At 40.7% G+C, this 282096-nt stretch overlaps 22 protein-coding genes, 3 long non-coding RNA genes and 2 other non-coding genes across 49 annotated transcripts in view; 15 read left to right on the forward strand and 12 right to left on the reverse strand.

The window, feature by feature from the left end:
* Positions 1–7931, reverse strand: part of trim46a (tripartite motif containing 46a) — an 8274-nt gene extending 343 nt beyond the window's left edge. Inside the window, exons 1-12 of one of the 2 annotated variants that reach the window (XM_026317244.1) lie at positions 7872–7931; positions 6729–6987; positions 6047–6197; positions 5072–5270; positions 4838–4984; positions 4661–4756; positions 4003–4256; positions 3739–3860; positions 3303–3632; positions 2297–2526; positions 2121–2188; positions 1–133 (exon numbers count right to left, since the gene is read on the reverse strand). The exon at positions 1–133 is cut by the window's left edge and continues 343 nt beyond it. In XM_026317244.1, the coding sequence (XP_026173029.1) occupies positions 1–133; positions 2121–2188; positions 2297–2526; positions 3303–3632; positions 3739–3860; positions 4003–4256; positions 4661–4756; positions 4838–4984; positions 5072–5270; positions 6047–6197; positions 6729–6987; positions 7872–7931 (2049 nt within the window). Of the gene's footprint in view, positions 134–2120; positions 2189–2296; positions 2527–3302; positions 3633–3738; positions 3861–4002; positions 4257–4660; positions 4757–4837; positions 4985–5071; positions 5271–6046; positions 6198–6689; positions 6988–7871 lie in introns of both variants that reach the window. The other variant, XM_026317242.1, reaches the window with a different exon arrangement.
* Positions 7932–8585: 654 nt separating this feature from the next.
* tmem107l (transmembrane protein 107 like) lies at positions 8586–11300 on the forward strand. Of its 3 annotated transcripts, none has more exons than XM_026317813.1 (5): positions 8586–9016; positions 9123–9190; positions 9718–9818; positions 10079–10175; positions 10487–11300. In XM_026317813.1, exons 1-5 carry the CDS (start codon positions 8930–8932, stop codon positions 10554–10556), a joined length of 423 nt encoding a protein of 140 aa, XP_026173598.1. In that variant the 5' UTR covers positions 8586–8929; the 3' UTR covers positions 10557–11300. The 3 variants fall into 3 exon arrangements, with proteins under 3 accessions (XP_026173598.1, XP_026173600.1, XP_026173599.1); XM_026317815.1 differs by having other exon boundaries at positions 10893–11300; XM_026317814.1 differs by lacking the exon at positions 10079–10175 and adding an exon at positions 10242–10338.
* A 720-nt stretch (positions 11301–12020) lies between these two features.
* Positions 12021–15325, forward strand: krtcap2 (keratinocyte associated protein 2). Its single transcript, XM_026317816.1, has 5 exons — positions 12021–12167; positions 12791–12945; positions 13044–13107; positions 14613–14679; positions 14800–15325. The coding sequence occupies exons 1-5, from the start codon at positions 12164–12166 to the stop codon at positions 14918–14920; spliced, it is 411 nt and encodes a 136-aa protein (XP_026173601.1). The 5' UTR covers positions 12021–12163; the 3' UTR covers positions 14921–15325.
* Positions 15326–17037: 1712 nt separating this feature from the next.
* Positions 17038–18456, forward strand: s100a10b (S100 calcium binding protein A10b). The gene is made up of 3 exons (XM_026317933.1): positions 17038–17185; positions 17955–18109; positions 18220–18456. Exons 1-3 carry the CDS (start codon positions 17053–17055, stop codon positions 18376–18378), a joined length of 447 nt encoding a protein of 148 aa, XP_026173718.1. The 5' UTR covers positions 17038–17052; the 3' UTR covers positions 18379–18456.
* A 2899-nt stretch (positions 18457–21355) lies between these two features.
* Positions 21356–22421, forward strand: s100w (S100 calcium binding protein W). The gene is made up of 3 exons (XM_026317934.1): positions 21356–21499; positions 21706–21848; positions 21991–22421. The coding sequence occupies exons 2-3, from the start codon at positions 21708–21710 to the stop codon at positions 22171–22173; spliced, it is 324 nt and encodes a 107-aa protein (XP_026173719.1). The 5' UTR covers positions 21356–21499; positions 21706–21707; the 3' UTR covers positions 22174–22421.
* A 13082-nt stretch (positions 22422–35503) lies between these two features.
* On the forward strand, positions 35504–45835 carry snx27b (sorting nexin 27b). 2 transcript variants are annotated; one of them, XM_026317820.1, is made up of 13 exons: positions 35504–35946; positions 39162–39393; positions 39778–39970; positions 40131–40195; positions 40285–40389; positions 40497–40575; positions 41389–41552; positions 41654–41743; positions 42252–42401; positions 42850–42978; positions 43295–43354; positions 43446–43508; positions 43649–45835. In XM_026317820.1, the coding sequence occupies exons 1-13, from the start codon at positions 35615–35617 to the stop codon at positions 43691–43693; spliced, it is 1707 nt and encodes a 568-aa protein (XP_026173605.1). In that variant the 5' UTR covers positions 35504–35614; the 3' UTR covers positions 43694–45835. The 2 variants fall into 2 exon arrangements, with proteins under 2 accessions (XP_026173605.1, XP_026173604.1); XM_026317819.1 differs by having other exon boundaries at positions 43446–43494.
* A 3259-nt stretch (positions 45836–49094) lies between these two features.
* LOC113136358 (neuronal acetylcholine receptor subunit alpha-7-like) lies at positions 49095–55346 on the reverse strand. Of its 4 annotated transcripts, XM_026317109.1 has the most exons (11): positions 55128–55145; positions 54777–54946; positions 53573–53712; positions 52983–53027; positions 52374–52483; positions 52210–52289; positions 51770–51937; positions 51278–51472; positions 50726–50812; positions 50502–50611; positions 49180–50049 (listed from the first exon to the last, which is right to left on the reverse strand). In XM_026317109.1, exons 2-11 carry the CDS (start codon positions 54826–54828, stop codon positions 49180–49182), a joined length of 1857 nt encoding a protein of 618 aa, XP_026172894.1. In that variant the 5' UTR covers positions 54829–54946; positions 55128–55145. The 4 variants fall into 4 exon arrangements, with proteins under 4 accessions (XP_026172895.1, XP_026172896.1, XP_026172897.1 ...); XM_026317110.1 differs by having other exon boundaries at positions 49095–50049; positions 54777–55346; XM_026317111.1 differs by lacking the exons at positions 54777–54946; positions 55128–55145 and having other exon boundaries at positions 49095–50049; positions 52983–53240; positions 53573–53659.
* Positions 55347–56148: 802 nt separating this feature from the next.
* On the forward strand, positions 56149–73469 carry adar (adenosine deaminase RNA specific). 2 transcript variants are annotated; one of them, XM_026316975.1, is made up of 16 exons: positions 56149–56267; positions 60063–61711; positions 63684–64009; positions 64528–64723; positions 65303–65499; positions 65977–66112; positions 66312–66547; positions 66859–67015; positions 67867–68035; positions 68293–68386; positions 68527–68643; positions 68779–68906; positions 69048–69230; positions 69394–69506; positions 70154–70281; positions 70959–73469. In XM_026316975.1, exons 2-16 carry the CDS (start codon positions 60191–60193, stop codon positions 71266–71268), a joined length of 4011 nt encoding a protein of 1336 aa, XP_026172760.1. In that variant the 5' UTR covers positions 56149–56267; positions 60063–60190; the 3' UTR covers positions 71269–73469. The 2 variants fall into 2 exon arrangements, with proteins under 2 accessions (XP_026172760.1, XP_026172761.1); XM_026316976.2 differs by lacking the exon at positions 56149–56267 and adding an exon at positions 57941–58341.
* Positions 73470–82700: 9231 nt separating this feature from the next.
* Positions 82701–122488, forward strand: kcnn3 (potassium intermediate/small conductance calcium-activated channel, subfamily N, member 3). The gene is made up of 9 exons (XM_026317299.1): positions 82701–83810; positions 93120–93215; positions 104448–104744; positions 105743–105864; positions 107943–108084; positions 112991–113101; positions 118991–119118; positions 120299–120368; positions 121398–122488. The coding sequence occupies exons 1-9, from the start codon at positions 82701–82703 to the stop codon at positions 121815–121817; spliced, it is 2496 nt and encodes an 831-aa protein (XP_026173084.1). The 3' UTR covers positions 121818–122488.
* A 2443-nt stretch (positions 122489–124931) lies between these two features.
* On the forward strand, positions 124932–129278 carry LOC113136663 (uncharacterized). Its single transcript, XR_003296280.1, has 3 exons — positions 124932–124996; positions 126657–128110; positions 129219–129278. It is a non-coding gene; the product is annotated as an uncharacterized LOC113136663 (long non-coding RNA).
* A 5428-nt stretch (positions 129279–134706) lies between these two features.
* rps27.2 (ribosomal protein S27, isoform 2) lies at positions 134707–139034 on the reverse strand. The gene is made up of 4 exons (XM_026317727.2): positions 138966–139034; positions 138198–138306; positions 137556–137666; positions 134707–135844 (listed from the first exon to the last, which is right to left on the reverse strand). Exons 1-4 carry the CDS (start codon positions 138969–138971, stop codon positions 135816–135818), a joined length of 255 nt encoding a protein of 84 aa, XP_026173512.1. The 5' UTR covers positions 138972–139034; the 3' UTR covers positions 134707–135815.
* On the reverse strand, positions 136641–136772 carry LOC113136847 (small nucleolar RNA SNORA13). The gene has a single exon (XR_003296299.1). It is a non-coding gene; the product is annotated as a small nucleolar RNA SNORA13 (small nucleolar RNA).
* LOC113136846 (small nucleolar RNA SNORA13) lies at positions 137775–137906 on the reverse strand. Its single transcript, XR_003296298.1, has one exon. It is a non-coding gene; the product is annotated as a small nucleolar RNA SNORA13 (small nucleolar RNA).
* A 1464-nt stretch (positions 139035–140498) lies between the features above and the next one.
* On the forward strand, positions 140499–144982 carry rab13 (RAB13, member RAS oncogene family). Its single transcript, XM_026317397.1, has 8 exons — positions 140499–141051; positions 141765–141825; positions 142213–142273; positions 142392–142469; positions 142804–142893; positions 143227–143292; positions 143455–143505; positions 143633–144982. The coding sequence occupies exons 1-8, from the start codon at positions 140928–140930 to the stop codon at positions 143702–143704; spliced, it is 603 nt and encodes a 200-aa protein (XP_026173182.1). The 5' UTR covers positions 140499–140927; the 3' UTR covers positions 143705–144982.
* A 2497-nt stretch (positions 144983–147479) lies between these two features.
* Positions 147480–152316, forward strand: fam189b (family with sequence similarity 189 member B). The gene is made up of 14 exons (XM_026317607.1): positions 147480–147823; positions 147912–147968; positions 148566–148673; positions 148830–148946; positions 149056–149163; positions 149334–149494; positions 149586–149685; positions 149769–149841; positions 149980–150271; positions 150395–150756; positions 150839–150880; positions 151471–151646; positions 151757–151903; positions 152062–152316. Exons 1-14 carry the CDS (start codon positions 147590–147592, stop codon positions 152314–152316), a joined length of 2232 nt encoding a protein of 743 aa, XP_026173392.1. The 5' UTR covers positions 147480–147589.
* Positions 152317–154388: 2072 nt separating this feature from the next.
* Positions 154389–159023, forward strand: fdps (farnesyl diphosphate synthase (farnesyl pyrophosphate synthetase, dimethylallyltranstransferase, geranyltranstransferase)). 2 transcript variants are annotated; one of them, XM_026316517.1, is made up of 10 exons: positions 154389–154522; positions 154944–155096; positions 155189–155329; positions 156762–156842; positions 156947–157069; positions 157156–157244; positions 157328–157400; positions 157549–157626; positions 157719–157853; positions 158294–159023. In XM_026316517.1, exons 1-10 carry the CDS (start codon positions 154520–154522, stop codon positions 158492–158494), a joined length of 1077 nt encoding a protein of 358 aa, XP_026172302.1. In that variant the 5' UTR covers positions 154389–154519; the 3' UTR covers positions 158495–159023. The 2 variants fall into 2 exon arrangements, with proteins under 2 accessions (XP_026172302.1, XP_026172301.1); XM_026316516.2 differs by lacking the exon at positions 154389–154522 and having other exon boundaries at positions 154603–155096.
* A 530-nt stretch (positions 159024–159553) lies between these two features.
* On the forward strand, positions 159554–174930 carry rusc1 (RUN and SH3 domain containing 1). Its single transcript, XM_026317774.2, has 12 exons — positions 159554–159606; positions 161220–164593; positions 166774–167670; positions 168776–168898; positions 168992–169068; positions 169571–169745; positions 169962–170067; positions 170178–170224; positions 170302–170798; positions 170883–171127; positions 171284–171451; positions 172344–174930. The coding sequence occupies exons 2-12, from the start codon at positions 161347–161349 to the stop codon at positions 172507–172509; spliced, it is 5748 nt and encodes a 1915-aa protein (XP_026173559.1). The 5' UTR covers positions 159554–159606; positions 161220–161346; the 3' UTR covers positions 172510–174930.
* Positions 174931–175163: 233 nt separating this feature from the next.
* LOC113136100 (histone-lysine N-methyltransferase ASH1L-like) lies at positions 175164–190828 on the reverse strand. 6 transcript variants are annotated; one of them, XM_026316556.2, is made up of 14 exons: positions 190433–190828; positions 186786–187663; positions 181748–185879; positions 179941–180286; positions 179593–179766; positions 179394–179488; positions 179238–179311; positions 179073–179118; positions 178918–178955; positions 178733–178803; positions 178448–178623; positions 177838–177923; positions 177578–177720; positions 175164–177492 (listed from the first exon to the last, which is right to left on the reverse strand). In XM_026316556.2, the coding sequence occupies exons 2-13, from the start codon at positions 187464–187466 to the stop codon at positions 177592–177594; spliced, it is 6048 nt and encodes a 2015-aa protein (XP_026172341.1). In that variant the 5' UTR covers positions 187467–187663; positions 190433–190828; the 3' UTR covers positions 175164–177492; positions 177578–177591. The 6 variants fall into 6 exon arrangements, 4 of the variants coding, with proteins under 4 accessions (XP_026172341.1, XP_026172342.1, XP_026172343.1 ...); XM_026316557.2 differs by lacking the exon at positions 177838–177923; XM_026316558.2 differs by lacking the exon at positions 175164–177492 and having other exon boundaries at positions 177579–177720; positions 178453–178623.
* dap3 (death associated protein 3) lies at positions 190827–198448 on the forward strand. Of its 3 annotated transcripts, none has more exons than XM_026316569.2 (13): positions 190827–190949; positions 192888–192929; positions 193889–194002; positions 194145–194246; positions 194379–194487; positions 194587–194679; positions 195023–195153; positions 196065–196145; positions 196425–196589; positions 196694–196753; positions 196840–196929; positions 197887–198004; positions 198094–198448. In XM_026316569.2, exons 1-13 carry the CDS (start codon positions 190902–190904, stop codon positions 198177–198179), a joined length of 1239 nt encoding a protein of 412 aa, XP_026172354.1. In that variant the 5' UTR covers positions 190827–190901; the 3' UTR covers positions 198180–198448. The 3 variants fall into 3 exon arrangements, with proteins under 3 accessions (XP_026172354.1, XP_026172355.1, XP_026172356.1); XM_026316570.2 differs by lacking the exon at positions 190827–190949 and adding an exon at positions 192552–192708; XM_026316571.2 differs by lacking the exon at positions 190827–190949 and adding an exon at positions 192552–192606.
* Positions 198449–199894: 1446 nt separating this feature from the next.
* gba1 (glucosylceramidase beta 1) lies at positions 199895–205148 on the forward strand. 2 transcript variants are annotated; one of them, XM_026316567.2, is made up of 12 exons: positions 199895–200093; positions 200194–200259; positions 200884–201075; positions 201160–201306; positions 201700–201833; positions 201928–202100; positions 202199–202288; positions 202400–202547; positions 203339–203563; positions 204003–204166; positions 204271–204387; positions 204474–205148. In XM_026316567.2, the coding sequence occupies exons 1-12, from the start codon at positions 200081–200083 to the stop codon at positions 204577–204579; spliced, it is 1575 nt and encodes a 524-aa protein (XP_026172352.1). In that variant the 5' UTR covers positions 199895–200080; the 3' UTR covers positions 204580–205148. The 2 variants fall into 2 exon arrangements, with proteins under 2 accessions (XP_026172352.1, XP_026172353.1); XM_026316568.2 differs by lacking the exon at positions 199895–200093 and having other exon boundaries at positions 200126–200259.
* Positions 200229–202010, reverse strand: LOC113136107 (uncharacterized). The gene is made up of 2 exons (XR_004463264.1): positions 201896–202010; positions 200229–201219 (listed from the first exon to the last, which is right to left on the reverse strand). It is a non-coding gene; the product is annotated as an uncharacterized LOC113136107 (long non-coding RNA).
* An 8-nt stretch (positions 205149–205156) lies between the features above and the next one.
* Positions 205157–213118, reverse strand: rnf115a (ring finger protein 115a). The gene is made up of 9 exons (XM_026316572.2): positions 212989–213118; positions 209057–209115; positions 208742–208796; positions 208231–208514; positions 208008–208076; positions 207848–207920; positions 207662–207755; positions 206679–206794; positions 205157–206318 (listed from the first exon to the last, which is right to left on the reverse strand). The coding sequence occupies exons 1-9, from the start codon at positions 213064–213066 to the stop codon at positions 206199–206201; spliced, it is 948 nt and encodes a 315-aa protein (XP_026172357.1). The 5' UTR covers positions 213067–213118; the 3' UTR covers positions 205157–206198.
* Positions 213119–213165: 47 nt separating this feature from the next.
* polr3c (polymerase (RNA) III (DNA directed) polypeptide C) lies at positions 213166–221902 on the forward strand. Of its 3 annotated transcripts, none has more exons than XM_026316565.2 (14): positions 213166–213275; positions 213774–213920; positions 214277–214541; positions 214778–215079; positions 215211–215315; positions 215637–215810; positions 215894–215945; positions 216052–216112; positions 216195–216345; positions 217189–217290; positions 217380–217429; positions 217570–217719; positions 217816–217907; positions 221377–221902. In XM_026316565.2, the coding sequence occupies exons 2-13, from the start codon at positions 213774–213776 to the stop codon at positions 217898–217900; spliced, it is 1644 nt and encodes a 547-aa protein (XP_026172350.1). In that variant the 5' UTR covers positions 213166–213275; the 3' UTR covers positions 217901–217907; positions 221377–221902. The 3 variants fall into 3 exon arrangements, with proteins under 3 accessions (XP_026172350.1, XP_026172349.1, XP_026172351.1); XM_026316566.1 differs by lacking the exon at positions 221377–221902 and adding an exon at positions 213552–213681 and having other exon boundaries at positions 213212–213275; positions 217816–218180; XM_026316564.1 differs by lacking the exon at positions 221377–221902 and having other exon boundaries at positions 217816–218180.
* On the reverse strand, positions 218257–240469 carry itga10 (integrin, alpha 10). Of its 2 annotated transcripts, XM_026316562.2 has the most exons (30): positions 239678–240469; positions 234505–234616; positions 234305–234414; positions 234113–234201; positions 232003–232117; positions 231771–231898; positions 231017–231165; positions 227377–227527; positions 224835–225000; positions 223573–223646; positions 223353–223497; positions 222529–222677; positions 222235–222378; positions 221874–222080; positions 221661–221791; positions 221282–221448; positions 220981–221123; positions 220765–220875; positions 220587–220672; positions 220341–220482; positions 220131–220223; positions 219954–220030; positions 219707–219796; positions 219536–219620; positions 219341–219454; positions 219160–219267; positions 218954–219067; positions 218766–218861; positions 218568–218681; positions 218257–218480 (listed from the first exon to the last, which is right to left on the reverse strand). In XM_026316562.2, the coding sequence occupies exons 1-30, from the start codon at positions 239727–239729 to the stop codon at positions 218427–218429; spliced, it is 3516 nt and encodes a 1171-aa protein (XP_026172347.1). In that variant the 5' UTR covers positions 239730–240469; the 3' UTR covers positions 218257–218426. The 2 variants fall into 2 exon arrangements, with proteins under 2 accessions (XP_026172347.1, XP_033181522.1); XM_033325631.1 differs by lacking the exons at positions 234113–234201; positions 234505–234616; positions 239678–240469 and having other exon boundaries at positions 234305–234389.
* An 8657-nt stretch (positions 240470–249126) lies between these two features.
* On the reverse strand, positions 249127–254594 carry crabp2a (cellular retinoic acid binding protein 2, a). Its single transcript, XM_026317932.1, has 4 exons — positions 254269–254594; positions 251058–251236; positions 250382–250498; positions 249127–249776 (listed from the first exon to the last, which is right to left on the reverse strand). Exons 1-4 carry the CDS (start codon positions 254348–254350, stop codon positions 249726–249728), a joined length of 429 nt encoding a protein of 142 aa, XP_026173717.1. The 5' UTR covers positions 254351–254594; the 3' UTR covers positions 249127–249725.
* A 7368-nt stretch (positions 254595–261962) lies between these two features.
* On the reverse strand, positions 261963–263532 carry LOC113136373 (uncharacterized). Its single transcript, XR_003296255.2, has 2 exons — positions 263337–263532; positions 261963–263094 (listed from the first exon to the last, which is right to left on the reverse strand). It is a non-coding gene; the product is annotated as an uncharacterized LOC113136373 (long non-coding RNA).
* Positions 263533–264494: 962 nt separating this feature from the next.
* ca14 (carbonic anhydrase XIV) lies at positions 264495–276385 on the reverse strand. 3 transcript variants are annotated; one of them, XM_026317317.1, is made up of 13 exons: positions 276293–276385; positions 275856–275879; positions 272384–272563; positions 271977–272122; positions 270403–270498; positions 270224–270290; positions 269656–269813; positions 268620–268746; positions 267774–267797; positions 267547–267631; positions 267310–267351; positions 266280–266333; positions 264495–265214 (listed from the first exon to the last, which is right to left on the reverse strand). In XM_026317317.1, the coding sequence occupies exons 1-13, from the start codon at positions 276360–276362 to the stop codon at positions 265106–265108; spliced, it is 1182 nt and encodes a 393-aa protein (XP_026173102.1). In that variant the 5' UTR covers positions 276363–276385; the 3' UTR covers positions 264495–265105. The 3 variants fall into 3 exon arrangements, with proteins under 3 accessions (XP_026173102.1, XP_026173103.1, XP_026173104.1); XM_026317318.1 differs by lacking the exon at positions 267310–267351; XM_026317319.1 differs by lacking the exons at positions 266280–266333; positions 267310–267351.
* Positions 276386–282096: the final 5711 nt, after the last annotated feature.

The raw sequence follows: 282096 nt of genomic DNA on the forward strand, positions 1-282096 counted from the left end.
ATCCCCCTGGCAATGACTGTGACCCTGTCCTTGAGGAAGCAGGATCTTGCCCATACCCATGGTGAGGAAGCAGAAGGGAGGTGAATCCTGGCCGTCCTCTGCACCACTGTCATGGCCACTGTCTGGGTCACATCTGAGGTGATGTAAACAGAAATCTAAGTGAAGGATGAAAATGTACCTAATGTACAGTGGGTACAGAAAGTATTCAGACCCCTTTAAATTTTTCACTCTTTGTGTCATTGCAGCCATTTGCCAAAATCAAAAAAGTTCATTTTATTTCTCATTAATGTACACTCAGCACCCCATCTTGACAGAAAAAAACAGAAATTTTTGCAAATTTATGAAAAAAGAAAAACTGAAATATCACATGGTCATAAGTATTCAGACCCTGTGCTCAGTATTGAGTAGAAGCACCCTTTTGAGCTAGTACAGCCATGAGTCTTCTTGGGAATGATGCAACAATTTTTTCACACCTGGATTTGGGGATCCTCTGCCATTCTTCCTTGCAGATCCTCCTCAGTTCTGTCAGGTTGGATGGTGAACGTTGGTGGACAGCCATTTTCAGGTCTCTCCAGAGATGCTCAATTGGGTTTAGGTCAGGGCTCTGGCTGGGCCAGTCAAGAACGGTCATAGAGTTGTTCCGAAGCCACTCCTTTGTTATTTTAGCTGTGTGCTTAGGGTCATTGTCCTGCTGAAAGATGAACCTTCAGCCCAGTCTGAGGTCTTGAGCACTCTGGAAGAGGTTTTCTTCCAGGATATCTCTGTACTTGGCCGCATTCATCTTTCCTTCAATTGCAACCAGTCGTCCTGTCCCTGCAGCTGAAAAACACCCCCACAACATGATGCTCCCATCACCATGTTTAACTGTAGGGATTGTATTGGGCAGGTAATGAGCAGTGCCTGGTTTTCTCCACACATACCGCTTAGAATTAACACCAAAAAGTTCAATCTTGGTCTCATCAGACCAGAGAATCTTATTTCTCATAGTCTGGGAGTCCTTCATGTGTTTTTTGGCAAACTCTACGCAGGCTTTCATGTGTCTTGCACTGAGGAGAGGCTTCCGTCGGGCCCCTCTGCCATAAAGCCCCGACTGGTGGAGGGCTGCAGTGATAGTTGACTTTGTGGAACTTTCTCCCATCTCCCTACTGCATCTCTGGAGTTCAGCCACAGTGATCTTTGGGTTCTTCTTTACCTCTGTCACCAAGGCTCTTCTCCCACAATTGCTCAGTTTGGCTGGACGGCCAGGTCTAGGAAGAGTTCTGGTCGTCCCAAACTTTTTCCAGTTGAGGATTATGGAGGCCACTGTGCTCTTAGGAACCTTGGGTGCTGCAGAAATTCTTTTGTAACCTTGGCCAGATCTGTGCCTTGCCACAATTCTGTCTCTGAGCTCCTTGGGCAGTTCCTTCGACCTCATGATTCTCATTTGCTCTGACATGCACTGTGAGCTGTAAGGTCTTATATAGACAGGTGTGTGCCTTTCCTAATCAAGTCCAATCAGTTTAATTAAACACAGCTGGACTCCAATGAAGGAGCAGAACCATCTCAAGGAGGATCAAAAGAAATGGACAGCATGTGAGTTAAATATGAGTGTCACTGCAAAGGGTCTGAATACTTATGACCATGTGATATTTCAGTTTTTCTTTTTTAATAAATTTGCAAAAATTTCTACATTTCTGTTTTTTTCTGTCAAGATGGGGTGCTGAGTGTACATTAATGAGAAATAAAATGAACTTTTTTGATTTTGGCAAATGGCTGCAATGACACAAAGAGTGAAAAATTTAAAGGGGTCTGAATACTTTCCGTACCCACTGTATGTGAGATACATAGATGTTAAGGTATTAGCTTTAACATTACAATTTTAAGCCTGTGTTGCTAATGTTTGGAACTGATAATTAGATTGTTATCTGAGTATAGTTCACTCAAAGATGGTAACTTAAGCCAATATCACAAATCGGTTGGAAATGCTCTTTCCTGGTATTGTTTAATTGAAATTTATAATGCAATAAGCAACAAAGCAGTGGACTAGAAAGTGGCAGAGGTAGGCCATACCAGCATTATGTTTGTTGTCATATGAAACAATGTTTCCCTGTTTCTCTAGTTTAAGATTAAGATTTAGTTACCTAGGGCTGGCCATGTCCTGCGGGAGATGGAACCACTCCTGTAGCTTGGCCTCCTGCCCTACTCCCACCTGTAGGAAAGACAGAGAGCCGCCATCAATCCATTCTGGGTTAACATGTAAAGGTGAAGCGGATCCCATATAATTCCAAAACAGATTCCCCACATGCATCTCTCTCACCTTTACCAGGTACGAACCAGGCTCCACAGAGCATGCCCAATAATGTCGGCCTTGGTTGACAGCCAAGTCAGCCACCAGCAGGTCAGAGGTCAAGTGACATGAAGTGAGCGTGCGGTCAGCAGCCTGCAGGAGGGAGAGGCCTGGCACACTACGGGCATAGGTCTGGCCTTTGCCCAGTGCCAACCTGTCAGCATGCAAACCCCAGCGAGAATCCAAGGAGAAACTCAACACTGAGGGGAGGGGAGGGGCGGGGCCAAGAAGGAGAGAGATGATGAAGAAGGTAAAGGAAAGGAGTCAGGAGGGGTTAGATCCTGAAGCCAGGACAGTCAGACTACAAGTTTGAAAACATCATGGAAACAGAGCTAAAAAATAGGGGATGGAAAATGCTGAATTAGAGACAAATCAGAAGAAAATGGTGTATTTGAGAGCAAAGGTAGGAAGAAGTGACTTTACCACTAAAAGAGAGCAACAAAGTAAAGGTAACATTTATTGTTCCACAATTGTTTCAGCTGATCACATTGTCACAATTAGATGTTTATGAATATGTAGAATAATAGCAAGAAAAGCAAATGAATTTGAGTGTCTTAAAGTGCAGGACAGACCTGTACCAAGAATGACAGAAGCAGAAAGAGTCTGACTGGGATGCAGAACAGAAAAGCAAAGCCTGATGAAGAAGCTAAGAGAAAAATGTAAAAAAAAAAATGGGAATGGAAGAAATCAAGGGATGGAGAGAAAAAATATAAAGATTAGTCAATTAAAAAATGACAATACTGGAAAAATATCCAACTTAAAACACTGTAAGTGCCTGAATTTTTAGACCAATTAGTTTCACAAATCCAAAAACAAAATTTAAATTCCATCTTTCTTATAAACTCATGAATACAGTGTTGGAATCTAGGAATTGCCTGACTTGTTTTTAGACGTGGGAAACTAAAGAATTCTACTGAATGAAATGTAAAAAAATGTAAACATTGATACCTTAATGTAATAGATGTACATATCTCACCAGGTGCTGGTGGAGTGTGGAGGTAAACTTCCTCACTGTACTCTCCAAACCCAGCCTTGTTGCAGCCTCTCACCCTAAGCACATACACACTGTCCATCTGCAGTCGGTCAATCACAGCACTGGTCCCTTTCACTTCATCCAGCCGCTGCCACGTCATTGGAGCATTATGGGATCTAATGCCACCCCACGTGACCCCAGCTCCTCCTGCTTGTTGCTGATATTCGACAGAAAAGTGCCAAGCCGGGGCCGAGTCCTGAGGGAGGCGCCAGCACAAAAACAGCTGGTCATAAGCTAAGGTCTTCTGAGTGTCAATAACTGGAGCCAGTGGAGCTGTAGGTGGAAGAAAGCAACACCAAAAGTAAAAGATATGCAGATTACAGTTAAACAAGTAACTTCACGGTTACAAGGTTCATATCACGGAAGCAAACAAGCTCACCACGTATGAACTCCAAGCTGTTGATGAGCTTGATCTCTTTGGAAGCATCTAAGTGAAAGTGTCTGAATGAGGGATCAGCAGCAAGAGAGAAACACTGGAGGTTTTCTATGGCTTTCACCAACCTGGAAGAGGAGAAACAGAATGGAAAAGTGGAAGAATAAGGTAAACCAAAAAAGAGAAAATAGGGAGATGTCAACAAACAAAATGTCATTCATTTTGGATGAAAAGGATTAATCTGAGTAAATACGTGTTTTCTGCAGGTACCTGTTGTGAGTGACTCTGGCCGCTTGTACAAAGCAGGGTGCATCGGTCTCTTTGAGCAGCTCCTGTGTGTAGGCCATCAGGCCTGTGTGTTCCAGCAGGCCTTGCTTCTCTGACACCTGAGCAGACAGAGCCTCCTCTTTCCTGCTGCGAGATCCCTCCAGGGCCAGTGCCAAAGCTCCCTGACGCTCAGCTACGGCCAGTCCCAGCTCCCGGATACAGTGGGTGAGCTGCTGCAGAGCCACAGCGCTGTTCGCCTAGAAAGAGACAAAGAGGGAACCCAAAATAGTGGGAAGAAATTATGATGAAGAATAAAATTTCTTGCTTCTAAGTGAAAAGACAATAGCACATTAGAAATGACAGCCATGGAGACAATGGTTTAACAACCAACAGCACAGGATTGTGCCATTGCACCAGAGCCAGAGGCCTCTAGAGGGTCCACTAGTACAACCTGTCTCTTCAGTTACAGTTGTATTTATAGGTGAAGTTTGAGGAGAGAGACTGAGGGTGCATTCCCATTAAAGTGCAATAAAAAATATTGTCCTATAGATCATTGTTCAGGTATTTAGTTTTTTCAACATCGTGGATGACTTATTCTGCTGAATCTGTACAAAGATAATGAGGAGACAGACAAAGCAAAGGTAGTACAAAACTACTTCACCTCCATCTGTTTGATAGCAGCTTCCAGTTTAGTGACCTGGCTCTGAATTGTCTCCTGGTTGGCAAGGATGAAGCTGACTTCCTTGGTGACCTTTTCCTAAAGACCAAAACAAAAGTTTAACACTTCACAACTGTTTAAACCTGCACCGTGATTCAGGCCAACTAGACACAAATTCACCTTGAGGGCCTGGTAGGCTTCTGCTATAGGCAACACTTTGTGTCCATGGTGGACACGTCGCAGCTTACAGAGTGAGCACAGCAACCTCTGGCAGTTACGACAATACCACTGCAGTCTCTCCTGCTCATGGTCTGGGCATGTTAAGACCTGAAGCACAAAAGGATTAATACACAGTGTCAACACAAGAGACCGTATTGTCGGTATATCATGTGCAAAACGCAAAAACAGACAAACCTTTGGCCTAAAGCTGTTCGTGGGTAGAATGTGTTCGTGCTGAGCACGGGGAGTTCCCCAGGGGTGGTAGAGTTTGAAACACTCGTTGCAAAAGTTGGATTTGCAGTCAGCGCAGCCTTTAGTAGCCTCCAGCGACTGAGGAGGTTTACAGAAACCACACATGATGGCTATACTTCCCAGACTTACTGTGTGCCTGTACCTAGAGGACAGACAGGGAAACAAGGGAAATAAGGGCAGGGTAAATTTTGTGGCAGTTAAAAAAAAAAAAAAAAAAAGTTAGAAAATGAGAAAGAAGTCCTTTAAACTTAAGAGAGGAAATATTAAGCTCAGTTGAGTTCATCCTGCTCCCTTTTCAGTAGTTAAGAATCCAACTCTCTGACCTGAATACATCACCAGCAGCTGCCTTTTTAGTGCATCCTGTGCAGTAAAACGTGCACCGTCACACTTTCCTGACCAACACAGAGCAGCTGCTCAAACTGCTGCGTGTAAAACTGGGAAACTGCCTATCCTCATAACTCTCCCCTCCCATCTTTTTCAAAAAGCAGCTCCTGTCACTTTCAGTTTCTCCATTTGATGTGATAAGAGAAGAGGATTTTAACCATTAAAGAGGCATGAGAAATATTTCACTCTAAACCTGCTCAATCTACCTTTGGTCAAATTTAAACCTTTTACAAGAGCTGCTGTTGTTGCACACTGCAGTTTTTAAGCTGGTCCTGCAGTCTGCTCTTAGACTTGGTCTTGGATCAGGGGTATTGAAAGATTCATGTTGGAACTCCTTCCAGCAAATGATTTCCTGCCACATTTATAAAGCGGTATTGACTAAGCTCTTCATTTTTTTTCACTGCCTGCAGGACTGGCTGGCAGGTAAGTCTTTGTCTCTAATTTCTGTTAATAAGCTGTTGATGATCATCAGAAAAAATAATAGCAAAACACAAGTCATTTCAAGACAGCAATATAAGTTTTGCATATGCGCACCTTTCCACGATACGTTCCAGGGTGAGGTTCCGGAGGCAGTCCATCAGGCCTTTCTCTCCCAGCTCTACATCCTGCTGACAGGAGGGACACGGGAAAAGCATGGGGGGAGGGATCACATCCTTCCGCCTTCGCCCTGGGTACGTCCCACACACTGGTAAAAGAACAGAGGTATAGAGGAGGTGAAGAAGAGAGAGACATGAATAAACTCAGAAAGGGGACAAAGTGAGTGCTTGTAGAATATTAGATTTATCAGGGATGACAAAGTGACAATTCAGAAAGTCAGAATGGTGAGAAATGGTAAAAAGCAGAGCTCTTGAAAAGGTTAGTTCAGGAGGAAACGCTGTTTACACACACACACACACCTGCGCGACAGATGCTTCCTGCCTTTTCTGCATCCTTGACACTCTCTGCCTCTGTCTTTTCCTCTATGTGCAGTTAAATAAGTCATGAGAAGAATACATAAAGCTGTGGATATACAGAGGGATGCTGATGTGTCAGCTAGATCATCTGTGAAACTCAGATGCAAAGAGGACTGTGGCATCATACCATACCATCATCCCTGCATTTATGAATCATGATGTCACTCTCGGGTGACTTAATGCTGAGCCCATTCAGGTTTCCTGGCACATTTTCAGAATGCAACCTTTACTAATTGACTTAAAATCCCAGTAATTTCCCCCACCAGTTTTGAGGACTCGTTCCAAGCGGTCGGGTGTCCTAGGGGTGGGTCTGCGGGTCTGGCGTGGGGAGCGAGTGTTGGGCGTGGAGGCCGGCGAATTGGGTTCTGGTGGGAGATCTGGAGGAGGATAGCCTCTTTGTACCAACACCTCAGCCGCACACAGCAGACACACACTGTGCTGGCATGGCAGGAGGATGGGTTGCTTCACCATCTCATCACACACTGGGCAATGCAGATCCTGTTCCATACTCTTCATGTTAGACTGGAGAGCAGGGGTGAGAAATTAACAAGGAATCAGGGATGATAAAGGCTGCATCACTGGTATAAGAATCAGTTACTCTTTATATTCTGAATCTCCTGTAACATGACAAAAATATATATATGAGATGTGTAGGAGTGAAGACTTGGTTATGTAGGCTCCTGCCTGATATACAAAACACAGGCAGGGCAAATGTGGGGGGGTTAGCTTTCCCTGACTTCAGGTGTTAGCCAGTCTCCCTAGAGGCATGTATCCTCACCTTCCTTGTGAAAAAATGTGATGTAGAAGAGGCTTAACAAACCCTGGCATATGATAATCAAGTATTACGTGTTTATCCAAGAAAGAGTTCCAAATCAATAGCATAAAAATAGTTTTCAGTTTTTCTCGGTTCACTCTATGGGTCTTGGTTTTATTCGCTGTGGAGGCCCTGTTCAGCTGCTAAACGCAGCATCCCGTTTCTATGACAACGCGCATCATCGCACCATTCCTGTCTTCTCATCTTGTGCGACCAATAAGCAGTCATTTTAAGCTACTGCTAGTAGGCTATATTCTGTTGGTTTTACGCATTAAATACATGTTACTTTATCTCCTACAGCTTTTACAAATGCCACGGTCTTGCTTTTATGTTTACACCTACAATGCCAGCTTTTTGCCAAAGAACCAACCATATCGCTTTGATTGAAGAAAAAAAAAATCCTAAAGATAAATATGCCTCAAATTGCTTCATGGCATACGCCACCTGTGCAGTCAAAAGGGTCGAGAGGAAATATGATAAAATTCTTAAACACAGACCTACACATGGCGAACAGAAGACATTTTTAATATCTAGTTTCAAATTAGCACACATCCTTGAAATAAATAGGGTAAAAAACGAGAGTGATGCTTACACTAATGCGAACCAGTGCGTCCATGACAGAGGTAAATGTCTGTAACTCCGCTTCTGCCATGCCTTCACGAAGTCCACTGTCGTCGGTACAGCTGCTAAATCGTTTTTTTTTTAATTATTATTATTATTCGGGGAAAAAAGCCGAAGCCAGGTTATGTTAACCTTAAAAAAATCAGACAAACATAGGCCTGGACCGTGTGAACCGTCACAACTGTATGGCTCTAGGTGGTTTTCTGTGTGCGCACACGCTGGCTCTCTACTGACTGTCGTCGTAGAAATAGGATGGGAGGGGGATGTGGAGGTAGGGCTGTATGTTTCATCAAAGCCGCACTGGCCAATGGACCATTAATATGAAACACTGATAAAATTGGTCTTTTATTATTTTGTGAGAGCGATAGCTGTTTTAATTCCTACATAAGCCTGTCTGATCGTGTAAAAACAGCCTGCCCAGTGCCATAATCATATTATAACCGTCCCTGCAGGTTGTTCAAAAATAATATTTGATTTTTAAAGATTCAGGTAATTTATTATTTTCTTGTTATTCACTGCAATAGAGTATTTTGAAACACGTCCTCCCGAAGGCCTCCTGGTCGTTGATTTGTGTGCAGTACAGTAATATACGCTAAATTGTTTGTGCCCCAGTTTTTCGTGCTGCCATTAGATGGCAGCATCGTGTCCAGCGGAACCTTTGGGTGTTGGTTTGTCACCCGATCAGTAATAAAGAGTGCACCAAGTTAGCGATTGTTGTAAACTAACATTAGGGACGTGTCACCGGCTGTAGTAATAGAGAACGTTAATTACTAGCGTTATATGGAAAAGCGACGTGTTACCTAAAATAAGTTGATCTACTTTCAATTCATTATTAATTTGGAGTCGTCTTGGCTGGGATTAGGTTATAGTTAGTTAGTTAGCTAGATGCTAAATTAGCAAAACGCAATACCTCAAAGCGGCATAGCTGCAAGGAACAACTGCAGTAAATAACGAAATAAGGATTTTGCCTTTTAATGTCCGGAACAAATTGTATTTTAGGTCACATGCTGTGTAACTCTGAGTCTTAGCATGTCGGCTGTCAGCAGCCTTGTCCCTGCACGCTTTCTCACCATCATAGCTCACCTTGTTATTGTTATCACTATCTTTTGGTCGAGGGTAAGTAAGACTAGAGTTGTCACGTTTTCTAATCCCTTAAGAAAAAGTGTGAGTTTATGTGGTCTTATGTGTCGCTCGTCTTGTGTTTGTAATGTTTAATTTGCAGGAATACAACGTAAAGGCTTGCTTGCCATTGGATTTCACACAAGAACAATATGACCGTGAAGACCAAAAGTAAGAAAATGTTTAAAACATAACGGATGCAAAGAAGAAAAAAATTAGACACACAATTGTGCCATCTCTCTCCTATAGTTTGTGCTCTCTCCCTCTCGCTCTCTCTCACTCTCTTTTCTCTCACTCTCTCACACACTCTCTCTCTCTCTCTCTCTTTCTCTCTCTCTCTCTTTCTCTTTCTCTCTCTGTCCTCTCATACCTTCTGCAGGTATCCCTGGTCCTGGAGCTGCATATTGTTGATGTGCAGTTACTGGCCCCATCAACCTGCACATTGTTTAATTGTTCTCTCTCCTCTATCCATTCATCCCAACCAGTCGGGGCAGACTGCCCCCCAAAACTGAGCCCAGTTCTGCTGGAGGTTTTCTCTGTTAAAGAGAGTTTTTCCTGTCTACTGTCATTCAGTGCTTGTTGGGTTTTTGTTTTTTATAAAGTGCCTTGAGATGATTGTATTGTGATTTGGCACCATACAAATGAATTGAATTGAATTGAACTGAATTCAATTGATTTAATATGTGTCTCTGTTTCAGGTTGGTGGTGGCACTAGCAGTCACTCTTGGTTTGTTTGCTATAGAGTTGACTGGGTTCTTCTCAGGAGTGTCCATGTTCAACTGCAGCCAAGGTCTCCTGTGTATCCTTTAGCAAGAGTGAAACTTAACATTAATCAGCACTGAACAGTAAATATGTTTTTGTGTAAAGTCATATTCCATGCAACTGTAACTGAGGTGAGGATATTAGGCTCCCATACAGAAAAGGATAAGATAGGAGAGATAGGAGCAATAGAACAGTTACCTGACACAAATATATAAGTGATATTAATAAGTCAGTGTAGTCTTCAGTTACAATTCCATGACTCCAAATACCTGTGTATCCACCCTTCTCCTACAATAGCCACAGGAGTCCATGCCAGTGCATCAGTAGCTCTGCTTTTCTTTCTGTTTGAGCAGTGGGGTTGTGACATCTACTGGTGGATCCTTGCCATTTGCAGGTTAGTGTATATATGTTAGTGGATATTTTCCAAAACCACTTTTTCCCTGACAGATATTCCACCCAGCACTGGCTGTCCACTGCAGCGCGTCTGTCTCTTTGTCTTTTTTTGTTTTTGAGAAGTGGGAATGCTGGACATATTGGGTTATTTTTGCAATCTGCAGGTTCGTGTGTGTGTGTAGGTTGGTGTGTTTGTATGCTGAGGTGCCAGCTTGTATTATTAAAAGTAAGAATAGAAGTATTCAATAATAAGACATTGCACTGTGGCTGTGTTCTAAATGTTTGCATTCTTATTTTTGACTCTCCTTCTAGTGTGCTACCTGCTTTTGTGGAGATTCTACTGTTCATAGCAGTTTTTGGTCTGAAGAAGAAGCCATTATAAAAGACAGTCCTAATGTGAAATGCTACAAAAGACATCAGTCCCATTGCATCAACAAATACTGTAGCTAACAAAGGTCAAACAAAGGATACATTACAATGCACAGAGACATGGACCGAAAACCAGTGTCACAGGTGTAGTTTTGCATATACTGTATGCAGCTTTGTAGTGTACATGTATAGTCACCTCTTGACCAGGAAGATTTACTCTATACTTACCTAAAAATAGAAAGACAGAAATTAGTGCACATCTTGTAGACTACAATCATGTTACTGTGCTTCATGTACTGAACTGTTTGTGGTATAAATTTCAAAAAACACTTTTGTTCTCTGACTTTAGTCTTTCAGGCAGTTTCACCCCCAGTTTGCTTGCTGACATCCAATGACCCATGAGCTCCACAGCTCAAGCAGCTACTGATACATGTATGGAGTGAACAAGTAAAAAACATCTGGTGGCAATTAAACCAGTGACAGTTAGAAGCAGAAAGGAGATGACTGTACTAAAGGAGACAATTAGATGACCATGATGTTAGTTAACTATGTTGTACAGCAGAGGGTAGGGAGTATGTTATTCACTGTTAAAGAAAGTATATTGAACTGAAAGTTACGGTATAGAAATACTCTGTTACAACCAACAGTTGTTAGAACCACTGAAGTTACAGTATACCCAGCTGCCACGACACCACCACTCCACTGCTTATGTGCATACAACATTGCATCGACAAATATCAAAGGAATTTAGAAACCACTCTGCTTCCGTAATGCTTTCATGAATAATTTTGTATTTTGAATTAAATCAATGGAAGAAATACACATATAGCATTACATTCACTATTAACATTTCCAAGCAAGTAGGTGCTCTAGAAAGTATGCATATCAATGTAGCTTTCTTATAACATTATTTTTAAATGCTTATTTGTATTTAAATATTGATGTGGTTTTCTGAACACTACTTAAATCCTAAATACATTTTGTACAAATCCTTTCTAAAACTGTTAATGGTTGTATTTTTATAGCACTAAAGTCTATTTTTGATTTCTTCAATAGCTCTTTTGTACCCAGTGGAACACATAATATCCATGTTTTCCCGAAAGCGTAGTAAGAATGCCAGAACTGTAGAGAATTGCAAGTTCAGCAAGTAGAATTAATGAATGGGGAATTATAAATAAAACAGCAGAAGATATTAAAAGAGTACATATATATCTATATGTAAGTTCCTCACACAAGAAGCATTTTATTTAAAGTAAGATTCCCTTAATTGCAATTTGTATTAGTTTTGAAACGATTTTGCAATGAGAACAAATGTCATTGTATCCGCAGAAAAAAATAAGAAATGTTTAAAATTAAGTAAAATTAAGGTAAGGGAATATAAGCACACAGTCCCGTTTGATCAGATTTAGCAAAAAAAAAAAAAAGAAACATAAATGACCAACGTACAGCAAACGTCATGACGCAAACCAGCCAGTCCTACACAACCGCTGGTCCCTCCCGTCATTTAGACCGGGTAGTTAGGTTTTTAGTTCCTAGAGCTGTGGATAATTCGCTGGCTCAACGAAGTTGAACTCAACTCACCTGTGTTTCATTTCAAGAACTCTATGTAAACACTGAATTATGGGTATGTGTTGCACGGTGGATTTATCTTTCTAGTAATCTTGAATATGATGTATGTATTTGCACAGATTTTGTAAAAGTGTCAGCTGGCAGTTCTGTGGCCAGCTAGCTAGCTAAGGTTCAACTAAACGTATACCATGCTACCTGGTCGCAGCTACGATTTTTACTTTATGCACTTCTCTAAAACAGCCAGGAGCTGCATTTCTGTTTTTACTGTGTATACAGATCATTATATTAGCTGACCCTTGGCTAATGTGGATTGTTTAGCCTGAAGCTAGCAGCTAGCGTTATATGTCGGACACGTTCATCTGCGAACACTGACGTGGCGTTACGTTTCACGAGAGAGCTCATATTTATCTAACTTTATCAATGTTTTGGTTTTTCACGTCTTTAACTGAATTAACTTATATGACGAAAAAGTAAGAAAGTCTTTCCAGCATCTTCCTCCATCTTCCGTGTAATGTACGAGTCTTGGTTTTGTTTGTTAGCCTGTATCAGTTTAAAAATAAAGTGCTATGTTGTGTTTTTATCTCGGTTGTGTTACAAATTACATTATGTTTCTGTTACACTGATTTCACGCGACTTGTCTCAGTTTTGCCTGATGATACTGTGTCTCTGGCCTCGTAGCGGTGAACACAGGCACCTCTCTAGTGTTGTCCAGTCTGCTGTCAGTGCTGGTGTTTGCTGGGATGCAGATGTTCAGTAAACAGCTGGGATCTACTGAGTGGCTCACAATCCTGGGAGGCTTCCTGGGCTCAGTCCTCTTCATCTGCTCACTCACTGTATCCTTATGTTAGCATTAAGCAAATGAACTGTTTTATCCCTTGTTTAAAATTACACCGAAATACATGCATTATCTTTGCCTTGACTTTTCTTCCAGGCATTTAATAATTTGGAAAACCTGATCTTCGGGAAGGGATTTCAAGCCAAGATATTCCCAGAGAGTAAGTGATGACAGCACTGAAATCAAACTCATGCACTCAGCTTACAGTTTCCAGAAAAGGGATTTCCTTGTGATGGGTAAGTTTGGTATGCAGGACAGGAATGCAGAAGGACAGATGGTGGTAGACTTCGCAAAAAGGATGGAAATGGCTGTAGTGAACACATTTTTCCAGAAAAGAGCATAGGGTGACATATAAGAGTGGAGGCAGGAGCACACAAGTTGATTACATCTTGGTGGTGGGCAGAGCAGAGGACCAAGTGGTGAAAGTTGAAAAAGGAAGAGTGAGCTGGGGAGGGAGGAGCTGAAACAGGCTCTGAGAGGTCAAGAGGTTCTTCCAGATGACTGGACAGCTACAGCTAAAGTGATCAGGGAGACAGGTAGGAGGGTACTTGGTGTGTCATCTGGAAAGAGGAAAACAGATAAAGAGACGGTGGTGGAATGGGAGCAGGTGGAGGAAAATCTAGAGAGGTGGAGGTTTGCTCTGGAAAGGACAGGAATGAAGCTTAGCTGCAGTAAAACAGAGTACATGTGTGTAAATGAGAGGGACTCAAGTAGAACAGTGAGGTTACAGGGAGTAGAGGTGAAGAAGGTGGAGGATTTTAAGTACCTAGGGTCAACAGTCCAGAGCAACGGCGAGTGTGGAAACGAAGTGAAGAGACGTGTGCAAGCAGGTTGGAACGGGTGGAGGAAAGTGTCAGGTGTGATGTGTGACAAAAGAGTGTCAGCGAGAATGAAAGGAAAAGTGGACAAGACAATGGTGAGACCAGCAATGTTGTCTTGTTTAGAGACAGTGGCACTGAGAAAAAGACAGGAGGCAGAGCTGGAGGTAGCAGAGCTGAAGATGTTGAGGTTCTCTCTGGGAGTGACGAGGATGGATAGGATCAGGAATGAGGACATCAGAGGGACAGCTCATGTTAGATGTTTTGGAGGAAAAGCCAGGGAAGCCAGATTGAGATGGTTTGGACATGTTCAGAGGAGGGACAGTGAATACATTGGGAAAAGGATGCTGAGGTTAGAGCTGCCAGGAAGGAGGCCTAGAGGAAGACCAAAGAGGAGATTCTTGGAAGGAGAACATGATAGTGTGTGGGAGTGGAGGATACAGAGGATACAGTTAAGTGGAGGCAGATGATTCACTGTGGCGATCCCTGAAGGGAGCGGCCGAAAGGAAAAGAAGAAGAAGCACTCAGCTTACAGTTTGTCTTTTTTTTTTTTTTTAAACAGGTTGTTTAGGTTCAGATTTCTCCTATGATCCATTGAGTCCAAAATCAGCAGAGCTTACATGGACACATTATTCTCAATCATATTTTTATCTTTAAAGTATATCCGTACATCACTCCACCCTCTTTTTAATAGGAGTTAACCCTTATAATTCAGTTAGGCAGTGATTTAACATATTATAACATCTTATTAATTAGCATTTTTTTTCTGTTATTCTTTCGATCAGTCCTATGATAAATGATTCAAGTTTTTCTCCTCACGTGTGCTTTTTATTCATTTATCTTCCAGTTCTGTTGTGTCTGTGCCTGTCACTGTTTGCCTCTGGTCTGGTACACCGTGTCTGTGTCACCACATGGTAAGTGACAGTACTTCTGCAGACAACAAATATTTACTTTACCAACATTGATAAAAGTTGTCTCTTAAAGTGTATTATTCTAAAAATGTTATCCTTTTGCTTTCATTTTTGTCTGCTCAGTCTCATATTCTCCCTCTTCGCTTTGTACTACATCAACAAAGTATCTGCTGCCCTCTACCAAGCAGCTGCTCCTGCAGTAACACCAGCCAAGGCTGCCAGCAAGGGCAAAAGGAAGAACTAATACATCAGTTTGATTGTGCTTGAATCCAGATAAACCAGGTGCTGATGGCAAGTGCAACCAGGCAGTTGCATGTTTTGCCCCCCCCCCCCCCCCCCTTTTTTCTTTTTTTTAAATCGATTAGCTTTTAAAAATTTGGTTTAGGAATATTTTTTTTGAGTGATGATCAGTTAGTTACAACAAACTTATACACTTTATAATGACCTCTTTGTTTTAAAATAACTAAAATTTAAACCACTAAAACATTTTCTAAGGCCATTTCCATAGCCAAACAGCTATGTACATTCCAATGTTTCTGCAGCATTCTGGTTGCAAAGAGATTCAAACATCCCATGTATATTCATCAGCACATCAACTTGCTTTTTTGTGTCATTCATTTTGTAATTAAACTCTGTTAAGGACTTTGAATGTGTTGTTTTTCTATCCAACACTCTTTAGTTTGCAGTCTGTTTGTTTATCCAGGTGTGGTACTATCTTGAAACTGTGAGCTAATAAAACGGGTATGGAGTAGGGGAGGCAGGGAGAAACCATAACTTGGATGTGTCCCAACCTATTCATCCCAGCATGGATAACTCTCCCACAAAAATGTGGTCAAAATGCCCCAGACAAACCAAAGCAGATATATGGTCATCAGAAGTAGATTGGGTCTGCTCTGATGTGGATGGATATTGCAGATATGCTGCACAAAATATTTCTAGAATAGGTTCAGTGTTTTCTTTTTGAGAATGCGTATTGTGTGCATCACTATGAAAACAGTGCTCAACTCTATTTTGATTAATTTTGACCAATTATATCTGCACATAAAGGAAAAATATATTTGCATTGAACAATGTTTTTTTTTTTTTTAATTTTTTGCTTTAAAGTGGAGATGGGATTTGTGGTACCAATAACTTGATGCTATGAGAGGAGGTAAAAATAAACAGTTCAATGCAAAGAAAAAATTATAAAGATCCGTATTTGCTCTATTTTGTTTTTATTTAAATGTGTCTTTAAAAGAGAAAGTTTTGACCTAAAATTTTGAGAAAATGATATAAGCCCTGGACTGATGTTACGAATCTGGGTGTGTCTTAACATCATTCGGTGTCCAACAGTCACCTTGCATCTTCCATGTGTGAATGTGTTTGAACAGGATGTTCCAGCTGCAGACAGTTAAACTTCCTTAGGTAAATAAAGGTGTAAAAGGCCTTGTTATTGAAATGATGTTGATGCAAATAGAACTGTGGAGCTAAACCTCAATGTCCAATTAAGATCAGTAAAGTTCTGTCCAGATGACCTTCGGTGCTGTGCTCTTTAGCTGAACTTACACCTCTACACTGCAGCACAGTGAAAACCTCAACAATGAGGGTTATTTAAAAGATGTTCAACCTGTTTTATGTTGCTCTAAGACTCATAAGGATTACTGAATCAGCACCTTGTGCTCAAGCAGCACTTCTCAAGGTAATCATTCATTTGTACAGTTTGATGTCACTGTATGCATGTTCATTTCAGTGGCAAAGACCACCACATCACAGCAACCATCACCTAAATCATATCATATGGTACTAGAAAGAGAATAATCACCAGCACCAGGCCTGCTGTTTCACAACCAAAATAATCAGTCTTCCCTACCTGTAGGCTATATTATCTAATTCATATTCTGCAGGGCACATAAAATAAGATAATTATTTATTGATCGCACAGTGCGGAAATTCAGATGTTACCACAGCTACAGGACAACAGTAAGGTGCAAGAATGAAAAATAAAAAGTGTGCAAAAATGGCTTGACCCGGCATATCCCAGCGCTCTGCAGGAATGCGTGTTAATCAACTGCTTGTGCCATTTTTCTGTGCTGTTGGTATTTTAGCCGTTTGCGTTTGGTCAATATTATAACATCGTTGTGCGCCAAAGTTGGGCTGTACTGGGATATCTTCTTCCCCGGTGTCAAATGGCATGCGGAAGTTACATCTGGACATTTCTGTCTTAAGATGACATCATGTTCAAACTGTTTTAAAAAATCTCTGAACAAATGGTATTAAAAGAGAGCAGACCACTTTAGAAAGTTATGGATTCATCTTTCAATCTCTTGCTGGGAAATCACACTGCGCCAGAGATGGTATTTACAGAGCTCTTTAGGTTTTATTTGCTCTGTCCGTCTCATGTCTCTGTATCCCTCCCTGTCCCTCCCATCATATTGGGCGTTGCCTTTAAATTCTCGAATAAACCGTGCGTGCCTCCTTGCAGTCTTCACTAAACCACAGGCTACTACACCGTTTGCCACTTCGCGTCTTGGTAAGTTCAGCATTTTAACATTTGGGCTCCACAACTTCTTTGTTTTCACTATTTTCTGGGGTTCTTTTCCAAGATGCGTGAGTCCTGCAGAAAACAGGGTTTCTTATGGAAATGGACTCCAAACATTGTTCAGTTCAGTTGCTGTATATGTTAAGAATTTGTTGGTTACATGCAAAAATGTGCTTTTTTTTTTTTTTAACAGATTACGTTTAGTGCGCAAAACAACGTGTTTCACAGGGTGGTTATTGGCGCAAGTAGCGACTCGCCCTTTTTGTCATCCCTTCCTTCTTTATTTCACTTGTCTTTGTCTTATTTCACTTCTCTTTGTGTTATTTCACTTTTCTTTGACTGTATACCTCTTCTCCCTCAAGCTCAGCCAGAAAAAATGGTAAATGGAAAGGATTTTTAGAGAGAAAGGCAGAGTGGGACCCTTCAGATAAGGATTTCAGTTTATGTGCCAGAAAAGTATGTCTTATATCCAAAGAATTTGCTTTGAGTGCCAGTAAAACCAACACCCACATCCTCTCTTAACAATGTGTTAGTTCTGGATGAAGGCTACTGTGACCTGCTGCTGATTGCAGCCTCATTCTTTACCAAAGTAAATGCTGCAATGTTAGTGTTGCATTTATGCAAAAGTTACAACTGTACATTTTACAGAAGTAAAATGACAACTTAAAGAAGATTTCAAATTCATTTATAAGTTAAAGCAGACTCTTGTCCAGGTGCAGGTAGTTTAAATTGTCTTTGTCTTTGTCTTTTATCCTGTCAGCACAAATTTCTGAAGCCATGACTGAGCTGGAGAACTGCATGGAGAGCCTGCTTAAGGTGTTCCATCGTTATGCCAACAAAGATGGAGATGGGAATACCTTAAGCAAGAAAGAACTGAAAGGACTCATTGAGGCAGAGTTCCCTACTTTCCTGAAGGTAAGACTTTACTGTCTTCTATCAAATCGGATCTCTCTCCTCAGTGTTGTTTTTTGCTCTTGCTTGAACTTTGAACACAGTACACTTAATATCTTTTAACTCTGTTTCAGAACCAGAAGAATCCAAATACCTTGGACCATCTCATGAAAGATCTGGACCAAAACAAAGATGATAAGATAGACTTTGAAGAATTTATGTCCTTTATCTCTGGCCTCTCAGTGGGGTGTCACAAATGTTTCATGCTCCAGCAAACAGGAAAGAAGAAATAAAGGCAAATGTCTTTTTGAAAGAGAATTACGTACCACGTATGCATGCCAAATTCACAAATAAAACAACATTTCTCCATCTGTTTGCCTGATTGCTCTTTTATTTTATTATGTTCAAAATATTGTCTTGGTTTTTGAGATTCTTGATAAAGCTGTCTTGGGGTTTCATTATGCTTTTCTAAACTCTGTGCCACCTATTGCTTGAACACCTGCAACCATTTTAGTCTAGAAGAGCTCTGCCAATTCAATAAACATACCCCAGAAAGTATTCAGAATATTGATGAGCTCACATTTAATATTTACACCATTTCGCCCATAAATCCTGACCTTTCAGCTACAACAGCAGTTTTTATTTTAACAGTGAAACGGTTTAGTGTGAGAACATACTGCTATCAGATGTTGAGGCCCGACTTTGGGTGTTCGTCTGTATGTCCTTAGTTCATGAGTTAGGGTTAGGGTTGTTCCAAATAAACAAGCTTATAAATACTTACCAGATCTAGCAGAGTTTGAAGGTTAATGGTTTGAAAAGCACTTCCTTCTGTTTATTCCCCTGGTATTCAACTTATGTGGACATGCTTCGGTTATCTGACACATGTGGTATTTAGAGACTTTATCCCAGTTTTCACCATTCCTGGTCTTAGATTTTCCTGCACCAACCAACATGGGAAGAAAATGCTTCATAGTAAATCAAGGTTAAAGCACATGCAGTCAAAAGGTAAACCAATTATCAGTCTTTAATTACAGTTTATAAGGCTTGTAAATCTAATACATTTAATATAAGAGGGATGTTGAAAATACCACATCATTGTGTTTTTAATAGGCTATTTAAGGATTGATAATTCTAAAGCTTGTGGGAAACGATTACTAAAAGCCCTCTCTGTCATATAAAATGCAGGGAATAGGTGAAGAAACATTTCTATAATGCTGTGAAAATATTTACATTCATTGTTGAATTCAGTGCAAATTAATTTCACTTATTTACACATGCACAGTTCCTACTGACACTCCAAAATAAACAATCATCAAACATGCAACCCACCATTGTCAAGCCTACATTGCGCAGGGTTACAAGACTTGAAAATAGATGCAATCATATTTGCACAGTGATTTAAAGGACAATTAAAACTTCTAAATCAAAATCCAAGGGAATTCATATTGAAAATTAGAAGAGGAGGCCTGGGCATGTTACAGACTAAGCAGCACAAATAAATTAGTCTTAAATTTTGCACTTAACAGAACATATAGTGTATAGTACATTGTTTTTAAGGGTTAGAAAGGTAGTGTTAGTGCTTGTTCTCAAAGTGGAATGTATCAAATGCATCGCTTTTCTCCACCAAAAGGAGAAAAACACTATCAATCTATATCATTCTACTGTTAATGTATATATTTTGATATATACATTTAAAATATACTTTTTAGAAGGTGGGTTTTTGCAGCTCAGACACCATGGCAGCCTTTAAAATGTAGGCTAGAGCTAACACTGAAAATTGGTCTTTTGGTCATTTTTCATTTTGAGATAATGTATCTTCTGTAATTAACCACTAGATGTCACAACAGTCTGACATAAATCAAGCTTCATGCGGATAATGCAAAAAACATCTACCCCATACCCATGACTTTATTTTATAATAAAATAAATAATAATATAATAATCTTATTATATCAAAAAACATTCAGTCTATTGCTGTGTGATGTGTAGCATTTATGTCATTCACTGGACATACAGGTGCCTGGGAATGTTTTTGCATTTCTGATGTATTACTGTATAGTATTTATCAGAGAATAACCACAACAGTTCGGCATCATGCAGTATGTTTTTAGATTACTTGAATAAGTTTTATATATGTGTTTTTACAATTGCCTTTAAAACATTTACTTCATTGTTATTTCTTATTAATAAGTCATTTTTTTCTAACCCTGTGCTCATGCCCCTGGTGCAGACTTACCACTGCAGAGGTACAGAACCTCTCCAGCATTGTAACTCTAACTCATACCCCACTAGCAAAGTGTGGAAAGATGAACTTTTTTTGTAATTAACACCACTTGATCATCCATCTCTATTTCATTTCTATCCCCTGCAGGTAGAATCTGATAGTATTTAATAAGTGAAAGTAATATGACCTAAGTAAAGGGAGGCTGGCCCTGAACAGTTAGAGCCAACCTATAAAAAGGACTTGGCAGGGGGCAAGAGAAGGGAGGAGAAAATGTAGCCTTTCCGCTGCCTTGGAACACATGAGTGGAAAAAAAGTGCAGACTGGGTTATATAACTGTTTGGATGAACAGGATGGACTTGTTTCAAACTCTAACATTAAAACAGTCAATACACACACACTGGCATGCTTTCAGACTCATATCTGGCAAACTTTTAACTGCTGTTTATTTTATTTTAACTTAGTTCAGATAAATTCAAACAAAACTATCCACAGATATGCTAAGATTTTCTTGTAAATAACAGAGAAATAAATTACTTGATTTGTATCAGTGTGATCAATGATGACAAAAATAGTAACTACTACAAATGATGCATTTGAAAGTCTATTCAACATTATTCCAATAGTTATGAAAGATTTAACTTTCAAACAGCACTTTATAATTGTGAAGACCAGCCAAAATGTCTTCATAATGATGGTTTCATGAAAGTTAAAAAACAAGATTAAGTACATATACACACAAGTGTATGAGTTAGAATTACCATTCTGGGCGGAAATGAAACACGCTTACTGTAACTTTCCATTTACTCCGACATATTTTACCCAGAAAGCTACACTGAGACCTTTCTGAAGACTCTCCCCACCCTACAAAATCAACCCATCCCTAACATACCAATGCTGCATGCACATCTGCATGTACCAACTGTCAACAAATTTCTCTATACAATGAAAACACAAATAATAGATTATGTTTAGTGTTAGATAGGACTGGAGAGGGTGGAGTGAAGCACATTACCAGGGCATGAATCACTACTGGTGTGTGTGAGCGGTTGTGCACATTTTTGTTCATGTGTGTCAGGCAGTGGGCGTCTGCTTTTTAAGAGGAGGCTTTGCCCTCAGTCTGACAGCAGTCTCATCGGGGACAGCTTTTGGTACGTGTGATCTCTCCTCACCAAGTGAACGTGAACACTGAGGTGAGTACTGATGCAAAACATGAATGGAGGATGTTTTGAGCAGGAAGAAGAAATAATAACATTTTATCTAGATACTGAACATAAATGGAAGAATGAAAGAGCAATGGAAGAGTGCATGAGAGGAAACAGCACAATGTTCTCTGTAAATTGGCAACATTATTACAGATCGATTCCTCACAGTCATTAACAAAATTTTTCCATTACAGCTATGGCCCGCCTGGATCAGGTCATTACAAACATTGTGGATATATTTCTGGAGTATGCAGATGATGAAGGCAAGAAGCACCAGTTAAACAAGGAAGAGTTAAAAAAGGTGTTGCAGAAAGAAATACAAAGCCCTGAGCTCAAAGTAAGCAACTCACTCATTTTATATGGTCATTAATGTAATGTCATTCTGCTGCTTATTCACTATTCACATTTGCTTTTGTGCATTTCATGCATTTCATGCTATCTTTTAAGATTTTTAAGATTAGACTACATGTGCATTTCAGCAAAAAATCAATGCTGATGACATTGAGGAGGCCATGGAGATGCTGGATAAAAACCACGATGGTGAAGTCAACTTCCGAGAGTTTTGTCGGTGTATTTCTGACCTGGCCAAATGCTACTACCACAAGAAGACAGGCAGGGGAGGCAAGCGCTCAAAGGGCAAAGAAGAAGGTGAAGAAGACTAAGGAAGCTTGCCCCTAAAATATTTTTTTCATTATTTATTACATATCACATATAGATGTGACACTGTTGTCACTGAAAACCAGTGTTTCTGGTATCAGGTCCTTTGCATGTGTATCAAAAGCTGAGCTTGGATTGGTTGGTTTCTTGTGTGCACACAAAATCTGATATTCATTGTCTTCACCTCTGTAACCTGGTTTTCAAATACATTTTCATTCAAAGCTGGCTAAAAATTAAAGACTATAAAGTTCAATTTTTTTGCTTTCCTGTGTTTGTTTGTCTCCCAATTCCCCTTCTCTGCTCAGAAAAATGTAGTTACAAATAATGGGAATGTATTCATAGAACTTTTTTCTTTCATTTCATTTTATTCAGATCTAAAATCATTTCAAATGCTTTTCATCCCATTGACAAAAGCTTAATTGACACATTCCAGCTTGTTTAGAAACAAGCATTCATTTCCATTGGCTGGCATTTATCCTTGACCTGCCTCCCTGATAGGTAGTGATTGGCTGAGCAGTCTCTCTGTTTGATGACATAATCTCCAGGCAATAATATGAAGAGACAGGCCCTTCCTTCAGTGTGAGAAAACAGTACAGCCAGAACAGGTCATACAAGATGAAGCAGTACAAATAACCACAGTATTTAAAATTGAGTATTTCATTTGCTTATAAAATAAAAATATGTACATATTCAAAACTGTTATATTCAAAAGCCTGCATGGCTGAGAACTGTTAGATACTAAACTGTATGTTAATTTATTTTTTATTTTGTGTCTATTTATCAACACCAAATCATACCAAATGTTCCACTTAGTTGTTAATAGTTTAGAGGTAATGTATATGTAATTTATGTCTTCAGAAGTTGCACCTTTTAAATGTCACACAGTGTTATGGCACAGTAGAGGAAATTCAGTGATTCAGTCAGCACTGTTGACTTTAATCACTTTCAATTTCTACTTCATCACTTCCTAAATTTTACCCACTGCTTGTCCACATATTCACTTTGCCAAGTGCCAGCAGATGCACTGTGTAACTGCATTCTCCCAGCTGGCTGCCAGGTGGCGCAAGCATATCAAAATCCTGTCTGTTTTCTAGATGTGAGCAACAAAACTGGCCATGTTAACTCTTGCATCTCTAGTCAAGAACTATGATGATTCCAAATTCAAATGTATTGGATTACTAGGAATTTCCATTGCAGATGAAGAATGCTCAAGTATTTTTGTTTACAAAAGCAAATTTGATTTTATTGATTTTCCTCAAAAGGACAATAATGGGTTCTAAAGAAAGAACACATAATCTCATGTTTCAACACAGTATGTTTATATTTCTACCTTGGCAACAAAGTGAGGGCGGTGGTTAGTACTGTCACCTCTTCCAGCCACAGTCCAAAGACGTGCAGTTTTAGGTTAACTGTTGGCTCTAAATATGTAGGTCTGAATGTTGCCTCTGTCTGTCAGTAATGTGACAGACTAGGGATCTGTCCAGAGTGTACCCTGCCTCTTGCTCAAGATAGGGGACAATATGCTGGCCCATATCATAAAAATGGTACACAGATGAACATTTTACTGATCTTTTAAATCAAACTAGGCACCTAAGCTACATTCTAGCTTTTACAGTGATACTACTAAAAATGGTTGGAGTAGTGGCAGAACCTAATTCAGGTGAGCTGATGGAGGATGACTTGGACTCCACCCTGTTTGGAAGCAAACACCAGTGTCTGCATGTAATTACATATTATAGACTCCCTCCTTTATTTGTTCTTTCTTTTTTTTTACCAGCTGTGGGTTTTGTGCATCTTGCAAGGCAAACTCATTAGACATTTTATGAGTTCCACATCTAAATTTGCAGGCTAAACCACGGAGAAAATGAAGAGAAAAAACAAGAAAGAAAGCAACTAATAGCAAAGCAAATATCACTGAAGAGCGTTTGTCTCCTTTTAGAGATAAGTTTTTGAGCCATGTTTAATTTACACTTTTCTTTAGATTTGTTGACATGGAGATTGAAGCTTTGCATAATCTAACACCGAGCTCAAACTGGAGAGAGCTCTCAGTTTTCAAACCAGTTTAGGTAGTGCTGTCTAACAAACCACACTTTGAAACAGCCACAGATCAATGATTTCAAAGAGATGGGAAGAGTGTACAAACACTGCTACATGCTGTATATTTTTTTTAAATACTGAATAAACACATCTTAAACAAACATCTTTTCAAATGACATATTTGAATAATTGATTGATTGTAATATTTGATGCCACCTTATGTTTCCTAAAATGCTTCATAGTTAATCTTCTATTTATTTGTCCCATTTGTTGCCTTTGCCTTCTTCTTGTGGTAGTTAGTAGCATTTGGCATTTAGGGTGTTGAATCTCTCCCATTAATTTTAGGCGCTTGAATTACCTTGCATGGCTGAGTGAGGAATGTATGTGTCTTTATTAGTAAAATAGGAAAGCAAACCCAAAACTGGAGGTTCAAAGCATTTGCTGTATAAGTTTGCACAATTACCGCTGCACGATGGTGAACGGCACTCCCTGACCGCAAGCGCCTGCATAAGAGCCTGGTTAAACACAGGCAGAAGACATTCAGCAAACAGTTAAGGTTACTTAGAGGCAACTGTCAGCCTGAAGCTGCAGAAGCAGAAATGCCGTTTAGGCTATCCTAAAATAATAGCATATTTGTTGCAAGATTGATATCACAGTATACCACTTTACTTACTTTAAAGACTGGCCAAAGATAATGGACATAAGGAAAATAAAAACAAAGTTTCTGTTTAATGCAACCACAACGGGTACAATCCAGTGTCTTCATGTGCCGGCCCCAAGTTCGGGTAAATGCAGAGGGTTGTGTCAGGGAGGGCATCTGACATTAAACTTAAGCCAAATCAAACATGAGAATCACAAATATGACTTCCATACCGGATCGGTCGTGATCCGGGTTAACAAAGGCCGCCACTGGTGCTGTTGACTTACAGGGTGCCAGTGGAAATTGGATTAATGTTGGTTGAAGAAGGAGAGGAGGAAGGCGTGTTCGTAGGCAAAGAGAGAAGAGGAAGGACAGGAGTGTAGGACTTAGAGTAGGGACTTTGAATGCAGGAACTTTGTCAAGGAAAACTAGAGAGTTGGCTGATATGATGGAGAGAAGAAAGGTAGATATGAACGTCTCTTCAAAAAAACCGGTTCATCCACCCACAAGGACTTATACCTAAACCACATACTGAAGTACAAGCAAACCATTACTCAAACAAAGTCTGACTTCTATGCCTCTCTTATTGTATCCGCCTCTGGCTCAACGCGTTCCCTCTTCTCCGCTGTCAAAAATTTATTGGGCCCTCCCGATACTCCTCTCTTCCCCTCACTCTCCACCACCTTGTGCAATAACTTCCTGGATTTCTTCTCATCAAAAATCGAAAATATACACCAGCAATTTCCCCCCATCTGTGACACTGCGAACTGCCTCCACTGTACCCTACACTGTCTATCAGTATCCTCCCTGCTTTCGAGTTTTATCATTCCACCCACCACGGTTATCTCTTCCCTGATCCTCAAATCCAAACCCTCGACCTGCAAACTTGACCCCCTACCAACCAACCTCGTCAAGCTCTGTCTCCCCTCTCTCCTTCCTCATCTTACCCACATTATTCACACTTCCCTCAGTTCTGATATCGTACCCCCATCACTCAAGACAGCCATCATCACACCAATCCTAAAAAAACCTGGTCTCGATCCTGCGGACCTTAACAACTTCCGCCCTATCTCCAATCTCCCGTTCCTCTCTAAAATTTTTGAAAAAGTTGTCCACCACCAGGTCCATACCCACCTTGCCGCCAATAGCCTATACGAACACTTTCAATCTGGTTTCCGCCATCTTCACAGCACTGAAACTGCCCTGGTCAAAATCACCAACGACCTCCTAGTAGCCGCAGACTCTGGCCTTGTCTCCATCCTCATCCTTCTTGACCTAACTGCAGCTTTTGACACCATCTCGCACAATATTCTCCTCCATCGCCTTGCTTCCATCGGTCCTCTCATGGTTCACCTCCTACCTCTCTGACCGCACCCAGTCCGTCCATCTCCAGAACTTCCACTCCCAGCCCTCTACTGTCAGTTGTGGCGTGGAGGGGCCCCAGGACAGAGCCCTGGGGCCCCTCCTCTTCATTATTTATCGCCTTCCTCTCAGACATATCTTTAGGCAACATAACATCAATTTCCACTGTTATGCAGACGACACCCAGCTCTACCTCTCTGCTGCTCCATCTTCTACCCTCCCCCCTCCCTCCCTCCTTACCTGCTTACATAATATCAAATCCTGGTTCACCCATACCTTTTTGAAACTCAACCCCGACAAAACTGAAATTCTCCTCGTGGGCACCAAATCCACCCTTTCTAAAACCAGCACCTTCTCCATTCTAATTGACAACAATACTGTCCTCCCCTCCCCCCAAGTTAAAAGCCTGGGTGTCATCCTAGACGGTACTCTCTCCTTCACTCAGCATATCAATACCACTACCCGGTCGGCCTACTCCCATCTACGTAACATAAACCGCATCCGTTCTTCACTCACCACCGATAGCACGGCCATACTCGTTAATGCCTTTGTCACCTCTCGTTTGGATTACTGTAACTCACTCCTCACTGGTCTACCTCTCAAATCACTTCATAAACTTCAACTTGTCCAGAACTCTGCTGCCCGAATCATCACCAGAACTCCATTCTCACATCATATTACCCCTGTCCTTAAACAACTTCACTGGCTCCCTGTGTCCTTCCGTATAAACTATAAAATCCTCCTTCTCACCTACAAAGCCCTCCACTCTATTGCCCCACCATACATCACTTATTTACTTCATATCTATTCTCCGCCTCGTACTCTCCGCTCCTCCAGTTCCACTCTCCTCTGCACCCCTACAGTGCGCCTGGCCACCATGGGCGCTAGATCCTTCAGCCACACTGCGCCCCGCCTTTGGAACATTCTCCCTCATCGCATCCGGTCGTCTCCGGACTTATCAACTTTTAAGTCATCACTCAAAACATATCTGTTCCGTATAGCGTTTTCCACCTAACTCTCTTAACTTCTCAAAGCAGCCCGTGATGTTCTACCACCCTCTGCCTATTTCATATTGCCTCATATTGTTTCATATTTGTTGTTCTGTCATCTGGGTTTCTGTGTTTCAATTTGCTTTTGCTGTGCATCGCCCACTTCCTGGATGCTCTGCACTTTTGCGTTTACATTCTGGCCCTCTGTTTATGCATTGTTGTTATTGTTGTTTTAATGCACTCTATGTATTTCATGCTGTATGCTTCCTTTTTCTCTCTGTAAGGTGACCTTGAGAGTTTGAAAGGCGCCATGAAATAAAATGTATTGTTATTATTATTATTATTATTATTATTATTATTATTATTATTATCATTATTATTATTATATCTTAGCAAGGCCTATAGATTAGGAGCAGGGTTCAAACTGTTTTTTTTTTCATGGTGTGGATGGAAGAGGAATGGAGTAGGAGTTATCCTGAAGGAGGATTTTGCTAGGAATGTTCTGGAGATAAAGAGAGTGTCAGATAGGGTGATGAGTCTGAAGCTGGAAGTTGAAGGTGTGATGTTGAATGTTGTCAGTGGATATGCCCCACAGGTAGGATGTGAGTGAGAAGAGAAGGAGAAATTCTGGAGGGAGATGGATGAGGTGATTCAGGGTATCCCTAGTGGTGAGAGAGTGGTGATTGGGGCAGACTTCAATGGAATTGGTGAAGGAAACAGAGGTAACGAGGAAGTGATGGGTAAGTTTGGTATGCAGGACAGGAATGCAGAAGGACAGATGGTGGTAGACTTTGCAAAAAGGATGGAAATGGCTGTATGGAACTCATTTTTCCAGAAAAGAGCATAGGGTGACATATAAGAGTGGAGGCAGGAGCACACAAGTTGATTACATCTTGTGCAGACGTTACAACCTGAAAGAGATCAGTGACTGCAAAGCAGGGCCGTTTCTAGCCTTGTGGGGGCCCTATGCAAGATTGTGTTTAGGGGCCCCCTAGTTTGCCAAAAAAACAACTGTTTTGATAATCCACAAAAATCCACTTCTCACATTAAAATAAACATCTTAGCAAATTAAGCAATTTAAACTGATAAATATTAATACAAGGTAATCAACAATCATCTATACATCAACAAAGAAAACAGATACTGAGCTTTTTTTCAACATATACTTTATAAAACACAATTCTCACAAGCACTGGCCATTATGAACAACATATCAACATTAACTGTTCCATAGAATGAAAACACAATAAACCATCTATTTTAAAGTGCAACAATGAAAAAAACCCAACACTAAAAATAATACTTACTTAATACTTACTATAAGGCTTTTTTAGAAGCCAAGTCTTGAATTATGTCATCATATGACAGCTGTTTACCAGTCTCATGATAAATGCTGATTATTGCGAGACCAGAAAAGCGATCCTGTCCCATGGATGACCTAAGGTAGATCTTGACATATAAGCACAACATAATCAATAGGTCAAATATTTCTTGGGCATTAATTAAATAACAGTGCAGGGTTCCTAGTTAAGCCTGATATTTGTGCGTGCGTATTAACGTTAGACAGCACAGCCGCTATCGTAACAAATTCTATGCATGAGAAGTAGAAGGTGTGGCGTGAGAAGAGGCCGAGAGAACCCTGCAAGTGTTATTTATACTAGCACACTTAGAATTAGATTCCAAAAATATACACTAAACTTAAACATAAATTAGTAATCCTAAAGTAATGTGGCAGCTAACGCACGTTATCTGAGGCTAGCTGAGCTAGGTAGCAGTACAAATAAACATTTTCTAAAATCTCACTGTTACTCCTTCACCACCATTTATATCTTACCTATATTTTTATACATAAGTGATTTAATAAACACAAGAGAAAGCTGCAGATAACAACAGGTAATAATTTTAATTCTCTTTAGATTAGGCTGAAGCTGCCGCTTGGGGGCATCCTAGTGGCTTGGGGGCTCTATGCAGTTGCATAGTCTGCATAGCGCAAGAAACGGCTATGCTGCAAAGTAGTGGTTGGGGAGAGTGTAGCCAGACAGCATAGGATGGTGGTGTGAAGGATGACTCTGGTGGTGAGGAAGATGAAGAGGACAAGGGCAGAGCAATGAGACCAAGAGGTGGAAGGTGGAAGGTTAGCTAAGAAGAAGTGGGACACTGAGAGGAAGAAGAAGAGTACAGGGAGATACAGTGTAAGGTGAAAGTAGAGGTGGCAAAGGCCAAACAAAAGGCGTATGAGGATTTGTATGATAGGTTGGACACTAAGGAGGAAAGGTGAATTTGTACAGGTTGGCGAGGCAGAGAGACAGAGATGGGAGGGATTTGCAGCAAGTTAGGGTGGAAATGTGTTGACAGGTGCCACAAGTGTGATGGAAAGATGAAAGGAATACTTTGAAGAGTTGATGAATGAGGAAAATGTCAGAGAGCACCATGACTGTTGTGGAGCAGGAAGTAGCAAAGATCAGTAAGGATGAAGTGAGGAAGCCGTTGAAGAGGATGAAGAGTGGAAAGGCAGTTGGTCCTGACGACATACCTGTGGAGGTATGGAAGTGTTTAGGAGAGGTGGCAGTAGAGTTTTTGACTGGGCTACTTAAGATCTTGGAGAGTGAGAGGATGCCTGACGAATGGAGGAGAAGTGTACTGGTGCCCATCTTTAAGAACAAGGGAGACATGCAGAGTTGTGGAAACTACAGAGGAATAAAGCTGATGAGTCACACAATGAAGTTATGGGAAAGAGTAATGGAGGCTAGGCTGAGGTCAGAAGTGAGCATTTGTGAGCAGCAGTACGGTTTCATGCCAAGAAAGAGTACCACAGATGCAATATTTGCTTTGAGAATGCTGATGGAGACGTACAGAGAAGGCCAGAAGGAGCTGCATTGTGTCTTTGTAGATTTGGAAAAAGCGTATGACAGGGTGGTTTTGTATGAGGAAGTCTGGAGTAGCAGAGAAGTATGTTAGAGTGGTGCAGGACATGTATGAGAGCTGTAAGAGAGGTGTGCTCTAGGAGTGATAGAGGAGTTCAGGATGGAGGTGGGACTGCACCAAGGATGCTTTGAGCCCCTTCTTGTTTGCTGTGGTGATGGACAGGCTGATAGATGAGGTTAGACAGGAATCTCCATGGACCATGATGTTTGCAGATGGCATTGACATCTGTAGTGAGAGCAGGGAGCAGGTGGAGGAAAATAAGAAGAAAAACAAAGTTTCTGTTTACAAGTTCTGCATAATCACATAATGTTATGTAATGCTGAAGGAAATGTGATTGACTGATGTTACTGTAATTTGCCTTCACTACTTCCTAAATCAAAGATACAGCCAACGTTCATTAATTTGGTTAAAACACTTCTGGCTGCTGCAGCCTTCCTGCTGCCTGCCAGGTTCAAAATTAAGTGAACATCTGCCAGAATACCACTGACCATACCAGCATCCTGCATTGGAAAGTGCATAAGTACAAGTATTCTTTTCATTTAAAACAGAAATATACTAATGCCATAAGACCTCTTCCAGGTTCAGAATATTAAATACATTTTATGTAAACCCAAGTAAGCTCAAAAAGACCAAAATTACTACTTGCAGAAACAAAGATATATCAAAAGTTGTGTAAGCATAAATTAACCATAATACCTACTCTATTCCACAGTGACATATAATTATCCCTAAAAACACAGAAGTTGCTACACACCAGTAATGAGGCAAATGGATATTTTAGCTTTGTGCTAAGACAGAACAGGAAGTAGAGCTATATATTTGTTGAATTATGCTCATCTTATGCTCTGGCAATTTACTCCACCCAAATTCTACCGTTGGCGAAGGTAGTTACACTGCAGATGGTGGCCTCATTAGAGGAACCACCTGACATACCTCAGGCATGGAGAAGAAAACATCCAATTCTAAGACATGAGGAGGAGTGGACATAATTAGAGAGGTAGCACAATTACAGTATTACATGGTGATTCATTCTATAAATGTAATAGTCATGCAGTAAAATTCTGTCACTGTACATTAAGGGAAAACACCTACGAATGAATATAGGGCAGATAGATGTCCCTTTGTAATTCATACCCACAAACATGCGATACGTTTTGCAAAGGAGACCCAGTAAACTCAACAGTTAGAGTCAGCGTGGCACACTGGCAGCAGAGGCTATTTATGTGAATGTTGTTGAAACTACACTGTGTTCTGCTGCATATGCAACGAGGAAATTTCATTCTACAAGTACATGCAAAATAAATGTTATGTGTTAAAAAAAAATACTGCAAACACCATAATTACCAACAGTTTCTTTTGCTAGAGCATATTGTTGGTAACAGCTTCAGCATAACAACAATAATGCAAACTGACGAAACACAGAAACAATAGAAACCGCCAGTCATTAAAGTACAACAGCAAAAAGAAAAGGGAGAGGGGCATACACTGAAAAAACTTGGATTCCATTGTGTTGTACTCTAAGGGTCTAGTATTTCCTGGTGTTCAATGGTAACTCATTGCAAACAAAGGTGCATGGCAGCGACAACATTATTTAAGAAAAAACCACATCAACAGCCAAGAGAACTAAACACTTTTGATCTATTGTTCCTTTCTGGGTATACTTTAAGCCAAGCCATAGCTCATAAAATATTATGAACTCAACAACATTGTAATCCACTGTTGCACAAGTGGCGCTGGGTTGTGGTAGAGTCCCTGTTTTTTAAGCAATGAAACACTGAACAAATAATCGTTTAGCAAAGGATGAAAAAAACAGGGCGGTGAAAGAACGAGAACCTTGAGTCTTGTTGTCTTTGTGACTTTGTTTCTGTCTTTTTTTTTCTTCAATGCAGCTGAAACCAATGCCTTATAATATAATTTAGCTAGTTCCACTGTGAAATCTTCCACATACTTTGTGCAAGCATACATACACACATTCAACTACTAAATAGTGGTGGAAAATTATTTAGTTATTTAAACTGCAACCCTGCTGGGTTTTTTTATTTGTTTAATTTTATACAGTAGTATTATATGGATTTAAAACTTTATTTACTAGTACTAGTTGTACTTGTTAAAATTAAGCTTTGGACATATGGTTGCAAGTTTAATAATTATTCAGTTATGGTTTCATTTGTTACTGTCAATCTGCTCAAAGTGATGACCTACAGCCCAACATGCCCGCAAATCATTTCCCCCTCAAGTTAATTTTTCAACAAACACTGAATTCAACTTGTCTTGCTTTTTTTGCCATTTCTTTGCCGATAAAAACGTAACTTAGAAAAATAATACAGGACTGACTGAGAATGAGTTAATTCATCTGAAACCACTGCACAGTTTAAATGGCTGACACATTGGTCAAATATTTTTCACAAGATGTTTGTGTGTGTGGAGGGAGGATAGTATCATGTGTTCACAATGGTCCGCTTTAGGCAGTGTTGGTACCAGCAAACATTCTCTAACAGTGAATCATGGCATGTCCTGACACCGCCTACCATCTCAGTTTGTCTTGTTGCTGCATTTACTGGTATCACTGCTTCTAATCAAGTCTGCACTCAGATCATTAGCTTTTTCAGAATATAACCAACACTCAAGTTGTGATAATAAAGTTTGTCTGATGTGGAGTAATAGAATAAAGTCTTGGAATTGTACACAGACTGTACAAGACCTGCAATGATTCTACAATGGTCGCTTTAGGTTGGGGATAGAAACTTGATATATCTAGAGGATGTTCCTTTATTATGTTGAATGACAGGAAATTATACTGACCACCATTTAAAGCTACATGACATGACAAACATCTGTCTACATGCACATTCTTATATCCAAATATACTTATAGTGTTCCCAAAATTGCATTACTAGTAATGAAATTGAATTAAGTTACATATAAGCATTGATATGTAGTTTTATGACAGAGAAGAAGAAAAAAATTAGAACAAAGACAGAACAGGGGCAGGGGCTTGGAAAAAGGGTGTGTCAAACTACTATTTAAAGGTTTGTGTCTCTGCTCTCCTCTCACATCCGTGTTTCATCTGGTCAACCTACAAGGATTCAATCATTTTGGTAAGTGAATATTCTGTTTAAAATTTTGCATCCATCGACATCGTTTTTACCAGGTCTGTGTAGAATTATTAAATCAATCTACAGTATGCCAATTTCTGTCAAACCTATAACAGTGAAACTGAATTAGTTAAATTAATGCCATAGATTTTCATTTAAACACTATTAACTACTTACACCAAAGTTGTTTATGAAAATCTACATGTATGCAGATGGGTGAAGAAACAGAGAGTAACTGAAAATGAATATGGACAGTATGACAGAGCAAAGCAAAAGTCGTTCAGAAGGAACAAACCGTAAAATAAGTGGGGAATCAGGCAACATACTGAAAGGCAGGCTAGAATTTGTTTTGGAAAAATGCACAGCAAACTACCAATTTGCTTTGTCAGCTAAACCACCCATATTTTTAAAAAACGACACTTAAGAGAAAGTAAAAATATTCATTATAGTCACATTGAATCACTTTAGATAAGATTAAATTAGATTAGATTAAGTGGATAAATTAGTGTCCTGTATCTTAATAAGATGTTCATCCAACCCCTCCCAGTCTTTAAAGTAGGTGTTCCAGTCTGTGTGCTTAAATGTGGCACAAAGCATTACCACACTACCACACCCATGTAAAATGCATAAATAAATAAATAAATACTGGGCTACACAGTCTGCAATATTTTCTCATTCCAGTCACCATGCCAGGGCTCCTGCAGGCAGTGGCACTACTCAAGGCCACTTTTGACAAGTATGCCGGTAAAGAGGGAGACAAAAACACTTTGAGCAGAGGAGAACTTGCTGAACTTCTCCGCTCTGAGCTCGCTGGAAAAGTAAGTGGAAAAGATGTCATGATATTGCAATACAGAGTTGTGCCTATTTACCATATTTCTGAACTTTTACCAACTGCTTCTGTCTTTCTTCCTTTTGTCCCAGTCTCCAGCTGAAGCGCAAAACTTCTTCAGCATGCTGGATACTGACCGTGATGGGGCTGTTAATTTCACAGAGTATGTCACTTTTGTATTAGCCCTTGCCAAAATGTGTCATGAAAAAATGTAAAGCAATTCTTTGGCTTGTCTAATCTGTACTAAAAAACTGAATTTTCCAACTTGCACTAGTATCACAGCCCCATGTATAAAATATACATGTCATTATCATATGTTCTGAGAATGATAACCTGGTTAAACACACAGAATAATCACAAATGGATTACTATGCACAGGAGGCTTGAGGGAATTTAAACCTTTAACTGTGATGTGTACCATCAATTGTAAATGTCAAAAGTGACTAATAAACAATACCATTTTACATCACACTTTTAAAATGTTGTTCTGTATGTGTTTCTCAACAAAAGCATAATTCAGGACCTTATTCCTGAGTTAAACCTTTACTGTTATCTCATTCAATTTAGATGGTTACGTAGAATACAAACTACATTTCTAAACCCTATAAGACATTATATTTAAGTCTTTATGTGTGTTCACATAAATCTCAGTAAACTGTCTTCATAAAGTGTTCACTATTTGGTCATCTACTATGTGCCTTTAGTCTTTCCTTTGCTGCCCTCTTGTGTTTATATTTCTCAATCTGAATTGTCCAAGCAATTTTATTTCCCTGTAGTCTTGTTACTAGAAAAAAAAGAACATTCAAGGACAAAACAATGACTAATCTGCAAGGCCAGTAAATACAACTTCCTATATATACTTCATTTGAGCAATGCTATTTCACACAAGGCCTTTCTAAAAACAGAGCCTCGAGATTATGTCGTAATCATCTACCTTGCAAATATATGGACAATTTTGACATGGACTTCATAGTCAGGTGATGCAATTAGAACCTGGGACTTGTGGAGTCCCTCTGTATATTGTGTCAGCGCCAAATGATACGCAGTTGTTAATTCAGTCGAAGAATCATCTTTATTAATTAGAATAATTAACATTAACAGATGACATAAAATTAATTAAGATTTTTAAAATTCACCCAATAAAAAGCGATTGCACCCACAATCACATGTTATAACATTTTCTTGGACTTGTTTTTCTTGGAGAGCAGAAGGTACAGGCTGTTGTTTTGTTTTATGACCCTTGGTGACCCTGGTAGTTCGTGGGGCCCCTTCAGCAATCCTTGGTTACAGTTACCACGATTTATTAGTTTGTCTATTGTAAACAAACAAATAAACACCATGGGCTTGTCCCATTCAGTTTTGTGGCCTACACAGGGAGCTCTCTGGTGCCAGTGATCCACATGGAGCGCATCCGGGGCGGTCTCGCGTATCATCGGAGCTTGTCGGCTTTTTCCGGTGTATGTCGAGCAGCTAGCTAGCCAATCTGATTAGCCTGCTACTACCAGCAAATGTTTGGAGGATATTTAATGTTAGCCGAATTGGAGTGAATGACACAAATAGTGTAAAGAAATGGCGGACGTCGAGGAACAAGGAATTTGCTCGTCGGTCCCTCCGTTGCCTCACCCTTCCTCTCGTAACGCCTCCGGTGACGGTAACGTTACACCGGGCACCGACGGCAGCTGCCAGACTGCAACCACCGTTACTTCAGGCCCACGGCTAGTTCGGATAGTGAAGTCTGATTCGGGCTATGGTTTCAATGTTCGGGGACAAGTTAGTGAAGGAGGGCAACTACGGAGCATTAACGGGGAACTATACGCTCCACTGCAGCATGTTAGTGCTGTCTTACCGGGGGGTGCCGCCGACAGAGCCGGTATTTCGAAGGGGGACCGGATTCTGGAGGTGTAAGTGGCTAACAGTTACTCTCTTAGCTAAACTAGAAATGTATAATATTAAAGTAGCTAACATACAAATGACTGTTTGATCACAGGCTGAAATTAAAACAAGCAGGACCTATGAGCATCATTCACTAACCATCTCTTTAGTGGGACTAGTGGCCGCCACCTAAAAAAGCCAATGTGTGCATCCACTGTCACACTGGTCTACAAGGCTGATGAAAGACGTCTCTGTGTATCAAAGAGAAGAGATCCAGGGATCATTAGACATTCCCCTCACACTAAAACCCATCCACAGAATGTCAAATATTCTCAAGTCATCCCTGGCGCACATTCATATCATCCTAGTCAGATGCAGTGTGTGGTATGTACCCAGCTAGTGCTTTTTTACTTACATTTTTCAGGGGTTAAAAAGTGAAATCATTATCAGAATTTGGTAAATGAACCACACATGGCGTTGATGTGACTGTGAATGAGTACTGCTATGTGTGTGTGCGCTGCATTTAGGCACGTTAGTATGCATGGAGATTGCTTGCTGATGTTAGGCTCTGTTGCTATGGAGAGAAGCACGCAGCACAGCATCAGCATCAGTATCAGTTCTGGCGCTTCACTGTATGTCAGTGGAATAAGGTGATGCAGAAAGGGAGGGATGCCTTCTGTACAGTTCTGATTGGCTTCGCCCTCAAAAATTCAATGTCTCATTGGCTGGCTTTTTTATACTGCTTTTTTTAATGGATGGCCCGCAGTAACCTGGCAATTTGTTGACCCCATTATTTCTCTGGGCTTATGTGGAAGCATGTAGATGAATGTATGTATGTGCATTTTGAATACTGTACTAAAAAAGGCTGCTAGCCTTTTTGTTTCATTCCTGTACCAGCTATTTTGGTAAATATTGGATTAGCTATAGTTTTGTGACCTCACTGTACAAGCAGCAGACAAGACGGCTCAATCTTTAAAAATTCATTGTTTTATTCTGTTTAAGATTTGACTTGGGTGCATGGAGCCTTTTTTGCATAATATCTATGAATGTGCACAGCAGAATGCCTGCATACTTAATAACACAATCAATACTTCTTTTCACATTTATAAATAGCTCCTGCTTTTCAGGTTTTAATGCAGAGTAATAATTATTTTCACCCTCCTCAATGATGACAAAGGCAACTTAGAAAGATGCCCCTTTCTTCTTTAATCCACTAATGCACCTGCAAAAAAGTCAATGGGAATGTTTAATGTCCCTTCAACACAAAAATGTGCATCAGAGGGTTAAGAGGTGCAATGTGTATTATTTTGACAGATAGAGCCTTTAGATTGAGTGTGTGTATGTGTGCATCTTTACTTGTTTGTGCTTGTTTAGTGCACAAAAGAAAACACATAGCCAGTGACACATTGAACATAAAATAATTGTTACTTTGAATTGTAAGGATAGAAAAACTGACAGGGACATATAAAAAAATGTCTCCTAAAAACTATTTGTCACACCCAGAAGTGCTGACTCCAAGTGCAAAGGCCACTACTTCAGGTACTTATTATATAGTCATAAAATTGCTAAAGTGAAAGCTGCTCAAATGCTTAGTCTGTGGTTTGTGTGAGATGTTTGCTCTTCCTCACACTGCACCTGCAATATGCTTTTATCCGTGGTTTATGTATCCTCTATTTGGTTTACTGATTCTGTCTACATATTCACTTGTTTCAGCTTTGCTATGTGGGCCTATCTCAGAAGGCTTCTGTTGGCTCAATTGCAAATTTGTGGATTGTTTTCTCATGCTGTTACTGGGTAGAAGAAAGTTTATTTCCACTGATTATTTCCATGCTATGATTTAATGACAGATCAGTTGTCCGCCACTAGTTCCATCTAAAACATTTTCTATCCTGAACTGTTTAGGGGATGATGAATGCATGGAATATAAAAAGATAATATCTCAGATTCTGCTGCATTGTATTTGTTTTTGGTTTTTTTTACTATGTCCTTTGTGAGCCCAGCAACATTACAGAAGTGCATGCAAGTCATTGGTGTCTTTTGAAAACTAGGTCCCTGTGGGAAATGTTGAAAATCAAATGTCATTTATGCAACTTTTTAATGTTATGAAGCACCCTGTTTTGATAATGTGTATAATTTATGTTTGGTTCACTATGACCCCGTCTGATTTCCCACGTCAGCACCATTCATTGTACGTTAAGTACCTCAGTACTTGTCATGAAGAACAGATGGCACAACATTTGTGGGGCTCTCTGGACAGTCCTTGGTTGAGTCATGTTCATATGCAAAATGTGAATGATGGTAATTTCCAGTAATAGGCAGTGTGGACATGAAGAACAGGGCTGGGATAGTAGGTTAAATAGACTAGTAAATATCATTTGTCTGAGAAGTAGTAGAGCTATTCTAACAACATATTCTAACATTTTGCAGAGAGGAAGCCATCATGTTAGAACTACTTTTGCAACACAAACTGTGATTTCCCTCAAGGTACTTAGTGGGTTGCATTCAGGTTATGCAAATAACATTTGGGGCCGTGCTGGTTTTTTTAGTCTTTGGAAAATGTTCAAATAGAAGTTTGGGCAGCTTATGCGTTCATGTTAATATTTGTAAACTGTTATTTTAATTGCAAAAATCCAATACATTACCACAAAATGTAAATAATGAATAATAATGAATAATCTTCTGAGTCTCATTCTGTTGCGGTTTAATTGCTGCCTTTACTTGCTAATCTATCCCTTCTACTGGAATTTCTTTAAAAGCATGTCAGAAAGAGCTAAAGGTGACGCTGGGAGAGTTTAGAGGAGATGCTCTGGTTGTTTTGAGAAACGTTAACTAGAGATCATGTTGCTACAGCACTAACATCAACACTGTCATGCACACGATTACTAAAGTACACACACCCAGTGTTAGTTATACCTTATTCCTTATTTCTGAGGAGGAAAATCTGAATCCGGAGTGATTCAGAGGATAGTGTATGAAATTTTTGAACACATGGTTTGGTGCATTATTGTATTTCTCTATCAGATTGTATGTTATTTTAATAGTTTTCCTATATGTTTGCTCATGGAAATCTAAAACGTTTCACAGTAATTTAGCCCCGAACAAAAAAGTCTCAAAAGGTGCCATATACACAAACAATATAGGTAGTACTCATATTAAAAAATGAATATTTGTAGTAAGAGATGTTAGTTTATTGTAATAGTTTTTATATAGTAAAAAATAAAAAAAGTCTTTTTCCTTTCTTCAGTAACGGAGTGAACGTAGAGGGTGCGACCCATAAGCAGGTAGTGGACCTGATTCGGGCGGGTGAGAGGGAGCTGGTGCTGGCTGTGCTGTCCGTCCCACCCCAGGAGGCCGACTGCTTGGATCCTGGTGACGATGGTTCAGCCCAGTCCTGCTATGACTACTCTGACAAGCAAGCTGTCCCCATCTCTGTGCCCAGCTACAAACACACCGAGATCAACCAGGAAAAATTTGTGGTGGGTGTATCTGTGAATCGGTTGAATGATAGGTTAAATGAAAGGACGGTGGTGTGTTTGGAAGTGTAGATAACTGATAATTAAGTGGGTACTGAAACACGAGAGGATGTAGAGTAAAGAAAGGAGTCACTAAGAATATAAAAGCTGCGATCACAAGACAGGTTATGGAACCAATGTGGCAGGTTTGACTACAGTGTCTACATTGTCACATTTTGTGTCCCTGTGTCTAGGGTGTCTAGATCTGCTCATGTGTCAGTTTAATATTCTTGACATTTCTTTTCCTTCCTCTGGTGGTAAAATATTTTTTGACGCCCTGTCATTGCTTTTAGAATCTTTCTTTTGCTGTTATCTTTCTCAGCCTTAACCCTCACTCTATTATTCCAGGTATATAATGTGTACATGGCAGGCAGGCAGCTGTGCTCCAAGCGTTACCGGGAGTTCGTGATCCTACACCAAAACCTTAAGCGGGAGTTTGCCAACTTCACTTTCCCCAAGCTGCCTGGGAAATGGCCTTTTTCCATGTCGGAGCAGCAGCTGGATGCGCGTCGCAGAGGCCTGGAAGAGTACTTAGAGAAAGGTCAGGAAAAGACTTTGTGACAAGAAAGTGGAAATTGTGTAAAATTGTGTACTCCAAATTACAGAACTACACAGTTACACAGTTTATGTCACTGTATTACCAGTTATATCACATGACTTCCATAAAATGTCTTCACCTAATATAGATGTTTTATTTGCAGTGTGCTCTGTACGGGTAATTGGAGAAAGTGACATCATGCAAGAGTTCCTGTCTGAATCAGATGAGGTAACCAAAAAGAAAAACCTATTAGTGTCTGACTGTATAGTCCTCTGTCTGTGATTCACTGTATACTATGTCTCTTTCTTATGAACTAGAACTACAATGGCGTGTCGGATGTGGAGTTGAGAATAGCCATGCCCGATAAAACCACACTTACTGTCAGAGTTCGCAAAAACTCTACTACAGACCAGGTCTACCAGGTAAACATACACAGGCCTGTTCTCTGCAACTGTTAACCATTATAACCACAACTTTATGTCATTTCGCATATGATTTATCTTGTTTTTCTTTTGTCCCCTTGTTTCAGGCTGTGGTACTGAAACTAGGGATGGACAATGTAACAGCCAGCTACTTTGCTTTGTTTGAGGTCATCAACCATACTTTTGGTGAGTCACTTAACATGAGTTTGTGTGTATGTTCATACATTTTTCCACACTGAAATCACTTCCCATCTATATGAAGTACAATGTTAATTTAGACTTTTATTTGTAGTCAAAGTCATCTAATAATGAGAAAGTAACAGAAAGGTGGAGTATCTGATCATTTTGTAAATCAGTGTTATAATTCTTCTATAGATGTCTCTTTCAGAATAATCAACCCTTAAGGGCTGTTATAGGTAAATGTTCTTACTTTATATGTCACTTCAGCTCCTTGTTCATTCAAGTGTAGTATAATACAAGGACATTTAAGATAAAAAATGAAGGCAACTTGAGAAAAGGCATGAGCTTGAATTCCATGATGGATCACCCCAATCGTCCAACCTTTTTACCACTTGTTATCATTTAGTTACACTGCTGACTTAAAAATATTCTCTTTACAATTAATGTCCACACTATAACATAAAGTGTGTTGCATATATAACAGAAAGTATTCAGACCCCCTTCACTTTTTTCAGTTTTGTTATGTTGTTAAATTCATTTTGTTTTCTCATTAATCTGCACTCAGTACCACATAATGACAAAGTGAAAACAGAATTTTTGGAATGTTTGTAAATTTATTAAAAAGGAAAAACTGAAATATTACATTTACATCAGTATTCAGACCCCACAAAGTAATGCAAAATATGAAGTTATTGCAAAATTTTGTGAGACTCATAAATACAGGACAGAAATTGTAGTATTGTGCTGTTAATTGTGCATACCACATAAACACATAATCTCATTCTCTTCTTTTTTCTTCTTTTCTCATCCTTTCTTCAGTGCGTAAGCTTGCTCCAAACGAGTTCCCCCACAAACTGTATGTACAGAACTACACCTCAGCCATCCCAGGGACATGCCTCACCCTGCGCAAGTGGCTTTTTACCACTGAAGAAGAGATTCTGCTAAATGACAACCAGCTTGCTGTCAACTACTTCTTCCACCAGGTGTGTGTGTTTGTGTGTGCCCATGTCTTTCTGAGGCAGAGGTGCATTTTTTGTATTTGTTTTTTATGTACAGTGCACCCTCTCTGATCATATGTTTGCAGGCTGTGGATGATGTGAAGAAAGGCTTCATCAAGGCAGAGCAGAAGTCATACCAGCTACAGAAGCTGGCAGAACAGAAGAAGATGTCCATGGTCAGTCTCTCACACAAAGACAAAGCACACAGCTCTGTCACTAATATTCAGAGATAGCTGACACATACAGAGACAAGGAGAGTTACTCATTATAGTTCAGTGTTTCTTACGTCATCCCACGCTCTCACCTGTGCAGTCTCACTTCACTGTTTGTGATATAACAAAGTGGAAAAAGTCACAGAATCATCTGGAGGTGGAGGCAGTTTAACAGCAAGAGTGTAGGTTTGACTGCAGACACAAACCCTTTCTAGGAAAATATGCCTATAGAGTGAGTCCTTTTCTGGCTGAAAACATAGAAAGAAACTTTCCTCACTTTGGAGCATTGACCTGCAGCCCAGCACATAAAATACTCACAATTTAGATCAGTTGGGCTACAGAGAATAAGTAGTGTTTCAGTGTAGTCTGCTTTACATTTAAACAGATCAGAACGTGCATCATGCTTCTATATTTGTACAACTGCATTTTGTAATATTTAATAAAACACATTCTTTTCTTTTTTCTTTTTCAGTATCTGAGTTTATTGAGGGGTTGTGAGGGCTACAATGAGATCATATTCCCCCACTGTTCCTGTGATTCCCGACGTAAAGGCCATGTCATCACAGCCATCAGCATTCACCACTTCAAGCTGCATGCCTGCACAGAGGAAGGGACACTTGAGGCAAGGACATGTATTTCTCAGTGTGTTTAATTTTGTATATAGAAAGCTGGGGCACCTCGATAGACAAGTGGTTATGGTAGCGCACCATATGTACGAGCACAGTGTACGCCTTATGTCGCCAGTTTAGTTCTGGTCACCACCATCTGTCACAGATATCCTGCAAAAGTTGCCAGTGTCAACACCATTAAAAACCATTGAGAAAAACACTTTGAAATTAGTAATGGATCAGAAATTTCAGTTAATTTCCATGGAAACACATGAGGTCTTTAAGTCCTGTTTCATAATGCATTTCATTTCCTCGCAGTGAGTACCCTCACGGACTTAATGTGATGACAATGAACATATGATAAGAGTCTGTAAGGGCTCAGTCTCAAGTCCAGAGTGTGCACATTTGGAATGAGCCTGTGTATAATGTTTCAATGGCACTAAAGCATTACTGTTGTTCCAGAACCAGGTGATTGCGTTTGCCTGGGGAGAGATGCAGAGGTGGGACACAGATGAAGAAGGCATGGCCTTCTGCTTTGAATATGCACGGGGAGAGAAGAAACCACGCTGGGTCAAGATATTTACACCTTATGTGAGTGTCAAACGCATATACGATGTTAATTAGTGGGTCTGGAAAGTGTATTCTGTTATCATGTGACGGGGGCAGGTTGGCTGTCTACCCCTGTTTGCAGTCTTGGTGCTAAGCTAAAGCTTGTTCCAGTGACCTTATTTTTAAAGTGTGAATAAGAGAGTAGCTTCAGTCTTTTCATCTAACTCAGCCACAAAGCAAACAAATTTTCCAAAATGTTGAACTATTCTGTTAAATATGTGACAGATATCTGATTTGTCTTCCTGAATCTAAATCCACATTTCTCTCTTTGTGTTTGCTGTTGATGGACAATGTTCAGTTTAACTACATGCATGAGTGTTTCGAGAGGGTCTTCTGTGAGCTCAGGTGGAGGAAGGAGGTAAGGACTATCTTTTTTTTTTTTTTTTTACCAGCTAACCTATTCTTACCTTTGCCTATCACTAACACCTGCTGTGTGTCTGTGTCTACAGGTGGAAGAGGAGGCTACAGACAAGGACAATAAGAACTGCAGTAAAGATGGTATGTGTGGCAAGGTAAGGCTTTGCCTGCCTCTGTCCAGTCTATGCTCCAGTAAAAGCCAGGCTGAACTTCCCTGTTTCTGTCTTTCTCTGTTTCCTGTCTCTGTGTCTTGAGTTTGTGTGTGTCTCAGTCACGATTGCTTTTACTGTTACAGAATATTTTCCAGCTGCTGAGGCACAGAAGGGATGGAGGCATCTAGGAACGGAGATTGTTACCTCTTAACTACACAACGCTTAGTTTTGGCCCTCATCTAGCCCCACACCCAGCAAGACTCAGCTATTAACTGCAGTGGTCATCAGTTGTCATTACTCCATCAACTACAGCCTGAGAAGATACATGCCCCAGATACACGCAAACCAACAAGCATCTGCAAGTGAACAATTCAAATAGAGGCTTCAAAAGCTACAGACACATGAACCAGAATGTCTGGATCTAGAGCATCATAAACATGCATCCAGCAAAAAGAGATGAAGCATCTATAAACTTGAAGTCATGGATTCTTGCAAGCCTTCTTCCTATTTGGGGGAACTAAAGTGGAATGTGACATGCAAATAAGGAGGTTTTGAGCCACCTCTGGAGTAGTCCTACTTGGGAAAATAAAAGCAAAGGAAAAAAGGAATTCATGGTGGACAAACAGCGGAAAGTGAAATCTGCTCAATTTGCTTCTCAATTTGCAGATGAGTGTTTTTCTGGCCAGCATTCAAGTGTTATAGGCATACAGGGTGTCCCCAAAGGCAAGGGGCCAACCAAATTTTGGTCCTCAAAATGTGAGGCAAAGGTGAATCAACTCATACATCAGTTTGCCACAAAATTCATAGGAAAACTATTTACAATGTAAAGTGGCAAATAATAAAGGGGAGACCTGTTGTAGGACTGTTAGACACACTTTTGAGCGATCTCAGTTCACAGAGCAAACACCTGTGATGGTTTAACACCTGAGCAGAAAGATGTTGAACTAATGTTGCACTTTGTCCAACAGTATTAACAACTTCCAAATAGGGGAAATATAACTTGAAGAGCAGACAGTGGGCATAAAACTGGAATAAACCTAGGTTTATTTGGTTTACATTCATTTTTGACTGACTGGATACAGTACGATTATGTACTGTATCAACAAATGGTGTGTGTGTGGTGTGCAAAGCCATGCATTAAACCTTTTTGAATTTATAGTATTACAAACACACTACATCCACATGTTTTTAGGCCATTGTAAAGTAGCAGTGATCAGTGTAGTAGCCACACTAAACAGCAGGGGTCTTTCTCCTTATACTGACTTTCTGGTTGGTTGTGATTAATTTGATTCTCAGATCCCCCATGTAATTTATAGTAGTCATGTAATTCAAACAGACTTTCCATGCAGCAGTATCTATCTCTTTAGCTTATACTTTGTTGCAATGTTAAATCACATGTACTCCAGATTCAGGTTAAGTGGGAGGATTTCTTAGCTGAAAGGCTAGCTTGCACCGTTCATCAACTGGTCACTAAAGGCTTCGTAGCACCTGATCAAACAACTGCAGTTCAACATAATAAACTGTAGTTCAGCGTCCCTCTGGACAAGCCTAATTAATGTTCTGATTTCTAGAACGATAAAATAATAATGTAATAAGGTAACATTTTCTGATGGTGTAGTAGAAACTGGGAGTAAATGATCAATGTTTTTTGATGAAATTGGACAATAGGTCTTTGTAAAGCTTTAATATGATATGATCATGATGTCAAGCTTGTGAACGTCAGTAAATTATCATCAATTATTGCCAGGGCCCTAATCTGGTTTAACTCATAATGATAATACTAACAGTATTTTTGTTATCTGCAAGTGAAGAGTCATAGATTGGCAAGACAACCATGGATCTTACTAAGAGTACTTGTCATAATGATGGTGCTGTTCTCAAAAGCCAATTTGGGTGATTAATGAGCTTCAACAGAACTTAGTGGGTGTGTAAAAGAGCCTTAATCGAAAGTGTTGAGGCTTGAACTGAGATTGAATGTGCAGTCCTAAAGGCCAAACGCATTTCCCAGGATTCTTGTCTGTTTACTGAACCGTGTCTGACGTAGCTGATTGTCTGACATTGCCTCATCTCTCCACCTTCAAGTGTGCACTCCCCTTGGCTCACAGCTCTGTCTCTCTCATTCGGACTGAAGTGAACACTCACATTATTTATTTCAGTAAGATAAAATGTTAAATTCAGAAACAGTTTTTTCTCCAGAGCTTTTAAAGAGTTATAGTAAAAAGGAGATAGAGATTGACAACCTGTTGGGTCTTTTGAAATGTTGAAATGTAAAATTTAAGACAAAGTGTTTGGCTACGTTGCTTACTGTAATAAATTGTAACATATTCTTTTCAATACACTGATTTACTGATGTAGAGTTATTTGTGTGTATGTGTGTGTTGGAACCCAGTTGGACCCTGAGACTGCACCAGTATGTGGAAGCTGCAATCATGAATCTATACTAAAGTCCACCTGTGAGCAGAGATTTATTTACTCTGCAAAAATGATTTTAGATTCTCCCACTCTTTCTCTGTGTACCCACATCAGTTTTCAGTTTTCTTCATCATTGCCCTGCTCTTCCCTCTCCAAATCCAGCATCTTTTAATGAGATCTGGGAGACAATTACCCAACAGGCAGGCAAATGGTCGTTCCATATCAGCTTCTATTGAGTGTCTGCACCCAATAATTAAAAGCTATTGACTGTTGGTGGTGTGGGATATAATACTGGAATAACTTAAGTTTTTAACAGCAAGCATCTCTGGGTTGAGGACCTGTCCTGAGAGACATCTTGAAAATAATGAGACGTCAGTGTTGATCGTTTTTATATCAGAATTTTATTACATGAAGAAAGGTATGGGGCTGATTTATAGCCTAAATAAGTGTAATGAAATGAAAAAAATATCTTTAAAACAAAAGATTTCATATTTTAACCCCTATTACACTGCAAAAACATAGTCAGGGGGACTGTGGAAAACAAACAGTAGGCTGTATTGGATGTTCCCGTTTCTTCTCACTAATGAAGTGTCAAATGCTCACAGACCAGAAATAAGTAGGTAAAACAAATATTGCGCTGTGCAGTTATAACATTTTTTTTCTTTTCAGTAGCCTGTGACATTGTAGTTGATTAAACAAAACAAAAAAAGTCTCACAATATCAGTTCTTCCATATGAAGAAACATTTTGCAGAATTGGCAGCACTGCACAAGCCGAGGATAAAATGTGTGTGTGTGCTTAAATGTATGTGTGTGGAGAGAGAAGAGGTAAGAAGTAAAGAGACAGAGAGTTCCGGGAATATGCGTGGTTACTGCGGTACGTCTGCAGCTGGGTCCTTTACTTTACCACTTCATATTTGAGTGGGTTGTGTTTGTGCTGCTCTGTGTGCCTGCGGATGTGCATGTGCATTCGTGCAACAACTGCAGTCACACATCGCGATAGCCCCCTGGATAGCAAAGATATATTTCCTGTATCCCACTCTCCTGCTCACCTCATGCTTTGTATAGGTCGGTTTGCTTCTCTGAACAAACAGCTCAGCGTGAGCTGTCGGCACAGAGCAGGTGGATGACTGAGTCACTGGCGGAGAGGAGTATTTCAGCTTTATTACCTGTGCTGTATTGCATCTCTCAGCAGCCTGACCAGTCATAGAGGAAAAAGAAACTCAGCAGGCCATTGAAAATGTATCATGAATTGCTCTGATACTAAACTACACTGGCAGGACCTATTGTACTCACATATTATATTGTAGTCATATTGTACTCAGTAAAAAAGTCTCAAATCCCCATAGCCTCAGGGCTGAACATTTGAATACAGTTATATGCAAAAAATCCAATTAGCCAAATTCAAACACGAAAAAGCGTTTGCATTACTTCATAGCCAATGATTTTTCATAAAAATGTTTGCCAAGACCTGTCATATAAATTCTGATTAAGACATCCTCTGCTGACTGCTCTGTGGCTAGTTACCTCTAAATGCAGGTCTTAGTACAGTTTAGCAGCAGCAACATCACATAGAAGGAGGGGGAGGATTCATTCCCCTCCTCCACCCCTTCTCTCGTCTCCCTCTCCTCCTGTTCCTCTCTCATTAATGATCAGTCAGTTAAAAAGTTTATTGGTCCCTATTTGCTTTCTCAGCACATTTCCTACCTCCTCTTTCCCCAACCAAGGAACCAACTCAGGATTTCTGTGCGCTTTTTCATTCTGCGTCTTTCCCATCTCTGTGCCTCTAAAAAGCCCTCGCTTCTATCTCTCATTTTGTCCCTTTACCCTCTTTATAGCTGTGCTTCATTACCTCCATCTTCCTTTTCCTCTCTCTGGACCACTTTCCTTTTCTTGACTCCTCCTGCCTTCTTTTTCTGCATCCTTTTTGAAACATCGATCGGGGAGAGGTGATCCAGAGAATAGAAAATCTGATGCATGCCCGGAGAGTATAAAAGAAGAGTTTATTTCACAGTGTTCACTGCTCAGTCTGTCAGAGCCAATTGGCATTTGGGTGTCACTTATCTGAAATGTATGTCATGATTTACTTCCAAAGTTAGAGTCATACAGATCTAAAGCATTTCTGCAGTGCACATGACTGTGTGTGTGTGTGTGTGTGTGTCTGTGTAGAAAGCTGATATGAGCTATGATTTCTGTTTTCTCTCTCTTAGACTGTAATCTGAACCTCATCACTGCCTGCACAGAAAGACAAAAATTCCAAATTATGAAAAAACAATTGAAATTTTGGAATATTTTTTTTGTTGTAGCTGCCTCTTATGGAAAATCACCAGCATCTTCCAAAACCAGAAATAGGAGTTATCGAGATTTTTCATTTCATATATATCACACCATGGCAAATGACAACAAACATAAAAGAACCCTATGCTGGGTTTTCTGCTTCTTAATAAGCACTACAGGGTAATTTGATGCTAACTCAATTATTAAAGCTGATGCAGAAATGAATTATCAATGTTATCATCCCATTATTGTTTCCAGGCTCTGATAAAAGATTTTTCTTATCTGTTTTCAGTTCCTGGAACACAAAATACTGATCGCAACAATTTTTGGACACCCCATTAAACAGAAAAAAAATAGAAAATTGATGTACCTACATCCCTGGAGAAAAGAACTCTGTGGTGACAAAATGTATGTACTGCAGCATGATTTATAGCATGGAAAATGTGAATACAAGCAAGCACAGAGAAAATTGTGTGTACTGTTGTCAGCAGCATCTCCACTGACAATCAGTGGAGGACCAGAACAGTATATGTAGTCTATTTTATGGTAACTGTGAAATTGCTAAACTTGTAAGAGAGCCCTTCTTGACCCTCAACATGCAGTGTTATCAAGTCACAATTTCTTTGTTGCAAATAATTTTACACAGTGATGATTTTCCTTTAGGATCTTCATTAACAAAGTGGTTCATTTTTTATTTAATGATGATGACTTTGTTAGTTACTCCACAAATCATCGTCCAAAAACTGATGAAACATACATAAAAGTCACAAAACAATATAGCTGTAAACATGACCAGATGCACACGATCATCATGTTTCTGAATTGCTGTCCAATCCGCATGTGCCATGGTCCACTTCAGCTTACTTGAATGAAATATTTGCTATTTGTATGCCACTGTACAATTAACAGCAATTGTGCTTCCAAAAAATCCGTAGCTGTGTTATTCTTCAACATCACATTCTCACTCAAGTCTCTGTTTTTGGCCTCTCAGAGAAAATCTTTTGACAGTGCTTCTCCAAAATTGGGTGCAGCCATGAGAATAGCGATGGTACAGATGATGTTGAAAACACTGAATCCCACCAGGCAGAGGCGATCGATGACAGCTGCAGCAAACTGCCACTGCTCCACCAAACTCAGCTGCCGATCCTGCTCTCTAACGCGTTCAACTAAGAACTGCACCTCCACCAGAAGAGCCTGCAGCTGGTTTCCCACTGCCACAGCTCGAGTCACGCTGCTTTGGGGATGCGTGGCAGCTGATCTCCCTGCTCCAGCCGCTGCCTCTAAGCCAGAGGATGTGATTGATGGGTCAGGTTCTGGGGACACTGGAGGTTCCTGTGAGGGGCTCTCAAACTTGGTAGATGGAGGTTGGTGATGGACTGGTGTATCTAAAGTTGCTTCTCCTCCTGATGGTGCTGCTCCCTCTCCTTCTCCTCCACCTACACCAATATTTACCTTCCCATGACTGGTGGTTCTGCTTCTCTGAACTGGCTCCAGTTCAGTTGTGTTATGGAACGTCTGGAAGCCCATGTAAGGCAGGTGGCCATTAGGCTGGGGGTGTGGGTTGGGATCTCTTTGGCTGGAATTAGGGAGGATGTTAGGCTGGAAGTTGGGCCTGTGAAGTAGTGGGTGTGACAGAGTTTGGAGTTGGGTGAGGGTGGCCTGAAGGGAATTGAGGTTCTGGGGGAAGTTGGAGGCCACCGGGGTGGGGATGGTGGTGGTGGTAGTGGTGTTAGAAGGCGAGGAAAGGGTTTTGCTCTGAGAGTCTGCCTGGCTGCTAGAAAAAGTAGGGTCTGCTCCCTCACTCGGACGCTTCATACGTAAGAACCAAGGCACCCACTGCAGCAGAACCAAGTGCACCTGACAGACAAGGACAAATACACTAATGAGAATATTAGATGACACAGACGAACATCTCCACTTTAAATACAACATTTGATTCCATCTTATTTAAATCACAATGTTATTAAACTATTATTGTTTGCCAACTAAGGAACATTGCAAAGATTTGACCTACACTCTGTTTAAACCTCTACATTGGTTGCCTGTTGAGTTTGATTTTAAAATTTAACCTTTTAAAGCACTGCATGGTGGGACACTCTATTAAGTCAGTGTCAAATCCCACTTTTGTTCAATCTTATCTTATCTTGATCATTGTTAATTCAGCTCCTTCTATATTTATTCACTCTTAGTTTTGTGGTTTGACTGTTTAATTATTTATGTTGTAAAGTAATTAGAAATTTTGTTTTGAATATTATTTAGAAAATTTCTCCTTAAATAAACTTTGCTATTGTAACAACATTGTAACTCACCCAGCGTGGCATGTGTCCACTGTTGGGGTTGTGGTGATGGAACTGGAGGACAATGACTGTGGCGACTACTGACATCCCAACAATCACCATGGTGCTGGCAAAGTACTGTCCTACGACAGAACACAATTCACTCGTAAATGAGTAGACAATTCATATGATGTGAACAATGTCAGTGCCCCCAAAATCCACCCAAGACATAAACGCACTGGATTACAAAAACAGACCTATTAGTGGTACAGAATCTGAAGTGGCGGGCATAATCTCTGCAACCATCAGCATGAAGACAGTCAGAGAAAGCAGAACCGTAATGCCTGGAGGGAAACATGAGATGCCAGGGAGTTACGGGATTAAAACAAAAAGAGAAAAGAAGAAAATACATGTGTATGCTTAGTGGAACAATATATTTGGTATGCTGCACTTGACTTCTCATCGCTATCATCTGTCTTTCTGACACTCCTAGGAAAGCTCATTCGATTTTATGCTCTCATCTCCCCTCCTGCCTTTTTTGACCTTGTCTTTTCTTTATCTCTGCTACTCTCCATCTTAGCCCTCTTGACACTGTGCAAATGCTCTATAGAGCTGATTGAAAGTTTTTCCAGTAATGTTGACTGAGAGAGATTGTAAAAAAGTGAAATTAGGACATGGGAAGGTGCATAGAATATGAAGCTGGAATCGAGTGTTAACTGATGGTTTTCCATTTTCTCATACTCAGCCCTTCATAATGTCACACCATCCCTCAGTTCTGTTCTTCTCCTTCATTTCTCATTATTTCTCACCAAGGCTGATCTTCTCCCCAGAATTGGCAGGGAGCAGGAAGACCAGCAGGGTCATGGAAGAGAGGAGCACACAGGGGATGAGAAGGTTGAGAGCGTAAAATAAGGTCCTCCTCCTTAACGTCACCACAAAGGTAACATCTGGGTAGGGCTCTGCACAGCAGTCATAGAAAACCTCATGACGATCTCCAGGGACCTCTGAGAGATACGCAGCAAAAACATGGCATTAAAACCCAGAAAACACCACTGTTGGCTGAGAAAGCGGCAGTGCAGCAAGAAGAACAACATGCAAAGAATATCATGAATTCAGTACAAATTTATGAAGTATGCATTGTTATAATTACTGCACATTTTATATAAAAAAAAACATAGCCAGCAACATTACAAGTTCATATTGAACAGAACTGAAACATAAAAGGATAGAAAGAAAACTCTGTGTGTTACTGTCAGTAAGCAACTCTGTTTGTCACACAGGGCCTAAATCACATCTTTTACCCAGTAGATCCCACTCTCCATTGAGCATGTATCCTGAAACATCAGCCTCCTTCATCTGGATGTCCAGCAGCAAACCATCAAACGTCCAAGAGCCAAACTTGAGTTCACAGCGTTGGATGTCAAATGGAAACCATCTTACATCCACATTACATGTGCTAATGAATATTCCTTCAAAAAAATAAAGAAATACTCTGCAGTTAGTTTACAGGGAAAGGAAGATAAATATCACAGCCAATTTAAACATCCCGAGATGTAATGGAAAGGAAAACTTGATTAAAATGTTGTTTCGGGCAACCTCCTGAAAGTAAGTGAAGAAGAAAGTATTTGATTGCAGTAAACATTCTTAGATTTAATTTGCTGCAACATTAGTAATGTCGTACGTACACAGAATAACTGAAGAAGATGAGGCTTGATTTTGAGGATGATTAATAAAAACTCACCTGGAGGCAGATACTCACAGAAGCCACTGGAGTTAACCAGAACATTGGTCTTAAAGGTGGCATCAAACTTATCATGAGCACTGAAGGGCAGTAACACAGTAGGGTGATGGGTTAGAGCTCAGCTGAAGCCCCATGTGTGTGTGATTATACTGTATGTCACATACCTGTTGTAAAGCAAAATGTCAGGTGTCCAGATCTGGGTGGGAGTGAAACGGAGGTTCTTGACTCCGGGATACTCCGATTGGTTCCACTGGAGGTAGTGGTCGTACCACTGCTGGAAGACAAAAGCACAACACAGGCTTTACATATGAATAAAGTAAGCTGAGATATACACAAGTACACACTCCATCATTCTGATTTCCATGTTATAATTTTACCATTGCTATTCAGGTTATTCAGCATGCACATCTATGATATGTGTGTACCAGAAAGGCTACCCCTCCTGTTGCTCTTACGTCAGACTCTTCTGGCAGTTTTTCCTTATTCACAATAAGTATCTAAGTATAAAGGTGTTCTATACTGTATAGACTGTAAAGTCTCCCATGGCTAAATTGTTATTTGTGATTATGGGGATAAGAGATAAGATGATGGTCAATTAGCCTCAATTCCTCCAGAGTTTTCAATCAGTAGGAAGAAAGAATCTGCATTAAGCCTAGAAGTCCTCAGATATCCCCTTGTTGAGGTATTATCTGGGATGAAATTGTGTATGGGGAATGCAAAAACATTATCACAACACAAATCAATATTACATTATCACATATCATTATGTTTACCATCTGCAGCCAGGCATTTGTGGTGAGGATCTGGTTCTTTTCATCCTAACAAGAAACAAAAGAGATACAATTTAAGATTTAACAATTTAGATTCAGACTTTTAAAGATTGGATTAAATTAGTACACTCATGGGAATACATACATTCAATGAGTTCTAGGAGCAAATGGCCCTCCTTTTGTCTATACTAGTTGTAATGGGATTTCATTTGTAATGCAGCTTCAGTGGAAGTGATGGAAACAAAAATCCATTGTCCTGTTCTGTGTAAAAATGCAATTCCTAATTGAACTAAAGCTAATATGAAGTTTCAGCAGTTTGAAAAGTTAGATGTGTATCTTCAAGAATTACTTTTTAATATGAAATTCAGTCTTTGAGTCCATAGAAATACATGTTTAAATTATTTCTAGTTTTGGAGATGCTCATTTACATTGATGAAGACCATATTGGCTTCAGATAAGTTTTACAATATATTTTTACATTGGAATTACATTAAAAAAGGATCTTCTCATCTAATGTTTTTAACATTCTTTAGGAATATATTTCTTCTTTGTATGTACTGTGTGACTATATTGTAATTATGTGGCATGCGTACCACATCCATGACCTGCATTAGAATAAAGGAGAACTGAACAGTAAGGGTCTGGGAGTCATTGGCCACCGGCCTCTCCATGGGGTTGTATTCTTTCAGCAGCTCCCTGAGCAGAAAGCGCTGATGAGGACCTTGTACTGAGTCTGAAGGGATATGAGGGTGGGGGCAGGTTAAGGGAGAGGAAGAGAGGGGATAGAAAAATTTGAGAGAGTCAAACCACAAAAGAGCAGCATAAGAAATAGTGTAAAGAGGTAATCTTTCAAACACTGAGTTATTCTTAAAAGATCACAAACATATACATATAAAGTTCTGTGGATGATACAAGACAAAAGAGGATAACATAGAATTAAAAATATATGGGAGAGAGAGAAATGAGAAGGCACACAGGAAAAAGCCTACACCTCCTATCATTTACGTTTCTGATTGATCATCAGCGGACAGTCGCAGTCTTTCCATTGCCATTAAAATGTCAGTTTCCTTCCATGCAGGAAATAGTGAGGCCATTAAACACTAAAACACCCAGACAGACACACACAGCATTCACGACGATGAGTGTGGGGAACTTTCTCTCTTCACTCTATAACTCCACCAAGGGCTTCGATTTACTCTTGATTCATTCTCCACAAGGCAATCACTTTGATGTGGGCGGAAGACATCACTGGTGGATGTAAAAAGCACACTGAAATGGTTCAAAGTCTTTTCTAGTTACATTAGCTGCAGAATGCCTGTTCTGCCAAACAGTACCTCCAACTTCTTAAGCCACATACAGTAATAGTGCAACAGAAAATGGTGTAAGATTAATGTGATTACTGTGCTGTGTCAAATATATATTCACTAACTAGACCTTAATTCATTCAGTATGACTTCATGGCATGTCTATAATTCAGATTAATGGTCCCTATAGTGTCCAACAGCAACCCTATAATCACGCTTCTCTTCCAGCAGATCTATGTATAATTACTGTCTGATCTATGAGAAAAATGCACATATCTACTATATTATCTGCAGCTAAGATTTTTACATTTTAGACTGGTGCTTACTCAAAAAAAATATTTTTGTTTTGTCTGGCTAATGCACCACAAATGCACAGTTATTAGAAACATGATCAGCGGCACAGACATGGAGCACATGCAGTATACACAGCACATGTGGTAAACACACTTGTTCAAGTACAGTTTCAATCAGCTGGCTGATAAAAGTCACTCACCCTGAAGCAGAGTCGTGAGTATCAACAGCCAAAGAGCCATAGCCTGCCACATACTGCATTCCTCTGTATTAGCAGAGAAAACGTGGAATAGGGAGATATAAGGAGAGAAGATGAGGGAGGATGAGAGAAAGAGAGTCAGACAGAGATCAAGGTCTGAAGAGAAAGAGATGCTTTGGAAAAGAAGTGAAGAGTGTGTAATGTCGGCAGTGGCAGAGCAGAGAAAAGAGAAGAAAGGGAGAGGGAGAGCGAACAGGAGAGAGAGTGGGAGAGAAATGCGATGAAATGAATTCTTGAAAGAGCGAGATGCAATGTGTTAGAATCGAGTCTCAGAGCTGGGCAGCTCAAACTCACTCTACACATTTCTCTGCTCCTCAGACTTTCTGAAATGCACTTGTCTGCCATCAAGTGTCAATCATCCCCTGTCATTTTATCATTCTGCTTTTATGGGTTTATTGATCTCAAGAGGGGCTTCATATTACTGAGGGTAATACGATTATTTAGTAGCAGTTGTGTGTGTCTTCAACTCAAAGCTTGAAGAAGGAAACTAAAAGGAGAATAAAAATAAATCTTTCTTTTAAACACAGTAGTTGACATATACAAATGATACGTTAAACATGATCAGAGTCTGCCACTTTCTGATTTTTATGAGCAAGTAATTTCTGAAACCTGCTTTTCAGCATATTCAGTAGAGTAATGCTGACACCCACTGGATATGCCCATAAAGTGCAAAATATACCCTACTTGCAAAAACTCACTTTCTAAACCTCACACATTATAATTTGAGTACTTATGACTCCCATATTCTCTGACAATTCCATGGCATTAAAGACAGATTGGTACAGAAAGCACCTTGTCTGAAAGCCAAAAACCAGACTGTGTCTCTCTCTCTCTGGTGTTATAATTTAACTAAATACAAACTGAATGACCAGTTTCACCTTTGGGACTAGTCAACATGGACAAATCAGTTTTGCCAACAAGAGGTACAGACAGAGCTGCTGCTTTGCAGTCTGTATAAAGAACTAGATTCTTTACCAAAATAAAACTCAAACACAATGCTACTCATCTAGTCATTACAGAATAGGCAGAATATCTGTTAATATTGCTATACAAAACCTTGCATAGCCCAGTACACAAGCTCCAGAGACAGAGAATATTTTAAGTTGTACTTTATCATTATCATTATTATCATGGTCATCATCATCAAATTTTAAGGGCACAATGAAGTACATACAGTGAAACAGAAAAGTACAATAAGACTAAATAAAAAGCTAAATCAAAACAAGTGGTCCACCATGTGGAAGACGCAGTAGAAACATTTGTCGAACCTTCCCGGTTTGGCTACATCACTCACATGCGACGTGTAGCTGTTTGTGTTGGTCGCATGAGATACGCGTCATTTCTTCGCGCATCAGTACTTGATTGTTTGTAGCGCCGCATTAAAAAAATCGCACAGCAACAAGAGCGTACAGAGGCCAAACGCTGCGGGTTAAGGTAACCATTCCCAGCGACTAAGGCTGTTTAAATCCTTTGTTTATGGTGCGGGGGACAGTGGTTTGAGAGTGTTATACGGTAGCGGACAATGAAGTGGCTGTGCTTCGGGAAATGGTGCAGTGCCAGTGCGGTGTAACTACCGCAGCTAGCAGGCTGGCTAACGTTAGCAGGAGAAGAATGGTGTTCAGTTGGCTAGCTAACAAATACGACTTTAATAAAAAATTATAAATGTGTCTAACCTATAGCAGCTATAACGTTACAGTTCTTCGTGGTTTCCATTTGACATCCAATTTGTTCTGCGCCGTATTAAAACATTACGGGACACGATGTGTCCGGTATCTGACGGTGCAAACATCCTAACCTTAAATAAAACCAACCAGTTTGGTTTAGTTGAAAGGTCGGAGCTTTCTTCTTTTGTCCCTAATTCCGACTCACTGCACAGGAATAGCAAAGTTTAAAAAACGTTAAACTCAAAGAAAAAAGTTTAACAAAGAAAAATCTAAATGCTTCAATATTTGTGCATCTAACAGCAGCGGTAACTGTCCAGTTTTACAGAAGGAAGATACACTGACTTTATTTAGCAGGTTCATGTTGGACAGCTTCGTTTTCCTGCTCTAGGTTTCATCAGCAAATCGTTTTCACTGTTTATCCAAAGACCGTGACGAGCTCAGACCTAGAGTTAAATGATGAATAGAAAGGACAATACCTCTGTATTTGCTGTTGGACTTTCCAGCTTGATCTCACACTCCATGGCCAAGCATATAATGAATCTGTTATCGTTTTTCCCCATAAACTAATATATTGTTCTAGTTTGAAGGAGCTTGTAGGTGAGCTTGTGAAATCAAAACAAGGACTGCAGCTTTAATCCTCCTCATTCAAAATCATTACCTCTTTTTAAAGCTTGTAATCGAGTGCCTCTCTTTTCACTCACAAATGGTAAATTTATTCAAAGCAATTAGTCCGAGGAATTGTATGTTCCCAGTTCTCGCTTCGTAAAATTTAATTACTGCAATATTTTACGTTGCCTTAATACATACTTTTACATTGTTTTTATATAGCCTATCCTAACGCCACATCTTTTGTGTTCAGCATTTTGTAATGCAGCATGGTGCCTTTGTGAATGTCTGAGTCAAGTTTTACTGGGTTAAATGGAACCGTTCAGTTACACAATTCAGTTGTACTTACCGAAATATAAATCACGTTGTGCGTGTGCATGTCTCTGTATTTTAATGAGTCAATACAGGAATGCTGCAGTAAAGGGTTATGTTTTGGGGTTTTTTTATGCACAGAATGTGTGTGTTAGTATTGTTTTTAACCTTCACTTTATAGTACTCTTATTTTTCCAAGGTGTGGCTGTGATATTTGTACCTTCCAGGGTGGATGACACTACTACCAGTCTGATCGCTATACCTCCGTTTTATTTTTAATGGGAGAATCTGATCTGAGCATGTTTGCGTTGGGCCTCAGAGCGTCATCGTTAAGCGTGAAAATGAATCGACAGATTTAAAAAAAAAAAAAAAAAAAAAGCTACACGTTTATTGCTATTTCACTACTTCACACGGACCAGGTGTATTTTTCTGTCCACCTCTCTAACCTTTGCGCGCACCGATGGGTCACGTGACTCACAACACAAACTTGTCTTTTCTGCAGAAATGAAATCGAAACTTATTTAGTCTGAGTTAGCCACGGTTTCCTTTTCCTTACGCGAGCCATAATGTGGATATATATGGTGTAAGAGGCTGGCAACACGCGTTACAACCTCGCATGCAGCATTTATAAGCGAGCGAGATCACCTGGTGTTTTCACTGTGGATGCCGCAGACTCTGCACCTCGTTCACCCAAAGCGGAAGACTCTGCGCGTTTGACAACACTTCCCGTTGCACGTGTTAAAATATTAGATTGTTCAGCACTTTCTGGTCTACAACCGACTCCGATTCCTACTTTAAGTGTTTACTCTACAATTTTTGTCTGGTAAAGTTAGTGTTAATTGTGTTTTTTGCGAGTTAAGTCATCTGACCAATAGGAATCTCTAGGAGCAGCGACATTAACGTATCCCTCAATTGGACTACTGCAGGTGAGGATTTACCAGCTTTCATTTGTGCAATATTAAGTAAACAAGGGACACAGAGGTCTCTGTGATGGAGGAGGGTGTCACTTTGAACATCAAACTGTACGTCGGTGGTAATTAGCAGTTTCTTGACATGACCACTTAAAGCGTGCACAAGAGCTGATTTATAAATTGTCAGATGACTGGTTTGTACACGATTCTGCCCAGGTTCAAAACAAAGAGGAACATCATTTCAGTGGGTTCTGAAAAACACAGATTTGTTATTTTGGCTGGCAACTGTTTTCTTGCATCAGGGACAAGATGAGTCAGCTCCAGCTGCGTTTGGCCCCAGCGCTGTCGGCCCCTGTTACTGTGATGAACCAACATTATGGTGTGCTCTTAATAATGTGGCAAAGTTCGGGCCTGCTCAACTCTATGTGACAGACCAAGTGATGCTGACTGGGCAAGAGGGTTGAAACCTGACTCAGTATTGGGTGTCTTGTTGTCAGGCTCACTGATATAGACATTATTGAGTGTTGTCAGATATGGCACTTGAGGCTGAATCAATGTTTGTTGTACCATAGAAGGATATTAGAATTCTGAACTATGCTGTTTTACAGGATCTACATTTCACCTTGATAAATATGTATGGTCATGGCTTTACATGTTTTTCAAGGAAGAATTGAACTGAGCTCTACAAAACCTTATCATGTATTGTCAACTAGGACCTGTATGTTTTTTATCTACAATTTGTTCCTTACAGGCTACTCTTTACTTTCTTGTGTCCTTGAATCTGTCTTTTTTTTGCCTGAGTCAGTGTCTCACTTTTCCACCTGCTATGTATCCAGATCTAGGAATATTTTGTAAGGCCAGAAATAAAACAGAATAGTCACAAGAAGGTCTGAATTATTAATCACCATCCTTTCACCATGGGATTAAGTTTCAGTGTGACTGAAAGAGACAGTATGTCACCGTGCAGTATTGTGGCAGACTACCTAGGGTATGATCTGAGGATATACACAGCAACACTGACAGTGTTGGTATATGTCAAAATTTATTCTCTGCACATAATGTTTTTTTTTTCCATAACAGATATTTTGTTGTCTACTGCTGTATACAATATTGCATTTCAAGATCGCAAGATGTGTGTAATAACATCAAAAACTGTATCTTTGGAGTGACTTGTCCAAGGACACTTGAGCAGGTTTAAGGCTTGCCAGCTCGTGTTACTGTCTGGAATTACAGTTTTCTTTCTCTTCTGGCTACTGCCAGTTTGTTGCACCATTCAATAATTTCTGGTATTTAAGTTTTAGTATGTGGGCAGCACGTTGGCTGAGTGGTTAGCACTGTTGCCTCACAGCGAGAAGGACCTGGGTTCGCAACCCGGCCTTTCTGTGTGGAGTTTGCATGTTCTCCCTGTGCTTGCGTGGGTTTACTCCGTGTACTCCGGTTTCCTCCCACAGTCCAAAAACATGCATGTTAAGTTGATCGGTGACTCTAAATTGCCCATAGGAGAGTGTATGTGTGGTTGTTTGTCTCTGTGTGTCGATATGTGGCCCTGCGATGGGCTGATGTCCTGTCCAGGGTGTACCCTTGCCTTCCACCCGAAAGAGAGCTGGGATAGGCTCCAGCAGATCCCTGTGACCCTAGATAAAGGAATAAGTGGGTATAGAAGATGGATGGATGGAAATTTTAGTATGTAATTTTTATTTTTGTGCACCTAACATTTTTATTTGTTTGTATTTTAGGTGCTCTCAGTGTGCAGCTGGCCTCCCCTAACTATATGTGAGGGTCTACTGTTTGTGCTAGGACATACCATCATACAGAAGCTGCACAGCCAGCTGCACCAGCCCCCTTGGCGCTCACCTCCTGCGCTATGAGCAGAGGTAGAGGAGGGCCTTCCAAAGAACACTCTAACAGGCATCCACCAAGCCACCTGGAGAATTACTACAGACCTGGCCTTTCCTCACACTATCCCAGAGCTGGCCCACAACAGAACCCATATTCAAATTACTACAACAGCCCCACCCCTCCTGTTGTGACCATACAGCCCTCAGATCCCTCTACTCTACCAATAGCAAGCCACAGTAAAGAAGCCTCTAAACCTGCAGCTACTAACTACTCAGAAAATCAGAATCACAGTCCCAGTCCTGCTCCCAATTTATTTCAGTACCAACAGATAGAGTTTCTGAGGGGAAACAGCTCTGAGGCTCCTCAGTTCAGAACCAGTCCACGAGGAGGGGTAGTGGCAAACTACAGGTCACCTAGTTCCTCATACCAGCCCCAGTTAGGGTATAGTAGATATCCAAGCCCAAACAGTAGACCTAGGGGCAGAGGCAGATATAACCAGAACCAGAATTTTGTGTATGCACGTGGTGTAGGAGCCCAGCAGGGCCCCCAAGGCCCTCGATACCTGAACCAAAACCAATCACATAGTAAAAACTACAGCCAGTACTCCAACAAAAAATGGTGTACCCAAGCTGACTCTCTGTGTGACAATTTTAAGAGTTTGTCTCTTCGCGACACACCCAAAAGAAAAGAAAGGTTAGACAGACATCACATCACTCTCACTCCTGAAATCCAAGATCAGGTACACAGGGCTTTGGCTGCTCTGAAGCCAAGTGAGAGGATCTCTGCAAAATTGTTAGCAAAAAAGCTTCGTCTGCCCAAAAAAATCATAAACAAGGCCCTCTATTCTTTGGAACGCTCACAGAAAGCATTCAAACAAGGACTCCTGCCTCCCGAGTGGACTATTTACAGAGGACCTCTCATCAGCACTGAAGATCAAAATTCAACAGTACAAAGTTCACCATCGCAACCTCAAACACCTGAAGCCAAGGTTGAGCTAAAAGCAGAAACAGCAGAAAACTGTGAACAAGTGAAAGAAGACGACTCTGATACAGAATCCAGTTCTTCTTACAGCTTTTCTTTAGAGTCATCTGACTCTGAAGAATCCCAGTCACAAGCAAAAGGTCAAAACGAAGAGGAACAACATCACAGCTCCCCTGATCAGGAACATCAGCTTCTCACAATGGCAGACCAGAAGGAGCAAGTTCTGCAGTACCTTTTGGCTTCAAGGGAGGCAACTGCTCTCGTTATAGCTAAAAATCTGGGTCTTAAGAGTGCTAATAAGGTATATCCTACTCTTTCTTCCCTGGAGAAACAGGGTGAAGTCATTAGGAATGGTGAAGTAAACCCCCCTACCTGGGAGCTCTCTGCCCGCCGCAGAGAGAGGATGGAGAGAAGCCTGAAAGCTGCACAGAGCGCCGCAGCTCGGGGATGTCAGATGGAGGAAGAAGCCAGCAGAGGTGAGAAAGGAGGAGGGTCTCTGTTTCTGCCATCACCACCACTATCGCTGATACCAGGTGTCCAGCCACTGCCAGCTCCAGAGCAAATGGTACGTGATGTTTTTGAGTTTTAGTTTATATCTTTTTGTATTTATTTGATGGTATTAATGAAAGCACTTTATGAAAGATATGTTAAACCTGACAATGTAGTCACATAACACCACTGTTCAAATAAAAAAATATCCTGTTGATGTTAATAAGAAATATTACATGTGAATTAAGATTCAAAATGGAATCAGTTTAACTTATATAGATCCACTTCAGTGGCTACCAACAATAATAATACTAATCAGTAATCATAGATCTAAATAATAAAAATACTTCCCTCAAAGTTATAGAACACACCATCTAAAAAGGTTAAAGGAATTCTGGGAAATACATTTGCACTATCAGTCTTCTAATACAGGTTTTTGCACAAAACCTAACATAGGCCTATACATTTCCATAATTTTGAACTTTGACTGTAAAATAGCAAAAGTCTTTTTACTCTATGCAGACAATTGTTTTTATGAATTGCCCCCCAAAATACATTTTTGGTGGTCCAAATGTAAATGTGTTTAAAAGCAATACAAAGAAGGCAATCATCAGTCTCTCACGTCATCTTTTTTACCCCCCATTAATCTTGCACTTCTCTGCTAAATTAATTTTACATTTTTTTTATTCGTAAAGTGAGTTATACTCATTTGGGTCACACACACAATTGACTGGCTTATAGCTTTGTGTGTTCACTAAGGAACCATGTTCATGTTGATTCTTGTAAACTTATTCATAGGCTCTATTAATCCCAGAGTGTACAGCTGTGTAAAATGAAGACCATGAAAGGCAAACAGTCCCTTTTTAATAATTTATTTCTGCCAACATTTATTGTTTTATTCCAGTAAAGTCAGAGACTCCAGTGCCAACTTAATTTTTTTCTTTTCTGGCAGAGCAGCACCTCCTGTGGTTTGCAAGGTAAAAATGCTGTTTTTGTCTCAGCTCTCGCAAAGTGTCAGTGTGACAGTAACATAAATGAAGATGAAAATATTATAAATATAGTGTATGCGTCGATTTATAACATTTGTAGAAGTGCCGAGTGGGTAACTTAATGCGCTGACTATGGATAAGTGACGTTAATGTTAGGCACAACAGCTGCACGACAGCGAATAATCTGAACTAACAAAGCATCGCACTGCTGCTTCTTCTTTTTGCTCTTTTTTCTTTTGGCCGTATTTTTGATGCTGGTCCTCCACTGATCTCTTTGCCCCTTTGATCATAGACTTTCAACTCAGGTGAGGGAGTGCGGGTTCCAGTGCGCTGCTGCTGGGCTGGTAGTGAGAGAATCAGTGATTCGTTCATTTTGACCGGGACAGACCGAGGCTAGGCTACTTTGAGAAACCGTGTGATTAATACCATGAGTCACGAGTCATTAAAATGACTCTCGAGTTTTGAACGATTCGTTCAGGACTCGCACATCACAAAGCCACAGCCTGGACCCTTCTCATCTACTTTTTCACCTTGTATACACTTCTCAAAATCCAGGCAGCCGCTTGTATTCACTCCTACATTTTCGGTTAAGTTTTATGTAATAGTCCGTCTTTGTGTTTGTGGTTCTTCTGTAGGGATCAGTTAGAAATTTAGTTAAGGCTAGTAAACCCATACTTAAGCAGGTCCGACAAACGCACGCAGACAAGTAACCTTACTGTTAGCTGTTTTCGCAGAAAGTGAATAGCGAGTTAATCAGCATGTTTTTGCATCTGTAACGTTGCGTTGGCAAAGGGCTGTGGGCTTTTTTTTGTTTTTTTTTTTAATTGAACCTTTATTTAAGCAGGTACTTACATTGAGACATGAGGTCTCATTCTCATTTAGAGATCTGATAAAACTTGGTGGCCACCTAATGGGGATAAATGGTGGTCATGTGGTAGCTTTTTGTGGCCACTTTGGGCCATGGTTAATGTTGAACCCTGACGTGTATTCAGTCAGGCTTTAATTTCCAAACTGACTTTATTAACCACTTCACCTCTTTTCTGTTCTTTTTTTTTTCAGTCCCATTCCTCTGTTCAGGCCCCTACCTTTACTTCTTGTGAGGAAAAAGAGACCAGCGAAGGACAGTGGACAACAGACGATATCCCAGTATTCCTCAACGCCATTCGGAGAGAGACAGATGCTGAAAAACTGGCAGCAGAGAAAGCCAACGAGATGGGAACTGTTGCTGTGTCACTGGCTGCCCCACCTCCCCAGAACCTGTGGGCTAAGTTACAGGAGGTGAAGCTGAAGAATCCTGTCAGTGGCCTCATGGAGTATGCCCAGTATCTGGGCCACAACTGTGAGTTCCAGCTTCTCGACCAGTCAGGACCCTCCCACGACCCAAGGTTAGTGACACGATCTGTAATCGTGTAATTGGCAGCAGGGATAAATAAATATATCTTTGACCATTGTCTGTGTGTTCATTGCATTTATTCAATCTGTCCATTAATTTAATTTGTTACATTCTAATGGCAAACCTATTGATTTAGAGTAGACATGTCTTAATGAAAGCATAGTTACAACCATTTCACAAGAGCAATCCATAATCCAAGCCATAATTCCAGGTGATCAGTTTAAGTTATTGTGGACTACAGTCAAATTCCAGATAAGTTATTTATAGTCTGATGGCCTTAGGATATGTATTTTTCTTAAACTCCTCTAATTTGATATAAAGTTGTGTGAACCTTCTTCCAGACGGCAGTTTCTGAAGGATGGGGGGGCACCAGATAAGTGCCCTCACTAATGGTGTTCAGTGCTTTTTGTTTAAGACAATTTTTATAAATAGGATATATTGGATTGAATTTTGACCTCCCAAAACAGCGATCACTGTAACTCATCAGCATATTTTCTCTCCCTCTGTCAGATTCCGTATGCAGGTTATGCTCAATGGGAGGCTGTTTCCTGTTGCAGAAGCTTCAAGTAAGAAGGTTGCAAAAAAGGACGCTGCTGCAGCCGCCCTGCGTATTCTGATTGGAGAGATGCAGGGAGGTGCGAGCACAGGGGATGAGGGAAATGCGGCCAGTACTGACCAATTAATAGATCCTCTCCCAGACACCAGTGTAAGTTGTTTAAATTTAAAATAATCACACACCTTGATTTGTAAGTTAGCCTCTTCTACTAATGTCATTATCAAAGTTGAAGTGTGTTTTAAACTAGTGGGAGGCAATTAGCAGCCTGTGGGACAAATATGGCACACCAACAAAAACTTTTGCCTATGAAAAAAAGTTTTCAACTTCAGTTTTGTTTTTTTGGGTTTGTTTTTTTTTTTTTTTTTTTTTTAATTCTTTTTATTTTAACTTTGATTTTTAAAAAAATTGGTATGGGTAAGAATCTAAGTACAAGGCTCATATGAATGAAAACCACTGCCACTCTGCCATATTCATCTAATATCAGGTTTAGTGACCATATCAACTTAATAACACAAATAATCAAATCAGTTTAACTGATGAACAAAAACCACTTTAATTCTAATGCAGTTTTGGTTCCACAGCTTTGTGTCTGCAGAAACATTAGATTTTTGTCTGGCAAACACAAATATGTGGCAGGCACACTTTTTGTTAAGGTCACTGCTGTAGTTTATTGTGTGGATAACCATCCAATTAACAGACCATGATATTTCCTCTTGTGCTGCTTGCCAGGGGTCAGTGGAAAGCACGGGGGGAATGTTTGGATCAGGCAGTACGGAAGGAACAGTGGAGGGACCTCGCCCACCCCTGTCCCGCTCCCTGCCTGGTGGGAAGAATCCAGTGTCTGTCCTGATGGAGTACAGTCAGCGCAGCGGGAACCCCATTGAATTCATCATCACTGGGCAGGCAGGCCCACCACATGATCCACGGTACTGGCTCCTTCACTTCCCTCTGAATATGTCCTTTTGGATTTTGCTCTTCCTCTTACTGCACATTCTTAAATTAAGTTCCTGTGTGGTGCATTTCCTCCTTGGAGAAGCAATTCAAGAGCTATTTCTGTTCAATCTGGCCTCACTGCTATCATCAGCTGACAAAAGACATAGTAGCATCTTTGTCCCTCTGCTCTTTCTGTTTATAATCCACCGCTTTAGGCAGTTGTCTGCTAGGACATACAATAAAAATTACTTTCATCCATTCACTTTCTTTAAATGCATGCATCTGTCTTGATTACTAGTCCAACATAGGCTGTAGCATCACTGTGACTAGCCTGTGACAAATCTGCTGATGTATCTAAATTTGATAAGGAACATGAAATAGTAACTCAGCAAAGTTTTCCATCATCAGAACCAAAATAATTCTTACCTCCTCTCTCTTTCTACCCATTTCCTCCTCTATCTGGTGTTCAGGTTCATGTACAGGGTGAAGGTTGGACAGAACTTGTTCGCAGAGGCCTCAGCTCCAAGCAAGAAGGCAGCCCGACAGCTGGCAGCAGAGGAAGCTGTCAAAGAATTGATGGCTGATGGGAGACTGCAACTCAACAAGGTGAAGAGTGAGAAACAGAATAACTGGAGCTGTTCATTTTTCATATTGCCAAAATGAGTGGAATGACTTTAGAGAAACAACAGATTACTCAAGCAGAAGTAAATGATTCTGTCACTTCTGCCACACTTCCACTTCCTTTGCCCAATACTGTTTAAATCTTTCTAGTTGACCACTTTCTACTCCCATCTTTCTTTTTCAGCCACAGTTGCCCTTGGGCCCTTCGAGTGATGATGACAGTGGTTCTGGGACTGCATGTCCATCTTTGCCCCCTCTGACTGCAGATGAGTTGCGAGCAGCACATGAGGCAGGGGTTGGGGACCTTATCAACCACCTGAACAACAACGCAGTGTCAGGTCTTCTGGAGTACGCCAGAGCCCGGGGCTTTGCTGCTGAGATCCGCCTGGTGGGCCAGTCTGGCCCTCCACATGAGCCCAAGTATGTGTGAGCTGCATAAATACAAATATAAATGTAACATGTACACATTGGATAAGAAAATCTATGTGCTTTTGGAAATGTGTTCTTTGTGTACCTGAGAAAAAAAATCTAATTATTGAAAGTTATGGTACATAAGGAACCTTTGCCTCGTTTTTCTGTTGTTCTTGAAACACTTAACATTCTGTGTCAAAGTGCACAAATAGATGTTTGTGTTTATGGTCCAGCCATGGTGTGCATGGGGTTCTTGGGTCTTAAAGTGAATGAAAGAACCCCAAACCCTCTCAAACCCCCCTCCTGCCTCTCCTGATTAGGTTCACCTACCAAGCTAAGCTGGGTGGACGGTGGTTCCCTCCAGTCTGTGCATCCAACAAGAAGCAGGGAAAACAGGAAGCTGCAGATGCTGCTCTACGGGTTCTAATAGGAGAAGCTGAGAGGGCAGCCCGCACTGGGGAGCTTACCCCAGCTGAGGTACTGGCTTTTCACATTTTCTATCATGAAAACTGAATGTATAATAAAAGAAAGTTCTCTGTTCCAACATAGTGGTAAGGCAAAAAATACTGGGAGGGGAGAAACAACAGAAGCATATCAAGAGATTCGGTTAACCTTCATCATCTGTGCTGAACCATAATAAACATTGGCATGTAATTGACCATCTCACCTCTGCCAAAATAATAACATAAAATGTTCATAAGTACAATCAGAATATCCTGTAATAACTTCAGTTCAAGTGTAGCCATTGTAAAAGAAACTACAAATTGATTCAATTGAGTCTCTCTTTCACAACAACTAAATGATTAAAAGAGTCTTCTCTGTTTTTTTTATCTATAGTTAGGGAGCCTGCCTTAAATATGTTGCTCATGTGAATCAATGAACATTATATCTTCTGGCGCCGCTTGTGATCATGGCAGGCAAGGTCCTTTGCACTCTAGTGTTTTTGTGTGGGGTTTTTTTCTGTTTTCTGCTGCCCCTTTCTGATCATCTACACCAGAGATGAATGTTTGAGCATCAGGGGGAAGACTGTTACAAAAGGTCCTATCACACCTCACACCCCTTTTTTTTAAATTTTTTTTTATTTCTTCCTTTCTTAAAAGTTTAACGTTATTTAGTTCTTGTACACAGAGATAGTTTAGTGAACTGGAGTTAAATTCCTGGTTTGTGGGCACAAATGTGGCCAATAAAACAGATTCTGATTCTAAAGTGTAATATTTATTGGTAGTTTTTTTTTTTTTTTTTTAAGATACGTTTATATACCTAATATTAAATAATCCCTAATTCATTTCTTTTCTGCCCTCCTGCCCTGTATTCTTGCCTTTCTCTAGCTTCCAGTGAGTGGCAGCACTTTGCATGACCAGATAGCAATGTTGAGTCACCAGCGCTTCAACGCCCTGACCACACGTATCCAGCACAGCCTTCTGGGTCGCAAAATTCTGGCCACCATCATCATGAGGAGGGGGGAGGGCCTGGGGACTGTTGTCAGCCTGGGAACTGGTATATCCACCCTTCAGCATATACCCTATCAAACATAGGAGGAGGTTAAAAAGGGAATACAAGGAATTGTGTAGCAACAGAAATAAAAGGGTTGCCATGCTGTTTAGCGTTATAGATTTCTGTGCTCACAGGCATGTGCTGTCAGATAGCTATAACAGAACTAGTTCACTGCAGAATGGAGGGCCTTTGCATTGTTGTGCTCTTTGACATTAAATGTCTCATTTTTGTTTGTTTTTTTTTGTTTTTTCAATTGACAGGGAATCGTTGTGTTAAAGGGGAGGAGCTGAGCCTTAAAGGGGAGACTGTTAATGATTGCCATGCTGAAATCATCTCCAGAAGGGGATTTGTCCGGTAGAAATAGATCTTGCTCTTTTATCGTTTTATCTTTTATCTTTTATCTCTCTCATTTCTAAAAATACCCAACTCTTCTTCCAGACCCAGTCTACAGAACATCATTCATCCATCTAACTTGCCATCTGCTTTCCTCTCAGGTTTCTGTACATTGAGCTGCTAAAGCACTATGACGGCACAGAAGACAGTATATTTGAGCCAGCTGATAAAAACAAACTGCAGATTAAGTCTGACATAACCTTTCACCTCTACATCAGGTATTGTTTTTGTCTTTATTCACCCACCACACATGCTCTTATTTTCCATTCACATCCTTTCTGTGAGTCAGATACACCGCTGTTTCATGTTTAGTATGTCGTAACAATATCTTATGTCTCTTTTTATATCCATAGCACAGCACCGTGTGGAGATGGGGCTCTGTTTGATAAGTCCTGCAGTGAGGCAGGGGATGAAGTCCGTGGCCACCAGCCCCTGTTTGAAAATGCTAAGCAGGGCAAGCTTCGAACCAAAGTTGAGAACGGTGAGAGATGAAAGTCAGACCCTGTCCTCACAAATGCTGTACCAGTTTTCACCATCAGTGCATAGAAGAAAAGAATTTGTCATCCTTGTCTGTAAGCAAGAGCTGTAAGCCTTTTCATAAGTGTTTTGTTGTTTGCACCAGGTGAGGGCACCATCCCAGTGGAGTCAAGTGCAATTGTGCCCACCTGGGATGGAATCCAGCATGGTGAGAGGCTGCGAACCATGAGCTGCAGTGATAAAATCCTGCGCTGGAACGTGCTGGGCCTGCAGGGGGCGTTGCTCTCCCATTTCCTGCATCCCATCTATCTAAAGTCTATCACACTTGGTAAAATATGCTGTTCAATTGTCATTGTCATAGCCAGGTGGACAACAAATTATTTGACAAACACTGAAGTTACCATTAGTAAAGTGGAATTAATTTCTGTTTTTCTACTGTTTCCTGTGTAAAATTTTATTTACAATTCGTCTTTTCTGTTTTGATCTGTTAGGATATCTGTATAGCCACGGTCATTTGACACGTGCTGTTTGCTGTCGGCTGGCCAGAGACGGCGATACATTCGCCCAGAATCTCCCTCCTCCCTTTATACTCAACCACCCTGAGGTAACCACACACGACTTGGGCAATGTCTCATATAGACATTAATCAGGAATATTGAGATCATTTTAACTAAGTTCATCAGTTAAGCTGCCAGTACTCCTATATGGACATGTACAACAAATTCTTTGTCGCTTTCCTTTTGTAAATTTGATCCATCCAGCAATTGGTCACAATCACACACAAACACAGTAGTTGGCTGTTAGATGCTGTTTAGCTTGTTCATTGTTTTAGCTTAATACTGTTACTTGGCTTTAACCTTTTAGTCACCCACGGAGCGGATCCGCTCTGTATGTGTATGTTTATAGTTTGTCAAAAAAAGATCGTCGAAAAATGTGGATATAATATAATACATTTTATGTCTAATAAAACCTTAAAGTCTCACGATTAAAATGGCATAAAGCAATTTAGGATCGAATAATCACAGCGACTACAGTTTCTTAATTCATACATCAGTGAAACTGATTGAAACTACCACCCCATCTGCACAGAATGTAATGCAACCATAATACTGACACATGAGTTACACAACTAATTTTACATGCTCTGTTTGCAACTGCTGAGTCACACTGAAGGGCTAAATCGGCCTGAATGAACAGAAATATGCTCTCCTCCCCCTCCCTTCTCTCCATCACCACCTGGCTCGACTGCAGGTAGGCAGGGTGAGCGTGTACGACTCCACACGTCACACAGGCAAGACCAAGGAGTCCAGTGTGAACTGGAGTCTTCCAGACCAGCATAATGTAGAGGTGCTGGATGGGACCAAAGGCAAACTAGATGGGTATGTAGTATTCAGTCTCCCCAAGGAAAGACTGTCACTCTTATTTTTATATGATTTATCAATATTTCAGACTATTTGTATAGTTTTGTTATTGTGCACTTAATTTTGTGAACAGCTTAAGGAATGCTGTGCTGCTATGTGTCAACTTACAACCAATTTAAGTGGGTCATTGTATGAACAGAGGTTTTACATTTAACTAGTTGTTATTCAGTATGTCTGTAAATTACCTTCCAGAAATGTGATTTAGTGTTTTCACGAGGTATTAATCATCATCATACTGGTCGAATGCCATCATTGGAATTTGTTTCAGGAGGGATTAGTTGTCAAGATCTCACTCAGTATTCAGTTAGGGTTAGTCCTGTGCATCCAAATAATTATACACTCTATGGTTAGAAATATGTAATGTGGCAAACTATGTGCAACACACACTGAACACTCCTTGGTAGCATTTTTGTTTTGGATAACCACAAGCGCTCTTTTTCTGAAATAAATTTAATTTTAATTAAGCTGCTCAATAACCTGAGTAGCAGGCAGTGAATGAAACTAAATAGGGAACACTGCATAATCAGAGGAAAAACTGTCACCTTCTCCTGCTGGACAATCTAGGATGGTTTCCATGTCTGTCCCACTTTTTAATGAACACTTAACTAAATAGTCCTCTAATATCTTCCCTGTAGGAACAAAGTGGGTGTGTCCCGCGTGTCCAAGTCCAATCTGTTCTGTCTGTTCCGCTCTCTGTGCCAGCGGTGCGGCCGCACTGATCTACTGTCCCTGCCCTCCTACGCACAGGCCAAGATGTCAGCCTTGTCCTTCCAGCTAGCTAAGCAGCAATTCTTCCAGGCTCTCAGTGTCCACGGTTATGGCTCCTGGATTGGCAAACCGTTAGAAGAGAAGAGCTTTGAGGCAGGGGAGGAAATGGGGAGCAATGGAGCAAACATACCAGTGGGATATGGCAGCAGTAGAAATGGGGGACCGGTGATACACTAACAAGAGGAGGCATAGAACAGCACAGGGTGCATTATTAAGTGTGCAATCTAAATATGCCCACTTAATAATGCCTTGTTGAGGGGAGAAAAGCACAAAGCATGAACATATTGAAAGTGTGGCTGTGAAGAAAGAAATGGACAATCAAAGCGTAGCCAGTGGCCCGAACTGTACCTGCTGATTGAACATGGTTAAAGGCTGCAGAGGGTGAGTGATCAAAAGGAACAGAATTCACAGGAAGATGGTACAGGAGTGGAGTCAACTCAGACAGATTGAAGGGGGGATGAGGGGCTGTACAATGTAAACTCCTCATGAGTAACGAAGTAGTTTGAAATCAGTGAACCACCTCCCACACCAAACAATGCTACAAAACTGTGTTAGCTTAAAAGACATTCACTGTTTTCAGGATTTTGTTTATAACCATATATTAGTTTCCAATTGTAATTTTACTTTTTCCTTACAATGGTTACATTTGTCATCATCATTTATCCACTGTTGTACTTGGTATGTAAAGTCAGTTTTTTCAGGTTCTTTGATTATTGCAGTTGCATTTTGGACCCAGATGACTGGACCTCTTTAGACTGCTCTTTGTCAATTTTTTACATGAGAGGTGGCAAGTAATGCCAGCTGGCATTCAACCTAACACAACCCTTCCACTGTAGTAATGTTTGTAACTGTGATCAAGATAATTAAGGTTAAATTTAAACCTCTGTCAGGAAGTGCTTATCTTTTCTGCTGCCTATGTTTTACTTCAGACATAAGCATCTGTTTTTAGGACAGCCGGCAGAAACAATGGCATGCTCCCAGAAGCAACCTTGATTATTATTTTTTTAAATTGCACTCACCCTAGTTAATGTCATTAACGCCCAGTACAGTCCCAGCTCTCAGCGCACCTTTAGAGCAATATTAATGCAGTCTTTCCTTGTCCAGTGTTTGACACTGTAGCTTCTGTACTTACTCTAAAGATTTCAGATAGGCCCCTTTAAGAGTTGTCCCAGCTCTGAAATTTAAACCTGCTGTATACCCTCAGCTGTCCCCCCCTATCCACATTGTTGTTGCCATGATTACTACAGCATAGGTCAGTGCACCTTTCTGATCAGTCCCATGTTTCCCCCATGTTTTGTGCTTTTATAAAGAATTCATGATGTCAAGACATCTAAGAAGTAATTGTTCTTATTGCTTGTGTTTGTATATGTTTTTTTTTTTTCTGTCAGTACAGCCATCAGTAGCTGGTCATGTTAGCAGGTCTTGGGAAGTTCCTACTGTCCTCCCAACACCGTACAGTCTGCATTGTTTTTTTACACCTCAATAGGAAAAGGCTTTTGAGGGTGTTTCGCATGTCCAGTTCTTGTGGACAGCTAGGTGAGGACTGTTCTTGCTTTGATTACAAGTAGATTGATGATGCAATATATACATCAGGTATATACAAATACATGACCACACAGATATACAGTGGGATCTAAAAGCCTGAGTCCAGTTTCAGAATTTTAGTTAAATTCTAGTTAAAAAGGTTTAGCTAAGTTATATTACACAATGTTTTTTATTTCTTTAAAGCAGTATGTAAAAAATATATATATATTTACAGAACGTTTTTCTGTCTCTACTGTGCCCACTATTTCCATTAGCTGCTGCGCTTGGACAGTGCTGTGTAGAAAAACTTTTTTATTTTTTTTTATTTTCTGGTAGTACTTGAGGACCGTAAAACAGCATGTCAGCACACAGTTCACATTTTATAGCAGTTCATTATCAAATACAAATACTAGCCCTGGGAATGAAAACTGAACATTATCACCTTCATGACGGGAAAGATTATTGCAGGAATGTTGAATTAGACTGGATTAGTTTTAGTTTGGTGGAACTAATTAATTGCCAACTAGCAGAAAAAGAGCAGAATATATAATTTCTTTGCAGTACATCATACATTTCTTTAAAAATTACATTAGCTCTAAATTAATCTGAATTGAAGTGTCAAAAGGAAATGATTTTAGTTTTTAATTGCGCAACTTGGTATTGACTCAGACTTTTATACCCCATTGTATGCAAAAATGGACGTTTGAGTATAATACTGTATATATGGCTGTGTGTGTATGTAAATGTATAGCTTTAATGTATCGTGTATATTTTTTAATCATCTACAGTTCATTTTTTTATGAGGTTTTCTGACATTCATCACAACAAAAAACGCTGTTTTTTTTTTTTTTTTTTTTTTTACACTTGAAGTTTTGAAAAAATTAAAAAAGTTTCAAGTTTTCAGTGGAGTGATGTGTTTATGATATTTTCTCCTTCTGTTATATTGTCCTTTGTTTTTGTTTATCACCTGCTGCTCTCCCCAGAGAAGTTCTTTCATCACCTGGGGGTTGAGTTGTCTTAATGGTACTGGGCTTTGAAATGTCTGGGGGATTGCAGATATGTATTGTCTCAGACTTGCTGTACTGACAATGTGTAGCGACTCCTCTCGCCTCTGGTTCTGACTCTTCATCCATGACAAAGGTTTGGATTAAACCCATGTAGCAGTGACTTTTTAGCTAGACGTTTTGAGTTAAAGCAGGGACTTCTCTCCTCAGGGTGGCAATTAGATTCAGCCTGGCTCAAAATAGCTGCAGAGCTGATTGCAATGCTACAAAGGATCAGCAGGTGGAAACATGTCCACACCTTAGTGTTGGGGAGTACTGTGCATGTGTGTATATGAGAGGCTAAATGATATCATCCCAGGATACCTGATGTTCACAGTGGATGCAAGACAGATTTTATCAACACGATGTTAGAATATATGTAAGAACCCTACATGCTTCTATAGGCTTATGTTTTGGTTGTCATGCATCGTCCTTTTATTTTCAGATTGTGTTATGAGATGAGGACATTTTGGCCAGCTTAAACCTTTTCAGTTGACTATTTTACATTTATAACATTTACTAAAACAAAATGCAAAATGTTAGGAAGCTGTGAGAAGTATAATCAGGACCAAAACATAAAAGGGAATATTATGAAAGTTCAAATGTGTCTATTTTTTTGTGTATACTATGAAAGGTTTTTATGTGCTGTAATACCATGATACAAGATTGTACTGATACCCCACACTGTTTAGCATTGTCTTAATGCAATGCAAAAGTACTCTAAACTATTGAACAAGGCATTTAGAGCCATTGCTTGGTGTGCTGTCTCTCTGGGATCTAGTGATATTCAGTATCTTAATTCTGAATCTGTAGAGTGTAGCATTAGCTCTGATCTCCAGCATCATTTGTTTCTGCCAAGGGACAGGACCGGATGGCAGCAGTATTGCCAGCCAATCAGTGTAGTGATTCATAAATAGTTTTATTATTAATCCCCCATCAGTCTGTTTCATTAGAAAAGGGTGCAAACGAAAAAATCAAAGAAACTACTCATGCATGTACTCATACATGCATGTGGTCTGTAGTGTGGTTATGTTTCAAACAGAAACTCTCCCCATCAAGTTGGATTCATGCTGTTTCTCCGGTTAAGTATCTGGATAGTGGGAGGGCAGGCCTAATGACAGAGGGAGAGGAGTAAAGCACGATGAAGGGGAGGATGGATGAGGGGAACAGAACTGCATGGAGTGAAATATTAGTTCAGACCAAAGGGCTTAAACAAGCCAATCGATGCTCTCGAATGGAAATAAATGAGAAAGGGGAAGGAGGGAATAGATGCAGGCTAAGTGGGGAGAGGAATGTTTTAGAAACTAAGTCAAAAAACACAAGAGCATAAGAACCTGTGAAGTAGCATTCTGCAAAGGGGCAAGCAGAGGGAAGGAACCTCAGGTCTTTGGAACCTCAGAGGAAAAGGGGAGACCTGGATATGTCCATGGTGTAGTCTCAGTTTCTTTCTAATTTTGCACCATTGTGTTGGTTATTGTATAAAAATGACAAAGTTGTACTGCCATTTGATTGGCCTTGGCACAATATATGCAGCACAATAATAGTACCAACTGCTTAAACTGGCAATGCACTTCTGCATTACGAATCATAAACCAGGGTGCAACTATTTTTTTGTGAAATTGGTCATTGAATACATATATAGTACATAGTAGGATTGTACTTACATAATTCCATGACATTAAAAGCATGCATTGCTACTTGTACATCCGCATACACTGTGTGTATAACTGTATAGAATCTGATCAACTGATCCATACAGAGCTGCACCAGTTGTGTTATCTCTTGGCTTCTATTTTAAGATTTTGTGCATATGGATTTGGAGGGTCTAGATCTGTGAATTGTAATGCTTTATAAAGGCCATCACATGTCAGTAGTGCAGGGTTAGGTTGAATATTGCATATGTACTAACATCATTGTCATGGTTGGTTAGTTCATCATTTTGCCCCTGACTGAAATGTCAATAATGATTGTGGTAATTATTGTTATGAAATTTTGTACAAACATTTTTGGTCTCCATGGGACGACTCCCACTGAACCACTTTGCTGAACCACTGACTTTTCCTCTTTTCCTCTAGTGCCACCAGCATGTTGACCTAGTTGGTTTTTCACTAGAATATCTCTGTTGCCCAGATATTCTTGGTGCCCTCGGAATAATGTTGCACCTTTTCATATTGCACTATCATCAAGTTAAAATTTTATTTGCCGCCCAATACTAAACTAATGACATTCCCCTGAGCCTCAGCTGTAGTTTGAGTTTAGTGCTAGGTAGCAAATGTTAGCACACTAATATGCTAAACTAATGATAAACATTTTAATCCTGCATACCCTCACCATGTTAGAATTTAGTACAAAGCATCACTGACCCTGGATACGGCCTTGCAGGGCTTCTAGGACCCCTGTAGTCTTGTTAGATGTTGGCAGGCGACCTATTTGACTTTTCATCCCATGGGTGACAATGAATTGATTCTGTTCAATGGCTTTAACCAATAAACAAAATGATTCTCTTGTTCTGCAGCTACAATATAGTGAGAAGCATAGTTTTTTAGTCAATATAAATAGGAAGTCCTATATAACCTCAGAACTCTGGAAACAGTGAACATCTACAGTTTCATCTCAACTGAACAATCTTACTTTGCTGCTGAGCTCCACTGTTTTCCAATTAAGCAAAACCAATAAATTTAGTTGTGTAACAGTAATAAGTGCATGGGACCTGCTGTTTTTATCACTGGTGCATTTTAAAAATAATTTAATATTTTTTATGTTGTGAATAACTTTTTAACTACAACAAACAACTGAAGCCAGTTATTTAGATTTATGTTAAATCTGATTGATGGAAGGTATGTTAGCATTTAAAGCTTTCTTTCTATTATTTCCTTAATTTCCATCATTTCATTGGATAGCTAACTCCGCTAATGGTATTGTCGCCCTTAGTAGCACAAGATTAGTAATTTAAGTACCATAAAACTATGTAAATACAGTGATATGCTACTTTGCTCAGTACCATGATAGTAAGGTCCCTTAGATATAATAATACCGGCTTGTACTGCATGGTGGTACTTTTTGAAGTGTCTAAAAAAGTCAAAAGTCAAGGGAATCAGGCAGTGTCATTTAGCTGAGACAGAGACAGCTGAGTCAGGAAAAATGCAGTCATCTCACAAACAAACACCAACCCTGCATAAACCTCAGTATCATGCTGACACCTTGAAACTGCAGTTACCTCCTCAACTCATTTAACACCTCTAAAAATTTGTATCAGGACAGCTGCACACACTTCCTGGCATACTTAGTCTACTGCCTCTTCAATCAAAGGTGAGGCACAGCATACAATACAGCACTCATTTTTCAACAGGCTTGAGACTTTGACTCCCTTGTACCTACGCAATAAAAATTAAAATTTTACACTGCCACTCAGAAGTATGAGGGCACAATTTTGTGTTACCGCCCTGTCGTCAACAATTATCACTGACCTTACTCTTTACCTGAAGAGAGTGTGGTGTTAGCTTGAGTGGTGAGGAGGGAAACACAAGCCGTTTAATGCAGTCAATCAGTCATAAGATTCAGAAGAGTAAAGTGAAGTATGAATCCAAATATCTGAATTGCTGTCTGCACCTCATATTTGCTAAGGGATTCCAAGTAGACCGGGTGTAGCGCTCAATAATGGTTGTTTGGGGACCAATCGGCAAATAACAGACAAGATTTAGAATGGGGATGTGGAGCGCCGTGATAGTCTAAGGATTTTACTGTGCAAACAGTAAGATTCCGATGAGACTGACCAAGGATCTTTGTTGTATCCCATTTCTCGCTCGCCTGTTATCTCCCTACTGTCAAATCTGTAATAAAGGCATAAAAACAGCATGAACGTACTTCAAAGTGAAAAACTGGCCATAATAAAGGCATAAAAAAAAGTTCAAAATACTTTTAAAAAAAATATAGCTATATTCATGAAAAACAGCCACATAAAACAGGAACAAGCATAAATGCAGCTGACGTAGCTGTACAGGTTCTTGTAGGCCATGCTAACTGCTTCTAGCAATCACTACCACATCTTGTATTCCCAAAGAAAATTGCACTGGGGAACAGAAACTTCTCATGCTACTGATTGGTTATGGCAAAAATATATAACAATATAATAATATATAATAAGAATAATAATAGGATTAGGGTTGTCAGCATCCCTGGCCATGTGAAAAAAGTGAATGACCTAGTGTGTGCCTGGTTGGAGAGGTGAGGACGTATTATGTAAACTGAGTGGTGCTACTTGGCACGAAGGTATAGCAGCTCATCAATCTCAGTGCTAGAGGACTTTAGGGGCTCCGAGATGAGGCAGACAGTCCACTCTCAAACCTCAAAGCCACCAATGAAGTCTAGCATGGGGGGGAAAACATAACCCTCAATAATGAAGTGACAGGAAAAGTGGGTATGAGTTGAAATCTGACTGTGTCAGTGATCTGCTGACTAGTGTTCTTTAGTCAGCAGACAGCTGACACACAAATCGAGTACATCAACATCACCACAGCATACAGTACACTTTGATATTATGCTGACACTGTGAAACCATAGTTAGCCTCTGAACTCTTCAGACATTTCCAAATGTTTTCCAACACGACAGGTGCACACACTTGTGGGCAGCACATTTAAACAACTGGCTCTCCAGTCGGGGGTGGTGTTGTCCATGTGATATCTCATACCTTATAAAAGCCTCTCATGGAACACTGAGTATTCTGTTGGTGTTTGACACAATTTCTGCCAAACATAGCATCTAATAAAGCTGTGTCAATACACAGTGTGTTTGTGCTTGCATGTGTGTTAGTCCTTTCATTAAAAGGGCACATTTGTTTAGATGTGAGACGTTCTGCACTGCTTGCTCGCTGCTTTCATGGGAGTGTGGACACGCGCACACAAACACACAGACACACACCCCATGCTATCTCCTCCTTTGTATCTTTACCCCCTGTAGTCTCCTGTTCTCTGTATTTGATTAGTCTCTCTCAGGCAGTCAGATCAGAGTGCTGTTTGCTGTGCACAGATCTATCTGCATACAACAGTCGGTTTTAGGCTGTGGGTTAGCCCGCACAGCTTCTAGTCTCCTAATGCAATCTAAGCCATTAGGATACAATGGAGCTGATGTAGGACAACGATTAGAGTGTGTCTGATACAGAGGGGCCAGCCCAGCAGTCTATTAAAAAGAGATATGCAGCTGTGCAATTCACTTACTCATCACTTCTCTGACATTTATCATAAACAACAGGATTGTGTTTTGAAGAAAGTGAAAAGTCATCTTCTCTGATTCCTTTTCTTTATTGAAACCTTACAGTAAAAATAAAGAGTTGGTTCTATTCCACCACCTACTAAATTAAAATTCAGCTTATGTGTTGATGCATTAGTAATGTTGACGAGGATATGTATTATCAAGTAACAATTTGAAAGCGGGGCATTCTGCATAATGCGCATTATTACTTATTATTACTACAGACCTGGTCCATACTGCCTTGTCCATGTTTAAACTTGGTAGAAGACAAGAACGGCAGACAGATCACATCGAGCTAGAACTTATCTGTATACTACAGCGTTGGCATAGCAACTGGCATCCTACTTTGTTATTCCTCTTCATGTTGTATTATTCATTTTGCCATTCACATATTTCTCCCACCATACATGTGACACATTCTGCGAGGCAAGGATGAACCTTTTCATTCAAATAGCCCATCATTTCTCCTCTCTGTCACTTCCCTCCTCTTTCATTGCTCCAGACTCTCCATCTTTGTCTGCTGACCCCTGACCTTTGTCGACAATATTAAGACTTGTGAAAGACATAAAGCAGCTAATGTCATGCTGGGCCTCTAGAAGCCTTTTCTTCACATTTATCCATTTTCCCCATTATATTGTGTTTGTCAAATGTCTTTCTCTTGTGTTTTATTGAAAAAGCAGCTAAACCCATATATAATATAACCCATAATATAACTTGGCTAAGCAACATGAACATTTAGCCAAGATTATCCAAAGTTAGGTGAGCCTTCTAATTTGAGTGGACACAAAGAATAGGAGAAATATACAAACTGTCTAGGTAATTTCAAAACCTCATGAACTAACCCTCCATATGCATAATTAAATGCATTAATTTTACACTATTGAATTTGAATAGATTTAAAGCTGATCCCAGATTAAACTAAATTAAACTAAATTAAACCATCAGAGATCAGAAAGTGTCTGGTGCCTCAAGGCCTGCAAGTTTAAATAGGATAATGTCTGATGGATGATTGTAACTATGGATTTCATTCCTAGTAGAGAAACCAATTTATAATTCAGACTCTATGGAGTCTATAGGCTACAGGATAATCCTACGTAATTATCTGATTCCTTAATTGGATGAGTGCAGATGTGGAATTGATGATTAGACTGTTACCTTTTCACAGGTCAGCCTCTCCTGTGATAATGAAACCTGACAGATATCAACAAAGCAAATCATATGTTGGGGAGGATATTTCCATATATTTATACCTCACCAGCCATATGCCAGTGCCTTACACAGTTAGCTAATAGCAAAGACAGACAGCATTTTGTGTATTTTTTACTTTTTGACATAACAGACGTGGTCCATACTGCTTACCTTATTAGATTGGAGAGTTTGGAGACAACAAACATACAATGTAATTTAGAAAATGTCTGTGTTGGTGAATGGTGGTGAATTTACAAGAATATAAAGGCTTTGATCTGTGATCGTACAGACCTGACTTCTGAATTTATGGCCTGTTGAAGCCTGGTCCTACCATCATTGACACATCATGTTTCTGCCCAGGGCAGAAACAACACATTAGCCTAGTGTGTGTTTTTCCCTCTCATGAGGAAGGAACATGTGCAGAACATTTAGAGAACACAAAACAAAAATACACAAACAAAAATATGAATGCATCTTTTATTGACAGTAGACTAAACATAAAGTAGGAGGTCACCATCTTTTTATCTGTCATAAATGATGGACTGTTGTCTGTCTGTCTTATTGGCTAACAGGGTGAATAAGGCATTGACATATGACTGGTGTTGTGTAAATATGTGGAATCATCCTTCACAATATAATTTGCTTTGTTGATGTCTGTCAGGTTGCATAATCCCAGAATAGGCTGAGCTGTAATAAGGAAACCCTCTAATCTGTTTCCACACAATTCCACGGCTGTGCACATCATAGGCTTTAGACTCAATACCATTTAATTTTTAAACTGATTGGTCAACTGGGAATGCAAACCGCTGTTACACCCACCCATCAGACGTTTACTTTGACTCTTCAATATTTCCCTTACAGATGCACTAAAAAAGAAATAAAAACATGAATATATTATAGTTGAAGGTCAGGGGGTTAGGATGCCTTCTGAATGGGTCAATCTGACCATAAGTAAGAAAAGTGTGCAGGTGTTTGAAGGAGCACAGAAACACACGGTTTCCCACACTTCCCTCTGCCTCTCGGGTTCCAGATCCTTTAAATATTATTATTATTATTATTGTTGTTGTTGTTATTAGTAGTAGTAGTATTACATTTTACCTTTACAATTATGTTACAATTATTCTCTGAATGCCTGGATGATGGCCTCTTCCACCGTTCATAACGTGTAACAGGTGCCATAAGCGACCAAATGGCCATATATTCTTTAATGCAGAGGCAACAGCTACAAATGGATTGCATTTTTTTCTGAGGCACCCAATTGCTCTGTACTCGGCCTACAGTGCATTTGACATTTGGCGGGTGCATTTTACAAACCTCTCCACCTGTTTTCGGTGCTTATTTCGCATTTCTGACTCCGTCCAATGGGAATGAGCGGAGGCGGAGAAAAGAGGGAGATAAGTTGGAGGAGAGAGTGAGAGACAGACCTGGGGAGACAGTGAGCTGCAGGTTGAGTAGAAGTCGGAGGAGTCACATTTTAAGCCACAAATTTCACTGCTGATCTGAGGACTGTTATGTGCGTTTTTTCCGTCTCCTGTTTTTGGCTGTCTGTGTTGCCGCACATTTTTTTTTTTTTTTTTTTTTTTTTTTTAATTATTTATTTGCGCGCAGCCACAGGTTGACCGATTTAATCCAGCCACCATGGATTACTCCTCTTCATCTCGTGTCGATTGTCAGTGACGGGCTCGAAATGGACAACATCAATAGATTAGTGATGGTAGAGAGAGAGGCAAACTGATCAGATCAAGTGAGCGAAGACGGAGGCAACATCTGTGGGAAGCGACACACAATTTCGAGAGACCTGTGGAGGAGCTATATGCAAAGAGGCGAAGCGAAAAGATGATGGGATGGCGGTGACAACATGAAAAAGAAAAAGTGTGGTTCTCTGTTTTCATCCAGCCAGTGATTCCACACAACTACCCTGGGGGACAGGGTCTGAGAGAGAAGAGGCAGGTGGTAGGTAGAGAAACAGACAGTGAGGAGGGGCCGGTGAAGGTGTCTGGTTATATCATACAGAAAGTAGGTTATTGTTTTGAATCAATCAGATGCAGCCAACATATGGTTAAGTCAGGTTGTCATACAGTCACAGTACTTCTCTAGCTATCAGAATTGACTGGTGTGAAATTATTATCCTTTAGTCTCTGAGCTTGATCTCATTTCCATGGTGTAAAGCCAGAGGATTTGCACGATTCCCCAGGCCAACAACAATGTAACACAGATGACATTTTATGGCATAGATTGCTGGAAGCATTGTGGGATGAAACAGAAGGAGAGGACACTGGAAAACAGAGAGACAACGCTGATAGAGTCTGACTGGGCAGCTGACTCAAATGTGACTCAAGGAATAACATATTCCCTAATTATGACCACTTTTCTTCACTGCTGCCCCTCTTTGCACCATCAGCTTTTGGAGTTCAGTCTTTCCCCTCAGTTGTGTTAACTAACTGTTATCCATCACAGGGCTGTCTCCTCACTCCTCCCTCTCCTGTCTTCATTACGATCATGATAAATCGTATGTGTTTTGTGTCGTTTTTCTGCTGTTTTTATCTTTAAAGTTCCTCTGATTGTTCTGTTTGTCTTTAGACAGGTGCGTGGCCACACCAGTGACCATGGAGCCTCCGCCCTCTCTAAGCTTGGCTCTGCTAGGAGGGAGCGAGGATGAGGACCAGCGCTTCCTCTTTCCCTTGGGAATAATAACCCATCCATCCACCACTGGCAATCAGCCAGGATCGAACCACTCCAACCACATGGGAGGATCAAGCCTGGAACGTCTAAATGGCAGCACCCCGTCCCCGTCCCCTGCCACGCCCAACTTGCCTCCAACATCACTCCCCAAGTTGCCCCTGTCCTCATCTGGAGCCCAGCCTCTTCCCCCACCCATCCCCAATGCCCTGCACCCCACCAGCACCCCACTCTCCTCTTGCCTGGGTTCGCAGCACAGCCTGAGTGGGGACAACTCCCCGGTATACAACGCCCTCTTTTACTCCTCCCACTCACCCTCCATGGAGCGGGAGAGGGATAGAGAGCGTGACAGGGACAGGGACAGGGACAGGGATAGAGAGAGGGGCTGCAAACACAGGCAGGCCAGCCCCCTGGTTCACCGTAGGGACAGTAACCCCTTCACGGAGATCGCCATGAGCTCCTGTAAGTACACAGGCGGAGTCATGAAGCCCCTGAGTCGCCTCAGCGCCTCTCGCCGAAACCTCATCGAATCAGACAGCAGCAGTGAAACCAAAGAGGGTGGCGTTTCAGCTGTTGCTGGGGCAACGGCCGCTGGGGGGCATGACCGACAGCGAGAAGGCCCTCCTACTTCCTCGTTGGCCCCTTCCTCTACCAATCAACCCCCAATCCAGAGCCCTCCAGAGATTGTGATTTCATCCAAAGAAGACTCGCCATACCCCAGAGGGTATGACATCACTGACGCCACATCTAACCAGATGTCAATCTACCACCAGAACCACGCGTTGGTGGAGAGCAGGCGGGCACATCCAGGGAGGGGGAGCAGGCAGGGAGGGGTAGGGGCGGTGGGTACTGGGGCCAGGGGCAGCACCTCCAAGGCCCCAAAACGAAAGAACCAGAACATTGGCTATAAATTGGGTCATCGCAGGGCGTTGTTTGAGAAGAGGAAGAGGCTGAGTGACTATGCCCTCATCTTCGGAATGTTTGGCATCGTCGTCATGGTGATTGAGACCGAGCTGTCATGGGGCGTGTACACAAAGGTGAGGGCACTGACCAGAGATAATTAAAAGAACACCCCACAGATTTTTACACATAAAGATCAGTTTACTAGCCTTGGGTAGTGCTGCAGAAAACAGTTGTGTAATGGATTTTGTGGCTCTGGAGAAGGAAAATAAACTTGACAATATAGTGATGTCACACTCTCAAGTTGGATTATGGGAAGTGGCCTGGTGTTTGTGGAGTTTGACCCATACTGGGAACTGGGAAAATCAGGATATTATCTGCTTCTGCAGCTTATGTTTTTACTATTTTGTATTTAATCTATCCTTCACAAATCCCCCATCTTTAAGAAAGCTCCATAATAATTTGGTGCAGTGCCCCTTTAATATAGCTACATTACATCGAAGTGCACAACACGACCACAAATGTCAAATCATCCTGCCATACATGGTGGTTGTAGCTTTGTATACTGGCACTTATCTGGAATCAGGCTAATTTAGTCTTTTTTTAACCATTTTGGCAAATTTTGCCTTTATTTTGATAGTGCCAAAAAATGACTGACAGCAAAAGTCACCAGGCATAGTCAAACCAGGGATGTTAAATCTGTCCTCGACCCCCAGGTCGCAGGACATCTGCTTTCACCAGCTTATCACCAAATTCATGATTGGTACACCCCACTCAGTGTGACCCATACCAGGCCCATGTTGTTGGGGGGTTGTGTACTGTAATGACCAGGCTTGACAGTTGCTGCTTCTGGGTGATGTAATGCAATGATGCAGAGGACATGGGGGGCAGATTATCAGTAGGAGGCCAGGATCTCATTTGCTTGTGTAATGGGGAGTGTAATAAGCTGAATTGGCCCCTGGCTGCTATTGTCTGTGTATTTTTGTTGTGTGTGTGCCACAGGGTCCTAGTGAGCCTTGGAGCATGTTTCGCTCACCTTCCTGATACTCCCTTCCAACCTGACTTTTGGCCCAACATATCACAGAGGGTTGGTTTGCTTTAGCTAATAAGATGGAAATATTACTTCCACTTATGCAGCTTATCATGTATGGATCAGTGATCATGTGAGGGAGAATGTGGGATCTCTCAGTGCACAGATACAGGTAGCCTATTAGAACAGCCTTGCTGGGTGTGTCTCTCATCTCATTCCCCCCCCCCCCCCCCCCCTCTCTCTATCTGTTTGTAGCTTGTGGTCTCCAGTTAATACTTGTTCTCTCTGTTGTTGTCATCTGCCTGTTCCATTTTGCTGGCTGTCTTTGCTTCTGTTTCTCTTTGTCCCTGTCTCCCACTCATTACGTTATGAAAATCACTGTTTTAGAAGGAGAGTCTTAATACTAATGAAAATTCAGTTTGAATTTCTCTCTCTGACCTGTCCAGGGTGTACCCCTGCCTTCCACCCAAAAAAGAGATAGGCTCCAGCAGATCCCCGTGACCCTGGTTAAGGAATAAGCGGGTATAGAAAATGGATGGATGGGTGGAATTTCTCTTTTCTCAGTTCTTGTCCCTTTTTGTCCTTTCTCTTGGCCTGTTCTTCTCCCTACAGGAGCCAATACCTCTTATGACCGCTGTCTCTGTCTCTTTTCTGTTTCAACTCCTCGTCTGCCTTTATCCTGCTTTCCTATTTCTTTCTACATTAATTTTCCCCTGACTTTCTAGCTCTCCCTCTCCTCCTCCAGTGGGCGTCAAACTGGGGGAGTGTGATCGGAAGAGAGAAGCGAATAGGCGAGAAATGAAAATCTGTAGAAGGAGAGAAAAAAGGAAAGGCGATAATGAAAAGACTGATTTAGGTTTTTTAAGCTACAACCAGTCCAGTCCCTCGTCTGACAGACAGCTGTGAATTTGAGCAGTATGGCCACTCTGTTTGCCGGCACACTTTCTGTACTGATTAATCTATGTTTATTAAGATATCTAGTTACAACCGGCAAGTCAGAGTGCAGGCAGGATAGCATGTAAAATATCTTTGGACTCTATTGTGTCCTTTCAGGGTTTTGCATTTTTAAAGAGCGGTTGAATCTAGGGAGTTAAGTATGCTTCAACAAAGCCTGATAAAAATTCATTTTTAAATGCCGAGTGCCAAGTCATTTATTTTTTTTATGGTTGTGGGTTTGGTTTGACTCCAGCAGATACTGGACTTTCATCAGACAGTTCAAGCCCTCACTTAGATAATTGAGGTGGAAAGAAGCCCGCTGGTTGTTGTGAAAAATGGATTGAGATCATGAGAATGAATTGAACCGAGAAGGAGATAGATGAGACGACAGCAGAGAGAGAAGTGGAGAGGTTCATGCTGCGCTTTAAACTGGTCTTGGGGGAAGCCTTGAATGATTTCTTCTATTGATTATTGATCTTCTCTCACCCACACATGCACTGTCCACCCTGCGCACACACATGACGTACAAGTGGACATTGATAATGGATGCTGATGTGCTATACTGTGTGCTGTGTATTGATAGTCTTCCTTTTAGAGTTTGCTTGAGAACTTGTGAGAAATATATATATATATGTATGTATGTATATATATGTAAGAATGTAGACTGTATATCTTGTTCACAGCTTTGTAAGACTTCTGTGACAGTAGCTCTAAACTCAAGTCACTGTATAGACCACGGTGTGTGACTGTATACCAACTGCTCCTGCACTCTTTTTCAGCAGGTCCAGCTGCTCTATGTTGCTCCCAAAAATAGAGATGAAGAATCAGTATGGAACTAAACAGGATGGGCTGGATTGTATGTGTCTTAGTTGGATAAATGGAGAGAGGTTAACATGGTGTTCGTGACTGTGGATATAGTGAGTAAGCATATGTATATTCATGTGTGGAAACAGATTTCAAACCCTGTCACAACATGCTGAAGCTACAGATGAGATTTTCCATTCATCATGATATAGTTGCTATCTTCAGTTATTACCCAGAGTACCCAGAGATCAGAAAATTTTTGTTGCAGATAGAAACTGTTTTCATTACACTAGGCAGTGGAATTAAATCCCTGTACTGTAAGTGTCCAATCACAGCCAAGACAGATTATACAGAGAGGAATATTGAATGATGAAATTATTTATGAATGAGAAATAATTTAATTTGCTTTCAGGCAGAATTGGGAGTTGTTGTGGGAGTCATCCAACACAATAGTAAAACTGAGACTTTCATAGATATTGAAAGTTATCTTGTATATATATATATCTATAACATAAATATTCATATTTTAGCCTGTCTCTACATTTCTATTGTACATCTTCTACTGTATGTCTTTACTATACATATTCAGTGTCGAGTAGCACACCATTTTTTCATGGTCACTGTCTCCACTTCACTGCCTCTGACCCACCACTTCCAATAGTAACAGTAGGACAAGGATAATTCCTCTGACACACTTTCATGGGCTTCTATTATTTATTTTATTAGGAGCGGGTTAAAGGGGTGTGGCGGGTCCTGGTCTGACATATGTCTCCATGTGAGGATAATCAAGGCCCTTAAACACCTAGGACCTTAGCATGTGCCCTATCACTGTCAGATCAATAGATTATTCCACAAAGGACTACATGGCTAGAGCCTTTGGCTTCATGCCAGGTATCAGGTCTGCAATGGAACAACGCTATTCTGAGGGAATGCACATCTGTTGTCAACTTCACGAAACACTCTGTCAATACGCGCATTTGACACCTTAACATACAGATGGGTGATATGTGTGTGAAAGAAGCAGAGGGATGCGGTATCATGTGTGAGCCTGTACACACTTACTGTCTGTTTCTCACCACAAGCATTGATGATTTCACAGATTACCAGCAGTGCTCACTTCTGTTTTCCCTTTCCTTCCTTCCTTCCTGCCTTGCTTCCTTCTCACTTAGAGGGAGTGTTTATGTTTCTCCCCTGATGAGTCTTAAATATGTCTCCATTTCCCCAAGGGGGTCATTGCCATCTCATCAGGCTTACAGCATCTCCCTCATTCCCCTTGCATTACCTCCATCACTCCATCACTCCCTCCCCACCCTTACCCCAGTATCTATGACATTTTGCAGACATTTACTGCGAGACGTTTCCAGACCTTTCTCTGCTAGACCACTTACGGTGGCTGCATGCTGCCTTTCAGACAGTACACAAGGAACATCAGGGAATTCAACTCAGAAACTGCCACCATATTCTTTAAAGGAGCTATCAGCCATCTCAGCACTTTTGCACTGCTGTCCCTCTCCTCTCCTCCACCTCCTTCTCTTCTTTAGTCCACTTCACACTCCCTTCATTTTCTAGATAACATGCTTCCAAGGGACTGTAGAGCCCACACGTCTACTAACTACTAGCAGGTACAAATATGCTGATTTCATTCAGTGTAACAAGGCTAGGCTACCTCACTCTATGAGTGTGTCGGTACACATGGCTGTGTTAGGACTTGTCTATCCACCAGTAACGTAAACATTAATGTCACTGACTATTATTTCGTCTCCTCTTTGTATGGGTCTACACATCTGCGGAGCGTCTATCTTTATGCATTCAACCCTGTCATATTAGTGCCTGTGAATGCACCTGTTCACATACCCCTTTGTCTGGATTTCTGGGACGTGAGTAGGTCCATAATGGCATGTGGTCCGTGTGCGGTCTAGTGTGTATGTCAATAAATGTCTTTCTATATTTGTGTGGGAAAATTTTAGTCAAGTAACATTGTGGATAACAAGGATATTTTAACCGGCCCTCACACCTTCAAGGGTTAAGATTAGAATTAGCTTTTGGTTAGGGTTAGGGTTACAGTTAGGCATTTAGTCGTGATGGACAAAGTCATGGTAAGGGGCTGGGGAAATGCATTTTGATAACGAGGATCCTCTCAACTATATGAAGGCAAACATGGAGGTGTGTGTGTGTTTATCCTCGTAAGGTGACATCGCTCTTCTGTCTACTGCCTGTTTCCCTGGAGACTGATTGCAAGAAGGCATCACTCTGGCAGGGAGAGACCCCCAAGGCTTACACATTACAGCACACTCACACACACATACACACACAGTCACATTCATTACCAACACATATTGAGCGACTTATCACCACGAGAGTAATGTGTTGGTATGTGTTGGTGTTTGGTCTCACATCTGTGTCAAGAAGGGTAAGGTGAGGACGAATGGGGATAACCCTCATCTAGATACTCCATTGTGTGTATGTGTGTGCGCGTGTGTGTGTGTGTGTGTGTGTGCGTGTATCTACGTATGTGTGTGTGTCTGCCTGCTGATTCAACTAAAGAAGCTCAAAAAGCTCATTATCGCCGCATGCTGTCCACAGAGCCATTGATCTACACACACTCATCACACACTTATGCACAGCTGGATAAAAAACTGAAGACACACATGCACACACATACATACCCACGCTTTATATGACAGAGATAATATGTGACAAGTTGCATGTTCCATATCTTTATAGTTATGTGTAAATTTGTCTCTTTTCCTCTTCATGCTGCCTGTGAGTTTGGGTGATTTAGGATTTAATTTATGTGGTTGTTACTTTGAAGCTACTGTAATTACCTATTTGTTTTGTTTTTTTTTAATTAACAGTTTGACATTTTGTGAAATAGATTTATTTGCTGTCAATATGCTGCTAAGAATTAAAAGAAAAAAGAGATACTACTTTCATAACTGTACTTTCCATAGTAAACTACACCTAGCAGATAGTTAGCTTCACCAAACATAAAGACTGGAAGCAGAGGGGGAAACCAAAAACCAAAAAACATCCCAGCAGCTCAAACATTCACCAACTAACAGACTGTGAGTTGTTCTATTAATCAGTACACAAACCAAAAAACAAACCATTTGTGGTTTAGGCTGGTATTTGCTGTTGTGTTGTTTCTTAATGAACAGTTTGCCTCTCTGCCAAGAACTAAGCCTTTTTCACAGCAGACTGACCGGTCATGGCTGGAAAAGCACAGGAATTGCTAATAACTTTAATAATGGTGGCTACTTTGTGAGTGTCCCAGTACGCTGTGTCCACGTGACAGTGAGGCAGCGTGGACAATTAGAGGACACTGAGATAAAGCAGGTAACTGAAATTCAGCCATCATTAATTTTAAGCTTCATATTTAATGCAAAGAAACGAGAGTGGTACCAATTTTTGTTTATAACTCCTGGCCTCACCGTTGCTGTTCTATACTGGTGCTTTAATTTAGAACAGCAAATAACTTCACCAGGCATGTGCAATTGCTAGAAATTAATCAATCTTTCCCAAATAATTAGTATTGAATGGTCATGGTATAGAAAAGCCAAAATGAACAGAAGACAAGCATGGACATATGTATGTCTCTGTCAGAGTAGTCCAGGCAGAGTAAGTGAAGTGGAAACAGTGTAATGGCCAGAGCTGGAAGAAATGGAACAACTAACAGACAGCTGAAGGTAAACGCAGTGAAAGAGCGAGGAAGGGAGTAAACTCAAAGCAGATCACATTTAGCTCACCAGTGTGACTGTGTGTTTAAGCAGATCTGCTGCTGAAAGTCTGCGTTTTTCTCATTAGCACAACAGTGTCGCTTTCCTTTGCACCTAGTTTGCTTCAGTGCGTACAAATGAGATGTTAGCAGAGGAGACCCAGAGTGAGACAGGAAAAGAAAGTGCAGGCAAGTAAAGACCCAAAGTTGGTTTGTGCTTTGGACAAGCTGATAGACAAAATCAGCAGAGAGCCAAAGCTAGACAATACTTTGCCAGTGTTGTGCAGCAGCCCATATCCACAATAATATGAGCAACAAATGAACAATACGCACTTAATGCTCTCCTTGTGTGATTGTGTATGTGTTCTCTTTCTCTGTTTGTGTGGACATATTTTGGCTCAATGAAAGTGGCAAAGGAGAATGTCAGTGTGGAATAACAACCTAGACTGTGTGTTTCTGAGTCTTTGAATTTCAATCATTAAGGCAATGCTTGATATACAGCCTAAACAGATACAATAACACACTCTATTTTTCAGAAGGCTGATTTGCAGTATATATTCATGAAGCCAAACCTCAACGTACATTCTGCTTAATAACGTCATGAAGGAAAGGCTGAGTAATATGTGTCTACACTCAAGAGAGCAAACTCAGATTAAGAGAGAGTCTGGCGATGAATGCTTAACAGCAACATACATAACAGCTGAAATATCTGATCTGGGATGCTGCAGCCTTAATGTAGCTCTGCCCTGCTCCTGAAGAGGACAGCAGGCTGCTGTGTCCATCAGGTGACCTTGGGGATCATGAAGAAGTACGCACTTTGTATTTTTTGTGCATTCTGCAATTCAGAACAGAGTCCTTGAGCTGATATAGACAAATGAATCCATTCAACGAGTGTAGCTTTCAGAAATCTAAGCACTGAATACAGCAGGATTTATTTCTAAGGGTTGTAAAATCATTCAAACCAAATGTTTTGTCTGACTGCTGATTCCTAACATTTTGCACTATAAACAGAATCTTTTCTGTCAATATTGAACAAGTTGGGGGAGCTTTGTAACTGAAAATTACTGAATGACACCTGAAAACTGGTGAACTACTCTGATCAAATTTGATTTCTTATAAAAGGTCAGCATCTACACGCTATGCTTCCTATCCTTATACATGCATCAGATTTATTTTACAGATAAAAACAGTAAACAGAGAAAGGAAATGTTTAACATTTGGTTGGTTCTCTCCTTTTCTTTAACTTAAAGAATATGTCCTTTTCTTTATGCCAACACATCCAGCAACAACACCAAAACAAAGGATGACATGATCCTAATAATGAGCAATGACAATGTCACCAGATACTGTATATCTCATTCCTTAATAGAAATTTCCTTTTTATTGAGGTTTAATGACATTAAGAAAAAGAATAACATGCAAGAACATTTCTCCTTTTAATGTTTCTCCTTTGAGGGATCTGTTGAAGTGAAACACCTAAAATGCTGCATAATATTACTTACAATATATATACTGTTCCATTAGTGATTATGCTTCTTATTTGATTTATAGTGTTCTACATTGTTCTGATTGATTTTGAGTGGGTTCATGAACATACTCTCAGAGACTTATGATAAAATGGTCCTGCTTTTTGTATATATACATTTTTGTACTATATTTAGGTACAGCAGTGATTTTAGCAAAATGCACTAATGAGCATTTTTACAATTCATACTTAAATATCTTTGCTACTTTTTACGGCAATCCAACTAATAATTGCTGAGATATTTCAATCTGAACCACAACTGGCAACCTCATGGTGGCGTTGGAGGAAAAGTTGGAATCACCAAAGTGAACAAGATTCATCATTTTGGGATCATTAAAATTTGTAGAAAATTTTCGTGGAGATATTTCATTCTGGACCAAAATGACTGAGCAAACATTAGACAAACAAACTGACTGACAAGTAGGATGGATAAAAATAATGGATGAAGTGATAAAAAAACGGGTGATATCAGAAATTTGGAATCCTTTTTCTTTGGTATACCAGGACACTTCACAGCAGTTATTCACATGGCCAATAATAAAAGAAATGACATACAGTGTATTTAAATAGTTAACATACTTGCTTATAGTCAGATTAATCCGTGGTCTGACACATTTCAGCAGTGAGTGTTACCTGACAGTGAGTGCTGTTGCTATGGTTACCTGCAGTTTAATATACCCTGTGCACTGATTTAATATGGTGATTAAACTGTTGACCAGAGCTATGAATGAAATGTCCTGATGTTGAATTTTAATGGACATGTGTCAGCCAGGCAGAAATGTAAATGTATCCTGCAGCTACAACAACGTAATTGAAGTTCTTGAAGCTTTTTAATATATTGTCAAGACCTGATGTTTAGTCTCCTTTTGCTTTCTGAGATGGATGTACTGTAGTTGTGTGTTTCTTGTGTAAATGTGCTAATGTGTGAATATGATTATATTTACGTGTCCACATATATGATAACTCTTGTATGGTATGTCTGCTCTTAGAGTGTCTTAAGGTGAGGGGGTTAAAGAAGCCACTGAAGTGCTATGAGTTGTATTGAGTGGAAGTTCCCCAGTTCATTGATTATAAACCCTATGAAACCAAACAAGCAGAGGATTTAAAGCTTGACTGCAGAGAGATATTGATGGGTGGAATACTACCATGCTACTTCATTTCAGCCTTTTTGTCTTGGAAATGTTAGTTCTTCTTGTCTCTACTGAGACAGTGCCACTGTGGTACATGAGGAGTGATAGGGGACATCATATAACATCTGGTACATGTGTTTAAGTTTAACCAGAATCTGATCAGTAAATCAGTTATAAGATTGACCTATCTTCATACTAACTGTTTTATGAAACCAATCATTATGGCAAAGTTAGCCTGAAATGTACAGTATCTTGTATTTGTGCTTTGTGTTTTTAATAGTTTGTGTCTCAATTTTGTCTTTACAGAGCTCCATGTATTCTCTGGCCCTAAAATGTCTGATCAGCCTGTCCACAGTCATACTGCTGGGGCTCATCATAGCCTACCATGCACGGGAAGTTCAGGTAAAATATGCATAAAACATGAATCCATACAGAAAAGCACTGTCAACTAAATCACAGGTTTGACATTTTGGTAGCTTAGTTTTGCTGAGAGAGAAGGGCACTATAGTCACCCTCATGTCTGTCAAGTATGGAGCTGGAGGTGGGAGCCAGGTAGTTTAGCATGAAGAGTAGAAACAGCGTGAACGACTGCTTTGCTCTGTTGAAATCTGATCGCCAGCACCTTTAAGCTTACCAAATTAAGACATTATATCTAGTTTTAAATCCATACAAAAAACTACAGTATATTATATTTAAAGTGTCAAAACAACAAGATGTGGGTTTATATTGGGTTATATATGGGGCTATTACAACAATCAGAGAAATCACTGCGTGGGGACAAGATATTGTCTTGCATGTAATCACTCAAAAACCACAACTTGATGTTAATCAGCGCACTATAGAGGTGCTGGTAACCAGAGTTTGTTGTTTTGGACAGAACCAAGTGAGCTTTTTATCTGTTTCCAGTCAATATGCTAAGCTAAGCTTACCACCTGCTGACTACAGTGTTATATTTAGTGAAGAAATATAAGAGTGTTATCGATCTCCACATCTAACTCTATTGGAAAGAAAGTCTCAAAACAGCAACTATTCCTTTAATGCTTTTTGTTTAGGAGGGGAGGGGCTTTCTTCAAACTGAGGCACACCTGAGCTCTGTGCATAATGTACATATTGCTGTCGTCCTTCAGGCACCGGAGACAGATCAGAGGGCCCAGGTGTGTGTCGGCATCAGCCAATTAATGACATTAATGAGAATCTTAGTGGGATCGAGGAAAGTCTGCATTGCTTTGCATCAAGTAGATACACACTGGGTCTTAAACACACACACAATAACAATCAGGACATTTAATAGATACATAGAGAATGCACATAAACATATGACTGCTCTCACACACAGAGGGCACACAAACACACTCCACCCCTTATACAGCTGAAACAATCAATCAGAAATGCTTTCAAGCTTCATAATTTCTGTTTTGCTGTTTGTCATTTCACTATAGTAACTCAGTCATTTAGCTGGTGTTTTCAACTGAAGCCATTTGCAATCGATGTACATTGACTATTTATGGAGTCTTGCGGGAATTAGACCCAGTGAGTGCCCCCACACCAGCTATTGCTCCCACCAGTTAAACCACATAGCCACACTTATCGATCTAAGCACATATTAGTTTAATGCTGTGATTTTTTTCATTATATCACAGCTTGGATGTTGCTGGAAATGTCTATTAAAGTTCCAGTCGGTCTGCAATGGGGATTTGAATGCATTGTGCTCTAAGGTTCAGGCTTTCCATCTGTGGATCAATAGCTAGATGGCTGTTGCTTATTCACTGCCATACACAGGGTCTGATAGACTGGTAATCAGTCTGTAATAGGCAGCTGCTGTGTATTAAGATTCATGGTGAAAGGGAGCCAGCTCAGCGGTGGTGCACATGCATGTGTGTGTTTGCATATACGGTGAAGCATTCATTGATAAAAGAACCTTCATTTCTGCTCATAAGTTTGATGTTGCCTTCACATAGAGAGTCAGTCATCCACCCATGCACACTGGGGCTGCTGCACGTGACAAGCACGTTAATACCGACAGGCGAAGATGAGATTGAGAGTAGTTTCTGTAAGGCTGAGAGAAAGAGACAGAGAGATAGAAATGCTCTTCTGTTAATCTCTTCGACAAATAATTCCTTTTGATTAAATGATGTTTGGGGAGGATGCTGTGAAGGTATGGTTAGGAATCACAGCAGAGTGGGAGAGGTGAAGTTGAGATTTAAGCTAAAATCATATGAGTAATTTATTCATTAATTGGTCTTACTTAACAGAGTGCTTTAAAATTCTGGATCATTTTTAAAGCATCAGTCTTGCTTTATTGTTTTGATCATAAACGCTGCACTCCCTGCACTGACATCAGAAACATTGTGGTCAACTGATCTGAAAACTTAAAAAAAAAAAAAAAAAGGGCTGTTCAGACAGATTATTTTATCATTACAGCGAAAAACTGTACAGACAACTGAGGCAAGCTGCTCAAAAATAAAAGAGGGACTTTTACAATTTCACAGTTCACTTTTACATAATCTGGGGATTTAGTTAAACACTGTATAATCATCTGACTGCTTGCTTTCTTGACAGAATTTTGAAATTAACTTCAAGAATGCAATGTTGCCATGACCAATTGAAAAGATGAACAGACTAAATAAAAGAACCCGAAGTTGCAATAAATTAAAATGCTCCTTTAAGTTGTTAAAACCGACACAGCAATGTCTGTCTGCTGTTTAGTGACTTGCAGACAGTGCAGTCAGTTATTAGAGCTTATTTACTAAAAGCAGCTGCCTGCTGCAGCTGAAAATGATGCTGATGAGATAAGAATGAACCGAAGCAATAAAGATGTGGGCCGGAAACCCCAAAAATGTGCTCAGAAACTTTGGGGGAAGAGCTGATTATACATTGGTTTGTCTCTATGACTGATCCCTTACATATACAAATAGTAATGTGTTAATGATAATGGGTGGAATTATGAGGAGCTTGAATTGGGTCTAGTTTAGCCTCAATACTGACAGTAACAGGAAACAGCTAGCCTGGCTGTTTTTCCATATTATTATAACTACTTACTGTAAATGTAACTGAAAGTAACATATACATTTCGCATTTTTAACCTTACATAAATCCAAATGTAAACATCACAGTCTGTCATCACTACATGCTATTAGTGCAGTGACAGTCTGCAGCATCTTTGCCCACAATTCTGCGCATGATTATGAAGCTGTTTTTAAATATGTTGGCTACACCCAAAACCATCTTCACCTCATTGTTATGTTATTGATGTTATTATTCAGTACTGCGGTGGGGCTGCCAGTTTGGTTTTTATTATTGCATGCTTCAAACACACACACAAACACACATAGACCAAGAGAAGTAATGCTGTGCAAAATGAAAGGTATTGTTCAATGAAGATCTCATTCTCAGATTATGACACTCTGCTGGAGCATTTTACCCAGCGTGTAACAGGATATTACATGCAAGTACACACACACAACACACACACATTTGCACAGAAGGTTTGGAGGAGCAGAGTTGCTACAGATCAGAATGATGTTATCGGTTTTAGCTGGCATTTATGCCACCTCTCTGTTTCTCTCTTTCACTGATCTCCATTTCTCTCTCCCTTCTTGTGTCTTTTATCTCCCAGTACTTTTTGTTCACCACCATCAGTGTGTTTCTTTCTTTCTCCTACCCACTTCCCCGTCATTATCAGATTAGATCTGTCTCCCTTCTCCTCTACTGTGCCACAATTCGATGTTGTTTCACATCCTTTCACTCACTCCTCTCCTCCCTTGTTACTCAGCTTTCAACTTCTCACCTTTCCTCTGTTGTACGTCAGCGCTCCCTGCATTGCTCTCTAAAAACCATCACACTTTTTAAAAAATCTGTTCATGTCTCCTTTTCACGCTGTGTTTCTCTGCTCTAGTCCTCTCTGGCATCTTTCCCCTCTCCACTTTTGTTTTGGATGTTTCTCTCCTCTCTCTTCATCTTCACTGTCTGTTCTAATCTGTTAAGGGACAGGCAAATCCAACTGTGCTCAGCATGAAACATGGCAAAACAATCAATCTAGACTAGAGAGCAGTTCATCTATAATAACCACAAATTACAAATATCTCCCTTATTTACAGCCATCACTGAAACTATGTGAATTGTCTTATGTACTAGCGACTACATTAGCTTGTCATGGAAGAATTCTTTGTGTAAAGCAAATGTGAACATGCTGTAAATGTGATGTCGGCATCACCACAAAATGAAACTGTGTTTCAAAGGCTTTTGCGCTCACGTCACTTCAGGCTTACAGTGAAAAGTGACAGGGTAAAGAGACAGGACGCTGACATGAGAAATGTTTGATTTGAAGTGAGAACGATTCAGCTTTTTGCTGTGCTTAGTCAGCTGAGCCACACTGACACTTCTGGGTTTTTTCATTTCAGCAAACTGGAAAATTGAAACAAAAAAAAAAAAAAAATATGCTGACATTAACTTTAATATTTATTAGTTTCTTGAATGTTTAGATTAAGTCAACACAGACATTGATTTTTGTCAGTTATTGTGCAGGAGAGCTTCTCTTTAAACCCTTCCCTTAAAGAGCTTTTCTTAAAACATTTTGCCAAATCTCCTTTGTAGTTTGATCTGTTCTTGTCTACTTCATTGACATAATTCTTCACAAAGGTCAGCTGACATGTTGCAGTGGGAAAAGCACAGTTATAAGTAATAACATTAGTGATGAGTACATACCATGCAGCTGCATCAGCTCAGGGTCCTGGTAAATCATGCATGCTGGATCCCTACCACACTGTCACTGGGACGTTTGAATAGAACAGGGCCATTGTTAATGTGATTCATAACCCACATGTTTTTCCTGCTTGGACAAGTCAAAATGTCTAATTTGATAAAAGACCTGTACATTTCCCGAATTCCCCTAAAATGTCTACAGAATTCTGCCAGAACTCATATTAAGTTAATTATATTTCCTTTCATTTCATTTATTAACTGTTTGCCTTTGTGGCACCAATGGGCTCACACTCTTGAGCAGGAAAATGAGTTAATAAAACGGCAGGCATTTCTGGTCAGGACCTGATTGATTGCCTACAGTAGTTCTATTTTTACTATTATGATAATATATTAAATTGAATTAGTGTTTTGTAATGACAAGTGATATAGTAAATATATAGCATTAAAGAGATGCAGAAAATGTGTCTTTGTCCTGGTGCTTTTTTAAACCTTGTAAGTGCACAGTTCACAACAATTTGTTCAGGTGTGTTATGTCTGATATTTCCATCTCTGCTCTGCAATTTGCATAAAAGCAAAAAAGATTGGACTGCAAGTGGCATTCAGGCCCTGCTGGGTCCATCGCAATGAAAAAGTTATGACATTTTATCAGAATGCACCAGCTCATTAAAGAACTGGTTGCTCCTACACATGGACGTCTTAGTAGTTATTTTATTTTTATGATTATTTTTTGTTTTTATTATTTATTTTTTACATGAGTTGTATTGATTTATCTTAAATCATAATCTCCACAAAGGGGAACTCTGCCAATTTTGCCAAATCATTAGAGCCTGTTTACAAATGTTGAGGAGCACTTCTGCATGTGTGAAAAAAAATTCTCAGTTTTGTTCTTTAGAGGAAGCTGTGTGAAATTTAATAAATTGCCTTTACTGGGTGTCAGCATTGGCAGGTGCTTTGGACTACAGCAGTAGTTGAAAATGAAAAAAGTCTGGAGGTAGCTCTCTGCTTGAGGCCAGCAGCTTGAGGTTACATACCCTGGACCTTTTTCATGTGAAGTTTAAAGGTTCCACTACTCATCCAAGTAGTTTCTTCAGTCTCAAAGTTGGTTGGAGACCCAGGGTGGTTTTGCTTCTCACCTGGCCTGCAAAAAGTCTCATTGGGAGCACAAGAGGTGAGGGGTGAGGAGATGAGACTTGTTAGGATCTAGCAGACGGTTCCTGTGATCCCTCTAATCATTAATGGGACGTCAAATGCATCCTCCCTGGTGGGCATCTGAACTGTTCTTCATCTGTGTCTGACACCGATGCCTCTTTTGAAGGACGGGTTTCTTCACTTGAACATGTATATTTTAATTGACTCCAATCCATTTTTCCTCTGTCTCCAAAATGTGTACAATTAAGTCTTCAAACAAGTGTCTTTTGTCCTTTAGATAAAGGTACACTGCTGATTGTGGTCCTGAGGAGTTGCTCCTGTTTTACTGGGCCATCCTCCTATTCAGAGACTGTCTGGTTTCTGCAATGTAGAACTTTGAACACTCTTTGCTACAGTGGACTGCATACATTATATTGCTCATCTTGTGTTTTGGTGTACAGTAGCTGAAGAAGCAACTTGGAAGTACTGAAACATTTCGACTTAACATGAACAAAGGCCAGTTGCTCTTACTCAACTTTTAGATAATTCCGATGTAAGCTAGGACAACTTTGGGGATTTGGAGCATCACGCAGTACAAACATTGATAAAAAAGCAATGGATACTTTAAATAAATATACTATTGGGAGTATTTTGAGACATCCCCCCTTAAAAGACACATTAACCCTTATTTCTGGTTGATTTCTAATATTATTTGATTGCAATATACTGAATATTTCTACATTTGTCTCATTTTTTATTTTAAAAATTACATTATATAGACACCAATAAGGAAAACCATTGTCATTACAATCAAGGTTAGATGAACTTTATTTGTGTTGGTAACAAAACCACATTCCTGCTCGACTATTATTTTGTGTTGTATTGTATATACTGTATATATCATATGTTTTCTTACAAGCAGAATATTTAAGAGGTTAAGGAAAGATTTAAGGTGATAAACTCTATTATGCTTATTGCCTGGGTCCCTTGTACTTTGTTTAGATAGATAAATACTATTAAATAGATCTTAAAATCTGAGCTGAGGTTGTTATCAGCACAATGAACTCTGGAGACATTTTGAGAACACTGTGATTGACTGTCCAATCTGTGCAAGTACACGTCATTAGTCTGTGTTACATTGCACCTGACTGACTGAGATTGGTCAGGAATAATAGAGATTGATGATTGAAATATCATTGGTGAATGGCCAATGATGAATTAATAAAATTACCATAAAGACAGCTGTTTTATATGGATGACAGTTCCTAAGTGGCCTTTTGGCTATAGAGAAGGACAAATGATTCATAGGGCCTAAACCAGGCTAAATGTTTGGTTAAAACACTTTTCCAAGCTTTGCACTTTATCTTTCATGTGTTTATTGTAGCATCCAGGACCATCTTTGTGTGCATGTTCATATATTTGAAGTTCTGATCTGTAGTATGACTCACTAGCCTGCCAGCTCACCATCAGCCTTCTCTTCTCTTCTTCACACATAGACACATAGAGAAGCATTTACATACCCAGCAACAAGAACCAAGCGCTCTAAAATAAAAGGATTCATTTTAGCTCATAAACTTGCACAAAATCCAGACTGGAAAGGCAAAAATTGAATTGTTGTTCAAATTAATCAAATAGAAACTCCTAAGCGAGTATGTGAGAAAGGGATATTTCTCCAGTCCATTAGTGCACTTTAAGCATTAGTGAAATGTCTTATTCAGTTACTTTTGGAGGATTTTAGAAGCAATCCATTGATCAAGAAGACAGGCTTGGCACTCACAGCCACTCAAAGATAGACAGAATGGCATTACGAAAATAAAGTGAGGTTGTCATCTCTTTAAAATTAACCTGCTGTCCTGAGAAGTCTAATATTTCGATGGTCATATTCTGCAGCCGCTGCATAATGTACACCAGCCCTGAGAAATATAATGGAAGAGAACAATTAGAGTGAGGGTAAACCACAGCATCGTCTTTAGACTGTCGACGTGAGAGAACCATTTTACCCACTTATTTCCAAGAAATGTTAATTTATTAGTTGGTATTTGAGTCTCGCCAGCCTCTTGCCATTTTTACTAACACAGTTTGTCATTCATAATTGCAGAGGGTGAAGGAAATTCCTGGTCTCAAGATACCAGCAGCGGAATCCTCTATTAACTCTCTCCCAGTCACTGTTTTGAGATTTTCTAGTAGCAAACTAGGCAACATCGCTCAGGCGCACACCTCAACGATGCACCTTTCCTCATTTTTCACACTTTCCAACACTTCCTTTGCACTTCCATAACACCTTCTCCCCTTCATTTCCTCTTTCGGCTACATAGAAACAGATATAGCGGTGTTCCCTCAGAGCTGCAAAAACAGTTGAGCAAAGCGTGGTATCCTCTCTGCATATTCACCTATATCTGAGCGTGTGAATCTATGCTCTTTGGGGGGGGGGGTTGGCTTTGGCTTGCCCTAGTTATTTTCTGTTCCAGGGATTAGGGATTTCCATGCTGTAGGGCGCAGACATTTCCCTGAGGTGTGAACATGTGTGTAAAAGCATGCATGCTTTTTCTTCCTGTCGCGGTATCTTTCAGTAATTAGGGCCAGCCCAGACTGAGGTTTAGTTCTTTCCCATCCCATGAGAAATGCCAACCAGGCTGTCGCACCCACTCCTTCCTCTGCAGTTGACAAAGCCGTCTGGAGGCGTGTATGTATGTGTGTGTGTGCATGCATGTGTGCAAAATTTTCTCTGCATATCTCTCTTGCTGCCTTGACAGAGTCTGGCCAGCACTGTGCCTGGTTCCATGATGAGAGACATCTGTAATCAGGGAAATAACATGATTGGCCAATAACAGTGGCCCCAGGGGACTGGAAGGGTCAAGGCATGGCTGGATGGCAGAATGGATGGCTGAGGGGGAGAGATGGAGAGGTGACAAACTCCTCCGGCAGGTTGCAGATGTACTGTAGCAGAGAGGAATGTTGTGAAGAGTGACCTCTCAGCCCTCACACCTGTGAAGCAAGCTCAGCCTATCTTTAGTGGTGCCACTTTCTCCTTTTTCTTTTTGTTGTCCCTTCTTTTCCAGTAGCCTGCAATCTGTTTGTTCTCTCATGTTGTCCCCCTTCCTTCCTGTCCACTTTCTGCTGCGTTTTTTTTTGTTTTTGTTTTTTTTGTTTTTTTTGTGCATTGCCCTCTGAGATGTCACATTTAGTTAAAATTAAAGAAATAACAGAATATACTTTTTTCCACAATCTTGTTCATTATTCCCTATGGGCTTGTTCTTTGTGTCCAAGCTTATTTATCTTTGCTGTTCCCTGACCTCCCTCCATGTATTTCTACTCATTCACTCCCTCTGTCCTGGTCTTGTAGGGGCAGTGGCACTCACTCATTCCCATTGACAGATGACTTTCCTAATGGAATTTAATTATTTATCCCTTCCTTGTGGCAATTTAGCCAGGAAAAGACCGACAGCAAGAGCACGAGGGAGGACAGGACAAGAGGGGTGGGTAGAGGGAAGAGGGCTCATTTCCTCCAGTGGCAAGAAACTGGATCACCTCTGTTTTGATTTGTAGAAATGTCATTCAGCGGTAGAAGGGAGGAGAGTGAGGGATGTTGGGAGGAAATGAACGGCATTGAAGGAGTTACACTCTCTCTCTCTCACATACACTGAGAGAAGAATGAATGATATGCAGATAAAAAAACAATGCCCTGAAAGTGTGAATGAATATCTGTGTAGTTTGGTGCCTTACTCTCAGGCACACCTCATTCCAATTTTAGCCGCAGTTTAAAGTGAAATACAAATCTGAAATTCACTGATTGTGGGAAACGTTTTTTTGTCCCCAAAGAGGGGGTGAGTCCTCATAATGCAATAGTATCAATAGATTTTTGTCCCCAAATTATGAATACACGCACACACACACACACACACACACACACATATATATATATATATATATATATAAAATTAAACCTTTGCAAGTCTTTATAGAGAACATGAATGTTAGACACCCTGTCTGTGCTTTCCTCTCTGTACCTCTTCACTCACTGCCACACATGCCTTTTTCCATTTTCTTTCTTCTTGCCTCATCTCTCACTGTTTCTCTCTTTTTGACACTCCCTCTCTCTTGCTCTCTCTCCCTCTCTCGCCGGGGATCCTAATTAAGCTTGGCTGCTCTTTGATGTTGTCGCCTTGGCAACAGTCACCATGACGAGGCTGGGTCTGCACACTCTCTCAAACGCAGTCAGGCATACCCTAATACACAGAAATGCAGTATACACACACACACACACACATATATATATATATATATATATATATATATATATGCTCACTGAAATCATTAAAGAATATAGCCAGCGTTTGACCCTCAGTTCGAGTGATAGCTTACACAATGAGTCAGGTGTGTGTGCATATGTTTGTGTACACACATGCAGCCAACATGTTACAACTGAAAAGCAAGGAATACACATACCATACATCCAGCAGAGTTAGCTATAGATAATATAGACCCTGTGTATCCATAGGTGGTAAAGGTAGTGGCAGAGTTCTGGTCCTCTTTCAACACGACAGTGACCAATTACTGTCATTCCTGCTTGTTCCGATAATTATTTTAAATGAATGTTTAGGTAGGTTTTAAGCCTTTAAGGTGAATCATGTGATAAAGTGCAATTGTGAGCTCTGGCTGTTACTGGAGGCAGTGCAGGTTCTGGTAAAGTCAGTTGATTTACAGCAGGGGAGTTCCTCATTTCTTTTACTGTAGCCCGAACCTTCTTTTTAGTCTTGTGAGCTTCTCTCACTGTGTAACCTTTGTTGTCCACTGCATGGATGTCCACTAAGGCATTTTTTGTTCACAACAGAATCTTAAAATGATTTTATTTTTAAATATTAAAAACAATACACTACATGCACTGCTGCATTGCAAGCTTCAAATGTGTTTCCAATGCAAATCAACATTCGGTATAATTGTATATGTTTTGAAGTGTTATGTTTTATTGTTTACAAACATAAATTTGTAGAATATTATTTTTGTGGTCAAAACTGGTTTAAATAATTATTATTTATATATTTATGCAAGATTCTTTTATGTTTGAGAAAATAAGACTATGCACTAAAAAAAATGAAATAAAGATGTTTTTTGCAGTGTTCTCCTTTTCCTGAAAGTTCCTTGTTCCTATCTTTATCTCTTCATTTCCTCTGCACTTCATCCATCTCTTTCGGCTGCCTTCTCCTCTTATCAACCCCTTCACCCCACCATCCACCACCTCCCTTCACCCCCAGTCCCTGTCAACACTGTCTGGAGGAGGGCCCCTCTAATAAAAACCTGCTCTTACCACTTCCTTATAACCACGGCTTTGGCGACAATATCCAGAGTAACCATAACAATTACGAGCAAAACACATCAACACCCGTGGACTGAAAACTGCAATTAAAGTTAAACTGTTAGGCACATGCTTGTGAGACTGGCAGAAATACTGGTGTAATCTTTATTAGAGAAATATTGTGATTGTGATAATTACAAACCTGTTTTACTTAAGAGTAGCTGCTTCAAATTATTTGGCATCTTTGCTTTCATTTTAATAAGACAAGAGTTGTAGGTTCCATGAAAATGAGCCCAAGTACAGTGTGGAAAGTGAATAGACTGCTGATTAGATGGATGACAGAAAGGAGACATTTAGTCTAAATTGCTGCTGGTTCCTTTAATTATCAGATCAGTCAGCTGTGCTGACAAGTGGACTGTGCCAGAAGAGGATTATGATGAAAAGTTTGTACTATGGCATATTAAAAATAAGTGTAACTCTTAACTTTCCTCATGTCCTTCCTGTCCCTGCAGCTGTTTGTCATCGACAATGGAGCGGACGACTGGCGCATTGCCATGACGATGGAGAGGGTTCTGCTGATTGCTCTTGAGCTGCTGGTGTCAGCAGTGCATCCAGTGCCCGGGGACTTTAAGTTTCAGTGGCGGGCACGGCTGGCCTTCTCTTATGCGCCATCACAGGCTGAGGCTGACCTGGACATGGTGCTGAGCGTGCCCATGTTCCTGCGTCTCTACCTCATCGCCAGAGTCATGCTTCTGCACAGCAAACTCTTCACCGATGCCTCCTCCAGGAGTATAGGTGCCCTAAATAAGGTCAGAATGATTTTCAACTTGCAGGTGTCTGTCTGTGCAATCAGGAGCGTGGGTGTTGCAAAGAGGTGAAGTAGTTGTAAAGATATTAAGCTCAAGAGCTCTCTGTGTCTATGCTGTCCATTCCATCATTGGCTTCTATTTCTCTACCTATTTCTATTGCTCTGTCTTTTTATCTACTAGTCTAAATCTCCACATATAGAAACTTATACGTAAGCTATAGTGAATCTTTGATGATACAGTTTGAGATGGGAGTGTGAAATGGGGACAAGATAATTCATACAGCTCAAATGGGGCATGAAGACATGACTAGATTGAAATTGCAATACAAGTGTGGAGAAATATGTACATGCCATGCAATAAGTGATTGGTGCCATGTTTGTACTGACTTTAAACTGTAAGCATTACTGTCAAATCAGGAAGCAAAGATGGAGTGTGTTGTGGAAATATGCACACTTTGGAGAGGTTAACAGGAGGAAAGCAAGAGCGATGGAGCAGATTTTGGATGAGTAATTTAGCAAGTTGCAAATGTATCTGCGATGGTACTGTTCTGACCCTCTGGCTACAGTGGTGGAGAGAGGAGGTGAAGCTGCCACAGAAGTGCAGCTCTTACATGACAACTCATATATCAGCTGCTTAACCCATAAAAGCCTAAAATGTTGCTCTTAGATGATCCACCTGCCATAAGTCTGCCCCTTACCCATGAGCCACAGACGAAACCTACACTTGAATTAGCCAATTATTCAAAAATAATGTATGAAATACTGTATAGTTTGACCCTCGCAACCAGGAGGTGAGCCCTAATCTCAACTCCAATTACAGTGGAGCACTGTCACTATCAAAAGCTACCCAGAAGACTAATTAGTAAAACATCACGTCTGAGTGGGAAACAGTGCATAAAGTGAGAATTCAGCGCTATGCAGTACGAACACTTTAGAAATTTTGTATTACAGTGTCATTTAGCAGCTGTGCTAAACTGTGTCTGTGTGTGTCTCTTTCAGGTGCATTTTAACACACGGTTTGTAATGAAAACCCTCATGACCATCTGCCCCGGGACGGTGCTGCTGGTCTTCAGCATCTCTCTGTGGATCATCGCTGCCTGGACTGTGCGAGTGTGTGAAAGGTCAGTAACACAGATGGATCATTTGTGTATGTGTTTATTGGAGAACATTGGACTGGGATGAGGATGAGGATGCAATTTGAGCAATTAAATTCAGTTGGCAAGAAATATAATCTGGGACATGTGTGCAACATAATCCATTTTTAGACTTTAGTTTATGAGGCTTTCTCACCAGTTGTACACTTAATTTGATCCAGGCAAATGAGTTGTTACTTAGTTTGTCTATTTGTCTGACAAAAAAATTATCTAAACGACTGCTATTATCAACATTTATATACATTGTAAAAAAAAATAATATGCTACTATACTTAATTTTGCTTATGAGACACTGTAATGTTGTTGTAAGTAGATATATGCACACATCATTTGTCAACTATCATGTGTGCATAACAGATGGATAAATGATTGATAACCCAATATAACACTACTGTAATCACAGTACAACAGATGGTATATGAACAAACACACAAGCAACTCTTACAGTGTTATAAAAATTTTATACATGCATACAAATGATTCACAGATGTTTAACTCTTACAAGCTGATTCTTGAACTTAGAAAATGATATTGTGTCAAAAAAAAAAGTCCTATATTCAATAGTGGGCAATGAGCTTATTTGCTTTTTGGATGAGAGAGCTGAGAAGTTTGATACCACACTCTGTCTGTTGAGGAAATAAGATGCTACAGCCAGCAGCCACTTTTCACTTTTTGCTTAGCATAAAGACTGGAAATACTAGTCTGGCTCTACCCCAAGGTAATAAAATATGCCTACTGGCACCCTTAAATCTCACTAATCAACTGGCTATATCCGGTTAATTTAACATGCACAAAAACTAGAGTGTAAAGACAAGTTATGTTTTCACAGCGGTTGTGTGCCGGAATATTTCCTTAAGGGGGTATTCAAACATACTGGCCTATCCACAAAGCTACAGTTAGAGCCGAGCATAGGTATGCCCCTCAAGTCTTTTTACCATCTTGCGATCCATTTCTTTTTTCCTAAGGCTGGTGTCATGTAATTGCTTCTACATAAACAGCTAGACGAATACATGTTGCATAATACATGTCTTTACAGCAACAAACAGTCCAATACTGGCAAATCTGTCTGTGGTATTGAAGACTGTAAGTAATATTTTCCTGTAAAGATTAAAAATAAGTATATAAGTTTTATAAGTTATGTAACTTTATTGACCATCAAGTGGAAAGTCACAAGTGCCAGTTTCTGTCAGTGTCTCATTAGGCTTTTTAGAGATAATGAAGGAAATATTTTTCAAAATGTCAGTTGGTTAATAAGCCTGATTAAATGCAGCCTTTCCCAGCTTCTGGGAAGCCGTTGTTTGGTCCACATCCATCTTGCCATTTCCTCTCATCTCCAAACCAAATTAACAAAGGAATAAAAACATATGAAATTGATTGGGGCAGTCGTGGCCTAATGGATGGAGAATCAGACTTGTAACCCGAAAGTTGTGTTTTCGAGGTTCAGGACCGGCAGGAATCTCTATCCAGGAATTGTTGGTGGGGCGGAGTGAATAACCAGTGCTCTCTCCACCTTCAATACCATGACTGAGGTGAGACCCTAGAGCAAGGCACCGAACCCCCAACTGATCCCCAGGTGCCACAGCAATGGCTGCCCACTGCTCTGGGGTGTGTGTTCACGGTGTGTGCACTTGGATGGGTTAAATGCAGAAGGGAATTTCCCAGTTTAGAATGAATTGGAATGAGAATTTGGAGGGTGTGTCCCCTCAGGCCAGGGAACAAAGATCATAATATATCTGCTAATACCTAAACACTAAAATCTATGATTTTCTGTTGAATAGTTTTTGAGAAAACAACTTTGTTTCTGATCTGCACCAGGTTTGGTTGCTATGGTAACAGTGTTGCGTGTAGGGCAGGAGTGATGGAGGCAAGAGCTGCAGTTCTGTGTTGTGTTCTCTGTCAGGCAAAATTGCAAGACACGAGTGTGAAGTTTGACGCCCACATTTGCAGACAGGACCAGCAAGCCGGTTATCGTTTATTATTATTTATATTTTTTACCATTGTCCGTCCCACTTTATCCTCTGAACTTGCATGATGTTTGCTTTTAGGTATCATGATGCCCAAGATGTGACCAGTAACTTCCTGGGTGCCATGTGGCTTATCTCCATCACCTTCTTGTCCATCGGCTATGGAGACATGGTTCCTCACACCTACTGTGGCAAGGGAGTCTGTCTGCTCACAGGAATCATGGTCAGTACATTTCTTCTCCTCTCTCTCTCCATGTCTCTCTTTTTGCTCTCCCTCCCCTTGGCGCTGTCCCCGCCTCATTCAAAGGTCAGCAGATTAGAGAGCATGCTGTCATTCGCAAGAGAAATTTTGCCATTTGTGTAATTTGGGCAATCCTTCCTGAATTAGCCTGCATCTGTGCTTCTGTGTGTTTTGGGCGTGCAAGCGTGCAAACAGGAACATGTTAGTGATTTTGTATGTGTGTGTGTGTGTGTGTGTGTTTCTACTTTTGTGAGGACATTTTGGCTGGTTGTCACAGCTTCAGAGCATGGTTTACGTGTTAGGATTTGGTTTAAAGATAAGGTTAGAATGAGGTTTAAGTAAAGGTAAGGGGGTTAGGAACACATTATGTAAGTGAGTGTCCTCACAACTACAGAAAGACAGTATATGTGTGGTTGTTATTCCCTTGTCTGTCCTCATTGCATAATTAAGGTCCCTGCACACCTTTTAGTATGCCATGTCTTCCCACTCTCAGCTTCTCTCTGTCTTTCAATTTCTTTCTGTACCACCATCCACCGCTATCACATTCTGTCCCAGTCTTTCTGTATATCCCTCTATCTTTCTTTTCCGCTCTGTCTGTCTCTCCTTCCCAGAGGCCATGTGTTTATTTCTATCTACCGTCCATCTGTTAGTATCAGTGTTTAAGCTGCCGACTGCTCCTCTATTTGCTTCAGTTCACAGGTGTTCTTCCCTCCTCAAGCCACTTCACTCAGTGTTTTTCTCACTTTTTGCCTCCATTTCATTTTGCCTATCAGCATTTCTTCTCTTCATTTCTAGCTTCCATTTGTACAAGGAATAACCGCAAGGTTTAGGAAATAGGTAGGATAAGTGAATTTGTTTAGTAATTTGAGTGTAGACATTACTCGTCTTTTTAATGCTGACACTTTAGTTCTAAATGACTGATGTCATGTGTTTTTTTTTTGCTATTTTCTTACAGTCAGGAAAATAACAGACTACTTTTCAGAGGACATGGTATGCCACATGTTTTATGTTGCTGAAGGGGAGAATGCAATATGTAATAGAAAAGTGCATCCAAGCTGATAGGCTGAAAGTCCTTAACATGGGTGCTCAGCTAGTTGGAGATGATGTAATTAAACAATTTAAATGAAATAATAGAAACTCCTATAATGCATTTTGTACTTCATTATCAAAATGAGACATTTTAATTAACATGGATGATATTGTTGTCCTGTTTATGTTTTTCAAAAACTGAGGGAATCATTGTGCATAAGCTTTTACTCCTAAATATAATGTCAGCAGTGCAGTTGAGCATGTTAAAGTTGCAATGTGTTTATACAAAAGAGCAGCACTTAGCATTTTAAAAGCACCTCTAAACAGTCCTCAAATTAGCCAAGTTGCATAGTAAGATAGGATGATGACCATTGACTGAATTATTACAAAAATAAACAGCATTTTTTTCAACAGTGGAATAAGATATGCTGTTAAAAATCACTGCAGCAATCTTCATTTACACACTTCTATGTCAAGTATTTTTCCACTTCAGTTGAATGAGTTTTGCTAAAGTACACCTGAAGTCAAGTAGCAACCACCATGGCTGAATTTTGAAGCCAGTATATGGCGCATATATAGTGAATATACAGTGTCAAGATTGCCTGATAGTAGTTCAAGACAAATTAAGAGAACGAATTAGAAAGCCCTCAAAATTCTCCTCAAATTAAGAACTGCATTTTTTCTTTCCATTAGATCTTATAATATGTGTATGTGTGGTTTTTTGAAAGTGACATTGCTCACTAGCTACTTATAACTTCTATAAAACTCCCATAAACCAGCATCTGTTCATTCTTTCATTCTCATTGTCTGTCCGACCTCTCTGTATTTGCCAATTCAACTACTTCCTTAACTGTAAAGTCCATTAAAAGTGTGGATAAACACTCACTTTGACAAAGGCATAGACACAGACCCCTGTTTGCTGGATGAATCATCACATTGTGTGTGTTTTAGACAAAGTCTTACTGTAATGTTAGCACATACACAAAGACACAAACCACGGAGTGGATACACATTGTCCCAAGCCCACTGCTACAGACTGCATCCTCCACACAACACTGACACAGAGCTTAACATACACTCACAATATGACTCCCACTCACACTCTCCGCTCCTGTCATGCACGCAAACACACTCGCACTACACTCCGCAGAGTGTTCGGAGTGGTTTATTTTTGTTGCTCATCAGAGAATACAGGTAGAAAGAGAAAGGTGAGGTTTGTATGTGCGAGGGAGACCAGGCACAGCAGGTCGTGGGAAACAAGAACATGAAAGTGAAGCGAAAAGACGACTTTTGAAAACTGAGGGAGACGGATGTCGGGGTGGGGGGATGACAGGTTGAGGGCTGAGAAAAGGATGTGATCTTTTCATGAGACATTGAGAATTTTTGTAATGACTTTCTATAAGAGAAATTCTTGCTGTCGCTATGACAACACATGAAGGCCAACAGTATTATATACCACTGCCCTGAGGCTACCAGGTGTTATTGTGTGTATGTGTGTGCAAGTGTGGGTGGGTGGATGGTAGACTACAGCTACATGATTAAATACAGTGAATGTTTTAATGGACCGACATAAAGCACAACATAACAAACAACATATGTCAAAATGTAAGCACATATGAGATAATGCATCATGTATGCATGTTTGTCTAAACAAGTATACATTTTTCATTCATGCATGTTAGTATCCACTTTATTATAACTCCCCCTATTTGGCATTTAATAAATTATGTATGAGACATAATGTACTAGTAAGCAAGATGAAAGTGTTTATTAACATCAAGAACTCCTCCTGTGAGTGTATATTAAATGACAATGAAGAAAAGAAAATGTTATTTCTCCTATAAAGAGATCTTGTGTTGACTACTGTGTTCATTGAGAAACTTTAATCCAGGTAGTGTGTTCTAAATCATTTATTAAATGGTCATATGCTGGGGGAGTTAGTAATTTGTTACACCATAAATGTGTGTTTTTGTTTGGTCTTTTATTTCTGAAAGCTTCTTGATATGCTATTGTTCTGCATGGGTCATCAGGTTAAAAAGATGCAGAGAACGTGCCATTTTAAACCTGTTTTTCGGTCTATTTTGTACTCCTTCTGCAGCTCAATGCTTGGTTGGTGCAAACTAATTGAGCACTTCTTTTTGTTGAACATCCTCCTCAATTTCTGCGTCTTCCCGCTGACCTGTCTGGGAGACCATTTTATGATGATTTTTTTGGCATGAAGCTGAATAGATTCAGTTTTTACCTGCAGTGTGTGGATGTTACACAGAAGCATAGATGGGTGATTCCCCCTTTTCTGACAGCTAGGTACATGGCTGTGCCGTAGTGGAGGAAACACCCAGACCTATGAAACAAATCATGGCAGCACAGCCATCATAAGCTATGTCACGCTGTGGAGATTGCACAGGGAACCCTGCTGGAATCAAATGGATGCAGGCATATACACAAACTCATGTATACACACACGCACTCTCTAGCACACACATGTACATACAAACAAAACCTGGCTTGACAAACCAATCAGCACCTTGCTGTTTTTGAACAAGGAGGACAATTTTGAGCTCACACATAAACACATACACACAGTTTGGTATGTCCACAAAGCACAATACACTTGTACATACTGTGCTGTAGGAATTCATAGAGGGCTCTTTTCCCTAAAGCACAGACATGTATGAATGCTCTAAGGGTTTTCCATTGGCTCTCATCATATTTTATTCATAGTTTTTGAATAAACACAGAGTGGATGAGTGTATAGATATGGGCACTTATGCTTGTTTGTGCGTTACATTCTTCTGAACCCAGCCAAAGTTATTTTTGGTGAACTTGTGTGCCCGATGAAGTCTTGGCTGTTTCTTCATGCCCCAATCACTCTCGCTCTCTAACTCACTAGGTCTCTTTTATTGTCTCTCTCCCTTTCTCGTCCACTGTGAGATGCATGCACTCACAAGCAGGAAGGAACAGCACTCATACATTTTCATTAAACACTCTTAATCTTAATTCATTACTTATCAGGAGATATGTGACCTCATTAACATTGCCTTCTTTAGCCATCTTTCTCTCCTCCTATTCCGTGCACACACCCTCACCATCTGCATTCATCCCTCCCTCCATGTTTCCTTCCTTCTTCATTTATATTTACTCATAGCTCTTCTCTCGCTTTATCTTTTCTTCCCTTCTCTGTGCCTGCCCCTTCAGAGGAACCTGTGAGCACTCAACAGCTCCATTGAAAATAGTGTCTAATCTAAAAGTTAATTAAGTCTGTCTTCTTCCCTGTTCCTGCTCATCTTCTCCTCTCAGGCATGTCTTTCTGGTTGAGAAACTGCTGTCAGTCTTTCCCAAATGAATTTGCCATATGTCCCACGTGGGTTGAGCTGGAATACATACAAATCAGTTGATGTTTTACACTTTTACACTTCCTGCAGGCCCCAAGTGCCTGGCGACAGGAGAAGACTGACACCATGTAATTCAGATTGACAGCATCTAATTGAATAAAATTAGATGGTGTTAATTTTTGATGTATGTGTGTTTTTTTTCTATAAGTGGCATATTTTTCAGTTACATATAGAGACAATATAGAAGGGATCTCACACCAGATGGATTGGAAGTGAAAATAGACTTGGCTTGTTTCTCAATATGAAGAAATGTGGAACTGGAAGAGCTCTCCCTCCTAATCCTCTCCTCTCTCCCCTTCACTTCTCCTTCTGTCATGCTGCTCCGTTTCTCATATTTGTCCTCACTCCCTTCATTCATCTAGGCTAATTCCTCGACCAAAAGCCATTAATTTACCAATTCCTCCTCTGTACCAGCTGACTCAGTGCTCTGTTTTCTCTTCCTCCTCCCTCCCTCCGTCTTTTCTCAGGGTGCAGGCTGTACAGCTCTGGTGGTTGCCGTGGTAGCTAGGAAGCTGGAGCTGACCAAGGCCGAGAAACATGTGCACAACTTCATGATGGACACACAACTCACCAAGAGGGTGTGTAGACTTGTGTGGTGTCATTGGTGTGAATGAGTAAGTCATCTTGTTGCAGAAATTAAGAAAGAAAAAATGCACATATTCTCCACCTGCACCATCATTAGGCCTCTAACAGGACTGTAATTTGTAAAAGTAGTTTTTATGTGTAATCATCCTTTGGGGGATTTAGCATTATTTGTTAGGATTTCTTTGGGGTTGGGGAAAAGGTGATTGAGAGCCCAGCTAAACAGCTTGTCCTTTTACTGCCCCTCCTTCACCCTCCCAACTACTATATCACACTATCACCCTGTATTGTTGTGACAGAGTGCCATGTTATTGGAGTGAGTTAAGGCAATAAAAGGTCATCTCTTTCACACTTTCTTTGTTGTGCTCCCTCACTCGCCATCTCTCTTTCTTTTTTCACCTACATGGCTATCCCACCGCCCTTCCGCCTCCTCTCTCCTCTGACATTTGTCTCTCTTACAGTAAATCCTTTCTCTCTCCCTCTTCTCTTTCAGTCAGTCACCTTCTCTCCACTCCTTCCTCCATTGCCCTCTTCTCCTCCCCTGCTCCTTCCCTCCATCTTTCACTCCCTCCCTCCTCCTATCCTTTTCAATTTTTCATACAGTTGAAAGACCCAAGGTTTAAAAATAGCTCCCATATCAAATATGTAGGGTACATTATGGCAGAAGGGTATCTGGGTGACTGAATGGGGTAGGGCGATCAATAATTTCAGCATGGATAAAATATCGACAGAGAAGGCAAATACACTTTGTCTCTATCAGAGCCAGGCTCTTACTTCATCTTCCTGCAGACTCTGGCAAGACCAACCAGACGTTTAATGCCTTTAACCATGTGTGTGTGTGTGTGTGTGTGTGTGTGTGTGTGTGTGTGTGTGTTTGTGCTTGCTTATTCTCTTATTTTAAACTGGTTGTGATTCAGTGCTATTAATTATGCAGAAAGTGTTAAAACAGTAATTTAATATAAGACATGGTGATCTTAGGATTGTCATATTTTGGGCATTGATTCTTTTGTGTAGTAATAACTCATGATATATGTTTTCTGTTTAGATAAAAAAAAAAAGGGCACCCGTTCTTAACAGCACCCATTTTTCAGTCTAGCTTACAACTTCCTTGACCAGATGCCACCTGTCTAAGTCATCCTATGACCTGTCAACCCCCCTGCAATGAAAGGACTTTACAGTAAACAAGAAATGGATTGAAATCTTCTGATGATCACTGTGTGTGACTGCACACCCATAATTAGTGTACACCTTTTAACAGTCTTCTCTTACCCCAGTAAATTACATAACACCCAATGACTGAAGCTGTCAGATGCACATTAATTGATACTTGGCTGGGGTCATTCTCTGGCATATCATACTAACAAGAGTTAGTTGCTTAAGGCTTTGTAATGAATAATGCAACGATACTCTACATCCAGCCATCATCGTATGTGCATGCACACACAATAGACAGGAAAGCACACACCGGCTATCCACTTGTTTCCTTGCCTTTGATGGATTAACAAGAATGTCAATTAAATGCCAGTCACTGAAGTGAAGTCTTTATCTTTATGCATGTGTTATGTAAAAACAAAGTGAGTGCTCACCAGCACTTAAATAGCACAGAAGTAAACCCCTAAAATGGCAAAGCAATCTAACATCTACAGTGAAATGAATGTTTTCACTGACTTTTATATTTTAGACAGGTAATATTTAGTCCAAATTTGTGGGGCATTTTTGACATTGTCTGACACATTTTTCAACATAGTTGAAAAATATTCTCACTTTAACTTGAGTGTTTACACCATCACATTTTCTTAGACTTGCGCAACAAGACATATTGACATTGAAATCATATGTGCTGCAGGCCTAATCAGGGAGGATGATGTGCTTTAAGAACATCAAAGTTCAATGCACCAGGTTCAATGCACCGGGTTAATGCTCATGCAGGGAAGTGAAGTGTTCCTTTCTCTTTGATAGGATTAACATGGATGTAAATTAAATAAACGTTAACACAGCCGCTAAGCTGACCATGTGTGGAAGCTTTAAATGCTCATGTGTGGTGGCAGAGCCTGATGTACTGATGCAGAGTGTTAAAGGTGTTTAAAGTGCTGTTTATTCCACATGCAACAGCTTCTTACTGGGGCTCCATGCTGAAGTACTGTTTAATTCAGAGCATTGCTAGATGTCCATCTGGTCAGAACATTGCCCTGAACATTCAGAGACTGTTCTTGACACTGAACTTACTGACACATCCAACTTACTGTAGGCGCCAAGTCAGTGAAGCAGAATGGTGTCTCCTTCAGTTTGATGGAACTGTGTCAGTTAAATGCCACTCACTAAAGCAGAAAACCTACTGACTGTGCGAATATGTCTGACAGCCTGTTTTTGAGATCACTACTTTTACTTCAAACTGTTGCAAAGTTGAAAATGTTAGGTCGTTCTATAAATTTGCACTCTGACTTTGTAAATCTGCCTCCACTACTGTTAAATCAGAGCACTTTTTAGAAGTCCCTATGGCACATTCAGCGCTTCACCCTCTCTGAATATTCAGAGTGCACTCTGCGCTCTGGCCAAGGAGGAGGTGCTGCAGCGCCTTCCAATGTTTACACCAGTAGCCAAATGGGAGCAATCGAACCCCCAGTGATTTCTACTAAGCTTGCTTTAACTTCACTCAGTAAAAAATAACTCCTCCTCTGACAGGCTTTTAATTCACATGCACACCAAAGGGATCATTATTAGTGTAGACATATTGTGACTCTGACAAAAATTAATTTGACCCTGAGCCTGATGCATTTACATCTTTTTTCACTTTCTACCAATCGAACGTGAGTGTACTCTTTCCTTTAATGGAGTACTGTGTAGATTTATGAAGATTTTCTGTGGTGTGCAGTGGGAGTCATTTAGTAAATGACCTCATTCAAGAGACAAACTGTATAAAGCCAATTATTTTTTGTTTTATTATTTTTTGTTTTTATCCTTTGCCCCTACCACCCTCGTTGATTTGTTTGATCTTTTGATTCGAACCTAAGTTAATCCCTCAGCTTTTCTTTTACATGTTGGGTGTGTGATGTTTTTCTTATGTAGGAGTGCATTTTTGGGCATGCGACCGTGTTTGTGCGTCTGCTCATGTGAGACTTGTCTCTTCCCTTTGTCACCATGTCTTTGAGGGGAAGGTCAGAGCAGTTTAGGCCACGTGTTACTGTGGCACATGGATGAGGTAGGACGTGGCTGCCAAGGTAATTGGCCTGTTTGTTTGTTTTCTGCTCTCCTAGAAAACACCACAGTACCACTTGCATCGCAGCACCTAATTGCTAATTGCACACACATCATTTAAGTTCTCCTGGATTGGAATGACCAGGATTTTTATTGTTTTTCAGTCTAGCCAGCAAATTAAGTTTTAAAACACAATTCTTATTTTTTAGTTTATGATACCAACATTTTAATATTTGAGTCCATGCTTATTTAAGAAAAAGTTGTTTACAACACTGTTTTAACAATAGTATAGTAGCTACAGTATAAAGCCTTTTTTATTTATACTGATTAATTTGTTCTGTACAGTGTGTCATCAACTGACATGCTGAGGTGTGGGAACCCCTTGTCTCAACATATTTTACATGTACCTGCCATAAGGTGTGCCACGTAGGGGAACAGTGAGAGCAGATACTTGACCCAAACCTGCCATATGGCCCCAACACGGTTGCCCAAGCACAGCCCATATGGTCCACGAATGTCTGGTGCTGCTGCCGTTTGGTTTCTCATGGTGCATTCTTAGTGATTCATGTTGAGTCTTTTATCTTGGTTAATGGAGTTACCATCTTTGCCTCAGTGTCTACACAAGGAGAGAGAGAAAAAAATCTGGGAGTGGTGGAGGGAATTAACTGTAACACAAAAACACTTTGGTAATCTGTCATTTGCATGTTGAGTAGTTTCCAGGATTTAAAAGAAGGGTGAAGCCTTAGCATCATCTTAATTAAATGACCTAAAGCGGTGCAAGGCGCTCCTGCTGCACTTTTGGACAGATGTTGGAAGTTTGAGTGAAAACTTCCACAGTGAGCCAGCCTAAACAGACATAAGATGCCATCATTCATCACATTTCACTCACCCTGCAGTGATTAATCAACTGATGGATAGGATTTGACATATCAATTTACCTACGGGCTTATATGAGGGGTATTAAATGTGCTCTTCTGTAACCTGGACCCTGATTAAAAGTAGAGGAACTGTGTTTTGTTCAAACATAATCCAGAAGAATTAACTCTTTACTCACTGGTGTTTGGTTGCAAATATCCTTCCCAACAGTTTTTATTTTATGTTAAAACACCATCTTTAAAAAAAAAAAAACACTACCATCACGATATTAATTAGAACTAGAGGTCCATGGTTGTGTTGCCTCTTTAGGATCTCTGCAGCTCTACTAGCTAATAGGAGTTCAGTAATCCCACTAATATGCACTAGGAGGTGAGACCAAGAGGAACATGTGATAGCAAGGTTTAACTCATACGCCAACCCTGCCCTCCCTTTGCATCCAAACCACTAAACATTAACATTTTTATTCACATTAGATCTTCATGCTGTATTTGAATCAGTAAACAAGCTGTAAACCATAAATAATTATTACATTTGTAATTCTGACTGTCATTAGGATATACTGGTAACAGGAAAAATTAGCTGTGTGACTCAAGTTCTTGAAGGAGCCTTATATGTTACCCATAGTAGTGATAGATTACCTCCTTTTAGTTTGACTTCCTCCGTGTCATTGAAAACACATCTGCAAAGCCCAGGGCCTCCTACTCTCTTCATCTGTAGCCAATGGTGTGTGTACTGTACAGTATTTCTGCATGTGTGTATGTGTAGGCGTGTGTGTGTGTGTGTGTGTGTGTGTGTGTGTGTGTGCAGTCCTTGACTGCGGTGGATGGGTGCTGATTAGCCAAGCTGCCTGGGTCTTTTGTGCTGCTCAGACGGGGGTATAATTGTTCTTTGTTCAATGTTCAGCATCTCTTTGAAGTCTCTCATTCAATTTGTGTCCTTACAGATTCTCTCTCCCTTCTGCCTTCTCTATGGTATCCACCCGCGCTTTTTCACAGGGTGTCAGACCCCTGTGTTGTAATTACATAGAAGCCTATAGAAATATGCAGTACATGAAGCATACAGGATCAGGTATGGATGTGACTTAATGTAACAGAACGAAACTGTCCTGAAGCCTACACTATCATTTTGAATCTATTATTTTAAATTGCAACAAGCTGACTTTCTGATGGAACAAACTAAAAGCATCTCAAGCCTACGCCTGACCGGTAAAGTGGGGAAAAATAACCATCCTGTTCTGATGGTTATCAGGCTCTCCCTAAATGAGAGCATCATTACATATGTTATTTTGCACGCCTCTGACAGCTAGTTTAATAGCAGCACCTCACGCTGCTTTAGTTTCTTTCAGTTGTTCTCACAGTTAAATGGGACATCACTGGTTTTAATGAACTGTTGTGATAATGTACTGCATTACTTTCAACCAGCCAAGATAATGTGGCCCATTAGAGTTTGTCTAAGATATAATGTGGTATATAGACAAACTGAGAGAAAAGAGAAGTGTGCTTGAGCGAGAGAATCCTATTGGTTCTTACTGCCAAATTTCCCTTAGGAGAGAGCTGTTTCTGCACGCACGAAAATCTCTGGCAAGTAAGCTGTTGTGTGTAGAGAGAGACAGAGAGAATGAGGGCAGCCTCTAATAAGAGAATGATGGTTTTGTTTTGCTTTTTTTTTCTTTGCATGGAGACAATGGAGGGAAAAAGAGAACTAGGTTGTGAAAACCTGTTGACTGCATCAGTTGCCAAGGGCTACCTGTTGCTGACAATACGTGTGTATGTGTTTATGTTCATGTGTTGTATTGTTATGTTGTCTGGGAGCAGATAAAGAATGCGGCAGCTAACGTGCTAAGGGAGACCTGGCTCATCTATAAACACACAAAGCTGATGAAGAAGATCGACCACTCGAGAGTCCGCAAACACCAGCGGAAGTTCCTCCAGGCTATACACCAGTGAGACCACGCCTCACACACGCCCACACACACACACACACACTCACTCACACACTCACTCATGCACGCAAGCACATGCACATAACAGTGCTGCTGGGCTGATCAAGCCTTTGAAATCAGCTGTACTTTCTATCCACCCACAGGTTGAATCAACGCTGATAATCAGATAAAGTGCATAAGTCCCTACACACACACACAGATTCACAGAGACACTGTAAATGAATCATCATCTACTAAAGGGCAGGTTCACTCCAGGCAAATACGTTGTGGGACTGGATAATCAGTGTATTGTGTACTATTAAAAACACTTTGATCATTGTATTCTGTACTATAGAGTGCTTGTTGATAGAAATACATATAGCCAAACTTAATCACACATTGTACTTAATTTCTTCCATAGTTACTTTTGAATGGCCACAGGTATGGTTGTCCAAGTGGCATTATCTTCATCCTTTAACATTGCTTGCTCCTTTGATATTTAACAGTCTAGTCTAGACTTGAGAGCATTAAAAAGTGCCTTCATCGGTCTGGTGTCAGGAGATTCTTTTAATTGTAACATAGAAAGGCTTAGCTTGAAGCATGTGGGTTGTGGATGAGAGGCGCACTCCTTGAACACACTAACGGTAATTTTATGGGGATATGAGAACATTTTCTGCCTTAAACCTGTTAGCGTAACAGTGAGACAAGTTCATCTGGAGATGCAGCCTCATAAAAACACTCTCACTTTATTATAATGGAGAGTGCACATTTTATTTTATTTTACTTTAGCTAACTACTCTAATTTTTTTATCTAATTTCATTCCCCTTTATTTATTTCCACATAGGCTTTATTTCCTTAAAGGTTTCTTGGTAGACCATGGTATTAACTACCATGGTTGTTTGCTCTAGATCTTTAGGTCTCAGTCTCAGTTAAAGATATGTATATTTTGTATTTGTATTTTGTATATATGTATATTTTCACCTGCATTATAAAAATACAGCATTTCAGAGCACACTTTGTGCTAGTTGTATTTGTACACTCAAATCCAGCAACACGCTGCAGGTGGAAATTAAGCTGAAGGTGACCGCTTCACAGTGTTGTCTGGTCCCAGAACGATCAGCTTTGTGGGCAAATCACTGTGTATTTACTGGGCTTCAACTTTGTGTGTATCTGTGTGTGTGCGTGTGTGTATGTTTGCAGATTACGCAGTGTGAAAATGGAGCAGAGGAAACTCAGTGATCAGGCCAACACACTAGTGGACCTCTCAAAGGTGAGATAAACACACATGCACGCACACACACACACTTCAATTTTTTTTTTTTTTTTATTACTACAATTTTTATTCATTTATGTATGACACCCACTTTGCAGACAAATAACTATTGCATAACTCATACCTACCATGCCTTCCCCCCACAACATACCTCCGTTTTCACGCTGACCTGCCCATTTCTGTGGCATTGCATTGCCTAGCAACCAGAACAAGCGTTAAACCAGGGATGACTGAGTGAGAGAGTGAGGAGGAAATGAGACGAGGGAGATGTTTTTCTGTTACCATGTGGGTGTTTGAGTGTGAATGTGAGTGCACACGTGTGTGTGCGTGTGCCTGCATGGCCGAGTGTGTGATCGTAAAGAGAAGGTGCAGAGGAGAAGGAAAGAGACTTCAATAAGAGGGAGAGAAAGCTCATGTAAGGGTGTGTGTGTTTCTGTCTTTTCGAGGAGCAATGCCTTTAGCACCAAATATTTTGGAATTATACCATTTCAATGGCTCCATCTCAACTGGCCACTTGTGCGTTTACCATGGTTACTGAGGCCAAAATGTACAAAGCAGAGACACTGCTGCCTTGCTTTCATTCGCTCTCTTTTCTCTCTTATTCTCGCTTTCTTCACAGTGTTATAACACCCACATAGAGACTCCCCACCCAGCCTCTTCTTCTTTCCAGCTTCTACTCCCTCTTGGGCATTTTTTGTCTTTTGCTGTCTTACTCCTCTTTAGCCTCATGTTTGCCCTGTTTCCTCTCTTACTTTACTCTACAACCCCTTTCACTATTTCTTCTAATTCCATTCAAGAAGTATTTTAAACAACCTTTATTGTTATTATTATTATTATTATTATTATTATTATTATTTATTAAAGCAACCACCATAATACTCCTATTTACGTATTTGCAATCTGCCTCTCTCTTTCCAAGTACTTTCTGTCCACTGATTCATCTCCCTCCCCTCTCCTCTCCTCTCTCCTCACCTCTCATTCCCACTCCTCCTCTCCCCTCCCCTCACTTTTCTTTTCCTCCTGTAGATGCAGAGTGTCATGTATGAGCTCATGTCGGAGCTCAATGACCGGAGTGAGGACTTAGAGCGTCAGATGCTGTCCCTGGAGCAACGGGTGGAGCAGCTCACTGCCGGGTTCAGCGCTCTCCCAGCTCACCTCTCGGCCACCCTCAGCGCTCAGCACGCTGCCCTGGTACACCTGCTTCGAGAGAGGGATGCAAGGGATGGTAGAGGGGGAGCAGGAGGTGCTGTGGTCCCAGTGTCCCCAGTTGCTTCTTTAACCACTGCTTCAACTTCAGTTTCTCCAGTCCAGGTCACAGCTTCAGCACCAACCCAAGCCCAGGTCACTACTTTGGCCTTGGAGTCCCCTCTGTCTCCCCAACCACTGGGCTCAGAGGGGAGCCTAGAAACTAGTCCCAACCCCAACACCTGCACCTCCAGCTGCTGAAGACAGCTCTGAGGGGTGGGAGAGGACAAATATGGAAAGAAAATAATGTGAGAACAGGGGGATGTGCTAGTCCTCTCACTTCAGACTAAAAGGAGAGGAAAAAGAGAGGAGAGCAGAAATGTGCGGTGATCCTCTGAAACTAACGCTTCATGAGGGATTAAGATGGAGGGTTCATATGAATGATGAGACATGTAAAGGACTTCGAGGCACTTTCCTTGACGAGGGAAGGAGAAGAAAAATGGTGATAAAATGGAGACTCTAAAAGGTGTGAGGGGGAGGAAGGATGTCAGGCGACTGAAAAATGAAGGTGGAGAGGATGAGGAGGGGGAAGGATAGAGGAAGAGAAAGAACGAGGAATAATTATATGAACTCAGAGCTCCTAAATGGAATCCACTCCAATTAATAAAAAGGCCTTTAATTCTCTCTGCCTTTCTCTTTCTCTGAGTCCTTCTCCCTCTCCAAATCTCTCTCGCCCTTCATCAGGAATTAATGACCATGACTTTTTATCCTTATGATGTATTTTCTATCTGAATGCTAATTGTGTGTTAACGAGCATCCCTTTAACAGAAGTTTTGATCAATACGACCACGGTAAAAAAAACACAAAAAAAAAAACAATAGTGACATGCACCGCCCACACACATGCACACACAAATTATATTGACTCATCATCCATGCAATATAAGGTAACCCGGCACAAACATTGATACACAATCTTTCAGAATGCAGGCCCTATTTACACTCACACAAAGAAATGAATGCACTAGCCCACAAGATAACACTAAAGCCTATACTGCCAAGCACTCAATGCACTGTCAATCTCCACACAGCACTGCCAAGCAATGTAGACGCACTGTAAAAAATACTCATCCTAGCAACTTATTGTTTATGGGTGTGAGCTAATGCAGTAGTTTAGACTTGCAATGGATAGTTGTGACATTTTAACTACTCAGCCGTGAGAATTGTAATTGTTCATTGAACTACATAAATTACAGATGAAGCAGAAATAAGTTGATATGATATTGAGTGACGAGTCATAAAGTCTGTTTGTGATGAAGAAGACTAGCAGATAATAAAATAATGTAACAACTAGAACAGGACTTTATTACTGCATTTACTGATTTAAGGATTGTGTTGAACTTGTGTACATGTTTTAAGTATTTCTAAGTTAGCTGTGCTGAAGTGAGACTTCAGACGAGTTAGATTTTGTCTAATTTCTGCAATTTTTTTTTTTTTTTTATCAAAACCTCAGAAAATGGACAATTCGCAGTTATCGCAAGTGCATTAACATTGGACTGTTTTTTGGAAGAATGACTAGATTTCAACTTGTTTATTAAAATGACATTTCATTGTAGTTGATTCATTTTGAAGATGGCGACCCAACCATTTATCAAATACTGGTTCTACAAGACAAAACGTAACATTTAACATTTAGTGAGGTTCTGTTGTTATATGTTATTAAAACATTAACTGGAGTCTGTCTACCGAGAGGCAAACCAAAATAACAATCAAACTTTCATCTATCAATAATAAATGATCTGCTCATTCTTGTCCTTAGATGTGGTTCAAGTCGGTGGAATTGACTGAGATGCTGTGGTATCTATTGTTTTCATTATGTGAAAAAATGTTAGCGTATTGATTCTTACTTCAGTAACTGAATTGACTTTTTTAGAAAGCCAACAATTAAATATGTGATTATAAGTTGATGTGATTAATATTTTTCACAGTGAATGGTTGTGTCTATGACCCTTCATGAAGGGAAGGAGACCTTACCTACTGCCATCCTTTTTCAAGCTTGCAGTCCCAAAACATCTGTTATCATGAATGTATTCTGTGTAAAGAAATACACTCAGTCTTGCTTGCTCAATCACTTAAACTGCCATGCAAACCCAGGAACAGACATCCACACACACACGTACACACTGTTATATACACACCTCAACAACCAAAGTGCTCTCTCTTAAGTGGACTTCAATAAGAGGCAGGGAACGCTGCTGTCACTGGAGACAAAAGATAGCAGGAGGCGTTGCAGATATCTTGACAATATTTCTGAGGGAATAACTGTGAAATCTGGGCATAGACTTGTTACAGTGCTGTACATGGACTGCTCTTCACTGCTTTAAAACAGACCAAGGTGGACTACGGATGCACACAAGGGAACACAAATAAACCTTATAAAGGATAAATGGCCATGAAGGAACAGCTGTTCACAAAATAAAGGAAACGCAGAAAGAGAGACAAAGGTCTATCTGAGGGGAATTACAATGGTGTAATGGGGAAAGAGACAAGGCTACCTTTCATTGGAGACAATATCAATAACTGTCTTATGGCGACACGCTGTGGCCGGAATACTGAATTACATACGCTTGGAATATTGTAAAGTATGCTGTTAACGAAATCTAGCTTTGTATTGCTTAGTCTTTTCTACCATTATGATTAAACGCAGTTATAGCTGATATCTAATATTACTACACTATAGTATTCTTCTCATTCGTCATGACAATTATAATATTCTATGATGTATTAACAATACGTTAAATAATTATGAACAAGGAAAGTGCCGTTTGAGGTTGAAATTATTTTGTAATTTTATTTTATCAGAGAGAATTAATAAAGTATATATCTATAACATTACAGCTTCATGTTTTCTATGTTGGTATTGTTATTATTTGTTATTTTTCTTTTTTTCTTTTTTTTTTTGCAAGGATTGCCACTGCTGTCCATCATTTAGTAGATACTTCGTTACACTAAAAAAGTGTATTTTTAATGCAAAACACTTCGTCTTTTGTCGATTGTAATACTAATATTTCTATAATTTTTAAGATTACGTTTCACTATAAAATTACCGCCTTAATGGAATTTTATATATAATTTCAGAAAAATAAATTTATATTGAATAAAAAATACGTAATTAGGCTACAACAAATAGGCTACTAAAAATCTCATTAATTGTTGGAAGGCTATTCATTCTTAAATTATATTTCTGGTGAAATATTTATATTTTGCTTATTTAAATCCTACGTCCATGGTGGCCTCTAATGGGTCACTAGTAGGTTGCCATGGATCCACTATTTCCCAGGTTACATCATGACGCCGATTTTCATCCGCAGCCTCTCGCGATCTTTGGAGAAATCTGTGCACGACTTGTAAAAAGTTTAGGGAGTTGTTGCTAATTTTCAAGTAAGTGAGTGAGTTTTTAAACAATATTTTATTGACTTCTTTGTGTTTTAAAGGGTGTAATTAGATGTGATATGTGTTGGAGTTTTGAGGTTATACATTAACTGTTAATGTTTAACTGGTAACGTAGGTCTTTGTGACTAACGTTAGCGTTAGTTAATTTTCACAATTTAAGTTAGCAAAGGCGAGGTTAGCCTTCATTACTAAAAGATATTTAAGTCAGTGCAACAACAGCTAATGTAAGCTACAGTAATGCAGCTAAGCTCTACTTTTTTGCGGAAATTTTTTGGCTCAGGTCACTTATATAAATAAATATAGGAGATTGTGTGTTGATACTGGGCTAGAGTACTTGGTGAAGTCGGTTTTCCCCTTTTTGCTTTTTGTTTTGTTCATTTGCCCATAAAAGAACAGCCCACTGAAATTTGTTATTTGCAAAATGAACATATTAACATTGTTTTCACTAATTGCTGCACATTCCTGGTGGTATGAAATATTCACATATTTTGAGATCCTAGCAACAACTTGTTTAGCTATACGTTAAGTCCCTTCCTTTTATTCGGGTCTTCTGCCTGATACTATCAAAAGCTGATAGTTGAATCAGTGTAAATCAGACACTTTCCTATGAGTTCATACTAACACTTGTCCCAAAGGTGACCACCCAACAATCTTTTTCACATGTAAGTAAATTTACTCAGGCACAAAGGTAAGTCACAGCATTCACACAATCTTTCCTTGGCAGGGGGAATTGATTTTTATTTTTTAATAAATCCGGCATCATACAACAACAATCTTTTTCACATGTAAGTAAATTTACTCAGGCACAAAGGTAAGTCACAGCATTCACACAATCTTTCCTTGGCAGGGGGAATTGATTTTTATTTTTTAATAAATCCGGCATCATATAATCCCAGCCTGTTGTGTGCTTAGCCTAGGGTGAAAATAAAACAGAGTAACAGAGATGTGAAAGCCAGACAGCCTGAGGCAATGCTCTGCCCAGGCCACAGCACGTACCCAGATGTGATGAGCTTGTTATCTGTGTTATTTACTGGCGGGCTCTTCTGTCCTTAGGGCTTTCATCATCTCTCTCAGGCTGTGTATTTTTATGATTGTGTTCTATAATTTTAAGAATAAGGTAATGCCCTAGCCTAGTATTTTTTTTTTTTTTTTTTTTTTATACATTCTTCTGTCTACTCTTCTCTCTCAGCGTCTCGGCATTGTTCAGGAAACCCATTAGGTTTTTCAAGATTGCTCCTTGAGCTGAGAATAGCAAAGGACCCAGTGACAGCTGAGGTCATATGGTAGCAGAGTTTGGATTACTTGAGAAAATGGAAATTGGGACATGTTTTTATTCACATTTCAGCCAAATTTATCTAGAAGAATAAGACTTTAGAACATTTTGTTAAACCAAAACAGAACAGAAAAAACACATTTTAATTAATGTAAATAAGATGCATTAATAGAATCATCAAAGCCCACATTTTGAAAGTAAGCCATTTGTTATAATACACAAAATTTAGCATTTCAGCTGTACATTTTCCAAAGTGAAGTGCAGTAAAATAGTGTAGCTTTATCACAGAGATCCTGTGAACATTAAGACATTGAACACTAATAATGGCCAATTCTCTTCAAAACTAATTTTTGCTCTCTTTCTATTCTCCTACAGGGATTCAGATGACCCACTGCACAGTTTTCTCCAGGCCCGGTTGACTCTGCTCAACCAAAAGTGCCCTGCTGCCTTGTTTGCGTTTTGTCAGACCGGCTGCTCACTACCCCTAAAAACAGACCTAACCTCAGATTCCTGTGTTGGCTCATGTACGTATGTGCATGTGTGTGCATGCAGATTTGTCAGGGGACGAGGAGGTAAACAGGTGGGTGCTGGAGGTCAGCTGCCATTATTACCATCCTGTGCTGGTCCATGATCATGTGATTATACCTTTCAACTCTCATCATCATAACCATCCAAAATGTTACCAGATTCTGTCGGCAAGAGACTGTTCCCATTGCAACCACATATCCAGGCTCTTGCTTGTCTTTGTAAAGAGATGAGTTGATTTGTTTTCTGTACATGATGCTTCTGCTAAGAAATCATTGTGCTGTTGAAACATACTGCATCTTCAACAAGGTACAGAGATGAATAACAAAGGCGCAACGACAGAAATACACACAACACTGCTTACTCTTCCATCCTTTTCAGGACAGTCAAACCATTCACTGTGACCCCACCAGTCATAGCTCACTGGGAAGTGGAGATCTCTGTCCTCCCATTTATTCTGATGTTTCTGTTCTGGTGTTGCCCTGACAACCAGAGGAACCAATATATCAACATATACAGAAAGCCAACAACATGTGTGTGAGAGACAGATATATCAACATTAGAGGCAGTATTGAACTCAAATGGGTTGTATTAATGGCACCCAAGTGTCTGAATTTAGAATGTGTGTGGCTGTTTCAACATGTAAATGTGTGGAAACATCATTGTGAGCTGGTCAGAGAGTGACTGTAATGTTGCTGTAATGATGATGAAAGGAGTTAAATAATAATTGTACTAGAAAGAAGCTAGCCAGACTGTGATTCACATAGGGGTTGCACTTAACCCCCAACACACCACCAAATGAGATGTGAATGCATGCACAGAGATAGTGTAAATATTTGTAATATTCATAGAAACAAAAGCAACATTGTTGGACTTGGTATTCTGTCATTTTCCAGCTCACTGCCAAATGCCTTTAGGCTTTCCCCACCTTTTGGCAGACATTCCCCAATCTTTTTTACAATAGTGTCATCGTTGCTGTGATGTTACAGCCACTCCTGCCTGCTCTCTTTTTTATAACCTTACCTGCTGCAGTTTTTGTATCAGCTTTATGTCCTGGCCCAATTGAATTTGTCACCTCTTTGAACTGCCTTCATTTCAGGTAAGGTACAATAAATTCACTCTGCCTGTGTTTCTACATTTACCATCTTGTTGCCCCATACCTGAACTGTGACATCTTGACTTCTCACATTTTTTACACTTCCTCATAGTTACCTGTTTTTTTTCCTTCTCAAATGTCCAGATTGGAGTGTGGCTAGGCCATGTTGACCTCATGCCTCAAAAGAAGAAACTGCATGAAAGGAGGGGTGAGACAACAGCCAATAAATTACTTTTTTATGGTGAAGGAGGATAGAATTGGGTGGAATTCGGTGTCCAGAGCTGATGTCTGCCTAACACACCTATGACTTCCTATAGCATTTTTCTTTAGCTCATCTTAATGGCATTAGTGAAGTGTGTGTGTGTGTCTGTGTGTGTGTGTGTGTGTGTGTGTGTGTGTAAACTCCACACAGAAAGGCTGTGTTCCCATTTAATGTACACACTTGCATATGACTGGATGCATACAATAACGAGCTTAGGAGTTCATTCCAACATGCTTTCAGTCTTTTCAGTTCAATTAACTTTTCTCATGTTAAGCTCATTAGATATGTGTTTGGATTAGTGGATTCTCTTAATACATAACATACATGGAAGTAATGTTGGCACTCCATTAGTGATACTAGATAAAATAATTACTTAAATTATATGTGTTATAATAGATCAGATTATAGCTCTTAAATGTCTCCCTGATCCATTCAAGCTTACTTTAGTATGCAGTCAGCCTCCTGGATATTAAAGGCTAACACACCCTGACTATACTACAGTCGTTTTATATTTTGTAATTCAGAAATGTTTTATGTACTTTTAATGCCAAGAACTAAGAAGGTTGGCCAGCACCCAAACAGAAGTGAATACAGTAATGTGGAATGTGCACGGATTTCCAGCCAGGCAATTTAATGAATGGGGATGATCATTCCTAGGGAGGGGATGATACAGTTAAAAGTGCTACTCATCTGGTCCCTGGGGAGCTGGCTGTTGTACATGAATAAATTTAGTCTTCTTTTTCTGAAGAAATGATGTGTAAAAACTGTTTTTTGTTTGTTGATATCAACTGTATTAAGTGTATGCGTGTGCTTGAAAATCCTGTCGATCTTGGTTCAGGCTCCTGTGCAAGTGGAAGGAGTGGGTCTAGGACATACCCTTGTCACAATAAAATATTTGCAGATACACCAATACAATATTTGCTCCATGGCAACACTGGCTGCCCACTTTCCCCCCGGCTACATACAGGAGGCATACATGTCTATATATGTGCGGGTGAGAGCGTGTGTGAGAGTCGGTAAGAGACCAAGGGTTGTTAATTGACCTATTTTTCAGGCTGTTCAGTTGGATCGGGATGAAAGGAGAGACGATGGGGTTTTTAACGATGCCACAGGGGAGTTGTGCTTTGCTTCCGCTCCTGACAGGTCTTCTACTGTTGCTACATCCACTGTAACTCAGCTACCTGTAACTCCTCCATATTCAATATAACATATTCACAGCCAATGCCAAGTACAATAAAACTCATGTTTAATTTCCAGTTTTTTCTCTTTGTGTATATTTTTCTTCGTCTTTCTTTCTAGATTTCTGTGTCTGTGGTGCACTTTCTCAGTCTCACCTATTTGTATATAAGGCATATCCCAAGTCATGGTCTCAAACAGGAGGGAAGTTGAGACAGTTAGAGCCCAGCAGTCGTGAGCAGCAAGCCAGCAATCTTACTCAAAATCCAGGTAGGACTCTAGTATGTAGTGCAAGTCAAATGACATAGTTTTAGCACTGTAGACCTACTATACAGTTTTTAATTGAGATCAGTATTCTCTGGGTTTTATAAAAATCAACTATGTGCATGTGTATGCTTCCATCAGATTGTTTTTGTTATAAAACATGGCCTCATAGTTTCCTATGAGGGGCTGAAAGTGGTCTATTGTCTTTGTCCCTCCTCCTCTGACCTCTTCTTCCATCCAGCTCAAACCCTGCCCTCAGTCCCAGCATCCCATAAGTACACCAAGTTTCTTCATTTAGTTTAATTTGCTCTTTTCTATCTTGCCTCCCTGCTGTTAGTGCCATACCCTCTTGTGCTTATCACACACATGCACGCATAGACAGACGCTAAGACATGTACACCTGCAAGCACACACACATTCACAGAAGGATTACATTAGAATTTTATTTTCATTTGAAGTGTGTGCTCTTACCTGCCCCTCTCACTACCTTCTTCCATCCATCCCCTGAAAAGTGATGCTGGTTTCCATAGCAACAGTATGTCTGTATCAGAATGGGAGTTTCCTTACACGGACTAGAAAGGATGCCGAGCAAGCGGAGTCACCAAAACAATACATACATGCATTTTCAAAACTGTTGATTAGCAATCAGTGTGTCCTTCACTCTGACTGCTTATGTTTAATCAGCTCAGAGAAATCTGTTGATTGGATGATCCCCTCATGTAGTAGGCCTGACTATATTGCAAATTGGACATTCAAGTCAAATTGATTTTGATATAACATGAAAAAGGTTTGAGTGTGAATCCCTAAAACAAAGTGCCATTGATGGCAGGGTTTGGGGCTACCCTTGTGCTTACAGTTCATATTGCAGTGATTTACCCTACTGTATTTATCAGCAGTTCCACAGGATTTTACATAATGTGTTTTTCTTAGGATGAATACATACATGCATATGGTACAATTTAGCTGTTGCACTATGTCTCGTCTTTCACACTTTGACGGCCACTCTTGTTTCTACAGTAATGCTATTATGCAACAGAAATAATGCATAAGTAAGTGAGTAAAATTGCTCTTCAGTTTTTCTGCATTTCTATGTGGCGTTTTTGTCTCCTGACATGTTTGTGTTTGTCTCTGTGTGCATTGGTGCTGTTTCACTTTCCAGCAGAATGTAGGTCAGGTGCACAGGAGACTGTAAATTGGTTATTGTTGTGAGTGTATGTGTGTTCTCCACCTTCCACCAAATGCAAGCAGAGACAATGCTATGTTCTACGTATTTTGCTCTAACAATGGCTGGACAGAATAAATGGATGGATAAAAAAAGAATGAATGAGTGAAATTAACAGCCCTGTAAAAATATACTAGCACAATTTAGCAGTTATTAAATGAGATACATTCTTTTGAATCTATCATTGAAATACAGTTCTACTTGTTCTTTTGTAAACTACCATATCCAATGTGTTTCTACTGCAAAACTTTTCTGAGAGGAAATAATCTGTTTGCAGCTTTCTGTAACAACTTGGCCAACCAAAATAACTGAGTGACATCTGCCTAGTGATTATATATTTATATTTTCCAAACCTGTCTGGAGTGCAAACTATTGACAGCAGTCTTAACACGTTATCCTCTATTAGGAACTGGCCTACAATCAGCCAACACAAAGAAATGTGCTCAAACATTATCCGTGTCTTGAACAGCCTGTGTTTACATCTCCTGCCTGTCACCATGTCTGTCTGTCTCCAGCTCATTTTTCTCTGTTACTCTGTTCACTGCTTTGCTAAATAACCTAAACACATCTTTTTATGTTATGTATGTGAGCAAGAGCCAGAAAATAATTTATTCCTGTATACATCCTCTGCCTCTTAGCTTTCTCCTCTCTTCACCCAGCAGTGTCATGTAGTAATGGGTGTTGAGCTGCATCTAAGAGTGTGACCAGAAGGTGGTGCAGTTTGACAACCTCACCTCTTTCTGGTTGACTTCTCAAACTATCTTTTATCTGACTAAATGTTCTTTCACACATGGTGCTGGCAGACACACTCACAGCATGCAGACTATTTAGGGAGCATGGTCAGAATAATTAATGCAGGAAACGATCACAGACACAGGAATGATTAATTTCAAGCTGTGACAAAATGACATGACTGATTATTTTTACCAGGTCACCAGGCTTTTAAAGCCCACAGCCATCCAGGGATAGCATCCATCACAGTGACCGTTACTCCTGAGAAGCTGTGCACAGTGTGTTATTCCTGTCTCTTTCTGTGTGTGTGCATGGTATAGATGTTTATGTGCATTTGTACCATATTTTTACTAATTTATCAACTTTGTGACTGTGGAGCTCAAGGGCCACATCTCTGCCTGCCTGTGTGTGATGAGATATGTGAGAAGGATATGCAGCAGAGCAGACCCAAGCTAAACCTTTATAGTCACCCTGATGTAACTCATGAGGGACACACGCTTACAATCATATTTCATCATTTTCCTCCTTTTACCTAGACATGGGATACACAAAACATGGCCAAACAAAAAAACTAGATTTCTTTTGCTATTCTTTCAGTCTGACTATAGTAGAGCAGCTTAAACAGATTTCCACATATATTTTAGAAATGTTCCTGTTGTAATAACACAATGTTCATCACATTATACAATAAACAAGATCCTGACATATAGCAGACAGTTCAGAATAGTCAGGAGTGGGGAAGATTTTGAGATAATGCAGATGACAGGCAGATTACTGAGTTTAAAGTTTTACATCCATAGGCACCTGCTGTATTGTTTTTGACACACAGTTCCTACCTGAATGCGTGGCGGGTTTAATAAATTCTAGCAGCGGAATATAAATTCTACCCAAAAAACAAGTCTGTCATAACCACTGTGTGTTGTTGTCTTGTGGACCAGAGATGCCATCTGCCCTGTGTGCCACGCTCTGTGTCACTGTGTGACAGGACACGACTTGTCACTGTGGACTCCCAGCGGGTGCTGACATGTAGAGACACTGGCTTTGCTATACTGGAGGTCGTTGCCATGGAGACATGGGGGGTCAGACATCAGCAGTTTTTCAGGTCAGTTAATTGTGAACTGGATATTAATGATGAGTAATAGCTGTGTCCTTGGCAAAGGAGAAACTCAAATAAGCAAAATATCATTTGTGGTTGTGTCTGTATGTGTGTGCATGCACAGGTGAAATCAAGGCCTCTCCATTGTGGTTTTGTGCTTCTGTTCAGGGTTTTGCCACTACACATTGTGGGAGGGCTAAATCAGTCTTTGTTCCCTTTGTCTTAGGGTGCATTTCAGTGGCAACCTTGGGAAGTAGTTTTGCACTCACCCTGTCTTGTCATTCTGTATGCTCTTGAAAAGACAGCTTCCGATTCTTTTTCTGTGTTTCTCATCAATCCTCTTTCACAATTATTCTTCTTGATTGTACAGCGTCCCATATTGCCAGATTTAGAGCTGCTCAGATCAGTATTCTAAAAACTCACCTGGATTGTCTCTGAATGATTTTTCTGCCCTTTTCTATTGATCCCACTGTCCCATTCTTTCTCGCTGCCTCCCACACAGTTATGACCTGGCACTGACGATTTTGACGACCATTCATTTTTTGGTGTTCGGAACTTTTAGCAATGCCAGTTTGTCTCACTAGCACCTCCCTCATTTACTACACGTCCATCGATGTCCTTCCTGCTATTTCTGCCTGGAGGATAGGCTATGCTTCAGTATTATGCAGAACAAAGGAGCATACAGCAGGTCAAGAAGTCTCTTAGATCAATAAGGTGTGTTTCAAGTTGGCCCTAAACCATCCTAAGGCAGTGCGGGTCTAATAAAGACTAGAGGAAGGACATCAAGCATTGGCACAAGCAAGGATAATTCAGAAATGTATGTATAAATGCATTAGTGTTTGTGACTGTGGTGATTGTGTATTTATGAGGAAGTGTCTCCAGGTTATTGTGGAGACCACCTCTGTTCTCAGAGGATGCATCACCAATCTCAAACACATCACATTTTATTAAGCATATTCATTTGTGTAAGGATCAGAATTCATCAAGACATCCATATGAATGATGTTCTTGTGCATCTCAGATTGCTCTTAATGTTTGTCTTTAGCTTTATGCATCTTATCAGTGTGAAAAACTAGAGTAAGGCTGCTCTCTGAGATGTTGCAGTTTAGCACTCCCCTACCCACAATTTAACATTTAGTGCTGAAAACATTATGCAACTATGATCATGTAATCCTTGCTTGGCATATTAATGGTTTCACACAAAGCACACTCTCCCTTTAAATTTCACTGACAGTAGGTGGGTACAGATATCAAGTGTCTTTCCACCCCCAGCAGGGATCAGTTTTCCAGCTGCTCTCCACCATCCCTCCAACATTTTCTCTCTGCCTCTTTGCAGGGTCAGTCACAGCTGCTCTCAGGTGTCCCAGAGACACAGCCCTACCTGTCAGCATTCCATTCTCCTGGCCAACCCTTGTTCCTGTCTGGCACTCAGCACCAGGCTGAGCTTAAGGTGGTGGCCTCAAAGGACATGGATTCATCTCTCAAGGTGTGTCACCCAACCATATGCAGTTTAATAGTTTGTTACGTAATCTTTTAAGACTTTTTAATGAGCCTTAGACTATACTTATGTCCATGAATGCTTAAAAGCAAATTCAGTCGCTTAATAGGAAATCAGTGTCTCTAGAGCCTCGGCATGAAATTATTCCATTTACAGACAAAACAAGCAGTCAAGTCATTACTGTGTCCACCTTTAAACATTTTTAAATCTCCAATCTCATTGTGGTGATTGCTAAAATTGTTCTTTCCTGCAATAAGGCCATCAGTGGCATGTCTGCTTTTATTATGCCTATACTGTAAATATTCTGCCTTTGGTTGCCATTCTAATCACTGCCTAATTTTCTGATTCATTAGATAATTTTTGACAGAATACAATAAAAAAAGAATTTAAATGTATGCCAGTTGGTGGCTCTGTGTTAATCTCTTAAAACAGTGTTAAAAGTATGAATTACAGAGTAAATTAAATTTATTAAAATGAAGATGGTTTGAAAAATGAATGTTGAATGACATTTTTATCCTGTATTAGTCATTCAGTAACCAGGAGGCACAACAGAATTACATTTCCCATTATTTTATTTGAAAGCCATGTCCAATTTACAAGCAAGACACAAGTGTCACCATAGCAACAAGAAAGTTGCCATCGAATCCCTCTCCTGATTTAATTTGTCTGTGTACAATTCAGCGCCACCACATAGTGAAAATGGCCCACAAGCCCAAACAAAAGGTGTGAGTAAACTGCAGGTCACAAATCTTAAAAGTCTGATTCCTCTGGTTATTCCCAAGATAAATCCCAGTAATTTTTTTTTCTTTGCAATTTTACATGAATCCACTGACATGATCAGTTTCACAGGAAGCCTGCAAGAACATCTGAATTCACAAGCAATTTTCAGAAAGTCATTTTAGTATCTCATCACTCTCACAAGCAACAGGAATCAGAAGCAGTAAGTGATGACTTTCCCTGAATCAACCCTCATTCAGAATGAGAGCAGGCCCCGTGCCGACACCACTGGCTTTGGAGCTGATGGTGAGGACATCATTGGCCTACCTTAAATAACATATCGATTTCACTGTGGCATTACTTTGGCAAATGTATATATTTATTGATGTCACCCATCAGTCAATACTTCATTATGCGGAGTGCTGCTTTTACAATTTTTTTTAATATAAGACAGTTTCATGGATGTAATTTTAAATTTCAGCCACAGGGGTGTCTCTCTTTCTTAGAACTGGTGCTGCAAGCCTCATCTGACACCCTCACCTCCCTGTAAAATGTATGTGCATAATCAATGAAAGGCATAATGCAAAGCGACTTGCCACAAAAGAAAGTGCCATTAAATGCCCTGACTTTTACCAGCAATTTTCATGCAGTTCTGAGCTGAGGCATAACATCTAATGACTTTAAAGAGTTAAAAAGAACTGGATTGCAAACATGCAAAATTAAATTACCAAAACACCCTACATCTATTAAAAGAGCAGTAAGAATTGATACATGGTGTTGGTGGACTTTAAACAAGGCCACCGGACATTTTTGTGCATATTCTGTTGAAAGACTTCTAATATTACATGATTTGTATTCCAGCTCTCCACTCCCCCATTCCCTACATCAGCTCCATGGCAGTGTTACTTCATGTCCATCACGTTCCATCCAACCACACTTGGTCAAACTAGTGCTGTTTCCTCCTGAATGAACATCCTGAGGGGAGACCGACAAGGACAGCAATTAATTATCAAATTTTAAATACAAATACAGTTATACCTGTATATCTGTGTTTTTACCATTATAAAAAGATTTTGAATCAAGATGATTGACGCAGCAAAAGTGAGAGCATCCTTGACTTACTAGTTACACAAGAAAACCTGTTGAAACTATTCTATGCTCAGTTCTATGCTCAAAAAAAATACAAGTTTCACAACTGAATATAATAACCTTCACAAGAGCAGGACTGGTAGCAGGGCTGCTGCATGAGGCTGCATCGATTTTAGTTAGATATCTCTAATAAACAATGTCTATGTTAATATATAATGACATGGTGCACTGCAAACAATCTTTAGTGGGGATTAACAGTAAAGTCAATATAGCAGGGATTGTGTATAAACTACCTAACTGTCCAGAGCATAACATAAAAATAAAATTTGTGTTGCCATCAGCCTTTTCAAGCACTGAGTCATCTCCAAACAAGTGTGGTTTCAGTGCCAAAGGTTGTAAGCTGCACCCATAGTAACTCAAATGAGAGCAGAGTGAGAAGCTCCTTGGTTACCACAGTAGCAGAGCACAGAACAAAGTGGGTAGGACAATAAAAACAAACCTTGACCTTATGATCAACCAATTCACTAACATACTGCAGACGTTATCATCATTTCTTCAGTACACTCTGAATGGTAATGTAATTCTGACATACGCTGTATCAAAAGTAACAGATTAGCTATTCTTTCTAATTGTTCCAAGAAGCAGCTTAAGAAATCTGTCCAGGAATGAGAAACCGTGTCGTATTTGTGCTTGTAGTTGAATGTGTAGAAAAGGATCAATGATGATGAATTTCTGTCACAACCACAAGAGTCACTGTATGCCTTATCTGACACCCTGTTCATAAAGACATCAATGAAAGGGCAACACAAAGGCAAATACGTAAGTGCAAGGAGGAGGCATACTGAACAATGAAGTTATGCTCCCTGACCCAGACAGAATACCGGGTTTTGGTTCAGCTTTGTTTTTTTTTAATTTTTGTTTTTCAGTTTCTTTTTCATGGTGCACAGAAACAAACTGCTGCGCCCACTAACAATCGCACAGGTCTACATACTGTTAAAGAGTACTTAAGGTATTAAAACATTTATAAAAGGCTGCTCTATAATACGTTTTAAAATTAGATGATGTATGTGCTGATATTGTATTTAAGTCCTAACCAAAAAATTTCAATTAAATGACCAAAAACCACATCACAGATCATTGACCTGGATTATTGTTTTTCTGTAACAGCACCTGGGGTCTGGAATCTCCTGCCAGTTGCCTAATTGGTAATTCAGTTGTGGTACAAGTACCCACATTATGCAGCTAACAGTCAGTAATGAATAAAATAACACAAAAATATAACTTGGGGTCCAATTCAGGACTAAGGTTTGACACCCAGTAGGTTCAGGCCGATCAGACCTTAAAGACACAGATACGAGCTATGTTCAGGTCTCAGTTTTGGGCCAGTGCAGAACTGCACTGTTCTAGTACACGTTACCTTGCGTCATTCAGTATTAAAATGCACTTTCAGAGATATGCCACACTCAGTTAATGAATAATCAATCACTGGAACATGAGGGGACACTTGGACAACGAAATAGAAGGGTTAAAGTTTTTATATATGGATTAGGTAGGTATGCTTTCTTCAGTACATGTTGGATGTGGTGATGTAACGTACCTTCTGTCAGGCGAGCTTTCCCTCCTGTCGGCTGGCAGAGGACTGTGGAACAGCCAACGCACAGCACTACGGTCTGAGCATGGCTGAAAACCGTGGTGATCTTGTAGCAACCTACAAACCACACAATCAGAAAAATCGTTTGATAAAACATCATGAAAGAGCTACACAGATAGCTGCAGCCATTACTTAACCAAACATCACAACATACTCTTATCATCGGTGTGTCCTTGCAGCTGTTTGTGTGAAAGAGTCACATAACACTCATTTCAGCAACAGCTACAAATGTCACTTTATGCCTTATTTGACACCCCAATCATTAAGGAAGCAATGAAAGGGCAACACATAAAGGCAAATTGTTTAAGACAATTTAAACATACTCTAGGCTAGTGATGGCCAACCCATATTCCTCCAGGGCCACTACACTCCTTGTTTCCCCAACTACCTCTGCCCTAAGCACCGCTGATTACTTGGAAAAGGTGTGTTCAGCTAATCAGAAGCTGGAAGATACCATCTCAGATGAGGGTGGAGTACTTGGGTTAATGTACTTTCATTTACACTTTTGTTGTTTTCTTCATTACTATAAATTATCAGTGTTATCTCCATCTGAGGACTTGTCAAAAAACATACACAACATAAACAAACCTGGACATTTGACATCCATAAAATATGAATTAGGACACTGGACAAGACGTTTTTTCTTGTGTCTCCTCTTTTCCTCCTCTGAGCTTGGATGCAACAGATCCTTTGCAAGCTGAAAGGAAATCACAGATAATTTGGCTGAATACCAATCTAACTTACGTTCATTTAAAATGATCCAATCAAAATGAAATTACTGTAATAACTGCACATTTAATTTCTGGTCAGTGTTAATGCTACCAGCATTATAACATGAAATAAGACATAAGTACGGCCTTAAAATGACATTGAAAATGAAACTTAACAAAAACTTAAAAAGTTAAGAGAATAAATGAGTGGACATCCTTTTAGAAAGATCACTATGATGTGATGTAAATTATAGACTCAGATATTTTAAAAAGTTGACACTTAAACTGCAAATCCAACAACACGTAACCGGTGACCAAAAACAAAACGATCATACAAACCCGCTGTTTAGTTGTTAATCCACAACAAAACCAACAACCGACTGTAATGCTAGTACTGATATAAACGCAGTAAATCTGGTTTTAAACTGTGCCGTGCAGTCTGTACGAGCAAGGAGTAGCGTGGTTTGCTGTGTCGCACACGTGTTCGCCATATTACATCAGTTTTCACGTCTTTACTTTGACATTACAGCAACAGCAAAACGCTCACTCCAACAGAAACAGCAAGACAAATCTATTCGGCATCAAACTATCGATATCAAACTACTTTTAAGGATACAAAATTTTTTAAAAAAAACACGACACTTACTGGCATGTCTGCACGTTCGATCGCTGACCGGAAAAAAAACCCTGTACTGGTGCACCGGAAAAGGTTGTCCGACTGGGAAAAACCCGACGAAGAAAAACTTTGTAAATATTTATTTTTAGCTCCTGCTTTCTTGTTTTCTTGGGGTAATACTATTGTTTACTTTGAAATTATCCGTTAGATAACATTTATACTCATTTTCAGTGGACTTTAAATACATATTGTCTTATGAAAATATGGTAATTACCAGTAGGCCTAATCATTTCAGCCAAAATACAGACGATCATGTAATATTTAAGTTAGAATTAATATTAGTATTTATTCATTTGTCCAACAATAAACAAGAGTTATTTAAATTATTTTAACTCCTAAGATTTCTTTGAGGACATTTTAAATTCCAAATAAAATAAGAGTTAGGATGCAAACGTGAGACACTGAAATAAAATGGATAACTAAAAGTCAGATATTCAAATTCATATTCAGACACATGCATGATGTCTCTGCGGAGGTTTGAAGTCACAATATAAAGTAAATAGATATAAAGCTATGGCAATATAAGGCTTTACTTTTAATCTTTGTTCTAAGAAGAACATAGAAGAAAAAGGACAAAATGGTAAGAGGATGTATATTCATACATTACAAAAATAATTTATTTACATGCAATAACTGTATTTATTTATTTATTGTGCTTTGTCTTAAGCTTGTATTTCCCCCCTTGCTTGCATGGGATTTCTCCAGGTACTCCAGCTTCCTCCCACATTCCAAAAACATGGACATTAAGTTGATTGGTTACTTTAAATTGCCCATAGGAGTGAGTGTGAGTGTGTGTGGTTGTCTGTCTCTGTGTGGCCCTGCAGTGGACTTGTGACCTGTCCAGGGTGTACCCCTGCCTTTCACCCAAAGAGCTAGGAGAGGCTCCCTGTGACCCTAAATAGGAACAAAGACATATAGATGATGGATGGATGGATGGATGTTTTTGTTCTGTCGTTGTTTTGTTTCATGTAATGACTAACAAATCTTTTACTAACATGAATTAGTGAAGTTAGAAACAGAAATGTTGCACGTGTGAAGACCCTATTTTGTATATGTATATAGCCTATAAATGTATCTGTATGTTTTATTGTAAATATAGTGCATCTTATTTTTCATGCATCTTGTTCAGAATATTGTGGATATTTTAATGTCATTAGGTGACTTGTTTTAACAGTGCAGCTTTTTTTTTGCACGGGATTAAAATGCTCTGTTGTGATTTGTTGTGCGGCAGAATAAAGGCTATAATCTTTGAATGTAAGATGTTTAGAGTGAAAGTAGTTAAAGCTTGTAAAAGTAAAAAAAAAAGAGAGCAGTCTAAAAAAACAACTTGATATGGTGACAAAGCGCTGCCCCTGAGGTGCAGCTAACATCAGTGTTTCCTGATCAAACTGTGTCATCTAGTGTTCATGTCGGGTGTCTGCAGGTCTGAGTCATCACTCCCATGAAGCACTCCCACACTACGTAGCCTGTCAGCGGCCGACAGCAAGTTTTTTTTTTTTGAGGAGGGGGGGGGGACAGAAAAAAACACGTAGCCACTTGGGTATGTTTGTAAACGGGGCTTTGGTGTCGATAACGAATTTTGAAGGACAGTGAGATGAATCCTGAACAGATCTGGGGATGAGAGTTGATCTGCAGGAACTTTGGATGTGAGTGCAATTTTTTCTTTATCCAGCGCGTTTCAAACGCAGCACGGAGGCGCTGAGGGGGATCGGAATTTACCGGTGACAAGTCGGGGAGGAAAAAAAAATAAGGACAAGAGGATACACTCGTTACTTGGTGAAACTGATTTTGTTAAATCTGCTTCAGTTTAATCAAAGGAAAAGAAACCGACATTTACAGCCTGAAGTTGATGCAAAGGATTTTCCTGTGGAGGAACAACCCAAAACTTTCGCTCTTTGAGTTCTCCTCTAACTCTGAAGAACAGCTCCAACCATGGCGAAAAAATATGATTTCCTGTTCAAACTCTTACTCATCGGGGACAGCGGAGTGGGCAAAACGTGTCTGATCATTCGTTTTGCTGAGGACAATTTCAACTCCACATACATTTCAACCATTGGTACGTTGTCACTGCAATCCTATAATAAGACAGTGGCCTCTCTGAAACTTGGGATATGAGTAAGATAAATGTTTCCTGAATGCTGAAAATTCTTTTCCTCTTTTTTGTGCCTGACACTGTATAAACTGGTTTGTCATACTGCATTCATGTCTCAACTAGTCTGCGCTCTCCCGTTTCGTTGTCTTTTTTCACTCTGTCTTTTAACATTTTTGTTTTTTTCTTCCCCTCCTTGTTGAATGTGTGTACAGTTCCCTGCCCTGACCCTCTCCCCCATCTCTCCTTCAGATCTCATTCCTCTCACTTGGCCCTCAGAAAGTCCACCCACCCTCATTCCTATCTCTTTTACCATCTCTGCATTCCCAGAAGAATGGTTGGCTTTCTGGCATGCACACTTTTTTGCACAGGGCAACCCACCCCTCCCCCCGCCTTTCACTATCTATCTGTCAGCTTGTCCATCCTGCGGGAAAATCAGGGTGCTGTTGTGCTGTACGTCTTTCCGTTATGCCTGTCCTGTACTGAGGGGTCAAAATCACAATGGAAATGACCACGAATCAGTCCCCACCCATGTGAGGATGACCTATATAGTCTGCAACGTGTGTGTGTGTGTGTGTGTGCTTGGGCGGGTGTGTTTTTAGTTCATATCTGAGGTATTTAACTCATTCTCTGTCCTCCTCCTCCTCTCCTGTCTTTTCTGTCACCGTGTTGTCTCACAGGCATCGACTTTAAAGTAAAAACCATAGAAGTGGATGGAAAGAAGGTGAAATTACAAGTCTGGTAAGAGGTGACAGTTGCTTGCTTATCAGTCTTTGCCTTGTTTTGTGATTTGATGACACAGATGATGTTGATACATTGTGTTCCTCTGTCTCCCTCTGTCTTATAGGGAGTAACTTCCCTCTTGTTTCCCAAATCAGAACTTTATGACAGGGTTTATTGTCCGAGTATCCATCACACATGGCAGCCACATAGCGCCACATTATGTAAGAGTGCTGTTGCAACAACATAGAGTCCATGTAAAAGTGCATGTTAAATGCATCGGCCCGGGTTCTGCTACATCTCCAGTTGCAACTTTATTTTCCCTACAGTTCTATTTCAACACCCTTGTGAGATATTCATGCATTGGTGCACATTTATTGACTTTGAATGTGTGTGTGCTTTATGTAGGGACACAGCAGGGCAGGAAAGGTTCAAGACCATTACGACAGCCTACTACAGAGGAGCCATGGTAAGCACAGGACGCCTACAGAGCAAGGCATCACTGGCTCTTTGTGTTCGCCCTGTACCTTTGACTGACTCCCTGAATTCTTTCTCTCCCCATGGCTGTCTCTTCTCTGTTCTTTCAGGGCATCATCCTGGTGTATGACATCACGGATGAAAAGTCCTTCGAAAACATTCAGAACTGGATGAAGAGCATCAAAGAGGTGAGACTCTTTCCACACAGCCATTGAAGAGACAACCAGGAAAGACTTAAAATACTGCTTAGTCAAATGAATCTATATTAGTCATGTGTATGGGCCATTAGTCAATGCAACAACAGAGCTGTCACGTAACCAGTGATTTTAAAGTCAGTTCACAGAAATCAGAAGTATGTTCATGAAGAGAGGTGAAAACTACAAGTCTGAACTGGTTGTACAGTGAAGAGTTCTGCTCTTCATTCACTTTAATCGCATTATCTGTGTCAAAGCAAACACCCTTTTCTCAGTACATCTGAACTTAACTCGCCCTAATCAATTAGTTGCATTCCTTCATTCCCAGAATGCATCAGCGGGGGTCAGTCAGATGTTAATAGGTAATAAGTGCGACATTGAGGCAAAGCGGAAAGTTTCCAAGGAGACAGGAGAAAAGGTGAGCTGACCTTAACAGAATATTCACTACAGCCTATGTATTGTTTTGTTCTGATGCTGGAAATATGTCTGTTTGAAGCAACAGCAGCTTTAAAGTAGCATAGATTGTACAAGGAATAGTGTGTGAATGGATTGAAGATGGATGATGTGTTGTACAATAAAAAAAAAGTCAGAGGTTTTATTATGAGAAAGAAGAGGGAGTGATTATTTGTGGAAGGAATTGCATGTGGCTTACATATTCTTGATCTTTGAATTTACTTGAGATAAGAAGCAGGAAGTTATTATTACCCATATCCTGACCTACTATCACCACTTCTGTGTCTGTTGTTGACAGCTGGCTAAAGAGCATGGCATCAGATTCTTTGAGACCAGCGCAAAGTCCAGCATTAACGTTGAGGAGGTGAGCCAAAGAAAAAAACCCTAACAAAACAATGTCTTCATACTTCATTAAACTTCATCTCCTGAGCTTATTTTTAATCATGCTGGTCATGTTTTAATATGTTAAATATGTTACACGCCTTAACTGTCATTTTCTCTCCCTTTGTATCTTTGGATCCTTTAGTCTTTTCTGGCTTTGGCAAGCGACATATTAGAGAAATCCACCAAGAAACCAGTAAGTCAGATCAGACTTGCTATACCTAATAACACTAAACTGAAACACTTGTTCCTCTGTATAAAACACTGTATAAGACTCTTACGTTATATTTCTGTAATTTGTTTTCTTTGCCTGTGTTTGACAGGGCCCCACGGGTCGAGAAGTGAAAATCACCAGCAGTACAGAGAAAAAATCCTCTAAGTGTGTTCTTCTCTAGATATATGACACTGACCAGAGCCAAGTTGCAATAGCATTCAAGTTTAAGAACACATCACTGTTACTGGGAAGAAATGCATCATGGTAGGATTTCTGTCTCCATCTGGTGGGTTCCACTGTCAAATACAAGTGCATACAGGTGCTAAACATTTTTAAACATAGACAATCTGTACTCTTTTGACAAATGTTTGTGCTTCTGTATTATCTTCTGGGATGGTGCCTGTATTTCATGTTGAACCCATTTTCAACATCTGCTGAGATAGCGTTAACATCATAAAAAGTTTCTGGCTGATCCTAAAAAGTGCTGAGCTGATAGAGTTACAAAAACCAGTGTCTGTCATGTTTAATACAGCTGTACATCTATTTCCCCATCCTTACTCTGGCTTATCACCACATTGTGAACCCTAACAGGTTTGAATGTCTGATTTCTGTAGTTTGAAAATCTTTTAGAGGGATGTCAGGAAACTCATAGATTGTTATATGGGTTAAATACTGGTGTTGGTTTTTGGTTAGCAATGCTTTTCACTGTTGTAAGTGCACTATTTCCAATGCAATGACTATAATATTATATCAACAGCACTGACAAGTTTATATCCCATTCCTGTGGTGCCATATGAGAAGGCACATTTGCCAAAAATAATGAGAAACAATCTCATTGTTTTTTGCAAACAAATATATTTTGAAGGTATCAGAAACTGAACATTAAGGTTTCAATTTTGGCACATTTAAGTTTTTACATTTCATTATGTTGTACTAATTTGATCAGATGTTTCAGGACATCGAACACCCTCAGTCCTGCTGTTCACATTGATGTAGTTAACAAGTCCATGTTGGTCGTTTGTTCAAGCTGAAACAAACACTAGTAGTAAACAAGCTTGGTTTTAATAGATGAATGGACTGAGGATGTGGAAGATAGAAACAGATAAGTGCAACAAGAAAGGATGATAAGAGAGATGAAAGACTGATTAATTAAGTAAGTGGAACAGGATGTGAGTGTCTGGGAAGTTATAGTGCTCCCATGCCCCTCTTATTGAATAGCCTTGTATCTGAAGTGCCTGCTAATATCTCACTAAACACTACCACACATCAGTTTTCCTCTTCAGACAACTTTCAGAACATTCAGAGTTACTGTGATTACAGGTGCTGTAATCCTGACGGGGGTTTTCCTGCACAGATATACTGTATTGTCTGTATCTAGTTTTTCAAAGTGTCTGTCACATTCTGTTTTTTTTTTTTACACCTGCCACAAAATTTCATATGTAGTTCACAGACCTGCTGCTTGCTAAATAAAGAATGCAAAACATAATGCATGTGTTATTATTTGAAACTTTACGATGCCACAGTCACATAATCTAAGAATCTGGACTGAATTGTGTGGACTGTACAAGTCAGAAACGATCTTTGACACCTTTGCAGCAAGATTTAATAATCTGAAATTAATAGCTTTATTTTAATAAATCATTTTGCCCAGTTGGCAGATTATTAGCTACACCAGACTAAATCAGTCTAGTACAACTAAGCTACAATAAATCCTCTTTTCATAGGTGACAATGTTCAGTTTTTGTTGAAACTGTTGTAGAGCAGTATTGATTCTGCACTCCAACCCGGATGCTCAGGTTGGCTGACCAGCTGCTCCCGAGTGAACCGAAAACTAAACGTAAGCTCAGAGGGGACCGAGCTTTTGTGGTGGCAGCACCCAATCTGTGGAATGAGCTGCCCTTACACATTAGACAGGCCCCATTACCTGTTTTTAAATCTCTTCTTAAAACCCACCTTTGACACAATCTAAGTTGTTGGCATTATTTATCTGATTTTATTTCTTTTGAGTTTATCTGTTTTATGGTTTATTGTATACCTTTATGTGTTGCCTTTTACTCCTGTTGCAGTTACTTTTTTTTTTTTTGCAGGTTATACTGCTACATTATACTGTGCGTCTATGATGAGGTTGCAGGTATTATACTGTGTGTCTATGATGAGGTTGCAGGTATTATACTGTGCGTCTATGATTTTTATCCATCCAGTTTATATCAATGAGGTGAGCATCTCTGAATAATGGAGTGGAGTTCAACAAAAGCACAAACAGCCCAAATGAATCAACACCTCTCTAAACAGTTTCAACAAAAACTGAACATTATCACCTTCATGAATAAAGATTTAGTGTTGGACTGTTGCATTCATTTTAACTATGTACCTAGTAAACAGAGCCATATATAAACAACAACTTTTGAGTTGAGTCACAGGTGATGGGATAATCAGTGTGTATTAATGAAGCGACAACGGATACTCACTCATATATGATAATGAACTATTGGTAAGGGTTTGTACTACAGTTCATCACCCTTTTTCCAGGTTAGTGGTCAAAGGGTCTTTTGGAGGGGTCTTCACAAAGAGATAGCTAAAAACACTGACGTGGTGGAAGTGGATTTTCCTCTAATTGGGACCCACGGGTGGGATTGTTATTGGTTCATAACCGAAATATAAAATATTTAATAACCATTTATACCGTTTCCCTCTCCTGGCCGCAACAGCAGGATGATCTGGAGTCCGTCGCTAAGCAACAGCCCCTCCTTCCCAGCATCAGCACCGTGTGCGCGCGTTCTGCCGCATCTTCAAGTTGCCTGTACGTTCTGCGTGCCTTGTCATCACGCAGGTTTGGGTTTGCAAAGCCAGCGCATTTCTTTGCAAGTGGCAGAGCTCTGCTGGAGAGCAGAGCAGGGGCGTGAGGGCGGCAGAGGTGAGGGAGAAATTAAAAGGAAGAAATCTAAATAACCTTGGGGAGATTTTAGGATGTAGGCAGGTTATAGGCTCTGTTGTTATGCTTATGTGGTGGGAGGCTGTGAGATAAACGTCCGGCATACATCCACACACACAAACACACAAACACGGGATGCCCGCGTGACTGCGGGGAGGAAAGAGGCGGTGGAGGAGGAGGAGGAGTAGCAGGAGGGGGGCTAGTTGCGTGTGGACTACTGCAAAACCACCCGACATGGAGTTGTCAAAGATCTAAACCTAGGAGGAAAGATTCATACAGGCCCAGGGAAGATACTCCTTTCTTCTTCATGTCGAGGTAATTAGTCTCGTTACCCGAACGAACCGATGTGGTCCTGGAGCTCTGATCACCACAATTTATTTTCTTTTCCGTGACAGGATGAGGACCTAACAAAAGGTGAGAGAGGACAGCGCACATGCTCGGATTTCGCTCCTCCTGAGTGGACACACGGGCTGACAGGCTCATGCCAACGCTGCCGGGGCAGAATCATCGAGAGATCAGCTGCTTTCTTTGGGATGCTCAAGAAATTGCGGCCTTCTCGGGTCTCCAGTTACCGCAATGCCACTGGATAGAGGAGGGAGAGGGGGCAGGCAGAGGATGGCGAGGAGGGAGTGGGAAAAGGCAAATAAGTATACCCATAATGTGAAGAATGCAACAAACTAGCCCCATTTGTGTGATGATCAGAGAATGATCGAGCAGGAGAATGGTATAGACTGTACTCTGTGGGCTACAGTGGCCTGTGAAGCGCATGGTATGACAAAACACTGTGTACTGACTCAAGTAATTGCAGTATCATGGTGGAAACATCAAATGAGGCGAGTACAGTGACCACCAGTGTGTAGTGGTTGCTCATTTCTGAACTTTCTGCTGACAAAGTTCTTGGACTCACTGACTGGACTGTATTGTGCACCATGGGGCATTGCGCTGCACCTATGGCACCTGCCCGCAGAGAGCTTGGTGCATAATTGTGACAAAGTTGAGGTCTGAAGCCAGCATTTATGTCCCTCCCCCTTCTACTCTCATATGCTTCGTCCCAAACAACTGAACTTGGCTTTTTTGAAACCAGAGTAAGTGCGAAATCATTCGGAGCCTTCTTCACACACAGGCAAGCCTAACATGCCTTCACCGTCAGACTCCAGCAGCGTGGCTTCAGCCTCAGGGTCTCGGGGCTGGTCGGACAGCCGCAGGGGCATGTCGGGCCGGGGTCCTGGTGGCGCGCGGCTGCTCCTGTACCTGGGGCTGTGCCACCTGGGACTGGGGGCCATGGTCCTGGCCTTCTCTTTCACCAGTATGGCCTTCACCTCCTCAGCCCGTGTGAGGCAGTCCTGTCCGTTTTGGGCTGGTTTCTTTGTAAGTATAAATCTGACCATAATATACAGCAATTAGCAATAAACGAGATATTAAATTTATTAATCCTGTATGTAATGTCTGTTTTTAGGTGGTGGCATCAGGAATAGTTGGAATAATCTCATGGCGGAGACCTCTCACATTGGTGGTATGTACATTTCCATCTCATAAAAGGAGCATTTAAGATAAACGCACGTGAGCCCACTGAGCAAATTTCTCTAGGAAATACACCAACAGCATTATTTAAAGAAAACAGTAAGTGTACTCTTTATCAGCAGATGATGTTTGCCCAATCATCAAGTCATTCTAGATGTTCACATTTTCAATTTTTCTAACAACTTTTAGGATTTACAAATCCATACTATCTTAAAAGCTATGGGTCAGAGTTTAGTGTTGATCTTGGAAACATCAGGTGAAAAGTATATGGGCTTTCAAGTGTGTATTTTAATTAACCTGTGAAGTTAATTTGTAGACTCTGCAGTACATTAAAATGCTGTAAATCAAAGTCAATGCTGTAGTTACTTTTGCATAAAGTAACATGTCACTTGTAAAAAAAAAAAAAGTGTGCAGAATTCACCAAACCACACCAGTCACTTCACTTAATAGTTCTGTCTTTCTGGCTGAATGTTAAAGCACAAGCTGTGGTATTTGGTTAAAAAATAGAACTGCATATTCTTGGTACACTGTGACACAGGTTTTAACACCCTGCACTAAGTCACACCATGGCTCTGTGCTTCCTAAACAGGTGTCACTGTTCATGCTGCTGTCTGCAGTTTGTGTGATCCTCAGTCTGGCCGGCTCGATGCTCTCCTGTCAGAATGCACAGATGGTCAAGTCTATGCTCACCTGCCAGGTACGCAACAATATGCAGGTGCTGTCTCATGCTGCAATGCCCTTCTAGCCAAATGCATCGGGAATGTGCCAGAGAATAGTTTTTTGTTAAAAGAATATGTTTGTGGTGTGCAGATCAGCATTTTTGCATAAATCCTCTGTATGGAAATGTGTGTAGGTGGAGAATGGTCTGTGTGTATGCTGCACGCCCACTCACTCCTGCTCCATCACAGAGGAAGAAACCCTGGTCCTGTACCTGAACGCTGACTGCCACTCACTCAGACATCAGCTGAAGGTGGGTAGGATGTTTCATGTCTATACAGGAGACCCTGATTGAACAGAAAATGTACACATTCCTACAACTAAAATGTCTAGAAAAAATATATGCAAATATCTCCCTAAAGGACCTTTTGTTCAGTGCTTGTGGTCTCAGCATTCTCTCCACCATCATCTGTACTCTGTCCACTGTGACCTGCAGTATCCACATATTCTCCCTGGACCTTGTGCACCTGGTAAGCATGGACATAGCACAGTTCACATTCACCAGCCTGGCTTTTTTTTTTACCATGAAAAGGACATTGCAAACCAGATTCCAGATTCAGATATACACTTTCAAAATGTTATAACCTATAAACATTTACTGTTGTATGATCTTGATGTCTTCCCCGCTTTCCCTGCCTAGCTCGCACCACATCGTTCTCGTTCAGTCAACCCAGAATGCACCACTCCTCAAGATGCCTTTCTAACTAACATCATGGACTTTGAGGAGTTTGTCCCACCCATCCCTCCACCCCCCTACTATCCTCCTGAGTACACCTGCAGCTCTGAGACAGATGCCCAGAGGTATCACACATAGAAAAACAAACACTTTATTTGATTTATTGTATTGCACTGACTGTTAAAAAATTATTGATTTTTTTGTATTAACATCTAGCATCACTTATAATGGCTCAATGGAGAGCCCTGTTCCCCTGTATCCCACTGACTGCCCCCCTCCTTATGAAGCTGTGATGGGGCAGAGAGCTGCCAGCCAGGTAGGCATGTGATCTATGTGTGTGCTTTTTATGAGTGATGTACCCAGAGATCATGCTGATTCTGGTCTGTTGTTGCTGTCAAGGCAACCATGTTTGACCCCCATGGCACTGAGCTATCTGGAGAAAGAGCAATGTCCACTGCCTTCAGTGGAGAAGGTGAGAAAACATCACAAGTAAAATAAGAGAAGGTAACACTGCGTTAGCAAGAGTGTTAGCTGTCACACAGGCATACATTTCAGATAAAGTTCTACATAGATTTTGGCCTAGATAAATAGACTATTTTATTTGTACTAGTGTCCATGGACAGTGGATCATTGTTGATGTCAGAGATTGTGGACATCCCTGATGATTCCTCCCCATCGGAGGACTCCTGTCTTCTGGAGGTAGGACTAAGGAATCAGCGGGAGAGGAACAACAGGACCACTGGTGAAGGGGGAGACAGGGGAGATGGAGGGGTCAGCCACCATGGTCCTCAATCTCAGACACCAGAGAGTCCCCTGGCAGGAGGGCCAAGAGCCAGGCGTTTCCTTAGAGGAGAGAGGTCCAACTCTTGCTCTTCACCAAGCACAGCCACAACGACTTACAGGTGAGAACAAAAACACATAGGACATCAAATAACTTTTTATGTTAAAATTAAGTTTAAATTAAAAATCAATCCTCTAGTTAGCATATGCAAAATTATTTTGTGCTATCTTGTGTTGGCTTCCAGGTCTCCAGTATTACATCACCAGACCCTGCTAGCTAGTAGCTGCTCCCAGCTAGAAGCAATAGGGGGCTCCACCTCTGAACAGCAATCTTCGATCCCAGAGATTCGGGTTCGGCCCTCTACGCCCTCTCGCCAAGGAGCAGCCCCAGCCTCTTCTGTTCCTCCCACTTCAACCTCCTTGGCTGCAAGTGAGCAAGGAGGTAGCCAAGGTAATGGGCCACCCCTCCCACGGCCATCACTGTACCTTCGACGAAGGGCAGGGAAGAATGAAAAGGACAGAGAGAGTGGAAAAAGGGATAGTGAAGGGCTGCTACGTCTTGTGAGGTCACACAGTGAGCCAGGCCTCTGCTCCTCGACCGATACAGGTGATTCCGACATCAACATAAGTACATCTCTTACATTAGTATTACAATTTCCATAATCTAGCTTTTGTCACTTCTTCTCCAGTTGACTTTGGCTCTGGAGGTAGTAAGGCATCTATAGACACAGGTAAGAGGGTAAAGGGTTTAAAGCTATTTACTACAGACTGTCAAATCAACGGAGATGAAAGCCAAGAAGAAAACACATCTAAGTTGTTTTGATGAGACATACCTCGATACATTTGCAGCTAATGGCCATCATTTATCAAACCCTATTAGAGACTGGTGCGGATTTAAGCATCAGAGGAGAAATGCAAATCTGTCCCCATGTGGCTGTGATTTATGAAACTCTTCCACAACATCTAAATTAGCAGTGATTTGATTACAGATTGACAAATTAGATTCTGCTGTGGAAGAAGTAATGTGCCTCCACAGTGCTTCATTTATATTACTGTCAGACGATACACTGTAATTTATGAATGTTTGTCTACGCTTGTCCTATCAAAATAAAAGCTTACACAGCAAAGTCTGCATACAGTTCCCAAAATGGAATTTGTAGTGGACATACCAAAAGATCAAGCATGGTCACTGCACTTTACTGCACTTTACCTACCTGCAAGAAAACATCATAATCATAATATTATTGTCATTTAATTCAGATTCAGTCTTATTATGAAATTTCAATATGGCTTCATAAACAGAACCATTTTTTTCTCTAAGGTCCATCCTCCGAGGCATGTTTGTTGCCCCGCACCTCTTTGCCTCCTGCATCAGCTTTGCCCAGGAAAGGCAGCATAAAATCAGTAGGTGCAGGAGTGCAAGTCCCCGCAAAACCTCCACCCACCTCGCCAGTGCGTTTACCAAAAGACTGCCACCGTTCCCTCGGAGACCTTAAGGCAAGTCTAAAACTGAAAAGACTGTCCCCCTGTAAATCTAACAGCTTGACTGTTGCTCATTTGTGTTGTTTCATCCTTCCATTTATACTGAACTTTTGTTTTTGTATCAGATGACTCGAGTTCTGGTGGCTCGCTTTCTGCAACGCTCCAAACGCAACCTAGGGCCCTCCTCTGAGCATGCTGGGAGCATGGGACAGGGGCCTAAGAGGCGCAGTGGAGCTGATAGTGCTTCCATCAACCACTTATCCTTGGAGCAAGTATGACAAGAAGCTCTGATTCATCTAGTTTTTTTTTTTTTTTTTTTACTTGGCTGTAGATTATGTCATTTCTCTAGTGAATTACTACAATGATCTACTTTCATCTCCAGAATCAAGCTACCTATTGTTTAGCTGTCTAGTCTAAATTTTTACTTCAGGTGTTGCGGACCCCTTGGAGCACTGGCCGAGGACACCCCAATCATCACTCTCATCACCCTCATCATCGTGGACATCACCATTCCCATAGTGACAGTCGACATAACCGACACTACGGTAGTCAGACTCCAGAGGGGATCCACCTGCGCAGCTGTGGAGATTTAAGCTTCTCCTCCTCAGCGTCACTACGTCGATTGGTGACGCCTCATCCACCGCATGGGTCATCGGGTACTCTCTACTCAGAGTCTGCACTGTAAGGAGGAGGAGAGGAACACAGGAGGCATTTAAGCTGGCAGGGTTGATATAGAGTACAAAGCAGGATTTAGTTAGTCAGAAAATCTAGTTTTTGAAATTTTTGAAAGTCTTCCCCCCACTTTTTGCTTTGTCACTTTTGTTTCCTAAAGCCAATAGTTCAAATGGCCTTATTAAGTGGTGCTCTTTATTACTCCAAACATCGACATAGAGCTCACACTTATTTCAGTGTTCAACATCAGTGTGGTCTTTCTTCTAACAAAAAAATCCATTATTGGCTTATTGAGACCAACCTGCCAGACCTTTTTGCTGTTTTCTCCACATCCTCCCTCTGAGTACTCATCTGGAAACATCTTTTCTGTAGGACTGGAGACAGAACTCAACTAGCATCCATACTACAACAGCCACTTACTCACATGTACATTCAGTCTGTTACATAAATATCATTTGCTATATGCTTCTGTGCCCCTTTTGTACATTGCTATTTATCCACAGAATGGCTCAAGTGACATTATCATGGAAACCCTTATTTTGTCTTCCGTCAATTAAAAAAAAACTCAAAATCTCAATAAACACATAGTTACCTGAGTGCAATGTAACATAAACACATTAGGTTGCACATGAATACAGATGCTCTCGTGTGAAAAATGCTTTACTTAATTTGACTTTTTCATTTTGCAATTTAGTGTCTCACAGTTTTCCGCCTCCACATTGACCTTCAAAAAAGGCAGCCAGCGTTTCTAAAACTTACATTACTGCATGCCACAGACATGCTCGGCCTTTGAAATGTATTCCTTGTAGGTGGCCCCTGGACACGGTGGTTTGATTTGCATATGTGCATGTCTTAGCTGCAGCTTCCCGAATACAGCAGGAACCTTGTGCATTAGATCCTGCTTGTCTGTGTAACTGAGTAACATGTCCTCAGAAAGTCGTTATCTGCATGTTTTCAATGCTTCTTAATTTTATCTCTAGCACCCAAGACCTATGATAGTAGCCTTTTGAAACATGTTTGTGTTAAAAGCTGAAGGGAAAGGTCAGAGGCAAAGAGTTTCCCAAAGTTTACTGCCAGATGGCTCCAATCACGCCTCTGCATCCTAATTTGATTTTGTTAAGGTCTGAAAATGTTTAAGTACACAGACCATGGGCCTATGACATGGGCTAGAGCAGCCTAATCCTGTAAGATAACCTTTAAATTGCACTGTGACTCTGATGACAATAGGAGTCTCTTGCAATAAATGTACAGACATATTTGTTACGAGGTAAGGCATCACATGATTAGTTAGCATGGTTCCCTTTGGACTTGCAAAGGGATGTGTGGGTCACCTCAGTGACAGTGAACATATGATGGACCAGGCAGGTCTAGATACTGGATTTTGAGGTGTATCAGTGCATATGTAAGATTGGAATTTTTTTTTTTTTTTTTTTTGGTAGTCTTTTTGGTGTAATGATATTGACTCCATTTCAGTAAAGACACATTTTGAATACACTCATATGTACAAATTTTAAAAATGTACACACATACACAATTATCCTGTACACAGATGCAGGGAAACTGATAGACTCCCTTATTAAGGCGCTGAGCAGTGTTTCTACCTCCTGTCTAGTATAAAACATTATTTATTTGAGAAAATGTATGTGTATGGCAGCCTTAACAGGATAGAGCCTCGATACCTGAATAACACCTGTATCTAAAAAAGACAGATTCCAGATTTTAATTGCAGTGTCAATGGCAAAACTTCCAATGCAAGTTGTGTATTTCAACATATGAAATAAATTATACACATTAAATACATATGTTTATGCTTTGTACATATTGTGAAGGGCAACTTCACATGCAGTATTGCAACCTTTTGTCTAATTTAAATAGTTGTCTGAAACAGTGTGACCGCTCCACTTTAGACTCCGCCTCTTCTTGAATCCTATTGGTCAGCCAGTGTGAAAGCCCATCCTGGTTCGATGCTACCAACCAATGATAACGCTCAATGTCAAATGGAGCTTTCAGAATCCACGCCCAAATGCAGCACTCGCAGGGGATGTTGGGAAATTTAGTTTTGTAGTTTTGTAATAAAACGGACAGTAGTGGAGCAGCGAACTACAATACACACATCCTGGTTGTAGGAGACGTTCACAGACTTCAGTTAAGAAGAAACAAGAGAATTTTTTTGCTGTATTATACTGCAGAATTTGGGATAAGAGGACAGTATCATTATGGTATGTAAAGGCAAGTGTACGAGTAAAAAATACGTTGATTCGTTATTCTGTAAGTGGCATAATTAACAGATTGGATTCAGGAAGACGAACAAGCTAGTGTCAGCTTACGCTTCTTATCCCCACACGTGAACTGGCTCGCTAATAGCAGTTAACTCTCTTGTCCTCGTTTGCTGATCTTAGTAACATATGATACGAACTAGACTAGACAGGTTTTCACCGGGAACAACGAAGGGATTTCTAATGTTATTACATGTGTGTAACTAGCTACACAAGTTTAACCTTAGACAGACTGAGACTCGGTGGGTCCGGAATGAGACGTTTGATCAACTTCGTGGTGAATGCCCCGAAATTATGGCTGACCGTCCTCCCGCTAAAGTTAAAACACACATCTGTGTTTCTGTGCACCTCCTCGTCTTTGCAGGGAGACAGCACTAGTAACAGGACGCACAGCGGAATGACGCTGGCGTCGGACACTCAGCTGTTTGAAGCCCAGTTTGACGAGCTGGTGGCAGACCTCACCGAGAGAGACCTCACAGACCCAGTGCTGGATGATGCCCTGAGCAGGCTTAGAGAGGTGTGTATTCTGTTTTGAATCTAGTTAGTTGTGTGTGTGCTCTCAAACTTATGTGTTATGTATTAACTGTCAGCTGTATCTGTGGCTTTTAGGTGTTGGTGTACAATGCCCCTGGAGGAAAGAGGAACAGAGGCCTGTCTGTGATTGGCTCACTGAGGGAGTTTCTCCCACCTACCCAGCTCACCCAGAACACAGTGCAGCGGGCTCTGCTGGTTGGCTGGTGCATTGAGTTGGTAAGGATATTTTCTGGCAGGTGTGGCCAACCCATGTTCTTCAAAACATGTATCTTAATAATGACTGAACACAGCTGATCCAGGTGATCAGCAGTGGGTGGAAGACAAACAGGGCAAGGCCCTGTGGGGGAATTCAGAAAGTGGCCTTAGTAAAAACTCTTGAGTTGTTTGACCCTGAGTTGAGGGAAACTCAAGAGTTTTTTGTTCCAGATCATTTAAACGCAGAGGCAGTTACCGTGGTAACATACTCAGGCAGATCTTTTCTTGTCATTCATACCGTTCATAACAAAGCGCTGATCAGAGTTTCAGGAGTTTGCATCAGAATAAAATCTGTAGGCTGCACAGTCTTTCATTACACTGGCACTGCATGGATAGGCCTATTAACTAGATGATGGATGAATGAATGAAAAATAGCCTAATGTTGAGGCAGAATAATTAGCTTAACATTTAATTACATTAATGTCAAATATGCTTAAACCAAATGAGGTTATATTAATGAGCCTATACAGTAGTCTACGCCTTATCTTTATGTTCTTGTATTTCATTTTGAGCTGCTGCTAGGTGCTTTTGGCCCATTGCATCGCACCTAAATAAATATAAAATGTAGTCACATCCCACCACTTTTTCATCGGTAGCCTACTGTTAAAAGAAACCAAGTGTGGTAAATATTAAATAAAAGGACTATTCATTATCTATCTGTTTTTTTTTAAACTTGCACATTGACTCAAGCAGCAGTTTTCTCCCACTCCCAATTCTCTTTTGGCGCTGTCAGCTGTGTTGATTCACTTTCAAGAAAATCTGTGCATGTTGTGCATAAGACCACATAAGAATTTCAAATTCCAAATGTGTGAAGAACATAGCCTTTTTTTTTCTTTCTCCGTCGCCATGGTGAATCATTGTATCTGAGCTCCGTTGATGATGGCTTTTTTATTGTCCTTGTCTGTGCAGTTAATGCAGCAGTATTACCAATGTTTTCAAGGTCAGATGTAGTTTATTTTTCTGTGTGATAGATGTCATCCACACAATCCCCATAATTTATTTGAAGTCAGTCCCACATGCGTAGCCCCTAAGTAAATACACACTAGTGCACCAAATCATTTTTTTTACTGTACAATCTATGTGCAGATCTGTGTAATAATTCATGGTCAGACCATCTTGTCAAGTCAAAAAATTGTGACACCAAAGGTGTTGTGAACAAAGTAGAGTGACAATCTCTGTTTTTATCGGTTATATTTAGCTTGTTGATGTAATTAAGAGTTTCTTCATACTTTAGCCTCACAGCATCAAAGTCTTGCTTGGCAGTTCATCGCAAATTGTTGCAAAAAATCATCTTATAAGCACAGACTCAGCCTGACTGTTGTAATGACACTTTTCCAGGGTGTTACATTCTCAAAGTCAGTAAGTGTTACAACTGTGTCTCTGTTGCTTGCAGCTTCAGGCATTTTTCCTTGTGGCAGATGATATCATGGATGCATCTGTGACTCGGAGAGGACAGCCCTGCTGGTACAAGAAGGTGAGGCTTAAATACCCTTTTTTTGTATTGTGATAATTATTTTTATATGTCACTATTCATTTGAGCTTAGTCTCTCACATAAACACTGCCTGTTTGTTTTTAAGGATGGAATAGGTCTGGATGCTATCAATGATTCATTCCTATTGGAAGCGTCAATCTACAGACTACTACGCAGACATTGTAGAGATCAGCCCTACTATGTCCACCTACTGGAGCTTTTTACTGAGGTACTATAATTCTTGACTGATTGCACAGTACACACACAAACATACACACTCTAGCACATGATCTTAATGCATCTCTGTGTGTTCAGACATCCTTCCAGACAGAGCTTGGCCAGGCTTTGGACCTCATGACGGCTCCCCCTGGTCAGATTGACCTCAACAGATTCACCATGGAAAGGTTGTAAAGTTATATATGTAAATTTGGAGAGAAGAATGGTGTTTACCACAGCAAATAAATATAAAACTGTCATTTTCTTTTAGGTACAAAGCTATTGTAAAATACAAGACTGCTTTCTACTCTTTTTACCTCCCAGTGGCAGCTGCAATGTACATGGTGAGCATCCGTTTTTAGCGTCTGTGAGAGACATGATGGTGACTGAATTAAGAGTGTGACAGAACTGGCTTTGAAAGAACGGCGACACAATCTGGACACTGAAAGTAACAGTAGCATCATTAAATTTCTATTTAATCTTACTCTGTAGGCAGGAATCAAAAGTGAAGAAGAACATAATAATGCCAAACACATCTTACTTGAGATGGGAGAATTCTTTCAGATACAGGTAAGTACTGATAAACATCATCCTTCTATCAGGTTTACTTATTAAATAATGTGGTATGCAGAGCTGATAAGCACTCTGTATTTTATTCGCAGGATGACTACTTGGACTGTTACGGTGACCCTGCTGTAACAGGAAAGATTGGTACAGACATCCAGGATAACAAGTGCAGCTGGCTGGTAGTGACAGCCCTGGAAATCATGACTCTTGAACAGAGAGCAGAGCTGGAGGTTGGTCTTCAGATAACAACCACTTACTATAAAATATGTCCTGATACAATGTAGTTATAAATCTTGAGTTGTCTGCCAGGATTATGTGGCTTAGATGCATTGAGTTTAAACTAAAGGACTACAGATATCAAGTAAAAATACTGTACATTTTCCTGTACAGATTTTATACACTTGACAAACAAAAAACAACAATGCATTAATTTGCACATTCATAGCAAAATGAATAAAATGCATGTAACATGTATTGCAGAGTATAGAAGAGATTCCAGATTCTCGAACAAAAAAAAGAAGTTTTTTAATCAATCAAACCTACAACAGTACAGGATTTGCTATTAATTGTAGTCATTCACCAAGCAAACTTTACCATTCCAAATTTTCATCTCTCCATGTTTGTGGTGGATATTCTCTCATCCCACCTGATTTCTGTTTCATCTCCTCAGGCATGTTACGGGCGACATGATGATGCCAGTGTAGAAAAGGTCAAATCACTCTATAACACCCTGCAAATACCAAAACTATACCACAAATATGAAGAGGAGAGCTACCAGCGGCTACAGAAACTCATTGCTTCTCACGCTCAAAACCTACCTCACTCAGTTTTCTTCAACTTTGCCAGGAAAATTTACAAACGGAACAAATGAGAGAGAATGGTGGCGTTTGAACGTCATATACACAGTCAGCCTGCATCCCTTTTGACTTTCATCATGATGCACAAATGAACTCTCCTTAAGGACTTTGCCAGGATCAAGGCTCCAAATCTGACTCCATGACAGAATAGGAATGTGATGTTTAAAAATGCAGCAGTTTCTTAACTTTTTAGTGATTTTGTTGATATTTGGTTCTGAATGTCATCAAATAGCCTGATTTGTTTTGTTTCAGCTATTTGTTGGGCAATATAAAGAGTCATTATTTTGCCCCTGAAGAAGCTCATAAATATAAGAATTGAACATGGATTGATTTAGCTTTCCTGTTTGTCTGCACTAGGGAATGGATGGCAGGATGAAGATACAAATTAAATTAATTTTTATTTTGTAGGAATAGATTTATGAATTAATTATACACTAAAAGGGGCTGTTGAAAACTGACAGTAGTCTTAATTCCATATATTTTTATATTGGTTCTGGATATAATTGCTTTTAAAATAGTAATAAATAATATATGGCCACAATATTTCTTATCTCCTCATCATTTTGATGTGTATGTGTTCAGTTATTTCTCAAACGATGCTCCTCAGTTGTGATGATTGGATGCTTTTATTTTGTCCTGTATGATGACACAAATTTACTGGAAGCCCTGACGGGCTCTGGGAAATAATCTGATAACTAATTAATTTCTCAAAAAATTATCCAACAGATGAATCGGTGATGATGAAAGTAACGTGTTACAGCCCTGGTTGACTTAACAAGAAGATAAATCCATGGATGAATTACAGACCGGGCTCATTTAACAATTTAAACATTTAAAATATAAGTGAGACTCTTAACACTTAGGCTCAAGTAGTAATTATTTAGAAGAGGATCAGCTGGAAACGACTCAGGATTAATTGGATGTGATGATAAGGCAAGCAAGGGGTGCGGTTTGGTCGGCATGGAGGGGTGGGTGGGTGGTGGTGTTGGCGGTGGGGACGGTGGTTTGTTGGATGCTCGCGAGAACACGGGTGCTGAGACTGGTAACGTCGGAGATAGATTCACATTCATACGGACTGGGATACGAGATGGAGGAGACCATCATCCATCTTCACCCGAATCTGATCGTGAGTCGAGTCTCGTTTTTATGAATTTGTTTCGGCATATTGTATTTTATATATATGTTGTCAAATGAACCTGCAGTCTGGGCCAGCCGGGTAAGCCAGACCTCCTATTCCCACACGGAGCTTGCGTAGATCAACAACCCCTAATTCCGCTCTTAACAGTAATATTTATTGAACTGTTTTTATGCAGATATTATTTTAATCATCCGTTTCAATCGCAGTCTGAGTATTATGTGTAATATTTGACTTATGATGAGGTGGATGGGCCTGTATATCAATGCGATGCGGTTGGAGGTACCCCCTCCTCCTCTTCCTCCTCCACCTCCTCCCATCCTCCCTGTCTCCATCAGCTCTGTGAGATCAATAATTGCAGGGCTAAATCATGTACTCAGGACGGGTTCAATTACATATGATGATATGCTGTGTTTTTTGTTTTACTTCCAAGCTTTGTTGGCTTTAATGGCCATTACGACGAAGGCCCCGAGTAAACACTTGAGTAATTTATATTCCTCAGTGATGTGAAGGGCACTGTGGAGGAATATATGGGCAATAGCCTTCGTTGGATGGGCTTTAAAAAGCCAGACTGGTTGTTGTTCACTGCTGCTGCCTGATTATTTCATGCCCCAGTTAAATGTGCATTATGTTAAGCAATTGCTCTAGGTACGGTGTTTATCTTCAAGTCATTTCTTTGAATCTAGCTCTTACTGCCTCTCCTCAGATTGTAAAGATGGACTGGCACAGATGATGACAGCCTGACAACTGTAAAGCCATGAATGTCAGTGAAGCTGCACAGAACAGATGACGAGGATGAGTGACAGCTATTAGGCTATAAATTAGCTGACAGTTATCACAGTGATCATTTCATGTGATTTGTATGTATGGTTGAAACCAAGGAGCAGGTGAAACCAGGTGCGGAAGAAAGCATACGCATATTAATGAAGTGGCTCTTCTCTTAAACACATATTCAAGGATTTATTTACTGAATTATTGTAAATCCAAATTAAAGCAGCATCCCAGGCATCCCCTCAAGCATTTCCAAATTTTCAATGCTGTTGCACAAATTTTGTCATGATGCCACTTCCTGCTGCATTATAATAATTTATCAAAACTCTATTGCCCAACAGGATTAATATTTAGGGGTATGTCTTGTGTTCTATGAAAAACTCAAAACCCTAAAGATATTCAGTTTACTACCATAAAAGACGATGAAAACAACTGGCAAGTTGGAACCAGTGAATATTTGGCATTTTTGTGACTTAAATGATTACTTAATTATCAAAAGTGTTTCTGATGAATTATCTTTCAACTTATTTAATGAGTAATTATTTCAGTTCTTATTATTATTACTTCATTGTGATCCTTGATATTGTGTAGCTTTGACAGGAATGTGTCTGAGGGCATGTGTGTTTGTATCACTGTCTGTCCTCCCAGGACCTGGACTGAGATAATAATAAGACAGAAAACCCCAAAGCAGAGTTTTAATGAATAGTCCAGATGGGTTTCACTTCAAAGACTTGGCCTAATAAGAAAACATGTGTTCGAGCAAGAAAATGGTCTTTGACGAGCAGAGTTTGTTCATAGTTGAGCTTCACCGTGTGTCTCCTTTGATGTTATAGGATCTTTGGAGTCAAGCCAAGATGTGACCATCACAGCGCATCATAGTTTGGATCTGTCCAGCCTTTACAAAAATTGTTTCTATAGCAACTGAAAAATCTAAGTAATCTACAAAGTCCTTTTCCCACAATGCAGTCCTCAAGTGGCTCCTCTCAGCCTCCAAAGCCACGACGTTTTGACGTCAACAGACGGACCAATACTATAGCTGGACCAAAGTCTCATGGCCATGGTTTTCAGAGGGAGGATAAAAACTTGAACACAGTCTCCACCTCCTCCCCACGCCGTGCAAATAAATGCCCCACTGCACCCACAAGGGGTAGGATAGGAGTACAGCCCCGAGCTCCAGTAAGCCAGTCCAGATTTGGATCACAGAAACAGGGTTCCACCATTTCCAAATCAGCTAAACCCAAACCCAAGAGTGCTCCAGCACCAAGAGCATCCCAGATTGCACCTGCAGCCAGTCCTCCTCCACTTCCCTCTGTTCTCCCTCTTGACCCAAACTGCAACGAGCCAAGCCTCCCGTGCCTGTGCTGTGATGGCCGTTCTCCACAAGACAACAACAGTATGTTCAACCACAACCACAACAATAACAACACCATCTCTATCAGACATCAACTGCAGTTACCGCCTCCTCAAGCCCTGTTGGTCCAAATGCAGGGTGTGACTGGGGTCAAGGAGCAAGCTCAACCGCCCTCTCAAGTACAGGCCCATCTGGAGCCCTCTGCCTCCCCTGCTGCCAATCTGAAAAATGAAGGCAAGAATGCAGCTGAAAGTGCTGATGTGGATAACAAGAAAAATGTAAAGGTAGAGGAGGAAGACGATGAGGAAGAGAGCAGTGGGGATATTGATATTGAGGATGAAGAGGAGGCTGACGATGACGACGATGACGATGATGATGACGACACTCTGGTCCCCTCGTGCTGTGATTGTCCTCCGTCCCTCCTAGAGTTCTCGCTTTCCTCTTCTACCTCCTCATCCTCCACTTCCATCAGCTCCTGCTCTGATCTGGAGTCTGACTGTGCAGATCAATCCACCTCCCTCTGCGCTTCCAAAAACCAAGAAAATCTATCAATTGCGCTGTCCCCCAAAGACCATTCTCTTCAAAAAGCCCCTGAATGCCAGCCTCCTCCACGTTCTCCCCCATCCCTTCCTCTTAGCCGCAACCCCTTCTTGCCATCATCTCATTCCCCAACTCCTCCTTGCTCCCCAGATGAGGGCTACCCCTCTGCCCTGGACTCCCCTTCTCCTGATTATTTAGGAGACAAAGGTGATTCTGAGGTTACCAAACTAGGCTTGCTTGACTTCCTAGAATCAGTAGGGGAGTTTGGGAAAATGGAGCGCTTCAGCCAGGTGATCCAAGTGGCTCGCTGGGATTTAGAAGGGGAACAACACTGGGATGTTCTAAGGGATCGACTAGATCACCTGGATCGCTTGGAGAAAGTGAATAGGGAGGTAAAACTGGCCTACATTGCTAGACTGCACGAGAAGGGATTTGACCTTGGAGATCTGGAAGAGCAGGATCTCTCAGATGTCATGGATGAAATGGGAAACATTGATATTCCATGGAAGTTGTATAAAAGCCATGGGGGAACGATGGGAGACTCTCAGGAGTTTTCAGATGCTGGAGTTGACCTCACTGCTCCATCAGACTGCGATGATCCGCTTGTTCCAGATTCCCTCACCTCTTCCCCTGTCGAGCCACCACCTAGACCCCCCAAACCTCCTGCTCGTCATGCCAGCGTGAGCTCTGACCTTCACACCTATATTAATATTAGCAGGGAGACCACCTCCATGGCTGTCTCCACCTCTCCAACTTTGTCTACATTCTCTCCTAATTCATCATCGCCCACATTTACCACTTTTAGGTGTGAGAAACCTCTACCTCCATCTCCACCATCAATTCCTCCTCTCCCTGCATCTAAGCCCATCCCTTATCTCACCCTCTATACCACTTCTTCTCCACCTCCTTCACTCCCCACCCCAACTCCTCCCATCCCTCCCCCACGGAGACGCCACCTCGCCAGAAAGGAGGCACAGCGAGTCGCTGCTCTTCAAGCTGAACAGGAAAAGACACCCCTGTCCCTTCCACCTCCTACCACAAGGCCACCACCTCTTCCTCCTCCACCTGTTATTTCAACATCCTCCTCATCTCCCCCTGCCATACCACCTCCACCTGCATTGCCTCCTCCCCCTTCCTTCCATGCTCTGGATGTAGAGATTCGGAAGCTACTCATGCTTGCAGGATTGACCCAAGCTGAGCTCCTCAAACTCAGCCCAGAGCTTGGCGTCTGTGTTGGGGGGTTAGAGGAGGAGGGAGATGGAGATAATCTTACTCCACCTAGAGCTGTTGAATCACATGAGTTCAAACTCAAAGACAGGGAGGAGGAGAAGAGATATGATGCCAAATTCACCAACAGAGATGGATGGAGCAGCATAGGCAAGTTGAATGAAGATCAAAGAGTAGCTACAGCAGAAGAAGGCAAAAAGAAAGAGGAGTGCAAAGACACTCAAAGAACCACCTCGTTCACTGAGATTGCAAGGCGAAGGAAAAGAAACACTGATCTAACTTCTGACCAGTACTACAGCACGGCTCTCTGCAATACACATGAAACTAAAGTTAATAATATAAGCTTTGAGACTTTCCATTTTCCTGCTGAGTTACCAGATTCACCTCCCCCTCCTCCTCCTCCTCGCCCCTTGCCCCCAATCCCTCCATCTTTGCCACCCCTCAAAGTCAGCACTCTTCCTGCCAATTCTGCGCAGCCTGAGCGTTTTGATTGGTTAATAGCCTTCACACCTGAAACAGACTCCCCACCACAGCCTCCACCCCTAGAAATGAGAAAAGCTGCTATGGAAAAAGGAGGCCAAAAGAAGCTCAGTTCGACAGGGTCATCTCCGGGGTCAGCTCCAAAGGTCACAACCTTCAAAGAGCTGCGTTTCCGCAACAAGAGCACCCCCCCCCCAACAAAGGTGATCACTGAACCAGAGCCTGACCCTACAGTTATCACACCAGATCCAGATATACTGTACAACCTGAAGTGGAGAAGAGAGAAGGCAGGCAGTGATGGCAGCCAATGGGAGTACACCTCTCAGGCTCAAGCATTTTTCATGCAGCCCCCACCAGCCCTCACCTCAATGGCTGCCCTGAAGGAAATGCTCCAGAGAGCTGACGAGGAGGGTAGACAGCCAGAGCTGTGCCCATCACAGAAGATTGGTTGCTCAGTCAGTGATAGCTCCCTGTGGACCAAAGACAGAGAGTGGGAGAGTGAGGGGGTTAAAAGGGAGGAAAAGGAAAGGGAGAAAGAAGAAGAGAAGGTTGAGGTAGAGGTGAGAGGACGAGCCGATGGAGGAAGGACTTTTGAATCAAGAATCACAGGTGAGTATAAATTTCTTTGATGATGCTAATGAAAATAAAGGTTGAAGCTAAATGTGATGACATAGGGCTATTTGGCACAGATAGCAGAATATGTAGATAAACACATTGTAGTACCTCAGTGAAGTGAGGATGTCACAATCAATCTGTGATGGGGAGAAGGAGAAAAAGATGGGAAAAGACATTCTAAGTGTAGTCACACAACTACTTTGTTCACTTTCTCAGTGATGCACAAATAACATTCTTTGACTGTACAGTATAAGAAAATGACTGGCAATGACAGCATAGATGGATTTATGGAAATGTTGTATGGGATGAGAGCCAAGGGATGGGGGGCAAGCATGAGTCACAGAAAAGGATGATGCGTGACACGATGGGTAAATGTTGAAAAGTGATAAACAGAAGGTGATTCTGGGAAACAAACAAAGCTGGAAGCTGGAAAGAAATCATGAGCAAGAGGGAGAGATAAAAGGATAAAGGCAGTGAGGTAAGGTAATATGAGGAGATAGAGGAAGTTGGAAACTTTCCGAACAGTATTTGCTGGACTGATATCAGAGTGTGATGTCATCACCTTATTTAATTATTCATCCACTCTTCAGACCAAGAGGAGGGGGATAATGGAGGCCCACTCAGCTCACTTTTTTGCTTTTCTCTTCTTCTTTTCTTCCTCCAACTCAAAACTCCTTTGCTTACTCATTATGTGTGTAAAATATCATTCTGCTTCTCCTTTCCTTTTTTTACTGGCTTTAAATCCCATCAACCTGACATGTTTATTTGCTTTTTCTCTTGCTGTATATCCCATCTCCTCATCCCTACCCGTGCTCCCTGGAGTGGCACAGATAGCTCAGATCAAGTTACTCATCTCAAACAGGGCTGCAGCACAGACTGCAGAGAAACTAAGGATTAGATTTTCAAAGACCAGAATACAAAAAGATAAATGCATAGTTGACATTGCTCATCTCCCCCAGTGCCAAATAACTCCTAATTATATTAAACTACAATGCTGGATGTAATTTGGCATTATTTCATTAATTTACCTGTGCTTTTTAATGATAAAATACAAATTTATCACTGAGTTATGTGCTATCAAATTTTTCCCAAAATCGCTACCATAAAGAGTGGTGACCACCACACTAATAGCTGTGTACACCTTTAAGGGCCCAGTGGGTGGATCTTAATACATGGACCAATGGCTGAGAGCCAGAGACAGAAAACTAGGAAGTGTCATGTGTTGGTTTCATTTCAAAGACAGCCCAACTAAGGTATGGTTACTTTCTAGCTCATTTTGTAGCTTTGCACTCAGTTACAGGCGATTAAGTGTAATGAAAATAGTTTAGTCTCAGTCTGAATTTGAACAGACGGACACTGATTGAGCATGGGTGGCAGAACTCTGCTGTCTGTTGACTGACTCAGCATTATACTGTATGCTGTAAGGGAGGGGTGATGGGGTAGAGGTAGAAAACAAAGGCTAACATCATGGAGGGAGAAGGTGATCCAGAGGTGATGGTGGCACGCACTGCAGCAAAGTACAACATGTTTAACATAAAGGTTGGCAACAGTGCAGTTTCCTGCACTTAATGTTCACGACTGTCAGTATAAGAGTGAAATGAAAATGAAACCAGATGCCGTAATGAAAACTTGGATTCTTTATCTGCATTTCAAGATGGTGATTGATGGTGGTATTTTAGTGATGGTGAATGAACAGATTGACAGTATTTCAACTGTGCAGTCGTGAGACTGCTCAACACCAGTATTATATGCGTCAAATCTTCCTATTTGTAAAACTGTCATTACCACTCTTCATAAATCAACTCCATTGGCTCTCATACACTGTCAGTTTGTAACTGTCAATCAACAGTTTGACTTTTATGAAATACTGCATTACTGCATGAAGTTAAATGGTGATGATTTCTGCTGGGATACACTCATGAATGTGCATTTTCTCTTGACAAACACTAACATTTTCTGCATCTCTCTCTCCTTCCCATTTCTTTGCACATTTTTTTTTTTTTTTACTTTACTCTTCCTTGTTTCCCCACGTTTCCATCCCATTCTGTTGTTTTCATTGTTTGTCCACGCCTCTGCTTCATTCCCTCATATCACTCTGCTTGTGCTCCTTCCCTTTCCATTCGGACCTGTGCACCTTACAACCTTTGGCCGTTTTAACCCTTTCCTATAACTAGTTTCCTCCCCCCCACTATCCCTCGCCCAGGCCTCCCAACCCTACTTCCTCCACACTGCCCTTCCTTCCTATCGCCCAGGCTACTGTAACTCCCAGACCCCTGCAGATCCCAGGCCCCACAGTCATGTAGGCAGGGAGCCCAAAGACAAACATTGCAACACACAGTGGGCCTCTGCTGCCAACCCAGCTTGCATCCACAGAGAGGATTCCAGCACTGATAGAAGTTCTAGGTTTAACTATGAATCCCTGGCTGATTTTGGTGTAGACTATCCTCCTGATTATGGGAATAACTTTAATGAAAACACACACTCATCATACCAATATGCCACTGATTCCAAAACCAATTGTAGGGACTTTGCGTCAGACTCTATTTGTAATGTTGACTCTCTCTACTGCAGTGACTCAAAGAAGAATGACGCACACACTAAGTCAGATGCATCTCTTTCTGGTGCCTCTGAGGCTCCAGGTTGCACCACCCCATATAAAAACATTGATGTCATGATGACATATTCAAAGAATATCAGTGCTATGGATTCACTGTATTCAGAAAAACGCACACATTCAAACACAGACCGCAACAGCAACCAGGTCAGGACATCTAAAGAGCTTCCTCCTCTCCCTACCTATTACCTGTACCACCCTAAGAACTGCCCTCTGCACAGGGGTGCCCCTCCTCGCCTCTCCCCCATTGGAGCTCTCTCCCCTCCCCAGCGCTCTGGAGCACCCCCTCCAGGTGTGGCAGGCTCTTGCCTCAGCTCCCCGCTTTTCCCCCGCTCTCACACCTTACCTGCCCTTGCTGCTCCCTTCTACTATCCAAATCTCTACCCTCCTATATCGCCCAGGGCGCCCCCCCTACCCCCAAAACGCTACCAGGCTCCTCTGCAGTCACACGTGGCGAGTAAGATTTCTCTCTGTTCTCTCTCCCTACATCTTACACACACTCTCTCTCTTCTTGTCAGACATCTTGCTTGCATGAATGTGTGTCTCTCTTACTGTCATTGTTCTCTGCTCTGGATATGATGATGCTGACATTTTTGTCACTTTTTCAACCCCAGAGATTTGCAGATTTGAAAGAACTGCGTAACTTTAGCTGTTGCTATGTATCGGAAGCCAGCTCCCTGCAGGTTATCTGATATGTCTTATCTGCACTGTCCTTTCAAATCTGGAAAGGGCCTTCAGAAGGGGAACAGCTGTTCCTGCCGGAGGATGTCAAAAGTCACTCTCATCACTCTCTTTCTTTGTCCTCTCTCTGCTTTTGTGTCGATTTTGTCTGGTCTGTCTCCGTGTGTGTTTGTTTTGCACGATGTGTTGAGAAGGACACATGCATTTCATGCAAAGCACAACCCAAATAGCTGGTTGATGGTACTGTATTGTGAAGAATGTTTATAACTTCTACCCTTTCATGTGTGTGTAGTTATGCTTTAGGTAATATAAGTCAATTATGGTAAGACAATTTCGTTCATATGGATGTTTGCGTTTATATAACTGGTTTATATATGTGTATATATCCTTTTATATAAGACTGTAGACATTACATATACAGACTGTGCACAACACCTACTCTTTGCACGTTTTTTTTTTTTTTTTTTTATCTGACCCGATTATTGTGGCTCATACAATTGTTTCCCCTATAAGTCTGAAGGTCCTCCTATGTATGCCTATATATAGACATATATAATAAGTATGTGTTTGTGTGGTGTGTCATAATTAATGCATGGGATCCTGCACATCCCTGACGTAGACAAGATGTTGACTTCACAGATCCAGATGTTGGAACGCTCACCAGCGTAAACCTATAAATGTCACGCACTATGTGTTGTCAGTGGTACCATCTGCGTCTGCTGCTTTTATCCAGTGCTTCTTCCATTGCTTAATTGCTCTTACTAATAACACTAATATTTTAGTTATGGTGTTTCTGTCTGTGGTGATTAATTTGCTTCTGTTGAAGTTGTATTTCTCTATTCCTGTACAGTAGCTAATTTCTCCTTCACTATCACTGTCAGCTGTTCGCAGTGTCTCATTCGCTGGCTCTGTACAGAGGCTTGAGGCGTCCTGGATGGGCGAAGATGAGAAGCATCCAATGAGAGGTTTTTGCCTGTCCTCTCAGTGCCTGCAGGAAAAGAAAGGTCTGTGTTCTCCTGCCCAGCTTTACATTGCTTTGTCCTTCACCCACTTCTAGGTTTCTATGCTTAACTGCATATTGCTGTCTTTCTCTGCAGCCCTGGTCAGTGCAGTCAGTGTGGCAGTGGAAGCCATCTTGGCCCATTTCAGTTCGTCTCGCACTTTAGTGCAGAAGGTCAGTGGCTGCTGGATTTATCTGACTAAAAGTATTTTTGCATTTTCAGACTGAATTTGGTTATTCTGTTTGTGCCAGTGTGTCACTTAGTCACATATTATTATCATATAATCTTCTATCTAGAACAGTCATATGGTGAAAAACTTTATATCTAAAAGTTACTTCCCTCATATTCTTCTTCTGACTCTACATATTGTCCCTCTCTTCAGTTTCTCTCAGTTAACAAGGTACTAGAATATCTTTTGATAGCCTAGTCTCATAGTCATAATAGTTTGTTTGTAAACTAACCCCAACCTCTCACTCAAAATCACTTCACATTATATGATAGTGACCCACATTATCCCATTTTTCTCAACCCCCATTTTCCTTCCCTCCTTGTCTTGAGTCATCCTTTCTGCCTGCCTGTCTTTTCACTGCACATCATTCTCATCCCATCCCATTTTACCCCTGTCACAATTTCCTCTCCTCTCCTCTCCTCTCCTCTCCTCTCCTCTCCTCTCAGGCCTTGTCAGGAGACAGCACCATAAATCCATCTCTCGGGCGTCTGGTGCTGCAGTGCCTCTGCCCCGCCTTGCACAGTTTGCTGACCGACAGCTTGAAACCCCACCAGAATGACCTGATTGCTGGCAGGAGGCCAAACTCTGCCTGGGGCCTGGTGCAGGCCTCAACCAGGCCAGGTAGCATACCACAACTATACATATACATATGGTATCGTTAGAAAATTACCTTTTTATACCTGCATAATAGGAAATGGATATTAGGCTGCTATTTTGCTGCTGAGCTTCACTGAAATTTCTCCCTCACCTCTGTGAGTTCCTGGGTTGATCTTTTTCTCTCTCTCTCTCTCTCTCTTTATGTTTATTTTCTCCTCATACTCTCCATCCATTTTCAAGGTCCTAAAACACAAATCTTATACAACCTACAAGTTCGGGTTGGGGAGTTGCCCCAGCTCAGACAGAGCAAACACAGATTCAACGCATTCCTCCTTGGCCTACTGAAGTAAGTATTTTCCTCTTGTCTCTGCTGGTAGCATGAAAATTTGTAGTAGGTAATGTAATACAGTTTTGTGCTTAGACTCTATTTTGAGTGTTCTTTACTTTTTTTTCTAGTACCAAGTTTCTTGATTTCTGGCTGTCCCACCTTCAGTCTTGCAGTGGTAAGTGTTCTTGACGTAAATGTCCTGTGATTGTTATGAGAATGTGTACAAGTAACCCTGATCTTTTCTCTTCTTAGATGTGTTGGAGACATACTACCATCCCACCTCCTTCATGCGTCTGTCCCTTACCATCTGCCAGCCTCTGTTTGAGGAGCTGCTCCTTGTGTTGCAGCCTCTTAGTCTGCTGACATTCAACCTTGACCTGCTCTTTCAGCACCATCATTTAGAGCCAGACAGTCATAGCCCAGAGATCCCCAGTCCCCACTGTCAGGATGCAGGTTTCCATCTGTCAACAAAGGGGTTCCAAGCTAAAATCACAGGCAGCAGAAATGCTGAAGGCCTCTCAGAGGTAGACTTTGGAAGCCCAGAACATCAGACAGCTAAAGATAAATCGTCACCATTTCCAAAGAATGAAGAGTCAGGGGAGTCAATCCATAACAGTGCTGCACCCATAAATGCGTCAGTCACTCCCAGTCAGACAAGTCCTCAGCTGTTGTGGGTGCAGGAGAAGGAAATTGGAGAGTTACCTCCACCTAATGTTGAGGAGGACAGTCTTGCTCACCAGGCAGGACAGGTAGCTGCTTCTGCATGACTGTTCATTGTTTGTAATTCTTTATCATTGTGTGAGCCTGCATGGCTGACTTTTTGTTAATTATAGGTAATCCAGCAAGGGTGGGGGGCTGTGATGCGCTGGGGAGGCCAACTGAGCCAGAACTTGGCTGAGCTGAGCCTGTCTTCAGGGAAAAAGGAGGAGGTGAAGACCGATCAGCCGGATCTTCAAACCCAGGTGGGAAGTGACTACACCCCGGTCAGCAGTGGTGCTCAAGTTCCTTGGGGTCTGGGACGGCTGTTTGGAGCCTCTAAAAGCCCCAGCAGCCCAACAGGTCACACACTGCCAACCAGGTTAGCCAATGAGCTTTGCACATATGCCAATTAATATATATTTAGCTGGGGAGAATGTAATTCATTTGTGAATTTGGGCTTTAATGAAAACTTGGAAACTCACTGTCCTAAGTGTAATACCCATCTGTCCCATACACCTTTGTCCTCTTTCTGCAGGCGTCCGTCTCAGTGGTTGGCTCCAGGTGTCACAGCACTGACACGAATGGTGAGCAGCAGCTCCACGCCAATGATACGAAGGGCCCCAGAGCCTCAGGGAGAAAGTGAACCTGAATCAGAGACAGAAGTCAAAACACTGGGGATTAGGGATAAACCCAGACCACTCAGGTACATCAGACAAAATTATAGTTATGGTAATATGGATTTGTGGATTTTTGCATTTTTATTGGTTGAGACAGAGTGAAATTGGGTGGGACGTGATGGATCACACTGTGTCTATCCTTTAATCCATCAAATTTACATCACAGGTGATTTCTCACTTCACTGATCCTCTTTTGATCAAAGTTGTAAGGATGGTACATTTTGGCACTTTTTACAAACACTTTTTTAAATATACCACTGATTATCTTTAAGATTATGTTATTAAAAGTATGAAATACCTTTTAAAATTAAAAATAACATTTCATGCAACGTTAGAATTATTTTGAACTAGATGGTGGTGCTGCAATCAAAGTTTAAAATTTAGGGTTAACACATCAGAATGATTGATATGACATTCAAATACAAATCTACTGCCTCTTGAAGATTATGCTGTCCAAATGCAATAAGGCTTTCAGGCCCTGCTTGACTCAAATTCTAAGGAATGTGGAAAAATGTCACAATTTCAATCTTTTACATTCTGGTATTTGGGCCTAGTGTAAAAGAAATGTGAAACATTGTAAGACTATAATAATAAAGGAAAAAAGCATACCTTTAAAGGGCTGGTTGTTGCATAAAAGGACCAATTTCAGGCCACTGACTTCCTCAGGATTTGTAGTTGTGGCAAGTTTTGTCCTTTATAAAATGATCCCATCAAATCACCAGTGTGTGTTGAGGAAGTCCAGAATCTCTGTTGTCATCATTTTTATTTCTAACTATAATTGGTGACTCACCAGCCTCAGCGATCCTGCACTGTGAGTCATTCAAATCAGTTACATCATATGAGGATGATGTTTGTGTTTGTTGTTGATATATATGTCGACTGTTTTGGCTGAGGGGTGTCTGTACTGTGTGCCCTCAGGTCAGTACGAACACTGTGTGACCATACAGGAACGGGTTCGGAGCTCAGCTTCTGCAAGGGGGAGGAACTTGTGGTATTAGGAGGAGTCGATCAAGACTGGATTCGCTGTCGTCAGGGAAACAAAGAGGGCCTGGTACCTATTGGTTACACGTCTCTCATCATATGACTTCAGCACGATAACTGCTACACTCAATCAATTTAAAAAACAAAATTAAAAAATATACAAATATATATTTTAGGCGAGTATTGAAAGGTTACGGTGAGGCACCATTAGTTTGAAAGGGATATTTCATGTTGGTTTGGTTAGAGTTTGAGTTGAGTGCATAGTGCCATCTGTTCTGCTTTATGTGCATCAGGAGCCGTCATGTGAACATATGGGAGATTTTTTTTCCCATCAGAGTCCATCCAGTTTAGTAATATTCAGCTAATGGATTTTAACAGCAGGAATGCAGCAGATGGTGTGAAATAATGACTCAAGTCAAATTCCGACCATTTCACACTGGAAGACCTTTGATCTTTTAGTGAAGTATCCCTTTACATGTCCTTTTCTCAATTTTTGCCTTCCTTGCCCTGGCCACTGATCTGAAAACCATCAAAGGGGATATTCTGTGCAATCAACCATTATCAGACTCAAGTGCTTTCAGATCAGTGCCTGTTGTGAGGAGGTGATAGTCAAAAGCCTGGCTGTAGCTGTGTTAATGTCTTTATTCTTCAGCCGTAGAGACTTTTGGTTCACAGGCTGTCGAGTGGAGAAAGCATGTTATAGTACTGGGCTGTAGCTCCTGTTGCATACTGCGTAGTCATGTAGTGAATTGTAGCTGTGTAGATCTGTGCTCTAATGATATTTCATCCCTATTGACCTCTCACCTTTATCGCCTGGTTCAAGTGTGTTTGACATGTTTCTGCTACTATATTTGACTGTATAAATATACATAAAAAAATATATATATATATATATATATTCAGTATATAAGTATATAAAGTGAGATTGATAATACCATGATAGATAGAAAGATAGATGAACAGGAGAAAGCAGGTAGTGAAACACAAGCAGCAGCTTAATATTTTGGCCACATTTTGGAAGTGGATGAATAATAATGAATGGATTCATTCTTTATCGTTGCATCTTCCCACACACATGAAGTGGTTGTCATACATGCAAAAAGAAAGCCGTATGTGTTTTTCTTTTCAGTATAAAATCCAGTATCTTCCCTCTTGTATGCTTTATGTATTGCCATCATCTTAACGTCATATTCATCAAGTGATTAGATAGAGTCTCATTTATACCTTTAAACACTGTATGCATTATAACGTGCCATGAATCCTTTGAATGAATGCCAGAAAATATCTGTCTGTCCCACTCAGTTATAGAGGATAATATCAGACAACAGCAACCTGTAGCTAATCTCTCTCATCTGTCCAAAACCTTACATTGCCAATGTCGGTCGGAGTAAACACCTCACAAAGCTATGCTAAGCTCTTGTTCAACACTATCTGAACTTAAAATTAATGCAGGGAGAAAATCCACTATATGTGTAATTCATAACTGCTACTGTAAAGTCTGCAGGTTTGGTGGCTGGTCTTCACCGTGTACCTCAGCTTTTGTATTTATCTTACCCCTCTCTGCCATGTTTGCTTATCATAATCATTGATATTAATGATCGTGGTAGAAGTGGAAGTGGTATGTTGATTTTAATATGAAATATGTTGCTTTGTGTTATATAGTTATTAGTTATTCTCTGGATTCTGTATTGATGACTATGCATATGGTTAAATGTACAACAGTTTATTGTTTGATTTACAAAGTCATGATAATAATATTCTCATGCAAGATGAGACCTAATGATGATTTAAATAGTTAAAGTTAATATAATACATTGAAGACCGATACTAGAGGACCACCATTCAATTCAGCGGGAAAGTGTTGTTGCTACTGATCAATCAGAGAAAGCTCAGTTATTCAGTTTCCTCATGTTATTGTGTCAATGCCATGTAGCATGAGATTAATGTCACTATGGCAACAGTCCAGTAGCATTACGTTAAACCAGTGCTCATGAGTGAAATGCTGTCAAATCGATAACACCTAGAAATAACTATAATACATTATAAAGATGAAAATCAGTTGACACGTTGAACTGTATTAATGCAATTTTGTTTGTGTATAATTTTCAGTTGTGAGATTATAGTCTAAATGCATTTGTTTGAAAGCTATTAATTTATTGGATCTACTATTTATTGATCTTGGGGTTTTTGAAAGGAATAGCTCTCTGTCTATCTGGGTTCTTTATGTAGGTGTGTATGAGTGTGAGCACATGGCAGCGTACGTGGCAGTGAAAGCAGAGATGAGTGCAAACACATCTGTGTCTGCACGTCCTGCCCTTTCACTTGTGTGTAACAATGGGTTCTGTATCTCCCTCTCCTTATCCTTATCCCTCTCTCTTTCTCTCTCTGGTGTCATGTAGCCTGTAGACATCCCTGTGTCCCACTGTTGCATATAGTTCAGTGCCCCCCTAGTGTCAGTCACTGTCCTCCTCCTGCATGTGCTTGTTTGTAAATACACCAAATAAAATGATCAGTATAAACCAAACTCATTCCCGTTTGAGTTATGTTTTTGCACTGTGGCTCATGTCAAAAGCAAGCCTGTAAATCAGATTATATCTTATGTCCCTGTGAAAGTGTAGGGGGCTTCTCACTCGGAGAAGTTCAACTTGTATAACGTCATGTCTTACGTTTGTTGTTGACTGAAATATACCAGGAAACAACCTGCACATATCAGATTGTTAAAAAAAAAAAAAAAAAAGTGAAAACTCACATTTGAGCTGGCTTTACAATGTTTAATATATAATCCCTAACTGTATATACTGTCCTCTCCAAGCTCCTAGGTAATAATTCAGGAAACTCCATCTCTCCTCTGTCTCAGATCAAAAGATTGCAGGGTGCCCTCGGATGTTGTGAAGGGCACAAAGAGGAGAATAAATCTCCAGAGTGAGCTGCAGCCCTCCCCCATCTTGTAACCGTGTTTCTTTGATAGCGTCCTCCATTGTGGGTCATTATAAAGGACAACACAGCATGAGATATACAATCTAACACCACTAGATAGCACTGTTAGCTCAAGCTGATTAACGTCACTGCAATACACACCCGAGAAACATGCATACACACAACAAGAAAGAAAGAGGCCTTGTAACTGATACAGCAAGCATGTGCAAGGTTTAGTCCTGGTAGACATAAAATGCTTTTATTATTACGGATATAGAGGCAAAAAGTCTGAGCTGACATTCTATGGCATTGAGTTATAACTGTTTTTGATGTTTTTCAGATGCACAATATCAGAGGCAACAGGCAAAGGTTACATGTCATGCAAACTAGATAAATAAGTTTTTATGTGTACCTTTGCTATAAAGTTAATCATCCACTGGCAATAATGTAGTGCTCTCAGTTAAAAAAGGAAAGAGGAAAAATATACAGAGTATGTAAACAGTCAAAGAAATTGCACTTTCTTGGCTTGTTATTAGAAGCCATAACTACTGAAAGAGAGCAGAAACGTAACACTGGAAAAACAAATTCACTCACTGATTGTCTGACCAATAAAACAGCTAAAAAAGAGACAAATTATGTAATTCTACAAAAAAAAAAAATACAATCATGTCAAATTTAAGAAGAAATGTCTGATATATTGGTCAGCTTTATAATTTGTTAAAAACATTTTAGTAAAATGAAAGATTTGAATATTAACCTTTATGTATAATCCCAATAGTATAGTATTGTCATGTTTAACACTAATTTAACGCGCTACTGCTGATAGAAGGAAAACAGGTCTCTTTCTATGTACATTCACATGAAACTAAACACTTATGGTTGCTTCCATTAAGTGGATTAACCAAAGCTCCTAAGATGAGAACAATCTACTATGCATCTGTACAGAAAAATGACCTTGATTTCTCAAATATTAACAACTTAAAAAAAACATAACAAAGGAAGTTCTTATATAGTCCTTATTAGAGGAGATATTGCTTTTAAAGACTGCATGAGTTCGCTTAGGTACGTACACAAGACAACATGGCACTTCTACAGAGCATTTGGGGCAAATCGGTTTTAGTTTTCATTCCCTTTCCTTTCTCGTTTCCCCCGCGAGGACATTCTGATTGTCAATGCTCTGAAGCAAAGAGCGAAACATTCTCAAAGGCAGTCTGAAGTAAACAAAAACACTTTTTACCCCTCTCCCTCCTTTCCCCAGGAAGCAATACTGAAAATAGTCAACAATAAACATTCCTATCATGAATATATTTTGTCCATTTCTTTAGCAGAGAGTACTCAAGCTGTCCTTTTTTTTTCTCAAAAATAACTTCTTTCTTAAAACCTCATTAGAAATTCTCTTGCAGCAATGCCAAAATTCCTGTCACTAAGCCCACCCCCCTCCCCTGCCTATTCACTGGTACATAGCAGACACTGTCTTGGTAAAGCGAAGAAAACCCCTAACACTGTCTCAACAGCTTTTAACTGGCTCACTTCTCCTTGTGTCATTTCCCAAAGGTGCAATGTGACTTTGAAAGCTTAACGAGTAAATGAGGGTTCAGTTTTGACCTACTTAGGGCCCAGGCTACATTTTTTGTTCCCCCGGGCAGCTTGTGAGCTTCTCGTCTCTTGGAAACTTCAGAGCCGACATGCTGAGTACCGTATATGTCCACTTTCAATCTCAGAGAAATGTCTCAATATGCTTAAGGTGCCGAAGTAAGAGCAATCAAAGTGTGTGTATGTGTGTGTGTGTTTATAGTGTGTCCACTCAGCATACATACAGTCTTTAGTGTGCTTGTTCATCCAGCACTAGTGCAAATTCATTTTCAGCTGGTCTGTTTCTTTCTTTCATCTGGGGCAGTCTATCTCTGTTTCTCATCCCTCACCGTTTGGATAAAAGATGTGTTGCCATGGTTTCATCCTTGGTGCGATGCCCTTCAGAGCGCTAGGTTCAACACACTCATCTGTCAGTGTGTGAGATGTCTTTCTTGTGTTTTAGTTACAATCCTCCAGCTCTTTTCTCCTGTTCTCGCTGGTTCTCTGTGGCACTACAGCTGTTAACAGCAGTGTTGTGACATCAGTTCCTGTCCAACTGTCCAATGGTGGGCCTGGTCCCTTTTCAGAGTGGTCCCACCTACATCGAGGCAAGGTATTATCAGCAAAACAATGCATATACCTCTCTGTGTCCCTCCTGTTTCTGTAACTGATGCTCTACTCACCCCTCTCTGTTAGCTTATGAATGCTGCAGGGTCAAAAGTAAATCATTCAGCCGTTTCCTCCTCTGTTCTCTGCTGCAGACCTCTTCTTCCCCTCGGATTTCTTCCTCTCCCTCCGCCTCTTGTCTGTTCTGGGTTTTGGTGGGCTGTGGTGAACAAGTATGCACAACTAATTGCAAAAGCAGATTTTTATCCTTGTGGAAATTTGCATTCAAGGAACGAAAATGTATTTTCCGTGGGTAGTGTTGCATTTGTTAACTCACACAGGGGCTGGCAGTGAGCAAGCTGTCCTGACTCTGATGTTGGGGGTCACTGCTGATAACCGTCACCTCCACCCCCACTGGCTGATCTGAGGGTTAGAGGTCAAACAGTTTTCTGTATGTTAGTGAAGGCATTGTAGGAGGGGATTAAAAAAGCACACCATTTCTTTTACAGATATTTATGTAATTATGCAAGTGTCCTTATTTCGCCTTAAGTCCTTTCTGCATTCAGCCAGGGAGCCTTTGATGGAAACTGTGTGGTTTTATTACTAATGGGGAAAGTTGATGCCTGCTGGGGTCTTGGACACCAACAATGGATGACAGAAATGGGGAAACATTTCTGCAGGCTGAAATTCTGTGGTTGGAAAACCACTTAGTTTGTGCTGGTGAGTGTGATATTGAGACAAGCCAAATATGAGGCCAACAGGCAGTAAGCAGAGCACACACACACATACATGCACACATAAAAGTAAGAGACACAAACACGGGATGCTAAAGGAAATCTATACACGTGTACAGTAAAAATGAAAAGTATGGAGTTCAACCACATACACGTATGCATACACAAACACCTACAGAAACAAAAACTAACACACACACTTGCTTCATGGACCTGACTTGATGTGGCTGTCGTCCCCATTGGCGCCATCACAGGACAGAAGTTGCGAGCCTCTCTCCTCCCCCTCTGCGTCCCCCTCTCTCTCCCGCTCTATCCTCAGTCGGATCTGTCTGTCTCTCACAAGCTCCCAGTTCCTCACAAGAAAAACGTGGTGTTTCACCACAAAGCTCCTGGGCCGGCACACAGGGAGCAATATTAGCCACTGACACTGACGTTCATTCAGTAACAGTGCATGAAGGAGTTTATCCGGAAATGTGAATTGATGTGTTCTTTCCGTACCTCTCACTGCTGGTCAAAGGCTCCATGTCAAGGTGAGGAAACAGGCTGGCAATGTCACTAGAGCTCTCCTCCTGTACAGTTAAAATAAAATTGAGCGATGCATATAAGTTTGTAGAACACATTATTGTCATAATACATCTTTATTCTTCACTGGAATAAAACAACCATAAGCCACATAAACTCACCACTGCCTGGTAAGATGCAGTCCTTTCCTTCAGCCGGCCTGAGAGAAAGAGAATGACAGTAACAACAGTGGACAGAACAGTAAAAGACTATGACAATATTCTTTCCGATCCATCAGCAAGACTTAATGATAATTCATCTAATACTGGCAACTCACAGTAGTGGCGCTTTCTCTTCAGGGGTACAGCAGGCTGCCTGTAAAGCTGTAAACAAACAACATGAGAAATACATCCTACTGCAATTGCAACACTCATTTATCTCCACTGATGCTCCATCTTGATTTTCTATCTTCGTGGGTGTGTGTTATAGGTCACTACTGTACCTGGTTGTGCTGCCAAAGCCACATAACATCATAAGGTAATTGGAAATGAATCCGCTTCAGCCTTAGATACTTCCCTGGAGGACCCAAATGGAGTTTAGATGGATGTTTACAGCTACAACAAGCGATTGCTGCATTTGATTTTTCTTACATACTCACCAACATGTATGGGAGCAGGTAAAAGGGTATACTCATGCTCCCCTGGTGTATAATCCATACTCTCTTTGCAAATCTCATGGGTTTGCGAGGGGGGACTAGGAAGGAGACAGCATAAATAAATGAACAAAAGAAACATATAACAAACAAACATTATAACAAAAATGTTATAATGGTTTGCTTGTGATGTCTCTCAACTCACTCTGTAGTTTTGTAATCATCAGAGTAGAGACCTGCCCTCAGAAACTTCTTCCTGGGAGGACCATCAGCTCTCTCCTCTCTTTGGACGGTTACTGTTTGGGATGGAGCCTGCTCCAAATCTGACTGGCTAAAACATTCAGGGGGGGTGTCACACTCAGGTTTATCCACAGGACCACTAAAAGGAAAGCATAAAAAGAGATAGAATGATAGAGAAGAAAAAAGAGAAAGAAAGAAAGGGCACTGGTTTAGCACACAGTGCTGAAAACAATGGGTTAATATAAGAATAATGAGTGGTTGTATTGAAAATTCAAGTCACCCAGCTCAGCTGTGTTTTAATGCAGTTGTTTACCTTTGACAGGGAGAGTGATCGTGTTTTCTCTTGCGTCCTCTCTTCCTTCTGGCCTGCAGCTCCAAATCTATCACCTGCTGCACCGTGTCTCCTTCTCGATCCCTCTCTTGCCCTCTATCTTCTTTACTCCCTCCAAAGTCTCTCTCATTTCTATTGTGGCTGTGTCCTGGCAAGAGGTCAGGTGTCGACACGGAAGGAGCTGTAGGCGAGCGTGTGGGGGAGGATACAGAGGAGGGCAGTGGGTGCTTCCTGGGTCGGCCTGGCCCTCTTTTGTTTTTCACCACCGCACTGTCTGGTGTTGGCACACTTTTCTGCTGCCCTCTGCTTCTTGAATCACCTTGTAAACCTGCAGTCATTGAAATAGAAAGAGGGAGGGAGGGGTTGAGGCAGGAGGGGAGGGTGGGTGTAAGTGGCAGAGAGGAAACGAGACAGATGTGGATCAGCGATTGAGCCAGCAGGAGGTGTGAGGAGAGGCCAGTCTAGGCTGAGTCATGCAGATGGGTCACAGATTAGGTGAGTCACAACATTTCCTATGACCAGATCACTTCTGGGAAATGCATTAAGAAGTGATTTATGTTCAAACAGCAAAAAAAAAAAACCACAAGGACACAAACACTGTGGGGCATGCATACTTTTTAATGTGAGCATGCACACGTCTACAGTCTTGCAGACAAATTACTCCTGCACATTCGGATACTGTGGACAGAGAAAAAGAAAAAAAAAAAACTGAGTGGGCCTGTGCTAGCGTGCTGTTCTTCAAAACACATGTGTGTTTAGTTAGATGATAAACTGATTTCAAATGTATTCCATCTCAAAAAACAACATTTTCCCCTCACAAGCTGTTTTTGCCCCCATTCTGACCTCTGTGCTATTCCTTCATCAGTCACTCCTGAGGTCATCTATCTTTTTGTTCCATTTTCCACAGTCCCTGACAAGACTGACCACTCTTTGCTTATTGGATTTTTCCAAGTCAAATAGGCCATGTTGGCCAACAGTGAGGGATAGGCCAGGCTTTAAATAGCCAATCTGGTGGTTAACTAATGACTGTGTTCACTGGGTAGCCCTGGGCAGCAACAGCATGTGGTTCACTGCAGACTGAGAAGATTTCAAAGATTTTCTGGCAGATTCCCATCAAGACGCTTCCCTCCTGCTATAACACTTTTTAAAAATTCCAACAGAGAGTGGTTGCTGAGTGCATTTGTGTGCGTGTGTGTGTATGTCAGGCACATCCCCTGCACAGCAGAGGGAGTCTGAAATTGGCTATAAAAAGACCGGAGTCTGATTTCCTCTCAAACACCCTCCAGGCTTTGATGTGTGGCTCAACAACACCTGAGAAAAAGCAATGCTGCCACTATATTAGGAAAACTCTTGGTGCCACAGTCTCATCTCAACATTGCGCAAATACAAAAATCTGTCATACTAAGCAAATGAAAAATGGCTCTTGGCATCAAACCTATTCACTCATCTAGTTGTCCTGAATTGGTTGTGCTTGTATTTGAGTGGTAGGCACAGTTGATGTTAAATTTCACATTTTATCTAGATTAGTATTCAGCATATTTATATTTTCTGTGGATGAAATAATAACAGAAGTACAAACTTACACAACTCAAAACAAATAATGTTAATAACTTTGCAGGAGTTATCAGCACAGACAGTTTCCAGCCAGTGAAATAGAAACATTCCTTTCTGCCCCAAGTACTTTCACCCACTACAGCACTAACATCACAGTGAACCATCAAACAGAAGCACAGAACTAAGTGACCTATCCAGCACACATTTATGGGTCAAATCATGCATGCATCCTCACCTGCTTCTCTCCTTTCTGTCCAAGCTGGTTCGTCTCTCCTCCATGACCGGCCTCCGCTTCCTGGATTCCTGCTGGCAAATCCACTCAGATGACCTCTCACTCCTGTTGCCATGGCAGCAGAGGTGAACAGGTTGGTGTGTGTTGGGGACGGGGATGTCCTGTACAGGTGTGATTCTTGTACATCCTCACTGTCTTCGTCCTCTCCGTCTGATGCAATCAGCCGGCTTGTATGTTGCTCCCCAGTGAATCCTCTCCAGCTGGGGTTGGAGTTTCCAAATCCTGTCCCACCTAGACTCCCGAATTTCGTCCAGCTCTGGCCCAGACCACCCCAACCTCCCCCAAAGGAAGACAGATGAGAGGAACCCAGCCCCAGCGAGGTGAGAGATGTGTGTTTGTACCTCTCTGTTGATGATGATGATGATGATGTGGCAGCAGCAGCAGAGGAAAAGGAGTCATTTCCGTTTTCACTTAACCAAGGTGATTCTTTTGGTCGCATGCTCCCCATTCCTTTTGACCCCTTTCGTCCTCCTTCTCCTTGGCCCAAAATTAACCCTGACCTTGACTTTGAACTGGCCAAGACCTCTCTCTCCATGGCGTCTTCTTCCTCATCCTCATGTAACTCCTCCTCATCATCCATGTCTCGCTCGCAGTGCCGGTGACGGTGTTTATGTTTGTGTTTGTGTTCGTTTCTCCCACAGCCACAGGAAAGGCTGGTTGTGAACCCTGAGCTTAGATGTGGGCCTCCCCCACCACCTCCTATGTCTCCCTCAACTTCTCCTCCTAAAGCGCCCTCTCTCATCAATCTGTTCCTCCGCCTGTGGAATCTTGCGGGGTTTAAGAGGAAGTGGGCATGGTGGGGCTGGTGGGGGGCATACTGGTGAGGAGTTGGAAGCGTGTAGGAGCTGGGAAGGTGGTGGTAAAGTGCTGTGGCTGGTGGATAGCTGCTGTAAAAGCCCATATTTTCAATGGTCTCTTGGAACTTTGATGGACAGCCACACTGCCTGCGGTCCGACTTCCTGTTACAGTGCATTGGCTGGCAGGGATAGAAAGTCTGGGAGAAGGAGGGATTAGTAGGATAAGATGAAGGATGAGGTGAGTAGAAGCCATTCAGATTGATCCTGAAAATATTAGAGCGGAGAGAGTGGGAGGAGGCGTGAGGCCGTCTTCCTCCAGCAGCATTTCCACTCCCACTATCAAAGCCTTGTCCCAGTCCTGTCCGCACCCAACTTCGTCGTCCGATATGGACCTCACTGAATTGACCGATCAGATCTTCTAGATCAGCCAGAAACTCTGGATCTTGCATGTGCAGCTGCTGGTGCTTCTTCTTATGTTTATTTTTCTGTCTCTTCAGTGTATTGTGCCCAAGGCAAGGATAATAGTCAGAATGAGCGCACTTACTGTGTCCTGGACAGGGGCAGGGGCACAGGCAGGTACAGGAAGAGGAGCAGTCGTAATCCCTCCGCCTGTGCCGGTGTCTGTCTCTGTGCCGTTCCACACTAGTTGAATTGCTGATGGGATTTGTGTATCTGGGCATTTGAGAGATGGGTGATGAGACATGAGAGGGATGGTCCACCAGAGAGGAGGGGTGTCTTTGACCCCTGAGCATCACTCCTGACCCCTGACCCAACCTGAGCATGCCTCGAGCGCCCCTCATCTCCCCTCGCTCCGAAACACTGTTGTTGTCTGTTCCAATTCCACTATCACTAGGTAGTGTCTCTTCGCTATGCGATTCACTCCTGGGGGAGGGGGTGGCCTCCTTCAGGTGCCCAGGAGAGCCCGGTGCATGGTGCAGTGGAGGGGTGGGACAGGAAAGCTTACATGAAGACTGGTGAAAGGGGAAGTGATGCCTTCCCTGGCACGGACAACTCTTCTTCACAAACGGAGAGAGGGACGAGGAGGAGGGAGGACGTGGGGAGGTACAGGATGATGAGGGTGAAGGGAGGGAGAAGGGGTGAGGAAAAAGTAAGGAAGATGTTGGTTCCGTGAGGCTGCCTTCACTGTAAGGACTCTGGGCCCCACTGGAGTGTGTAAGAGATGGGGAGGGAAAGGGATGAGAGGGCGGAGGCTGGGGTTGGTTAGACGAGAAAAGAGAAGTTTCAGGAGGACTGGTAAACAGAGACGACTGAGTGGAGTTCTGGGCGATGGAATTTAGGTTAGCTGTTTGGGCTTTAGGCTTGCGCCCTCGCCTCTTTCCCATGTAGATGGTCCCTCTCTTGCTCACATTAATCTGGGGGCCCAACTTACTCCCAAAGGAGGATGACAGGGCTGAGAGTGTGTGTAATGTTGTAGCCTCTATTGATTTACACATTCTCAGAGAGGTCTCGCCATCTGCTGCCGTGCCTCCCCTTCCCTCCTTTCCTACATACCCAGACAGCATAACCTTGTGAAGTCTCCTCTTCTTTCTTTTCTTCATCTCATTAATCAGCCTACTGATCTTTAGTTGCCTGTTCCCCTTTTCAGGAGGGTGAAAATCTTCTGCTCCTCCACTCTGATCTTCAGGGAGGGGTCGTTTGGGAGGACGGCCACGCTTCTTGGGGCTGGATTTCAACTGAGTAGTACACTGTAGTACTGGACTTGGCTCCAGCACAGGGGCTTTCTGAACTCCGTCACACCCCAGACGAGGCACCTCAATTGGTGTAACGTTCGGTGAAAGTCTTGGAGGAGGTTCATCTAAACTACTGCTGTGGGATTTAGGGCGGCCCCTTTTTCGAGCTGGGGTTATTGGGCATCTGGATGCAGGGCCACTAAGATCTAACATGGGGTGACTCTGCTTTGGGGAAGGAGGTTTGGTTGTAAAAGAGAGTGTCAAGGAGCTGCTGGTGAAGGAGCTAGATGCAGCTGGGTGGGACTCATCTGCCTGCTGAATTGTTGCCCTGGCAGGAATAGACGTCTTGGGGTTCTGGGGGCAATTTAGTAAAGGATTATGTTGGGAATCTGAAGGGGCTTCCTGATTTTCTGCCCTCTGACTCCGGTGCACCAGCTTGGTCCAGCTGGGCCGTCTGGCTTTGCGTTTCTTGAGTGGTCGGCTGTCTTGCTCTTGGGGAAAAGAAGAGGGAGAAACAGGGGCACGGGCAGAAGGAGTGGCCAGAGAGGGAGGGGCAGAAGAAGAGGGGTGGCTTGCAGGCACAGCTGAATGTCTTGAGACGTCTTGTTCTTTTGATTTACTGGTGTCACCTGTTGTTGTTGCTGGCTCAACTTGCTTAACTGTCTTACAATTGTCTTCTGCCTTGTCTTTCTCTTCTGGTCTGCTTAGATTTACTGCTTTGCAGGTTTTATCTAGTTTAACACTCTCAACTGTTTGACCACATTTTGCATTATTATTCTCTATTCTTTGTCTGTCTGGGCTAAGCTTATCCCTGGTTTTCTCAGCCTTTCCTTTTTCAGTCTTTAGTTCATCCCTCCAGGTATCATCACCCCTATGTCTTTCATCCTTTTCTTTACTATGTCTTGATTTTCCATCCTTCCCTTTCTCCTTTTTCTTCTTCTTGCCTTCTTCCTTTCTGCCCTCCCTCTTTGCTTTTTCAGCTTCCAATCTGTCACGCTTTGAATTTTTGTCTCTCCGTTTCTCTTTCTTTGCTTTCTTCTCTTTCTCTCTCTTCCGCTCTAGCCAGGGCTGAAGAGAGGGATCCTGATCTTGGGATTGGGCAGATGAGAGATCCACAGTGGAGGAGGGCTGTGGTTTAGGGGTAAGTGAGGTTGAGGATGGAGACTCTGGCCTACTTGTGTCAAGTTCCTTAAAGGAGCTGGTGGACACTGGCGGTCTTGTCAAGGAATCCATGGAAGTAACAGAGGAGGAACTGCTGTGTTTTCCAACTTTGATTTTCGAAGACGTGGAAGTGCAAAGGATGTCGGTAGAGCCTTTCCCATTTGATAGTCCCTTCTGTCTTGTCGTCTGTACCAAACCATTATGTTTCTTGGAGGCGCTTCCTTCATTCCTGGTCTCTGATGCAGAGAGTGTCTGAGTGCATGGTGCGGAAGGAGCAGTTGAAGCTGTCTGCTCTGTTGTGGGTGAGGAGGGTTTGTGTCCTGCAGGGACAGGCTGTCCATTGATACCTGGAAGCTTCTCTTTCTTCACTTTCTCAGATGAGCCATTTGAAATCACCTCTGTCTTATCGGCCAGTTTGGTAGGAACCTGGAGAATGCAAACACACAATCTCTGTCATAGACCATAATGGCTGTGACATCAATTTGTTTGCTGTAGACAACAGTGAAGGACAATGAGGAAGAGACAATAACTGAAATGCTTTTGTTTTTGTCTGCCCATTAAAAGAGAGTGAGGGCAAAATGACTCAATCAGGCAGAGAAAAGAGGGCATACTGAGGGAGAAGGAGAGAGTGAGGTGATGGAAACAGGAATGGGGTTGACACAGAAAGGAGAAATACAAAGGCAGAGAAACAGAGAGGAGGGGAGTGGGACAGGGACGGGGGTGGGGTGGGGGTTGCAAGATAAATGGGAGCAGGTAGAGAAAAGAGGAAGATGTAAAAATAGAAGAGAGGGACAGATATAAAGAGCCTGGCAGAGGCAGAAAGTGAGAGAGAAAGCTGTGCTATTGGTAGCTATAAATTGCCACTAATACAGATGAGAAGGCTTGACATTTCATACTTGTCCTGCAATTTTGGTATGCTGCAGCTTGAGTGGCGTTTGTGCAGCTAAAGCAATAAGCTTCCCCTTGGGTGATCGTCATAAGGACTGATGGACCAATGTCTGTAACAGCTCCAAGTGGTTGCTGTGCCGTTGTCCTATTTATAGGTCTGTTTATTTAAATGCTCTGCTTAGGTTTCAGTATTGAGACAATGGCTCATCTGACCTTATTACAATTAAGAACAAACTGGCCAGTTTTGCCCTATGAGAGTAAGTCTGGTGGTTAACTCCAGAAACCATAACAGAGCAACAGCACACAGAGTACGCACCATTAATAATGTATGAATATCTTCGGTCAAGGTAACCCTTAGATCTCAGCTAATAGCAGGTTTAATTTTTGTGGCTGATGAGGGAATGTTCATGTGTGCAAGGCAAATTGCCCTTGTCCTTAACTCACCTGTTTGGCAGACTTTGTCCCCTGGCTGGGTATGGCATTGACTGAGGCTGCGGAGGGAGCTGTGGTAAATGTTGGAGATAACGACAGTGGCTGCACTGACGAAGATGATGATGATAATGATGATGATGATGCAAGTGGCAATGAAGCAGCAGATGCAGTTTGTTTGGATGTGGTCTGGACAGCATCCAAGCCTGAGCGTTGTTCTCTGGTTGCCTCGTCTGGGGTAGAGCTGGTTTTACTCTGCTGGCCCAGTCCTCCTTCCCCATCCCCCTTCACCGGTCCCCCCCTGCCTTGTCTCTGATAGGTTCTGATGGTGGGCTTGCACACATAGCTCTCCAAGATCTTGGGTGGTTTCTTAGTGCGCTTGGCCTGGAGTCCAATCCGGAGTCGCACATTCCCCTCAGGACAGCTGGTCTCTCTGCCAGAGATCTGAAGTTGCTGCTGCCCTGTGCTTCCACAGCGCCCCTCGATGAGCAGCTCCAGCACTGCTCCCTTGTCTCCTTCCCTCTTCTTCCCTGCTCCTCTTTTCTCCTCCTCCTTATTTCCTACCTCTCCATTCTCCCCCTCACCTCTTCTCTTTTTCTCCGCCACCTGGTCCTGTTCACAGTCTTCAGGTGCAGAGGTGGTGTCCAGAGTGGAGTTTGTGGCTGGAGGGGTTCCCCCCTTCACTCTCTGATCCATCAGAGGAGTCAGGGGGGAGAAGCAGGATGCTGTGGGTTTCCCAGTATATCACTTTTAAATGACTCCAGTGGGGTTGGTGGGGTCACGAGTGAAGGGCAGAATGCAGGTGATGGTCAGAAGGTTTTCAAAAGAATATCCTATGACAGTCCAAGCACAGCTGGGCAGCGAGGGTCTCTCTCTTCTTTTCTAGGCTTGTACTGAGAGTACATTTAAGGCAGAGAGAGGGAAAGAAATGACAGACAGAAAGATGAGAGGCCAGTGATTAGTCATTTCAGTGAGCTCAGACGCTGAATAGCAGCAGTACAGAAATTGTGGGGAAAGTCCCCTTCCTGCAGACAGCTGTAGAGAGGTGCTAAAGCCTGTGTCCACAGAGATGATCTCATCACACAGAAAACGTAGGGGCCAATCAACGCTGCCGATTCCCAGAATGTCTGCACTAACTGGAAGAAAGACCGACTCACATTCTTCAAAAACAGCCTCGGCTAGTTTTCTCTAATAATCTCTAAATAACAGCAGCTCCTAAATACAGCAGAGATTTCCTAGGCCTCTATAATTTTGCTTATGTTCTAATCCTTACTCTGGCTGCTCTCCCCAAATCAATATATCAATCAATCAGCTCCTGGCTGATTCTAACACTTGATCCAATCTCCTCCCCTCCTCTCCCCACTGTCTTTGCGCCTTCTGTTCTCAGCTACTCCCACAAGCACTTCTCCTCCCACCCTTCCCTCTGCTGTACTTTCTTTTCTCTCCGAAACTCCCCTTTTCATGTTTGGCAGAACGCTTTTGCATGCATTCTGTATTAGTCTCATCCACTCTCTCTCTCTCTCTTTTTCTCTCTGTAGACCACACAGTAAAATGGTCAACCCATCCACAGTATCCATGTTAATCAGAACCATATTTCCGCCTCCACTTCATTCTTATCCTCCTCTCCAACCTAAATCCCTCCATTCACGGTCCGAGCATTCCCCTCCTCCCCTTTCAGTAGTGGTAACACAAATCCGTAGGAAAGGGTAAAACTTATTTTTGGAAAGGAGTGCAAATTCCTCCTCCTCCCATTGCTTCCTCTAAGTAAAGTAAGCTTTTCATTGACCCCATTGTAAATTGACTTTTAATGTGACATTACAGCAAAGTAACACACCCTAAAATAACATTCTCCTCCTCAGAAAAACTTTCACTCTCACTCGCACTGCGTTCGGCTCAGTTTTTAGCCCCACCATATAATGTATCAAAGGGAAGCAGCATCTTCCGTCATGCTTACTTCATTACACTCTCTCTCTCATTAAGGGAGATACTCATCCATTTTCTAATAAAACACACCCTGCCAAGCATTCTTGCAGCTCTCTCCTGAGAGCCTCTTATGAAATAGCTCATCTGTCTCTCAACACACTGAACTACCCCGTTAAACTTACAAGAGCATCTCAGATAATGTTTTCGTTTAAGAGCTCAGTGGGCTATCTCTCTTGTCTCTTGGTCCCTCCACACCCAAACTCTTTCCTTGAATCATACTGAGCTCAAATCAACATCTGTTCCAGTAACTGCAGTTATGTAAGAGCTTTGGAAAGCAATTCCAAGGCCAAACCCCCCTTACAATAAAATAAAATAAGTGTAGAGATGGACAGTGGTCCTCCTAAATAACAGCGGCCACTTTTATTATCTATTACCTGTACTCCTGAAGCCTGACCTGTATAAATCAGAGCAGTCTGAAGAGTACACAGGCATGTGAAGAGGCCTGAGTCACACAGGTTAAAATCTTGTGCAAATTGACTATAAGAAGAGAGTAAGAGTGACAGGTTTTCAAACTTAAAAGGGCAAGCCCATTCAACATCACTCAAAGTGCATACTAATAGCTTTTTATACTCTCCAGAGCTATACCTCTGGAACATAACTCAGAATTATTCTAACATTAGACCAGAAGCTATTTCCACTGACAGGATGATCAGTGGACTTGACACTGAAGTCAGTGTGGTTCCTCGGGAAGCGCTGAGGCAACGATTAAATCATGATAATGGCCCTCCATATTTCCAACCATCATCGCCATCCCATGACGGCGTTATCATCAGTAAGTACAACACCATCATCGTCTGCCTGACAACAGCAGGAGCACAGGCGCCCAGCTGGAAACCAGGGTGCTGTGATGGCATCTCACACACACTGAGCCATGAAGCCTCACCACAGCATGTGCAGCCTTACTTCACAAGTTTCTCACCTGAGCCTCACTCTCTCTCTCTCTCTCTCTCTCTCTCTCGGCCTCACACTCACTCACGCACGCACACACGCACGCACGCACACGCTCTTCCCCTTTGGGTTGTGCATTAGAGGCGTGTTGGTCGTACATTGTGTACCCAGGTCGCAGCTGCGTAGGCTAACTGATGTTGCTACTGTAGATACAGTATGGGCCATGCGGGTGTTACCGCACTGGAACAACCTATCACTGGTTTAACCGAGGACGTCAACAGGAGCTTCCTTCTCCATAATGACTTTGCGCACCTCTGAAAATCACTATCCGCCTGATGCCGTCGCACTTCCAAACGATACACACATGCACGTGTTGTTGTTGTCGTCACACATGTCCCAAAAATAAAATGTATCGCACATTTAAGCGCCCTAAAAAAAACATTCCGAGCTACACGCTCAAAACTCAACATGGAAGTGGGGACTACGTAGCAATAAAAATGTGCTTGCTGGTGGTGTTTGTGATGTGGATTAGTCCCGAGCCACCTTTTTCTCTTCTATCTGTCCTCTGCCAGCCCTTGTGCTGGTGTCAGCAACATTGAAATAAGAAATATTACCATGCACGGAGAACAGAGGGGAAACATACTCAGCAACAAGGGATAAAATTAGCGCAAAGCGGATGCAGAAAATTCTCTCTAACCTACTGTGCTTTGAGCTCGCTGATGATGACAGGCCTGCACACATTAATACAGACTGCCATGACAATCTGTTATAAAGCTACGTAGGCTACTTACCCGAGAGCGCGTCCCAGAGCCAACTGCGTTTAGGCAGAAGGTTAAGGTGTTGCTGTCCTGCTCTCCCCTTCGCACCAACAGCAATCCACAGCTTTTGGTGCATTAGATGATGCTTTGATTACATAACTAAGGCCATCGGAGGTTAAAACACCCCCTAAAACCGAGTTTCGGTCCCATCAGAGCGCAGAGCCTACTGTGCAACAACATTGGCGCGGGTGTTTTCATAATCATACAGTCGACAGATCTCCGTCGGCGCGTCTCCGCAGCTAGGTGGCGGACTGGTTACACTGGATCCTGTTCTGCCCACTCCTCTCGGGGAAAGTTACATCGTTCCCGCCTGTGATAATGGCTCAGATTGTGCTCTCGTATGCGTACAAGCTGTTAACGTGTCAGGACGACGGGCTGCAGCAGCGTGCGCGCTGGGTTACACGCTGACAGAGCGCAGGGGCTGGTTGGCGGATGTGCGGGAATGCAACTGCGTGGCCATTTTCATGTGGCCAGAGGAGGAGATAAAACGGTGAACACATCACAGGATCTTATTGCGGTTCATAATAGGCGATTGGGGAGGGCTATTTAGAAGCTTAATAAAATGGCGACGACTTGGCAAGAAGTGCTGGTAGGATTTGGAGAGCTGCTCAAAAGTTGCATCGCGTGAAGTGTGTGGGATTCAGCTTACAGTGGCGAGAGAGGACAGAAAGGCAGGCTGTGCAAAGCGCTTATTTATAAAGATCATACATGAGAAGTGTTTATAAAAGAAAATATAAATCCAAAACTACGAACAGAGTTTTTTTGCTCTACATGCAGCAGAAGAAACACTAAATCTTATATTCCTGTTTTAGATATCATGAATCTATAAAAACATTCAACATACTGATAATATGCATGAATACATACATTTTAGTATCAACATAAAGTAATAAATAACAAATGATATAAACCGAAAGAACAATAAACATTACATAGAGATGACATTATTGTTGTGTAAATTGTTTTTTATTGTGTTATGTATTACTAGAGGGCCAGATTAACAAAGCGGGCCCCTTATTCATCCTGTGCTCTATGCATTGTATAAGCAGACTTCCAACATCCAAGTTAGCACAAGACTTTTACCTATACCAAGTAAACAACAAATGTGTTTACCTGTTTGTGGTTTGAGATAGCTACAATAGTTGCTTCTACTACTACTACTATGAATAATAATTATTTATTTAAATAAGAATATTTACCATTTAGGGCACCATAAATGAAGTAGATTTAGGGACCCTCTATAAGACTGGGTCTCGGGATAAGTGGTGATTCGGGATTCATCATGAGGCCCTCAGCATTTAGGTGGTTTAAGTAGTTAATGCAAACCCAATGAAACATACTGAGCCTGAAGCCAGGGTCTTGGGACTCTAGAGCCCCAGAAAAAAAAATGATTGAGACATTAAAGCTCAATTCTAATCCCTCACCTCTTCATTTATGTGTTGTATCTGTCCTGTTTGCTACAGTCAAAGGCTCAGAAATAGACCCAGTACTCCTACAGTGGTATACTGGAACCAGATTTTGTTGCATTTGTGTTGCATTTGAACTAAATAATAAACGTGTTGATAGAGATTAGGCAAAACAGGACCCATCATATTTTAAAGTTTTGGCCCATACACAAATTTGTAAATGATCAAATTGCAGTTGGCTGATGCAAAATAAACCTGGAGCCTTTTGGGGGATCGTAGGTGTCTCGAGCCCTGGAGTTGTTGTCCTGTTTCCCAAGTACATATTTTTAAAACTTGGGACTGAAGTTAGCAGAACAACAAAGAACATGGGGCATGAAAACTGACACTTCAAATGATACAAAAATATAGAAACAAGTTTTTCAGTATAGATAACTACTTTGGAAATATTTTCTCAATCTCCCTTGTGTGCTGGATCTATTGACAGCTGATGCTGCAGGTGGTTCATTGGTTAACAGCAATAGGTAGTCAAAGAGCCAAAACACGTCCTCGGCGTGTGTACCTGCATTAATGATCATTACAGGTGAACTGTGTGAAAGTCTGACAAACTCCATTTTACTCAGTTGTTTGTCGCCTGGTTCGTCCTGATTGGCTAAACAGAAACGTGATGCCGCTTCGTCACTTCCTGCTTTGGCTGCATGATGGCGGTGCCCGTGGCGGATCTGGCACATTGATCAGTGTTAGGTTTGTAGGTTTGCGCTTTACTGTCTCCTTTACCCAAACCTCGGGCATTTGCCAGTGGACATAACCCGAAATCCTCACCAGTCTAAATTTAATGACCCGCAGGTAAACAGCTTCATGTGCTCACAGGTTTGCTAACGCTGCCTGTAAATTATGGCTAGCTCTTAGCTGAGTGTTTATACAAGGTTACAGGACACCGGTGCGTCTTTACGCATCAGCGTCTTATTTGGTGCATGTGATGCCTGAAAATACGACTTTAATTCATTTCTTCGTCCTTGTTTCAGATCATGGCTCTTCACAGACTGAGCTTCAGACTACGGCAAACGGTACCATCACTGTTAACAGGGTTTTTAAATGCTGTTTTAGAAGCTGCACATACAGACCTGGAGCAGCATATTAATAATACGGCATGAAAACATAGTATAAATTGCTAATAGTACATGGTGCAAATTTGCTGTTGTAGTATTTTCAGTTATACACTTGTTCAGGTAACTGTCCATGAGAGAGACAGCCTTAAAATTATTTTTAAAGTTGGGTATATAGAATATATCTAAATATATTGTTATTGTAAAGCTGTCATTTAAGTAAACCAACACTGAGAAGTCTCTTGTATACCTGGACACTGCCAGATGAATTTGTGTGGATATACAGTACTGTGAAAAAGTTTTAGGCAGTAAAAATACACAGGGGATGCTTACTATATAAATTACATAAATACTTTATTTGCCAGTTAATGTCACACAAAGTGCAGTAAAAGGAGCAAAACCTAAATCCAGTCGGTATTTGCAGCACCCTCCTGTGCCCTTAAACCAGCAGTAGTTCACTCTGGTTTGACCTGCACAGTCTCTCCTTGTACTTTAAAGCACTTTGGAGAAGCTGCTGCAGTTCTTCTGTAGATTCAGGCTGTCCCAGTGTTTCTGTCTCTTCATGTGATCCCAGACTGACCAGGCTGTGTGGTGGTCAGACCATCTGTTGCACGACTCCTAGTTCTTCTTGCCTCTGGAAATAGTTCTTCATGAACTCTAGTGGGTTCTTTATGTACTTGTTGTCCTGCACAATGAATCTGGGATCAATCTCACCCATTATGGTGATGTGCGATAAGAATCTAAAACACCTAAATAGTCTAAAGCGTCTGCACAGTACTGTATATCTGATCATGTTTTGGCATTTTGGTATTTTTCTGTTTGCTCATGCCTCTGTATCCACTGCGAATTCTTGTTTGTAACCTGCTGAACCTGGGTACCTTTGGAAACACACAAATAAAACAATTTGTTCTGTTCAACAGGTAACGCATGTAAGGTCCCTTCATACCAGTGGATGTGGACAGCAGCAGGAGGCTGTGGCTGTGGAGTCAGAACCTGGGCCATTCTCAGTTTTTAGAACGCAGGAGAATGATCCTGTAAGCAAAGCAGCGTTCAGGCACCTGCTGCCCTCACTGTAAACATACAGTACAGGTGCAGCAGCTTTTGCATCTGTAGCAGCATTTGTATGTGCATTTGTATAATTTTTGGCTTGTGAGTTCACTCTTTGTCTCTTTCCAGGCGTGTCACTCTGAGGAACATATTGGACAGTATTACACTCTGCCCTCTGCACACATCCGCACAGGGTTCCCTCATGGCCTCCCTTGGCGCTATGAACAACAGGTTAGTTCTTGTTTGTATGTGAGTGCTAGTACACAATTTATTTTTGACATACTGTTAATAGACGTACCTCATTCACTGGTTTTAAAATTGTAAAATATCTAGAATGCATATAAATTCACTTGTATGATCCAGGTGAAGACATTTAATGAAGCCTGTGTAATGGTGAGGCGCCCAGCTCTGGAGGTCATCTCCTACCTGAAGAAAACAGATTACAGCAAACCCGCACTGCGATACATATTCTGTATCCTTCAAAGCACACAGTTACACAGAAATTTTAACATACTGCCCTCCTATTGATGAGCCTGAGGTAACCTGTTGTTGGCCTTATCAATTTGTTCAGATGGTCTGAAGGGGACTGGGAAGACAATGTCTCTCTGTCACACAGTCCACTTCTGTTATACACAGGGATGGTTGGTCTTGCATATTCCTGATGGTAAGACATGCTACCAAGTGTAGGGCTGGGCATCGCTACTGATTTCATGAACTAATTTCTGCTTTGTTATAAAAGAGATTGATGTTGAGTGATGTCTGTTCAAATGGTTTTGGAGATTTGTGGTACTTCCATAATATATTACCTCAAGTTGACACAGCTTGCATTTGGCTTTGCTTTTCTACAGCTCTTCTTTGTTGTCATACTTTTCAAATCCAAAATGCTGCCACACATCAGAAAATTTATTAATTTTTTTATTTATTTTAATGAATTTTTTTTTTTTAACCCAGTCCTAGCCAAAGACACCCTTTTACATGATCTGTGTATTTTATTCATGACTTTACAGCCCACCTCTGGGTGAAGAACTGTAAAGAGCTGCTTCCCTCATCCTACAACACCTCTCGCTTTGACCAACCATCACAGGCCACAGAATGGTTACGCAACTTCAGAATCACAAATGAGCAGTTCCTTTCAAAGGTAACAGTGTTTCCACATGGTTCTCCAATGATGAAAGGTAGTCATTATATGAGCACACGGTATCAAATTGAAGCTTGTGGAATATTAGAAAATTTGTCATAATATTAACAAGCGCATAGGCATTAATAGGCATTAAATGAGCCTTGGCTTTTTCACAGCAGTTTTGGTCCCATGCTGATAATCACAAGTAATTAAACTGCTTGATGACACCACCTGAATCTACACGTATAGCTATAAAAGATAAAGAATTTATTTTAGACTTACAGTGTCTATGTATAACACAGCAGCAGCAATAACAACATGAGTTTTATTATTTATGGAAAAATGTATATTTATATTTAAATGCAATCAGTACAAGGTTAGATTCTCAATAACAGGGGTCACCAACCCTGGTACTCGAGCGCTACTGTCCTGCAGGTTTTCCAGCTGTCCTTGCCCTTCCAGGTTCTGACTGGCTGAACACACCTCGAGGACCAGGGTTGGAGACCCCTGCTCTATAACATGTATAAAAGAAAATGAATAGAACAGATATATTTGCAGCCTAAATAAATTATATTACTTACATGTAATAATCTAAATAGTCAAATTGTAGAGTGGCCTAATTGTGTTTATTTTAAAGGCATTTAGAAAGTTAACTGTTCAGGATTCGCATGGCAAAAATAAGGTAGAATGAATTATTAAAAAAGGAAATAAACAATTTGCAAACAAAGACACATTTTAAGGCAAAATACCCAAACAATACTGTTTTAAAACTCTATAATGTAGCATAACATATATAACTTAACTGTAAGTGTTTTGTGAACAACAGATTTACTGTGTGAGGAAAGAAACATTGAAAACCTGGTGCTACTGCTCAAATGAGAAATCAGTCCATTTAAAAAGGCAATGAAATTTTACTGTTTCTCTCCCAGATAAAGACAAAGCAGCGTTATGTATGGACTAAGAGAGAGTGCACTGAGGAGGGAAGTCCACTAGGGAAGCTGGTGGATCAGGTGAGTTCTCCCACAATTCAGATGAGTGTAGAAATCCTGCTCCGAAGTAAACCTTTACACATCACAGCACTGTATTTGACTGAATTGCCATTGGTACTGTTTTTAGGAGGCAGTTGTTGATCTGTACTAAATAATCTTTACAGGCTTAAAATTAAAGAAATTGTGCATGAAATTACTGGCACTTGACCATAACTCATATTTTCTCCTACTACAGAGCTATGTTTTTTTGACTATTTCAGTGCTGTTGATTGTAATTTGATGGTTTTTCCTTTGCTGTAGGGTATATCTCGTGTGAAGAGCAGCAGTGATGTGGTGGGGGCAGTGATGAAAGAACTGAGGGTGCAAAGCGGACAGCCAGAGTCGAACTTCCGCCTGGCCGTGGCTGTGGATGGTGTCAACGCCCTGTGGGGAAGGTCCACCATTAAAAAGGAGGATAAGAGCGCTGTGAGAAAACATATTCACAAGTCTGTCATGCCTCATAATTTGTTTTCATGCTTCTCTTTCCATCTCCTAGAAAATCTTATGTTTCTCTCTCTCACCATAACCAGGTTGATCCAGAGGAGCTCACTTTGGTTTATAACCTGAGGAAGCTGATGAATAACGACTGGGTGAAGAGACCACAGCAGAAACACTGATCACAGTTGCATGAAAATTTTATGTTTTATTTCAAATAACATTTACTTTCTTATCTCAGATTGGTGGGGCAATCATCACCACTCTATCTCAGACGGGGTCTCTTTACACTTCAAAATCTTCCTACTTGCCACAAGAGCTCCTAGGAGAGGTCAGCTGTCCTTTTATTGCACTTTGTCTTCTACAGCACTTGCCCTAAAGCTTTGACATCAGATTAGACTTTTTGCTCTTTATTGTTCGTAGTCAGAAAATGGCAGAGCAGGCTGCAAGATTGCACCATTTCAGTCCTCACGTCTCTAGTGCCAAAATTGCTTTTCAGAATTAAGTGATACAAACAAGCCATAATGGTACTGCTTTATTGTTGTTTCGTGACCAGCATCTCAATGTTTTGTTGTCTGAGAGCCACAAATCAACCAGTATATTCAGCATTATTGCCCGGAAACAGATAATTTGTGAGAATTAACAACAAAGGATGAGTCAAAGTCCCTCCCTCTTTGATGATTTAACTATTTTGTACAGTGGGAAATCGTGTAAGAAAAGCAGAGAAGGAACTATGACAGAATGAATCCTTGAATGTCTTAATACTGCCTCCATCTTTTCTCCTTTTTTCAGTTTATGTCCCTGAAAGCTATACCTGTTGGCAGTGTTATACTATGAGGTTGTTTTGTTGATGGGCATTAGATTATTTATTGCAGTCATGTTTATCCTTATGTCTGCATTTTGTAAGATCAGGTTCATAATGGACAAATAAATCCACAATTGCAGCCATTTCCCACCTCTTCCATTAATACTGGAGAACTGTAAAACTTTGGTGATTGTATGATTACATACAATCAGTTTCTGTTGTTGACCACTGACCATGTGGGTTTGACTTCAACTTTTTTAATACATTAGTTTATATTTGAAACTATGCATGATTCATTTCTTCCTTATGTGAATTTGAATTATAGATAGCAATGTGTGCTTGAATAGTGTAACATGGCCAGTGTTGCATTCTATATGGTATGTATATGTGTTTTTCACATGGAACTTGTCACGGGTTGTCAGATTTGATTCCCTTTTTGTTACATCCCTTTTTGTGTTTTGACTTCCTGTGTTGGCTCATCAGCGGGGGTTTGATAACATGGACCCGTTCATCCCAGTGTCAGTTCCCAACTACAGTGAGAAGGAGTTTGAGAGCTGTTATCTCTACTATATGGACCGCCACTGGCTGCAGCACCCACAGAGTAAGTGATAATGATGCTGATGCTTTGCTAAGAAATGCTAGTAACATGGAAGAGATTTTACAAAGTTTATCATTTTTTCCCCTTTTCAGGCCAAACAGAGGAAGGAAAGAAGGAACTAATTTTTCTGAGCAACAGAAATCCGAAGATGGTAGAAAGAATTTGTGCATTTCTATGAAGGCACAGAAACTTATATCACACATACACACACACACACATACACACACGCTCATGCACAAACATTTGTTTTTATGCCTTGTGGGGACTTTACATTGACTTGAATTCATTTTCTGGGGCCTTACCCCTAACCTTTACCAGAACCACTACTTGCCCAATGCTAACCGAAACCAAGTTGTCTCATTGCAATAAATGATTCACATGGTGGGGACATGAGTGTGGTCCCCATGAAGAAGCCGACTCTCCACAGTGTTGGTGTGTACACAGGTTTCAGTCCAAAAAAAAAACCAACAAAAAACAGGCAAGCACACACATTATCCTAGAAATACATAAAGGTATAAATGTCAGTGTATCCATCTGTATATTATGATGATGCACATGTTACTTTGATAATAAAACATTTAACATTTAGTACGAAGTACTGTCTTATTTTTGTTATGAAAATGGGGTTAAATCATTTAGTCTATCAGTTCATATCTGTGGAAAATAACTTTATCTGGGCGATACTGTTAAGTGAACTCAACATAAACTCTTTAAATGCTTCTATCTCCCACTCAGGATTCAGACAGAGGCCAGATCAGTGCCATGGAAAATAATTAAGTGGCATTAATCACTACAAGTGGCATTTACTGCCACAAATGTTATGACTGATTTTATGCAGTTGAAATGCCCTTAATGGCACAGTTGTTTAGTGATGAAGTATCAGCACATACTGTATACTACACTGCAAAAATAGTCCCAGAAAAGGAAGTCACGCATTTAAAATCTCACTTTAATAAAAGTATATTATCATAATGAGGGAAATAATTATGTTCTCATGCAGAAAAATGTGAAAAGCGAAATGTGATTGCTGTTATTGTTATGCATTAATGTCTTTGGAGCATTTCACTGCTGCATTTGGTTGAGATAGAGCTCATTTTTAACATTTGTGTATAGGACTGCAAGTAATAATTATTTTTTATAAATTATTTCCCTGATTCTTTTTTCAATTAGTTGGTTGATTGGTTTGTGAAAAATAAATAAATAACTGCAATCACAGTTCTACAGAAGCTAAACAAGCCGGATCCATGAAATGTTGAGCATACAAAAAGCTTAATTATCAAAACAGTCTCTACTTGTATGTACAGTTGGGCAGTTTAATGAATGTAGTTTTTAAACGTTTCATGTTGTACAAAGTAGCAAGTAGCAAAAGTTCTCAGATATAACGTTTTCTGTCATTTAGTCATTTAGTGAAATATAAAGTGGCATGAAAAGGGTTAGGGTTAGAACAGTAGAACAGTACGTAATCCAAAGTAAAATAATGTTTCTCACTTTTAGTTTATTCTACTTTTAATCTGTTATTAATTGTGAGTGTGTGCAGCACTTTGGGTCACACGTCTGTTTTAAAAGTGCCATAAAACTAAAATTGACATTGATATTAACATGGTATTTATACTTGAGCAAATGCAATTAGTTACATTTCCACCACTGCTATTCAAAATGCTGTAAAAATTGATAAAATTACTAAAACATTTCTCAAAGTAATATTTTATTAACCTCATCTGTTGTGTCGAAATCGTAGTGAAAGTCTAAAAAGATAAAACTCATCTCGGGTGTGATCTGAATAGAAAAGTCTGGTTGTAGCGTGCTGGTTATAACCTATTTGTTGCTAAAGCGCCACCTGCTGCTGGGACAGGTTGGTGCACGGATGTTCACGTGATATGTTACAAAGTCACATGACTGCAGAAAGTCCCATTAGCCTATTAAGCAAAAGTGCATCGGAAACACTCGCTGCTTTTGCGGATCGGATCATTTTAAGGTGTCAGCTGGGTGAAAATATTCAGATCAGCTTCCAGGACATGCCAGAGTTTCTGTCAGGATCGTGTGAGGCGAGATCTGCTCCTGTGAAATCCTCTGAATGACATGACAGTGAAATGTGTGTGTGTCAGCTAAACAGCCAGAGCAGTCGTTAACTTGTACAGTGCTAACTGAAACGCCGCTTTAAACAAATTAAACTAAAGGTACTGTCTTTCTAGATAAAATGGCAGCGTCTGTGCTTTTGGCCCTTCTGTGTCTTACAGCAGAAGTGACCCTCTCTGCAGGTAAGACAACAAACACACCACCATTATTTTATGTGGAGGAAGAAGTACTCAGATCCTCAAAATAAGAGTACCACAGAGTAGAAGTCCTGCCATCACATTTAAGCACAAAATTAGCATCAAAGTTTGTTTGAAGCACCAAGGGAAAAAAGTACTTATAGTACTTATTATGCAAAATGGCACAGTTCACACTAATGTATCATTTTCTTGGATTATAATGATTGGTGCATTATTTTAATATTGCAGCAGATAAAGGTGGAGCTAAATTTAACTCTGTTTCGATGATTATATATTTTGGATCTTAAAATTTTTGTTGTATCACATTCTAAGTGGGTAGTCTGTGATATTCTGACACCAGGGAGCAACCCATTTTTGTGATCATTTTATTGAAAAAGTCAGTGTAGTAAAAAGTATATTTGCCTCTGAAATGTCAGGGAGTCCAAGCATTAAGCAGCAGAAAATTGAAATGTAGTACAAATACCTCAAACTTGTACTACAGTAGTGTACTTGAGTAAATGTACTTAGTTAATGCTACTGATAATTCTTTTTATTCTTATTTTTCCTCTTCTCTGTGTCATCAAAACAATGTGTCGCACAGTAAAATCATGACTGTATGTCGTCTTCCAGGAAGCAATAAATGTGTTGCTCGAAACTTTGGCCATGACTCAGTGGTGTGCGAGTGTAATTCCACCTACTGTGATAGTGTTGGCTCAGCCACCCTGCCTCCGCTAGGACAGTTCTCATCCTACCTGAGCAGCAAGGCAGGCAGCAGACTGGAGCCAGGCCAGGGTCAGGTTCGGGTCAAGAGCTCCGGGGCAGGTGAATGACGTGGGCTTTTATTGGGTTGTCAGTGGTGTTCGGAACAGGTGCGGAGCATCTGTTCAGTTTATGTGTCTCCTTCAGACCTCAGGCTGACCATCAATCCTTACCAGAAGTACCAGAAGGTCAAGGGATTTGGTGGAGCTATGACAGACGCGACAGCCATTAACATCCTGTCCCTTTCTGCTGGTGTGCAAGACCAGCTGCTACGACAGTACTTCTCCAGCGAAGGTACACTACACACATTCTGCCACAGGCGTCTATATGTACGCAAGCTAGTTAGGGCAGCAAACCAAGCATCCGCTTTTTCTAGCATCACTTTTGCTAGTTATTACATTATTAGGCCTCGGCTGTATGGTTTAAGACATCAATTTAATATCAATAATGATATATATTTTTTTAATCTATACATAGATTTGATGTTATGGCAGCATATGCAGAATTATTTATTAAACTGATGTTTAAAGTAATGAACTGTATGTTCCATGTTACATTTTCACCGTCTGTAAAACGAAAGCTTCAATAGTTAATCTCTGATTATTATTTTAGCTTAAACCAATAATGATGATAATGATTCTCTATGTCAGCCAGCCTCACTTGTTAATGGTCCTGTGTCTCTGGCAGGTATCGGCTACACCGTGGTGCGTGTCCCCATGGCGAGCTGTGACTTCTCCACCCGTCTGTACACCTATGCTGACACACCTGAAGACTACAACCTAGACAACTTTACTCTGGCCCCTGAGGACATCAACATGAAGGTCTCTCTCTTTCTTCTTCTCGCACGCACACACACACCCACACAAACACCATTTGTGCACACCTCTATTCTTTCCTCCTCCTCTTCTTCCTCAGATTCCTCTCCTGCAGCGTGCCCAGGCCTTGTCTCCTCGTCCCCTCTCTCTGCTGGCCAGTGCCTGGAGTGCCCCTGCCTGGATGAAAACTAATGGTGCTCTCACAGGAAAGGGCTCCCTGAAAGGCCAGCCTGGTGGCAAGGAGCATAAATCATGGGCTCAGTACTATATTAGGTGTCATAAGTGACTTTATCTTAAAGTGATGTCGCATGTTGGTGATGTTTGATACAAGGGAAATTTATTTGGATGATTGCTTGACACTTTCTTCTCAGGTTCCTTGAGGAATATGCTAAATATAACTTGACCTTCTGGGCTCTGACCACAGGAAATGAGCCCTCTGCAGGAGAGATGACAAACTACAGGTCTCTACTCAGTTGATTTTATGATTGATTTCTATTGAAATGTTTATATTAACCACTGTCATGGCTTCTAAATCTCACACCAGACTGAGAACTATCTTTGTCTCACTGCAGTTTCCAAGCTCTCGGCTTCACCCCTGAGGAGCAGAGGGACTGGGTCGCTCTGGACCTGGGCCCCGCTCTAAAGGCTTCATCATACCCACACACTCACGTCCTTATACTGGATGACAATCGCCTACTGCTGCCTCACTGGGCCAAAGTGGTGAGGCTAAAAACAGAGAGCTAGTGTGCCTTGGTAAACCTTATTATAACTGAAGCTGCACTGGTCTTGGTGCTGCAAAAACAAAATCAAAACTCATAAAACAAATCTTAATAACATATAACTTGTTGTTAGGTAGAAGTGTTTGGGTGCTGGGGGATATATATTGAAAAATATGTATTGTTTGCTAAATCTAAAACTGTCAATTGAAGATTTTCTAACACCTTTTTAATACTGCGCACACAATGCAGTTTAATAGATGCCACCCAAAGTATGAAAATATGATTGAAAAACAGGAGGGATGATGTGACCTAGAGTTATTTATTATTATATCACATGTTCCAGTACTTTCCAGTTGTATAAAAAAGTAATTCCAAAAGATAGAATCAGTTATACTTACTTGGAAGTAAGGCAGTAAATTAATGATCAATTAACTAATTGAAAGTTATGAATTCTTTTCAGATAACTGAAGTCTTTGCTATAATCAGTGCTTGCCCATTAAACCAAAGTGAGCTTTCTTACTGTATTCAGCAGCACTGACAGCATTCGCTGTGATTTGGTGACACTAACTGAAATGTTACAAACAATGGATTCAACACCCTCCTTTGGTTGACATGTGTATAAAGTCTCATGGCACCTTTTCACTCTGATACAGAAACTAGTATTGCTGTCCATTGCAGTCAAGAGAAACTATTAAGACATTTGTAAATGAAATAATTTTTTTTTCAAGAAACTAAATAATGCCCTTTTCTTTTCAAGTTAGTTTCAAGTTTTTTCTTCCCTTGTCTCTCCAGGTGCTGAATGATGTTCATGCAGCACAATACATTCATGGTGTGGCAGTCCACTGGTACATGGATAGTGTTGTTCCAGCTGAAATAAGCCTGGGAACCACCCATGACCTTTACCCAGAGTATTACCTGTTTGGCACAGAGGCCTGTGCTGGGTGGAACCCACTCGACAGAGGGGTGAAGCTGGGTAGATGGGACAGGGCTGAAAAGTATGCACATGACATTATAGAGGTAAGAGTGTCTTATCTTCACTTGCTTAGTCAAATCTGCTGTAACAGATGTGAGGTTTGACAAGCTGTGAGTTGTTACTAAAGGTGAGTCACCTCCCCGATGCTGCAGTGCAGGTTTACAAGTTGCACTCTGCAGCACATGCCCTCCACAAAACTGCCTGTAGGCCAGAGCAGGCTGGAACTGGTGTTTTGTTTCTCCTGTCTCTCCCTCTAAGTCCAATTTCCCTCAAAGGAAATTGGACTCCATCCAACCTATCCATTTTGCATTGGTGAATTCAGACTCCACACATCTTGAGAATCAGAAGGGATTTGTTTATGTAGATGTGCTGTCCGTGTGACATTTAAACAAAACACCAGGCACAACTCCAATGCATTCATTTAAAAAAAAAAAAAAAGGGACTATCCTAGGGACTAATGTGTGGGTGCTTTCTCTATGGCAGGACGTAAATTATTATGTGGTGGGTTGGACTGACTGGAACATGGTGCTGGATCAGACCGGTGGGCCAAACTGGGTTAAAAACTTTGTGGACAGCCCTGTTATTGTAGATGCAAAGCGTGACGTCTTCTACAAGCAGCCAACCTTTTATAGCATGGCTCACTTCAGGTAGAAGACAGTTTTTTGAGCCTTACACGATATTTTTCACATTGAATGCATCACAACAAGGTTGCTGTGTAATGAGATTGATACATGTCACATTTTTAATACAGTAAATTCCTCTGGGAGGGGTCTCAGAGAGTGGGTGTGTCCCCCAGCAAAGAAACAGACCTAGAATACTCTGCTTTCATCCGAACAGATGGCTCAGTAGTGCTCATCATACTCAACAGGTACTGTACATCAAATCAGTTTCAGTTTGTCTAAATGACAGGTTAATGGTTTCTGCTGAACTGCATTTTTGTGTGTGTATTTTTAGGTCATCGTTAGTGATTGAGTTTGAAGTCTGGGATCCCACTGTGGGCTACATCCCCTTCTCTGCTCCGGCCCATTCGTTGCTTACACTTGCTTGGAACACACACTGATGAATAATACAAGCTTACATTTGTTTTTGTTTTTTCTGGCACCTTTGCCTTTAACATTTAATCGCAGACAGGCAGATACCACACCAGGAAAGACAAGATGTGGGGGGGAGACCACACAGGTCATTGGCCTGAACTAACCTGAAAACTGAGAAACTAATGTTGGATCCTCTTATTGCGAAATCAGTTACCACCTTAAATAATTCACATTTTTAAGTTTATCATTCCTTATAATTTATAATTTTTTTCAGCTGTAATGAACTGCATTGCTTTGGTGACTTCCTTTTTTAAATGCACTGATTGCTATCTGGATAGTAATGACTGCATTGATGGTGCCTTGATTTGTAGCTAGTAAGATGATAAAAGTGCCCCCAGAATGTCAGACCTCTAAATATGAATATAAATAATGTACAGAGTTTGTAAATTAATTGTTTTGCTGCTATTTAATTCTAAATGATGCACATATCGTTCTAAAATATTTCATGTCATTTTTACTATTAAGTATCTCTGAGAACAGGCATGATATAAACATAACACTTGCATTAAAATGATTGTAAGTAACGAAAATTTGATCATTATGGTTTTTTTTTGTCAATTTATTAATACATCATAGACATTTTTCATATATATAATATACAGTTTGATAATCAGGTATTTCACATTTGTGTCTCCATTCTTAATGTTTTTTTTCCTTTGCAAACTATAAGTTGTTGGACTGAAATTATTTACATAAAAAAGTGATAAAAATGTGAAAGAGACAAAGGAATAAAATGACAGAGGGATGCCATCTGTTTCTAATATATACACATGAAGGAGTATGTTTAAATTATGGCCAGAGCTCTGTTAATTTTTAATATCATTCCCTTACTGCTATTTTTTCCCGGTGTAGATGAGTCCCGAAGGTCGTGAGGAATCTTTTGCTTCAATTTTGTCTCAACTCCCATTTGTTGCCATTAAACAGCAGTGACTCAACATGTGCCTATAGGATGAAGTGCATGACAGAGGGCAGATGTAGTAACATGAACACCTTTGCAATGCTAGCCAATAAAACACCACCAGACTAAATACACTAAAGAATTCAATCATCTTCCTGACAAAATTTTCACTTTTTGTAAATGTAACATTTTTGCCAACCTATGGGTGTTCATGTTGTTTTGCCTCTGTGAATGCCAAAGGTGAAAGTAATCTCTACAGTATTCTGATATGCCATACAGGGCTCAGTTGCAGGTTTCAACGAATCATCGGGTGAATAAAGAGAGCTAGTCTGGCATTACCCCGAGTGAGGATACTGCACCAGTGCATTTCAAGAAGAACGGAAAAGGACTTTGCTTGAGAGGTGAAAATAGAGAAGACGTGGGCTCGATCATTATCATTGTAGGCTGGTTTGTCATTAGGCAAAAAGAGATCCAGCAGACCTCAACTGACTGTTAAGACGTCTTTATGGGATAACTGAGTACATGGTTGAGGAGAAAGCCATTAAAATAGAAAAAGATAAAAAAGAAATCAGACCGAGATGATTATGACTGCAACAGAGATGAACGGGGGAAAGTGAGAAGCATTTCTGTCTTCTCGGTGTGTTGGATGTAGGCGAGGAGAACTGAGGGAGGACACAGGTGGGCGTCTCAGAAGGACCATCTCTCCTGTGTACGAGGGTCCATGGAGAGGGAGGGGGACTCTGATGGGGGTTGACTGCTGCTGTCTTCTCCATTCAAACTCTTCCTACACACTGGGCATGTGTCATGCTACATGGCCACAGAACAGAATGTGACAACATTAGATTTCCTTATTTTAGCCCTGTTTTACAATGATAATTTGGTTGCAATTTGACTCTATTTAAAATTTATATCTTTATTGTCACACTAATACATTATTGATTTTAGTCTTTTTTACAAATTTTCGACAATAACAAACACTGTCAGCCAAACCTTGACTTTGCCCCTACGTCTCTATAGAGATCACCAGCATCTGTGAAAATTTTATTTAGGTCGTACTACCATCAGAAGCAAAGTGAAGTGCTTATATACTGCACCCTGCTACATGTGGTTATGGAACTAGCTCATAGGTTTATTCTGTTAAGTTCTGCTTTTTTCCTAATGACTCACCATTTCCAGCCATGGTACTATACAGTCTGAATGAAAGAAGTGGTTACAGGGTAGCTGTCTGACTGGCTCTCCCACAGCAAAGTCCTCTTTGCAAACTGGACATTCCATACAGCAGTCTACAGGGCAGGAAATAAACATGGTTTTAATAATTCAATGGATATTAATCATTTTGTGATTTCTAGTGGTAATCATCAGTCACCGAGTTGGGGAGAAATGCTTCAAACTATTAAAGCCAAAACAGATTTGTTGTTACATTTCTTAGCAGGAAATTAGGACAACAAGGGTACAGAGTATGGTCTCATTAATCACTAGAAAGAATGAGATAATAGTCTGAAGGCACACAGACATTAATTTATCCCATCGCTCTCGTTATCAATAGCCCTGCAAGACCTAGAGTCCATAAGTAACCATACAGTTACAGCACAGGTGAGGTGAAAGGTCGACAAGTAAAGAGATTCAGAGGCTTCTCTTGGCAGACAGCAACTTCATATAAACACAAGTCCTGTTTCATGCTGTATACAAATCCCAGACATTGAAAAGAAAAATAATAGAGGTGTTGCTGTCAATTTTTTTACAGAATGTATAGTATACATGTATAACCTATATGTTGCTAATATGAGATTTATATGATTAAATAATGCATATATAACTAAAAGTTATGCCTTTCTTTGCAGAGGAATGTCTCTGCCCTTTTTTGGAAGTTATGTTACAGCTCATTATGCCACATTGACTTCTGTCTTGACTTTGTTCATTGTTCTGACTAATCAGAATACAGCACTAACAGCTTTGACATGTTCTAATAGCGCAGCACAGTGAAAAGAACTACTTTTAACCTACCCAGTAGGTAAGATTCAACAGCATTTGCAGCCTATGATGCACACTTAGCTCATAGTCCACACACAATTATTGAATATCCAATAGATTGAGGACACAAAATATTTTTATTTCAATTAGAAAAAGATGTGAAAAGGAGAGTGTCTGACCTGCTTGTTCCTGAGAGATAGTAACAGTTGGAAGAGAAGAGATCTTCTCTTTCTCTGCTGGAGGAGGTCCTGTGTTCTCCAGCTGACCTAGTAACTACACACACATATGCAGCTGTAAGCTAAAGAAAAATTAAAAAGTGAAAGGAACACAAAATATTGTAAGGAGTTATCTTATGTTTGGTTTACCTGTGTTATCACAGCATCTAGCCCTCCCTGTCCCCAGGCGTAATCTCCAGGGTTAGAGTGCAGCATCCCCGTCCTCAATGAGACACAGATACCCACAGGTTGATGAGGAATAATACTGAAATATCAGTTACACTGTAATGCTACTGTACTGTCATCTCACCATGAGAGTGGAGGTGATCCAGGGACACCAGAATTGGCAAAGAGGCCAGCAAGAAACTGTTGTACAATCCTGTGAAGAAGACAGAAACAGTTAATGCCACTGACCAAAAGAAGAACAGTCAGGATTGTAAGAGCATAAATAGCACTGTCATTAATATGAGTGGGAGTATGCAAGGTGGTGAAGAGAGCCAAGAGGATAAGGAAGGCAGAAGGCAACTACTCACCCTTCCACAGCAGGCGAGCGGTCTGGTCTGCTGCTGCCTCTGGACCTGTATCTTCTCTGGCTGTGCATGCGAGGGAGACGTCCTGACCCCCAGTGCTCCCCAGCTCCTAGTAGACCTCCCATAGCTCCCCCTAGTCCTGCTGGGACTGACCCCCCAATTGGCCCGCCTCCTAAACCCCCCAGGTCACTGAGACCACCCAGGCGTCCTCCAGGGAGCCGGGGTTCTGAGTCAGGGGTGTCGCTATCTGTTGTAAATGGTCGCTCCAGTAACAACAGGTGCCAAAGCTGCAGGGATGTCGGCACAGCACAAGGTAGAGGGCAAGTACGAATTTGAAAATAGAGTGGGTTTTGAAGAAACCAAGCAGTGCAATAAAAGAACCAGAGAAGAAGGAAGGGGGAGAGAAAAAGCATCAAAACAATCAATCAGAACACATAAAATGATTGTCATTCATCCTCTTTGCTCCCTTCCACACCCTATACTCCAAGAAATCCCTCAAAATCCCAGCTCATACCTCTGCAAACTGTGTGGCTGTGTCATCTATCCCGTTAGCGCCGCCCTCTAGGAGACTGAGGGAAACAAAAGGGACAAAAGACAAGTGCAATGTCAAAAGCAATGTCCACTGAACTATTTATACATGTTTAGCTTTAATGTTAGTCTAGGATGAAAACTACATGTTCAGCCTACAAACCTCAACAGCAAAAACATATAGGTTTAAGAAAACATTAACAACCACTCTATCTCTTTTGGTTCTAGACTAACACTATCAGCATCTCATGATGTCTGGACAAATAATGCATAGTGAATGCCTACAATAACAGTCTCTTACCTGGAGTCTTCTGTTACTTCCTCTATGAAACCTGAATCACATCTTGGACAGATGTACTCCTGGAAAGAGTCACAGAAAAGACTGACTCACACAAAAAAATCTGATCAATATAATTATAATCCTTATAATTTTTTTTAGAGCAGATGGCAATGTGTTTAGATGTCTGGTTATGTCGGACCAACTGTCAAAATCCAAAAGATATTTAATGGACAACACTGTTGGCATTTCTGAAACAAATAAATGATTGACAAGGTAGCTGCAAATGAATTTTGTCTTAAACTTTTCAGCTTCACTTTAGTTTTATTATTTTAGAGGAGATATGATCTTATTGTAGTATTATTTTATTCCCTGTGTTGATAACTACCAGAGAACTAAAGAACAACAATGCTTGGTTGAAGTTTTTGTTTTACAGATACAGTGGTGTGAAAAAGTGTTGGCCCCCTTCCTGATTTCTTATTTTTTGCATGTTTGTCACACTTTCATGTTTCAGATCATCAAACAAGTTTAAAATATTGGTCAAAGATAACACAAGTAAGCACATCATGCAGTTTTTAAAATGGTTTTTATCATTAAGGGAAAACAACATGGCCCTGTGTGAAAAAACGTTCCCCCCCCCCATTAAAACATAACTTAACTGTGGTTTAAAAGTGTTTGCCCCCTAAACCTAATAACTTGTTGGGCCACCCTTAGCAGCAACAACTGCAATCAAGCGTTTGCAATAACTTTCAATTAATCTATTACAGCGCTGTGGAGGAATTTTGGCCCACTCGTCTTTGCAGAATTGTTGTAATTCAGACACACTGGTGGGTTTTCGACCATGAACCGCCTTTTTAAGGTCATGCCACAGCATCTCAATCGGATTCAGGTCAGGACTTTGACTAGGCCACTCCAAAGTCTTCATTTTGCTTTTCTTCAGCCATTCAGAGGTGAACTTTCTGGTGTGTTTTGGATCATTGTCCTGCTGCAGAACCCGAGTTTGCTTCAGCTTGAGTTCACAAACAGATGGCCAGACATTCTTCTTCATGATTTTTTGGTAGACAGCAGAATTCATGGTTCCAATTATCACAGCAAGTCTTCCAGGTCCTGAAGCAGCAAAAGAGCCTCAGACCATCACACTACCACCACCATATTTTACTGTTGGTATGATGTTCTTTTTCTGAAATGTGGTGTTACTTTTACACCAGACGTAATGGGACACACACCTTCCAAAAAGTTCAACTTTTGTCTCCACATCCATACTTTCCAGAGTATTTTCCCCAGTCTTGGGGATCATCAATTTGTTTTCTGGCAAAACTGAGACGAGCCTTTATGTTCTTTTTGCTCAGCTGTGGTTTTCGTCTTGGAACTCTGCCATGCTCATTTTTGCCCACTCTCTTTCTTATGGCGGGGTCACGAACAGTGACCTTAACTGAGGCAAGTGAGGCCTCTTTGGATGTTGTTGTGGGGTCTTTTGTGACCTCTTGGATGAGTCGTCGCTGCACTCTTGGGGTAATTTTGGTCGGCCGGCCACTCCCGGGAAGGTTCTCCACTGTTCCATATTTTCACCATTTGTAGATAATGGCTCTCACTGTGGTTCGCTGCAGTCCCAAAGCTTTATAACCTTTTCCAGACTGGAAAAGTCTGACTTTTCCCTTAATAATAAAAACCATCATTTAAAAATTGCATGATGTGTTTACTTGTGTTATCTTTGAGTAATGTTTCAATTTGTTTGATCATCTGAAACAAAGTGTGACAAACATGCAAAAAAAAAAGAAATCAGGAAGGGGGCCAACACTTTTTCACACCACTGTATGGAAAGTTTTGTCTGGTGAAGAAATGAACACAGTTCCCTGTGCTGAAAATTAGCTCTTTTTTTTTCTTTTTTTTTTAAACTAATATGCATATACTGTATTTGCCAGACTAAGTTAAATAAAAAACATATAGTGATGTATTTTTATCTGGAAAATATACTTAGGGCTGTCATCCAGTCCTAGAGGGGAACCATAAAAACATGTTAAAGGCCTTTTGCTGACTGGCCTTGTAAACAAAATAATACTTTTAGTTTGTTTTTGAGGGGATAATATCCGTCAGATTTGTATGACGATGTGTTTTTTATGAATGTTACCAAGGAGGTAGAGCTGGTCTGCCAACCACACCTAAAAGTGTGCAGTGTTTAACAAACTACTGCGACAGAACAAGGAAGACAATACTGTCAGCTGGTACAGCTGGATTATATGCCGTCCACTCAATATAAGTCAAGGTTTCTCTACTTGGGTTCAGTTAATATACAGACCTATGAGAAATGAGAGTGTTACATTTGTTTTATGACATGTTAAAGAATAAAGTAGTTCACAAAATATAAGCTTTCTATAGGATATATATTTAAACACTATACCGTAGTATGTGGAGCTCACATGAACAATCTACCAGCCTCATTTAGCTTAGTTAGCAAAACTCTAGGGATCTAAAACCAGGGTCACTGACAAAAATGGTTTAGAAGCACTGCAGTAAGCAGCCCATGTCATTTAGATATCACTTGGTTTCAGTAAGGTGATCCTATCTGTTGTATAAATGGATACATGACTGGAAGATGGTCCCCGGGATATACTATAGTAGAGCAGTAGAGTGATATACTCCTGAAGTGTCATTTGGCTCAGTGAAGACATGCCACAGGATTGAGTGTGCCTGAGACAAGCTGTGTCTATATCCAAGCTGTGAGTCTGTGGCAGGGCAGGCTGAAATTACCCCCAACCATACCACAAAAATAAAGATTCAGTGTGACAAAAAGACAGTCCAGCTCGCTACCTTAATGGCCACAGTGGCAGCTAGACACATAGACAATAGGATATACACTCAATCCACAGTTTAATAAATATATTTTGGCCACCTAATGTATATTAATTCAAGGCAGACTAACAGAATATATTTGTTTTCAATTAATCTGCCAATCATTTCATTATTATTTACAAATAATTTTAGCAATATAAAATAGATATTTAGATAGATATATAAAAGTTCCCATTCAACTTTCCTAAAGCACAACTTGGCCTATTCAAATTGATTGTTTAATTGATTTATCCACATGGAAACCAGCAAATGGAACAACTTTCAGGCCTGGTAACTGTAAAAAAAAATGTAATTCCGGTTAAAATCTACACAGTGAAGTGATTAATCAACTAATCAGTTCCGTAGTAATATAAGTCAACACAAGCACAGGTGATAGCTTTCAAAATGTTGAATCAGCATCTCTCTAAACCAGCCTCAGGACAAAAGTCAACATTATGAGCTTCATGAAAATGGGATTTACAGCAGACTGTTACATTGTGGAAAGTTAGTTTTAAAGAGGTGCACACAGGAAACTTTCTGTTTAAATAAAACTCTCAGCTAAATGTGGGACATCATGTCACATCTAGACATTATATGAACCTCCTTCTTGACTGTGATAATGAAACTAAACATGTTTACACTCCTGAAGATTCCCGAACTCTTCCTGCCAAGAATGTCTATTAAAGGAAATAAAAACTGAAAACGAAAATTGACTAAGAATCAAACTAATAATAGTATTATATATAAAATTAAATTACAAGGTAATTTCTTCTCTCAGTTGTTTGGGTTGTTTTTGTGCTTAACATTAACGTTACATTCCAAGCTACCAGATCGCGAGTTGAGCTAAAGTATGGCTCTTTAACAAAACTGCCTTAAACATAAAATCTAATAACACCCGTTGATGTTCGCTTTAGATGTCTGATTTCTGAAGAAGACATTTACGAGTGTCAAGAGTTTTTTTAGCTACTGAGTTAACAACAAACAATGCTAACTGCTAGCAGGTTAGCTAGGACTTAGCTGTAGCAACCAAGCGGAGCAAACGGTTTTTCGCACAAACGCCGATTTGTCAATCGCACGTATCACACAAGAGAGTATAAGCGATAAAGAAAGTAAACCATCGGACTCACCGGGAGTTTGGGGTTTACTTCTCCCTTACAACAGTGACAGAAAAACCGATGCGGGGGAACAGCCGCAGCCTCCGCCATCTTCCCCAGTCCAGCACAAACACTGACGTCATTCCTCCACAAACTGAAGACTGCTGCCCGCCCCCGGTCCGGCATGCACCGCGCCGCTGCTGCTGGGCAACCCGAGCGAGTAGAGCGGAAGTGTCGGCGTGTTGACAACGAGAGGCCGCATGTGTTTAGTATTCAGGTTGTGGGATTGAAGACGGTCCAGCAACTCGGCTCTGGGGAAGGTTTGTAAAAAACTAACGAACTATGATATAATATTTAGACGCAAACGTTAGCCAGTCTGCTAATTTGCAGTGTTTGACCGCTTTTAGCAATGTTGCAGCAAGCGTAAGCTTATTTATGTTTGTTCTGTTGAAAAACTTGTCATAGTGCGTCCTTGCAACACCATTGTACAAAATACGCTGCTTGTTAAAAGCAAATAGACAGTGTTATATTGGTTTTGATATGGTAGATGAGTTCTTCTTTACCTTTTGGCTTACTCCCATTCGGTGTCGCCACAGCGAATCTGTTGATCCGCATTGTGGATTTGGCACAAGTTTTACGCCGGATGCCCTTCCTGACGCAACCTCAGTGTCTGAGGATAGCAACCCCTGGTCTTTCAAATGGGTCTTCCATCCAAGTACTAACCAGGCACGGCCCCGCTTAGCTTCAAAGAGCATACGCTGTTGGGCACTAGATGAGTGTCGGTTGAAATAGCTATGTTTCTGTGTATTTGTCTGCAGATGACGGCCCAGGAGGTGCGTCTGTGTGGTCTCCTACTGAGGGAACACTTTGGGGAGGTGGTGGAGAAAGTGGGAACGCACCTGCTCAGAAGTGGAACACAGAATTTAAGAACCATCATTCATGAGACTGGAGTATCACTAGATCTGGTAACACTCCTATTCTTACCATATCTATGCTTGTTACTGTCTCTGATTCATACAAATGTTTTTTTTTTTTGTGGTTAAATTGGCAGACAGTCAAGCCATTCTAGACATAATGTGCAGTGCATATACATATAGTATAGTTTTTCAACACCTGCAGCAGCAACATCATCGTAGGCTGAATACATGGCTGTGTATAAATTTGTCTAACATAGACATCAAATTTTGTCAGTACAGAAAAATGTGATTAATACATTTCCTGCCCTAAATTCTTTAGTGATCTGATTTTTTTTTTTCACTGCATGTAAAGAGAGTCAGGATGATAAAGTGGCTCTTCCCTCCCTTTTTCTGTCTCAATGCAGGTCAAGAAGTCTTTGTGTGTGCTCATGCAACATGGAGCCTGTGTATTCAGCTCAGGCCGTAAAGGACCTGGAAGCCCCACAGAGTATCAGGTCACCTGTGATCGGATTCTGAGAATTCTGCGCTATCCGCGTTACATCTACACCGCCAAAACACTGTACGGTGACACGGGGGAGCTAATCATAGAAGAGTTACTACAGAGAGGTCACATGACCATGAGCAGCACGGTTAAGACTGTAGCTGACCGCCTCACGCAGAACATGGAAGGTCAGTAGCTTGTGTATGTATCACCCAAATACTGCAGAAAAGCACCAGTGTCACTCCTCAGTGAAGTCTGAATTTACCACACTGCTGTAATTGTAGTTATTGACCCCAAAACTATACTTATCTAAACATTTTGCATTTCTGGTGGTTTAGTGGGTAAACATGGGATTTGTGTATGATGTAACAAAATAGACTATTTTACAGCAGCAATGGTTTCTTTGTCTTCCCTGCTGTTGTAGAAGGGCACAGCATGGATTACAATGAAGTGTCTGCTGCTTTCTCCAAACTGGTGGAGACTCACTTCCTTCAGCGCTGCCCTCCAATGGCAGTTGCACAAACAACAGACAAGACTACTCCAGGAACTCCTGCTGCTCCCGGTACACCTGCTGAAGCTGTTAGTACCACCACACCCACACCAGAGAGCTTCCCCGACTGCTATAAGGTACCTGATGTGACACTTATTGGGCGAGGCAAACGCCAACTCTCTGGTGAGGATGGAGAAGACCAGAGGAATGCAAAGAAGGCTAAGTTAGATTCAGAGGTGAGAGCTTTGAGCTTAGTTAACACACCTGCATTTAAAAAAAAAAAATCTCTAGATACACTTTCATTTCGCTTATTTAACATATGGTGTGTCTTTTTCTCTGACTCTTTCATATGCTCTCTTTTGTTCAGACACATGGTGATGAGGGGATTTACTGGCAGGTGACTTTTGAGAGGTTCCATCTCCACTTCAGAGACCAGGCCATCATCAATGCTGTAGCAAGCAGACTGGACCAGGTCAGATTTACACATGGAGCCTTAAAATGTATTTTAAAAGAACTCAGTTTGACGTGCATTTACTTGACACTAACAAGTAGTTAGCATATAACCATAAACACATGCACAATTTAAAATCCTGTTTTGCTGCTTTACTAACATCAAAACAGAATTATGTTCATGAGAGATAGAATCAGGAAAAAAGAGCATAAACAATCACTTTATCTGCCACTGCAGATTTATCTAAACTCACAAAGTTTAACCTTCTATAGGAAAGTCTTTACCATGTCATGATTGTTTCTGACACTGTTTTATCATCTTTGTAAATTCTTTACACCTCAGACTAGCAGTGAGATAGTGAGGACCATGCTGAGGATGAGTGAGGTGTTGACCTCGCCCACAGCCACCTGCACAAAGCCCCTCTCAGCCAACGAGATCTTCAGGGCCCTGCCAACCAGCTACAACATCCCCAGACCCATCTTAGACCAGTACCTCACTCTGCTGGTGGACGATCCAGTATGAGACATTCATTACATTTTCCATTCTTCATTTTAAACCTGTAGAAATGTTTTGATCAACTTATCGTTTGCATTTCCTAGATGGAGTTTGTTGGTAAGGCTGGTGAAAGTGGAGGTGGGATGTACGTTGTCAGTATCTTTTTTTTAATTTTGAGAATCATGAACATCGACACTCCTGTTTTTTTAAATTTAATTTAGGACACACAAGTTGTGAATAGTTTTCTTAACTGATCTCTCAGATCTGCACAAAGCACTGTCAAATCTGGCTCGAGCCACACTTGAGTCTGTTGTTCAGGAAAGGTAAGTGTGTTTTAATTGTGCATGTGATTGTTCTGTGATCAAGACATTATTATTAATGTATTTCCTTGTAATTTGTCATCAGATTTGGCTCCAGATCAGCACGTATTTTCCGCCTATTGCTGAGGAAACGTCACCTCGAGCAGAAGCAGGTGGAGGATTTTGCCATGATCCCAGCTAAGGAAGCTAAAGACATGCTCTACACACTACTTTCACAGAACCTGGTGCAGCTACAGGTTTGTGGATGATGGATTGTGAATTGTTTTAAAAGCACACCGGATTCTCTACAGGTTGATCTCATGGCAACTGCACTTCTAGTTTTTAGGTTGAAATGTTTCACTACTCATCCAAGCAGTTTCATCAGTCTAAGAGAAAGCTGGTATGGAATCTTAAATTTATCATTCGGGTTGGTTTCACTCCACCCCTTGTCTAAATAGGTTCATTAGGTGAGCTATATGACTGGGTTAGAGTCATTAGACCCATATTCCTGGGTTGGTTTCACCTCACACCTGGTCTGAATAAGCTTGTTAGGTAAACAATAGATGTGAGCTCAGGCACGGGTCATTAGGATCTAATGGTCGACACTTGTGACCCCTCTGATCTACAGACTGGGTGTCGAGTGTGTCCTCCCTGCCAGACATTTAATGTCAGGGACTAGAAGTCCAGTTGCCATGACTCAACCACTAGACAACTTCACCTGGATGACTGAGAACCTTCACAGAAACATGAGGGATTGTTTGGGAAAGTGATCCAAAACCCTACTTTGAAAATGATATGGTATGCTTTGTAAGACTTGCTAAATGAAGGCGATAGTTTTCTTTTCTGATTTACATTCTATGCCTTTCTGTGAACAATGATGCAGTAAGAAGTTACTGAAAGTGACCATTTGGCAAATTCACTGACAGATTGATTGAAAGGGCATACTAGATGAGTCATCAGATTAAAGGGAGCAGCCAACATCTATTCATCCATTAGCTGTACTTCTCATTCTGGAGTTGGTCCCAGCTGCAGCCACAACTTATTCTTTAATCTACCTACGCATCCTCTCTGAACAACTGTTGCATGTTTTTGTTTTTCAGGAAATCCCAAAGACTCCTGACTATGCTCCCTCACGCACCTTTTATCTTTACACTGTCAACCAACTCCCAACTGCAAGAATGCTGTTGCAGAACTGCTACAAGGTAAACCAGGGGATGTAAGTTATTCTGATCTTTTTGTGCGGGTTTCTGCCTTTATTGATTTGTTGCGTTGTATATTTTTCTCTGTGCAGACAGTTGCCAACCTCATTGAGAGGCGCCTGTTTGAGACCAAAGAGAGCAAGTGAGTATAACAATAATGAATCAATGTCCTTGTGTTTCACTGCCAGTCTCTGCATGCCAGAAACTTTCATATGATTAGCTTTAAAAGTTGTATGGCTCACAATGATGAATGGGTTGATTGGTTCTATGTTTAACCGACAGGCGTCTGCTGGAGAAATCCCAGCGGATCGAGGCCATCCTGGCATCTCTGCAGGCCAGCGGGGCAGAGCCCGAACAGCTGAAAGAAGTTGAGGAGATGATCACTGCTCCTGAAAAGCAACAGCTGGATGCCTTACGGCTTCATGTCAACAAGTAGGAGCAAAAAACAAAACTACTATTCCCTTTTTTCTACAGATGTTAGTCACCTCTTTGTTCTGCTGGGATTACTATTTTTCTTTTCCCATCCAGGTTAGATTCAGCAGAGAACCAGGTAGATGAAACCATCTTTCTTCTTGAGTGCTACATCGACTCTACCGCTACAACCACAAGATAAGTCAGATGTACGAGCATTAGAGTTCATCTTTTTGTGTATGAATGCTCTCAGGTATTACTGTTTTTTAGTTGGAAACCAGAACTTTTCAGTTTGTAGTGGAATAAAATTTAAATAGATTGTTTTTATTGCTCGAATCAGCATTGAATAAATTCAGAACAATATTTGTTTCCAACACTTTTAATTTCATTAAACAAACAAAACTGTATGACAAACATAGGAAAAATAGTTTGAAATGTAAAACCATGAAGATGTCTGCATATTAAATAGTATTGTGGTATAATACACTTAATTTTTTTTAAGTAAAATTCAAAAAAGATTATTTACATAAGTGCTCCCATCCCTGGAAATAGCAGGCAGTGTTTTTCTGTTGGACCCTCATGGTGCTCTCTTTGGTCCTGGAGGTCCCTGTTGCGTCTGCGTGTCTGGTCCAAGCCCAGGACTATCTCAGTGCCTGGTAGGAGGTGGACTCAGCTCATCTGGTAGTCATTATGGTAAATGACTGTTGTCATGGCAGCAAAAGCAGAGCTCAGTCCTCATGGCTCTCATCCTCTCCTCTGTGTTTGCGTGTGAAGAACCCGAGCTGATGAGAAGTGGCACAGATTGATCTTCTGTCCATAACACATTCTATCATGTTCTTGATGAAATGTGAAATGTAACATGAAAATACCTTCCACAATATGAAAATTATAAGGGCTAGTAGCAGTAAACCTCCAATGATGCTACCAATCAGAATCCAGAGAGAGATGGGAATAGCTCGGCCTTTCAGCACCTCCAGCACGGTCTATGGAAATATGGATGAAGAGAGAGATTAGAGATAGTGCATACAACTCCCATTCTGCCATTGCGAATCTTTCTGTGGTCTTACCTCCCTCCATACTGTTCCTGAGCCTAGAGTGATGAGGTTAGTCTCCTGAGCTGTGAGGCGATAGGTGCCTACTATCTTCGCTGACTTATATTTGGCCTGAGAGACAGAGGTAATGACCAGTGTTTTTGTCATAGGGCTAAAGAAATGGGCTGAGTATCTGTTTCTCAGTGTGTCAGTGTTGAACTTACTTTTCTGAAAAAATCATCATGAACTCTGCGGCTGACACGAATTACTGCAGCCTGCCCTTTCAGAAGTTGCTGGACTTCACACACAACCTCAGTGCACCATGACCTGCTGCAATTCTAGACATGCAAACAAACGCAGTAAACAGCATATTAATGTGTGTGCCGATGCTGCACTGTTCGGTAGCTGCTGTGCCGCTTGGGAGCCTCACCAGTATGTCATTGTGCATCATGTCCTCAGGATGGAGGGGACGTACATCTCTCTGCCTGGCCTTCAGCTGGGCCAGATTACTCAGCACACTGCAGTTGACGCCTGTGGCCTACGGGGCAATTTAAATATGTCAGATGTGATTTAAAAGGAGACACAAGCACTCGGACAGAAACAATACTCACATTATATGAGAAAACATCAGTGACAGTCATAAAGACTTGATCTCCAGCAGCCACAGAGGGCAGATGCAGCGTCAGCTCCAAATTACTCACAGAATAACAGCCGAGGTTCTGTAACTACAAACACAAACAAATAAAACTCTTAATTTTGAAGTTTTGAAGTCATTTTTAAATCGAGCACGAGAGCCATAGCTTTACCCTGAGGTGTGTGTAGAACTCTGGTCCAATTGCCTCTGACACTGTCCGAGTAGGGTGGACCTCATATCGGTTCAAATTAGAATCGCTGCACAGAAAAACAGGAAAAAACAGCACATGAATACATAGAAAAGAAAGACAAGGTATAATACCTGTAGGGCCACACACACACACCTGCTTACAAAGAGGTCTGGTTCATACTGCACAAAACTCTGCAGCTGAACACTGTTGTCCCCTAAAGTATCCTCTCTCTCCACACTGTCACTGGAGAACAAACAGAGGGTTATGTAAACTCATTTAGAGAAGATAAAATCTTTTCAGTTTCTTGCTGTGGAACTAAAACTAAGTAGTCCATGCTTATTGATTTCTACTGTATCTAAACTGAGGACATGGTGTACACAGAACTGATTCAGTGACGTACCTGGCAGCATTAAGCCTCATCTGGACTCGACTGTGCATAGATGTGCAGCTGAACTCAAACTCTAACATGAAGTTAACCTGTGGACAAAGAGAAGAGCCTGCTCAAGTGGCACATTTTACCCAGAGGAAACGAAGTATGAGCGGGACCTGTCAAGAGAGTGATGGAGCATGGACATACCTTTGACTGGGAGCGAAACACTGGATAGCTGACATTACATGAGTGGCTGTTGGCACCCAGCGCTGTACACTCAATCTTAAAGTGGGCATCTTCCTAGGATAAGAAAAGAAAAGAGAGGCTGTATTAGACAGAATATGTCTAAATGTCTGTGGTTGGCTCCCTGAGGTTGTTCATGTATTTGTTCACACAATCACATTGTGTGTGAGTTACCCTAATACTTAGGCTGGAGAAGTGCAGGTTGCGTGAATAGTGTAGCATCAGGCTTGTGTTGTAGGCGTTTTCGAGTCTGTTCTGGAGCTGTACCTCCACTGCCAGACGCCTACGAGGACTGCGAATCACATAAGGCTTCTGTCTGTGGCAAAAACACAATGAACGCTCACAGAAACTTCACAACTGAGGGGAAGTCTGATCCTGCTAAGCTTCGACTGAAAACGGAGGATTATGTCACATTTGTACCTTGTCCCAGAGATGTCCATGTGAGCCTGCAGCACCAGATCTGTTGTACACACATCGTCCTCACCACAGTCTTTAAAGAATGGGATCTGAAGAGGTCCAAAAGGAAAAATGTAGAAATGAGGAAGAAAACATGATCCAGTTAGAAAGATAATAATGCTAACAGTCTTGAGCCACTCACAGATTTTTTGATAGTGGTTGGCCAGCCTTCATTCAACACTGGACCGCTCTCTGTGTTGTTGATTTTGAACTGCAGGGAGAAGCTGATTGGACGAATGTAATCGGCCGTGTCCTATATCGAACATGTTAAAGAGGAAAAGAGGGCACTCTGTCAAGGTGCATTTGTAGAAAAGATGGAAGGTGTTGTAATGTGGCAGGTGTGTGTACAGACACCCACGTAGACGTGGAAGGGCAGTTTGTAGCAGAGAGTTTGCCCTGTGTGAACTTGGAGTGCCAGCTGGGTCTGTCGGTGGGAGCTGTCATCAAACAAGGCTCGTGCAGACAACTTTCTGTCATCCAACATGGCCGACACCCACAGATCTGAGGAGAGAGCAGGTAATTGGCAGAGATGATGGGTGTTGGAATACCTTTTAACAAAAACCTGAGTTCCTGGTCCAATTTACAACATGTACAATCCTTTTAACAAGGATTGGAATAGGGAACACCTGTGAAGTTTAAGAAAAAATAGAATGTCATACCAAAACTATTGCTGTATGGTCCAGGAGAGCGAGAGATGGTTGTGAAGCAGGCAGTCGCATTGAGACAGGCTGATTCTCTACCTCCCCTCTGGCAGGTCTTCTGGATGACATTTATGGAGTGTGGCTGGAAGGACAGAGTCACATTGATCTGGACGATGCTTCGAGAGCTGCAGACAGACAGACAGGATGATGAAATCTGGACTTTCGTGGTTGTAATGTCAATAGATTATTTGAATTTTATCTAGAATATATTGAATTTTTCCTATTGTTTTTTTTTTTTTTAACGTGTAAGCTAATGCGTTGTCCAGACTTATTATCTTCCTTTGCTTGCAGCTGCAAAATCAAATCTGTATTGGTCTTTCCTTCTGTGTCTACCCACCTGAGCAGTACAGCACTGCCCAGTGCTCCCACTGCCAAGTCTATCAGCTCATCTCCATCCAAGTCCAACCGAGCATTCACGCTGCGGCCAAAATACTGCAGGGAGGGGGAGATTGATAACCCTGGAATCCGCTTGAGGAGAGGCAAAAACAGAAATTAGTTGGAAATATAAAATGTTTCAGTGAGCCTGCAGCGGTAGGAAGAGGATAAGTACCTGTTTGTAATTGTGGATAATGTAAATACTGTCGCCATGGTAGACATAAATGGCTCCCCTGTGTTCATCCTCCAACGGGGCTCCCACCAGCAGGTCAGCGAAGCCATCATGGTTGAGGTCTGGAGCAGCTGCCATTGCATAACCAAACCTGGCATCCTGTGCCTTTTCCTCTGACTTCAGAGTACCGTTAGACACAAACACCTCCTCCTGAGAGGCAAGGCCGTGGAGGAAACCCAGAGATGATATTGTCAATTTTTAAAGAAATTTCCTATATAAAAATTGGTTTCAAAAACATTGATTCTAATAATGATTGTATAATAATCCTTACAGAGAAGAGTGATCAGTGCCACTGCTGTCTTACCCTACTGAGAGTGTAGATGTAGACTTTACCGGCCTCCTTGTTTCCTGAGCCGAGGTACATTGGAGCAGCAACCAGAAGGACATCAGTGATGCCGTCCTGGTCAATATCCAGCACACACACCTCGCTGCCATAGTAAGATCCAATCTACAGGCAGAAACGTTATTTCAACTTACTGCCAGTAGGTGGTGCTCTTGCTTTAATTTCTGAATAATGACATTCATGTTGTTTTCGGATAAAATGAGTAAATAAAAATGACTGGAAGGAATGAAGGGAGACTGAAGAAGAGAGCTTTACTTGTTCTCCATTCAGGGCCTGTACAATGTTGACATCCCCTTCATTGCTGAGCTCAAACAGGATGGCTTTCCCTTTGTGTTTAAAGCGAGGAGCCCCAGCTACATATAGTCTCTTCCAGTCCCCAACTACCACAGATGACACTGTGTAACCTGAAAATGTGAACATAAATATCATTAAAATGCAGCTCAATTCAACGTTATCGTTACAACCTTTAAAAATCATACTGATGTTTATGTACTGTGTTTTAATCTACTGCTATAAATCAAGCTTACTTTCCACTGCCGTTTTTGATTATTTTGTTTACTTTTCATATACTTTATTGAGCTTCTATTTTCAGTCCACCACAATTGTTGTATAAAAATTAACTTTCAAAGATTTGTTTGGCAATTGTTGATGATAATATGATTAACTGCTAATTTGGAGCTGTGGTCATGAGTAGCATGCCTGAAGTTGGGCCCATGGCTCATTTTTGCCCAGGAGGCCCATTGCAGGTTCCAGACCTCTGAATCACAACCCACATCCTTAATTTGTTCAGTGATGTATATCAAATGAATTGGAATGAAAAATAATTTATTGTTAGAAAGTGTAAGAAAGACTAAAATAAAGTGAAACAAAATAGAAGCTCAATCTGACTATGAGGTTACTTTGATCTAAATTTCATGTTGGAGCTTTTCACCAACACATGAATGCACCAGTCAAATGACCATATTCTTATATTGTAACTTAATAACACATTAATCTGCAAGAGAAATGCACTAAAACTTAAAAAAAAAACCCACCAGTATGATTCCTTGAGAACTGTCTGGGTGTGGTATGTTATTTACCTAAATAAGCAGCATGATTTTTTAGCTCCAGTGGAAACTCGCTTTCAAACGCCTCTCTGGGTGGAATGATGCGTCCACTGGTCCCTTCTTTCAACACCCCACCATCCCAGTCATAAGCACCAACCATCCCAAACAAAATGCCATCCTGAAAAATGAAGCACGGTTTTGGTGAGATTCATAAGTAAAGCGTAACACGTACAAAAACCTACTATGGGCTTACATCCAGTTTGTGTGTGGAGAAGCCAATCTGCGACATCTCCATGTGGAACGAACTCTCGTTGTAGCCCAGTGTACCTGTGGGGGGGCAGAGATGACAAGTCAATGCTCTCCATTATTGTTTCTTTGTATATCTCCTCCCTTCCTTCCTTCCCTCCCTTCTCAACATCTGGCATAGATCACATCATTAGGACCCTCTCTCACCCTGAAGACCACATTGCCAGACATGCCTCACCCTTTTCCTTTCCTCCTGTCCCTTTCTAATTTCCTAAAACTTTAAGGGTGGCATCACTTTTCATCAGCCTTCCCTTCATGTTCTCACAGCTACTGTGATAGATGTGAACTCCCTCTACCTTCCTTTCCTTATTTTCCTTTCTCTGCAGGACTACTGTTTATTTTCTTACATGAACCTAATCCGTTTTCACTGTCTAGTCTCATAAATATTCTTTGTCTTCTGTTTCACAGAACTTTATTTTTTTCCCTTTTCCCTCATGTTTTTACATTTTTGTATATTAATGAATCAGTCAGTCTAACCAGTTAAAAATAATCACATTTTCTTGATTAATCCATCAAAATGGAAATCAGATAAAATCTTGAAGTGTAAACAAAAATGCAAAACTGATTAAGATTTATACTCGATTGGTTTGATAAATTAAATATCAAATTATAAAAATTAAATGAACTCCTTTTTGTAGCTTGTTTTTGCTACACAAATTCATACAATGTCAAGAAAAAGTAGATACAAGAAATTAGAATAGTTTGTGTTATCAGCTCAAGCACATTGTGTTTGTCTATTGTGATCAGATCACATTTAATGTCAAATTAATACAGAAAACCAGTTGAATGCAAGGGTTTCACACACTTTTTAAAAATAAAGCAGTTGACATGTTTTCTGGTTGATATCAATAGATATCTATTTTAATGCATAGATTGAAGGTAATAATCTGAAAATAGATTCAGTGTTTGGATTTGGTCATCTTCCAGTATTAATACTATGTTACAATGGCTTACATTAATGAAAAAAGTATTAAAATGAGCTCTACTGATAAATCATGTTTTGTTTTGTCCTCTATTTAAATCTCTGGAACCCCTTAGCTGTTGCCCAGAACAGTAAGACAAGCAAAAGTCCTTGAGGAAAAACATGCCCAAAGTGACACATTTAAATTGCTGGTTTGGCAAATATGACCAGCATTAATATGATCAGCATAGATTGCTGCTCCTAAACATGAGTGACTCATTGATCTCCAGCCTGCATCCTTCACTCACCTTCCAGAGTGAAGATACGGTCTCCCAGGGCATCTACAATGTCATTGAGTGCAGCTTCATCGGTCACGTTGAAAAAGTATTTCTCGTCAGGGTCACTGGCGATATACTTAATCTCATTAATGAACGTTTCAGGGTCCTGCTGTCGGCGGATGTAATGGCCCAGAACCTGAAGCACACCATGGGAGAGAGAGAAATAAAGATTTTAGGAGAAAATATCATAAATGATATACAATACAAGCATTAAAACATTGAAGGATTAAGGTAGAAGCTGAGTTTGGTGGTGAAAAAAAAGGGAGCATAGGTTTTGGCATGTATCACAGCTATTGCATCTCCATGTTTCAGTGGGATAGTAAAGAAAGAAACAGATATCATAGAATATGTAGTTTTTGGGAAAAGAAGAAAAGGCCAACATCACCCCTAGGACTGTGAAGTAGCATACAAGTAACCTGGAACTGCAGAATTTAATTGTCTAACACAAAAATAAACACACTTCTGGCTGGAAACTGACTGGAAACCTTAAGAGATTTGTAAATGAGGAGCACAGGCCTATCCCAGAGGTGAGGAGATGACTGATGCAGAAGAGAAACTGTAGCTGCTGTGGCCTATGGTTTGCCTGAAGTACAAATGAGAAAATTCCATAAGAGAAATCAAACCCAAGAATCTCCCCCTGTGACTCTGGCTGCCAAGCAAACTAAGGAAATCCTGTTTTCAGAGGGTAGGCGATGGAGAGGGGGTGCAGCATGCAATGTGAAGGGAGCCCACGTATAAATATGTAGATTAAGATCTTATAGAGCCTGCGAAATTCCATTCTGGCTGCCCACTTTTGATGGCGTTTAAATAGTCATGAACAAGAGAATGGGAACATTAAATACACTCTTGTTATAATGCAAAGGTATGTTAATTTGAATATTTACGTATTTTACATAGTTCTGCATAAGCCACACTCCCACAAACACACACGGCTAACACATGACTTGTTTTGATGTTGAAAACACACACACAGTAATAGGCAGCAGCACAGGGAGCAACATCAAAACATGGCTGTCATCACATTTTGGGTGCTGGACCACAAATCCACTTCATTCTCTCTTCATCTTTATTTCACTTTCTATCTTTGGCTGTTTCCTTCTCTCAAATCCAACTTCTGTTGACCTAGTGTTGCGCTTTGTGTAGGTAGTTAGAGTACTTAAGCAGCCCTCAGTGTTATGGCCATAACAACATGTTCCAACACAGTTTATGGTTTGCAAAGCTTTAGCTCCCATGTCCATCCCTTAGTGGTAGTCATGCAGTTATCCTAGTTTGGGTTTTCTCAGGCTGAGAGACAACTGGAATTTCAGTGGAGTTTAGTCCATGGTGATAAAAGCACTGAGCAATTATATTTTAACAGGTAAACTGAAAAGCAACGTCTACTTGTGAGTCCTTGTCACATGTTGCAGATGCCTATGAGCCGCTCCTTCGTTAGGATTGGTTTCCCGTTTTATGCTGTATGTTTTAAACATAGACTGTAAATAAAAATGATCTTAAAATAAGCTTCATAAAACTGAAAGAAAGTATTAGGTAAGTGTCAGAGAAATAAATTCTATAGCAAATGTAGATTATATTTATTTATTTTGTTTAAACATCTCAGGTTTTTCCTTTAACCCCTTCAGGTCCAAACCTCTAGGCTGGAAACATTACAGATGTAAATAGAAAATATGTTTTTCACGAACCTGTAAAATAAAACCTGTATGAGAGACCAATTCAGAAATACACAAGAGAAGCAAGAGAAATGCTATGATCCATTCAATGTGATCAGTGTGAAATAGTAGAGCTTGCTGTTTCAGAGGCAGGAGCCTCATCACTACCATAGCTCTCATTTATTTATTTTTTAGATTATACAGTGTGACTGCAAAGTGTTTCGAACTGAGTAACTGAGCTACTCCAGCCATACATCATTTGGTGCATCTGAGCTTCACTGTGTACACATATTTCTGTAGTGGCACTTTGCCACTCTTCCGTGTTGGCTCATATCCTCCTCTGCTGTGGTTCCAGAGGAGTCTGTAGGTTCCTAAGCTTCTCTTGTGGGATAGGGAGGGTCTGCAACCAGTCTTTCCACCAGAGTCTGTCTGCCCCTCTGACACTAAACCATGCCATCACTCTCTGTGTTTCTGTGTGTTGAGGGGGTCGGGTGGGGTTTTTTTCCCCCGCTGAGCTATTTTAGTAGACCTATGGGGTTCATCTGGTCATTTGGACATGTTATTTTTGGGGTGGAGCGTTGGTGGTACTGTGTGGTTGCTTGAGAGTGAACAGCACATGGTCAGCATGCCACACTCACACTGTGCAAAAAATGTCAGTGATGCTCTATAGACCCCACTGATAATGTAGGCCAGCTGTTTTAGTTTTCTTACAATAGTTAAACAAGTCAGGACACCTCTAATGACATTTTGAGCATTATAGACGCTAAATGTTTTTTTGTTTTTTTTAAATTATAATTTGGGATATGTCTATCTTTTATGATATGATATCTTTTACAGTTGCAGCCATCAAAATGTGATGTACTCACAGCAATGGCATATCTGGTGATGTTTCTGTTGTTGCACTCTTCGAGAGCATCTGGTAGCTCCTCCCCATCATGTGACTCTCCATCTGTCACTACGATCATCACCTTGGTGGCGCCCTCCCTCGCTCCACGTTCAACGCTAAATGCCTCCGTGCTACAAAGAAAGAAAGTGTGTCATTCTTTTCACTAACCATGTAAATCCTGTTAAACAGAATCTGATTTGAAACAGAAAGCATGCGTTTAGTTAAAGAAGTAAAAGTGCTGGAAGGAGAGGGAGGATACCAGGGAGTATCCAGTTACTTGGTTTCCTAAAATCTCAAATAAACATTCTCTATAAGATAATACACAATTTCAAGTGTTTCTCTGCAAAAACAAAAAGTTAGTAAAACTCAAAGAGTTGAGTTTTTTCCCATCAAGATATAAATTGTTCAAATCACAACTGGACTTGTCCACAACTATATTAATCACACTTGACACACATACATTAGCTGCCAGTTGACTCAAATTGGTCATCGCATGCAGCCTGCATGTGTCACTGCACACAGAGACCGCATCTGTGCATTCCCATCCGGTTGTGCTATGATACAGAGAGGAAACCTAAATGACAAACACACATGAAGCCACACCCTGTTTGTCTGCAGGAAACCTGTTCTCAGTGGGACCTGCTTTGAGTGTTGAATAGGGTTGGTAAGCCTCAGACCAACGCACACACACAAACACACACACAAAGTGAACTGGGGAGAGTAGTCACTGCCAGTGAACTCAGTGATTTTCAGGCCTAACTCCAGCCCTTGCCTAAATATAACATTGTGGTCAGCCGCAAGAAACTCAAAGTTAAAAACAACCATTTCCCCAGTGCAGTCTGCAAATTACATAGGGTGTAGAGAGGGAGAGGAGAGGAGAAAACAGAAGAGAAAATTGGAAGTAAGATAAAGCAGAGGAATGAATGGAAAGGAGGAAAGAACAGAGAAAAACAAAGGTAACAAAGGAAGAAAAGAGGAGTGGGAATTCAAATTAAACTATAAAAGTAGGGTAAAATGAAAATTAACCCAAACAATACAACAGTAAAATGCTAATTTTGCTCTGATGTGGTATTACAGTGGGTTTTAAAATTTTGTGAAGTCTACAATAAAATAAAACTGGTAGGAGAAAGAAAAAAACTAAGAAGGGTAGTAGAGGAGAGAAGTGAGAGTGAGAAACAATGGGACAAAAGACACAAGCAGGTAAAAAACAAAATAAGGATTAAAAATAAAAACAGGAATGCACAGAAAAATTAGGTTGAAAGAAACAGAGATGAGAAAGAGGTAAAGCGAGATGAAAGATGAAAGAAAGTGAGAGGAGCTAATTTTATTTACAACCCATTTTATGGCGTCACAGTAGTGTGGTAATGACATGGCACAGCGGTCTGTGTGTGTACGTGTGTGGGTGAGTGAGAGCCTTTCAGACGGGTGGAGCAAAATTAAAATCAGTGGCTAATCTGGTTGTAGAAGGCTGTTTGATGTTCATGTTCATCAATGTGTCATCTGCCCAAACTGCACAGTCTAGTCTGTTAGTGTCAAGTACGTGGTAACAATACACTCTGATCCTAGTTCCCCAAGTGTCAAAAACATCCTTACTATTTTTGTGTATGGTAAAATGTAAGGAGGCATAAAAAACATCAAGTGTTTGTGATATTCATTGTGAGACCTGAGAGCTGCATTCAGGGCAAGTTCAGGACAAGTCTTTAGTCCTAAAGGGGAAGTCCAACATCAACAAAGTCAGGTGCAAGTCCTTTACATCCCTGTCCACCAAAACAACTGCTTTTTGTGATGTGCCAGTCATTTTAGTTACATGAAATTAATTAGGCTTTGTTCAAAAACAGGTTTTTGAAAATCACATGAAAATCAAAGAATCAAGCCCATGTCTCAAGGTAGCTCTATGGTGCAGTGATCATTTTGACAACAAAAAAAATGGAGAGCTATTTGAGCAGTAAGCGCTCATGTTTAAGGATAAGTTTATAATAAGAACAGGGTTAGGGTAAAGGTTAAAGGTCAAACATGCTATGCAGACAGTTAGAGTTGAGATTTGTTAGGTCAGGGAATGAATGCCTTCATAGCACTGAAATCAAAACTGTATGTATGTGAATTTGAAGTGTATGGTGTAAGTAATTGATGTGTGAGTATGTGTCTACTGTACGTGTGCATGTGTGTATTTTTACAGCTGTACGGGCTCTACTTGGCTGGCCAGGCTGGGTCAGGCTGTGCCACACCTGTAGCCGTGCTGAGTCAGCGGCTAGCTAGTCTAGCTCTGCTAATCTCACTGTTTTTCTAAAAAAAAGTCCCATCATGTTCCTGCCTTGTGCCAATGCTGCTATAAGAGTGGAAGTAAAAATGTTTGAATAAGTCTGAACACAAATTGTTATATTTGGATATTACTTCTTCTTGATATCAAATGAATGAGAAATTATTTTAAAAACAAGTACACAGCCTTGATTTCTTTACCTAGATACAGCCACAATTACATATTTTTGCTTTAGTCATTTAAAAATGACTTTTGTCATGAGCACTGACGAGTCTGCTTCTAGTGTTTTCAACAACTGACAGGGTGGGAAAGGTAGTGAATGTGAAAGGTAAAGAGCAGACAGTGTGTGTAGTTGTGCTGTCTGGATTTGACGTCCCTAGTGTTTAAAGGTCACAGTTAGTGCTATTTTACAGGCTTCATTTTCCAGTCACTTCTTTTCAACTACCTTTTAAATGTCTCCTCCTAAACCTCTCAAACTTTTACCTTTAAATGTACCAGAAAACAGGAACTCTCCAATTACCTGTGTGTGTGTGTGTGTGTGTGTGTGTGCGCGCGCGCATGTGTGTGTAGAAGAACAACACCTCTCCTAGACACATATCCCAAAATGGAAGTTATGACCACACATCAGGTTTGGGTGTGGTGCTCTATGTGTGTATGACTTTAATAAAGCAGGAATTTTATTTTGAAAAGAATGAGATATTTTAAGACTTACAGGGTTTCACTGACTCTCAAGGAGCGCATGTTAAAGACAGCAACAGAAGAAGTGTTTTCTATTTAAGTAAAAGTAGCAATATTGCATTGTAAAAATACTTTGTTAAAGATGAAGTCCTCTAATTCTAATTTCATTCAAGCACAAGTCCAGAAATTTTTCACAGAAAAATTTACTTTAAGTAACAAAAGTAAAAGTAGTCACTGTGCAGAAAACAGGCCCTGAACCAAAAATTCTGGCCATAAAACCAGAATAATGAAAGATGTTAAAACACATCAAAGAGCTGTGGATTCATCATACTTATGTGTGCAGTTGTCAATAAAATCCACTTCTTTCAGATTACACAGTGATATATGACCCACTGTTAAAATCCAAATATTTGTTGAAGTACCTAATAGTACTTCATCTAATTCTTCTGATGGATTGGTATGTTATGAATGAAAAGTAGTCTGATGGGATCTTACTGGGGTAATAGAACTGATTGTCTTTATAACTACAAATGATACACTGATATATTTAGAGAAAACCACCAAGAATGTTATACCAAAATCTAAACAACCAGACAGTTTCCAGTTAGACAGCCAAACTACAGTGTGCTTAAGCACAAGAAGGATCAGCCAGTAAGAATAAAGCAGGAGTGATTGACAGGCTTACCAGGCCGTGTGGATGGCATATGCAGTGCGTGTCTCTCGTCCCTCCTGCCGGCTGATGTTTTTGGCGGCCTCCACCACCTCCTGTGTGGTCTGGTAGTCCTTCAGAGACCATTCATGGACTGCTACCTCTCCATACTGCAGTATACCAACCTAGATGTGCACAGACACAGACTCAGAAACAGAAATATTTGCAGCAATGGCACATGTTCATGGCTGTGATGGCACATAAGAGTAGTTGTGGAAGGAAACATCTGAGACTTCTTTCTGGGGTGAACTATCTCTTTAAGTACCAGTGCTGTTCTTTAAGCAAACAGTGGACTTGGGGAATTTTTAAGTCCATTCAAAAACCAGAAGTATTTCCTCTTCACCTCATGTTGCCTGTTATCCCTTACCCCCCACCCACCTCTTTCAAAATCCAAATCCTCTCACTCCTCATGTTGTCTAGCTCATAATAATTTCCCAAGATCCCCCCTGCCAACTTCCATTCCTCCCCAACCTCAAGCTCGCTGAGCTCATGTTCCTTTACATTACTGCTGCAATTCATTCTGGTCATAGTTGCCAAACCAGCAATTTAAATGTGTCACTTTGGGCATATTTTTCCTCAAGGACTTTTGCTTGTCTTACTGTTCTGGGCAACAGCTAAGGGGTTCCAGAGATTTAAATAGAGGACAAAACATAAATGCAAAAAAAATTTCCATTACCAACGTAAATAACATCTACAGACGGTGCAAACATACACCAACATGCAGTTTTACCTGCATCTGGTCTGAGCTGATGTGGAACTTGCTGAGGATGTTGCTGAGGAAGTTCTGGACCTCGTACCAGGGGTAGATACTGTTGGAGCCATCCAGCACAATCACGATGTCCATGTATGTGGAGCACCCTGCCACATGTGGGAGTTTTAAAATATTTGATTGGCTGAAGTAGGTCTGTGGAGTATGTTTCTCTGCCTCAGTGTGTGTGTGTGTGTGTGCAAATGTGTGTTACTTTGTGCTGTTGGAGCGATGGTTTCTCTTGGTTCTAGGTCATCCCTGACAGATGCACAAATGCCAGTGCTGAACATAGACGTACCACACTCCTGAGACCACAGAGGGGCACATGCCTGCCAAACATAAGCACACACACACACACACACACACACACACACACACACACACACACACACACACACATGCCCAGTGGGACACACATAAACACACACAACAGCATCTGTTTTATGGGTGAGGCAATTTAGGGAATATTTACAGTCAATTTGAATAGTTTTTATTTTTAAGTAATTGTGTTCTGTTCGCAAAATGAGTAGCTGGTTTTTTGGTCACTATCAAAGGGTCTTCACATAAACAAAAGTGGCTGGCTGAACCATGTATAAACACAGAAAAAAATCACTAAATGAGGGCAGATGGGGAACAAAAAGAAAAGGGAATAAGTCATGGAAAAACTACAATAGTGTGGTTTGGGGGACAGAAAAATGGAGCACAGGCAAAGGGAAGGAGTATTGTTGACATGTTGGCAGTCACTGTTGTCATGAGTGGTTTAACAGAGCTGGAACACCAGACCAGTAAAGCATTTTAAATCTGATTGTGCTAAAAGTAAGGGGGGTGGGGGCATCACATAAAAATATTTCTGCCTTCAAAGCATGCAGTTTATTTTGCTTTCATACCAAGAGGGTGGAATAAGGGAGTGAGTGCGGAAAGAAGAGATAAAAGAGAAACTCATACATGCAGCCTATACAGCCAAGACACAAAAGGGGGAGACTGAAAATGGGGTGAAATGGGGGTAGAATGAGAGAAAGAGAAAGATCCTGGTTTTTCTTGCCCTGTCATTATGGATGGGTTTCTCCTCAGGAACACAGACCGTCAAGACAGAGAAGAAGAGACAGAGTGAAAGATGAGAAAAAGGAAGGAGGGAGAAGATGGAGAAAAGCGAGAGAGGTGCTATGGCTTTTGGTAGGTCTGTCATTAACAAAGGGCCGGAGACGCATTCCTATCCTGTTATAGACCTGACCGCTGGGGTTAGGATAAACACACACACACACACATTAAAGTAGGCTACACTGGCTAGGGTTCATGAACCATACACAACTCCACACCCGAGGCAGGAGTAAAAATCTGGCAACAAAACACGCACACAACACACACACAAAGGAACATAGACACAGTAACTAATATGCACACAGACACACATGTTCCTCTGCAAGCCACAAGCCTCAGATCTGGAGAAATCAGGATCTGCCAACAATCTCAAGATGTCTCTATCAAATCTGTATCATGTGAGACTCAAACTTCAGCTAATATGAGCAGGAGGTTTGGCATCAAAAGAGTGAGCAACATCAGCAGAGTAATAAACAATATAAAGACTTCATTGGATATACTGTACATTGCACTAAAATGATTGAACATGAAGTAGCTCGCAAGCTTTGCTTCATTTATGTGAACACACTACTTAAACGCAATTTAACCCCATCAGTATTTCAGAAGTGAAGAGAGCTGTCCCTTCTATGATACCACTGGAGACCCTCCAACACATCCTGTCAGGTGCAAGAGTGCGTTGACCCAGATGGTGGCATGACCAAATCCTGGGGAATCTGGCTTATCTATTGGAAGCTTGCAGGAAGGTTGTGAACAACAATAGTCATCCCACAGCTGATAAACACTTTGTCTATTTCACCAGGCCTGGAGAGAACACCACAGATACCAGGTTGTAAGGCTCATCATGACTCCTTTCTCTAAGCAAGGACTGGAACATGAGGGTTGACCTCACTTGGCAGCTGCAGTTCCCACAGAGATCAGCACCACATCACTCTAGCCAGACATGGTTCTCATCAGGCTCACCATCCTTTGGGAGGAGGGACCACTAGCATACAATGAGGAAATATTCTGAACTGGCAGCTGAGTGCAGGGAGGCAAACTGAACCACCATAGTGGGTCATCAGTGAGCCACACATATAAAAAAATAAACCAACAGAGCTGATTCATTCCATTTCTGTCAAACATACCACTTTTTCTACATTCCTTCACACACATAAACATAAACACATAAACTCAATGCTCAATGTAGCAAAAATTAAAAACCCTGTTCCTATATTAAGACCACATACCAGAAAGCCGTCAGGTGAGTCTGGAGTGAGGGTCATTCCCAGGTGAGAATTCCTCAGGTTTTTAGAAACATTCTGGAGAGCGGTCTCACCTGAGATCGGTAGGGAGACCAGTTGAGCATTAGGGTAAGATATCAGCCCTGGATGTGAAGATTTTCAGGGATAGTAGATTTTTGTTCTTCTTATTTCTCTCACCTAGATTCACTTTGCTGCAGTTTGAGTTCTTTTCCTCTCCCACAATGCATTTGTAAACATCGCCTTTCCTGTTGTTGGGTGGACCATCCCAGGGAGCACCAACCAGCATCCTTCAACAAGATGACAGAGTCAGGTATCATCAAAACATCATCGTATGTGCAAACATTGTGACGGTTTAATTATCTGTTTCACACACTTACGATTTCTCTCCATCTGCTTCATGTTGTAGAACAGAAAACCCAAACAGCGTGTCCTCTGGTCCAGTGAAGATGCGTGGATGCTTTACATCTATGTTAAAACACTGACACAACTCTGGAAGACATGATAAAAATCTTATTATAAAGATGGCAAACTCAAAAAAGTAAACACTTCTAACTTTTCAGAATTTGCATTTCCTTAGCTTAGGCTGTATTTACATACATTTATATTCAATATACAAGCTTCAGATTGATATGAATCCCCAAATTGTCTGAATTTGCTTTTAACCATTAAGAATAATAGTAAATGTTGTTTATAGTATGGGATAACATAAACAATTGTCATTAGCCTTTAAAATTTGGCCTATGAGGGGGTGGCTGGGGGAGAGAAGAGGAGGGGAGTTGAAAATATGGATAAACAGTGAGCAAAGGCAACCTCAGAGGAAAAAGAGAGTTCAGTGTGAGGGAAAAGAGGCAGGGTAAAGGGGAGAGAAGAAGCGAGGCAGGGAAGGGTGTGGGTCAAAAAAACGATGGAGCATAGTAAGGTCCCTGTTATGACACACAAGCCTGCCCTTCATACATACAGCAAGAGAGAGGTTAGGGAGACAGAGACGACAGCAGCAAGGTGGTTGTCAGACAGTTCACCGAGCTGTAGTGTGTGTAAACTGAAGTATGCTTATATATGTGTGTGTGTATTAAGAGCTGCTAATGGCTATTAGGTTCAAATGGTCAACTCCTTCACTGACCAAGAGTTGTGCTATATGTTTAAAGTTGATCAGCTTATATTTATAGGGGTCAGTACCTCAGTGTGTGTTCTTAGAAATTAGTAAATGATTGAACAATTACAGTGAATGAACTGCAAATATTAAAACTGCCTGTGGGAACAGCAGACAGGTTATACTGACAGGTTTTTGGTTCCCACTGGGCTGAAAAAGTGTAATAAAGCAAATAAACTCACAGTTCACTTCAAATTTTCAAACAAACATTTAAAAAGATCCACATTTATTTCCGGTCTCAGTAGATATGTTTGCTGATGTTGTCAGTAGATGACAGAAACTAAACTATGCTGTATTTCCTAGCTACACAACTCAGCTTAAATTAAAGAGCATCGTCTTGTAGTATTTTCAGTTCACTCTCACAAACACTATGCAGCTCTTGACAGTTGGTATTTAACATGTCCAACTTGTGTAGCTATTGTATGTCATCTGTGTTTTGTTTAAGAGGCTTTCTAAATAATTTTGACTTGACATGTAATTTAGCAACATCTGGTGGCATCTACAGTAACTCTCCTACTGTACATTATTCAGTGATTCCACTGGTGAAAATTGCTCCAGAATGGGGAACAAGACCAGAACACTGCTGCTGTGATTAAGCAGCGGATACTTTCCCACAAATACACACTGACAGTTACCTCAACCAAACCAATCAGAGCGGCATTCCAGCCGGTTTTGAGAGTGAAACTAGATATGGTCGCTGTTTCCCTTCCATCTCTGCTTCTGCCTTTTTGCGCATAACGTTGTTTCTTCAACCTCCTCTTTCACTTTCTTCAAGATGTTCTTTCCTGCAGTGTCATTGTATTTTCAGTCATGTTTCTGCTTTTCTGGTACCCAGATTTAGTCACTGGGCATCTACAGCTACAAATACCTGGGTCTTTAGACTATAATAGCAGCACAGCTCTAAGAATGGCCATGTTGGGTTTGATTGGTCCACTGTTCTGGTCCAGACTAAAATATCGCAACAAAAATTTGATGAGCTGCCATGAGATTTTGTATAGACGTTCATTCATGTAAGACATCCATCCATGAAAGGCACATTCATTCCAGCTTTAGTTGTACTCCATATTATAGGTCATTAGGTCATTTAAACATGCAAACACTCTGAGCTTAGATTAGTGAGTATGATAAATATTAAACCTGCTTGGCATCAGCATTGTCATTGTGCGAATGTTAGCATGGCAGACACAGGCTCAGAGAGCTGCTAGCATGTTGTAGAGTTGTCTTGTTTCTGCTGATCTTGTAGATCTGTGTGTGAGCGTGCAATATCTAAACATACAAATCGGCTGTGACGGAGATTTAGCTGATTCTGCACAGATGTTTAATACACAATACCATTGGGAATATGCGTAGGCAAGAACAAAGTAAGTGTGAACCTTCCACTTTGATTGCCAGAATGAATAAAAGTCTTATTGCTCTTATTCTCTCCTATTCTCCACCACACACAGGGTAGTAAAACTGTCTTTTCTTGTGGCACCATCGCACACCCTCTCCAATTCCAAATTACTTTCCACAACAAACCAGGCCTCTGATTGTGCCCCTGTGTCTGAATTTCTCCTTCATCCCCCGTTTCACTCATATGCTCCATTTTTTACCCCCACTCCTATAGTGCACACACGCACAGACACACAGAGTAACTCTACCACAAGGCCCCTTCTCCCTTCTAGATCCCTCCGACTACCACAAAACTATACCATCGATCCCTGTTTTCTCTGTCCTCTCCTCCCTCTTCTGGTTCCATTTTCATTGGGGTTTATATATGACACTATACCACAGGCTGTCTGACCACCCAGCACCATGACAACTGGCAGCAAACATTTATCAAGCCAAACTGAGTCCACATTCTCTCAACCACATGTTCGGCTCTAGGCGCTAGTACTACTTGGCGTATGGTTTGTAATATACGCATGAGTGTGTGTGTGTGTGTGTGTGTGTGTGTGTGTGTGTATGTACTGAGGGCAGGACCTTGACACTATAGAGTTTTGGATACTATAGAGATAACCGAGCACTTATAGCAGTATGCAAAGACACTGATGTACAGTTTGTTGTCTTAAATGAACTAACATATTTAAATTTCCCCTGCTCGTCTTTTTTCGTCTCTTTAATTTATGATTTGTAGCACCTCTGTGAAATGTCCTGCAAGAGAGACGTTTGCTCAGCTGTCTGTTTCTATCATCTTTATTTAACTGACTCAATGTTTCCCATGTATCCCTCTCCTTTCCCTCTTCTCACCCTCTTTCACAGATTTTCTCTCCATTATCTCTATCGTGTTCTGTTCTCATCTCTGTCACCCTCTCGTGGGGAATGGGGGTGGATAAAGAGGAAGAGGGGGAGCAGGAATCAAACTCAGCAAATGATGGGAGAGTAAAGAAACACAAGAATATAGCTGGGGAAATAATAGCAAGAATTTATGAATGGCTGGTGAAACGCAGTTAAGCACATGCACACACACAAACACACGGCTGTGTTCAACATCTCAGTAAAGCATAACAAAGTATAACAGACATGGGATGCCTGCTGCCCGCATCAGGGGACCTCTGCTGAAACCATTAACATTACTCTCACCTACACGCTCCCCTATGACACATGCTCAAGCTAAGAAACTCACAAACAAGAGCCCTTACACTAAAATCACAACCACAAAAAGTGGGAAATTTGGCCTGTACATGTTTGATTTAAATAATGGAGGGGTAATGAAGGGTAGTGCCAGAACCTAACACACAAAGACAACATATGGGGCTGCTGGCAAGTGTGTGCCTGTGTGTTCAAGTGTGTGGTATGAATAACCAAAATACTTTATGCATTCCTCACTCACTCCTCAGCTTCTGAATGAGGGGCATTTTGTGTATAGCTTAAAAGCGACAGCATGGACAATCAGGATTTAGTCAGAATGTTAAAATTGGGCACAAATGCCAACATCTCAATCTTCAGATTAACTCCAGAGACTGTGTGATTTAGTGCAGGTACAAACTTAACATGCCTTGCACAACATCTCATTTTGCTTCACGGCTGCATGCTATAATGCAGCAGTTAACCCACTGCTTATCAGCTGCGTAAACACTGACTTTTAATAGACAACAATGGCCTTTTTCTTCAGTTTCTTCCTGGTGAGAAAGAAAGTCCCAAAAAGCTGTGTGTGGCTGCTCTGCCGCAGAGAACATGAGAAACGAAGGAGAGTTAATGTTGGTGCTTCATGGAGAAAAACACACATGGACATCAAACCCAAAAGATGGAAATAGCTGATATGGCTGATATAGGTTGTGTTACACAGCTGCCAGGGTCAGAAAGGCTGAATCCAAATGGGCAGACTGAGGTCTTGTGAGCTTTGAATCATATGCACAGCAATGTCTTCACCAGCACGTCAAATCAGCGAAGGTACAAGACCATGAGGGGATGAAATGGGTAAATTTTAGTTCCCAAGACTTGTGAGCAGGATGTCTGAAACAGGAGTTTTGTTTTTTTTTTTTACAGCTATCAACAGTACTTATTTTGACTAGACATACAGAGGCCAAAACAGATCCTCCCTTTACATGAGCTGCCAATCGCAACAACATTAAACCCTCAACTGACAATCCTCACTTTATATATAGACCAAGAACAACCTTAGCCCATAGTTTTTCAGATACTACCAGTTCCATATTATTCAGCCTAATCACAGCTTATTCTTTAAGTGCAACATTAGACTTAATTACAATAAAAACAGATGTCCTCATAAAATTAAATGTTACAAACATTTATGAATTTATGTGACACATATGACACAAGTCTGGTGAACTTTGCATCCCCAAGCAGACTTTCTATATGTTTGGATGTAGCCAAGGTGTCAGCTGAAAGAGGAGATGAAACAGTAACCTTTTGGCAGAGGATGCATGCACATATATCCTGATGGGTCCAACATATGTTAGATGAAGGCCTCAAATACGAAAGAAATATTACTTCAGTATTGGCATAACTGATTTACAAAAGGACCAGATTTTGAACCAGGAGCCATTACTTTGTTGGACTCATGCGTAACTTCCTATACCTTTGATCTGTTTGGCAAATGGAGTGTGGTCATATATTTCATACACCTGCTTCTATACTGGCCTGGACACAGTCATGTTAGGAATGTCTTCATGGTCCGTTTTTTGCTGTCAAACAGAATAAAGCTCTTTGGGACTAAGTGTGACATTTTTATTCACACATGTTTTCTGTTAAAAGTGAAAAAGTGGTGGATGTTAATGGCCACATCACCCAGTGAGACAGGGTGAAGTACATGGACAAGAGGTTGAAATTACACAGAGTTCAAGGGGCTTTAAGTTCACTGCCCTCCTCGTTAGACTCAACCATTCAGTTGTTTTAACATCTCAGTTTCTCCTTCTGATTGAAAAAAGTACTTTAGTTAAATGAAAAGCGCTTCTTACCTTTAAGAAGGAGGATGAACTTCAGGCACAGCAGGTAATTACGCAGCTCCATTTGTGAAACCGATTGAAAGCCGAGTCTCTCTAGAGTCTATATTTTTTTTCTCCCTCTCTGTTTACAAAGTTGTCTTCCCTGAGCTGGTGGAAATGCAGTACATCGGCGCCCACCACACACAAACACACGCACACACACACGCCTTTTCAGCTCTGTCTTTCCCCCTGGGATGCGTTAAATCCGGCCAAACGTTGCTGCAGTGGCATGTCTGCTGTGTGCATGGGGCTCACTGCAGGACTGCTCCGTTTACAAAAGCAGATTTGGGTTGTTAAATACAAATACGACAAAATAAACGGAACCTATACTTATCCGTGAGATTAGCGTCTTGCGCCTAGGAAAGTCCCAGTAGGAATATCTGAGTGACACAAGAAGAAAAAGATATCTTGTAGTCTTTAGGATAAACAAAAATCGAACTGACACCCTAGTGACCCATGTTTTGGACGAGAAAAACACTACACCTGTCCTAAACAACAAGATGCCGCAGCTCAGATTCAGTAAACTATTTCTAATGTGTAACAGTCTGTCAGCAGCGCACTTTATCCCCCGGACTCCGGAGCGCGTCTCTGAAGATCAAGCTTCCCTGTGGATAGAAACTCATGGAGCCTAAAGTTTGAGGTGACTGTTCGCGTGCGGTTCCTTAGATAACTTGTTACGCATGATCCTCTCCGCTGACTTTTCTATTAACAAAACTGCTGTTTCCCGTGAGTTTCTGTGGATGTTAATATGTGCCTCTACTAACGGATTCCTCTGACGCTGAAATGAAAGAGCGCATTTATCCTCAGTGCCCCCCTCCCTCCTTGTGTCCTCCTCCATCCACCAGACTCCTCTCCAAGCAACTGCTTCACATAGACAACACCTCTCTCTCTCTCGTTCTTTTACCAAAACTCTAACACTTTCTCTCAAAATCTTCCAGTTTGCCCAGTACACTTCTGACTCATTTCTTTCTCTAAGCTGGCCTTCACAGGTAACATCACCAGCTTTGTGGAGCAGTATTTTTGGGACCTTTTCTAAGGTAACTTAGGGTTTAGGCTGCAGCTTTGTTGATGGTTAACAACTTCAATTATAGCTAATATTAAGATCTACTACTGGGATGCCAGGTTGTGGAACATTGTATTCCATGTTTCCTACTTTCTAATAATCAACAATCAAAAGTCACAATATTACTTGCAAACAAATGCTATGCCAAATGATTTTATTAATTACTTATACTTAATATAATTATAATATTTATATTTATATAATTATACATTGTAGATCGCTTGATTATGTGTTGAAGCATACGAAACTTTAATACATAGTGCTACTGAATCCAGTTATTATTTAATTATTCCGATTCTGACAAAGAAAAATGTGTACAGGATTGAATGCTTGACCCCTACAGCGCCACTGTTGTTGTATGGAGGTCATCTTCCCAGTATGGATTGAGTCTACTGACTTGTCAAACATGGGCGTAACCTGTTTTTTTTTTTTTTTAATTGTGACAAGTCAAAATGTCTGAAGTGGATAAGATGAATCTGTTTTGTAAGTGGATAATAAAAACACTGCTATTATACTGGCAAACCTCTTATGTTTCGGGTTAGTAAAAGTAACTCAGATACAAGAAAAGTGAAGAAGAGAGAAAAAAGTGTGGATCCTCATTGAACAAACACTGTACTCTCAAGTTCAACTTCATTTTCTAGACAGAAACTAACGATAAACTTTTAATAGACAAAATATGCAATTCTTTCTATTCTTTATAATGTCATTTTTTTGGTGTTTTCTTGTAATCACTCATGACCCCAAAGAGGAATAAGCCGGTATAGATAATGGATGGATGGATGGATCTTGTAATCAGTCTAATTTTGATGAGTAGAAATGCTGTCATTCATATGTTCCAGGCTTTTCAGTCACCATATCTCCACACAGCGAACACCTATGGAGATTAAGGACCAACTCGTTAGAAGTCGTTGTCTATTACCATCATCAAAACACAAAACCACTGAAGACGGTTTGGGAAAATGTTCATCCCTCCAGTACAGCTCAGGGATGTGGAGAAGGTACAGTATAACAAGGAGCAGTGTTGCTGCGTTGGAGGGTCATGGTAACAAACAAATGTTGGATTTTGTCTGTAATTTATCTTCTTTTCTTGTAGTCAAATTTAATGTCAACGTGTTTTTACTGCATTATTAACAGTTTTTCTTTTTAAAGAAAGGCAAATGAGTCTCTGAAAGTCCAGAAATTGGGGAATAGCTTTTCATATTCTTAGAAAGCTCTTGGGCGCCACTTTCAGGCCTCTACAGGTAATCCATCACAATTAGGCCAAATGCTTCTCATGCATGATGTGCATTGCTGTCTTTAAAGATGCTATTTGCTGGGCTTTTATTTTACATCACAGTTGCCCATAGTTACAAGTGTTAATGCGGATAGGCATTTGTTTTGTTTATCGATTCAGTGAGGCAGTAGGCAGTTAAATTTAATGGCAGCATTAATGGAGGTAATGAAATGCTGCACAAATGTTTTTGAAATGCAGATTTTTTTTTACATTAACATCTACTAAACGAAAAACTGAAATGCTTCAGTGTGTCAACCCACTGATCAACAATGTCAAGGTCTTGACTAAAATATCAGAAATGTGCCATTTAATTAACATGTCATTCTCCTTGGATTTAAGTTGTTTTGTGAATTATGTGAAAACACGAGCTCGTCTAAAGAAAGAGTCATCATGTGAGGATAACAAACAACAGGTGAGTGTAAAGTAATAAAAACACATCCGGGAAGGAAAGATTTCTTTCCTACATCATCCAACAATTTGTAGTTCTAGGTGTAGTGTATAAAATGTGAAAGCTTTGGCGCTATCTAGTGGTGAGACTGTAGAATGCACCCTCATGACCCCCCGCCCCCTTCCTCCAAACGCAGTACTGTAGCCGTGAGGTGTTATTTCAAAACGCACTTCCTTGCGCCCTCTGAAGATTATAAAGCAGAAAATAGACGAAGTGACAGTATGAACGACTTCAAACTTGTGTCCTTATAGGTTTTTTTGGCCGCCAGTTAAAAATGCCAAATAAATTTTAGCTTCCACCCCAAAGGCTCATTAATTTCACTTATTTTGCAAATAAAGTTATTTTACAACACATTTGAACATTAAATATCAAACAGTAGGCTAAACATTAACAAATGGAGCTACCTGTGGATCAGAGAGCAGCTTAAGAAGTGACATTATTTTTATCCTTTTCCAGTGCTGATACTGTATCAACAAGATATTCGGTGATATATTTGGTGGGAATCTAGTAAAAACAAATTTCATTTAAAGAACCTGCTGAATTTTTTAACAGCGACTTATTGTCTGTGGAAAAGCACATGACTGATTAATCACAGCTTTTGTAGTGGTCTGCACTGGTGTTTTTCTACATTTCTACTATATTACTATGTTAAAGGTATTTAGCTTTGTTTTGTTTATTTGATAGTGTTTGCGTATCGCTGTATGTAATGGTATACCGTAAACTTTGAGATTTTAAGCTGTTAAAACAGCAGTTGTGATAAAATGTGCTGTTACTGGCTGGTCCCAAACAACTTTTACTAATCACCACTTGGTGCTGCTCTGTTTCAACAAATGTATTTCCTAAGCTTGGTCTAACAGCCTCATTTGCTTAAGTACTGAACCAGTAGAACTCGTGGGTTTTTGTTTTATATAACTTGAGAATTGCACCCAAAGCCAGTTTGTCTTGTGATTGTCAGTGCTATGACTCATGCATGGCAGCTGATGTCAGTTTTATGTTATGCTGAATTCTTCCTTTCATGCCTGTAATGATGTAAATCATTTTGTCTTGTTCCATCTCTTGCAGATTAACATTCCCATTTTCATCATGTGGTGATGGGTTTCTACCAGGGCTGGGACAGGGAGTGCACATTTTAAAATGAGAAGAACTTAATTAGCTACGATTTATGAATCCAGTGCTGGTGGTGGGGGGTAATGATTATTGGATAACTGACCTTGGTGTCTTCATCACTACCCTCACAGTTATTGCCTAAGTGACATTGGTCTCTGATAGTGTCCTTGCCATTATTACCCTCCTCCTCTATTTTTTTTCTGCTTCTTTCTCTGCTGTCCTTTTCTTCTGCCCATTAGATCTTAGTAGTTTCAGTTCTTGTTTCATGTCCCTCTTCCTCACAACCAATCTATCCACAATCATCTGATGATAATGACTCAGTCTACAATTTTCTTAAGAACAATACTTACACCAAGAGAGACAAACATGTTATGAGTTTGCAGTGACATTTTTTGGCAGATGGTTGTTACTGTAACCTGACTGGCAGCGTAGCCTTGCCGACTGGCAGCCCTGTGTAAAATCAGATGCGGCAGCTCACACAGGCAAACCTTACTGTACTCAATCACAGGTTCATGCACCAGCGAGAGCCAAAACACACACTTATACACACACAGTCTGTTTCACACCAGCGGGAGCTATGCAGCAGCCCAATAACATCAGGCATTAAAACTGTGCAGAGTCACTGGATGTAATAACACGACCTTTGAATGCAGACAGATAACTTTTACAGCTTTTACAAACCACCACACTGACTGTTACTTCATTCCTTGTGTTCCCACTGAGGAACTGTACAGTGATTAGGCATTTGAGAGCAGACTTAATATTTCCAAATACAGTTTAAAAGTGGAGATGGATTAGACTTCAGTGATTGAGACCAGTTCTCTGATACATATTTGATGATAGATCCTGAGTGAGCAGTGTTATTTTAAGATGCAGTCATGGTTTCATGTTAAAACTTGGGAAGTTAATGACCAGAAAATGATACAAACTGCACATGAGCTCTATCAGAAATAGCATCAGAGACTGGATCTTGATGTCTAACCCTTAATGCTGCCTTTTCCTTTCAAGGAAAGTGCACATTTCAAGAGCAAAAGGAACATTTCCTGGGCATACTACATCATTCGGCATGTCCATGGGATATTTTTGCCTGTTGGGCGATCAGTGAATCAACATCAGGCATAGAGCTTGGCTGTGTAGAGGGATAGATGGGGGGCAGTGGGGGAGCATAGCACCAGTGTGTTACATATCATGAGTGCAGTACAGTAGCAGTGATTTGTGGGCAAGTTATATGGCAGTGACAATGTCGCGTTAGTAGACAACATGGTTTTATCTGTCACCAGTTGCTCATGAGACATTATTCCTGCTGGGTTTGCCTGGAGTCTTGCCAGCAGTTTAAATCTGTGGTTATTGGTATTTTCTGTCAGTGTGTGGAGCTTTCTATTCCCCCAAAAGGTGCACTGCAATGCTATTTCTTGAGAAAACACAAACAACTTATGAACATCAACTTCAGTTTTTTTTTTTTTTTTCAAGCACACACAAAACTGTTTGTGTGTGTTTGCATGCATGTGCAATAGCCAAATGGGCTTTTTACAAGGTGTCCTTCCTCCACCCGTTTCCCAAATCACAGTCCTCCGCAACCAATCAAACAACACCACAGCACACTGCAGCCAGTGCTACACTGTGTCCAGCAATGACATGCTGGTCTTTGGTATGCTTTGGCCTAGCTGCTGTCTGGACTTGGTCAAAAGAGGAAGGCAATGGAGAGAATGAGGGAGGGAGGATATGGAGGAAAGAGGAAAAGAGAGAGGGTGATAAGCTGAACCTCATGTATGCAGTAATCAAATGCAGGATCTTTGAATGTACCACTGAGCTAACTCCAAATATTATTTTTCTTTTTTAGATTTCTTTATCTTCTTCTGTAACCCTCAACTTTGATTCTTTTGACTCAGATTTAAAGCATGATTGATTGAATACACTTTTCTACAAGTTTTAATGCAGAAAGTTTCTGTTGAGCAGTAAAACAGTTGTGGAGATTAATTTTATCTTAGCAAAACAAATCCTAGTTCAAATAAGCAAATGCATGCGTGTGTTGCTTGTGCCTTGGTGAGTGTGTGTGTGTGTGTGTGTGTGTGTGTGTCTGTGTTTGTTTACAGTTAGCTGGTCTTTTAAAAAAAGCAATGAGTCACTGAAGTCTGACAGTTGATCACCCTTTAATGCCCAATGATCTTCCTGGCCGCTCCTTTTCACACCATATTGTATTCATGCACATACCCACCTACATCTGTGCAAAGAATACAATTATATTTTAGACAGTTTTGTGGTAACAGCTTGGGCAAGGCCTTTTTCCTGTTCCATGACTGCTCCTGAATTTGGTGTGAAAGCATGTGACTGGCTTGACCTCAGCCCATTCAGCATTATTGGTAAGAATTAGAAAGCCAAATGTGATCCAGACTTTGCCATGCCACATCAGTGGCTGACCTCACAGATGCTTTTGTGGCTGAATTGGATTAATTCCTTGTAGCTAGGTCCCAAAATGACGTGGAAAGCCTTTCTAGAAGAAGGAATGCCCTCAAAGTGTCATATTAATGCAAATGGTTTTGGAATGACATATTTAACAGCATTTGGGTGTCCACACTCTTTTGGAGTACGTGCATCAGAAAGTCACATCAGTGCAAAGACAAATTCCTTGTATATGAGGATTTTTGACCCATTCTTCTTTTTAGCATCTCTCACATTCTAACTCTTAATCTTTAAACAATATCTTCCCTGTGTCTCTTTCTATCTAGAGGTCAACATTAGAGTCTGTAATCACTTTTATTATTACATCCTTCATCTCTACAAAGCCTTTATTCAGTCCACCTCTGGTATACTGTAAGACCATTGTCTTAGTGGAGGAGGAGAAGGATGACGATGCTCACATCAGACCAGTGTTATCAGTTTAGGAATCAGATTTGTAGATGTCTGAGAAAAGTGCACAAAAAACCTTTGGCCTATTTATGTGTCAGTGCATGAATCATCTTTTATAAACCTAGACGAGGATGTTTAACTCAACCCTCCACTACTTTCTGACTCAACTGCTCCATGTGTCTCCATTTCACTCCTCTTTGCTTTTATTTTCCCAGCATAAGATTTCTCTGTTAAAGAGTAGAGTTTTTGAAGGGTTATGTAAACCTTCCCCACACATCTTTTCTGGGGCTTTTTAATGCTGCATCGTGACTAAGGAATAACCTAGTTTATGGATATCATATTTAATCATGTGAACATGAGGATGTATATGAAACTATCTCATTGTAAGAGCAGCAGTGTTTGTATGCTAAGACCTGATATGTACTATTCTTTACCAGTGTTTTACAAGAAAAGGCCAGGAGTGGTTCCTGGGTGGTTTAACTAATAACCAGGGGGCACGTAACTGTTAGATGTGTGTATCAGTTTGTGCCACTTTGCAGGTATGTGCACCCATAAATCAATGTTGAGAAAGGAGACAGTACAGTACTTTAGGCTGTTTAATGACACTCACCTGTCATCACACTGACACATGCATATTTCTGTGAATATCTGTGCACATGTGCAACAATAGGCTCTAATGAAAATCTGGGGGCTTGTGCCTAAATTCATCCATAATTCTCCTCTGCATCGGCTAGTTCTCCATAAGCCATCCCACTTCTTTATTATCTAACCTGAAATGCAACTGACCTATGAGGTGATAAAAAGAAAATCACAAATCACCCATCTTGCCTTTTGTGAAATACGCTAGAGTATGGCAAAACATACACACACTCCACTCCTCCCTGAACGTAAGTCATCTATCAAAGTGCGGTCTGGCTCAGCCATGGCTCAGGGGCACCTAAATTAACCTGCTTACACACACATGCATTGCACCTACATTCAGTTTCCTTTCACATAACTGTTGATTTTCTATGGTTAATTTGTTAAACAAGTAGGATATCCGATTTCCACTTAATTCTGATGGATGAACTGCATGAGTTATGTGTAGGTGTAATCATTCATCATGCAGGTGTTTCTGATTTTCAGGGCATACAAATATGTATGTTTTTACTCTTTTCTCAGAGGTATGTTTGTCATAATCCAAGAATTCAGATGTCTTCTGTTCCTTGTTATGTTTTCTGCAAAGCCAACAACCTGCAGGGATAATAATGCAGTTAGGATGCCGGCAGCAGGGCCTCTGTGTGTGTGTGTGTGTGTGTGTGTGTGTGTGTGTGTGTGTGTGTGTGTGTGTGTGTGTATGTGTTTCAGACCTTCTTGTAGTGCTACAACTTTGAGGACTTTTTACAGATTTTTGTGCACCAAGCTGTTTGTCTGTTCATATTTTTGTTAAGCCCTAGCAGTGTTTTATGAGCTGCATGTGCGGTGTGAGTGTCTGATGGTATGTGTGAAGAATGTGTCTTTTTAGGTATGTAAATGTGTGTGTTTTCTACAGGGGTCCAGGGCAGGCCCAGAGTTTTGAAGGGGGCCAGACAGCTGCCTTTTACTGCCCCAGGGGATAATAAACAGAGTGGGAGGGGTAGTTATTTACCCCTTTTATTGGGGTAGGAGGCAGAGGAGGGGACTTTATTGGGGTCACACTGTAACTTAACACAGCTGCAGGGCAAGAAGAGAAATAAAGATGAGATAGTTGAAAAAGCAGTTATAACATCACTAAATTTTTCTCTCAGGAGTCCCTCCCTTTCTAGTTTTTACTTGTTATGTGTGTGTTTGTGTGTGTTTCTGAACCTCAGGTCTTCCTGGCCTCTTTTCCATTTCCCAGTCCCTTAACAGCCCACTCCTTGTTAAGCACATCTGCTGTCAATCAGCTGTACCCTGTAATACAATTGGCATTTCCTGCTGCTGGAGACACACCCATTGGCCCTCTGACCATTTGGTGATTGGACAGGTAGTTTAGTATTAGAACCAAAAAGGTCCCAAGTTGACCTCTATTTGTCTCATCACCCTTCTTGGTTACCGTAACAACAGATGTTCAGCAAAAGAGGATTTGTAAAGGAATGGGTAGACATTTATGCTCATTTGCAGACATGAGAGTATCATTCTGCTTGTCTAACCCGCGACAAGAACGCTTCCAAAAATGTTAAACTATACCCTTGAGACTCACTGGAAAATAAAACTAATTTAACCAACTGGCAAATGAATGGAAACAAAATCAGAGGAGAATCATTCCTGCAGCTGGCTCTCTCTGTGTCGTATCACATGCCAGGGCAAATTGCAGGATGAGCAGAGCCACATGAAATGTGTGATTAAAATGAGCAGCCTGAGGAAGAAAAATAAAAATGGAATAGAAATGCTGTTCAGCCTTGAAGCATAGTGAGAGAGGAATAACGAGGGCATGTGGCACAGAGACCCTGACAGAGGGAAGGGAGGGATGGGAAGACAGAAAAACTGAGAACGAGACTGGACAGGAGGGCACAGAGAAGTTATTCTAGTTGCAGACAGCTGTCAGAAAGTCTAAAATAAAACGGGGCCATCTAATGTGCACATATTCAGCAGTTACACTCACAGACCATAAAACATAGGCACTGTTAAATGCTTTTACACTCCTAATGGTTTTCGTTGCATGTGAGCAAAGAGCCGAGGTCAAGCTGTGTTAATATCATGCTTTATTGTTTTCCTATAGAAAGTTGTCATTTCCTATGATCACACTTCATATAAAAGAGACACAAAGTAAAAACCTTTCGTAGTACTGTATCCAACTATAGTGTAGTAATAAATATAAAATGTCGTCACAAGATACAAAAAGTGAAAGTTGTGGGACAGGGCTAATGGAACAAAACTGACCTGAAACTGGAAGAGCTCATAGATTGATTTACACATCTACAAATATAGTCTCACACCTCTTCTGCTGCAACACACTCTCATAAACGTACATGCAGACTCACACAATGCCAGTTATATGAGCTGTCACTAAGAAAACATGCAACATAACATACCAGTTTCATGTTTAAAACCCAGCTGGCCATGTTTGATGGGGCTGGAAAGACAAATAACTGAGAAGCTAAGACCACTGTGTAGATACATGGCATACTACATACAATTACCACACTTATTACATGTTGACATTAACAGAGATACTGGAATAGACCTATAGATTGCTACGTCCCAACATCGCCTTGCTTTAGGGGAGTAATGATACCAACGGTGATGCCGGGGATGGAGGGGTATAGGACAAAAGTGCTGGTTTTCATTGTCGTTCGTAGACCCTGGTGCAAATCACATCATCTGCTCTCATGGTCTGTAAAGGAAGAGAGGAGAATTTGGATGTTTTTAGTGTAAATTCATATTAAAAGTTAAGTATTTTGAACAAATTATACAAACTGAACTATTTCATATATCTCCAGGAAACTAGATCAGCAGATGGGTCCAACTGATACAGGATTTGCAAGATACAATATAAGTGTTGAGGAACTGGAGGCACATTTAGAAAATTAAAATAGAATTTTTAATATAGTTTTGGTATAAAGCATTTTAAATGTATGCATAACTTACTAGAAATGCTGGGCTGCAGTTAAAGCATTAGAAAAGCTAATCAGTGGATCTTGAGTTAAGATTTTCTCTTGTCTTGTCAAATTTCTTTTCATAGTAAAGAATAAACTTAAACTTTTATAGTTTTTAACTCTTCATATTTTTTGAACTTTTTGCTATGGAAGGGATTAAATTACTTCAAGTCAAATCCAATAACCCAATTTAAGTTATGAATCAGTAAAGTCAACTTCAAATGAATGTTATGGTTCAGTATTTTACCCAGTATGTATGGCACAGTTATACTGTAATTTGTGTTCTGTAATCTATAGCGAAGTGTTGACCTCTTTGGCTCAGTGGATAGTTTGAGTGCTTTACCAGGATCAGTTTGCCATCATTGGTGATCTCTCGGGTCCAGGATGTCTTAGGCCCCTCTCCTTTCTGCAAAGTCTGCTCACAGCTGATCTTAGTGTCTGTTTCCCAACGTGGAGAACTCTGAGCACAGAGGAGAAAAATGTTTAGACACATGTTTACTGTTGGATGTACAGATGAATGGATACATCAATGAATATAATGCCAATCATAACAAAAAGTGAGGTAATGAGGGAGTGACCACAGGAGAGACAACAATCATGGTGGAGCAGGGTGTTCACTTGTGATGCACCCAACATTAAGCTCTGGCTAGTTGCATGTGTTTGCTTTGGAAACGGTCAAACTGAGTCTAACTATGGGAAAATGGGGAGAGCAGTGGGGAGAATTAGGGAGGGACGCAGGGCAGGAAAGGGCAAGAGGGGGGAGAAGGGACGGGAAGTTGAAAGGGGCCACAAGAGTGTAAAGGAGCACAGTGTAGCATGATAGGCCTTCAGAGACCAAGGGAGGGGTGAAGATATGCTATCAGGCCAAATATGATGAAAAGCCAAATTAAACAGATTGATGTAATGTGGACGGCTTCCTCCCCACATGCCCATTACAGCTGTGTGTTGTGTGTATGCAGAAAAAGTAGGAGCGAGAAGAGGAGTAGGAGTAGGAATATCCATGTCTATGTGTGGTGTACCATGCAGGGACGTCCGTCCACTGTGGTCTCATTGAACTCCTGCCCCACAGTGAAGGTGATGTGAGTAGTGCGGACTGTGGTTGAGGTTTTAATGGACAACGTCTCTCCATCCTGGGTGATCTCCACCAGAGGCTTGGAGGCAGCTTTCACTGCAATCTTACGCAGCATCACGTTCACACCTAATCAAACAAGCATGCACACGTAAGACAAATTTTTAAAAAGTACATGAAAGTAGAAATTTGGGGTTTATATAAAGAACACACAGAAGGACACAAATACTTTCACAGGATGTTGAGACCACTTTGAATTTATGTTCCCATGCAAGCAGTACACACCTACAAGAAGTGCACTCAGTTCATGAGGACAGATCTTTATTTTGTTTCCCACAGCATTGGATTATAGCATGGAGTCAAACTAAAACCACAGGTTGTGTGTTTGTCTGTGTAGGTGTTTTTTAATGTGGTGTTGCTGCTTGTTCACAGTGTTCTCCTGCACACACAGGGTCAAAGAAGCAGCCTTGCACTGCACAGCTCCGTCCAATAGTGACGACAGAAGAAACAGTGAAATCATATGATAAAGCATGCCCGGCACATCTGCAGCACCCTGAGACTTAATCATCTGCCCACACACACTTACAAACTCACTATTCTCATCATCTTATGCAAATATCTGAAAAACAGAAGAAATGGGAAAAAGGGACCAGAGCAGCATAGAAGGAAGGAGGGAGGAAGAGAGAGGAGGGGGAGCCAGACAGACGATGGGCAATGGTCTGTGGATGGTGGGAGGAGTGCCTGTCCAAGTGTGAGGGGAAGTGTGTGTGTGTGTGTGTGCCGACCAGTGTGTATTGGCTGCAGAGTTAGGTTTCGCACTTCTCACCTCTCACACATTCCCACCTGTCACCATGGGTAAATATATACACACTCAGAAATGCACAGTCATTCAGCATGCATCAGGATATTCAGACTCTTCACTATATGCAGCACAGGATTTATATGCGTTGTCATAGTCTTTCTCTGTATAGATGCATTTCATGCAAAAGACATTGCATACATCACTAAGCAAGTACCACTATGCTTCTGTTTTGTTTTGTTTTTTTCTTTGGGGTGGGGAGGTCATTTGGTTGTAGTTTCTCAGGTTTGCAGTCAGGAGTTGAAAATAGCAAAATATGTTTCCTGTTTACTTTTATTACTTACAAAATACTTCATTTCTGAGGAATGTTTTGCCGTTTTTATTCTACCATATTTACAGAACTGTTGTAGTAGCGCCTAATTTTATATGCATTTTACCATCAAACATTTATACTCTTTTTATGAAATACCACACCTTGTTATACACTACATCACCACTAGCTACAACAATTAAATTGGTCCATGCATGTTTATATATTAAAATGATAAAATAAAGTGCCAGTCTTCATATAATATAAATAAATGTACAATGATTTACCATTAAATACATATATAATGACTCTATATCACAAAGGATATTCATTTTTTGGTAAACTGTTCAATTGTGTCAAACTCCAGTCACCTTGTTATATCTAAATAACAGGAAAATTGTGCTTCAGGAAATTGTGGAACTGCAGGAACTAACTGACCTGTGCATCTTTGCCATCTCTTGGCTCAGAGAAGAACTCAGGAGTTAAGTGCTTGAATGTGGACCGATAGGGAGCTAAGGAGGGAGCTGTCGCTTTTCAAGTAACTGGCATGTGTTGTAAGTTGGAAATCACCTTAGCAAAATTTGTTAGCCTTTTTGACCAAAATGTTTCAAATCACACAGACCCGACCACATGAGGACATGCATTCACGGAGATAGTCAGACGGTCAGGGTCAGGGTCAGAGGTCAAAGAGCAGAGGGCAGAGGAAACATTCAGGACATGAGATGAGGGAAGATGGAAGAAAAAGAAAAGGAGGGATGAGGACAGGAGGAGAGGTTGGAGGGAAGGAGGAGGGTGATAGGTGCTGACAGGCTGAGTTCAGCTGCACTCTGCCCATCAGTGAAATTAGAGGCCAGTCCTCTGTCAGTCTTGCCATTGCAGACAGACATCAAACACATGCACTGATACATGTCTGTCCTTGTGTGTGTGTGTGAGAGAAAGAAAAACTGTTTTCAGTGTCACTTGGTGGAGTTTGAGCTGCTTTTCTTTTGCAGTTCATGCACCATGAATTCTTGTCTTGCAACTTTCTGTTTGGCACACACACAACTTTCTGTTTGTTGAACACACTTTAACTTTCAGATCAGCATATGTATTTTTATTTATTCCAAAACATGTATATTGTAATTTTACCCCTTTTCACACATGCGCGCACACACGCACACATACAGTGACAGAAAGGAGATGGAGACAGACTTCGACAGAAATTAAACGCTAATTTGCGCGGCACTAACAACCGCCCTGTGGTGATGTGTTTATACTCAGAACAGTAATGCCATTTGACAGCTATTTCAAAGGCCTCTGTGTGCACTTACACTAAAAGCGTGTGTGTGTGAGGGAGCAAGACAGAGTAAAAAAGGCTGCGTTGTTTGGTGCAGTCATATCTTCCTGAGCACTTACGTGATGACATTAATTCCAGATGTGCACTGGCAAATCATCTAATGGGGATTAGCTACTAAAGACAGACAGCTCTGTCTCCGCGCGCACACACTCATGCGCGCACACTTTGACGCTTGTCCAGAGTTTAGTTGCATCAGTGCGCAGAACTGACAGTGTGAATCTGAATCTCAGTAGCAGGTGTTTGTCCTTAGTCTGGACTGTCACTTCAGATAATGAGACTTTGCTGCACTGTAGCAGGTCATAACTGTCCTCTTCAACACACACACACATACACACACATACACTCTCTCTCTCTCTCTCTCTCGAAGCGGTGAGGGAGACAGATGTGCCGCCGTTTGTCTCTATTGTGCTAGCAGGAGTGGCCAAAGGGCGAGAATAGAGAACAAGGGGTGAGACTGGTTGGGGGCCAAGCACACATGACAAAGACCCCCTACCCATGTGGTACGGAGGGTGATCCTCTCTGGTGCGCACACACAGAAGACGGTTTGACCAACAGTGTGCTGAAAACTACAGTTGGAACTGACACATCAGATCTTCGTTATTACGCAAATCTTCGTAAGAGCTTAATAAGAAACCACTCTTAGGCAAAAAAATATTAGTCAGTGTGCCACATTAGACCTCGGTGATACTTTAGTAATCAGCATTCTCATCCCTTACCTAATGCTTTCAAGAGCTCCTCGAAGTTTTCAGAGCTCTTCATCTCCCAGGTACCAGAGAAGTCGGGAATTTTGCGCTCCATCTTCAGTTGTAGGTAGTTTTCAGATTAATGCAAGTGAACTGTCAGGTCCAAGTCTGACCGGCGCGCTTTTGCCTGTAAATCAAGAATGCTCCACTTGTCCTTTCTGAATCTCGTATGGTTCTGTGTGCGCGAAGGATGGTTTGACTGTCTGTCCAGTCGATCGTGCCCTCTCTCTGGGATGGGTGGTCGATTGTATAAGGTCTTACTTATTTACTGGTGCACAACATGAGCGGCTCGCTATGAATGAATGGCACGGTAAGCAGCGATTCTTGTCTGGGGTACACACGCCCCTTTCTATATGGACACGCCCCGGGGGCCAGCAGATTGCAGGCAAAGGTCCTCAGTGCCTCAACCTGACCACGCCTCTGTTGCCAACATGTGCACTTCGGAGCTGCCCAGCCAGGATTTGGAGACGCCTCTTATCCTTTCGTGTACCTTGAATCAATGACCGCGCCCTGATGCGCTTTGGAGAAGCCTCTTCTGGTTTTAATACAATTACACAAAATATTTTGGTGTTGGACCATTGTGATACAGCAAATACTTCCTTGGTTGTTTAGTTGACAACAGGGAGGATGTAGCCAGGCCAGTCTGTTGACAGAACATGTCGTCTTGGCAGGGTGGTGTGAAGGAAGAAACAAGTCAGCTGCAAGACTGGCAGACTAAATGGATGGCAGAGCAGTTATGTGTGTGTGTATGTGTGTCAGGGTGTGTTTGTGAGAAAACAGAGACAGAGGCCAAGTTCACCCAGTCTCCTGTGCGCCGCGGCGCCTTGTCATAAAAATAAAAGCAGCAGTAATGAGATACAGTCCCTGGGCTCGACCACTGGGCTATGAATTCAACGGGGCCTGCTTTAGAGTAAAAAACATCTAAGAGGGAGGTAGACAGAAAGAACGAGATTAAAACAAAAGGTAAGACTGGCGCAGGTTGGCGGTGTCCCCTCAGAGGTTTTTGCCCCCCGCTGCTCGGACGGAAGAAAGGGAGAGAGGAGGAGGAGACGCAGGGGCATTTGGAACAGGGCTTCAGCAGAGGCAGGGGCAGGGTCAGGGGCCCGCGGGGTCGGAGGTAGTCCTATTAAGAACACACACACACACACACACACACACACACACACACTGTATGTATTCGCACATGCACACACGCGCTGATGATGGATGGCAACGGGACAAAGACGACGTTAACTATTGACTCTTGATGGATGATCCCATCCGCTACACTGCACGCCGAATTAGCGCGAAGTAACCCGGGCGACATGGTTGATAAGGGGGGCCGTGAGGGCATCAGGAGAATGTCTAATTATATATAGGTTAGACGCACAACACTAATACACCGGCTCAGTGTCAGATTTTTAACAAAGAAACACTGACTAACAAAGGTGAACAGCAGTCTCCAATTGATAGCTCGTAACGCGATATGCGCCTTTACGCACAGAGCTGCATCCAAATCCAACGCCTTGCATTGAGCCCCGCGGGTCTGTTTGATGTGAACAAAGCTAGCTCACATTGTTTCCTTCATCAGCACACACACACAGGAACACTCACGCACACACACGCACACAATTCTTTGGCCACACACCATGCCACAATCACAGCATGCCCTCACAAGTTCCTCCTGGTTCAGACAGACAACTGAGGTGAGCCCTATCAGAGCTATAATTTCCACTCCAATTTCTTATCCTCTCCTTTTCTCCCTTTTGTTCCCTGTCATTCCCTTTTCATGGCTGGCTTTCAGTTCTTAACTCTTTCAGGGTTTGGCGTGAAAATCTTGAAACAAGTATTCTTTGCAAAGTGGGTGGAGATACAGAAATCTATATATAAGCACAACATTAGTCTGACTTAACTGCTGCTGAAATTGGTCTGCTCAGAAAAAAAGGCATTGATCATGCCCCCAGTTTGAAAGTGACTGATGCAGACACAAAGGTTACAATAGAGAGCTGTCTAGGGTTGGGGAAATTTATTTTCACTCACCACAGGCTATTAGCATATCACCATAACATAACAAGAAATGCACCAAAGGCCACTGAATCGAACAGGCAGCTGTGCAGTATAGCACAGTGACAGCCTCACTCATCTTGTGTTTGTGCCGTTTGGTGGTGCTGGTGGTGGTGGTGGTGGGGGATTGATAAACTGGTCCAAAATGTGTGTGAGGCTGCATGTCAGCATGTGATGACAAAACACCGCTCAGCATTCAGATCCACTCAACCGTGCTCAGCTCCTCTCAACCTTTCTCTCTCTGCTCATTCCTTTCTTTTATTTCCCCTCTTTCCTTTCTGTTTCTCCTTCACCTCATGCAACTTTCCCCCCCCCCCCCCCCCCACCCCTTATTCTCCTAATTTTCTTCCTCCTCCTGTCAAGCTTTTGTTCTTTTGTGCTGCTCTGACACATTCCTCAAGCATTTTGAAGAGAGGCAGAAGGGGAAAACAGAAGGGGAGAAGATGGAAAGGAAAAGAAAGAAAAGGGGGTAAAGTCAGTGAGTGAGAAAGTGCAGGTCTTTTTTTTGTCTCATTGTTATGGAGAAAGGGATAGGCAAAGTGAGTCAGCAAAGAGAGACAGGGACAGCGAGAGCTTAGAGATCAAAGCCAAACACAGGTTGAGAAGGAGTAAAAGAATGAAGGTGACAGATATCTACAGAGTGGCCAAAGAAGACGTATTACTTTACTCCTTCAGTGCCAACTCTGTTTCACCAATCTCCATTTCCTTATATTTCAACAGTGATATGCCTGTCTATTATTCCCTTCTTTTGTTCTGTCATTTTCGTCTTCCTCTGTTCTCTCTCACACCACCATCCTTGTTGGTAAGTGATATCACCAACCGCCAACTCCAAGAACTACAGGCTAAATTGACGTGCAAGTAACAATTGTGGCTTGTTTAAACCAAAGTTTGACTTTTATCAGCCTGAGTTCATGGCAAAAACACACTTGACATTAAAAAGAATAGAAGTGCTTCCATTTCGGAAATCCTAATAATATGTTATAGTGCCAAAATGATTAGTTGAATAGTCAATGGAAACAATGAATTTCCAACTATGTGAAGAATCTGAGAGCTTTGTTCCGTTGGCCTGACAAAACGAGTCATTTGAAAACATCCCATGAAACTCTAGAAAGACTCAGATGGACAGTTCTCACAATTTTCTGGCATTTTATGGATAAAATGATTAATCACCTACTAAAAACAACAATAGCAGATTTATCAACAATGGTAAAGCCGTAAACGTTTTATAGAAGCTTACATATTGAATGATTGCCTTTCTGTCTTCCTGCTACAATTTAAACAGCTAAATCAATCCTTTTCAAAGAGTCTGAAATCTGAAATTAAGAACCAGTTAAACCAGTAGCTGTAAAGACACAATATTTAGCTGTTTTTCTTTCTCTCTGTCTCTGTTCGTCTCTGTTTGGGGCTTCTGGGGCCTCTGTCATATTCAAATCATGCTAAGCGTTGTATGGACACATTCACAGGAATAAACTCTACCATATCTCCACACTCACTTCCGCTTGTTCAGCCTATTGTTTCCTCTTTCCTCTTTTTATTCAAATGGCTCAAATTTGAATCATGTCTGTAGAACATTCAGACTGTCTGCAGACTATTTATTGTCCTAAGCAACCACTATTTCTGTGTGGACTGGGAAACTACATGCACCACCTCAACCTTCATGCAACATTTCCAGTTGTTTAGTGTTGCGGTGTCTTGTTACATTTGTAGCTCTTATCTCATTAATGTTGCAATTGCAGTTCTTGAAAACATGCAACCTGTGTATACAGGTTGGAGCTTGTGCATGTGAATTCATGTGTGATTAGCCCATAGTAAAGTCACACTTCAGTGGCATTCTCCACTTTATCATCCAGATAGCCTCCAGTAAAAACCACTGACCCCAGTAACCCTGGTAATCCCAGATGTGAACTTAACTTTGGCCTTCCCCATCACCAACTCCTGGAAGTCATTATCACTGGCCTTTACCCTTAACTGGAAGTCACTGGGCAAGAAGTGCACAGAAGTGACATAAATTACTGTATATTTCTCTTATGATTTAACACTGTGTCATTGAAATGGTCAAGGGTTCCCAAAGTGGTTCTAAGATGAATCTGGTGGGGTCAAAGGAAGATTAACTGGACAGGAAAGAAGGAAAAACTTTTTGTGACACAAAGTGGTGTCCTGTTCTCTAATCTACATACTTTTTTGTACTGCACAGTTCCCTCCTTAGGCCTTTAAAAATTACATTCTGAGAAGCAAGAACCATTTTTTTCCCTTTAGTTTAATAGGGTCACAGGCCAAAATGTTAGAAAGCCACTGCTCTGTGTGACTTGCTCAACAGCTACACAACAAACAGCTATGGTGACACACACATTTACTGCCAAATCTTTGTGCAGCTGTGTGGGCTGCTGGCATGCTGATCCACCAAACCATGTGGCTTTGATTAGAGCAGAGGAGATGGCAGCGTTTAACTGCATACGTGGAAACAAGATGCAAAGAATGTGGGACAGCAATGAGCAGAGAGAAAAAGATAAGGGAAGAGGAACTGAGAAAAGAGAGCAGTGACTAAATGGTGACTGTCACAGTGGACATCTGTAGGAGCCTGTCCTTGTGTGACCATGATAATACGTGTGTAATATGCGTAATCACAACTTGCTAAAATTAAAATTCTGATGAGGTCAGCTTTTGTATTGTCTGTGTGTGTGTGTGTATTCATTCATGCTCATACTTGCTGTTGCGAGCCCCAGCATGTGTGTGTCTATGGTGAAATCTTCTTCCACCACACATTTCCTATTCACTGAGTATTTTTCTCAGATGAAGTCATACCAGGAATTTAACAGAAAGCATCAGGTACAAGTTATTACTTAATATCCTGCCTCTATACACACACATCATATTACCCAGGAATCTTTGCATCTGAATCATCAGCATATCAGAGTGGACAGGGTCCGTGTGTCTGTGTGTTACACGACTCAAGCTGAGACTCCTTGTGTGCATGAGACTAAACCACCAGACGCCTGGCCAGTTGCACCTAGGCGCCGGTATTACACACTCACAGTTCCTTTTGTCCTCCCGCCACTAAACAACTCCCCAACTCCCTCTTCCCTCCCCCCCAGGTTTTTGTGGTTCTTATTAATTCATTTATTTGTTATGAGCTGGTCTGGACAGGGAGGGAGAGTGTGAGCTGAGAGATGTTAGATATGTGCTGCATCAAAATAGACAAAAAAAAAATTGTTTGTGGTTTTGTTTGTGTCTCTACCATCCAAACTCCCTGTCCGTTTCTGTAGTTTGTCCACTGACTCACTGCCACCTAGAGTTTAATGAGCCCATGGGCCCCTCTGAGGTGCTATGTGACAACAGCACTACAAAACAACATTATATGGGGTGAATGGTTCTGAATTGCTTTATACTCAACAGGAAGACAAGGGAAGAATTGAAAAGAAGAGATGAGAAAAAAGAGGTCAAATGCATTAAGAAAGGAAGTGAAGGAGATAGAAAAGTTTGTGAGAAAGATTGTGCGAAGTACAGCAAGACAAAGTGGACAGAACCAGAGCTGAGAAGAAAAACAAGCACTGGTTCCCATACTTTCCCTGTTTTTCACCTTATTTTATGTCCATGTGTTTTGTTTTTCTAAAACCACTGAAAAAGTTCAATAAAAGTGCAGCCCTAGTTTTATCATTTTACCCCTCCTGTACTGCTCTGCCTCCTCCACCCTCACGCTGCCTCTCACTCTGCACTCATTCTTTTATTCTCCTGCAGCCTTTCCTCTTCGCCCCGAGTCAACGATTGTTCGCTTTTGCTTTTTCCTCAGCCATGATTGTGTGTGCGTGTCAGCAGTCAGCATGTGTGTGCATGTGTTCTTGTCTGTGTGACTTTGTCTTGATGCTTCTGTGTGCGTTTGTTGCCATGTGACTATATGCACAAATATACATGCATGTGTGCGAGATCCTATGATGTCATGGATGAAGTATGGCCACTGGAGGTCAGGCTCCGGTCACTGTTACTGTACATGAACAGTGTGGGCCCCTAAAGTCACCAGAGCCACCTGATGAAACAGTAACTTATTTATGTGTTTTAATGTTTTTTAAATTATCTTGAATAACACTCAGCAGCAGACATAGTGCCTCTGGGCAGAAAACAGAGAAATAACATGAAGTTTGAATGTGTCTGATGATTTCTTGATGATTTCATGACTGTGAGAAAATGAATGGATAAAAAAAATATCATAAACTAACAACTTTTATTCCTCTGTTTCTGCAACAGAATCACAAGACAAGAAATTATAGAAGCTTACTATAGAGAAAAGTAAATTACACAAAATGATGAGCTATGGTAGAGCTATATTTATTTCCAGACATCATCTGTAAACATGGTCAATTTTGCTTCTGCAACTATGTTGTGCTGCAACTAAAAACAAAAATGTTTCCAGCAAAAATTAAACCTTGTTCCCAGCTGTAAAAGGACATGGCTTCTTCAGTTTAAAGAAATTACAGTTACAGTGTTTGTAGTTATATTTCTGGGAATTAATGCACTCTAGCAGCAATGTATCAGCCAACAGGGGAATAAGTTTTCTTATACCTCCTGATATTCCAAAATGGTCAAAATAATCACAGATTAGTTATTTAATCTTTCCATTAAACTCAATCAAATATACATGTATTTTTTTTAAAGATGCTGGCTCAGATTAATTGAATCCTGGGACCCATGTTGTCAATAACAAGTGACTATCGCCATCTAGTGGTGACAACCCCCCCCCCCCAACATCGTTGTCCTACTGTAATACTTCAGTTTGTTGCACACGGCTTTAAATGAGTGCACACACAAACCCACTTAAATCCCTGACAGGGACAGGTGCAGCCAGAAGACACATAAGTTTTTCAAGAAAAACATGTTGGAAAAATCTGTGCATTTATGCTTTTCTCTCACTGGTGTCTCTCTCAACCAATTTTACTGTGAAACTTGAGAGTGATGGCTGTTCTTCCGGCTGATATAACATGTGGAGGGACCAACTGCGTTTGGGACTTTTAGAAAGTCAAGGAGATCAAGTCTTGACATGAAAGGAATATCAGCTCCACTGTATAACCAGTAGAGGGCAGCAGTCCCACACCTAAAGACCACCTTAACCATTCACTCTAACAGCCACACCTACAGACAATTCGGTCACCAGTCAAATCTGACCACTCCACCACTGTGCTGCCCATCAGGACAATGTGTTAAGGTTAATTAATAGTGTAAGGGTCTAATAAACTAAACTTAAAAATAAAATTAAACTTCTCAAATTAGTTTGTAATACATTTACTGTTAATCCTGTCAACAAACATCACCTTTACAGTTGCACCTAATCCCTAATCTTGGAAAAACTAGGACAGATATCATACATTTTTCATGGAGACCAGACATCAGTGTCCAGCAAAGCCTGGTGGGGTCTCTTATCTCTTTTCAGAAGCTTTTCATGGTTTGTGTGTGAGTCCTCACATGCTGTTCATCAGTGTTTCAATGAGTCACTGTTTGTTTATGTTTAATTGCTGTTTAGCTCAGCACTATTTCAACGCCATACTCTGCTATGACAACTGTGAGTTTAGATGTATATAATCCAGAGGTCAAGCCAATATTTGTACAGAAATCAATGGCTATTGACACAAGACACACACATTTACTTACATTTATTATAGTTGGAAAAATGAGTTTTCTTCTTATGGAAATGATGTAAATTTATTCAGAATCTTAATTGTGTTTGCTTGAATTTCTGTTTATTAAATCATAACATACATTTATTAAATGCAATGAATTCCCTTTTTAAATTGACTTAAAATAATCCTTCCTTATGTATTTACTTGTAATGTAAAATACACACGTACATACACATGCATGAAACTGAATTGAATTTAGCATCACATCTGTGCCGTCCATGTCCAAATCAAATGCAATGACAGCAGCACTTCTCTTAGAGATATGAAATGAAATGTAATGAAAACTCAAATGCACAGGCATATATACAGTAAAGTCCCTAAAAATAATAGTAGGATCTTGTTATAAAAAAACATTTTTTAAATTTGAACTTCCTTTAAAAATGTACTTCATATGTTACTGATATGATTGAAATTTCTTCAGTTTCTGCACAAATGTGTTTGAGTAGAGCAAAATGTCCCTTGATCAAAATTTCATTTTCTTATCTAGTTCCTACTAAATGGTAATAGCCAAAAATAACAGGTATGAGGCACAACAACCAGAGCCACGTCATTTTAAAACTGGGAGCATGACTTCTAGTGCTTGGGTCCTGGCAGCTTTTGGCGTTATTATCAGGCTTTAGACTTCCAGGGTTCCCCTCAAAATGGACTGGCAGGCACTGATTGTCTAACACCTCACAGGCCAGGATCAGATGTTTAGTTTCCTGTCGGACGCTCCTGATCCCACAGGTTCCCTGTTCACTCCTCACCGTGACAAAAGTGAAAGGCTGCTTGCTGATGCAGAGGTTCTCCTTGTACACTTTCCCACCTCTGTTTGTGCACACATCTTTGACCTTGTCCAATTCTTCTGGACTGAGGAAGGACTGTGTCGGTCTGTCACAGTTCCCTTTACTCCTGATGAAGTTCTCCCATTCATTCTGGTTGAGAGAAGTAGGCATTCCAGAGGGAACGTGACGTCTGAGGAAGGTCTTGTACCCGTTGTTCCATTTGGAGAGCTGGCAGGGAGCATCGTTTTTAGCAAGCGTTTGACACCCCAACAGGAGATAGATGGCAAGAGCGAGAAAAGCCCCGAGAGCAGCCATGGCCCAGAGTCCTAGAGTGAATCAAAGACCAAAAAGTCATATCAGTATGAACAGAACATCCTACACACACTGACCTCTATCACTGCATAGTATTTAGCCATATCTTTTTCTGTTTCCATGATTTATCTGTGTTACATAACACCATGTGTGGAAAAGAATCTGACACAGCCACAGCTGTCTGACTAGCGTTTTTTTTTAACATGAAAGCAAGAGAGGATGCAGAAACAGTAGCTCTATAAGAGAACTTCCCTACCGTGTTTTGACAGCAGTGGAGGAATTTGTGAGCTACAAGTGAACTACAGGCTCCAGATGTGAGATCTTCTTTGTCCTTCAGTTACGGTTCCACATTTCACTTCCTATGAGTGAGGGAAGGAGTGGCCTGAAGTGTGTGCGCAGAGGAGCTTTACATAACTGTCCACATGGCTGTGCTTTACAGCAGCAGCCACTGTGAGAGCTGATCCAGTTACTGCTATAAATACCTAATAAAGCTTCAGTGAGCTAATTTAAAATGCTCAGTCGCTGTATGTGTGTGAGTGTGTGCTGTTTTCTGCTCTACTGTTGAGTGTGTGTGCTGTTTTCTGCTCTACTGTTGAGTGTGTGTGTGCTGTTTTCTGCTCTACTGTTGAGTGTGTGTGCTGTTTTCTGCTCTACTGTTGAGTGTGTGTGTGCTGTTTTCTGCTCTACTGTTGAGTGTGTGTGTGCTGCTCTCTGCTCTACTGTTGAGTGTGTGTGTGCTGTTTTCTGCTCTACTGTTGAGTGTGTGTGTGCTGTTTTCTGCTCTACTGTTTGTACGTCTTTTTGAAATATCTTTTAATGCATGTCTGACCTTGTTTTTGTCCTCAAGGCTTCAATAGGTTATAGCTCGGGGTTTCATATGTTACATATAATTATACAGAGCTTCCTCATTGTCTTGTCTCATTTCTGATTTCTCTGTCTGTGCAGTTCTTTCCCCTACACATTTCTGTGAATCTTTTTGCGGCTCAGTCAACAATTTGGGGAGCCAAACCACCTGCTTCTGTAAAATCTACTTCTCGTTGCATCAGTGGGAAATGTGTTCAGAGAAAAACAGACACAAACTTAAACTCAAGTGTGCACATCAATAGAGCCACTTAACAAAAACAGTAGCAGAGCTGAGCTACTTATCTGTATTGTCTGACGAAGAAAGTACATCAAAATATTTTCTGAGAACCTTGTGGGAGAGGTGGTGATTTTTGCCATACACATGAGTTCAAAAAACGGTTGAGGTTGTCATTCAGGTGTTTTAATGTGCTGCCCATATTGATGAGTTATATATAGCAAAAAAAAAAAAAAAATCAATCAGACATTTGCACCTAAAATTATATTTTTTCTAACAGTACATACCTGCTGATTTAAACTCTGATCAACGTCTTCAGCCTCAAATTCCTTTAGACCTTAATCACTGGATTTATGCTTATTTACTTTCCATATATCTTAATGCCAAATTGATCACTTTGTGTTAATACTCAAGTCTTACGACATTAAACGATTATTAATTCATCAATAAACAATTCATTCAATTACATTTCATAGAGTGCAGTGTGCGTTCGTTTCAAGGCAAAATGAACATGATGCAATAACAGCAAAATGTGAAAAATAAAACAACAAAATATATACTATATAAAGTATTTACACGAACCAACCATGCATCCCAGGCATTGCAAGAGCAAACATAGAACTAGCCAGAAAACTAACACATATGCAGTATACCAAGTTCTTCATGTGCAAACTGAAGAAATGTCTGATTCCAACACTGCCAACATCATTAAACTTAAGTTAAAAAAATACTGAAAATATTCTAGTAACCAAGGCAGCAGATGACTTGTCCTGTGTCCAGGTTTCATCTTTCGTTCACTTTTTAGAAAATGATTCTTTCCGGCTGCTTTCTGTAACTGATGCATGAGACCATATTCACTTTCTGTCCCAGAGGAAACATGGATCAGTGATAACATCATTGACGAGTGGAAGAAAGAGTCTGGGGCCTGACGTTGACTGAGTTGTCAGCTAGGGCTCAGTCTGAAGTGACAAAGGCTCCTCTTTCTTTTCTGCTTCACATGTCGAGTTCAGAGCCATGTCCTGTTTTTTCACTTTCGCTTTCTCTGTCTCCCTAATCCTGAAACATCAGAGGGAAGAGTCAGTCCTTTTGAGTCATCACAAACACTGCAACACTGGTGAGACATTTTAGTTTTAGTGTAGTTTGTTGTAGTATCCAGCAGAGGTCCCTCTTTGTCAGTGAATGCACAGAAGGTCTGACTTCACGACTCCAGCATACAATAAAATAACCAGTATAGCTCTAAAAGTTGTAAATATAAAGTCCACCATAAGATGATTTAAGCTTAAGTGCCCTTGAAGACTAATGTGCAAAAGGAAAAAAAAAAGCACATAATGATGTAGTGAACATAGGAGTGGTAATAGGGATTAAGTAGATAAATAAAGTTAAAATAATCTAGAATGAGTAAACAGATATGTTAACAGATCACATCCCAGCTGATCCGTATCTCCATCATGTTTTGAATGTCCACTAGGTCCCTTTCAGAAGTAGAGCTTCTGTTTTTCAGCAGCATGACTTTCAACATAGTTTTTTTTTTTTTTGCTGTCATTTTTTATGTCTTCTCACCACTTACTTGCAAACCAGAAAAGCTACTTTTGCTGCATGTTAAGACAAGGTTTTAAATGAATCCTTAGATACTAATTCTAAGGGCTTCATTTACTCTTTACACATTCAGAAGTCGGTTTGTGACATTAGAGGCATACAAAGTCAGTGGGATTGAGAAAACACCAGCAGGTCATGCCAGAATACACCATTCTGGCAGCTGCAGTGTAGACAGAACACATCACATCTGTGTCCAGTGGACACTGGATCAAAAGACAACTGAAAAACCCCTACAGTGTCAGCAAGTTGTGATCAATAGTTTTTTATTTTATTTGTATTGCCATGTGTTAAAGTATATCCTAAGGCTTCCCTCTGCACATTTATAATATACTATACTATTTTTCTCTTTTGTGGATTTTGTTTAAACACTAGTACTCCAGAGGTCTACTAGGGGTGTTAGGGTCTAATTTAGGAGAATAAGCCACTGTAAATGGGTGGTTAAAGCAAAGACATGTAGGCAGGAGTCTAAAGCTGAAAAGTCAAAGATAAGATTAAGGTCAAAGGTCATAATTTTTGAAGAATGACCTGGGCATGGTAGCAGGCCGGTTACTGGGCAGGACGTCCCAGCTAGAGGTAGAGCTGTCACAAGATCAGAAGAGAGAATCATATAACCAAAACAGAAAGAAATCAGCAGATATAACATTTCAGTGAGTCTGTGCAATTATTTCAAAAACTCATTCCCTCTCCTCCCTACCCGCTCGTTAGGTAGGAAGATTGGAGGTCATAGTTCAAAGTAACTGAACACAGCTGTTTGACATTATAAAAAACTAGTGGTTCCCAAAGTGGAGTTCAAGGCCCCCTTAAGGCTCCTTGACAAGGTTTGTGGGGACCCTAAGAAAAAACGAGGGCACTCATAATTTCCCTGTAAGCTGTTTTAGAACAGAACAGTTAAAAACAGTTACAAGAATGAGTGTGATCAGAGGTCTCACTTCCCCTATCTCCATTTCAAACATTAATTCAGATCTACACAAAATATTCAGCAATAAAAATAATCTGTTTGACTTAAAACTATAAGATAAGGGGCCACAGTTTGAACTGAACGCATTTCTGGGAGCTTTGGGAACCGCTGGTCAAAGCAGGGTAAAGATTAAATCTCTTACTGGTGGCACACGGTGGGGCCCACAACATACATTCATTAATCAGTGGCATTTATGAGAGAAAGTATTAAGAAAGCATTGGGACATAATCATGTTATTATAGCAGAAATCAGAAACTTGGATTATCCTTAGCGCTGATATTAGGGCTGCTTTTACCTATTATATTAAAACCTTACTTACAAGGGCCAATTCATTTAACATGAATGCTGGGCTTCTATAGGAATGCTTGCCCATTTAACTGTGCACCACATACTAATCCTGCATTAAAATGTAATTTCCATATGGATTTAAAGTGCTATAGTTCATTATATTCCTAGTTTTTTCCTTTTTTTGGAAATCCTTTTGACATGCAGCTTATCTAAGATCTGCGCTTCAGGCTAGCTGTCAAGCACAAAAATAAAACAGCTCAGTCAGCACTAGTTGAGCATCCTTGTCAGTACTGAGATCAGGTATGTCACCTGTTTACCACGACTGTTTCATGGTGGAGGAGTTTAAAAAATCTGTCAAGAGATAAGAGATGGGCGATGAGAAGACACAGGATTTTTCCACAGTGACAGCTCCCACAGAGTCTGCAGAGTCACCCAGTTCGACCAGAAGAACAACAGACTCATGCCCAGTCTCTGCTTATATATGAGTAGAGACAGGGTAGCAAGCGGGACACCGAAGTGGGGAAGAAACACAGCAGAACTCCTTACCGTATTGTCTTCACAATGAAGCGAACGATTACTGCCAGACCTACACAGCCACACATCACTCCTATCACTATGGCTGTGACCTCACCTGCAGGAAAAGAACAGAAAGTTGTATGAAAACTTCCTAAAATACAATAATAAAACAGAGCAGTTAAATGATGTTAAAGAAGTGATGTGATTATTATCTGCGTCAGTGAAACACTTTTGTGGAAATTCTTATGTGGTCTTACCAGAAGAGAGCTCCTTCCCTGATTCTACAACAAATAAAATATAAAAATAACTCGTTAGAAAACAATCACAATATATTTAACCTTCTGTTGCACAGTTCAATACACAATGATTTGTGAGTTTATCTCAGCAGAATCTACTGTTTGAAAATGTTATGTCTGTGTTTTGCTGCATTTGCTGATATCAGTACTGCTGATATCACAGTGCTTCCAGTTCAGTCACTCACTACAATGAGCACTTCACACAAATTCTTTCCCCTTTGTCTTTGTCTGACACTCTGGCTCCCTCTTTCATTTCTGTCTTTTTCCTCTCCCCTTTTCTCAGTTAGACTTGTGTGATAACAATGGAGTCAGTGTTTAGCTTTTCCAAATCCTTTTCTATAATCAGCTCGCAAACAAACCATGTTCGCCCTTGCTTTTCCACTCTTCTCATCTATTTCTGTTACCCCCTTTTTACTCCTCCCTGAGGCGCCTTCCCTCAGATAAAGTCACTGCTAATTCCTACTATTCCCACCTTTCTCTCCACATTCCACTTTTCACTCTCAAAATGCATTTAGCTAATTGCTAGTTTTGATCTATGTGAACACCCACTGGATTCTTATTGTGGGTTGCATTATAAGCCGCATGATAGCATCACAACAGACCAAGATAGAAATGCTGCTAGTAGTACAACACAGACAAGGCAGACTGGTTGTGACGTATTTGCAGCTTTATATTTGTGCCTTGTCACTCTAAGAAAATGTCTGATGCCTAATTGAGAATCTGCTTTTCTTTCATACCAGCAGTCAACATGATTGGGTATGATTTTTTTTTGGGGAATATTGCTTTATACCGCCCTGTCTGTCTAACCTGCAGAGAAGGAGGCGAAGATGACCCTGTGTTTGAGTGGCTGTGTTGCACGATAGTTGTCCTGTAGCAGTATCCTCTCGGGATCTTCTGCTTTACTTGAGTAAAGTATTGTTTCCATCTTCAACAGCTGGATTGCAGAGGTAAAAAGACATTAGCAGTAACCCACACAAATGGACATAAATATATGAAACTGCCCTGTATGATACAAATAACTTATGTTAAAATGCTGAATAATTCAAACTGTTTTGTTGTTTGTAAAGTGGGTCTCCCCCTCCCAGCTGCTAGATTTGGGTCAGGATGCCAAAGCAGACAGAGAATGTAGATACACAGGAAGCGACACATGCCTAACAAACCAACCACAGACAGCATAGGTGGGGTGTGATGCTCCGACTCATTTCTGTGTTTGCATTTAAAGGACAAAGTGCTCAAGCTGTTTGTTTTGCTGGCAATATAACAGGTTCTGCTGGCACACATTGTACGAACTCTTTTTGAATGATGTGTGTCACTGCTTTTAATGAATAGTGTCATCAATAGTGAGACATCATCTTGAGTCTGAATCCTTTGTTTTTAAGTCTGGGGATAGAGCTGCCACAACAGCGGCAATTACATAGTGACTGATGACAGTTTTTGACTTCTAGATAATAATATCAGAATGAGGTGCTTCAATGGCTGTGAACAAAACTTTTTTACCTCTTTTTCAGAGGGTTGTTCAGTTGTTGGGGAAGTTGAATGCTAAATGGTTTGATTAAAGAGGGCAAGCACCTAAGAATTTAAAGAATATAAAGCAGTAACTGTAAGTTCAAATGAACATATAAGTTAATGATTGTTTTAAGATGTTTTAATTACTAAAGTAAACACCACAACTTTAATTTTTACTGCTTTAATTTGGCACAAGACATTTCTATCCATGTTGGTCATGGGGGGAGTTAAATGAGATTCGCTGTGGATTAAAATGCAAGCAGCGTGAAAGGTGAGCTCTGGTTTGAGACAAGTCTGTGAATCTCAGACAAGCTGGGTCTTAGTTTCTTAGACTCACCTGTGCCATTGAGATTTGAACCCTTTCATGGAACAAGGTCCAGATGACACTCTGGTAGCAGGGCGGCGTTGTTAGGGAGCCATTGTAGCGATAGTAGCGACCCAGATCCTTAGGGAGCAGGGACTGGACGTCAAAGGCTGGAATAGACACTTTCTGGTCTGAATAAATGGAGGAAAGAAAACAGAGCATGTGAAGTCTATATATAATATATATATATAATATAATATTTAGTATATAATAAATATAAATTATATTATAACAAATTTTCAATTTTCAAGTATTTTTAATCCTCATGAGAGCAACGAGTTTCTTTTAATGTTTTGCTATAGAACAAAATATTTTTATAGTCACATAATTTTGTCATTTTCATCATATCTGCTCATCTGTGACTATGGAGTGTCTATTATTTATTTTAGTCCATCCAAAAATTGAAATGAAAACTAATTACTAAGCAGTGAAAGAAAATAATGTGAGCTATTCACTGAAAAGTTAATTTAGAAAACAAACAAACTTTGAGTAAAGTAAGTCAAAGAAAAGATGTGTGTTGAAAAATTTCTAGCAGGCTTACCAGCATGTCTGATGCGTTGCAGATAGTTGAGGATGTTGTTAAATGCTGGATTCGTCTCCTCACCTGTCTGGGAAGCCAAAACTCAGTCTTGAATGTTTATTACATTGCTTGACATTAAAGTGAAAAATAACCATTCTCTTTATTCTGTCATAATTTTTTATTAGTGTTGTTTTTATTACCACAATGAGAATTCCTAAAACAGCCAGGCCATCTTTCTGTGTCATTGCTATGGACACATTGGGGTAGAGTTCAGAGTTGTAGTGTACCACGTGTAGCTGGAGAGAGGAAGATCACGGTCAGTTTATTCACGGATGAGAAGGAGACAGAGAGGAAGGACTTGCACTCGCATCGCTTTAAGCCACGTAAGGGTTAACAACAGAGAGAGATAGGGGCGAGAGGCTGAAAGAGGAAAGGCTGCGTGCTAACTTAGCAGAGAAATAAAGAGCAACGAGGGAAGACTGATGTGAATGAGAAAGTGCTTAATTGTCTCATTATGTAATAAGATCACTCGTGTGTCAGGTAGCTTTTTTTTTAACTGATATTACTTAATGTTTGCATGATCTTTTAATTTGTTGGTTTCTACAAGATCTCTATAATCAACTTAAATTCCCCTGAAGAAACTGGTGAGTTGGCATACATGACCAGTGACAGAAGGACAGAAACTGAGGTGCTGAGATGATTTATCTTTGCTCATTACTCAATTCTTTCTCTGCTATTGTTCCCTCTCGTCTCTATGGTAATTCAATTGCTTACTAGTTTTATTTCCTCACCTCTTTATTCTTGTTTTTTTTTTTTCTTAGCTGTTGCCCTCATGCCTCTGTACCCCTCACGCCGCCTTCCCTACAGGCTATCCTTTATCCCTTTATCGCAGCCAGCAGCCATATTCAGTTCCCAGTGCCGTTTATCCTCACATTTCATTTGATCAGAGAATGTTTGGCACTTTCAAGTGAATTGGAATGATTAGTTGATTATCAAAACTTTCTGATGATGGTGATGATTTTTTAAGTAAAAGTTCCTCAAGCAGGAGTAAACAGTGCATTTACTATATTTACATGTGTATTAACAAACCATTTAATGATGGTGAATATTTATTTATTTACATATTATTGTTTATTTTGTTCACAATTGTAAATAAAAAAGTGTTTGCTTGCTGCTGAGTGCTTTACATGAATGTAAATTTTCTTGATAATGAACAAACGTTTACATGCAAATTTTTTTGAGGCTCAAATACATGTCTCTTATCTACAGAAGTCCCAAAATTAGTTGAGCAGACAGACAATTGACAGCTTAACAGAATACATTCTAGTCTCGCTTACTATTCCCATCCAGTGAGAGGCAATGCTGTTTTATGTTGTGTCATTACCTTCATACACAACGTAAAACTTCATCCTATTTTTTATTTTACCTACACAAATATCACCCTGTTAAAATGTTCCCTCTTACTCTTCTCTACAACAATGAAAAAAAAGTAAACCTCTGTGGATGCAGGCCACTTGTCAGACATTTGGGTTTTTTGTTTTTTATTCTGCCTTGAATATTGTGGTAAATTTATTTTTGCGAGTAATACCTGAATTGTCATATCATCATTCATCATTTTGATCTTTGAATTTTGTATTTTTTGACTTTTGTAACTACCTCTGTCACACCATTTGAACTTGACCTGCACTGGCTACCTGTTTGTGACCGAGCTCAGCTGTAGTTTTCCACTCATCTGTGGACTTTACTGTTTACAGTGAACTGTCTTTAAACATACCTCTGCATCTGCACTCAGCCCATTGATGGTGTGTTCACTGCCCCCATGACTTGGGCCACCACTGCCCCAGTGGAGGTGCATTTGCACAGCTGTAAAGAACCAGGGCAGCCCCCCCAGTCCCATCCACTCTGGCATCTCAATCACCACTGACATAAAAAAAGAGACAAAACAGCTGACTTTTCTGTGATATGCTCACGAGGTGAGAAACTTTTTTTTTTTCATTGAAATTGATATAATATTCTTGAAATTTTAACTAATGTCCTATATTTATTAGTGGGTAATAAAAGGTTTTACTGCCTGGTTGCATTTTCAGAAAGGTGCAGTATAAACAGATCATCCATAAAGCCACTCAGATACGTGTGAGAGAGTAAAGAGGAGAGGCGGTGGACGCCAGCTGGCCTAGTTACCTGTGTGTCCATTATTGTACAGAGTGAAGGGCTTGTTGCCGTGTTGACTGTAGCCCAGCGGGGTTACAGGGATCAGACTAGTGTCATATTTAGTCTGGGTGGTTATCACATCGACAGGGGACTGAGATGTACCACCGCAGTCAGGGAAATATTTGGACCACTCAGGCTGACCCACCAAGCCTTTGACAGAGAAAAGACAGAAACGATGTCACCCAATCACACAGCCTACTAATTCCACTAAAAAGCCCCCGTAATCAGTGTATTATGCAATACAATTATTTCTCTATGTTCTATTTAGGTTCACAACGTTATGGTGATAATTTTTATCAACATTAAAAATGTAACCAAAAAAAACGAAAATCTACAGCAACATGTTGTGGAGTTTCATCACCTAAAAACACAGCCTTTCTCACATTAAACATTTTATTTATGCTTGAGCCACTCATATACATTCACTAAATTTCATTAAAACACTTTTTTTTCCTGAATTGAAAAGCCAGTTCACAGTAATTAACATTTAAATCAGCTGTATATCTGCTGCCAATTTCATATCCTTGAATCATTTTGTGAAGTGATGCAGAAATGATTCCCATTATCACTAGTCTCCATAGAAACACACACAACTGTAGGTATTGGTCTTTACAGATGCTTTCTCTATGTGGTTTTACCATGTGGTTTTATCTCCTGTCGCACAAACTGTCATAAATCAGACTATGAATCAAGTCAATTTATTTAAAATCAAAATTGCCGGTGATATATATTTCACTTGGAGCAAGTAAACACACACAGGCATAAGTGACTGAGATACTATACCAACAAAAGCAGGTAATCAAGGAATCATCAATGTATAACTCATTTTCATCTAACAACAACCATCGCACATCACATAATCATTACAGACCCTTGCAGCCTTATACTAAATCACCTCTTCCAACCCTGATTGTACTGTGTGCCCTGATAGCTTTATTATCACTGCAGACATGTTAAAGATAAGGTGGACATAAGTGGCGCACTATCAACCCACAGCAATAAGGGTCTGGGTTTGAACCTGCCTGTCAGCTGTGGCCTTTCTCTGTGAAGCTTGTTCTCAAATCTGCGATGAAATAATTTTTTTATTTACAAATAAAGTTAATCTTAGATGGTTCTTGAACCAAGAGTCGCTGTCTTCATGCCAGTGAAATAATCTGCTTTGTTTTTCTCATTTAGAGTCAGTTCCTGCTACCGTGTTAAAAACAGGTGAAATTAATTTATCCCATATAATTCCACAAATATTGATGTGTTTTTCATGGTAAAATGTGTTTTTGTGGTTTTAACAGAGGATTAATTTTTTATCTCAGTTTTATCTGCCTCGTCAATTAAAACTTAATAAATTAAATAATGACAACCTGACAAGTATTACAATAAAAATTAAAATTTATTCAGCATACACAGCATATTATTATAATTCAGAAGATGTAATATTAAAATCTATTATAAAAGACTGAATGGCAACTGTAAGCATGAAGGCTACTATATATACTATACTATACATTTACTAATATTATTATGCATTTTTGACATACCTATATAGAGTATTTAAATGTGCTCTACATTTAAAATAAAGAGAAATTCAACCTTGGACAGTACTGAGAAAGTAGGTGAGAGAGGATAAAGTCGCTGAGGTTTGGGCAAAGAGTAAAAAAGAGACTAGTCTGTCCAATTGCATAATAAAAGAAAGAGTCTGAAAGAGAAAGAGAATGACATGTGAGTCAAGGAATCTGAATTTCAATTGCAAGGACGGGATCGCTGTGGCGAACACGAACACTGACACATTTCATACACAAAATTTTTGTCAGTGGTGTGCAAATAAAAGTATCCAGTTATTTATTTCTACATTTCTAAATAAACAAAACAATGTGAGGAGGGGGCTCTACATTAGTGATGTAAAAACCACGTCCCCACCCACTGCTCTGCCTGTGCCCACAACCCCCACTTTGTACTTCTAATCTGTTCTCTGCCCCCTTACCCCTCCCAGCTGCAGAGCCCCATCCACGACTCAACTTCAAAAGTAAGACCCGCGGCCCTGCCACCGGTCACCATGGACGTCTCCATAGTGACCGCAGGCCGAAAATTCTGACCCTCTGTGCCTGCTGTACCTCTCCTACCATGCTATCCCTGTCCTCAATACAGCCAGGAACAAAGACACACACACACACACACACACACACACACACACACACACACACACACAGATGCAGATGCACTCAGAGCGTGATGAGGACAATGATGGAATGTGGGACTGGTTTTCCCTTGATTCTTTTACATGACTCTCATCTCTCGTGGAAAGAGCATCGCTGAAACCATGTAAAACTGCTCTTTTGTGTGCATATCAAAAGTAGCTTTCCACTTCACCTAACAGCTCAGCAGTGGCCACATCATGTAACTCTGTGCCACACAACATGCCTCCCTCACTCTAGTACTCTATGTACTTTAAATGAATCCCAGTGACTTTTATACTGGGACAAAAAACCTGATTCAACACACAAGTTCAGATTGTATATTGCACAACATGCAAACTACTAATCTGACATTACACCACACATTCTGTAAAGTATACTTGCCCTTGTATCTTCAGTTATAATGCCTATGTATAGATTCTAGTTTGCTCCAGGCACAAACTCTACACTTTTCTGTGCATTCTGCATGTACTGTACATTATGGTTTACCCCTGAATACATGTAGAGAGCAGTAGTCTGTGCCCCCCATTCATTCCCACAGAGTCATTGTCCACGGTAAAGGCAGCCAGTGTGCATCCACTACACAATAAACACATAGGTTATTGTGCGCTGCAACAATACATGGCACAATTTGGTATGCTTTAGCTTCATCCCGTCCCATCTCCCTCTCTCTGTCCAACCACCCCATATCCTTGTGCACCTGCCGCCCTCAGCCAGCCTCTCTCTCAGCCTTTTTGTTGCTTTCTTCCTCTCTATCTCCCTCCACCCCTTTATCATCTCTGTGTGACTGCTGCGCTAATGCCAGCTTGTTGGACTGTAACTAATACAGACAGAGAGGGAAGGAGAAGAAAACAGAGGGAGAATGGGGTGGGAAATAAGAGGGGAAAATGCAGAAATCCTAGGCCAGCTACAGAAACCTTTATGATATTTCTGATATTTTATAGATGTGCCATGAAGTCAGAGTGGTAAGACTGTTTTGAGTAGTTGTGCTTTGTTTTGATCATTGAAAACTTGTCCATATCTTTGTTACCAGCAGACTAGACCACTGCCAGTCACCTTGTATTAGATATTAAACATTTACTCCCTCAAGTTCATTTCAGGTTATACAGCTTATTTAACATTTCCAGATTATCACCCATGCTTTGTGTATGATGTCGTCTCTATCAGTGACTTATTTCTTGTATCACTGTCCACAACACTTTACATTGCGTCTTCATAAAAGATTGCTCTATAAATAAACTTAAACTTAAACTTACCAGTGTAGGTCCATGTGATTTCCTCTGAAAAAGAGTAAAAGAGAAAATTCCTAAAACTGATTTTTTGCAGCAGTTCTCATTTTTTAAATTTATAGTGGCTCCAAACTAGATGCTCAACAAATCTTAAAAGCATCTTATTTGTGAGATAATACCAATTAAATATTTTACTATCTGTAATAGATTATACTTTCATCACTTCTAACCTGCCACCTATGGTTGTTGGTAATACAACCTTAGTATAATTCTAAAAAAAGGTGTAAATGCCTTAACTAAAGTAGTACAAATCCTACTCAAATCCCATTGTTATTTCCAAGTTTTACTACTGCTCCACTACTACAGCAGAGACTGAAACATCCAAAGAATCTACAACACCAACACCCAAGCATGAAAAGAAAAGTCTACCATAGTGCTGATTATTATGTTAATGAAGACCTTACCAGTAGCAGGAGCAGGTGTCCACTGTAAATATAGAAGCATTAGAAAGATAAAAAGACCCAAAGAGTCCATGTTAGCTTCCCTTGCCCATACACAGAAATGAATAAAAGCGGAGAGAGAGATGAGGACCAAGTGAGAGAGAAAGAGAGGGAGAAAGAGGGAGGGAAGACTGACTGGGTCCAGTGATCACACCTGCCACAGATCTGTTTAACAGCCAGAGTGTGGATATTGCAGGCCAAATCCACTCTGAAATACAGGACACCAGATCAAGAGGCAAATGGAAAGAAAAGTATGAAGTGGAAAGAAAGAGAAGAGATGTGACATCAAGGAGGAAGAAGGCCATGAACAGGGAAAAGTGAGTGAGAATTAATTCAGCGTTAGTTACTAAAAGGAGGGTGAGAGGGACAGAGAGAGGGAGACAAAAGAAGATTAGTGCATGGGAAAAGTAGGATAGAAAAGTAGAGATAAGACTTAAGAAAAGAGAGTGAAAGAAAAGGGCAATATGAAGCAAAAATGTGCTGATTATGATAGAGGAGAAATGGAAATGTGGGAATCTGGGAAGCAACATCTGACCTGCTAAAAGTTTCTAAAATGTACAGTGTTATAAATTCCTGCTGAGTGAGAGGTGCCTGCATCAGTTTAACAGTAAACCATCTGATCTAATTTATCCTCATTCAGTAAAAAATAAGTATGAGAAAGAGAAGCGAAACAGAGAAGAGATGATAAAAACGTATCACATTGGATGGTAAAATTACAAAAACTAGCAAAATACAAAGCAACATACTTTTTACTCTAATGTTTTTTGTCTTTTAGCTTAGACCGACATATAAATAAAATGTGAATTGTATACATAGCTTATCAATGTGAGGAACATATTTTTTATTTATTTATTTATATTTTTTGTCTGTTTTTTTTTTTTTTTTTTAATTGCGTTTTTAATTGAAATTGCATTGGTAAAAGAATGGCATTATTTTCCATAGATTCCTATGGTTCTTATATAGATAACAATGAACTTGAACTTAAATGTTTTGAAAGCCAGATGACGTAAACATTATGTGTCTGAAAAATAAACAAATATATTTTTTGCATCATCTTGTGACCTCCAGATTTATCATTTCACCCCATGTGGTGTCCCAACTCCCTGGTTGGGAAACATTGGGCTAACTAAATGTCATTTCAGATTAAACACTTTCCAGTTAAGTAATATGTCGGCTAGTCTTTGTTTACATATGTTACCTTTATTTTCAGAATCTTATGGATTAGTATAGTATTATAAATATATCTATGTATAATATCCCAATACAAGAGAGTTATGTAATGCAATATATAAATTTAACAACTGTTATATTAAATTTTAAGACTGATTTTTATTTGGTCATATGGGACTTCTAAAGGTCTTTTTTCATCAAAGACACTTTGACATACCACAGTAAGAAAAACAAATAACAATAAAAAACAATCAATAATTATAATAATAATGGCTGAATTCTATTTAGCTGCTTTATTGAACATACTGGCTCATTGTCACACTGTCATTGTGTGTCATATGAACAGAACAGAACCACTGCTAATGTTATTATTATCCATAGATATATATGTGTTGTATCTATACTTAGCAGCACCAGTGCTTTTTCTGTGTGACAAGTTCAAAATGTCTACTGCAAAATAATAGCAGTTTTTTTCACCATGCAGTGTGTAGTCTTTTTGTTAGAAAGGTTCAACATTTAACCATCTCTGTTAGGATTGCATGAACTTGCATCATTCTGTGTAAGGAAAGGTTTTATGATTTATATGAGTATGTCTTTTGTAGTCTGAACAAATACTTCAAAGATAAAGACTATGAATTATGTTTTCAAAGATTTTTATGTTACAGTATATTGAAAAAAAGGCTATAAAAACTGAACACACTGTACTAATAACTTTAATAAAAGACTTGTTTTTTTTATATGAACACTAGGGGGAACCCTCTCCATGTGAGTCCTTAAACTAAAACGGTGAACATTTTAATGGAACTCACAGGCACTTAAAAACTCGTGTAAATACAATACTCAAAAATGACACAAAGGAAATCTGCAAATAATGAATCATCATTATCATTATTATTATTATTATTGTAATCCCACTAACTATTGCAACCTCAATACATGTCAAACCCCCTCTCTTCTAATGACAGGTCTTTGTTATCATTAATTTATTGATAAAGATCCATATTTCTAATATGAACTCACATTTCTGGCTCTAATGCCTCTGTTTTAGTCGTTCTCCACCTTTTATCTCCGTTATCTCCGCTCTAACCTAACCTAACCCAAACACGGAGGCGGGGCTACAGAAAACGCGACTTGAAGGGGGAGGGGTCAGACTGGTACCGCTGAAACGTGCAGCGCTTCAGCCAAATTATGCAACAGGGCTAACGTTCGTCGCTCTCCCATTGGTCGCTCAGCGTTCCATCGAGGGGCGTGGTAGCTGTGTTTTTTAAGACGCCATTGGCTACGGCTTTGCAATGGGCGTGCCATCTGATTTCATTCACAAATCTATCAGCGCAGAATCTCTCAAACATGTGAAGGTCCCTTTGTTTATGGTGCTAAACACATGCCTCCGGTCCGTGAGTGTGAGCGGGGAGAGACGCTGCAGCCTTGGCAGAAGATGGAGTTGTACTGGTTCTGAGTACAATTTGATGCTTTCTATTCACACTTGTGGTGATTTATGGCAGTAATTATCTTTTAATTTGGGCCTCATATTATACTCTTAAGACTGAGGCTAATTGCATGAAGCATTATTTACCTGTCAACGCATAATAGAGATTTCTTATGAAAGTCCAGTTTCACCAATGGCAATGCCAGATCCAACTGAATCAATCCACCCACCTCTGTATGACTAGTGTGTGACTGAGTAGAAGATAATGACCCATAATTATACTGAGAGATCACCTTGTACTAGGGTGCTTCAAAACAATTATAAACTAAATACTATCAATACTTCAATTTAAGTTTCCGTTCCTGCTTTTACCATGCAGGAACAAAATGACCATACTTAATCCTGTTTCTTTGTTTCTTCTTTCTTTGTTTGTGTAAAGTGCCAGTAGTTAATGGAATTCCTCTAGTGAAGAGTTGAGTTTAGAAGGAGAAGACAGATGCTGGCCGACAGGTGCACCGCAGAGAGGACGCAGCGCAGTTTTCAGTCGTTTCCCAGCTGTCCCTGGTTTCCTGCTGAAGAATGACATGTTGCTCGGCCTCTGCATTGACAGGGGAGAGACAGTCTACAATTTATTCTCTCTGTAGGCCTCTGTCTTCCCTTAGGCATAAAAAAAACACCACCTATCATATATACAGAGCTGGGAGTTTTTTTGGCACACCTTGCTAAAAGCAATACAACAGTGATACAATAAATTTTCCCTTCATGAAGCTGAAACTGTTTTACAGAGGAGTTGATTCAAATATATCATCATTTTGGCAGGAGCAGTTTGTGCTGCTGTTGAATTGTACTACATGATGTAGTGAGGTTATTTAGACCTCTCTGGTGACAAAATATGGCAGTAAATTGCCAACTGCGTGTACACACACACATGCTTGTTATTCATTAACGTGCTTAGGCATAGGTGAGTTGGATAAATGGTTGGACACCAGGTGTGGTTTTAGGGCTGAAATGCCCTCAGTCTCATAATAAGTTCAGCTGTTTCTAGAGTTTTGACCTAGCTTTCCCTTCTATATGCACTTTGGCAGTAGGTGATGTTGTGCTAGACGTTCCTGCGATGTGGTGTCTAGCTCTTGCCACACCTGTTTGGCCTTTCAGGGACTCCTAGCCTACATACCTTAACTACACGAATGCCTGCATAATTTCCCAATAAGACTTCAAGACAAATGGCATCCAGGTAAAGGAATATTAAATCTTAAAATATGACACTCAGTATGACTAACTATACTGTCGTGGCAGAGCCAGGGGTGGCTTGGGGTGGTCATGGCTACCCCGGCTAATGAAAAACTACTGATTCACTGCAGTAACCCAAAAATGTGAAGCTTGTTGCAGAGAGTGAAGCAGGAGTTGCAGAAGCTTCACCACCCATTACCCCAGATGCTGTTGCTGCCACAAAACTATTGAATGATCTCCCATGTGTTATTTATTGATACTCTGATGAAGCTATTTGTAGACTAAGACTGAAGATGCACTTATTCAAAAAGGCTTTTAATATCTAGTTGGTTTCCATTTTTTAATGTTTTTTTTATTCTTGTTTTATTGGCATATATAGAAATGTGTTATTGGCACTATTAGAATTTCTATAAAGCATTTTGTTTTAACTTTGTTGTTATTTAAGTGTTAAATAAAACAGTTTTGATTGATTTATTGATTTGATGAACATCAGTGCTCATACAGCATAGACTGACTGGGAAGTGGGTAGACAGTGTGATGGCTACCTGTGTTTGTGTTGACGGCAGCATAGTACAGCATTCTTATATAATGCCTTAGGAAAGCTAACCTCTTTTCCCTCTACTGAGCTTATTTTCAGTGATTTATACCAGCACCCAAAACATTAATTTTCAATAGGGATGCTGCTGGGTTTACAGTTAAAAAACAAAATCCAGTCAGCTAAAAATAGGCCAGGTCTTAATATCCTATGTAATATGATGTTATTTTTTCTTTCACATTATTTTAAGCAGTGCAGCAGCAGTAGTTATGCAATTCTTCAATGCTGTCACTGATGCCACTAAAAGAGTGAGGGAGCCCAAAATTAGTTTCCACTCTTTATGCCTCATGCTAAACATTTCACATCAGTAACAGTTTACCGATTATGACCTAATGCTATTGTGCAAGTGTTTCAATATAATAATGACATCCTACCTTACTACCTTACATTCGAACACCTCAGGCTTGGGACTTTTCAGTTAAATGTTCAACTTAACATTGAGTATGAGGAGACAGTCGCAATCAGTTCTTTGACAACACAAACAGCAGGTCAGGTGGTCAGGTAACAACTACTAAAAACTGACTGTATGAATCATGACTGTTAGAATGAAAACAAAAAAACAAAGAAAGTGTTTATTTTTCGATCAATGTTCAGACTTTAGATTCCTTTAGATGTCAGTATCCCAGATTGATACAAAATTGAAATTTGCACTGACAAAAGGTATGTCTGTTCAGAGCACTTGGAAGTTGCCAACATTTATTGCATTGTCTGTCTCTTGTGGAAAACAACTAATTTAATGGTCTAAGGACAGAGGGTGCTGTATTTTATATTTATATTTTATTTATATTTACAGACTGTAAAAAGCCTTGAGGCAAATGTTTGCCTCGTAGACTATATAAATAAAACCTGACTTAAACATGGGTTTTCAGGCCTAACAGAAATATTTGCATGTTCCACAGTATTGCACACATGACCTGCACTTTAAGTCAAAAGGTTGTCTTTCTTGTATGACTTTTGTACCTAACACACAAGAAAAACCATAACTACCTAGCTGGCTACAGTGAAAACTGATTATTTTCAAACCTAATCAAACAAAAGAAAAAAACTCATACGCTGCTATTATACATTCATGGTGTCAGCCCATTTAAGCCCCCACTCCCAAAGCTGTGACTGGACAGTTAATTGATTCCTCTTTAAAAAGTAACAGCTCCCTGTCATCTCCTCATGCAAACTAATGGCAGTACTGTGCACTTAGTTTTGGCAGTACCGTGCACTTAGTTTTGGCAGAACCTTTACTAAATTGCTAAATATAGTAGACCTCTTCATATGTAATGTGGTGTAGACGTTATTGCTACAGTGAAAAACAAATAATTCAGTTATTAAAGACAAAAGGCTAAATAATTGTCA

Source organism: Mastacembelus armatus, chromosome 16 (genome assembly GCF_900324485.2).
Source record: "Mastacembelus armatus chromosome 16, fMasArm1.2, whole genome shotgun sequence".
NCBI lineage: Eukaryota > Metazoa > Chordata > Actinopteri > Synbranchiformes > Mastacembelidae > Mastacembelus > Mastacembelus armatus.

Bases quoted from the DNA above. Each gene is read 5' to 3' on its own strand.
- s100w (XM_026317934.1), top strand. From the start codon at position 21,708: ATGGCCCGCCTGGATCAGGTCATTACAAACATTGTGGATATATTTCTG. The intron at 21,849-21,990 runs GTAAGCAACTCA...TGTGCATTTCAG, and splicing joins TACAAAGCCCTGAGCTCAAA to CAAAAAATCAATGCTGATGA.
- polr3c (XM_026316565.2), top strand. From the start codon at position 213,774: ATGACGGCCCAGGAGGTGCGTCTGTGTGGTCTCCTACTGAGGGAACAC. The intron at 213,921-214,276 runs GTAACACTCCTA...GTCTCAATGCAG, and splicing joins CTGGAGTATCACTAGATCTG to GTCAAGAAGTCTTTGTGTGT. The intron at 216,113-216,194 runs GTAAGTGTGTTT...ATTTGTCATCAG, and splicing joins GAGTCTGTTGTTCAGGAAAG to ATTTGGCTCCAGATCAGCAC.
- crabp2a (XM_026317932.1), bottom strand. From the start codon at position 254,350: ATGGAGCGCAAAATTCCCGACTTCTCTGGTACCTGGGAGATGAAGAGC. The intron at 251,237-254,268 runs GTAAGGGATGAG...TTGTTTGATTAG, and splicing joins GGAGCTCTTGAAAGCATTAG to GTGTGAACGTGATGCTGCGT. The intron at 249,777-250,381 runs GTAAAGCACTCA...CTTCCTTTACAG, and splicing joins ATGATGGCAAACTGATCCTG to ACCATGAGAGCAGATGATGT.
- snx27b (XM_026317819.1), top strand. From the start codon at position 35,615: ATGGCGGACGTCGAGGAACAAGGAATTTGCTCGTCGGTCCCTCCGTTG. The intron at 40,196-40,284 runs GTAACCAAAAAG...CTTATGAACTAG, and splicing joins TCCTGTCTGAATCAGATGAG to AACTACAATGGCGTGTCGGA. The intron at 42,979-43,294 runs GTGAGTGTCAAA...GACAATGTTCAG, and splicing joins TCAAGATATTTACACCTTAT to TTTAACTACATGCATGAGTG.
- itga10 (XM_026316562.2), bottom strand. From the start codon at position 239,729: ATGGAGCTGCGTAATTACCTGCTGTGCCTGAAGTTCATCCTCCTTCTT. The intron at 231,899-232,002 runs GTAACACACATT...CACATGTGGCAG, and splicing joins CATCGCTCCAACAGCACAAA to GGTGCTCCACATACATGGAC. The intron at 222,678-223,352 runs GTAAATAACATA...TCACATTTTCAG, and splicing joins AAATCATGCTGCTTATTTAG to GTTACACAGTGTCATCTGTG.
- dap3 (XM_026316569.2), top strand. From the start codon at position 190,902: ATGCAACTGCGTGGCCATTTTCATGTGGCCAGAGGAGGAGATAAAACG. The intron at 194,680-195,022 runs GTAAGACATGCT...ATGACTTTACAG, and splicing joins GGTCTTGCATATTCCTGATG to CCCACCTCTGGGTGAAGAAC. The intron at 196,146-196,424 runs GTGAGTTCTCCC...CCTTTGCTGTAG, and splicing joins TAGGGAAGCTGGTGGATCAG to GGTATATCTCGTGTGAAGAG.
- LOC113136100 (XM_026316556.2), bottom strand. From the start codon at position 187,466: ATGGATCAGAGAGTGAAGGGGGGAACCCCTCCAGCCACAAACTCCACT. The intron at 178,624-178,732 runs GTACGGAAAGAA...GTGCCGGCCCAG, and splicing joins CCTTTGACCAGCAGTGAGAG to GAGCTTTGTGGTGAAACACC. The intron at 177,721-177,837 runs GTGAGTTAACAA...TGTTCACCACAG, and splicing joins TGCTCACTGCCAGCCCCTGT to CCCACCAAAACCCAGAACAG.
- adar (XM_026316975.1), top strand. From the start codon at position 60,191: ATGAGCAGAGGTAGAGGAGGGCCTTCCAAAGAACACTCTAACAGGCAT. The intron at 65,500-65,976 runs GTACTGGCTCCT...TCTGGTGTTCAG, and splicing joins GGCCCACCACATGATCCACG to GTTCATGTACAGGGTGAAGG. The intron at 68,036-68,292 runs GTATATCCACCC...TTCAATTGACAG, and splicing joins TGTTGTCAGCCTGGGAACTG to GGAATCGTTGTGTTAAAGGG.
- ca14 (XM_026317317.1), bottom strand. From the start codon at position 276,362: ATGGACTCTTTGGGTCTTTTTATCTTTCTAATGCTTCTATATTTACAG. The intron at 270,291-270,402 runs GTAATAAAAACA...TTGGCTTCCCAG, and splicing joins TTTTAGGAATTCTCATTGTG to ACAGGTGAGGAGACGAATCC. The intron at 267,352-267,546 runs GTAAGGAGTTCT...ATCTCTTGACAG, and splicing joins TTCATTGTGAAGACAATACG to ATTTTTTAAACTCCTCCACC.
- tmem107l (XM_026317813.1), top strand. From the start codon at position 8,930: ATGTCGGCTGTCAGCAGCCTTGTCCCTGCACGCTTTCTCACCATCATA. The intron at 9,191-9,717 runs GTAAGAAAATGT...TCTCTGTTTCAG, and splicing joins TATGACCGTGAAGACCAAAA to GTTGGTGGTGGCACTAGCAG. The intron at 10,176-10,486 runs GTTAGTGTATAT...CTCTCCTTCTAG, and splicing joins TGGATCCTTGCCATTTGCAG to TGTGCTACCTGCTTTTGTGG.
- s100a10b (XM_026317933.1), top strand. From the start codon at position 17,053: ATGTCTCTGTATCCCTCCCTGTCCCTCCCATCATATTGGGCGTTGCCT. The intron at 17,186-17,954 runs GTAAGTTCAGCA...TTATCCTGTCAG, and splicing joins GTTTGCCACTTCGCGTCTTG to CACAAATTTCTGAAGCCATG. The intron at 18,110-18,219 runs GTAAGACTTTAC...ACTCTGTTTCAG, and splicing joins AGTTCCCTACTTTCCTGAAG to AACCAGAAGAATCCAAATAC.
- gba1 (XM_026316567.2), top strand. The intron at 200,260-200,883 runs GTAAGACAACAA...GTCGTCTTCCAG, and splicing joins AGAAGTGACCCTCTCTGCAG to GAAGCAATAAATGTGTTGCT. The intron at 202,101-202,198 runs GTGTCATAAGTG...CTTTCTTCTCAG, and splicing joins TGGGCTCAGTACTATATTAG to GTTCCTTGAGGAATATGCTA.
- kcnn3 (XM_026317299.1), top strand. From the start codon at position 82,701: ATGGAGCCTCCGCCCTCTCTAAGCTTGGCTCTGCTAGGAGGGAGCGAG. The intron at 105,865-107,942 runs GTCAGTAACACA...GTTTGCTTTTAG, and splicing joins ACTGTGCGAGTGTGTGAAAG to GTATCATGATGCCCAAGATG. The intron at 113,102-118,990 runs GTGTGTAGACTT...GTCTGGGAGCAG, and splicing joins ACACACAACTCACCAAGAGG to ATAAAGAATGCGGCAGCTAA.
- fam189b (XM_026317607.1), top strand. From the start codon at position 147,590: ATGCCTTCACCGTCAGACTCCAGCAGCGTGGCTTCAGCCTCAGGGTCT. The intron at 148,674-148,829 runs GTACGCAACAAT...AAATGTGTGTAG, and splicing joins AGTCTATGCTCACCTGCCAG to GTGGAGAATGGTCTGTGTGT. The intron at 149,842-149,979 runs GTGAGAAAACAT...TATTTGTACTAG, and splicing joins CACTGCCTTCAGTGGAGAAG to TGTCCATGGACAGTGGATCA.
- krtcap2 (XM_026317816.1), top strand. The intron at 12,946-13,043 runs GTATCCTTATGT...CTTTTCTTCCAG, and splicing joins TCTTCATCTGCTCACTCACT to GCATTTAATAATTTGGAAAA. The intron at 13,108-14,612 runs GTAAGTGATGAC...TTTATCTTCCAG, and splicing joins AGCCAAGATATTCCCAGAGA to TTCTGTTGTGTCTGTGCCTG.
- rusc1 (XM_026317774.2), top strand. From the start codon at position 161,347: ATGCAGTCCTCAAGTGGCTCCTCTCAGCCTCCAAAGCCACGACGTTTT. The intron at 169,746-169,961 runs GTAGCATACCAC...TCCATTTTCAAG, and splicing joins GCAGGCCTCAACCAGGCCAG to GTCCTAAAACACAAATCTTA. The intron at 170,799-170,882 runs GTAGCTGCTTCT...TGTTAATTATAG, and splicing joins TTGCTCACCAGGCAGGACAG to GTAATCCAGCAAGGGTGGGG.
- LOC113136358 (XM_026317110.1), bottom strand. From the start codon at position 54,828: ATGTGGCAGGCTATGGCTCTTTGGCTGTTGATACTCACGACTCTGCTT. The intron at 51,473-51,769 runs GTAAAAGATGTG...CGTATCTCTCAG, and splicing joins TGGAGAGTGGGATCTACTGG to AGGTCCCTGGAGATCGTCAT. The intron at 50,050-50,501 runs GTGAGTTACAAT...CTTGTCTGTCAG, and splicing joins GTGGACACATGCCACGCTGG to GTGCACTTGGTTCTGCTGCA.
- rnf115a (XM_026316572.2), bottom strand. From the start codon at position 213,066: ATGGCGGAGGCTGCGGCTGTTCCCCCGCATCGGTTTTTCTGTCACTGT. The intron at 208,515-208,741 runs GTATGAGCTGGG...ACATCCCTGCAG, and splicing joins CAGCCACACAGTTTGCAGAG to CTTTGGCACCTGTTGTTACT. The intron at 208,077-208,230 runs GTGAGTAGTTGC...TCTTCTTCACAG, and splicing joins CGCTCGCCTGCTGTGGAAGG to GATTGTACAACAGTTTCTTG.
- rab13 (XM_026317397.1), top strand. From the start codon at position 140,928: ATGGCGAAAAAATATGATTTCCTGTTCAAACTCTTACTCATCGGGGAC. The intron at 141,052-141,764 runs GTACGTTGTCAC...GTTGTCTCACAG, and splicing joins CACATACATTTCAACCATTG to GCATCGACTTTAAAGTAAAA. The intron at 143,293-143,454 runs GTGAGCCAAAGA...TGGATCCTTTAG, and splicing joins CCAGCATTAACGTTGAGGAG to TCTTTTCTGGCTTTGGCAAG.
- fdps (XM_026316516.2), top strand. From the start codon at position 154,773: ATGTGTGTAACTAGCTACACAAGTTTAACCTTAGACAGACTGAGACTC. The intron at 155,330-156,761 runs GTAAGGATATTT...TGTTGCTTGCAG, and splicing joins TTGGCTGGTGCATTGAGTTG to CTTCAGGCATTTTTCCTTGT. The intron at 157,245-157,327 runs GTTGTAAAGTTA...ATTTTCTTTTAG, and splicing joins AACAGATTCACCATGGAAAG to GTACAAAGCTATTGTAAAAT.
- rps27.2 (XM_026317727.2), bottom strand. The intron at 137,667-138,197 runs GTTTGTTTATGT...TGTGGTTTGTAG, and splicing joins TATGGATGTCAAATGTCCAG to GTTGCTACAAGATCACCACG. The intron at 135,845-137,555 runs GTACGTTACATC...GTCTCCCCTCAG, and splicing joins GAAAGCTCGCCTGACAGAAG to GATGTTCATTCAGGAGGAAA.